Genomic DNA, 288358 nt, shown 5'->3' on the forward strand with positions numbered 1-288358 from the left:
CATATACCATAACAACAGAAACATCCAATACTTTGCAATAAATCAACAAAAACATGCAATACTTCTATAGTGAAAATTGCAAAATGGTGCTGAGACAAATTAAAGAAGACTTAAATGAAGGGAAAGATATACCATGTTTGTGGGTTGGAAGAAAGTATTATTGAGATATCAATTCTCCCCAAGTAGATATTCACTGCAATCTCAATCATAATCCCAGCAGGGCTTGTTGTAGAAATTGACAAAATGATTCTGAAATTTATATGGAAATGCAAAGGACCTAGAATATCCAAAGCCATCTTGAAAAAAAGAAAAGAACAAAATTGGAGGGCTTACATGGCCCAATTTCAAGACTCACTAATAAAGCCACAGTAATCAACACTGTGTGGTACAGGCGTGAGAACCCACAAACAGGCCAAAGGAGCACATGGGGAGTTCAGCACTGGGTCCATGCCTGTATGATCACGACCCGACTGGGGAACAGTGGTTCTTCTGATCCTAGGTTCAGTGTTCTCAGGACAAGGGAGTGTGTGCTGGCTGAAAAAAGACCCTGATTTGTAGAATAAGACGCAGCACATGGTGATAGTGGAAGTTTAGAGCCTTTCACTGTATTCACTGAATGAACCATCCTTCTCCATCCTCCTTCAGCCTGTGTACTAATAAGTAAGAATTATATGACAGATGGGAATCTGACATTCCAGGATGGGTCAATTGTTAGACAATTGATCCCATTTTCTCATGCATTTCTTATGTCATCTATGCATCCTATGTGTTCTCTGGCAGTCTGAGTTCAAGTAGTCTATCCTGTGGTTCTTACTATTATACTTGTCAGATCATTAGTCCTAATTTGAGGTTCAGAATATCAGTATGAGGGGGTGGCCTGGGTCCTTTCTTAGGTGGCACTGGTGCATGCAGTATCTTTCCTAGTGACCTGGAGCCAGAAGGAGTGCTTCCATCACAGATGGTGATTACAGCACACGTATTAAACCCTCTTGTGCCCACTTCCAGATAAGCACTTTGTATACATTTTGGGCAATTTAGTCCTAAATCAACCCTAGTTGGTAAGATTATTTTGACTACTAAGTTACTGACAGTGATATAAACTAAAACTAGATTGAAATAATTCCTTCTGAAGAGACCAGAGATGTAGGAGCCACTCAGACTGGAAATTTTTTTGTAGATTTTGATACAGGTTTACAAGTATCAAAATTCTGCAATTCTGAAATCCAAAACAGCTCTAAAAATTGAGCATTTTTAGTAAGAAATTTGGCAGCAAAATCTGACAGGCATTGTGAATCTCCCAGGAGGGAATAAAGCCCATGCAATCGTTTTTTTCCCTTGGAGCGTCTCAAGGGAGTTTTATTTTGGGAAATCATGCCCTGAGATAATCTTGCTATTAGTTCAAGACCTCCTAATTAATTTTTTTGCATCAATTTGGATTTTCCTTTTCAGTTTCCTTTGATTCATTCTTTACTACCTAACTATGCCAGGTTGTTTTTTTGTTTTTGTTTTTTTTTATATACATTTATTTTATTTTTGGCTGCGTTGGGTCTTCGTTGCTGCGTGTGGGCTTCTCACTGCGGTGGCTTCGCTTGTTGCAGAGCCCGGGCTCTACGCGCGTGGGCTTTAGTTGTGGCATTCCGGCTCGGTAGTTGTGGCTCATGGGCTCTAGAGCGCAGGCTCAGTAGTTGTGGCACACGGGCTTAGTTGCGTCGCGGCATGTGGAATCTTCCCAGACCAGGACTTGAACTTGTGTCCCCTGCATTGGCAGGCGGATTCTTAACCACTGTGCCACCAGGGAAGCCCTGCCAGGTTGTTATTTGATGGCTTCGCAGCCTAATGATCACATCTATGTGCACAATTCTTCAGGGTCGATGAGGCAGTTTTGTATTCATTTCTCTTTAGGTCCTCAGTAAACCTCTATTTTTCAGCAACGCAGGAGTGGAGATGCAGGACCCAGCTGGAATGTGGCAGAAGCAGAGGTGGAGCCTGACTCTGGCTCCACCATGCCCCTTGTAGAGACTAACCCCAGTGCTTTCTCCAGGACAGCTTGTCAGTGACCCTTACCGGCAGTGAGTCTCAGGCTTTAGATAATGAACAACCCGCACACTTGTAAGTGCAAGTAAAGAGCAGCAGTGGGCCAGCCGTGGCTGGGGGAGGGGAGTGGGATTCCGAATGCAGGAAGGACTGGGGGTGTGCTGGCCACACGTGAGCTGGACGTCTCAGCAGCTGTGTCTCCTCTGCCCCAGGTTCTCTCTGCTCTCGTAGGAAGTTGAAAAGTCAAGATGAAGTAGGTGATGTTTTACTGACTGGTGTTCATGGACTTGTATTGCTTCTACACCGGGTTATGAAAGGGTCTGGTTCCCAAACCTTGGATTGGCTCTCCAGCCATCCAGGAACATAGGAATGTGGAAGCACCGACTCCAGCTCTTCATTCCAGAACAGACCCCCGAGGCCCAGAACGGGGAATCACTTACACGATGCCAATTAGTCAATCGGCAGAAGAGTTGGGGCTGGAATTCAGCCTCTTCAGTGAAGAAGCGAGCGCACTGTGAATCTCAGCCTCCCTAGACCGCGGCCTGGATCCCTTGTGCTGTACTGCTGCGCTCCACCAGCAGAGGGCACCATTAGTCCGTGGGTGTTTTCAACAACTGTGGTTTCCAGTCCAGGCATTACGGAGAATGCGTTAAGATTTAATACCATATAATATGGGGATACTGCCTTCATGGATTGTAAGAGCTATTTGAAAACTCTGACTTTTACAAAAGGCTATGAAACATCACGATGTGGAGATAAATAGAGCTGGGACAAGGGGAAGCTCTTTGGAAAACCAGATTTAGAGAAACGTCAGTGTTGGCTGAGCTCCTCGGGGGTCCCTGAACGTTCTGTCTTTGTCATCCAGGCACAAAAACTCACTGCCCTTTGTGCTGAGATAAAACAGGTGGAACACGTCGGACTCACTCCCTCTCCAGAGCAATGCATCCCATTAAAACAGGGCACTGCTTCCACGCAGCACCCAGGGCAGGGCAGCAGACAGCTGGGGTGAAACTCTGCCTTGCACCTTCTAGCTTCTCGGTTTGGTGGCAAGAAGACCACCTTGCAGGGCTGTCATGGGAACAAGACGAGGCTGCATGAAGATGCCCAGCGCGATACCCACTGCAGGGAGGACCGAGTGGGAAGGAACTGTGCTCAGGTGAGGGCCTTTAGGGACTCGCTTGGGTTGGAGGCGGCCAGTCCCCTGGGCTGTTGGACAGATTATTGGAATGTGGCCTCGGAGTCAGGAGGCCTGGCGCCTGGACCGTGGGAGACCTGCTGGGCACAGTCTTGTGATTGATCAGGAGGGCCCCGATCAGCCGAGGGTGGGACAACAGGGCAGTGCAGGGGTCAGCGAACCGGCTCCAGAGCCCAGCCAGCCGCCCTCGGGCTCTGTGTGGGGTGAGCACACAGAGGGTACAAAGACCACTTCCTGTTCACACTGGGCCTCGGGACCAGAGGCGGACCTGCAGGTGGTGCTGTCAGTTGGGATCCTGTCACCGTGGAGATGGGCGATGAGGACCCGGATACTGAATGGGTCCCAAAGGGTACTGTTGGCAAAGGGGGAGTGGCTTCCACTAAAAACAAGGAATTCCATTCATCTTTTCATTTGAAAAGACATCTTAGTTTTAAGAAGTCTTCAGTGTCTTTTCTAGGGACTCTAGGGATTGAAGTCTGATGACAGGTAGGCAAACTTTTGAAGCCACTGTTGATCTTCAAAAAATATTTTGGATGGATAGAGGAATTGAAATGTGAAGTGTTCCAATTGTTACATTTCTAAGGTCACACTATTAGGTGAAGGTTCTTTTTTTTTTTTTTAACATCTTTTTTTTTTTTTTTTTGCGGTATGCGGGCCTCTCACTGTTGTGGCCTCCCCCGTTGCGGAGCACAGGCTCCGGACGCGCAGGCTCCGGACGCGCAGGCTCAGCGGCCATGGCTCACGGTCCCAGCCGCTCCGCGGCATATGGGATCCTCCCAGACCGGGGCACGAACCCGTATCCCCTGCATCGGCAGGCGGACTCTCAACCACTTGCGCCACCAGGGAGGCCCCTTTTTAACATCTTTATTGGAGTATAATTGCTTAACAATGGTGTGTTAGTTTCTGCTGTATAACAAAGTAAATCAGTTATACATATACATATGTTCCCATATCTCTTCCCTCTTGCATCTCCCTCCCTCCCACCCTCCCTATCCCACTCCTCTAGGTGGTCACAAACCACTGAGCTGATCTCCCTGTGCTATGTGGCTGCTTCCCACTAGCTATCGATTTTACATTTGGTAGTGTATATATGTCCATGCCACTCTATCACTTTGTCACAGCTTACCCTTCCCCCTCCCCGTGTCCTCAAGTCCATGCTGTAGTAGGTCTGTGTCTTTATTCCCGTCTTACCTCTAGGTTCTTCATGACCTTTTTTTTTTCTTATATTCCATATATATGTGTTAGCATATGATATTTGTTTTTCTCTTTCTGACTTACTTCACTCTGTATGACAGACTCTAGGTCCATCTACCTCATTACAAATAACTCAATTTCGTTTCTTTTTATGGCTGAGTAATATTCCATTGTATATAAGTGTCACATGCAAATGAAGCAACTGACAAGGGATTAATCTCCAAAATTTATAACCAGCTCATGCAGCTCGATAACAAAAAAACAAACAACCCAATCCAAAAATGGGCAGAAGACCTAAATAGACATTTCTCCAAAGAAGATATACAGACTGCCAACAAACACATGAAAGAATGCTCAACACCACTAATCATTAGAGAAATGCAAATCAAAACTACAATGAGATATCATCTCACACCCGTCAGAATGGCCATCCTCAAAAAATCTAGAAACAATAAATGCTGAAGAGGTTGTGGAGAAAAGGGAACACTCTTGCACTGTTGGTGGGAATGTAAATTGATACAGCCACTATGAAGAACAGTATGGAGGTTCCTTAAAAAAAACTAAAAATAGAACTACCATACGACCCAGCAATCCCACTACTGGGCATATACCCTGAGAAAACCATAATTCAAAAAGAGTCATGGGGCTTCCCTGGTGGCGCAGTGGTTGAGAGTTTGCCTGCTGATGCAGGGAACATGGGTTCGTGCCCCGGTCCGGGAAGATTCCACATGCCGCGGAGCGGCTGGGCCTGTGAGCCATGGCCGCTGAGCCTGTGCGTCCGGAGCCTGTGCTCCACAACGGAAGAGGCCACAACAGTGAGAGGCCTGCGTATAGAAAAAAAAAAGAAAAAAAAAGAGTCATGTACCACAATGTTCATTGCAGCTCTATTTACAATAGCCAGGACATGGAAGCAACCTAAGTGTCCATCATCGGATGAATGGATAAAGAAGATGTGGCACATATATACAAGGGTTCTTTTTTGAATATACATTTCAGGAAGCCTGAACTGTCAGGGCAGCTGCCAGGAGAAGGTTTTCTATGGCAGCTCCTGAGGTCTTTGAGAAACGGCCTGGGGGGTGTGAGGACCCACAGTCAGGGTTCACAGGCATTTGATGTAAGATCCATGGACATGGGTGGGGCAATAAAAGCTGCTTTACCCTTGGCTGTGAGGGAGAATCTCTAGGAATACATGGAATTTCATGGATCTCATCGAGGAATACCAGCTTTTGAAAAGAACACTTAGGAAACATGATGGTGACTCTTCCGTGCTATCAGCCCAACCCCAGTGGGCCTTAAGTTCTTTCACAGAAAGGATAGCAGACCGGAATACAAAGCTACTTTTCAAATGCCTGAGGTCACTTGAAGATTTGAAGCCTGGGTGGGAAAGCTCCCCTGTAACCACCGTGGGGAAGTGGAGGGGATGCTGAGGGGAGTGCTGAAATGCGATTTCTTATCTGTGCCTCTTCAGTTCCTTCCTGCCGGCTTCTCAGAGGAGCCTTGCTTCTTCATTATTATCATCACCGTTGTCACCCAGGTGAGCAGCTGAAAGACCTCCCTTCCACCTCCCGTGTCCGCTGTGGTCCCTCCTGGCCCTGCTTCTGCTCTTCCTTGCTTTCCGGAGGCAAAGACAGTCCCAGGGATTGCATTTCACCCCACCGCCTCCTCTGGCTGACTGTTAAGAGAGGGATGTTTGTGCTGAATTTTCAGGCCAGAGCAGCTCGGGACCTTGCAGTCCTTAGAGGGACTTGGCCCTTGCTCTAAGGCAAATCCCTCAGATAGACTGCAGACTTCCTCATGTGGCTCCAAGGCCCTGGACACGCTTGTCTCAGATTTGTGATGAGGTTTCCATGCTCCTTCCCTGCCTCTTCTCCTTCTGCACCCCTGGGGCCAACATCGTTAGCTAAGCAACGTGTTCTTTTTCATAAGCCTCAGACCCTTGAGGGCAGCTGCTTCCAGCTGATGAGCTGGCACCTGAACAGAGCCTTAGATCTTTCTAGACTTGCCTTTTACTGCACCCCATGTCCTCACTTTGCTCTTAATTCCTGATTTGGGGCTTTGCCTACCTAACTCCCATTTTCTCGTGTTGTTATTTCCGCCTAGAATGCTCTCCCCACAGCCCAGCAATTCCTGCCCTCAGGCTGTGGGATGCCCAATGAACAACACAAATGCGCTTTCCTTTCTTCTCATAGGAAACTCATGAGCATCCACGACAGACAGAAATGGACAACAGCTCTATAGGGTGATAGCAAAAGAAGACCCTACCCCAACTTCCCGGGAAACTTTGACTCACATCACTGTTAATACAGGCCAGTTAGGAAGTTAGTTCTGAACTGTGTGTCCTTCCCCTCGCCCTGCCCCGCGTCTCAGCACAGGAGGGAGGGGTGGAGAGTATGGGGATTCATACCGCCGGCTGCCTGTAGCGGGACGGCGGCTACAGCCACTATGATGCCAGGCAGTAGCCCCCTCGGATGTTCGGGAACCCTATGCCCAACCAGAAGGAATCTCCCAACACACATGTGGACAGTGTGGGCTGCAGACATGCTCCATGCCCTGTTTTCATCGCGGGGGGGGGACCAGCCCTCGAGAGAGCTCTCCACGCAAGGATCTCTCCCTGCACGTGTCCATCACCTTCTGCAAGAAAACATACAGACTCTGGTGTTTCCAGCAGCTGTGCTTTACTGCACCTCCCAAAAAGCAGGATGTGCTTCTTCTCCCAAACAGGTCCAGCTCCACTCCATGCCAACACTTACGGCGGCGTAGAGAGTTTACATGGCAACCCCCTCACTACAAAATCCTCTACCTTTTTTCTTTTTCTCTCTCTTGATGTCAGCAGCCTCATCCTTCCACCTAGAAGGCAGTGTGTCCGGGCCCCTCTCAGCCCTATCTTCCCAGACTTCTTCACACCATCTCTTTTCTTATGTAGCGTGATCTCTGTAATTTGTATCTGCATTTTCATCCCTTTGCTGATTTAAAAAGGATTCTCCTTGGAATTTACTCCCTGTACCAGATGCTGTTGGTACTATCCAATGTCTTTTCTCCCATTTTTCTGCAGTAAATGAACTCAGGGTGTTTAGCTGGACATGTGGCCACCACAACAGACCCCATCTCCCAGCGAGCGCGGCTTTATGAGTACAGGGCACCAAGGGGATGTAGGCGAGTGTGGACACATCTTCTGTGAGGTGTCCTCCAAGACAGGAGGCACACCCTTTCCTGCCTTTGTCTCCTTTTTGCCTGGAATGTGGATGTTATGGCTGGAATTAGAACAGCAATCTTGGAGGAAGAGTTAAAAGCTGTGTGCTTAGGACAGCAGGTGCCATGAAAGAGAAAAAAAGGGCCCCGATAGACGAATAAAACTTCTATTTAAATGAAAACAATTTTAAGTTTTCTTTTCAAAACAAAGTTTAATAACATGTATACATAGGAGAGACCCAGGAAAACTAGCTCCTAAAATTTTCTTTATCGTATTTTTTCCTACATACATTATGTTTATGACTGGAAAAAACCTTAAATTCCATGATTTGAGGCCTATTTAAAATTTTAGTTTCTCTCTCAAGACTTCTGTTATTTTCTCATATCAAAGAAAATAAATAAAATAATTGATCATTTGATTCTTAAACTAGTCCACTGTTTTGATAAAACAGGTTATTGGAGTATTGGCAGCAGAGGTCAGATTTGGACACCTGATTTGTCTCTAGGTGTTCAAGTCTTTAACTGAGCCTTCCATATAACTGCTCTCCTGTAAAATAGGTGAACCTTGAGACTTCCCTTGACAGCAACACGTGAGGAGCAAAGGAGACAGAAGTTAGGGTGGAGGGGCGCAGGGGGTATTCCCAGAGGGAGAAGAAAGTCAGTTCTTTTCCACGTTCCTGCTTTTCCGAAAGCGGGTCGAATGTTTTTGTCTGGGCAGAATGTAGTTGCTGGGCCTTCTTCTCATTCCTGATCAAACTTAGACAAAACAAGGAGACATGCCTGGGCCCAGCCCCTTGGACAGGGTTCAGAGCGCAGGCCAAGGGCTCCTGCCTGTGGGGGTGGGACTCGGGGTGGGAAGACAGACTCTCCTGGGCTGGCCTCCAAGTTCTGAGGCCTAATGCATTTGGAACCATGTCGGGGGAGCGAAGGCCATGGTCCTCGCCGGTGCTGGCCAACCCCTGCTTTTACAGTCTGCGCGCTCCTTTTACTTAGTGGGATGAGGAGTGAGCCTTCTGCCTGATCCTCCTCCCTTTACCTTAAACTTGGGTCATGGACTGAAAGGAGGCGGCTCTGCAATCATACTTGATCTGGTAAAACCAGAGTAAAAGGCTCTTACTAATCTAGCTTTTCTGGTGTTCTGAAATTCAGAGATGCAAAGTCTTAGCAAACCCAAAATACAATCAGGCCTCTATTACAAAAAACGTGCAAGGTTCTGGTTCTCTGGCTCTCCTAGACCTTTTTTACCCAAGGAGGTTCTGTTCTATTCCCAGAACCATCTCTCTTCCCAGTCTCTCAAACTGAATGGTAACTATTATGTAACGTACACCCCACTGTGCTCACAGCTGGGTGCAGGGGCTTGGAACCCAGGAGAGACAGCTAAGGTAAGAGCTACACGTGCACACTCAGGAGGGCCTGGCTAAGTGCGAGGTTTATTTGGCATGGGGGTGCTGTATGTGTTGCATCTGTGAGAACTTGATAGAGAAGGTGGAGTGTGAGTTAAATCCTACAGGATGGAGGGTGGGTAAAGGTCATCCCAGGCAGAGCACAGCTTCTGGAGGCCGTGAGTGAGCAGGGATTGGAATAGGAGATGGTGTGGGCAGCGCTGGTGTGGGGGATGGTGTCACACAGATCCAGACACCAGGCAGGGACTGCTTCCTACAGGCAATATTCTGCATGCAAAGGGCAGTTTTGTTTTATTTTGTTTTTTCTATATGCGGGCCTCTCACTGTTGTGGCCTCTCCCATTGCAGAGCGCAGGCTCCGGACGCGCAGGCTTAGTGGCCATGGCTCACGGGCCCAGCCGCTCCGCGGCATGTGGGATCTTCCCGGACCGGGGGCACGAACCCGTGTCCCCTGCATCGGCAGGCGGACTCTCAACCACTGCGCCACCAGGGAAGCCCCAAAGGGCAGTTTTGTTTAATTTTGGAAGAAAAAAGGGATGGATGAGCTTGTGTGTGTCAGAAGCAAGAGCAAAATACAAAGATGCTTTAGGGGTGACAGGACCCACGTCCTGTCGGTGACGTGAGGAGACCACAGTGCAAGAGATGCTGAGGGAGAAGAGGGTGGGTGTGAACTGGGGCAGCGCGTGCTGGCTGGTGAAGGTGAGGCAGGGCTGGGGGCCCCGTGGGAGGACGCAGCTTCCTGCCTAATTGTGCGCAGTGTTTTCTGGAAGTGAACTGGAAGGCCAGCCTCAGGGCAATTCCCTAAGGAAAGAATTTAAAGCCCCATCTCAGGCTGCCCCTGTATCACAATCAGAGCAAGCCTTCCTGCAGAAGAGGGGTGAGGGCGATTTCCAGACTGACTGGACATCTCCAGGGTGGAGAGCCCGGCACAATGAAAGGAAAGAGGCTCATACAGCCCACGTTACTGTGAAATTTCGGAGCTCATACGACAAAAGAAAATATTAATGGCTTCCAGAGAAAAATAAATACCAACAATAAGAATGAAATCCCACCAGCCGGTGGCAGGATTGAAAATATTTCACACTTGGTGTGGCCTGGGCACTGGCCCATCAGAATGGATGCCCCTGGAAGTAGCTCTCAAGTGGGGTCTTGCTATACTGGGTATTAGCCCTTTAGCTGTTTGGATGGTGGAAAGGTCTAAAGGTCCAGGAGAAGAGTCTGCAGGATGCTGGGACATTCCAGGGCTGGGGCTGGGGCTGGGGGTCATAGGATGCTGACCATGTACCAACTGGTGCAAAAGAATTTCTGTATTATAGCAACAGGTGTGGTTGTGTTTCGTGTGGCCCAGCTGACTACCCGTCCTGCCTGCTTCCCACCCCACTCCACCAAAGCAGGGAAGTGAATCCAAATGGTACTCTCAATACTGAGTCAGTGCCTTTGGGTATCTGAGAAACAAAAATTCAAACTAGAATTTTTTACTTGGCCGCATTATCTATCAAATACAAGTTATTTTCAGAATTGCAAGGCTTCAGGAAATGTACTTGCAGTACGGTGATAGGTTCAGGTTTGGTGGGGCGTGAAGCCTGTACAATCTGGGGGGCCTCTCTTTCAGAAAAACGTTAAAAATTACTACTATATAATTAGATACAAAGTGAATAGTTACTTAGAATCATATGAGAAATCACAACTGAATACAAATATTAGCCTTAAATATTATAAACATAAAATCCAGAAAAAATTTGATTCACTGACTGATTTCTATTATACTTCGATCCTATATTTTCCCCATACTTTTTGGTTGCTTCTTCATATGACAACAGTTTTATAGTATTTTTGTGGAGAGAAGAGACGCATTCAGTCCTTTCTCTACTATAGTTGGTCAAAATTTGTTATTTCTTACTGATAGTATAGGAAACTCCGTGTTCATATTGGGATGTGACCTCAGGGCCTGCAGGGGCATGGCCTGTTGGGGAGAGAGGTGACATGGTGAGTGGGGTGGCTTGTGGAAGCCGTTCCTTCTCTGGCTTGGCAAGAACCCAGCTCTGCGTGGGGATGGAGGTGCTGCAGCTCAGTGTGTTCCCCACTCAGCTTCCCCTCAGCCAGATTTCAAACACGTGCTAGGGCCGCTCCACCGCCACCCAGCAATGTGGGGAATGTGACTGAAGGCAGGCGGGAGAGAGACGTTGCCTTAAACGGTTGCTGTTGAAGGGTCTAATTTTTGAAGAATTTATAAAAACACACAATCATGTGACTCTAAGGCAAAGGCCCTTCCTTCCCAGGCCCTTGGAAGAGGCTCATTAACAGCACAGTAAATCCACTTTAACTCCTCTGTGTCTGTCCTGGGAAACTACTGCAAGGCGGTACTCTAGCAAAAACAAGGAGAAAATAAAAAAAGGGAACTGAGGGGTCTAGGAAACAGTGGGTCCAACTCAGGAGCACTCTGAAGAGAGTTCTGTGAGACAGCAATTCTCAGTCCTAGAAAGAGCACGTCTTCATAGATTTGGAAGAAGGGGGCTCCGGGAGTACACACATACGTTTCTCCAAAATGCAGGCCATGGATATCGTGAAGATGCCCATAGGATTCCATGAAAGAGCTGAGCCATAGATGGCCAGTCTATGCATATGGGTCATCAAAAGCTCACAACACTATGATAATGTACACTTTTTTTTTTTTTTTTTTTTTTTTTTTTTTTTGCTGTACGCGGGCCTCTCACTGCTGTGGCCTCTCCCATTGCGGAGCACAGGCTCCGGATGCACAGGCTCAGTGGCCATGGCTCACGGGCCCAGCCGCTCCGCGGCATGTGGGATCCTCCTGGACCGGGGCACGAACCCGTGTCCCCTGCATCGGCAGGCGGACTCTCAACCACTGCGCCACCAGGGAAGCCCGATAATGTACACTTTGCAGTAGACTTAAAAAAACACTAAGATGGAAAGAAAACCAGATGTCCAGCTGATGCTTACCATCTCTGACAACTAGGAATCCTAATTTATAAATTAGAGCAGATGTATTTCCCATTTGACTTTGATTAATAAATGAGCATTAGCGATGATGTTTTAAAAAAAGAAATACCACCTGTCTATAATTAATGAAGAAAGAAATAGAGGTGTAAAGATGCAATTTAAAAATTATAAAGGTCACAAATAGATAAATTGAAAAAGGTATTATACACCTATATTTCATATACATATGTATGTATGTAGTAGGTGAATGTGTTATGGGGAAAGATATTGAGGGTGTAAGCAAACTAAACCATCATTCAGCATAACAGCAGAAAATATGTAGAGCTGATAAATCCAGAAATAGCTCTGTGAACTTGTTATTGGGAACTTCAGAGGCAACCACAGAACCAAATCAGTAATGATTGAATCAGGTTGCTCTGGAGAGCAGGGCTGAGGGTAGGGGTGCAGGCAGGGACAGGTGGCTTTCTTTATCAGTGTCTCTCCTTAGTTGATTTTTAGAAAACGTGTACATGTTATTCTGATTGAATATACATTTAAAACATTTGGAAGAGAGCTCAGGTTAGAGGCCTTACTTGAGTGGGGACCACGGGGCTCATGTATGTAACTGCACGACACTGCCAGGCTTCCTTAGCTCTGCCGCCTTGTTGTAGGTGTGTGTGTCTTTGTCAGCTCAGGCTGCTATCGCAAAACACCACACTTGGGGGGCTGCAACAGTAGACGTTTGTTTCTCACATTTCTGGAGGCTGGAAATCCAAGATCAAGGTGTCAGCAGATTCGGTTCCCTGTGAGGCCTTCTACCTGGCTGGCAGATGGCTGCCTTCTGGCTGTGTGCTCACGTGTAGGGGAGAGGAACAAGCTCTCTGCTGTCTCTTCTTACAAGGGCACTAATCCCACCATGAGGGCCCCCTCATGACCTCATCTAAACCCAGTCATCTCCCAGAGGCCCTGTCCCCAAATGCTACCACATTCAGGGCTAGGGCTTCCACATATGAATTTGGAGTCCAAAGCCACATGCAAGTGGGAATGTTGATGTGCCACTGTTACAGGGTGTTAGGTTTGAATTTAGAAACTGTTTGGGTTTGACCGAGGCCACATGGCAAGTTCGTGGCAGAGCCTGGGTTCCCGTCTCCAGTGATCTTGTCTGTGGAGAGATGCCCACGCGGTGCAGTGGTGTCTGTGGGGTTAGATAAGTCTGAACAGTGCTAAATAGCCCATCTCTCTCTCCTGGTGCCTTGCAGAGTTCCAATTCATTAGCAGTTTAATGTTTTTGAGAAATCGACAAGAAAGAAAACACCTTTTCCCCAAGCATACTTTTTCGCAAGGTAGCAATTCTTAAGCTTTTTAATTTCAGGACTCCTTTTCATTCTTAAAAAAGTACTAAGGGCTCCAAAAAGCTTTTGTTAATATGGTTTAGATCTATCAATATTTATTGAAGAAGAAATTAGAGGTAGGAAACTTTAAAAGTATTTACTAATTCATTTAAAAATAACAATAATAAACCAAATACATGTTAACATAAATGAACAATTTTATGAAAAATAATATTTTCAGAAGGAAGTTTAGTGAGAAAAGTGGCTCTGTTTCGTATTTTTACACACCTCTGTGATCTGTTGGAGTATGGTCTTATGGCGGAAATGTTTGCAGAAAATCCACAAAAAGGAGGAGTATTTAAGTATCCACTTTGGATAATTATGGGTCTTCTTTTTTGATACTACACCAAAACTCAACAATAGTAGTTTCTTAAAGGTTAGTTGCAATGTGGAATTTGAAACATGTCAATTAAATTTTCATACTCTGTTACATTAAAATCCATTGTTCTATCTTGCAGTTTGGATAGATGTTTTATCTGTGTATTATTTTGTCACATTTTGTGACATTAGCCATTTGGAAAATGCTGGATCCTTGAGTTGTGAAATTTATCAAATGTTGACACATTTCATTATACAGTACTGAAAAATCACATCTGTTACTATCACCACTGATCTCGTTACAGAAGTTACTAGGTCAAGGGAAACGGTCAAGCTCATGGTGGCAGATTCAAGTTTTCCAAATTCTAGTTTTTGTTAAAAAGCTTGAATTTTCTCATTGGCAACACTTACTCTCAGTTATTTCCTTGAAGCATCAGGCTTGGTTTGTCCATTTTTGAGAAAATGTCTGCCTAATACCGATGTGTGAATAACATATTTGTCTATCAGTTGTTCTTTCAAGTAAAACTGGTGTCCATCAGAAAGCTGACAAGCTCCACCCACAAAACCCATCCAGCACCTGGCTCCTTGGTGCCCTGACCATCACCCTTCAGCACACGGCACACACGCCTTCTCATTTCATCTCACACAATAGTAAAAGGACATGTATTAATGGGCCAAGATTTAATGAAATTAATAGTTTTTTTTTAACCGATTTATCTAGAACATTCTTAAGAGAAACTTACCTCACTTGTCGCTGGTGTTAACATTTCTTTATTCATGACTGTGCGTGCCTGGCGGGGAGAGCACATGGCTGCTGGCAGTTTGCAGCCGGTGCACTGATGCGTATGAAGACTCCAGCAGGCTTTAGGCGCACTGCGTTTGCACTCTCAGTGTGAGTGTCAACACTGTGACGTTTCCATCTTTATTGTGTATTTTGAGTTGGCGCTCTACTTTAACGAAGAGCTTTCACTTCTCCTTATTTATGTGTCTTACATGGCTATGGACTCAGGAACTCCTATTGATTCAACGAGCTATAATGTGTTACGATCATCACTTATTTTGTTGTTCAAATTGTTATAGCTTTGGAAATCTCTTGAAACTGGTTCTCATCTGCTTCTTCCTGCCCCACACTCCCATCACACATGGTCTTAGTGTCCTGTGCCTGTCACCACTAGCCCTGAAACTGCGAGACCATATGGACTCTGGGCCATGATAAGTTCTCCTCGCATTTCAGCTTGAAAGTGGTCTTTTTCTCTGTCACTTAATGGCATTTTTTCAACCTTTGGCTTCATGTGGCCTTTGCCTGGAAGGGAATTAGTTTGTAATGGAGTCTTCTCATTTCAGAAGATACATCAATATTTATATTATTTTGGAATTTCAGCCCAGGTACTACTAAAAAGTTTGTTCCACAGATTATTGACTCAACACAAGATCTGGATGCTTACCTAGAAGAGTTTCTTTTGCAGAGGCGACGTTTCTAAATTCTCCTTCGTATTGACATTAGACTGGGTGTTTATAATACATTAATGGCTATGTTTGCCAAACCAAATGAACCAGTGACTGTCTTCACAGAGTGTAAGTTGCGAAAGAGACATGGCAGATACACCTAAAGAGGGGAGCTTTTGGTTAATGCATTTTGTTCTTTTTGTTTGTTTTTCTTTATTATTTAGTTTTCATTGACATCTGAACATGGACGAGGGTGAAGAAGTAATGACAAGCTAGGAAAGTAACAGTTCCCGGCACCTGCGAGTACAGACAAGGTCCCGCTCCGGGCCCTTCACGTGCACCACACCTGCCAGGTGTGTGCTGGTGGTGCCCGGCTTATGACCATTTTCCATCACAAAGAGGAGCCCCCGCAGCATGGATGGGCACTGGCACGGGGCCAAGGCCTGTGGAGCTGGCTGGCATCGGGCCGATAAGCCAGGCCACTGAGCACAGGTGGCAACGCCGGGCCGTTCTGACCCGGGCGGCCCTCGGCCGGCACTGTCTGTCCCTCGTGCTCCAGGACAGCCGTGAGGACACCACTGGGCCAGCCGGCGAGCGGAGAGCGGTGCAATCGCTTCCGAAGGAGGGGCGGCCGGGAGGCCAGGACAGCAGTGGCCGCGGGAGGCCGCCGCCGTCCGCACCGAATGGCCGCTCGTGCCGCGGCCGTCCTTGTTTGTTGGAAGCGAGGAGCGCGCCCCGAAATGCGTAACGAGCGGCTGCGAGCGCACGTCCCCTGTGGGGCTGCATCAGGGTTCCAGCCCCCACGTGTGCCTGGCGAGTTCTCCTCGCTGCCGCCCCCGGTGCACATGCTTCTGGAAGGAGAGGAGGGCTGAGCGTGGCAGGGGGAGGGGACGTGGGGAAAGCCGGAACTAGGGAGCCCGGGTGGGTGGGAGAAAAGTGCAAGAAGTTGTCTCTTCTGAGAAAGCTCCTCTTCACCCACAAACCCACCCTTCGGCACCAGTCCCCGCGGCCTTTCGTGGGCCGCGGGCCTCAGGCTGGCGGCTGGAGGCCTTGGCCGGAGTCCAGGGAGGCTGAGCGGCCGCCAGCGGGCCTCCACGGACAGAGCCACCTGGCTCTCCTGTCACCTCGTCGAGACGCTTTTGCCTTCAGGAAATCAGCTAATGACACTTAGCCTTGTTCCAGAATCCCAGCTGGAGCCCTGGGCTTTGGTCTGGCACCCGCTGGAAGCCCGGGCTGAGCCCTGGCCCGCCTCCCAGGCCCGCGTCTGCGGCTGTGCCCGCTCCTGTGTGTCTGTGATGGCCAGACGACAGGGGAACAAGGGAGGGGAAGGGAAAGCAGGGCAGGCAGCCATCGCCTCTTATTCTGCTCCATTTTGACTCACTGTTCTGCTGTCATAACTCGGTTATCACTTTTCACCAGAATGTGAGTCATCCTAGAAGACATTTGTTTCCCAAAATTGACATTCAGATAGCTATATGTTCTTTCAACTTGTACATCTTCCAAACTTATAGGAAGAGAATCTCATTTTACATAATCCTGTACGTAACATTGGGCTCCCCTTACAGCGTATGGCTTCCTCATGTTTGGGAACAGGCATTCTATAAAATATTTACTTTGAATCGATGAGAAAATAATTGTGCTTGTAGATTAAAAAGCCTGATTTTCTTGGAGATGAGTCCTTTAAAAATGATAGAGCGCATTTCCATAGAATCATTGCACTTTTGTAAAAGCACCCAGTCTGCCTGGCATTTATTTCACATAAGCTTGTAAGTCATGTTAATGGCTACTTTGAGGCTCTCACTGCCAAGAAAGTGGCTCCTCGGGTTATAACCCAAGCAGGCTTCCTTCCTTTTTTCAGAGAATATAAAACAAGGTAAGCAAAACAGTGCTTTCCCACCCTCTGTGTGAAGTCCTCAGCTCTTTCTTCCCTTGTACTTTTTTAAAAAAAATAAATTTATTTTATTTTTGGCTGCGTTGGGTCTTCGTTCCTGCATGCAGACTTTCTCTAGTTGTGGTGAGCGGGGGCTACTCTTCCTTGCGGTGTGCAGTCTTATTGCGGTGGCTTCTCTTTGTTGCAGAGCACGGGTTCTAGGCGTGCAGGCTTCAGTAGTTGTGGCTTGCAGGCTCTAGAGTGCAGGCTCAGTAGTTGTGGTGCTTGGACTTAGTTGCTCCACGGCATGTGGGATCTTCCCCGACCAGGGCTCGAACCTATGTCCCATGCATTGGCAGGCGGATTCTTTTTCTTTTCTTTTTTTTTTTAACATCTTTATTGGAGTATAATTGCTTTACAATGGTGTGTTAGTTTCTGCTGTATAACAAAGTGAATCAGCTATACATATACATATATCCCCATATCTCTTCCCTCTTGCATCTCCCTCCCTCCCACCTTCCCTATCCCACCCCTCTAGGTGGTCACAAAGCACCGAGCTGATCTCCCTGTGCTATGTGGCTGCTTCCCACTAGCTATTGGTTTTACATTTGGTAGTGTATATATGTCCATGCCACTCTCTCACTTTGTCCTAGCTTAGCCTTCCTCCTCCCAGTGTCCTCAAGTCCATTCTCTAGTAGGTCTGTGGTGTCTTTATTCCCATCCTGCCCCTAGGTTCTTCATGACCTTTTTTTTTTTTTATATTCCATATATATATGTGTTAGCATACGGTATTTGTTTTTCTCTTTCTGACTTACTTCACTCTGTATGACAGACTCTGGGTCCATTCACCTCACTACAAATAATTCAGTTTCGTTTCTTTTTTTTTTTTTTTTTTGCATTACGCGGGCTGCTCACTGCTGTGGCCTCTCCCATTGCGGAGCACAGGCTCCGGACGTGCAGGCTCAGCGGCCATGGCTCACGGGCCCAGACACTCCGCGGCATGTGGGATCTTCCCGGACCAGGGCTCGAACCCGTGTCCCCTGCATCAGCAGGCGGACTCTCAACCACTGCGCCACCAGGGAAGCCCTCGTTTCTTTTTATGGCTGAATAATATTCCATTATATATATGTGCCACATCTTCTTTATCCATTCATCTGTCGATGGACACTTCGGTTGCTTCCATGTCCTGGCTATTGTAAATAGAGCTGGCAGGTGGATTCTTAACCACTGTGCCACCAGGGAAGTCCTTCCCTTGTACTTTTAAAGTGGGAGGACAGGAGAGACGCTGGCGTCCAAAGCAGGGGCCGTGCTGAGACGGTTTGCGGGCCCCGTGAAGAGTGGAGCAGTTCTGTGCTTTGTCTCCCAGCAGGATTCTGCTGTGTTTGAACAGCACGCACTGTGGAGCAGGCCTCTGCTCGAATCCTAGCACTGATGTCCAGTAGCTGTGTGTCAAGTAATTGAATCATTAAGAAAGTGACCTATTGTATTTCAGATGCAGTTTCCTCATCTGTGAAATGGGAACAACGTCACTGAGGTGCTGACTTTGGCAGGATGTGTAAGACACGAGGCCGGCGTCCAGGACAGAAGCGCAGCGAAGCTCCAAGATGCAGAGGAAGGTAACATCTGGATCCAGATTTCTTCTTCTGTACTTTGAACCCTCTCCAAAAATAGGTATCCACACTTGTTTGTTTTATTGTAGACAGACTGTCTGATTTTGGAACTTTAGAGGTGGTAGACCTTAAGGACCCTCTAACCCAACCCCTCATTGTAGGGTGGATGTGGGTTCACCCAAGGTCACACCCAGCAGTGTGTAGCAGAGCCCAGGTGAGCCCCTTGGATAAGGAGGGGAGGGTGTGTTCCTTGTCCATCCTGGAGATAAAACCACGCTCACTGATGAAATAGGTGCAGAGATGTCTTTTGCATTCTAATTTTAGCATCTGTAGAGTCAGTGTGAGCTCATACTTTTGAAGCTGCCTTAAAGCTCCTTTGTTACTGGAAAATGCATATGGATGGGTTGGACTCAGACAGGGGATTTTGTTGTTTTGTTGGGAAAAAAGGCAGTCTGAAGCTCCTATCACCTGCAACTAGTCTTGGTCCACCTCCAACCCAGACTCGGGCTTGGTGAAGCACGTTAGTAAAAGGATGGGACATCTCTGACTGCTGAGAACATGTGGGGAAATGTGCAGGAGGAACAGGCAGTACAGCATAAGCCTTTCTCTCACCCTGGAGTTTGCCAGTAAAGTTTCTGCTTTCTTGGAGTTTTCCTAAGTTAAAGGATGCTAGAATTGTGGAGCCAGAAAGGACCATCGGTCCAGCTTCCTCTTTTCAGAGATGAGCAGGATGTGTTCAAAGAGGAAAACCAACTCAAAGGCACACAGTGAATGGCTCACAGGCTCCTGACCAGACCAGGTCTTGTAGCTCCTGTTGCAGATGACACTCCACAGCTGTAGTGCCACAAGCACTCACGTTTCTTGCTGAAGTTTGTTTATTAAGACCATATGGAAGGTGATTTGAAGCTGAAGTCGCATGCATTCAAGACCAAGGGAAATGTGGCTCATCATGAGACCCGTCTACAGGCTGTGATGACGTCATTTTAGAACCCACTAAATTCACTCTTCAGAAACATGACCGTTTCCGTTTTCTGCAGAGCTGTTTAAGACCAGAGGAGCAATGACATCATTTTTGACTTATAAAAATCGCTCCTGTCTCTCCTAGCAAACATTATACATGCAGCAGCCCTCACCTACCTGGCTGGGAAATAGCCTGACGCTATGCAGTGTGATGAGATGAGCCATCAACAAGCCCGTCGTGGAGGACAGAAAGCCACTCAGGCTGAATGCAGGAGGAACAGGGCTGTAATTCTCATCAACTCTTGCCTGAATGTAAAAGGAACTACAGCACTGAAAATGAATTAACAAACACGAGCAATCTTACCAACATACTGTAGAATGGAAAAAGCAGCCCCAGGAGACCACCTAAATTAGAGCAGTAAAAATCAAGCAAAATGAATAGAAATTCATTTATTTGTGATAAAACTTTTTTAAAAAACCAGAAGATGATTAAAAACACAATTCCGAATGGTGCTTACATCTGAGAAGGCTGCAGGGGGATGTGACAGGAAAGATGCAAGGAATTGATGATGTTCTTATTTGTAAGTTGGGGAAAAGCTGGGAAGGGGTAAGATATTAAGCCAACTTCTGGACAGAACCTCTGACTTGGTAGCAGTCTTTACTAAACAAGATGTCTTATTCCAACAATTTCAGACAATTTACTAGCAAGAGGATGCTCTTTATTCTATATTGTTTAGGAATGAAAACTCCAAAATACATGAGGCCATGGGCACAGTGCCTCCTCATTTCTTGTTCTGTAGTAAATGGTCATCATAACTACTCATGCTGTGTTCTGTTAGATGGAGTAAGTTGGGGAGACTAAGAGGTAGAGAGTGAAAGCTGAGCTGCAGTATGCAAGAGATGACAAAGTCACAAGAGGAAGTTTGTTTTTATGTTTGTTTTAGTGGATAAATGCATTAAGGTGCTTGACAAGATGGCTGTTGCACCTCCAGGCAGCAAATTAGAATGCCAGGTGGGAAGTGGGCCCAGCCAGCTGGGGCCTGAAGCACAGACAATTTGCGGACTCTAGTGGATGGAGCACTCCTGTATGGAAAGAGGCAGGAATAACCCAGAGCGTACCCAAGTCTGGCACAACTGAGTAGAATTCAAACCCAAGTCAAGTGAACGGGAAGGGAGCAAAAGAAGGGAGGGTCCTTCTTCTTGACCTTTCCTCTAGAACCACAGACATAGAGAAGCACCTGGGCAGGGAGGTGGAGAGGGTGGGGCTGTCTGCCCCGTCACAGGGATGGATACAGAGGAGGCTGATGAACAAGCAGAGGTGAGTAGGAGCCGTGAGGACTGTGTTAGCCTCTCTTTCCCAGGCTGCAGGCTCCCCTTCCAGCCATGTTGCCTCAGCTGGGGTCAGCTTTGACAGGACCTGGTCACGTCCACCAAGGGAGGGGTGGACTAGAGAGACTCACCCCCACCCCCAAGGTGGAGGCTAGACTTAGTTGTCCTGCTCTGAGCCTTGCTCTCAGAATTCCTGGACTATACCTGGAGGCAGTTCTGGGTCACTGCATGTCTCCCAAGTCCCAGCTTTCCTCTCTGATGCTGGCTGTGTCCCCCTGGGCCATGCAATCAGCTGTGCCTTGGTTTCTTGGCTGCCTTCTAGCTTCTTCCTGAGGCTGCTGCCTAGCCCTGCACTTTGACCCACTTAGCTGGGTCCTCACACCCTGTTCCAGTTTTCCAGTCCCTGCTCTATGGGTTGGACTCTGCTCTTCATATCATCATTAGCTTTCCAGGGTTCTGCTCCACACTGGGTAGAACATGCTGGGTAACTGTAGGATTCCAACATCCCTGGCATCCCCAACATTCTGGGAACACATCCCAGCCATTGGGCACTCCCTACATCAAGCCTCCATTGCCACCTGGCCTGATGGAGTTGTGATGAGACTACTGGTCACTGCCCTGTTGTATTTGTACCTTTCCCGTTGTCCTGTTTCCCCACAGATTTCTCCTTGTTGCATGCACTGGCTATTATCTATCTGACAGCATCTCCTCTCTCTTATTTTCTTCTATAGTAGCCCAGTTGTTTAAGTGGCAGAGATTCCTTGATTCTGGGAGGGTGAGTGACTACTCCACCCCAAATGGATGAAACACGATAGCCCTAGAAATGTTTTGGTACTCTCGCTGCCCTCGGTCAGTGTTCTGACAGATGATATACAACCAAGCATCTAGACTTTCTGATCCAAAGGCACTTATTTGACATTCCTCTTTACCTGTTTACCCTTTCCCCACCTTCTTTCCTGGAATTCTGACTTGCCATCTGGAGGTATAGCAGCCATCCTGCAAACTAGGATGATAATGAAAGCCAACACCGTGGGGGTGGTTGTTGTTGGAAGGGAGAGTCTGGTGCTCCTTCTTGTTTGAGGCCTGGAAGTCTTGGAATTTAGGCTGTTTTCTGACAAAGGGGAAGGTCTTCGACAGAGGGGTAGGTGCCTCCTGCTGAAAACGTGCGGTGGTCTGAAGCCTGTGTGGCTCCAGGGAAGGGGCACCCTGATGGGCTTGGCAGGCACTCGGGGTGTGGGGCACTTTTCCTCTGGCCCCCAGAGGAGAAGACACGGTCGTGTGGGTTGATTCTGTAGTCTGGAGGCGGCTCAGTACCACCCTGGAAGCCAACAGCATCCATGAGTTCTTCTCGGAAAGATGGCCCTGGCTATGGCAGAACCTGCCAAGATTTTTCAGAGCCCTCACTGCCACCGCCTGCTGCTGATTTATATGGGGATGTGTTACTCTGCCAGGAAAACCAGAGAAGCATTTTAAAGGCTTGTTAGGAATCCCATGAACTTCCTACCGCTTAAGTCTCAGGGCTGCTTCTTGGGTTTCCAGGCTCTGTGGGTGGCGTGGGAGGTGTTTCATCATGGGGCCATGAAGTCAGGACCAGGAAGCCAAAAGCAGCAGGGCCACTCAGAATGTTTCCCTCACTTTTCTCACCAAGTGCTGGGACTTTGGGTACACTGGGAGGTTGCAGGGCGGGTGTGAGCAGCTGGTGATGCGGGCAGCAGACCTGGTGGGTGTGCCTTAGCCCCAGAAGTGCCAGCTGAGGAGCGTGCAGCTAAGGAAGCTGCCTCATCGGGAGGATGTGGGGTCCAGCACCAGAGAGGGAGCTATGCTGTTGAAACTCATAAAGCTGAGAGTAAAAATACCCTGGAGACAGACAAAAATATGGGAAAACATTTTGATGTCCTTAGGGAAAAGGAAGACCTAAAATAAGATGCGCAAAGCAAAAACCATAAAGAAAAAATAAATTTGTATAAACAAAGTTAAAATTATGTTTACCAATGGTAATAGTTACCATGTAAAATGTATGTGATTAGAAAATTGAAAATGAGAATCCAGGGTATGTAATTAACTCCTAAATGTCAATAAAAAGAAGACAGACAACCCAGTAGAAAAAGGTCACAAACAAAATTTGAATGTGTAATAAAATAAGAAAAATAAATATATATATATATTTTAAATGTTTGTTTACCTTTATTATATGTTTTACTTACAATAAGCATTTTATATGCAGATACAAAAATTTTAAAATGCCCATCTTCACTAGGAAAATGCAAAACCACAAACAAAGAAAGCAAAAACAAAAACAGGACTTCCCTGGTGGCACAGTGGTTAAGAATCCGCCTACCAATGCAGGGGACATGGGTTGGATTCCTGGTCCAGGAAGATCCCACATGCAGTGGAGCAACTGGGCCTGTGTGCCACAACTACTGAGCCTGTGTTCTAGACCCCATGAGACACAACTACCGAGCCCGCACACCAGAACTACTGAAGCCCGTGCACCTAGAGCCTGTGCTCCACAAGAGAAGCCACTGCAATGGGAAGACCGTGCACCACAATGAAGAGTAGCCCCCACTCACCGCAACTAGAGAAAGCCCATGCACAGCAACGAAGACCCAATGCAGCCAAAAAAAAAAAAGTAAAAAACAAAAACAAACCAGCTATTTAATGTTCACTGAATTGACACAAATTATAAAGTTTGATAATATTAAGAATTGGCAAGGATGTTAAGAAATAGGCCCCTCATATTCTTCTGGCAATTTGACAGTATGTATTTAAATGAAAATATCCCATGATTTGACAAAGCAATTCCCTGTTGCCATACCCCTGAGAGAGCCTTGCAGAGGTGCACAGGAGGGCATATAAAATAATGTCCATTGCAAAATTGTTCGTAATAGTGAAAGACTGGAGGGGCTTCCCTGGTGGTGCAGTGGTTGGGAGTCCGCCTGCCAATGCAGAGTACACGGGTTCGAGCCCTGGTCCAGGAAGATCCAACATGCTGCGGAGCAACTAAGCCCGTGCACCACAACTACTGAGCCTGTGCTCTAGAGCCCACGTGCCACAACTACTGAAGCCCATGTGCCTAGAGCCCATGCTCCGCAACAAGAGAAGCCACTGCATTGAGAAGCCAGCACACCACAACGAAGAGTAGCCCCCACTCGCCACAACTAGAGAAAGCCCACACGCAGCAACAAAGACCCAACTCAGCCAAAAAAAAGAAAAAAAAAGTGAAAGACTGGAAACAAGCTACCAAAGGGCTATCAACAAAGGGACAGTGGCTTAAAAAAGAAAAACGGTATGGTTACACTATGGAGTACTATGCAATATTTAGATAGAATTGGCTGAATTTCTATGTCATAATGGAGAGAGGTTTCCAAAACGTATTGCTGAGGGAAAACAAGCTACTGAATTATAAATAGAGGAATTACCCCTCCTCACCAAAAAGAAAGAAAAAAATAAAAAATTCCATTGCCATCGGCAATATTTTACTCTTTTAAAAGGAATGAATTCATATAACCTGGGTATAGTATTAAAGGCTATCTACCAGAATTGCAGCGTTTATTCAGGGACAGGAGTGCAGTGACACAGCAGTCACAGCCTTGTAGGGGCTGGTAAAAGGGGAACTCAGTGAGGAGGTTTTAGGGGTCCTTAGAATAAGTAAATACCCCCCGAGAAAAGGGAGCCATCTGAAGAATCCACTGTGGCTGTCCTGGGAATTCCTGGGGGTCTTCAGATTTAGGTATTTTAAAATCATCTGTGGGCTTCCCTGGTGGCGCAGTGGTTGAGAGTCCGCCTGCCGATGCAGGGGACACGGGTTTGTGCCCCGGTCCGGGAAGATCCCACATGCCGCGGAGCAGCTGGGCCCGTGAGCCATGGCCGCTGAGCCTGCGCGTCCGGAGCCTGTGCTCCGCAACGGGAGAGGCCACAAGAGTGAGAGGCCCGCGTACCGCAAAAAAAAAAAAAAAAAAAAAATCATCTGTGTCATCACAGGAAAAGGGGGGACGTAAGAAACAAGCTGTAGGCTCTGGGGGAGAGCAGGGCTTTGTTAGCTTTGTTCCCATCACATTTCCAGGGTCCAGAACAGTTCCTGGCCCATGGTAGGTGCTCAGTGATGTTTGTTGAACAAATGAATGAATGAATAAAAACTTCCTAGTGGTAAGATCTGAACAAATAGTTTCGACCTGGCTAATATAGGATTTATTTAAAATGCACTTCCCTTTCCTTGGAACGATCCTTTTATTGTTTTCAAAGGATGCTCTGCTTCTGTATCTCCTGCGTTCCAGTCTGTACTTTTTAGACTAAAGAGTATCATCTTAGCTCCCACGTTGGTGGTTTTGTTTATTTGCTTGCCCTTTGTCAGGCTCTGTGGTTTCACCTTGGCCGTAACCGTTCCGGTTGTTAGAATGTCCTCTGGTAGCTGAGGGCAAGGCGTCCCCATATGTGGCTTCTGGCCAGCTTTCTGATGGTATGGTATTGCCGATGGCAATGGATTTTTTATTTATTTTTTTGGTGAGGAGGGGTAGTTCCTTTTTTTATAATTCAGTAGCTTGCTCTTTTCCCTCAACAATATGGTTTGGAAACCTCTCTCCATTATGACATAGGAATTCAGCTAATTCTATCTAAATATTGCATACTATTCCATAGTGTAACCATACCTTTTTCTGATGGTATGGTCCCACATGTGTGCGCGTGCGTGCGCACGTGTGTGTGTGTGTGCGTGCCTTCAACTTTACTTGCTGTGGGACACCAGCCTTAGTGTCTTCACAGCTCTCAACACCTTTCTTGGCACAGAGTAGGGCCATAAATATTTGCTGCAATGCACCAGTGTCCTTCATTGCTGGTGTATACTCTGTGGGCCTGTCACTCTCAGGGAGCCCAGAATGACCGTATCCCAGGGTTGCTTGCTTTGACTTTGTGTCTGGAGCCCAGGCAGTATGCAGGTGACCCCCAGGAAATACCCCAGCTCTGTGGGCTCTGGTCCCAAACAAGGCTGACGTGATTTTTCCTATGTCCAAAACAGTAGTATAATGCAGCATTTTAAATGTTTCTTCATCTGTAATATGGGAAAATCATTTTTCTCTCTTAGTGTAGATATGCACTTAGCACAGCATCTGATATATGTTAAAAATCAATATATATTACCAATGATTATTGTTTCTTTAGTTAATTCTTTCATTAGTCCAAGTATTCATTAGCACTTTACTAGTGTGTTCCTTTTGGTTAGTGTAATGGATGAAGCTTGGAATCTTCTTTTACTCTTGGATGTCAGCAGGCCTTTTTCAACTTGGATACCTAGAGAGAACTTAGCTCTATAGGAAGAAATCTAAGCGATTATTGTCTTGATTCTCCCAAGGATGGTGCATAACTGCACAATTCTAGAAGGGCAGGGAGAAGATTTTTGTTACATATAGTGGATTCCTGCATTAAGGCTAAATTCTTTTGTGGAACTGGATTGAGAGTGGCTTTGGGATATGCTGCTTGAAGTGAATATATTTAAGGAAACTCTTCCTAACATCCCCCTGCTCCAACTCACTTTTTAAAACACATTCCAAATCTTTCTGTTGCCAGTTCCTGTAGCTAGTAAACTTAAAAATATGGTTCTGTTTCTTAAGCATTAAGAAGTTATGTATTGAAACTTTGACCTATAATGGCAAAGGCTTGGATACTTAGATCAGTATCTCATTTAAAGAAACAAGATCCAAAGAGAAATTCCAGGGCACACTTGGATCTCACTTAAACTGTAGAGTACTTGTGCTCTCACTAAAGTCTTTTATCCTCCCCGAGCCTCTTGCATCCTAAAGTGAAGAAGGCTCTCTGTTATAGACTGAATGTTTGTGTCCCCCCCAATCCATACATTGAAAGCCTGACCTTCAATTAACAATGGTGTTTGGAGAAGGGGCCTCTGGGAGGTAGGGTTAGGTCAGCTAGTGAGGGTGGGACCCTTGTGATGGGATTAGTGTCCTTATAAGAAGAGACACCAGAGAACTCACTCTCTCCCTCTGTCTGCCTCATGAGGACACAGTGAGGAGGCTGCTCTCTGCAAGGCCAAGAAGAGGCCTCTCTACCTTTGCTTTGATCTTGGATTTGTCAGCCCCAAGATCTGTGAGAAATAAATGTCTGCTGTTTAAACCACTCAGTCTGTGGTGTGTTTTTATGGCAGCCCAAGCTGACTAAGATGCCCTCACTGTGGAGGGGCTCTGTCACCCCATCCTTAGTGATCGAGGAACCTGCGTGCTCAGCCCAACTCCCTGCTGGCCACATCCTCCTGCTGCCCGCAGTGCCCCAGCACTGCTTTCTCCTTCCACTGACCTGTTCCCAGGAGACAGTGCCACAAGGATTTTGTTCTGGGGAGAGAGAGCAGGGAGAAGAGAAAACAAAACAAGAAATTGTTAAATGTTTTGTTGTGAGTGGAAGGAAGGGAACTGACATACATTAAATTTTGTCCCAACACAACTGCCAAAGTAATATATATTCATTATAAGAGCCAAACAACACAGAAATATAGAAAATAAAAAATGAAATTCCCTCCTTGCCACTTTATTATTTCACATACCGCTCCCTACTCACCACCTGTCTCTCCCACTAATGGGCTGACACTAATATTTCCAGACGGTTTCCAGATTGTGTGCACACACACCCACATACACACACACTCAAAGGTAGGTATATACACTAACATAAGCTTTTAAAAATAACAAAAATGTTATTCAGCAATTTGCTTTATTTCATTTAGAACTATATCATGAGGATTTATCCTGTTCTTTGTTACAACTGCTCAGAATTCCATACTATGGATGCTCCATGATTTATTTAATAATTTCCTTTTTGATGGATATTAAGCATTAAAAATTTTTTTTCTCTATTACAAATAATGTTTTAGTGAACATTTTCATTCCTATATCTTTGTATAGTTGTTTGAATATTTGTCTTAGCTCAGACAGCCAAAACAAAACACTGCAGACTCAGGGCTTAAACAGACATGGATTTCACACAGTTCTGGAGGCTGGGAGTGTGAGATAAGGGGTCAGTGTGGTCAGGTTCTGGTGGGAACTCTTCCTGGTTTGCAGACGGCTGCCTTCTCGCCATGTCATCATGTGGCAGAGAGCGTGTGAGCTCTGGTCTCTCTCCTCTTGTAAGGACACTAATCCCGCTATGGGGTCTCAGCCTCCTGATCTCACTTAACCCTAACTACCTCCCAAAGGCCCCATCTCCAAATTCCAGAACGAGAGCTTCAACATGAATTTTGGGAGGGAGAGATGTTCAGTCAATAACAGTATTTTAATAGAGTTTATTTCTACAAGTGAAATAGCTGTATCAGAGGATATACACATTTAAACTTTTTATTGTCCTCCAAGAAGTTTATGACACTTTATATTCCTACCAAAATGTGTGGTGAAAAGGGTTTATTGTTTCATTTTAATTGGCATTTTCTTGACTGTTAGTGAGGTTGAGTATATATTTTCATAAGCGTTAAGAGTCATTTGTAATTTCTCCATGAATTGTCCATTTATACGCTGTCAAAGTTTTAGCAGGGTGTTTAACTATTTTTTATGAGTCCATTGGAATTCTTCATATTTTAAGATATTAATCCATGATATATCTCAAAGTTTTTTCTCCTTATATGAATTTTGATTTTATTTCTTTCTTTAAAAACTAAAAATAAGGGGATTCCTGCCCCCAGCATGCACCTCCCCAGAATGGTGCCCTGCCAACATCCCCAACAGACGTTTTCTGCATCCTCTGGGACCCGCAGGTTTGAGGATTCCTCAGAGTCGGTCCAGGTCCACGCAGTCCATCCTCTCTGGCTCAGCAGCATGAAGTCCATGGGGTTTTACAAGGCCAGGACCTGGCTGTGGATGTGGGAAGCCAGCCCGTCAGAACACAAGAAGTATTTAAAGCATGTGATGAAGATAACAAAGGCTATCTAAGCAGAGAGGACATTAAAGTTGCTGTTGTAATGCTGTTTGTGTACAAGCCCTCCAAGACGTGTGGCTGACAGGGTCTTGGTGCTCTGGCCGAGTATCAGGCCTGAGCCTCTGAGGTGGGAGAGCCGAGTTCAGGACATTGAACCACCAGAGACCTCCTGACCCCATGTAATATCAATCAGCGAGAGCTCTCCAGTAGATCTCTGTCTCAATGCTAAGACCCAGCTCCACTCAACGACTAGCAAGCTCCAGTGCTGGACACCCTATGCCACACAACTAGCAAGACAGGAACATAACACCACCCATTAGCAGAGAGGCTGCCTAAAATCATACTAAGTTCACAGACACCCCAAAACACACCACTGGTCACGGTCCGGCCCACCAGAAAGACAAGATCCAGCCTCATCCAACAGAACACAGGCACCAGTCCCCTCCACCAGGAAGCCTACACAACCCACTGAACCAACCTAACCCACCGGAGGCAGACACCAAAAACAATGGGAACTACGAAACTGCAGCCTGTGAAAAGAGACCCCAAACACAGCAAGTTAAGCAAAATGAGAAGACAGAGAAGTACACAGCAGATGAAGGAGCAACGTAAAAACCCACCAGACCAAACAAATGAAGACGAAATAAGCAGTCTACCTGAAAAAGAATTCAGAGTAATGATAGTAAAGATGATCCAAAATCTTGGAAATAGAATGGAGGAAATACAAGAAACATTTAATAAGGACCTAGAAGAACTAAAGAGCAAACAAACAATGATGAACAAGACAATAAATGAAATTAAAAATTCTCTAGAAGGAATCAATAGCAGAATAACTGAGGCAGAAGAATGGATAAGTGACCTGGAAGATAAAATAGTGGAAATAATTACCACAAAGCAGAATAAAGAAAAAAAGAATGAAAAGAGTTGAGGACAGTCTCAGAGACCTCTGGGAAAACATTAAATGCACCAACATTTGGATTATAGAGGTCCCAGAAGAAGAAGAGAAAGAAAAAAGGGACTGAGAAAATACTTGCAGGGATTATAGTTGAAAACTTCCCTAATATGGGAAAGGAAATAGTCAATGAAGTCCAGGAGGCACAGAGAGTCCCATACAGGATAAATCCAACAAGAAACACACCAAGACACATATTAATCAGACTATCAAAAAACAAATACAAAGAAAAAATATTAAAGGCAACAAGGGCAAAGCAACAAATAACATACAAGGGAATCCCCATAAGGTTCACAGCTGCTCTTTCAGCAGAAACTCTGCATGCCAGAAGGGAGTGGCAGGACATATTTAAAGTGATGAAAGGGAAAAACCTACAACCAAGATTACTCTACCCAGCAAGGATCTCATTCAGATTCGACGGAGAAATTAAAACCTTTACAGACAAGCAAAAGCTAAGAGAATTCAGTACCACCAAACCAGCTCTACAACAAATGCTAAAGGAACTTCTCTAGACAGGAAACACAAGAGAAGGAAAAAGCGTACAATAACAAACCCCCCAAAATTAAGAAAATATTAATAGGAACATACATATTGATAATTACCTTAAATGTGAATGGATTAAATGCTCCAACCAAAAGACATAGACTGGCTGAATGGATACCAAAACAAGACCTGTGTATATGCTGTCTACAAGAGACCCACTTCAGACCTAGGGACACATACAGACTGAAAGTGAGGGGATGGAAAAAGATATTCCATGCAAATGGAAATCAAAAGAAAGCTGTAGTAGCAATTCTCATATCAGACAAAATAGACTTTAAAAGAAAGACTATTACTAAAGACAAAGAAGGACACTACATAATGATCAAGGGATCAATTCAGGAAGAAGATATAACAATTATAAATATTTATGCCCCCAACATAGGAGCACCTCACTACATAAGGCAAATGCTAACAGCCATAAAAGGGGAACTCGACAGTACCACAATAACAGTAGGGGACTTTAACACCCCACTTTCACCAATGGACAGATCAACCAAAATGAAAATAAATAAGGAAACACGAGCTTTAAATGATACATTAAACAAGGTGGACTTAATTGCTATTTATAGGACATTCCATCCAAAAACAACAGAACACACTTTCTTCTCAAGTGCTCATGGAACATTCTCCAGGATAGATCATATCTTGGGTCACAAATCAAGCCTTCCTAATTTTACAAAAATTGAAATTGTATCAAGTATCTTTTCCAACCACAATGCTATGAGACTAGATATCAATTACAGGGAAAAAAATGTAAAAATACAAACACATGGAGGCTAAAGAATATGCTACTAAACAACCAAGAGATCACTGAAGAAATCAAAGAACAAATCAAAAAATACCTAGAAACAAATGACAATGAAAACACGATGGCCCAAAACCTACGGGATGCAGCAAAAGCAGTTCTAAGAGGGAAGTTTATAGCAATACAATCGTACCTCAAGAAACCAGAAGAATCTCAAAAAAACCCCCCAAAAACCCAACCTAACCTTACACCTAAAGCAATCAGAGAAAGAAGAACAAAAATCCCCCAAAGTTAGCAGAAGGAAAGAAATCATAAAGATCAGATCAGAAATAAATGAAAAAGAAATGAAGGAAACAATAGCAAAGATCAATAAAACTAAAAGCTGGTTCTTTGAGAAGATAAACAAAATTGATAAACCATTAGCCAGACTCATCAAGAAAAAAAGGGAGAAGACTCAGATCAATAGAATTAGAGACAAAAAAGGAGAAGTAACAACTGACACTGCAGAAATACAAATGATCATGAGAGATTACTACAAGCCACTATATGCCAATAAAGTGGACAACCTGGAAGAAATGGACAAATTCTTAGAAAAGCACAACCTTCTGAGACTGAACCAGGAAGGAATAGAAATTATAAAGAGACCAATCAAAAGCACTGAAATTGACACTGTGATTAAAAACCTTCCAACAAACAAAAGCCCAGAACCAGATGGATTCAAAGGCGAATTCTATCAAACATTAAGAGAAGAGCTAACACCTATCCTTCTCAAACTCTTCCAAAATATAGCAGAGGGAGGAACACTCCCAAACTCATTCTACAAGTCCACCATCACCCTGACACCAAAACCAGACAAAGATGTTACAAAAAAAGAAAACTACAGGCTGATATCACTGATGAGCATAGATGCAAAAATCCTCAACAAAATACTAACAAACAGAAGCCAGCAGCACATTAAAAGGATCATACACCACAATCAAGTGGGGTTTATCCCAGGAATACAAGGATTCTTCAATATCCACAAATCAATCAATGTAATGCATCATATTAACAAATTGAGGGATAAAAACCATATGATCATCTCAATAGATACAGAAAAAGCTTTTGACAAAATTCAACACCCATTTATGATAAAAACTCTACAGAAAGTAGGCATAGAGGGAACTTACCTTAACATAATAAAGGCCGTATATGACAGACCCACAGCCAACATCGTTCTCAATGGTGAAAAACTGAAACCATTTCCACTAAGATCAGGAACAAGACAAGGTTGCCCACTCTCACCACTGTTATTCAACATAGTTTTGGAAGTTTTAGCCACAGCAGTCAGAGACAAAATAGAAATAAAAGGAATTGAAATCAGAAAAGAAGAAGTAAAACTGTCATTGTTTGCAGATGACATGATACTATACATAGAGAATCCTAAAGATGCTACCAGAAAACTACAAGAGCTAATCAATGTATTTGATAAAGTTGCAGGATACAAAATTAAGGCACAGAAATCTCTTGCATTCCTATACACTAATGATGAAAAATCTGAAAGAGAAATTAAGGAAACACTCCCATCTACGATTGCAAAAAAAAGAATAGAATACCTAGGAATAAGCCTAACTAAGGAGACAAAAGACCTTTATGCAGAAAACTATAAGACACTGATGAATGAAAGAAATTAAAGATGATACAGACAGACGGAGACAGACACCATGTTCTTGGATTGGAAGAATCAACATTGTGAAAATTACTATACTACCCAAAGCAGTCTACAGATTCAATGCAATCCCTATCAAACCACCAATGGCATTTTTCACAGAACTAGAACAAAAAATTTCACAAGTTCTATGGAAACACAAAAGACCCCGGATAGCCAAAGCAATCTTGAGAAAGAAAAACGGAGTTGGAGGAATCAGGCTCCCTGACTTCAGACTATACTACAAAGCTACAGTAATCAAGAAAATATGGTACTGGCATAAAACCAGAAATGTAGATCAATGGAACAGGATAGAAAGCCCAGAGATAAACCCACACACATATGGTCACCTTATCTTTGATAAAGGAGGCAAGACATACAATGGAGAAAGGAAGCCCTCTTCAATAAGTGGTGCTGGGAAAACTGGACAGCTACATGTAAAAGAATGAAATTAGAACACTCCCTAACACCATATGCAAAAATAAACTCAAAATGGATTAAAGACCTAAATGTAAGGCCAGACAGTATAAAACTCTTAGAAGATAACATAGGCAGAACACTCTATGACATAAATCACAGCAAGATCCTTTTGACCCACTTCCTAGAGAAATGGAAGTAAAAACCAAAACAAGCAGTAGGGACCTAATGAAACTTAAAAGCGTTTGCACATCAAAGGAAACCATAAACAAGACGAAAAGACAACCCTCAGAATTGGAGAAAGTATTTTCAAATGAAGCAACTGACAAAGGATTAATCTCCAAAATATACAAGCAGCTCATGCAGTTAAATATCAAAAAACAAACAACCCAATCCAAGAATGGGTAGGAGACCTAAATAGACATTTCTCCAAAAAAGATACACAGATTGGCAACAAACACATGAAAGGCTGCTCAACACCCCTAATCATTAGAGAAATGCAAATCAAAACTACAATGAGGTATCACCTCACACTGGTCAGAATGACCATCATCAAAAAATCTACAAACAATAAATGCTGGAGAGGGTGTGGAGAAAAGGGAACCCTCTTGCACTGTTGGTGGGAATGTAAATGGATACAGCCACTATGGAGAACAGTATGGAGGTTCCTTAAAAAACTAAAAATACAACTACCATATGACCCATCAATCCCACTACTGAGCATATACCCTGAGAAAACCATAATTCAAAAAGAGTCCTGTACCACAATGTTCATTGCAGCACTATTTACAATAGTCATGACATGGAAGCAACCTAAATGTCCATCGACAGATGAATGGATAAGGAAGGTGTGGCACATATATACAATGGAATATTACTCAGCTGTAGAAAGAAACGAAATAGAGTTATTTGTAGTGAGGTGGATGGACCTAGAGTCTGTCATACAGAGTGAAGTAAGTCAGAAAGAGAAAAACAAATACCGTATGCTAACAAATATATATGGAATCTAAAAAAAAAATGGTTCTGAAGATCCTAGGGGCAGGACAGGAATAAAGACACAGATGTAGAGAATGGACTTGAGGACATTGGGAGGGGGAACTGTAAGCTGGGATGAAGTGAGAGAGTGGCATGGACATGTATACACTACCAAATGTAAAATAGATAGCTAGTGGGAAGCAGCCGCATAGCACAGGGAGATCAGCTCGGTGCTTTGTGACCACCTAGAATGGTGGGTCAGGGAGGGTGAGAGGGAGATGCAAGAGGGAGGGGCTATGGGAAATATATGTATACATATAGCTGATTCACTTTGTTATACAGCAGAAACTAGCACAACATTTTAAAGCAACTATACTCCAATAAAGATGTTAAAAAAAAAAAACCTAAAAAAAATTTAGGTGGCCGTGTTGCCAGTCGTTTTCTTCATGGCTTTGGAGTTATGTTGTTATGCGTCAGCATCACCTTCCCTGAGATTCAAGAATATCCACATACATTTTACCCGATACTTTGATTGTTTTGATTTTTAATCTTTAGATCTTTAGTCCATCTGGAATTTGAAATAGAGCTCTAATTACTTTTCTAATTAATTTATTTATAATTAAATGTATAAAACTTTTCTCCAAAATCATTCATTGGGGAGCCTTTTATTCCTCCACTATCTGGAAATGTCATCACTATCACATGCTATACTTCCATGTACACGTCTATTTCCAACAATTCTAATTTTTTTCCATTAATTATTTCCTGTAGCTACATTGGTCCTATGCAGCTTTAATTATTTTATTTTTATGTACTGTATTTTTATATCATTGATATCACTACTCAATTGTTTTCCAAATGTTCCTGGCTACTGTCGTGTGTTTTCTTTTTTGGATTCCAAATTCTAAAACTTCTACTTCCCAAAATAATGATTGAAATTTTCAGTTGACTTTATATAATAATTAGGAGAGAGCTGGTATTTTTACAAGATTAAGTCCTCATATCCATGAATACAATATATCTTTTAAGTCTTCTTTTATGCCTCAGCAAAGTTCTATAGTTTTTGTTTTCATACTGTTCTTGCACATTTAAGTTTATATTCAGCTCTTCTGTAGTTTTAGTGCTATTTTAAATGGGATTCTTTTCCATTACATTGTCTAATTAATGATTGATGGTATGCAGGATTAATGACACTTACAGATGGCCACCCTACTGAGTTTTCTTATTTTATTAATTTTGGTTAATAATGTTTTCAGCCAGTTGTTCGGGGTCAGCAAACTTCTTCTGTGAAGGGACAGATAGGAAATATTTTTGGCTTTGCAGGTCATAGGAGCCCTGTTGCAGCTACTCAAATCTGCCACTGCAGTGTGGAAGCAGCCGTAGGCAATAAAGGAATAGATGAGACCATGTTCCAATAAAACTTTATTTACAAAAACAGGTTGCTGGCTGGATTTGACTATTGGGCATGGGCCAGGGTTTGCTGACCATATTCTAAGGATGCAAATATATTGTATATGAATAATATGCTTTTCCTTGTCTCCAAAACAGTGGATTTCAGAAGAGTGTTGAATAATAGGCATGATAAAAGTCACTCTTGTCTTGTTCTTATTTAAGGTGTTGGTATCTCACCATTAAGTTCAATGTTTCTTATTAAATTTTTGGCAGATATTTTTACCCAGTTAAAAGTGTTTTCATGTATTCCTAGGTTACTAAGAGATTTTAACAGCAGTGTGATTGAATTTTAGCAAATGCCATGTATCTCTTAATATTCACATTTTCCCTATTATTTCTTCATGAATATAAACAAAATATCTTATAATGAACTGTTCTTGAATTAATGGAAGAAATGATTCCATTTCCTATATTTCATTAAGGATTTCTATATCTGCATTGATAAATGAAGCCATAATTTTCTGTCTGTAATATTTCTTTGATCTTTTAGTACTATTCTAACTTTTGTAGAATGAACTGGGAAACTTCCCATCTTTTTTTATGCTCTGAAATATTTTACATGATATCAAAATTAACTATTCTTTGCAGGTTTGCTAGAACACGCAGAAATTATTTGGGTTTAGTGAACTTTTTCAGTGATGGGCTGTGCCATTTCCCTTTCTTCTGTTACTCATTGATCTTTATGAAGCAGGGTCCTCCCAGCACCTCTTTGTCCCCGATGGCTAAAGCCTGTGTGCTGCGTGGGATCCATCCCACTTAGACTTGCTCTTGTGGAAACTGGTCAGCCGAGTGGATGTGAGAGCAGAAGAAACCTGTCGTAGGTTAAAATGTCTCCCCCATTTCTGCTTGAGTTCTGGAATGGTTAAATTATACAATAAGGAAAGACAGGAGAAGCAGAAAAGGCAGAAAAGGCAGGCTCTTTAGAGATAAAATAAGTGGTAAGGAGAGGCCCTGAGCCGCTCCGGAGTAGAAAAGAGGGAGGGTACCCCTCCAACTTCTACTTCCACCCAGAGGGAACAGGGCTGGATTTTTTAAGGGCATCATTGGTTCAAGGAAAGAAGGGATTTTGCACTTTGGAAAACTCGATGGGCGTTTAAGGGTCCTGTAAACCTTGGGCTTTTCACTCCCTGCTGAGTTGGCAGGTCGCCTTTGCTGGGGCCACACCAGCTTCAGCTCCAGGTGTTGGGGACCCTGGGTTGTAGTGCTCTCTAGCTCCCTCCCCCTTACCACCCTCAGATCCCTGGATACATCCTTCCCTGGGGGCGGGGTAGGAGGTAGGCAGAGCCCCCCTGCAGCCTGTCCTCTGTCTTCATGCTCAGGTGCTGGTCCCCTAGGGATTCCTTGCCCAAGCGGCCCAGCTGACAGCACCTTCACGGTGCAGACCACCTGGAGAGGTGGGGGGCCACCTGCTGTGCGTGGGGCTGAGCCACAGGTGAGACAGAGTGGTTGACGCACGGCTCCCATCTGTGCTGCTCTGCGACCTGCACGCATGATGTGCCTTGACCGGACAGCTCTGTGCTTGGGCTCATTGGGGTTGACTTTCAGGAATGGAGTAAAAGATGTATTTTTGTTTTCTTTAGAACCTAGTATCCAGCTTTTCTAGCTCAGTGTCCAGGGCAGGAGGAAGAGGCTGCAGGGAGAACCAGTAGCGGGACCTCAGCGTGGACCTGGCCGTCCTCGCACTGCTGAGTCTCCCAGGGCGCCATGCCTGCCTGGTGGGCTGGAGGGCGAGGCTCCTTCAAGGCACACATTTACAAACTACAAACGGACGCCCTCAGGCTCTTTATTATATTTTGTTTATTGTATTTTTGAGACCAGGGCAAAAATTAGATGTGATCTTACGGCTTTTCTACCCAAGTTTTTAAATGTCCTTTCCCGGGTGTGAAGGAAGGAACTGGATGGCCTGGAGGACGAGCCAGGATACGACACAGCCTGGAGAACTGGCCTCAGGAGGACTTGCCCACGCCCTGAACAAGCGGAAAACCCAGGGAAGAACCGTCTCCTCATTTTTTTCAAACCCTCCTATTCTTGGGAAAGCTTTTCTCTCCCCAGAGAGCTGTGATGACTTTGCCTTTGGGATTCCAAAGACAGAATCCCTTCAAGCTGAAAACCCCATGTGCACTGAGCTTCAGCTAGGGTTCTGGGGGCAGGGTCGGGGGAGAGTGGGGTGCTGCTGCGTTTGCCCTGAGGTGGGGATGGAAGCCACGACCTTCCCTTGGGGGTGACATTTCAGGCTCCAGGCAGCCGGGGCCCCAGCACTGTCCCTTGTCTGCCTCACCCTTCTCTCCGTGAGGGTTCAGCCCTGATAGAAGGCTGTGAGCTCTAAGAGGCCCAGGACAGTGAGCACACCAGGGGCTGGGGGCTCGGGAGGCCAGGAGGCCAGGGAGGCCTGGGGGTCCCACGGCGACCCCCCGGAGAGGTCCCTGGATCCGCTTGTGCCTCCGGAACCCAGTTATCCTGAAGTCCTGCTGCCACCTGAATGACAGATCCCCCTCAGCCTGTCCTGCACGTAGGGGATAAATGGTCTTCAGGATGCACCACACCAAACAAAGCTGCATCTACGTGGCCAGCATCAGGGAGGTTGTTACACCGGGAGCCTGGGCGGTGGCCTCGGGAGGGTGGCACGGCTCCGGGTGACTGCCGCCCCCTGCCTGGGTGCTGCCCCCCACCACCTGCTGCCCCTTACGGCCAGTTCAGATGACCAACCCCTTCCGATTCCCTGAGCCGCTCAAGGATTTAATCTCAACACAGCATCTTCCCTCAGCGCTGCTGGTTTCCTCCACGGGCAAGTGAGGAAATGGCTCAGGGCGGGCAGTCAGGTCTTCCCCGTGGTACGGGGGGGTGATGGGGAGAGAGTTGGAGCAGCTGGGCCCGACTCCCAAGCACAGGGTTGTGGTTCGTGAATGTCTCTGACTTTCAGTGTTTATTACAGAGCAGAATCACAGCAACAAACTTCTGGTGTCCCGAGGAAACACAGCCTTGCTACAGACTCATCTCTTCCGCAAGGAGGCCTCTCTCTTGGAGGAGATCTGGGAAGGGGAGATATTGGGAGGTGTGCCCTGCACAACACGGCACTGAGACGGCTGCACTCGCTGAAGCGTATCAGGCCCTACGGTATAGACGGTGGGAGCGGGAAGCCTGGGAAGCAGAGGGCATACGGTAACTCTCCGTAATTTCTCCTCAGTTTTGCAGTTGTTGCAACTAAAACTGCTCTAAAAATAAAGTTTATTAATGAACGTTAAAAAGTTGTCAGGAAAGAACATCTACAGTAGGTCAGATATGACTAATAACTAATATCAACACTCATTAACAGGAATGCAATATTATTTTTTATAAGTATGAGTAACAAACAATGAATAGTATACATCTAATTTTTTAATACTCCATATACAATCAACATGTTTTGATCAACAGTGTAAACCATATAAAAGAAAATCTTGCTTTCCATTTGTACAAATATTGCTTTCATCATAGCAAAACTTTACAATGTTAAAACGTACCATATATAGAGGCTATAAAAAGTATTGGCTTGTTTCAAAACGAAGTTATTGGTGTCTGAGGCTAATCAGTTACATCATCACCTCTAATATCAGTCATCAGATCCATAGCATGTCTTGGTTTCCAAGAGTTTATATTATACAGCAAGATTAGCCAAATTAAGTCAGAAGGGTTTCTTTTTTTAAAAAAATAAATAAGTAAAAGCACCTAAAAATGTGTAGTTTTATCTACCAGGTGATAGAGTGGGGATTTTTAGTACTTCTGCTGGCAACTCAGATAGGGATGTGTAATCTCGGAAGGCATACTGTGCTTGTGGAAGAGAAAATAGTACTAATTGCTTCAGTTTTTATCCCAGATGTAATATATTAAAAAAAATAAGACGTGTTTCTTAAAACAAGCATCCTCTCGTTGGCTCTGGTTTTTACAAATGCCATCCAACTACTCCTGCAATCTCCTTGCCGGCTCCCTCTGTGGCTAACTGCTTCCTTTCTCCCTGGGCGATAAAGAATGCAGAGCGGCTCTGGGCAGGGCAGCCAGCTGGTTGCACAAGCAGCAAGGATGCTCATGATCAGTCCACTTTTAATGGAAGACATGGAAAAAAGGGGTCTGTTCTGTATTTCCTTTTGGCCCTCTCCCCTCTAGTGCTTGGGCACGTGCCCTGGACCCTGCCCGTCCGTCCAGGTTCCTGATGCTCAGCAAGTGATGCTGGGTTTTAAAAAAAAATAATTAATTAAATTTACTTATTTTTGGCTGTGTTGGGTCTTCGTTGCTGCGCACAGGCTTTCTCTAGTTGTGGCGAGTGGGGGTTACTCTTCGTTGCAGTGCAGAGGTTTCTCATTGCGGTGGCTTCTCTTGTTGCCGAGCAGGGGCTCTAGGCTCGCGGGCTCAGTAGTCGTGGCTCGTGGGCTCTAGAGCGCAGGCTCAGTAGTTGTGGTACACGGGCTCAGTCGCTCCGCGGCATGTGGGATCTTCCCAGACCAGGGCTCGAACCCACGCCCCCTTCATTGGCAGGTGGATTCTTAACCACTGCACCACCAGGGAAGTCCAATGCTGGGGTCTTTGTGCTTGGGACTTCTCTCAATCTTCAGGTGTCTACAACTGCAGAATCTGCCTGCAAGTCCACACACCTGTGGCTAATCCCTAGGCTGGTGGTTCTCACCCTTGGCTGAACATCAGAATGACTTTAGGAGCTTTACAAAGTATAATTCCTGGGTTTCGCTGGTCTGAGGCATGGCTGGGCCTCAAGATTTTCAAAAACTCCCCCCTCGATTTCACTGTGCAGCCAGTGTTGAGAACCCCATCTCTAGGGTGCGGGAACGGCTTAGTTTGGAAGGCAGTTGGTGGCATTCATCAAACATGCTAAGCATTATTAGGGCTCTGCTGGTATTCCTAGTCTATATTGTAATTGCGTATCAATTGTAAATACAAAAATAAAATACTTTGCATCAAAGTCAGACTGGGATAGAGAAACCAACAAAGTGCTCCGCTAATGTTTTTCTCACATTTACAGGGTCCCGTTGGTAGATGGGTGGAGTACGGCATGCAGTTGAAGTTGTGTATTAGTTGTAACAGTGATTCTTTCCCACTGAATTGCCCCAGAGTCAAATGAACCTGCTTCAGACCAAGAAACTAAATGTGCTTTCCACCTTTTTCTCACTTTATAGATATAAAAACGAGTATCCTCTTCATCAGGACGACGACCTAGCCTAGCTCTGCAATGATGTTGTGCCTTTTTATGAGAGAGAAGAGAATTTTCTCTTGTTTCAGTCAAATCCCTTTTAACAAAAATTTCAGTTTCAAATTTTGATTCTCTTGCCGCCTCTCTAAAGTAAGCTATTTCTTTTAGTAGAAAAGTGAGTTTTCCTATAAACATACCTTACAAAGTTCAGTGCTCAAAAAAAGTTACAAAAATAGGCTTACATTTAAAAATCTTGTTGGAATGTGTCTTTAATAGTAAAAAAGTCTGTGCTCCTGATACAGCCGGTGTGATTGGTGATAGAGGTAGGGATTTCTATTCACTAGGTTTTACAGCCCCAGCAAAGAAAAAACAAAGATCATTATGTTTGTAATAATATGCTTGCCACCAGGAAAGAAATGCAGAGTAGATGTTAGGGGCAATTTCAATAGCTGTCACTTTGGGTGAGCAGCTCATTCCCTGCAGCAGGAGATGGATTTTTCTAGTACTTCTTAGAAAATGAAACTGTCCAGGGCTTTCTCAAGGCTCAGATTTGGGTATCTGACACTTTCAGGATGAGTTAGCTGCTGGTGACAAGGAATTAGAGGCTTCTGGAATGGCCACCAGTGGCTGAGTCTCCCCTGCAGAGCCTTTCCTTTACATGGCTGCTCCCCAAACTCTGGTGCTCGTCGGAGTCACCTGGGGGAGCTCTGAAAATCCCTGGGCCCAGGCTGCACCTGAGACAAATTCAGACCCTTTTTGGTTGGGACCCAGGAGACTCCCAAGGGCAGCCAGCCTGAGAACCACAACCTTTGTGCTTCTGCAATTCATGGTTCATGTCTGTCTGCAGTTGGGGCAGGGGAGGGCTAAAGCTCAAAATTAAGAACTTTCAACAAATACCTAAGCCTTTTCGTCAACTGGAATGTAACCTGCTGTCTCCACCACTGTGCTCCTAGCTGTAAAATCAGTGACAGCTTGGACCAGAGCAAACCTAGAGTTTGGAAGATTCATCTCTGTCTTCCTGAGGTGACAGAACAATTTTTCGTAGAGTGTGACAACAGGGACTCCTTAAAGATTATGGGAGAAGATGTGTGTAAGGCCCACTGGACAGCTGACCCTGGAATGACTCAGGTTGGGCGCTGACCCTCTGAGCAGTGGGCCCGCCAGTAACTTTAGTAAGTCGGCGCTCTGGAGCCTCCGGTTCTTTATCTGAGGATTCAGCCAACTGGGGCTCGTGTAGAACCGTCACGTTCACTAGTGAAAAAATCCACGTCTAAGGGGACCTGCACCCATGTTGTTCAAGGGTCAGCTGTAAATGTTAGCCTCTCTTACTTCCCCCTGACCTGTGTCCAAAGGCCTGGTCTGGAGCTGAGCCGTGGGGAGGGGTTCCAGGGATGGCTGGGGAGGAAACAGAAGACAGGCTCTCTGTGGGACCTCGGGGCCTCGTGCCAACTAGGAGGAACCAAAGGGGTGAGCGTTAAGCCTTGAGGTCCGGCCAGTCAGAGCCACGCCATGGGAATCATAGAGCCCTGGGAGCCCCCCTCCTGGCCTCCCAGGGACCCCCGGGCTGGACTCAGGCTCTCTTGGGCTCTGAAGCATCTACAGGCCCCCCTGCACCTCCCTGGACAGACACATTGAGACCATTTTGGGAAACACAATCTTTAAGAGAATTTAGCAACTACGTTTTACGCAGGAAAACTGAAATACAAAGAAGAAAAAAGTTGAATAGTTCTTGCTGTTTTATTGTTATAGTAAAGTATTTCAAATTACAAAAATACTAGGATTTTACTGCTACAATTGGACCAGCACGCTGTGGTCCTCCCTCACCATCTGTTTCCTGACAAATAAGTGACAGCAGAATGTGAATCGTTCTGTTTCTCAGTGCTGGATAAATAGGGGGCTAGAGTATTTCTGTTCTGAGGTGAATAAATAATGAAAGTGGTTTACTGACAAGGACATTTCAGATTCTTAAGAGGTGGTGTTTTACCTTTCCTCGGACCATTTTCAAATCCCCCATGGGGACGGACCCGAAGGGCCCTCGGGGAATGTAACTCCCAGGCCGGAAGGGGCAGTGGGCCTGTAGACCGGCTGCATGAGTGGTTCCTGCGGCAGATGCTTTCGTGGTTGAGGCTCCCTCTGCTGGGAATGCACTTTCCATTTTCCAGTGGCTGACGCACTGGGGGTCTTTTCACCCAAGTCCACCACGGCTCCTCCAGGACCCGGTCCCCCTCACTCCCTGCTTTGTGCTGTCACGGTGCTGGGCTGACATGTCATGTCTGGCATGTGTCATATCGTTTTAAGGCTGGCATTTGTGAGTTGATTTTCTTCGCTAAATTATGAGTTTTGTGGAATCACGGATTATGTTTTATTTGTTTATCTTCAGTACCTATGCCAGGCTGGTAAGATGTTCAAGGGTATTTAGAACACGATGTGATGGAATTGAATTGAATATAGTTTATATTTCCATTGAGACAAGATAAAATACTTTGGTAACAAAACTGGGGCCCTGATCCATCTCAGTCAATAAATAACTTAAAAGCTAAAGGAAAATCGTGTATGTGGGACGTGGAATGGGCGGCTGAAAATATTGTCTGAAACATTTCTTCCTGGCTGAGGTGGATGTTGACTAAGAGTGTCTATAACACTGTCTACAAAGAAGTGTGTTAACAGTCAGGGTGCAGGGACACAGGTGAGAAAACGCTGGTGTCCTAAGCAGCAGGTCCTCCAATTACAGGGAGTTATTATTTTTTTTTTTTTGCGGTACGCGGGCCTCTCACTGTTGTGGCCTCTCCCGTTGCGGAGCACAGGCTCCAGACGCGCAGGCTCAGCGGCCATGGCTCACGGGCCCAGCCGCTCCGTAGCACGTAGGATCTTCCCGGACCGGGGCACGAACCCGTGTCCCCTGCATCGGCAGGCGGACTCCCAACCACTGCGCCACCAGGGAAGCCCTACAGGGAGTTATTTTAAGGGGAACTTGTTTTCTTCTTCTCACATGCCTATAGATGTTATGAAGGCAGTACCATCAAAGTCAAATTTCACATTTACCACTTGAATTCCACACGCCACAAACTGCTATCTCTATTCTAAAGCGTGCCAGCAGTGGTGAGGGCGAGACATTTCTGCAGAGCTGCCCCAGGGCCTGGACCCTTCAGCTTACCAAGGGAAGGAGGAGCTTCGGGCTTGCTTGCCAGTGAGGGGCAAAGTACCCTAGGAGGAAAAAACCCTGGAAGTGAAGTAAAAAGAAAACTATCTTCCATGAGTAGCTTGAACAAATTTTTTTTTTTGTCGGGGGGGGCTAAAAGTTGTAAGAGCAGCTTCGTTTTTGCAGTCTCCCGATACATGCCTGTCCCCCGACCCCCAAAGGACTTGATGTATTTCCTCTGAGACTCAAATTTGGGGGATTTGTTCCTTTTTGCACTGTCATTCCATCTCAGTTAAAGGCAACTGGTCTGAATGCTGATGAATCAAATATGAGCTGATCTTGGTTATGTCCCCTCCTGCTGACAGGGAAAGTGTACTGAATTTCACAACAATGGAATGGAAAAGAAACAAATCCAATACTTGTAATTCGAAAACACTGGTCAACCAATGGAGAGTTAAGTACCATGGAGACATGTATATAAAAGTAAGTAAGTCTGAGGAAGAATTCTACCCCTGTTTCTTCCTTGCCCAGGAAGGGTTTCAAGTGGCTTATCCTCTTGCACCTGCCGTGATGTGATATAGTACCAATCGGGCCTGCTTAGGATCCAGAGGACTGGTTCGTTATTCACCTGTCTTGCAGTGGAAGAGTCTCCAAGCAGAGCCAATGGAATCAAGTGTTAGCTGGAAGACTGACCCTTGCTTCTTGGTCACAGGTGGGCCTGGGTCAACTCAGTGCCACAGGTGCTACGAGCAAGATTTTCCCTCATTGGAAAAGGCCATTAAGAGCAAAATCAATGACAATTAAAACCCCAGAGGTCCCCAAGCAATAAAACTCCTTAAACATATTTAGTGTTTTTCAAATATACCTCATTGAAAGGTGAACTTCCGCCCAAATGGACAACATTCTTTCTGGATGCCTTTTGTGGAAGCCTCACAGTCTGAAGACAAAGGAATGTCCCTGCAACTCCCCAAAGTGCATCCGAGTCGGGGGCACTTGTTGGCTGGAAGATGGGCTGATCACAGCAGATGTGGCCAAACCAGTCCATGGGTCCAAGAGTTAGTGTGAGTATGGCTGACGGGATTGAGTAGCTGCCGTGGCTTGGTCCTGGGGGCTGAAGGGGCTGGAATTTTTAGGGCTGAGGCCATCCTCCGTGGTCAGGCCCCAGTAAGGTCACTGCCTGCTGGCGCTGCCCTCAGGTATTCTGCATTTTCAGCAGCAGGACCCTTAAAGATGCCATTTGACTTGGCTTCCTTGGGAAAGAAGGCCTGCTGGTAGTCAGGGTTGTCCAGGCTAATTTGCTGACCGCCTTTCTGTGCCCAGGGGGCAGGGCCGTCGAGCACACCGTTGGTGCAGGCGGGGTGGATGGTGTTGAGATACTCAGGGTTGTCCACGGCATTGCTGTGGGAATTCTGGTAGTGAGGGTCTCTGCCTGGAGCCGGGTTTAGAGGCTGATTGTGATAGACGGGGTTCTGGACAGAGCCCGCAGGCCTTTTGGGAATAGACTGGTTTACATATTCTGAAATTGAAAAGAAATCAGACGTAATCAGCAAAGCAAAGCATCAGCAAAGCATCATCATAAGCAGGATTCCACGGCTCATTCTGAATCCGTGAATATTCTTCAATGAGGCAACGGATGACAAAAGCAGGGAAGCCTGGGGAGACGACTCTGGCTAAAATAAATTGTGTTCTTTTCTGTCCTTCTCAAAGCAATGGGCACGTTTATCTTTTGCCAATTTAAAGTCCTCAGAGGACAGCCTCCTTTGAGGGTGTGTGTGTGTGTGTGTGTGTCTGGGGATAAAGCTTAGATTAGGGAAATACATGTTTCACAGGCCAAGAATGGAGCCAGGAGAACAGAGATCAAATGTGTCACACACACACCCACACATGCTCACACACTCACACATGTATATCTCTGCTGTTTGCTTCAAACTCTAGAAAATGTGCAGATTCATTCTAAAGACAACCTGGACAGGCCTTGAGCCCCTCAGAGACCCGTGTGCACGCCTAGCGGTTTCTGTTGATCGGCCTCTTCCTCCATCCATCATGTCTGCACGCATGCCATGGGCCCCACCTCTGGACCAGCTTGAAAGCAGCAGCTGGCCGGGGCACCGGGGACGGGGGCTGAGGGGCATGGCTGCTTCCAGAGCGAGGCACTCACCGGGCGCTGGAAGGAAGGCGTCGTCTATGCTGTCCTCGGTCAAGGTGCCAGTGGGGTCTGAGCTGTACCGCTGCAAGAAGCTATCTTCCTGGAGGGGATAGCTCTGTTGGGGAGAACATGAGGCAACGTTACTCCAGCCAGTGCCGCTCACTTCGGCGGGGGGACCAGGATCACCTGACAGCTCGTTCACCTGCAGATTCTGATTCAGCAGGTCTGGGAGAGGACCCGCACCACCCACAAGTGGCCCACAGACCACAGGGCAAGTGGCACGACCCTGGCCAGGGCCGTCCAGCAGGGCCTTCTGCAATGACAGACGTGGTCCGTAATCTGTGCTCGTCCACGTGGTAGCTACTAGCCACATGTGTGAGGAACTGAATTTTAAATTGTAACTTAATGAAAATGTTAAGTTTAAGCAGCCACATGTGGCTGGTGGCTGCTACACTGGTGAGTGTGGGTCTAATCAAGGCTTCACGCATCAAGCAACAGTACCACCTGGAAGGTGGGCTCAAATACAGACGGCCAGGCCCCTCCCCACAGATCCTGAGTCAGTAGGTGTGGGGTGCTGGCCCGACAGTTCGCATTTGTAACAAACTGCCAGGTCCGTGAAATGCATGATGCTGCTGGACCATCAACTATATTTTTAATAGCATTTTGATAAGTGATAGCTAATTGCTGGCCTTAGGGTAGGGATCAAACAATACAGGAAGGAAAATCACAGCTTTCTGGGTTAGGGTGGGCATGTTTTATGTCTAATAGAGCCATGGTACAGAGCTGTTATTTAATTCTGGTTTATAGGAGTTGATACCTACCCCGTTTCTATCAACGCAAGCCACACTGGGAGTGTTGCTGCTGGCGCTCTGAAAAAGAATCACAGCTGTTTACGGTGCACGTGGACGCCCACCCATCCCCACTGAGAGCAGGACGGGGGGCCTCCGGGAGGGGGCACAGTTAAAGGGGCTTGATTTCGTCTTGACTCATTAGCGTTAGAAAAACTAGGTTTAGTTCTGATTTAACGCTGTTCCTTAGTGGACCAAAAAAGGTTATGATCCAGTTGCTGCAATGCAGTAAGATAATTAATACACTGAATTGATTCATTCTGATCTTGGTTTTACCATCTGGTTAGCGTTTACTTCTTTGTCTCTACATGAGTTCCACAAGATGGGTATCGTTTTTTGCTAAAACTCAATCTGTTCAAACCAGGAGGCAGAGCTTGAGCAAGAGTGACTTTGGTACCAGAGAACTGAGGAGGGGCGTCCGGGAGGTGGTGGGGCTGTGGAAGAAGGCCTGCTGGGGGATGAGGTACTCGTCCGCATCCACGACATCCTCCATGTCCTCTTCGTCCATCAGGGCGCGGTAGAAGTTGGAGTCCGTAGGGCTTGGCAAATGCATCCTCTCGTCCCCCTGGCACAGAGATTGTGAGACCATTAGAAAGGTCCAGAGAGCTGCTGTTCCACACCCCCTGGCTGTCGAGGCGGCTCTGCTATCAGCAGTTGCTTGTGTGTTTGCCAATTTAGTTCTAATACACTCGTCCCCCCTCCCCCTGCCCCGTTCTGTGAAGTACAGCTCCTCCTTCTATTTCCCCAGACCTGGAACTAAGACACTGAAAATTCCCTGATGTCTCAAGTCCTCAAAGGAAATGCAAACAGCTCAGGAGGAAAAAGGAAGGGCCAAAGCCACAGCATTCACTGAGTGCTGTGCTGTGTACAATGAGAAATACACATCTGGTCTTCTTCCCTGCTCCTGGCACAGAGCTCCTAGACCCCTGGAATTCCCTATGTGTCTCTTATGTTAACGAGGAGACTTCTGCAAGCACCTAAAGATGGGGGCTGGTGGCCAGTGGAGCCAACCATGTGATCACACGGTTGGAACTTTCCGTTTCACCCCTAACCTCCAGGGAGGGCAGGGGTTCTAGGGGTCGAATCTATTGCCAACGACCAATGATTTAATCAGGCCTATGTAATGAAGCCTCCATAAAACCCCGAAAGGACGGGGTTCAGAGCTTCCGGGTGGTGAACCCCTGGAGATCCGGGGAGAGTGGTGCACCCAGACAGCACGGAAAATGTGCCCTTCCCCCATGCCTTGCCCTGTGCATCTTTTCTGTCTGGCTGTTCCTGAGTTATACCCTTCTATAGTAAACCAGTGATCCAGTAAGTAAAAAGATTTTCTGAGTTCTGAGAGCCACTCTAGCAAATTAATGGAACCCAAGGAGGGGGTTGTGGGAACCTTCTGCCAGATGGTCAGATGCCCAGGTGACAACCTGGATTTGGGACGGGCATCTGAACTGGGGGGAGGGGAAGCGGCCCTGGAGGACTGTGGGATCTGACGCCGTCTCCAGGTGGACGGTGTCAGATCGAGCTGAACTGAAGGACACCAGCTGGTGCTGGAGAATTGCTTGCTTGGCGGCGTGGGGTCCCTCCCCTCCAACGCACACACCCTGCGATTGCTGAGCAGAACCTTTAAGCGTTTTGCAAGGTATTTTGTATATATATTATTTCACTGAATCTTTAAAGCAGCTCTGCAAGCTTAGTTTTGTTAACCTAATGTTGTAAGTACAGAGTCAGGGATCTGAAGCCAGGTTTGCCCGACACCAAAGCCCTGGTCCTCCATGAGAGCAACATAAGGCTTTGGCTAAGGGGACCATGAAATGACGGGGAGCCGAGGGTGAGGGGCTCACAGGGATGGCAGATGGAGCTGGGGGCCCCACGGCGCACACCACTTAGTCCACAGCTTGGGCTGTGCTTGTTCTAACGCACTGAGGATTAACGGTGTGACCTGCGAGACGGGGAGGCTGTGTCGGCACCGGACGGAGCACAGTGACATTTGGTGCTTATTAGAGGGATTTTCCCAGTGGGTGTGCAGCCTGGGATCTGGTACCTGGATGACAAGGTAGCGCTGGGGGTCTCGGGCCATTTTGGAGAATTCAATGATCAACTCACGGAACTTTGGGCGACTATCTGCATCAATCATCCAGCCTGGGGAAGGAAGGAGGAAAGTCAGTGCAGTTAGAGCCCTGAAAGAAGTGACAAAGATGGCATTGCGGAAAGAAAGCACGCACGGTGAGGTTCCTTTAGACAAACAAATGAGGACGGAACCTAATCTTGGGGACAGGTCTTTCAGTCTTGGCAAACCAGCACTGATTACTGTTTAAAGACCACGATGACATCACATATTTGAGTCAGAATGGCAATAACATGCTCTAATTTTCTGCACCTCCCCTTCCAAGGGCCAGCATTCCGGTGTCATCACCTGAAGTGACCCAGCAGCTGTATGATATGCTCTGCTTTCTGTGAACTGCTCTGACTGTTGGGCGCCCTGAGTCCAGTCTCTCAGTAAAGCCCTCCCTTGACATTCACCCTCGTCCATATTCACTCAGCAGTCTAGTAAGCTGGAAACCAGATTCGGTTCAGGGAAAATTAGGGACTTTCTTAAGAACCTTGGCGTTTGGGAATTCCACACCCTGGTGCTTTCACTGTATTACACACTGAAGCAATCACATGTGCACGTGACAGGGATGCCTTTCGTGGGGGGGGGGATACTTCTGTCAACCATGCCAGTGCATTTGAGTACCCAGTGATCCAAGTCTAGATTAAACGTGCTGAAGGAACAGCTATTGACTGGAAGTCCTCATGATTCCTGAGGGTTCTTATTTATTTTCTATCAATCAGCAGGATGTCAAGCTATTTTGGGCCAGACTGCTATGTGACCTTACACAAATCATGTAACCTCTCTGGATCCCAGCTTCCGCGACCTAAAGCAAGGACGTTAACAATGATTAACTCTGTGGTCTAAAGTTCAGAAAGGCTTAATATTTACATTAACTCTATCACATTCCCTGTGCTACCTTCTGTATAAATGCTCATCATACATGTACTGTTACCCGCAGAGCCTACTGAATTTGTGATTCTGATGGCACGGTAGTCACAGTCAAGCTACACACTCTTACTGGGATTAAAATGTTTACTTGCTACACTGCAGAAGGCCTCACAGAAGTCCACTATCTGAAAAGGTTTACGTCAAAGCAGAAATGCTGATTCTATTAACCTCTTGTGGTTACTCATTGTTAGGCACTTAAAAACCGTCTCTCTGGTAACAGGCTTCAAAAACTGGGGCAGCTTTTTCACTGAGCAACTCAGAAGAATATTTTGGTGGAATGGCTTGTGGAGGACTTTGATTTTACTTGTTTGCTTGTGAACATGGGCAAACGTCAGCTCACAGTGCTCAGTGCGTCAGGTAAGTGCTTCCAGAAGTGTCTGAGGGGGTGTTTACAGATGTGCCTGCCTATGGACTGGGACAGCGTGTCTTCGGGGCGTCGAAGGCCTGTGGCGCTTGGCTCAGGGCAGCCCAGGGCCAGGGGCAGCCAGCCACTCACACTTGACCATGATCATGTAGACGTCGATGGTGCAGATGGGCGGCTGAGGCAGGCGTTCTCCCTTCTCCAGGACGGTTGAGATCTCACTTGCGGGGATCCCGTCGTAAGGCTTGGACCCAAAGGTCATCAACTCCCAAACGGTGACTCCTAAGAGGAAGAAGCGTTGCTGTGTGAGTCAATAGTAATCACCGCACCTTGTCTTGAGTCATCATTGTTGACATACTGTTTCTAAGGTTTAAAAACCCATGTTTCTGTGGCCTTGGGCAGTTTGCTTGATGCTGGAAGTCTCAGTTAAGCTCCCTGTAAAAGGGGGGTGATGACAGCATCTGCCTCATAGGACAGTTGTGAGGATCAAACAAGATAACACAACTGCAATGTTCAGACACTGCCAGGCAAATAGTAAGTGGCCAATAAATAGTAAACTTTAGTAATAACAGCAAAGAGAATACGGCCACTCTGAAACATACGGATTATGGTCTGTGGAGCTGGAGTTCCACACCCAGACATCATCGGCACCAGGTGACTTACCAGCAAGGTTATAAACTGTGTTTCTAAAGAATAAAAAAATTGGAAGAAAAACCCCCTGTATTCCTTTTGATAAATATAAAAACGCCATACTTTTAATTTCAACATCAATCAGTCATCATGATTAAAAAAGTCAAAGCAGGAGTAATTTTAGAATTGGTGTTTTTTAAGACTGTTCCGAAGTTCTGATGGTCCTTCCACCTCCGTGCCTCCCTTGATGGAATTCTCTGCTCCAGAAACACACAAATGCTGTGGGGAGTACGTCCCCACCTGGATAGCAGGTGCCACTAGCGATGAGAGCAGTGGGCCTGAGCCTGGGTTCCCAGACCACACAGGGAGGGACCAGACACAGGAACCCAGGGCCTTCCTGGTCTCCAACTAGTCTAACCACCCCTTTTCTTGAGATTGGCTTCTAAATGCGTATCACCACGGATCTGCATAGATTTTCCAGAGGTCATTCCAAAACCGAATGACCTGAATTAACACGCAAAATGCAAGGCTGAAGAATGAAGAAAAGCAGTGGTTCTGGGACAAGAAAATAGATTCTTCTGTCCTGCCCACCATGGAATCAATACGGACTTGATGAAAGAAAGAAAATCTCATGTCCAGATCTTTAAAGTTGATTGGTCCTCCTCTAACTAGGTTTAGACATTGCGTTTAAACACACACAATGAATTCCTGCAGGAAGGCAGCTTTTCAGGTTTCGGAACAAACGGTGAAAGAGGGCGGTTGTGGGGTATGAGTGGGGCCGGAAGGTGTTATGAATTCTCTCTCTTTTCAACTCCTAAGTGGAACACATAGGTCCCTAACTGACTAAACTATTTTGCCTTGACTGGAGCCTAGAGAGTGGAGTAACAGGATATGTTTTTAGACTCAAAACTCAGGTTCATGTTGGTAACAGGTCCGGTGTACTACTGCCAGGACAGCAGATTAGAATCACTGACAACACGATTTCCACTGAGATCAAAGACACAGCCCCCGTGGAGATGCTGATTTTCTGATGTCGGTTGTAATCATTCACAGGGATTAAGTCACTGAGTCGGAGAGTTTTCGTTTACTGGACAAACATGGCCCAAGCGCGGGCTGCGAGTGGACACACAGGGCAAGGGGAGAGCGCAGCCGGTAGGCTGTTCTTTTGTTTTTTTTTTGTTTTTTGCGGGCCTCTCACCGTTGCGGCCTCTCCCGTTGCGGAGCACAGGCTCCGGACGCGCAGGCTCAGCGCCATGGCTCACGGGCCCAGCCGCTCCGCGGCATGTGGGATCTTCCCGGACCGGGGTTCGAACCCATGTCCCCTGCATCGGCAGGCGGACCCTCAACCACTGCGCCACCAGGGAAGCCCCCCAGACCACTTTTGATTCTATTGATCATGGTTAGGGGCTCAGGTTTTATCAGGAACATATTTGGAAAACCAAAGAAGGAGGTTAAGCAGAGAAGCGAACATCTAATGTAGTTTAAAACTATATTTTCCTGCTGTTTGGAGAATAGATGAGTGGGTGTAAAACAAGCCCAGAGAAGACCCAGGAGGAGCCCCTCCTTGGTGTCACTGGGGGTGGGGTGGCTTGGGCTGTGACAATGACAGTGACAGTGACAGCTATGGGCACGACCACAAATGGGAAAGTGGCATTTCTTCCCATCCCTCTGGGGGAGTAGACATTTCTTGAACATGACTGAAAATAAGGCATCAGAATAGCTGTATTTCCTTATCTAGTTCATTCATCGTGAGCAGCTCAGCTCACAGGTGTAAATGAAAATTCACTTATTCATTCACAAAGATCTCCGTCCTTGTAAAGCTTACATTACAGCAGAAAAGACAAAGACCCATGACATTTTAAAAAATGCATTTGGAATAGTAGGAAGTTAATAATGCTATGAAAGAAATGCTAAATGGACAATCTCCTGAATGATTTTGTTTTTGTGATAATGGCTAAATTCCTCTTGGAGATTCCTTTCACTATTGCTCTCCCCAAATACACGTTTCCATGGAGGTGGGTGACCCCTTCACCTCCACTGCGTTGATAGCTGGGATAGGCTGATAATGCATAGTTCAATGCAGATCAGGTGTTTTGCAACCTTTGGGCTGATTCTGGGTGACAGGGAGGACTGCGTGAAGTAAAAGAGGTGGAAGCACCCCAGCACGGCAGCCAGTGGAAACGCCTTCCTGAAAGGCAAGGCCCCCACGGACTCAGGAAACGCTCTGTACACAGGATGAGGCGAGAGCGTGAAAGGTGTGTCTGAGGACGGGGAAGCCCGTCGGAGGATGGAGCACAGGGCTGCGTGGGGTTTGAAAGAAGAAGAATCAGACCCTGCCGAGACGGCCTTCACGAGAGCCGGAAACAGTAACTATGTCCCTTCCCTCACATTTCCCCACGAACACACCCTCACAGTGCATTTCATGAAGCCGTTCTCTCTGATACACAAAGATGACCACTCACTATATGAAACCCAAACCACTGCGAGTTAGTCCATCACAAAACCACATTTCTCTACCGGGAAACTCTTCCCTGTGAAACCTGATTTGTCATCTCCCTTTGGTTCACTTCAAATTCAGGGCAAGAGGTCACGTTTGGTTTGATTTGGGGGTACAGGCGTCTCCTAGGTTCAAGTTCTTCCCCACCCCCGCCGTTACCCGCTCTCCTGACAAGCTCACTGTTCTCTCCAGTGACACCTGGTACGGTAGTTAGACTCAATTTCCGTTTGCACATTTTCTAGTACAACAGACAGACAGTGGTGACGATGTGACTGCTGGTCACTGGCCTGGATGGCAGAGCGTATAACGTGCATCAACAACACAAGCCAGTGCAGCCTCGGCCCTGGTTCATCAGCCTCAGGATTTGGACTCACCGTAACTCCAGACGTCACTCTGGTGGGTGTAAATTCGGTGTAAAATTGACTCCAAAGCCATCCACTTGATAGGCACCTAGGGATGATGACAGAGAAAAGTAATAAGACAACAGTTAGCTTCCCCCTGTTGAACAAAAGTAAATCACACTGGAATAAATTACAAGCAACAGAGGTGAGGAAGCTGGGCCACCCCCAGCCCAACCCAGGCCCAGTGCTCCTTCCCGGCCAGGGGAGAGGCTCTAGTCTGGTAGAGAACAGGGCCTCTGTTAGGCCCAGAGCTGAGGCCCTTTGGTCTGTGGGCTGTTCTGCTGAGCTGGGTGCACGTGCTGGCAGCTGGGGGCCCTGGCTGTGCCCTGCGTCTGTGGCTGTTTGCAGGGCTAGCCGCTTGGAGCCATGCGGGCCACAGTGAGAGCGGAGAGAGGAGCGGCTGAGCCAGAGCGTTCTGGAGGCCCATGAGGACACCCGCACCCCTCGCTGCTGGGAGAGCCCCCTGGAGAAGCCCCAGGCCCGTGCGAGAGGAAGAAGCCAATGCCGCCGCGGCCAGCGCCCCTCGGGAGCTGCTGGAACAACACGGGGCCCTTTCCGTGCCGCTCTCCCAGCTGTTCTTCTGAAGGGGCTTTACCCAGGAGTGGGAGGTTGAAACCTACCCGTGGCTAACAGTCACCTAAAGATGGAGCTGAACTCACGTGTACTGCCTTTGACCTCCGGGTGTGTCAGAAACATCTTTACGCACATTCCCAGCAAGTCCTGCTCCCCGGGCAGCTCGGGCTACACGGCCAGAAGAGCCTGGCTAGACCCAGGTGCTGGTGGCCGCCGTGAGCTCACCCAGAAGGTCCTGAGGATGGCCCTCACATTGGTCAGCCTGCTGGCAGGAGAGTGCTTGCCCTTCCACAAGCCAGCTCCTTACTTTGCCCCCTTCTGCGTGGTACTCCTTCTCCTCGGCGCCCAGCAGTTTGGCCAGCCCGAAATCTGTGATCTTGACGTGCTGCGGCGTCTTCACCAGCACATTCCTGGCCGCCAGGTCTCGGTGCACCAAGCGCCGGTCTTCCAGGTAGTTCATGCCCTGCAACACGGGGCCGCGCGGTGAGGGGTGGGTGCTCAGCGGGCTCCCCTGGAGGGCACAGCGGGGATCAGACAGAGGGCGGGCGGCCCAGCGCAGGGTGCAGTGTCACGTACGCAACAGCCTCCGAGCCGGAGCCTGTCTGCGGACGGACTGCCCTCCACGGACGCAGTGACTTGCACCTGGTAACATCAGTGACCAGAGTCTATCTGCTCCACGGATGAAAAGGGGAAGAGATGAAGACATAACTAGCTGCTGACTTACTAACGTATCTCCATCCAGTTACTCAAGTTTCAAACTCAGTTGAACAAATAGAAGAGGCCAGTGACAGAGCAGGAGCCCCGCCGTTGGGCCACGACCTGGTTACACGCTGCTCGCTGCTCGGGATGGCCGACCCCACCTGCCTGGCCTCGCCTTCCCCACGCCACCTCCCCAGGACCCAGGGCTCTCATCACGCTTTCCTGGACCATCTTACATGATTCACTACCAGTGAAGGTTTTGGTCCTGTTTTATTTTCTCTTTTTTAAATTGAAATCACATGGATATTGAATTTGCTTTTATTGATACAAGGTGCCACTCCCTACCCACTCCCTGGCTGCCTCCATAACTGCTGTAATCAGAATCAAGGCTGAAAGAGAAAGAAAGAATACTTGAGAAGAACCCAGCACAGTGCCCGACACATAGTGAATTCTCGGATGTACAGTCACCCCTTGGCACCCATGAGACTGGTTCCGGGACCCCCTCTCCCTGCCACCCACCCTAACCAAAATCCGTAGATATTCAAGTCCCTTATAAAAAATGGAGCAAGTATTTGTTTGTAACCTACACACATCCTCTTGCATACTTTAAATCACCACTAGATTACTTATAACACCTCATACAATGTACATACTTGTAAACATAATGTAAACGCTATGTAAGCAGTTGCTTGCACCCAGCCAATTCAACTTTTGTTTTTTGGAGCTTTCTGGAATTTTCTTCCCATGTATTTTTGATCCACTGTTGGCTGACTCTGCAGATGCAAGACCGCGGCTACGAAGGGCTAACTGTGTGACCCCTCACCTCTAGCCCTTGGCCACAGCCTCCTTGGTGGCTCTGTCACCTGCCCTTTCTCCCCTGACAGGCGGGCTCACTTCCTGCCCCTACTCATGGCTTGAAGCCTGCCCAGCTGAGCCAAGCTTCCCTTGGACCCTCGCAAGCTCTAACCCGTTGACATGAGCTTGGCAGCCCTCGCCCCTGTGCAGGGCCAGACGGGCAGGCAGGAGAAGCCGGAGGGTCAAGTTCTGCACACGGCCCGTGTGGCTGGAACCACGTCCTCTCCTACTTGCTCACAAAGGCGCCTCTCCTCTCCCCAGCCAGGGAGATGGACCACATTTCCAGCCTCCTTTACAGCCGACACTCATGAACTCTCCAGTGAAGGACAGGCACCACAGAAATGCTTACCGAAGGGCACAAAATGGAAATGAATGGGCAAAACCAACTCTGCATTACTCTCAAGCTTTTTGCATGTAGCTCTCTTCATTTTAGTGCAAATGCAGGGAATACCTGTAGATAAGGATAGATCCCAAATTTTCTGGCAAATTCATTGCTTCCTTTTGCATAGATATCCAGTAAAAATTACTAATAAACTTGTCACATCAAAGTGAAGTTTACAAATTTTCTTTCTAGAGTTAAACTAGCCATCACAGGAAAACAGGATCTTATAAAGACACTACCCAGGAATTAGTCTTTGAGGGCTGTTTCTGAGGCCTTTCATGTTTTTCTTTTCTTGGGGGAAAAAAAAAATGATTCCCATGTGTCCACTGTATTATCTAGAAAGCTCCTGAATCTTTAAGATGCTGTTTGATTTAAATGGTTCCTTTCTAAGATGTCTCAGGTGCCGGGAAATAAGGTTAATGGGCTCATGTCTATTCAAGAGGAAGTGGGCAGGTGCTTCCCTGGAATAGCACTTCCAGGTTAGGAATCATTCCTTAGGGATGGAGCGTGGAGAGGGAGAGAGAAGCAGGGCTTCCTAGCAGAGGAGGACTTCCTACTCCCTGGCACCTTCCCCGCTTCAGCTTCACGAGGCTCCTTTCAGGAGCAACCGTCTCCCCTGTGGTTCACTAAGCCCTCTTCAGAGGGCATTTCCAGCTACATTTAACTATCGTCATGAACTTTCTTTCTGCCTTTTTATGTGACTAACAGAGGATCTGGTGCACTGGATACATTTTTTACAAAAGCTTGCTGAAGATGAAGGAAGGAAGGGATGAATGAATGATAATAGCGGCCAACAGTTCCGAGCCAGGCATTTCAAACACACCTGCGCAGATGCCTCTCCTGGTGCTGGGAGGTCTGGTATCCACACAACAGCCTTGACAGCTGACCCAGGGGCCCAGAGCCTGGGCTGGTGCTGCTTCACAGACCAAGGGCTCTGAGGCCACCACTGGGACCGTGCCCTTCATTTCCGGCTGGGGCCTCCAAGTGAGACTTGTCTGCCGACCCAGAGACTGCTTCCGACGCCACACCCCACCAGCATCTTGGCCCCGTGCCGCTGAGGTGCCCAAGGGCAGGTGGATGGGAATCTAACGAAGGAACTAGCTCCACCCCCGCCCGTCCCCCACCTCAGATTTTTAAAGGAGCAGGGCAGCTGCAATAAACTGCAACGTTTTCTCCTAACACCAGCCTTCAGAGAAGGCTTGGGAAAGGGCAGGGAAGAGCGGTACGTGTCTGGAGCACACAGCTAGAGGGATTTAAATCAGACATAATTTCGGGACAAGATTAGACTCATCTGAACTTAGATAAAACTCTATTCCTTGGTCTCTGTCCCACATGATATGGCAGTTTGAAAGGCCATCTCAGTTATAATTCTAGGCCCAGCAGAGTTACAGTTTAACCAGCACCAAAGATAAGAGGCCTGGCATCGCTCGTGAACTCTCAGAATCCAAACAGAGAACCGCGGGAAACAATATCAGCGTCAGCCTCACGGGGCCTCTTGCAAACGCATTTCCCTGATTCTTCTCTCTGAGATCCTCACTTCAATTTAATGGAACGTATTTATTTTGCTAGTTAACACAGGACAGCTAGGATGGATGCTGCAATACTGAGGTTAAAAGGGGATCTGAAGAGCCACCCTGGGACCTGAATGCACAGGAGACACAGGATGCTTCACGAGGGTTTTAAAGACCTTCCTCGCACAACACCCGGGGAAGGAGAGAGGCCTGGGCCGGGTGTGACATGTATGGACCGTATTCCCAGGCACTGCAGCATCCTGCAACTCTTAGGAGGAGCCCAGAGCGTGAGGCAGGAATGAGCTGCATTTCTAGTGTATTTTTTCACCACCATGTGGGGAAGTGGTGGGTAGGGGGGAAGGACACTGACTTGGTGACTACGGAGGTGGCAGAATAGGAAACAGAGGGCCAGGCAGAGGGTTCTGGCAGAGTAAAGCGAAGCATGGCGTCCACACCACTGAACCCCTGCCCTCAGAAGAGGCAGGAAAGTGTCAGAATTTCCTCTTCCAGGCCCCAACCTCCTGCTGTGTAGGGACAGGAGACCTGCTAGGCTCACCAGCTTGTGGGCTGCACTCTGACCCGTGACATCAAGTGCTGGGGAAAAGCACAGACCTGGGAGCAAGGAGCCCTGGGGTGGAATCTTGGTTTTGTTACTTCCTAGCTTGAGACCTGGGCAAGTTACTTCAACACCCCTGCCTCCCTCTCCCCCATATGTAAAACGGGCTACTCAGAGGATTAAATGAGTTAATCCACAGGGCGCACTTGGGACGGTGCCCAGTGAGAGTCCTCCCCCGGTGCTGTGATTGTCATAATTTCCTCCTAAATGCCAAATCCATCCTCTCTTCTCCAACCCTTTTGCCATGACCTTGAATTAGGCTGCTGCCGTGTCCTGCTACACTTCCCAACAAAGTCTGATCATGAATAAATTCCTGCGTGGTGCCCTCTGCTTTCGTGATGAAGCTGCGCTTGCAGGTTCCTGCGGGGTCTCTCCTCCCCTCCGCCCGCCCCTCATCCCTTGGCAGCCCTCAGTGTCTCTTGGTCACCTCTCACTGCCCCCTCAGATGGTCCTCAGGACAGGGACGGACTCTCACTCATGTCCACAGCACCACAGCCATGTCCAGGCTCCCGAGGGTGCAGGGCGGCCGCCTCACCACTGCCGTCCCCACACCTGGTGCTTGGCTGGCTGACTGAGCCCACTTGGCTGTCCCCATGTGACTCGTACAGCAGCCTCTGGGAGTCCGGTCCCTCGGCTCTCCTGCTCTGACCCACTCATTTCCTGCTGCATTGTTACCTCTGTATGGATCTGTTTTCCTCACCTGTTTGCAAGTTTGGGGAGATAGGAAATTTTGTCTTCTTTATATACATATTTCACATGATACCTAACACAGATAAATGCTCAAGAAATCACCAAGTGAAATGACCAGAAGTTGACGAATATGCTTTAACAGTACAGCAACTTTTGGCTTTATAGTGACATACTGTAAAGTGATCACTTAGCTTGATTAAGTTCAACTGTAATCTTGTGGAACGATGTGAGAATAAATAAAAAAATAATTCAAATAACTGAAATATCTGGTCACCGGATCTGCTGTGTGGCTCTGTCCCTGTCTGCGGTCTTGTTGCCCAGGGTTTTACGCAGGTACCTGCTCTGCAGCTGAATCAGCTCTTAGGAAGCGTCTTCCTCTCTGGCCGCGTGGATGGAGGCTGGAGGCCGGAGGCTGAATCACCACCCTCAGGCTGCACAGTTAGTCAGTGGGGTGGGGGCTGCCTGGAACCTCACCTTTCACCTTTAGGAGTTCTGATCTGGAGCACAGGAAAGCCAGGCAGAGGGGGGAGCAGACCTGGGCACGAAGGCCAGAGCCACCTGGGCCCAGATAGGAGGCCGTGCACAGGACGGTCAGCATCTCCTCCCTGCCCCCGAAGCCTGCGCGAGGCTGACCGACAACGGCCCCTCTTCCAGCATGATTTTCATTCTCTCCCACCCCCGCTCATCTCTCACGACCAGGCTATAATCTGTCGATGTGGGTGTCATGACACGGCACCTAGACCCAGACACGAGTGGCCAGCACGCTCCGCTACGTCATCGGCAGGACCACCTGGATGGGTCTTCTCTTCGCTGCTCTCGTGCCCCAAAAGCACCTATAAATGTGTGAGCAGTGAAAACGCTGGGGCTTTTTCAGATGAATTTAGACCAAACTAAGTATCCCGTCTGCTTAAAAAATGGATCCTTCAAATGGAATGTTTTCTGAAGTTCATCCTTATTAAGTTTCATCTTATAGAATGAACTAGGCGTAGTTCGGTGCTTCTGAAGTTGTGGTCGGTTTCCTTCTGACAGCATCCACCCAACCCTCGACCCCAGCCCCCAGCTACCTTCAAACCTCACCAGGGCCTGGTCAAGTATCTGAAACGTATATCGTCTCTCTAAAAACTCACTTCTGTGAGATCTTAATCCAGGTTAGGTGAAAGAAAGCTCTGTGGTCCCAAAGGTTTGTGAAAATGTTAAATTAATCACAGCCTAGAGAGCTGATTTATGCAGGAGTTGGCAGTAACGTGCTCTGCGGTGCTCTAAGAGGAATGAGCCTGGCACGGCAGCGGTGTTCTCTAAACTGAATCGATGACAGACAGCATCTTTTGGATGCTGACATTTTACTACGTTATTATCCCTTCTAATTATTTTGGGATTCACTAGCTGGCTTATGCAGCCAGAAAGAATCCACACACTTTCCGAAGCACCTAAGTCACCCCCCGTGAGTGAGAGCCCCCTGTACCTTCCCGAGCCAGGAGCTTAGGAAGTGGTGATGAGGGGGCAGGTGACGTCTCCACGGCCTCCTGAGACTTGAGTCTAGAATCCACTCTCACCCTGTGTGGAAGGGCACCTCTGCTTTCCCAACCCCAGCAAGATTCCCCACTAGGCCACCTCTGTTTTTTTTCTTTTTCTCCTTTGCCCGTGATATAATTTTATTTGTCCTCTTAGCAGTTTAGCCAGGACAATAAACCTGTGTAATGGTACCCAGGTCTCCATCAATACTGGAAAACTTCCCAAGAGAGCCTGTGCCTTTGTGAATCAGGGAGGACATTTATAAGTCAATAAATCCCACCTTGAAAACGCCAGCAAGTTTAGTTTCTGGTCAGCCACTAAGTGTTTCTGGGTAGTTTCACTTCTAACTTTTACAGAGAAAGCTGTTCAATACTTAGGTAAACAGTCACTAACCCAAGAGCAAATTTCTCTCTTTACAGCTGAAGAAACCATTATATTCCTTTCCCTGCAAGGACAGACACTGCATCGCCACAGCTATTCAGGTCCAGTGGCTTAGGTTTCCCTTGTGAACTAGAGAGCAGCTCCATCGCAGACAGATCTACCAGCTGCGACGTGAACCGACTTTGGATGAAAGTGAACCTAAACAAAGTTCAACAGGCAGAGCAGTGGATTGAAATAACAAGGTGAAATTCTGAGTAATATTATATACAGCACTATCTTGGAAAACTTGCAGGCCCTGGAAAGTCAACTCAGGAACTTTGGAAACTCATGGCTGACCAGGGCCCGCACAGAGCTGAACTCGCCCCGTGGCGGGCACTGCCGTGGTCAGGTGTTTGTTTCTTCCTCGTGCTGGCAGAAGACTGATTTTTGGGGTCAAATAAACTTCCATCTATGCAGACACTTGTGAGCAGGCAGATCTGAATGTAGGGTTGCCAAGGAGAGAAGGGGAAAAGCTCATGAACGAGAGAGGACCGGAAATAGGAGACGCTGCTCTAGGGAGAGAAAGTCGATATAGAACTAGAATAAGACAATCTTTCAGCTTAGATTTTCGTCACTAATCTAACTTAAATTAGTCAAAATATGGGGAAAAAACCCAGAGAGGTGAGCATGGGGTGCCTACTGGGGCCCGAGTGGGCACCTCACAGAGGCTACCCAGCACTGTTCTCGCTGCCGGGAGGACAGACGGCAGAGGCCCTTCTGCGGCCACAGAGAGACAACCCGCCTAAGAAAAGCCAGAATTGAGATGTGAACCCCCCAGAGTCACAAGCCCGGTTCCATACCAGGCAGAACTTGCCAAGGCTATGTGTCGCATCACATAAGAAGTCACTTTTGTGGAGCTGCCAACTGACACAAGATAATCAGAATGCTAAATATCCGGGCACCCTCTGGTGAGCTGGGCCTCATCACCCAGGCAGGTGTGCAGAGTTCTGGACGCCCTGCCTGATGGAGGCAGGAGCCAGGGCCTGGTTCTGACGGAGCTCACCTCCCAGTTTCAAGTTAAACAAGTAAATAAACCAGGTCTTTGCAGGTAGCAAGATGTGCTTTTAAAAAATAAAGCAAGTTAAGCAAGGTAATAGAGGCTGCCTGGGGTGGAGGGGGATAGCTTTGGTGATTTTCCTGCCTTAGCTAATCAGGGAAGAGACTAAGGAAGAATTTCTGGGGACAGGAGTCAGGACACGAGTAAACCTCCAGGAAAAATGCCATATTCAGCGAAAACTACTTGGGGCTAACGACCTCCTCCCCGACACCAGCCTCTGTTCTGGGCTGAACAGGTCCTCCCAGATCTCATGCCTACCCAGTACCCCAGAATGTAACCTTCTTTAGACACAGGGTTTTGCAGATCTAATCGGTTAAAGACCTTGAGATGAAGTCACCCGGGATTTAGGAATGAGTGGTGTCTGCTAAGAGAGAGGGTGATGTGGACTCAGGCCTAGGGCAGGAGGCCACGTGAAGACCGGGGCAGAGATGGGAGGGACCTGGAGCCACCAGAGCTGGGGAGGGAGGAAGGATTCTCCCCTAGAGCCTTGGGTGGGGCACGGCCTTTCTGACACCTTGATTTTGAACTTCTGACCTCCAGAACTATGAGAGAGTAAGCTTCTGTTGTGCTAAGCCACTAAGTTTGTCGTGCTTTTTGGGTGGCAGCCCTAGGAAACTAACACGGTCAGACAGAAATAACCAGCCTTTTCATGAGACCACAGCACTCTACCAGGCTCTACCAGGCTCAGACCACAGGCTCTACCAGGACCACTGCCTAGCAGCGGCCACGTGACTCCTCTGCTGTGTGACCGGGGTCACGGCCGTGAGAGTGCCGAGAGCACCAGGCGATGGGCGGGGGTCCGAGAGGCGCGCCCACACCGCAGCGTGCCGGAGCCTCCGGGGCTGCGGCTGAGACAGCGACCCGGCGGGCGCTGGAAGAAGAGGGCTGAGGCAGCCTCCCACCGCCAGCCTCACCCTGCGCCGCTGACCCCAGAGGAGCCCGTCCTGTAGCGAGCGGCTCAGGCAGCTGCTGGCTGAGCGGAGCCCAGAACACGTTTTTGTCCGTCTTAAGTCACCTTCTACGCCTGCTGGGGGTTGAGCGAGCTCAGAGCATCCTCAGGAGTAAATCTGCAGGACGGACGGTGCTGCCACTCCGGGTGAAGCGAGCAACCAGGACCTGGATGGGGCCTGGGGGACGAGGGGCGCCCTGTCCTCCCTGGTTCCTGCAGGCTCCCAACACCCGCCCCGGGGGCTGAGGGCAGGGCCTGCCCACAGATTCCATTCATTCAACGGAGTGAAAGGTATACCCACTGTCAGGAGAAACAGAATTTAGCTAGTTGGGTTGCAGATAACGGATGCACTGCGGGCATCAAGAGAGGGAGATCTGAAATGGAAGAACAGTCCTTGTGAGGCCGTATGAGCAGCTAAATACCTGGCGCACTGCTCTGCCCCTGGTCTCAGCTCCACCTGGCCACTGTCTGCCCCCTCAGCCCCTCCCTCGCTCCGGATCTAGCCTGTCGACGGGGACGCGTACGGAGCCCCGTGAAGCAGCAGAAACGTCTGTTCACCTCCTGCCACCGCACGTCAGAGCCAGCACCTGTCTGTCCGCCCGGCCACTCTGTCACCTGACAGCCTTGGCCTGGTTTGCTGGCCTTGTGATCAAGTCCTGCCTGGGTGAAAGCCACACCTCCTCCTCGGCTCCCAATTACCACAGTGTTCAACAGAAAGAACGCCGGGGAAATAAGAACACTATCATCAACCATACTGAGAGCCCCCAGTACAGAGAAACCTGTGCAAATGTAGCTGAATAATTAGATTTTCAATGTGCAGTGGGACAGGCGCTGATCTGATGCAAAAGACAACTGATTCAGTTTAATCCAAACTAAAGAAGGGTGTATGCCATGTACATGCGTGTGCACACACATACACACACCCTCCTGGCAAACTCTATGCTCTCCTAGGATGGAGAACGTAATTATTAATTTCTTGGGTGTCTTTATTTCCCCTTGGCCGCTGTTCTTCGGGGCTCTCCCTCAGGATCCCTTCATCCCAGGAGGTGAGGGTGGGGCGGCAAAGCGACGGCATCTGCCCTCCCTGCAGAGCTGCGCGCCTGCTCTGAGCACGCTCCTGACTCACCTTTGCGATCTGCACGCACCAGTTGAGGAGGTGCTGGGAGCCGATGTTGTCCTTGTGCTCACGGACGTAGTCCAGCAGGCAGCCGAAGGGCATGAGCTGCGTGATGAGCTGCACCGTGGACGTCAGGCAGATGCCCAGGAGGCGGCACACGTGAGGATTGTCCACACTGGCCATCACGTAGGCTTCCTGGGGGGAGAGGAGGAGAGGGCGCATCAGAAAGGCTCCCCGCCGTGGCTAAAGGAAAAGGCAGACAGACCCTTTCCGGGTACAAAAGTCGAACATGATTTTGAGTTTGGAAATGTGCGCGTGTGGAGGACAAGGGGGCCCGTGAAACGTCTAGTGCAGTGGACGTTCCCGCAGGGTCTCTTGCACGCGAGGCTGTGGAGTGGCCAGGTGCTTGATGAGAGACGGCATCCTCTGAGTGCACGTGCGGATGCTGCGTCGCAGAGTGGCCCAGGCAGCACTCGCCATCGGCAAAGCGTTGGGTGAAAATGAGACCTGATGTCTCCAAGTTTGGGCGATGCCGAGTCCTTACGAAGACCCCCACCTCAAAGCCAAAGATGCCACCGCTTAAAATGGTGTCAGGGCCGGTGGGAACCCGTGCTTGGGGCCCACACCCCGGTGAAGACTTGCCCGCTGACTCCGGAACCCCAGCCGTGGGCCCCGTGGAAGGAGATGATGAGAGCTCTGGGGGGATCGGGACAGGGAGGGGGACCTCACCTCACCACAGAGCACCGGGGGCAGAGAGGGGGAGCCCCCCCGGCACTGCCGGGACCGCGGGCACCACTGCCACGCAGGGCAGAGAAGCCCTTTCAGTGCACCGTTTCCGGCTCAGAACTGGACGGAGGACGTTACACCTACAGCGATAGCAGACTCCGCCGGCGGCCCAGGATTCGTTTCTGAAGAGGTGGTCTGTGTCGCCCTGCCTCAGCCTTGGGAAGGGAAATCCATGCTGCTTTGCGAAGCCCACTCCCCAGAGCCCCGCTCCTGCTAATTTGGAGGCTGCCGTGGCGGAAGCCTGGCACAGACCCACACCCATGGACTTTATGTGAACCCATCTGCTATCCTTGGGCAGAGGAAGCTGATTTCATTTACAACCATGCACACCAACTGGGCCTCACTTTTGTCTGACTACGAATTAGGGAATCCTCAATTTCCACCAAGAAACTCCATCTCTTTCCCTTTAGAATCCAAAGTGGGGGGGTGTGACATTTTATTCAGACACAAAAGGGATCCCCTGGTCTCCAAGAGAAAGTTCAGAGGCGCCTTTCCCCATCTGACCGCTGCTGTGCGCGGGGTGTGGCCCCTCTGTGCAGAAGGGAACACAGCCTGGGTCAGGTGAAGGCATGCGAGGGGGATGCTGGGGGAAGCACCACAGGAGCCAGAGGTGACAGAGGTGACAGACAGGTGGAGGGGCACGTACACATGCCCCTAAACACAAACGTGATGGCCCCAGTTTCTGGCCTGAACCCCTCCCCTGGCCTCACTGTTCTTGGGAAGCCTGCCAGGTCTCGCAAAGCCTCTCCTCCCACAGACCCCCTGGTCCTCCTGCTCTCTGCTCCCCATCTCTGCTCGCCTGTACCCGGGAGGGCCTTTGTCTGGGATGCCCTTCCACCTCCTCTTTCCCTGGCTGACCCCTCCTCAGAGCGCCTCCCTGAACCCCAATCTAAGTGAAACTCTCCTGGCATCTTGCAGTTTCTCCCTCGGGGGAGCAGGCTCAGCACGGCCTGTGAACTGGCCAGAGATGCCAATCCTTGGGCCTCACCCGGGCAGGGGAGCCATGTGAGATGCACGAGCTGGGGCTTGTCACCTCACCTCCCCAACACCTGCTCCTGCTGCGTCATTCCCGTGGTGCCCAATACATCTCTAGGCACAGAGCTGCCTCAGAAACACCACGGCTGAACGACACTGAAATCACACGAGACAGAGACCATGCCACGTCCACTACGGAAAGAAACCCACAGCTCTGACATCCGCTGCAGAGCCACCGTCTGTCTGGACGCTGCCCTAAGTGGAGACGCCCTGCTCTCACGGGCAGGCAGCCCTTCTCCTTGTCTGTGTTGTAAATGCAGCATCACAACAGCAGAGCAGGTGTTTAATACTATGGACCTTCTGACCCTTTGCTACTGATAAAAAGTTAGAACTGGAAAAGGCCTGCAAGTGGTTTCTTCTCAAGCCATTATTTGTCTGAAGAGGAAATTGAGGCCCAGTGAAAGATGACCAGAGACCACATTTCTTTTTTTGTTTGTTTTTGTGGTATGCGGGCCTCTCACTGTTGTGGCCTCTCCCGTTGCAGAGCACAGGCTCCGGAAGCGCAGGCTCAGCAGCTATGGCTCACGGGCCCAACCGCTCCGCGGCATGTGGGATCTTCCCGGACCTGGGCACGAACCCGTGTCCCCTGCATCGGCAGGCGGACTCTCAACCACTGCGCCACCAGGGAAGCCCGAGACCGCATTTCTTATGTCAGGGTGGGGCCCACACCCAGGTCTCCCCCGACCTAGGCCCTCCTGGCACTCCCCTGCTTACCCCACGCACCGTGAGGCCTTGTTGAGTGCTCGGCAGATGGGCTACCAGAAAGCTCCACACCTTATGACACAGAAAGAGCATGTATATAAATCTGTTTTGCATTCTCATTCTGTTGCCTGCCCTAAATTTAAACTGGAAAGTCTATGGAAACATCAATAGGCCATGCAATCGCCAGAAAAGCACAAATCACGCCTCTCCCCCAGTCTGGGAAACTGTACAACCATAACACCAAAGAAATCCTCTGGCTGTTCTTATTTTCTTAAGATCTGGTTGAGACTTGGAAACATGCTGTATTCATTTTAGAGGGGAGAAAAATCTGCAGATCAGAGCAGTCTGAGCAGCCCATCTGCTGTGGGCCATGGGGAGCTGACCTGGGGCTCAGGGAGCAGGGCATGGGCGTGGGTGTCCGGCCACACAGAGCCTGGAGCCCTGCCAGGTCCCCGCTCCTATTAAAATCTGGTACAGCCACAGATTTCTGCACCCCGAAGCCCAGGCACAATGGGGATGCTGTCTGGTCGTGTGTCCTATTCAGTGTGTGCAGGAGTTAACGTGAGCTTGGTTCTTAGCTTTGTTTTTCTTGGAATCTCAAAGGTGCACTGTGACCTAAGGCAAGAACGCTTGGTATTCCCCAGCCATCTCTGATCGGCCACCCCCGCCAGGCGTGCAGACTAGCAGGCAGAGCCCACGCTCGGAGGCTCCCAAGGCTGAGGTCAGAGTCACGTGGCAGGAGGGCCTCTGAGGCTCGGTGACCTTGAAAGTCTATTATTTTGTCCAACCTTTGAAATTTGGGGGGTCTTCCTTCTTGCCGTCTCCCTCAGCTGTGAACTAGTTTACACTGAAGATTGGGGAAAAAGGATTCCACTAGACTTTAAACTCCTTCAGGAGAGGCAGACGCTTAACTTTAAGAATATTTCTGAAAGTGTCCCATTAACTAAGCCACCACTGACCGCAGCGTGCGCCAGGGCTAGAGGGTGTGCGTGCTGGGCCTCAGTGCTGGCCTGGGCAGGGGAATAAGAGTACGGGTTGCTGGAGCCATTTACAAGTGCGTGTGAGTGTTTCAAAGCCCACGCTCAGGGTTTCCCTGGTGGCGCAGTGGTTGAGAGTCCGCCTGTCCATGCAGGGGACACGGGTTCGTGCCTCGGTCCGGGAAGATCCGTGGCCGCTGAGCCTGTGCATCCGGAGCCTGTGCTCTGCAACGGGAGGGACCGCAGCGGTGAGAGGGCCGCGTACCGCAAAAAAAAGAAAAAAAAAAAAAAGCCCACGCTCAGCCCCCTGGGCTGCCTGTCACAGAATTAACTTGCCCTTTAACTCACTGTTGAAACTGGCCCTCAAATCACTGGCGGCTGCTTCAGCTTTCCCTTCCCTCAGGGGCTCCCCACCGCTGCGCCCACCCTGCGAGGAAAGACAGGCTCCCTGTGCATGCGGGGCAGAGGGAGCTTCGGGAAAAGCAGGCGGAAGGCCTCAGGCTGCCATCCCTCTGGTTACAGCCACAGGACGGGTGTTAGAGCAGGAAGAAACCGGGGTGGGGGTGGGGGACGCAGGGAGAGAAGGAGAGCAGGACAGAGACGGCGCAAGAGGCGAAATGGCACGTCACACTTTTTTTTTTTTTTTTTTTTTACCTTGTCAGTCTTTCCTTTCTCTATCTTCTACCCCAACTCTGGCCCACAAAAGCAGATTTCCTCCAGTTTTAGGGGTCCTGGAGGGCCCTTCTCAGTGAAGCTACTTCCTTCCCAAAGTATAGCTACTGTCTTCAAAATCGCCCTTACTCTGCGTAGTGAATATTGTTAAAATTCACATCTCAACACCGTTTTGTGAAAGTGATTAGAATGTCTTAAATGAGTAACAAATGAATTAAGGAAGCAAATTCTGCAAAAAGATTTTCTTTTTAACAGTGTAGGAGAAGGAGCTAGAGGTTGAAAGTGAAGAGACTTCACAAATCCCTTGTTTGCTGTACTTCTTGTGGTTATGGAAATAGGAGTCGACGTTACGTTAACAGACTGTACGTTCATTTGTAAACTGTTAAAATGAAAGATAACTTTGCTTGGTAAGCTATCATCAGTGTGTGAGACCTCCTGTTGCACTGTGTTAATACATCATCCTTCACGTCGAAGATACTGGGGTGGGACTTTCCTGCTGCGATGAAAGGAGAGGAGGCTGCCTGGAGAAAATGGGGTCGGAGAGAGTGCGCTCCTGGGAAGCTCACTGTCTGAATGCTTTTTTAAAAAGGCCCACGTTTGCTTTGCTTACTGTATATTCTGTGGGTTAGATACAAGAGTGGGGAAATGTTATATTTGAACTTTGTCCTTCGTGGCTGTAACACGAACTAAGTTCTCTAGATTTTTGACTCAGTAAAGGCAGTCATTTTCCTTTTTCATTGACTGTTTCCCTAATTCACCGCTGAGCCCCTCCAGCTCCTCTTTCACTGGCTCTGCTTTGGGACGAGAGCAAGAGAAACCCACATCCACCACGGCAATCGGAGGCCAGCGCTGTTAGCCCCGGACCCCAAGGGTGTGTCCACTGGAGCCTCCTGAGCTTCTACCTGCAGAGGGTTCTGCCCAGCTCCAGGCTGGCCCCTCCTGCATCCAGCCTCTTTCTAAGACTGTGCAGCCCCCTCACTGGCTAGTGAGGGTCCAGGGAAGGTGGAAAAAGTTTAAGAGAATCGCAAGTAAAAACATGTAGCAATAATCTTGTGGAGTATTTCAGAGAGTCCATAAAGTAGCAATCAGCAGACGATAGAAATAACATTTAAATTACTTTGAGAAAAAGTACAGAAGGGGAGCAACAGATTATAGAGTTCATAGAGCATCACAGTGTTAATCCTAGGCACCTTTACAAAGCCATTTCAAAGATGAGCTAGCTGGTGGAAGAAAACCAACATGCATTTCAGAGTCAGAAGTAACCACGTGCTGGAAACCTACCCCAGCCACGCGACCCTAAGCATCAGGCTGCTTCATGCCTCCGTTTCTTCACTTAAAGCTTGGTGAGCACAACACCTAGAGCAGCACAGGCCCACCAGGAGCAGTCACTGAGACGGCAGGGGTAAAGCCACGACTAGCACGGGGACGGCCCCTGGTGGATGCCCAGGGACTGCAGGCTTCCATACTTTTGGGGGCCGATAAGAGAATGGAAGAGTGAGTCTTCTCTACGAGAAAGAATTATACCAACTATAGCCAGAAGGAAAAAAGACAGGAAAAGTGACCGTTTAGAATGCGGTGATGACAGAGTCTAAAACAGAGCAATGTTTTGCCAACCACGAAAAAAAGGTGGCTTCTGGCTTCCAGGCCTGCAGATAGCTAGAGAATAAAGCAGAAACTCACATCAAGAATTTCCTTGTTGGCTTTTGGAGATGTGGCTTCTCTTAATTCCTTGATAGCCACAGGAATTTTAACCTTCTCGCCTTCTGGGATCCAGAGTCCCTGTGACAAAGAGAGGGGAAGACATTGGCTGGCAATCATCATACACGTAACATACGGCTCCTAGGCCAGCTGGGCGTCATTAGTGACCCCACCCCAAAGGTCGAGGGGCTCGAGCACAGCTCTGTACCCAAGGCCACTGGTGCTGGGAGTCACGACAGCTCAGCAGCTCTTTAGCTATCATGTTCCAGAAATCAGAGTAGTTAGACAAAACCCCTAAGCTCGTGCCAGTTACAGTCAGTGTGAGTCATTTTGTCCAGAATTCTGAGATTCTGGGTCTAGGCCTAACTGAAATCAGACTATGGGGATGTAGGAAAAAGAAATGAAGAGGAAGCTGTTGTGAGCTGGGCTTTATTCAGATGCTGCTGTGCCGTGATAGGCAACCCTCTTTCAGACTGACCTGTGCCACCCACCCCTCGGAAAGCTCACACTGTCCTCCTGAAAATGCCTGTGCCTGTGTACAGATCTCACCGGACCAGTTACTTGTCACTGTGATTATAAAAATTTCCTCTAGACAACTTGAAAAAAATACTGGAATTTCCTAAACCCTCAGTGACACAAAGAGCATGTGACCTTGATAAAGGCCACAGCAGAAGGTGCCCGGGACCCTCGGGGGGCTCACCTTGTACACCGTGCCGAATGCTCCGGAGCCCAGCACCTTGACCTTTTTTAATTCCGTCTCCTTTAAGATCCTCAAGAGAGCTTGATTGGGAGCTTCTCCGCTGGGCGTCAGAGGCTCGACAAGCTGTGACAGACAAGAGGAAGAGACGATGCCCACCGGGCCGGGGAGAGGGGTGGCAGGTCCAGACACCAGGGGACAGAACTCGCGGCTCTCACTCCGGAGACACGGACACCTGTTCTAAGGAACTTGGTGAGACACTCGGAAGGAACAGGGACTGACACCACCCCCCCCCCACCCCGCCCTCCAAAAAAAGGTATCATTGAACAGAACAGCTCCTTTGCAATAAGTGCAATTTCTATTTCTGTGTCCGGGCCGAGAACACTTGGGGAAGGACAGTGTTCTGTGGTGGTCACTTTGCTAACCGGTCGGGCCCCTCACAGCCGTGATGCTGTAGCTGCAGTGGGTCCCTCTTCCCAGGGCCTCTGGCTTCCGACATGTTGCCGGACACGGATGCCGGCTGAAGAATCACGGACAACAAGGTCACAAACGTGGCTCCAAAAGGAGCAGCCGCTGGTGTGGACAATGGCATTTTCCAAAGTAACACCTCCTGAGCTCACATTTCTGTGCACCAGCCTTCCCCTTAGCCGGCCCGAGCGCCCGCCCCACGATGGCAGCGGGCGCCCCGGCTTGGTAACCGGCCGTGGGACTTACCCTAGACACAGCTGCATTCCCCTGGATACAAGTACTAACATGTGCATGTAGTTGCTTATAACTGGACTTTCAGAGATTCTTCCGACTTTTTCTTCGCGATAAAAAGAGCACAGTAATACATCTTGAAAACTCAACCCTCGGGCTGCGGCACCTCCCCGCCCCCTCGCGCGCGGCGCTCACCTCGCGCTCCTGCAGCAGCCGGCGCAGCGTGCGCTTGCGTACGATGCGGCGCCTGCGCAGAAACAGGCCGACCCCCAGGGCCAGCACCAGCGCCAGCAGCAGGGCGCCCACGATCCCGGTGGCGATGGACGGAATCCTGGGCCTGCAACGAGGTGGACACGCAAAGGGGTGAGGTTTGTTACGTTGGCATTTCACATATTTTCCGTACGTTCTGATGATAGCATGACATCATTTAGGGCTAGCTCAGAAAGTGGAATACGGCGCAGCTCGTAAAGGAGAAAGGAGGGCGGACTTGGAGCCCCAGGGCAGGGTTTCCAACTTCCTTCAGTATAGGAGCCTGCTTTGTCGCACGTTTTACACTGAGGTATCATTTGGACTTCTCCCTATAGCAATCATACTTTTCATCTGTTGATTAAGAAAACACATCATTTAAAAAGTAACTCAGAGTTCAGTCCTGCTTTTCCTATGAATCTGTGCGGCTCCCCGGAGTGTCTCCATGCGTTTGAGGCACGCCCTCCGCATGTGACACCTGCGATGTCTGCTGGCCAGGCTGGAAGGAGGGACCCTTTCAAACCTGTGGAGGCTTCCCGAGGGGTCCGGGGCTTTCAAGATGGGACCAGAGCCGTAGGAAGTGCTGTATGCATGAGTGTGGAGGGGGTGAGGAAGTGACAGGATTTCCACACGGACAGCAGAGCTGTCATGGATGAGTGATGTCATCCTGCAGCCACCCCTCCCCCCATAGAGCTCGGGGACAGCAAACACCCAAAACTCAGGTTCTAAAGCTCACGGGGAAAGAACTGTCTGAATTAGATTCTGAATTCAGAATCTTCATAAAGCTTTTATTCTTCAGCACCTGTGCCATCTAAGCTTCTGGTAAGCTTTATATTTTCAGGTAGAAATGTTAACGAATATCAAAGATTAATCAGTAGCACCGTTTGCACCTAAAAAAATGTGCCAGCGTTCTTACGGATTTCTCATAAGTGGGTCAAATGTACTTCACGTAAATAGTATTTATGACACTTTCTTCTTAGCAAGTGCAAAAGTCATCTCCTGAGTTATACCATCTTCCCAATTAATGCAGTTTGAATTAATGGGTTTTTACCATTTTGAAGGGGACACTGAAAGATATAAGGAATAATTTGTACAGAGTATGTGTTCCATGGGAAGTAGGGGGAGTGAAAAGAGAAGAAAAAAATTAAAAGGGTAAATAAAAGAATGGTCGTTGACTGGTTTCAGGGTGGGGATGTGACGGAAAACCTCATTACTAAGACGCTGATTGAAGCACGAAGAGAGGACGAAGCTTGCTGGTGTCCTCGTGGCTCAAGTGAAGAGGGGCGTAAAAGGAAATCTTTATCTTTGAGAAACTGCCCTATTTGTCTTTAATGTCACACTTGGTAGCAGAAGGGATCAGTTATCTTGACTGATTCTTCGGCAAGAGACTGAGCTGACTGGCATTGAGGAAGCTTGTTGAGGGGAGGAATTTGGTAAACATTACTGGAGATGGCAGAGGTTCCTGGATGTTTGGCCGGTGTTTGGGGATATCTGGTCAGTGTCTTGTGTATAATTCTGATTCTTCGATAGACATTATTAATTGATAATATCACTCTTTCCTGATGAGTCTGAACAGGAAGTCCCAATTCTGCTTTTCTCTGTGCAGCATTTCAGGCAGTGACGGCAAAGTGATCACAACTGAAATGCTGAAGGAAGTCCTGTGTTTAGGAAAGGAAGTAAGGGGAGAAATTCTCCCAAGGTGGAGCTCTGTCATTGAACAGACAGGTCATTCAAACACAGGTTTGTGGTAGGGCCAACTGGGTCAGCGAGGAAAGAGAAGGGAAGCTGGGGGAGGAGAAGGACCCAGCAACCCTGGTGACCTAGGGAGCAGGTCTGCATGTAGAAGCGCTGGGCAGTGAGGCTGGCTCCACGTGGATGGAGGAGGCCCAGCACTCCTGTCCTGCCCTCCCCCTTGCCCCCCCCCCCCCCCGACCCCCGGCCCCAAAGCACAGCCAGCAGCGTGGGCAGGGTGAGCTCTGCTAGGAATGCCCAGGCTGGCCCAGGGTGAAGTGAGAACCGGCCAAAGCAGAGGGCAGTCGGAAAAGAGGGAAAGCAGTACCCTCGCCCATAGCGCTCTTGGTCATTTCTGATCAGGTCATCACATACAAAGTGTCACACTTACCCACTCACTGCACAGCCTTCAGGACCTGGCCCAGCACAGCTGTAGGAATTGAAAGAGAAATACACATTTTGATCATTTTACTTCTTTAGCACTTTTTCTTGGAGAGTTTTTATTAAATCATAAGGCAATGTGTGTTAAATGACTTTCAAATCATTACAATCACAGTGCGTCTCAGTATTGCTTAAGCATTTGTTTATTATGCATTTATTCATTTGTTCATTCACTCAGCAAGTATTTTTGAGTGTCTACTTCGTGATAGGGATTGCTCTAGCATTGAACAAAGTAGACATTTCTGGTCTTCATTATTGACATGTTTTCATGGCTTCCATTTGACAGAGGTTCAGAGAGCCCACAGCTGGCTCTAGAACATCAATGTGGGCAGGAGGTAGAGGGAGCTGAGACCAGAACCATTTCCTGGGGCACACTGATGAAGGAGCTGGGGGGGGAGGGGCAGGGAAACGGGGACGATGATTTCAGACCCAGAAAGCCAGGGGCTGGCTCCATGCACTTCCACACAACTGCGATGTTGTACGTCAAGCAGGGACATCATTTGTCCTAACATGACCCCTCAGCAGCTGGGTTCCCGTTCTGTGGGGCACCACCATCTGTTATTTTGATTACAGGATGATGGCTGAAAAGGCAGAATAAGTTGGCTTTGAAGGACAGCAATGTTTGTCAATAAAAACGTCAACAGGAAAATAAAATATTCCAGTTAAATGGAGAAGACTGATGTTCACGGCCTGGGGAAAGGTGAAGAAGCCTGGTTCAGGTATGTGAAGAGGACCGGTGCTTGTTACATGCGTACTGTCAACTGGTTCTAATCATTTTCTGTCTCATTCCAAGGGCTCTGATCTCTATACTGTACTCCTCTTGGTTTTGAAGGTCTGAGACCTCTTTTCCGTGGTGGCAGACAATGCAGTCTCGGCCCTGCAAGCTTTCGGGCCTTCATCCCTACACCCGACACAGGCTTCTTCAGGCAGTGGAACACACAAGGAGTTCTCCTTTTTTGACAGTCTTTTATCTCCTAGGATAATCGTCAGAGACAACATTCTCTAATGGATAACCATTGGTAAAATTAACCCCTCCTCAAAATACCCCTCCTCACTAGTGTTTTTATATTTTCCCATAATGCCTGTTTAGTTTCCAGACCGTAATAGAATGGGAACTCTATGCATAGTGGTGCAAACTGGAATTACAAGCTTTGGACAAGAAGCAGGGTTTCATGCAGCCTCTGAAAGTGCTGCTGGAAAACCTATGGGGTTTCTAGCAAGAAGCTATGGACAAGGGAGACGCTCATAGGGAGAGCTCGGCCAGTTTACATTTGAAGAGATGATGGACAAGGGTAGTGACTGGACAGGTGCCCTAAGAGGGAACCATCTGAATATCAAAGGATTAAGGGGTCCTTGGGAAAGCTGATGTTGCCCTGCATAATTCTGCAGAAATGATTATCAAATATCAAGCAAAAGAGGCCATATCATGCTATCATTTAATTTTGTCAGAAAAATTATTCCTTGTCTCCCACTTGATTTATTATTTTTTTGTTCCATGTAATTAAAATAGGCAAAATTTCGTGTTCTTTCGTTTAATTTATTGGCATAAAATTTCAAAGAAACCATCCCCTGACGACTTACTATAAAATGTGGTTCCATTTAAAAGTGGATTTGTGGACTTCCCTGGTGGCGCAGTGGTTTAGAATCCGCCTGCCAATGCAGGGGACACGGGTTCGAGCTCTGGTCCGGGAAGATCCCACATGCTGCAGAGCAACTAAGCCCATGCGCCACAACTACTAAGCCTGCACTCTAGAGCCTGCGAGCCACAACTACTGAAGCCTGCACGCCTAGAGCTCGTGCTCTGCAACAAGAGAAGCCACCGCAGTGAGAAGCCCGTGCATGGCAACGAAGAGTAGCCCCCGCTCGCCACAACTAGAGAAAGCCTGTGCACAGCAGCGAAGGCCCAACACAGCCAAAATAAATAAATAATAAGTAAGTAAGTAAGTAAGTAAATAAAAGTGGATTTGCTTCAAGTTTGCCGACCCATTCCCTGGGGTAAGCAGACCTGCCCTGTGGGAAGGGCACGGCTTCTGGGAGCAAGCATGCGCCTGTAACCTGGGCTCTGTCACTGCTGGCTGACGAGTCATGGTGACCCCAGAGCCTTCCTAAGTGTTTCTTTAACAATACAAATGGGGAAAGCAGCGCGTTCGCTCTTAGTCATGGTTGAGACTATGTGTTTGATGATGCTGTGCACATTGCAGATACACAATAAAAGAAATGTTTTCTTATTTACCCTCACCCCATCGATATTTCTCCATATTTAAAAACTTAAATCCATTTTTAGTATGTAATTCCTTTGGGAGAAAACAGAGATAGTAATAACAAGATTACGGAAAACTATATATGTTTCTACCAGTGCTATATGCTCAGACACACACACACACACACACAGAAACACATTTATTTCCCAAAGATAGAAAAAACAGGAAAAATATATTTATTTTATATAGGTAGTATAATTCTATTTTAGAGAATCTGCTCCAAAATTGCTTATTTTGGGGAATATGAAAAAAATAGACTAAGTGAAAAACTAGCAAATTACAGTTTATACTACGTTTTGTAGAGTTTGCAGAGTGGTCAGTATAACCAGTGTGCTGGTATACCCAAAGGGAAAAATATGAAAAATCTTGAAATTCCTACCAAGGAGGTATTTGGTAAAGTTCAGAATTCATTCTGGATTTTAAAAAAGAGTTTAAAAATGGAATAGATAACTGTTTCTTTAAGAAGATAATAAGAATCTCACATTAATAGCAAATATTGTTCTTAATGGTGATTTATTACAGCCATTCCCACCACCATCAGCTATAAAATTCTCATGTCCACTACCATTGTATCTGATATTATTCTAGAAATTCTGGCCCTTGTAATATGACTTGAAACTTTTGGAAAAGAGATACAGATACCATTACTGGAGATGATATAATTGTTTTCCTGGAAAATTCAAGACCATGAACTAAAACGCTAATTTCAAAGGAAGTTCAGTAGAGACCACCAATATGAGATGAATATACACCTCCACCAAAAAAAAATCAAAGGCTATCTTATATATTAGATATAATAAATGAGAAGATATACTAGAAAACAAGGTTCACTTCACAGTAGCAAAAATAAATACAAAATGTTTAGGCAGAACAGGAAAGAACACAACTAAAACTTTACTGAAATATAAAAAAGAATATCTGAATGGATGAAGAAATTATCATTTCCTGACTGGGAGTACAAAACATTGTAAAAATGTTAGCCCTACTCAAATTAATTAATTGGCTTTAGTGGGGTTTGTGTGTGTGTGTGTGTGTGTGTGTGTGTGTGTGTGTTAAACTTGGTAAAATATTCCAGGTCACTTGCAACACACCAGTTGGCTTAGACTAAGATTAGAGGGGGAAGACAGTCACATGCAAACCACACAGGAAATGCCCAGGCTTCCTACATGTTAGCTGGGGAGTCAGCTGCCTGGGACTGAAACTCTTGGACCACGGGGTCATGGAATGATGGAGCCCTTCCGTTTACCCTCATGATGGCTGAAACTCAAGAAGGAAGGTGAAACGATGGAAGTTGACCAGGGTACCAGTCATTCCCAAATCACTTGTCTCCAGGCTCAGGCTCTTCCATATAAATGCAGTTAAAATAGGTTTTTTGTAAAAACTTAGCACATACTCGGAAAACCTTCAAGACTCCTGATGTTTGTAAGTCTAACTGGAGGGTTTTGCACCCCTTCAGAACACTAACCATCACTGTCACGGTCATAATTACCACCGTCACTACCAGCAGCACTGGCACCATTACCTCCTTCACCAGCATGATAACCGCCACCATTGTTAACTGCCACCTCGTCACCAGCTCCGCACCGCCATCTGTGCAATCACTGATTGAGTGCTTGTGTGGTCCACGCACTATTTTTTTTTTTTTTTGCTGTACACGGGCCTCTCACTGCTGTGGCCTCTCCCGTTGCAGAGCACAGGCTCCGGACGCGCAGGCTCAGCGGCCATGGCTCACGAGCCCAGCCGCTCCACGGCATGTGGGATTCTCCCGGACCGGGGCACGAACCCGTATCCCCTGCATTGGCAGGCGGATTCTCAACCACTGCGCCACCAGGGAAGCCCCCACGCACTATTTTAAGTACAGTACATGTATTAACTCAAGATCTCAAAAATCCTGTGAGCCATGCAGTCTTATTATCCTAATTTACAGGTGAGGAAAGTGAAGCACAGAGAGGTTAAGACACGTCCCCAAGTCCACACAGCTAGTCAGAGATGGTTCCAGAGAAGAGTAACGGTGCCAAATAAAGTTGAGGATTATGAGAGATAGAAGGGAATGTGAAATATGTGGGACAACTTCTCCTTCTGATTTCTGGCAGTCCAATTTCATTGTCAAATTTATCATGTTAGTAAATAAGATATATACGTTCCGAGTGCGTCTGCTAATTACAGTCAAAATAGTTTTAATTTCCCTATTAACAGCTTAGCAATCAACTAGCTAAGAGAAAAAGCACCTTTAGGCAACATTCCAGGCAATGTGATCTTCTATTAATTGTAAACCAGTAAAAGATTCCCACAGGAATCCCAGTCCTCTGGAAAGATATATATATGTGTGTATATATATATATAGATATTATATATGTATAGAAACCTTTGGGGACGGGGCAGGACCTCTGCTCTTGTTCCCCCTGTCCCTTATTCTTCTTGTTGGGACATCCTGGCACCGTAGAACAGGGCCCTGGCACAAGACACACCTGGAGAGGCTGAGAGGCTCTCCCGCCAGCACCATGATCTGCCCACGAGCGTATCATTGCTGCTGCCGTGGCCGTGGGTCCAGGACACCTGGAGGAACTGACTCAGATACAAACCTCTGTACTTGACTGACTGGAAAGTCTGGAGACATTTTCAACCTACAGATTTGCAAGATGGGAAGCACCCTGTTCTCCTGCCTTTTCCTTTGCAGACCCAGAGCTTCCTGCACTCACCCGTAGGTGCAGCTGTGGTGGCACAGGTGACACACGTGATTGGCATCTGCAAACTTCCAGATCAGGGTGCTGTTTTCTCCTGTGACTCCAGCAGGGCAGGTCTTGACGCAGTGAGGGCCGTCAATGTTGTGGGCACACTTTACACAGCTGCCTGGTCCCTGCACCAAGGTGGAAAAACCGTTTCATAAATCAAACATTTACTTATGTCTCTCTCTTTTTCAGAATGAAGTAACTTTTTTTTTGTTTGTTTTTTTTTTTTTTGCGGTACGCGGGCCTCTCACTGTCGTGGCCTCTCCCGTTGCGGAGCACAGGCTCCGGACGCGCGGGCCCAGCGGCCATGGCTCACGGGCCCAGCCGCTCCGCGGCATGTGGGATCTTCCCGGACTGGGGCACGATCCCGTGTCCCCTGCATCGGCAGGCGGATCCTCAACCACTGCGCCACCAGGGAAGCCCCAGGATGAAGTAACTTTTTACTTAAAATGCTTATCCTGAAAAAAAATCAAACGATGTGGAAGTTTTTAAAGTGGACAAGCTCTTCTGTGACTGTGCTTGCCTGATGTGACCACTGTTAACAGCTGAGAATAAAGTCTTCTTGACTTTAAATGTATATTTTATATACATACATATATATATATATATAAAACATGAAAGAAACTGTACTATTTGCTTTATTACATTTTACTTAATACACTGTGGGCATCTTTCCTTGTCAAAGCATTCTTGATCAGCCTACATGTATATTTATATCCTTATTGGTCAGATGGACTTCCTTGTGAATCGTGTTTGGAGTGGAGGGGGCCTCTGTGGGAAGCTGTACTCACCAAGGCCAAGCTGAGAAAACCCACACCTATATTTCTCCAGTGTTGAGAAGGTAGCACGTGTAAGTGCAGTGGTGGCTGCATAATTAACTGTGCAACATGCTAAATTTGATTCTGTTGGTCAAATGTGAATGCGTCGGTAAAACCCACAGAAATGAATGCACTGGGGCTGCTTGGGCTGTGTCCACACGCTTCACAAAGGGCTGAAATAACGTGGGTAGGGGAGGGTCTGCCTGTTGGCTCAGTGCTCTCACGTCTCAAAGACTGAGGATTCCCAGAGCCAGAACAATCAGATGACTAAGTCAGTCAACATCCCAGTTATTTTATTTCACTGATGAAAATTTAACCGAACACCATCCTAAAAACCAGTGGTTTCCTTTGTAACCAGCCATTTTGGCAGCCTGTACCTCAAAACTGAGCCTTACCGTCTTCTGTCTGATATAAAGAACTTCTGAAAAATGTTTTCCGTTACTAGATTTAGATATGGCTGTTGAAATTCAAATCCAAACAGAGCTCCTCATATAAATAATACTGAGAATTAACCACATGGGCACACTGGTGTGAGAGGGACCTGCATTCTCACACCCTCTAAAAGATTATTACTGAACATGTAGATGTGAAACTGAATTTTGAAAACCTTTCCTTTGTGATTAAAAAATACTTGTCAGGGCTTCCCTGGTGGCGCAGTGGTTGAGAGCCCGCCTGCACGGGTTCGTGCCCCGGTCCGGGAAGATCCCACATGCCGTGGAGCGGCTGGGCCCGTGAGCCATGGCCGCTGAGCCTGTGCATCCGGAGCCTGTGCTCCGCAACGGGAGAGGCCACAACGGTGAGAGGCCCGCGTACCACACACACACAAAAAAATACTCTTCAAATAACGATAAACTCATGTTAAATAAGAATTTGGTGATGTTTGATTAAGATGATAAAGCAATGAAGACAGATGTCAGGAACACTGAAGGCTGCCTGTGGGTGTGCCCCGTCCACAGGGCGCCCTGATATGTGGTGTGAGGACGGGCATCACCACGTGCGTCTGGGGTTGGACAGAGAAGGGGAATGTCTGTGCCAGCAGGGTATGTGCTGACTTCCCCTCAGTCACAGCCCCCGACGGCTGTGAGATGGCAAGGCCTCAAGTGTGGGCGGGGAGTGCGCTGGATGCGCGTCCCAGCAGGCACAGGGTGGCGGGGGTGGGGGTCATCCTTGTGGGCTATGGCTGACGTGTGGGGTGACATCAAACATGCTCCTTACGTGTCCCGTGCAGGTCACGTTCATGGCCTGGGGCAGGCATTCCGGATGGCACTGCACACATTCGGAGTTTTCAATGAACTCCCTGGGCTCTCTGACGGGAGAAGACGGGAAACTGGTCAGTGCTGTCCCTGGAGACCCTGCTGCAGGATGCTGTCTGGGTTCACCTGTCTGAGAGCTCAGATGACACAAATCACCTCTCTTAGAAAGTCAAAACAGTTTTAGATAAAAGTCGAATGGCCGGGAATCTAGGACTATACTGTAATGTAATAAACTGATTCTTGTCAGCGGAATCTTTGGTCATCTTCTTCTGGAACAAAAACATCAGCTTCCGTTATAATCAAAACATCTTCCCTACATTTTTTCTCCAGGCGCAGTTTTTGAATATTAGATAAGCAAGGCAACACATGGGAAAAAAAAAAAAGAAGAAAACAGTCCTTAAGATTTAAGATACCCCCTCCAATATCAGATTCATGGATATTTAAATTAAGCTGCAAAGAAATGGTATCTAGACTAATGCCTGGGAAAAGGAAAGACAGCTATTAAAAGTTTCCTCAATGGTTATTCCTAAAAACAGCAAGTAGGGAACACAGGCGTGAAAACTTTTGCTTGTACTATTTTAACCATTCCTCAAACTTAGATTAACGTTAAGCGACAAGTTGATGCTTGATTGAAAAGAGACTGTAGTTGTGGCAGCTGTTAAGACGACTGGTAATTAACTAGGCAGTGAACAAGGAGTGTTTACACCCAAAGACGTCCGTGAGTCCTCTGAGGCAGATGGCATCAATTAAACCAAATATGCCGCTGTACTTTTTCCCCTGTGCTTCTTCTCTGGGTTACCACACCTACTGCAGGAGCCAGCCTCGCAAGTGGAACGGGTGCTGCTGGGCACTGGGGTTCTCTAATGGGCAGACCTGGGCGCCACCGCCGTGGCTATTTTAATCACCTTGTCGCTTCAGAGAGACGTCAGCACTGAAGACGTGAGAGCTTAGTGTCTGTTTGCAGCTGTAAGGACTGCACCAATATTTCTTACTTGTTGAAACAATACTATCAATTATGCAAATTACTCTGTTAGGCTAATGGGCCTATCAGCTAAAGATTCTTACAGAACTGAACTTGGTCTTCTCATCCTGCTTCTGAGTATTTCTAATCTGAGCTGTAGCCCAAGCCCTGATAGTGAAACAGAAAGGAAGATTTCCTAGAGCCATCTGTAACTCCTACGCTCTTCTCTATCATGAAATTTCTTTTTCTTTAAATTTTTTTTAAAAATTGCCTCTGCCAGTCTCTATCCTTCCATTTTACTTTCCTATTAATTTATTTTAGTCATTATTTGTGGTCATTCAAAGCCTTACTCAATATCAAAATTCCTATAGAATCAACAGACTGTACTTTTTATTGATTGCAATAAATTCAACAAATGTTATACAACTGTTTATTTCTTTGTCCATGGGTATATTTGAAGTTATTTGCACTGTTCAGTGTGTCTTGAACATAAACAGAAATTAACCAGGAGCTGTATTTTGACACAGCAGGAATGCTGTGCTACAATGGCCATGGTCTTGGCCATCTGAACCATGGAAGACTGTTCTGTTTGTCTTGGGAACATTGTGCAGCTAGGAAAAATAAAAGATAATTCCAGATAAAGAGAGACTCTATAAATTGGATTGGATTAAGTAATGAAAAAAGTTTGTTCACTTCCCTTTGTGATTAACAGTTGTCCACAAACAAAAAGAAAAAGGAAAATAATCCGACTGATTAACCATAAACCTATAAAACAATCTTAAGTCTTATTTTTTTAAATCAAAACATAGGGATTAAAAAACAAAGCCTCCTACCCCTTTAGAATGTTGCACTTCTCCACACACTCCTTGCCACGGCTGAAGTTTCGGCAGGACACGCAGTCCTTGGGTTTCGGGCCCCAGCAGCCCTCTGACGAGCACAGCGGGTGACAGACGTGGCCCATGGCCTCTGCGAAGACAGGGTGAGCCACACGGGTCAGCCAAGGAACAGTGGCCAAGGGCCCTGTGGGTGAGGTGCTCAAACACATGCTGGGTCCCCCAGAAGAAGCAGTGATGCAAGCAAAAAAGGGCTTCCGGAGGCCCACTGCAAGTCCCCTTTGCCCTGCTGGGTGCTGAGTGTACCTGGATGAAACACTCAGAACTGCCGGAACAGCACGGGAAGCGTGTGGTTCCTTGCTGTGTGCAAGGCACACAGAATTTCACCAACTCTCTCAATTGCACTATGGTGTGGGAATCATTATTACCTCCATTTCATGGATGAGGACGCCAAAGCCCAAAGATTTACGTAAACTGATGAAGGTCTCAAAGCTAGGAAGGGCTCGAGCCAGGATGTGAACTCAGGTCTGCTTCTGCCGGTGGCCAGGGTCTCAGCACAGGCTATGCTGGTGCAGGCCCTACTTCAAAAGCTATGGCTCTAAACTCAGAACTGGAAATGCCTGTGTGAAACAGTCATCCCATTCCGGGGTGTGTGTGTGTGTGTGTGTGTGTGTGTGCACGTGCACGTGTGTGTCTAGCTATAGTTATTGGGGATGAAATGAGCAGGGAGGAACACACAGCTAAAATGCAATATAACTGGGGGAAGAGGGGCGGGTCGGGATGGTGGGATGAATTGACATGTAGACACTAATATGTATGAAATAACTAATAAGAACCTGCTGTATAAGAAATAAATTTTAAAAATGCAATATAGTTAATACTAAATTTAGTTCTGTAAATTACCAATAACTGATAGCCTAGACTTCAAGGCAAGTTCATCCTATGAAATGAGAATGATCTAGAAACAATTCTGATGATTTTCACATTAAGAATATACAGATTTCTTTTAATTTGCTTCTTTACGAATGTAAAAAGTAATTTGAAGGTTTGGGAATGGTTCTTCAATATTCTAAATCAAAATAAATGACCCGTTGGAACCATCTCCACAATCGACCAAAGTGATGACTCACTGCACTCTTTTTCACTCCTGTTGTTTATAATTTTGGTTTTCTGACTTGAGGTCCCAAAGAGTTTTTTCCAGTTTATTGTATCTGCGTAGCACAACTTTCGGTTTCCTGAAATGATCACATCTCCATCACTTATCTCCTTGAGGGAGCGTAATCCCAAGGACATTATATCCAGGCCAACAACCGCAAGAGAAAACTGACCACTAAGTTGGAGAGAAGAAAAACAATGTCGTGAAAAATTATGAAAACACAGCATCACTAAAACCTTTGCTTTTCTGTACCACTTTAGATTTACCACAAACTGCTTCCACAGGTTGTTAAGTCATGTTGTGGAAGGTATGTACTGCAACTTTGGAAAACTGCAAGTGCTTTTTAAAGCTAGTTCAGGGAAAAGCTAGTTCCTTGTTCATTGAGTATCTCTAATCCCAGTGGCAGACTAGGGGCTGGATAAATGTCTTAATGTCATTATTTGATTTGCTGCATTTTAATTTTGCCTGGGAATTGAGAACATGTTCTAACTTCTCAAATATCCAAATACACTTAAAAAATCATAGGTTCATCTTTCCATCCATCCATCTACCCATCCGTCCATCTATCCATCCACCCATCCATTTATTGAACAAACATTTGAGGTAATATGTGACTAATTCTAATTCTAGGTCAAGTGTGTGTTTCCTATTCTCAAAAAACCTTTTGTCTAGTGATGACACAATCATATGAGTAGATAATTTTAACCCAGCAGGGGTACCACGGAGGCAAAGAGTAGGGGTCTAAACAAGTGTGGGGAGGGGGTCTCTCAGAAGTGGTGAGGCCTGATTGTTGGGACCTCGGGAGCAGGAACTATGATATTTTCTTCGCTACCCAACCCTGTGATAGGATCCTACGGGGTGATCAGTACGTGTTCATCAAGTGACCAGGTGGAAGTTATTCCGACTAAATGGAAGTCCTGAATCACCGCAGGAGCATGTGACAGGCACTGAGAACCATGAACTACTGGTGGAGGTGGGGGGGGGGCCTGGGGAGGGAGGAAGAGGCCAGAGCATGCACCACCTTAGACACCACGTGGAGGAGGTTTTTGTCTGCAAATGATGGGAAACCACAGGAAGGAGATTTGCATTTTTAGGAAGCTCACTGGACACCAGGACGTGGAATGGGCCAGTTGAGACAGTACAGTAGAGAGAGCGATAATGAAGGCGTGAGATGACAGAAGTCAAAGCATAATTCGGAGACTCCTCCTTCTCCTTGTTTTTCTCTCCCCACTCTTTCCTCCCTCTGTCCTCCCACAGCCTGGCTCCTGTGTATTAGACCTGCGCCCCTGCTGTTAGGAATCCCCCCCAAACTGTGCCCAGGGGAGACAAGCCAGCAGAGACAAAGCTGAGGTCTTCCCGACAGGGCAGGTTTGGCTTTGCTGAGAACCAGGGGTCACACTGCCCCAGGAGGGATGGTGCATCATTGGACTTCTCAGCAAACGTGAAAAGGAGAACAGTCATCTTTATCTTGTTTAAATCCCTAAAACTAAGCTGAGAGGTACATGCTAGTCACCCAAGAAAACTGACCTAAATCTCTCATCTCTGTATGAATTTTGGGCAAAAGCAGTATTCCTGAGAACTCAGAGCACAGGGGCCTTTCTGGGAAGTGATATGAGCTGCATGTTTAGCATCAGCGATGCAAAGCCAAGACGGTTTTTGGAAAGTGATGCTTATTTTACATGTACTGTCGTCTGACTTTCTTTAATATTGCACAATATTATGTAGCCCTCTTAGGAGTCAATTATGGGAAAGAGTTCTCAGAGCCAGATGGTTTCCAAGGCAGGTTTGAACAAGAGACTCCCAAACTTCCCCTCACCACAAAACTCATCATTACCCTTATTACGTTAAAGGTGCTTGTGTGTGTTGGGGGGGTGGTGGTGGTGGTGGGGGTGGGGTGTGTGGGTGTGGGTGTATTTCACTGTTGGAGCTGGAAAAGTGGAAATCCTGAAAGAAACACTCAATGTTAAAAAGCCTCTCAGGTCCCCTGAAACGACTTGCTGAAAAGGATGTGTGACCTCAGCGCTATTCTTGCCAAAAGCGTAAAACCTCAGCTGAATCAGGAGAAAACACTGGCTATCCTACAAGATTCCTGACCAATACTTTTCAAAAGGGTCAAGGCCATGAAAGACAAGGAAGACAGAGGAACTGTCACCGACTGCAGGGACCAAGGAGACGTGACAGCCGCATGCAGTGTGGGCTGACAGAACACACAAGGCGTTCATGGAAAAACTGGCGAGATCCCAGAAAGTCTGCAGTTCAGTTACTGCTAATTTCTTTACTTGATTCTTGTGCCTCGCTGATGTAGGGTGTCACCATCGGGGCAGCCGGGTGAAGGATGTGTGAGAACTCTCTGTAGTGTCTCTGCAGCACTTCTGTAAGTCTTATTTCAAAAACAAAAAATAAGGGTCTACCAGGCTTTGGATGGGGTCAACTTACTGTTGCTTCGTCCTGCCACGTATGATTTCCAGGTTCTCAAAAGCATGGAGGCCAGTCCTGTTTGCAGGCCAGGCCTGAATCAGCAAAAACCCTATAAGGCAGAAGGAAGGTTCAGACACACACCACTCAGAAATTTTTCTTTCTTTTTTTTTTTTTTTGCGGTACGCGGGCCTCTCACTGTTGTGGCCTCTCCTGTTGCGGAGCACAGGCTCCGGACGCGCAGGCTCAGAGGCCATGGCTCACGGGCCCAGCCGCTCCACGGCATGTGGGATCTTCCCGGACCGGGGCACAAACCCATGTCCCCTGCATCGGCAGGCGGACTCCCAACCACTGCGCCACCAGGGAAGCCCTAGAAATTTCTATTTTGTATGAGACATTATTCTAGGATTTTCAGGAGAGTGTCCATGTACAGGAGAGGTGAACGTTTTTCTAGTCGTCTTCCCGAGCACACGTACGCACACGTCGCTGTGCACCAGGCACGCTGCCCCTGGGCCACCGCCCGACTCTCACTCCACAGGCTGTGCTCCAAGGGCAAGACCCCAAGCAGGCTGCCGCGCTCAATGACAGCGGCCAGTGCCGAGCCGTAGCGCCACAAGGAGGCTGACATGGTATCCTTATTTAGTTCCAATTCTCCAAACAACCTTGCTATTTAGTCTGATTATTTCTTTTTCAGGGACGGAGGAAGTGGAGCTCTGATGGGTCCCGGGCCCAGGCCTGCCGGTGGCAAAGCAGGATGTGAAGTGCGTCTCCAGGCCCGGGAGCCTGCTGTCCGCTCGCCGCTGCCCACCTCCCTCTAACCCACCACGTCCTGGGCTGGTCCTCGGACGGCTGGCCTGGGCTGGGTGGTGAGAGATCAGACATGTTCACACCACGTCATGAATGACCTAACTCTTTGCTGAAAGAGCTCACCTCTCGAGTGCAGGGGAAACTGCATTTTTGAAACATATCGAAGAACTGATTACTCATTAATGGTAGAATTTCAGAATAACTGTTTTTATGCCAAAGGAGAAGAAAATACTGCTAAAAGTTCTCTTTATGAAACACTGATTTCCTGTTTATGTTCATATGATATGTTAGCGGCACACACCTGTTATTTCCTTTACAGTTTTTAGAATGTCCAGTTCCTTTGGGTCCAGAGGTGGAGTACGTGTGAAGGAATCACTGAAACAAGTAACAGGACGATCAGTTAACAACCTGCCGGTGAACAAAGCTGATTTCGTTTTTTTCTGTTATATCAGTAACTTAATCTCTACTTACCCCTTAAATGCTACTGGCAGGATATGAAGGTCTCCACTGATCGAGGTGCAATTTCTGAAGTGTTTAATATTTGTGGCATTTATGGAAAGTGTATCTTTAAACTCACCAATTCCTATTCCGTTACAAACTGTAAAGATAAGGGAGGTGTTTAGTCCACTCGCATTTGTTGAATTAAGAATAGCTAGTGTTCCACAGGCAGAGGGGAGCAGGCAGGAAACTGCAGCTGTGGGATCTATTGCCGCCATATGCTGTCATTCATTCACTCAACAAACACTGCTAGGCCTGCTAGGGCCCAGGGACCATGGCAGGGTTGGGCTGCAGTGGTTACAGGAGACGCCATGGCTGTCCTCAAGGAACCTGCTTTCTCCTCCTCATTTTCCCCACTTGGGCCAGAGTACAGTTGCTCCTGAGGACTCCAGCTTCCGCTCCGTGACGGTGTGCCCTGCGCCATCAGTGCTGCTCTGTGCTCACCCGCGTGCCCCTACTACCCCTCAACGCCTCCCCTCGCCTAACTGGGCCTGCGGCTTCGTCTTCTACCTGAAAGAAACAGTATGCATAGATTTTTGTTTTTAATGGAAAGAGCAAGATGCATTCATCTGAGAAAACCTTGAAAACACAGAATAAAGAGGAACAAAATGACAAGCAATGCTACTATGTACCTTTGATATTTTAGAAAATTTCCTGCTAGCTATCCTCCATGGTTAGGTCACACTAGATATGTAGCTGTTTTTTTTTTTTTTTTTCCCACTTATTATGCGGTGAACATTTGTCCTGTCATTAAAACCATTCACAAACATGGTTTTCAATAGCCGTCTGATGTTACATCATAAGAAATACTGGAATAACTCTTATCGGATAAGTTGCTTTTCTTCCACAGTGTTTACTTAAACCACGTGCTTTGATCTGTGTCCTATTGTGACGTCAGTCTCAGATGCCTTTCTCCACACTCTGAGCCCATTTATTAATTTACATTCACTCCCGAATTTCCATCTCAAATGCCAGCTCCCTCCAAAGCCCATTTATCTGTTGTGGCTCTACTTCTAGAATTCACAGGGCAATCTTTGGTGCCTCTCTTTCAGATTGTATCTTACTTTGAAGGATAATCATGGAAAATCTCATTGTTTTTCAGTGAGGTTTTGAAAGGGGAGGATGAAAGGATGAGGACGAGGTCCTCCCCTGGCCTCACCCAGGCCTCCCTGGGGACGAGGTCCCCCCGTCACTCCGTCTCCCTCTACTCTGTCCGGAGTCCCTGCTGCTTGGGTCGCCACCTGGCAGTGGGGCCTGTCCCATCAGCCCCCCTGGACCTCCAGGCTCGCCTTGTGCTGCATCTGCCTCGCTGTGGGTTTGGGAATGGGAGGGCGAGGCTCTTCTAGGATTCCAAGGCTCTGGCTGACAACAGAGTGAGCTGGCTTCGGCAAGACAAGCCCCGAGGCAGATGCCTGCCATGGGGACTTGCTGTTTAATTACAGGTTTGGAAGAGAATTCCATGTGTTTGAAAGAATATCCATTCTCTCTGTGTTTAGGTGTGATGTGATCGTGGGGTTACCTGAATTCCTAAATTTGGAGATAAATTACACATTCACCCCTAGACCGATCAGATTTGGAGAAGTTGTGGACCATCAACACACGCATTTTCCAAACTTTGTTTTCCTGGCATCGCCCTATACCCGAAGGGATCTGAGTTGGCCACCACTCCAGGATATGAACTGGGGCTGGGTAGAAAATAGAGCATAATGATTACGGGAGAATCGAAGTGCTCGTTGAACACAAAACTAACAGAACAAAGGCAAAAATAACCTCTTATTTTATTGATCCATTTGAGGATGCTGATAGTATAACCCTCTCTCTCTTCAGGGGCTTAACTCTTCTACTTCCTCTGTGCCAGGCACTGCCCCAGGTTCTTATTTTCTTCCTTCCGTGTCCCCTCTGCCGGGGGGTCTCCTGGAGCCAAAGGACACTCATCTCTCAGGGCCCCGACACCCCTGCCACACAGGAGCTACAAGGCCCGGTGGCCAGAGAGCCCCGCTGGGAGCTCGTGGGTCTGTAAAGTGGGGATCGTAATGGCACAGACCCCCTAGAGGGGCTGGGGGGGCTCGATGACGTGGAGCACGGGGGCTGAGTTTGCCCCGTGAAAGAACACACGTGCAATGTACGAGCACAGAGGTGGTCATCAGTTTCAGCTGAAATCACAGATGCTTCTTAGGGAAGGTGGCATCTGAAGCAGATGTTCAAGATAAGCAGTTATTCATTGAGGCATTTGTTTTATAACAACAAAACAGCGGAAACCATCTAAATGACCATATACAGGGAGACTGGCTGGATAAATTATGGTAGAGGGGACAGGATACAGGGGATTATGGATAGGGTTCAGGGAGTGCCCAGCAGCTGCAAAATAGGATGAGGAAGATTCATACGAAGTTATCTGGAGTGATCTCCAGGGAATGCTAGGTTTAAGTGGCAAGGTACAAAGAGTGTAGATGCGTCTCCTGTGGAACTGGAAGACGTGGTCTAGGCCTGCCACGTGCCCAAAGGACTCAGGTGCCAACTGGGGAGGCTCCCACGGGCCACATGGGAGACAGTCTGGACATCAAAGTGAATAATGACAGGAGAGATTACCATAAACTGAATAAAAAAGGATTCAAGGACCTCACATGGGTACTAAAAAAGCTATCTTAGAAAAGAATGTCAACTAATACATGTAGAAGACATGATAGAAATAGGAAAGCACTCCTTTATAACCAGCAAGAAATCTGACTGACGCTACTTCAAGCAAATCATTAAGTCTGTCATCGTGGTAACGGGATGAAATGGCTGTGCCACCTGGTGGGATGCAATGAGGGGAAAGGCTCCTGCCCACCTGAGTCCCACCCGGACGAAAACCATGCCCAGGCCAGACGAGGGACGTCCTGCAAAACACCCGGCCTCAACTCTGCACAACATCAGGGAAAAGGGGGCTGAGAAATGGTCCTGAATTAACGAAGAGCATGGAACCCACAGCCCTCAGCTGGACTCTGGATCGAAAAGCAGCTAAAAAGGACATATTGGGACAGTGGGGGAGTTGAAATTAAACTGAAAACTAGAATTGCATTGAATCGATGTTAAACTCAGGATGAGAGTGAAGCCGTCTTTTGTTACTTAGGGGAATGTCCCGTGTGTAGGAAAGTGTGCTGGCGAATGTAGGGTGAAGTGTTATAACACCTGTAATTGTCACTGGGCTCAGAAAACACACACACACACATACACACACACACAGAGACACAAACACAGACTGAGAGCAACGTGGCGATTATTGAAAATTGGTAAAGTTAAGTGCAGGGCATACGGGTGTTCATTACACTATTCTTGCAACGTTTCTGGGTGTTGTTTGAAAAATTTCACGATAAAAGATAAGTACAGGATAAGCAGGGATAAATTGGCATTGAGGACACCCAGGAACAGGGCAGAGCGTAAAGGAAGGGACCCATTTCCGAGCCTGGAGATGCCCTCACATCTCGTCTGAGCGCGATGCTGAAGGTCTGGGGGCGGAGAGCAGAGACAGCCCCTCACCCGCACCGGGCGGCTTCCCACCTTTGCCACAAGGTCCGTCGCACTTTTTACACTTGCGGACGCCGTCCTCCTCCACCTCCTGGCTGTCAGAGCTGCAGGCGCGGACGCACGAGCCGTGGTCCGTCACCACGTAGTTACCTGGGGGACAGTGAAAGGAAGGTGGCGAAGGTGGCACCAGGTGTTCCTGGGCCTCACAACCCTCCACGACGGGCTGATCCTCTGGTTTTGTTTACTTTAAGGACAAAGAATGAAAGGCTGCAAACAGAGAGGGATGCGAGGTTCACGGGTTCTCAGGTCCTCCCCGCCAGGCATGGTGTCGGGCTGCTCGGGGCGCCGCCTGCTCGCTGGTCACAGTGTTCCCCCACCTTCCCTGCAGCCTGTGTTCCCGTAGGGTCTACCTTTAGGACTTGTGGTTGTAGCTTGACTATTTATTAAAAAATGGGAAGCTACACAAAGACCACGCTTCCGCCGGGGCTGCCCTCGTCCCCTCCGGCCACCGCGGGTGGTGGTGCCCACGCTCGGCACCAGCCCCGATGCCGGTCACTGTCTCGTTGCTGCCGGTGCAGCAACGTGTTTGTGTTAATAACCTATTAACACAAATATTAGTCTATACTTTTCAGGAGCTCTATGTGTTCCTTGAGACTTTCCCAAGTGGATCCTCAAACCTGTTTGCTGGGCATTTGTCATTTTCCTTCTGAAAACTGTCTACTTTTGTTCTCTGAGGCTCTGAGTGGTTTCCTGTGCACTTTAAACTCTGCCTGTTAAGCTGTTTCTCAAAGAGTATGTCTGTGTCATGACTGTGGTGAATTTTTCTTAGCTTGTCATTTACCTTACAATGGTTTATTATTCTAGTTGTGTGTTCTTTTTTCTGTTCCAAATTTATAAAATTTCATGTTCACAGATCTGGTAGGGCAAACCTCCCCCTCATGATTGTTCTTAAACATTGTTTTCCCTTAATCTTCCCTCTTGGAAATCAAGATTGGTTTCTAAAACAATTTAATTAGACAATTCTACACTTCCTCTACCACGAAATAATTCATGTTGCCATTTCCCTAAATCCCAGAGCCATCTGTAAAGCACAAATAGAAATAAGCAAAACCCAAATGATTAAACAAAGCCAACTGACAAGCAAAAACCCCTCTGTATTCCTAAGGGCCCAACCTTCACCAGATTTTTAACCACAAAGAAGGCAGGTCTTTTAACTACTCTCTAACTTAGGCCTTTTAAATACCTGCAAAGAGCTAAACGGAAAAATGGCCCAGTGGTCATGGGTTTGTGCCAGTCAGACGATGGGATATTCTGGGCGACCACAGCTGGGGCTCAGGACACAAGAACTGACCCGAGGTCAGAGCAGCAGCCGTCCCCTCACCTGCCTGACGCCGAGGCGGACACAGTGACCCAAGGACGCGTGAGCGGGGGACACGGGGATGCCAGCAGGAGACAGAACAGGTAAAGGGGTGCCTGACCACGAAAGGGTCCCCACGAGGGGCACTCACGGGGGCACTTCCTGACACAGGTGGCGCCGAAGCTGTACTTCCCCAGCGGGTTGACTTTCATCTCGTAGGTGGTGGGGTCGTACAGCATGAGTGGCGGGCATGTGTCCTTGCACGTGGCTCCGTCCCGGAACCTGCGGCAGACCTGTCAGGGGAGGGGTGGTGGCTGTTAGAGTCCGTGCGGGGAGCTGCGGCCGTGGTTCTCTGTGTCCAGGTGTTTGGTCAGAGCACACACGTCTAGCAAAGTACTCTCGGTAGAGTCAGAAAGACCCTTCTCTTAAAAGCATGGTTTTTCTTAAAGCCACTGTCCCAGCTGTCAGAGTTGACGGATTGCGATGAGGGAAAAACACGTCTCCGTTAACTTTCAAAACAAGGCAGGAGTACACACACCAGAGTAGTTAACTCTACGGTGAAATTTCTTCAGCTTCACTTACGTCAGGTTTCCCTCCTAAACAACACTTGAGGATACATGTTAGAATTTATTGCCAAACGCAGAGAACCTGGACTAGGGGATGTCGTGCAGAGGGGACCAGACCACGCACAGAGGGGTCCTGACCAACAGCCTCGGGCCGTCTCCTTCCAGCCGCACATCAGGACCGGCCCAGACCAGCCGAGTCCAAAGCCTGGGGGCCTGTCCAGCCTCTGGATCTTTAGCCCCTCTGTTCCTGAAAACTAGACTCTCTTGGATCCCATTCAAGGTGAGTCTCCCAGTCTGGAGCTCGCTCAGCTCTGACTTCGGGACCCTGTCTGTCCGCCCTGGTGTCTCGGGACTCACAAGGTGCCCGTGATCAGATGTGTGACACCCACGGCCCACAGGGACACTAGGTCTCGCTTGAGCTTTCTGCAGTAACAGGGACAACAGCGAGGGCATCGGGACCCCCCGGGAGGCGAGGAGGTGGGGGGTGGGTGTGGCGGGATATGCGCAGGAGGCCTCTGAGCCGAGTGGAAAGAGCAGAGGCTTTAGGGGCGAAAGGCACAAGTGGGGTCGCAGCTGTCCTGCCACTTGGGATCTGTGTGGCCCCTTAACTTCGCCGTACACATTTTAGGGGTCCCTGCGGCATCAACGCCCTAGTTTTGTAATGAGGATCGAGTGGAGCGATAAACAGGGAGACGAGGCTGGTGCTGGCCACGAGAGACATTAGGGGCCCATAACACACAGTTCGTATTTTGGCTCATTCTATGCCCAGGTCCTGGGTATGGATGCCACACACACTGTGCCGTTTAGACCACTCAACAGGTAGGTACTTCATTCTCCACCACTATCAGACAAGGAAACCGAGGCACGGAGAGGTCACATAAGTTGCCCAAGGTCACCAAGTAAGTGGTGAAGGAAGGCAGGACACTAAAAGATGCTTTGTCACTCCTGTGGCTACAGACGTCAGTCAGTACATTTCAATCACAGGAAGGCTCTCTGAATCTCGGACCAGAGAAGCCGCTGGGGTGGGTATTACCAGGCAGTCACTCTCCCGCGGTCCCGTGCAGCCGGCGGCACACTGGCTGTGGCAGCAGTCGCTGGGGGACCTGCCGCGGCAGCGCCCGGAACACTGCTGGGCACAGATGACTTTGGTCACTGGAAAGAAGCAGAGGCCACCCGTGAGCTGAAGGGCCCGGGAGGGAGGAACGATGCCTTCCCCGGGACCTCGCAGAGCGCTTGCAAACGGCGGATGAAAGATGGATCCATTTGGTGATTCTGTGGCTTAAGTTCCCAAACATTCACATTCTGCTAAATTCAACTGAGTCTTGATCTTTCTTACTGTACTTTTTTTTCTACTACTTGTTTCTCATCACTTAGGAGAACTGACTCAGATCAACTCTGGACTTTCAGACTGCTAAATTAGATACCGATGAGAACTGAGTTTGGGGGTGGGTAACAGAAAGCATGTACAAAGAGCATGACGCCTGCCAGAAAGTAGTGTTTAAAAGGACCTAACAGTCACATCACAATTAGACTTAGTTTTCAAGCTGACAGGTCCCCAGATTCCTTGGCCATTCCTGCTCCCGAACTAGGATTCCCGCAGAAAAAAACCCCTTGAAGAAGAAGCTACTCTTGCTTCTCTGGAGGTGGGTACTCAAGAGAGGGGGCTGGGCAGGAGAGGCGAGGACATGAGAGGTGCCATGACTCAGGTAAATGGCTGGTACACGGGTGGCCCACTTGCACTGACTTACGACAGGATGGAGTGCCAACAACAGCCCGCGCTGGACTAACTGCACACGAGGAGATTTGCAAGACTGTCATTCACATAACTGCTAACATCTGGCCTTAAAATCAACAATGCTTTCGGAGTCTTCAAGGGGAAAACAAACGCAAGTGTAAGGGGAGAAGATGGCCAGTGAAACTCTGGTCCCCGACTCACATTTCTGGCAGTTCTCCTTCCCCGCACCCCAGCAGCTTCCATTAAGACAGACTGGATCACACTTTGGGCCTAAAATATAAAAGTAATTGTTAAATTCATATTTCAGGGAAAGGAAACAAGAAACTGATGGCCCCTTCTCAAGCCCCTAGGCAAAGCCACATCCTAGAAACAAGGAAGTGCTTTCAAATTTCTTATTCTGTTTGTTCAACTGGTTGGTTTGTAAGATGATTTAAAAAAAGACTCTCATGAGAAAAAAAAAAGAACCAGGTACTGCTTTTATTTACATTTCAGTTGTGGAAACTGAGGAGGAGAGCGATTATTGACTTGTCACAGGCCATGAAAACTGGGATTTAAATGGACTCATGGGTCCACATTTCAAATCTGCTTAGGCTTGGAGAATTTTCCAGCACCTCCCACAATGATGTTAAGGATGCCTCATCTGGGGGGATGGGGTATGTACCAACCACATTCGTGCCGTGTCCAATCCTCAGTGATCCCAGGAGTTGGGGCCCTGTAAATAAATACTCCTAGACTCCACGCCAAAGAGAGAGAGGCCTGGATGCCACACAAAGGGTAGGATGTGCACGGTCTGTGTCACCTGGTTGATTATCTAAAACTTCAGCTGTTAATTTGCAAGTTACTGTCTGAAAATATGTTAATTGATCAATCCATTCACGCAGTTTTTGTAAATGATTGACTATAAATGACAGCTACTAAGGGTTTTAATCTCATTAGCTGTGTTTTGTTTTCATTGGCATTAAGAAATCTGAAGACCAAGTCTTCTATATACAGACATAGAGAAGAGGTGACCACCAAATTTGTTAGAAAGAGATCAGCCATGCAGATCACTTCCATTTCAAAGACACAGTAACCAAGGGACTTAACATGTGTCCCAAAGTCTCCCACAGTCAGGAAGAATTCAGTCTCTGGGAGAATTTTGGTTTCAAACAGAAGAGCTGACGATTTGCCAAGTGATTTTTGGACCAGGGCACCCCTTCAATAAGACCGACAAGGTTTACAATCGCTCCCACGGGTGAAATGCATTAGTGCAATGCTGGCACTTCTCAGAATCCTGAAGGATGGGAGGATAAGCCCCAAATGGATGGTGTGGGCTGTACACTGTGAAGAGAGACAGATGGAGATGGAGACAGAGAGAGAGAAAGAAACTAAGAGGAAAGAGCAAGAGTAACACATAGATATGTTCCAAGTGGTTGTGTCTGTACAATGATATCACGTTATCTTTCGTTTTTACCCGATACTTCCCCATATTTTCCAAATGTCTATTATAAGCATATAATATGTTTATAAAAGAAAATATTTAAAATAAAAACGTTTAATGGCATCTTTCTGTAACACAGGAAAACATCTGCCAATCAAGGAATTCAAAGTCTGCTTATGATTCTATTCTTAACCTTCTGTGACAAAAAAAGAATTAGACATTATTTAAAATACAGATAATAGAAAAAAGCAAGAAGAAGAAATAAGAATCATCCTGAGGTAATCAATATAGGCATATAAGTATATCTACATATAAGAATTAATATCACACTACACACTGTATTATAACTTAAAAAATAACTGATAAAACGTTATGACAATTTTTCCATGCCTTTAAAATATCCTTCTGGGACTCCCCTGGTGGCGCAGTGGTTAACAATCCACCTGCCAATGCAGGGTACATGGGTTCGATCCCTGGTCTGGGAAGATCCCACATGCCACAGAGCAACTAAGCCTGTGTGCCACAACTACTGAGCCTGTGCAGGACAGACTGAGAGCCATAACTACTGAAGCCCGTGCACCACAACTACCGAAGCCCGCGCACCTAGAGCCCGTGCTCCGCAACAAGAGAAGCCACTGCGATGAGAAGCCCATGCACCGCAACGAAGAGTAGCCCCTGCTTGCTGCAACTAGAGAAGGCTGGTGCGCAGCAATGAAGGCCCAAAGCAGCCAAAAATAGATAAATAAATTAAAAAAAAAGAAAAACCTGAAAAAAAGAGTAAATATCTTTCTACCTAACATGAATTTTTAATGGCATGGCTGAACCACAATTTATTTAACCAATCTCTTCTTTTTAGATACATAAGTTTCTCTCAAAATTTATTATAAACAAGGCTGTAAGGAACATTCTTGAACAAAAATATTTTTCTACATCACTTAATTTCCAATGTGACTAACCTAATATCCCTAGATCCTTTAAAAAAACCCTTAATAGTTCTGTCACTTTGATATATTTCCCTTAGTAGTGAAATCATTCCAGAACAATTTATTGAATAATGAATTCTTTTCTTATTTGCTTGCAATGTCATTTCTTTATGGACATTTGATTCAGTTAGGCTTATTCTTATTATCTTATTCTTATTTGTATATGTCTACTCTTAAACCAATACCATATTGGTTTCAAGTTCATAGCTTTGTAATATTTGAATCTTGTTATTGCATAAACCTGTCCACCATTCTTCTTTCCCAACACTTTCTTGCCAGGTCTTTCCCACAGCTGTGGTGTGAGAGGGCAGATATGCCACTTTGGGTTGCCTGATCTGGTCCATGGCAAACCCGTATTAGGCTCACAGCCTTTCCATGTCAGTTTTTCTTGTTATAAATATACACAATTTAACCTCCCCCACTGTCCATCAGAGAGCTGAGGAAAGGCTAACCTCGATCTCTGGATAATATAAAATTTTGCATTGTAAAAGAAAGCTTTTGGTTTCTTGCAAACATAGTAGGTATCATGCTGAGTGTCTGTTGGAATAATACATTTTCAAAACCAAAGGGCTCAATACCCATGTTCACAGCAGCATTTTATTCACAACTGTCAAAAGGTGGAAGCAACTCAAGCAACTCAAGTGTTCATTGACAGATGAATGAATAAACAAATGGAATAGTATTCAGCCATATTAGGGAAGGAAGTTCTGACACATGCTATAACTTGGATGGCTCTTCAAGAAGAGCCACTGTGCTCAGTGAAAGAAGCCAGTCACAAAAGGACAAATACAATGTGATTCCACTCATACAGGGCACCTAAAGTCGTCCAATTCATAGAGACAGAAAGTAGGATGGTGGATGCAGGGGCTGGGAGTGGGGAGTTAGTGTTCAATGGGGACAGAGTTTCAGTTTGGCAAGATGCAGAGAGATAAATGGTGGTGATGGCTGCACAACGACGTGAATGTACTTAATGCTACTGAACTGCACACTTAAAAATGGTTAAGATGGGGACTCCCCTGGTGGCACAGAGGTAAAGAACCCGCCTTCCAATGCAGGGGACGTGGGTTCTACTCCTGGTCAGAGAACTAGATCCCACATGCATGTCGCAACTGAGAGTTCGCATGCCACAACTAAGGAGCCTGTGAGCCGCAACTAAGGAGCACAGGTGCCACAACTGAAGGAGCCAGTGAGCCGCAACTAAGGAGCCTGCCTGCCACGACTAAGACCAGCATAACCAAGATAAATAAAATAAAGAAAATTAAAGAAAAAAAGTTCACCACAAAAATACACAAAAGGAAAAAAGGTCCTTATTTTAAAAAAACAATGATTAATATGGTAAATTTTATGTTAAGGGTATTTTATCATAATCAATCAATCAAATCAAAGAAAAAACCAAAAAACAAAGCAGCTCCAGTTGATTTTTTTTTTTTTCTTTTTTTGCGGTACGCGGGCCTCTCACTTTTGTGGCCTCTCCTGTTGAGGAGCACAGGCTCTGGACGCGCAGGCTCAGCGGCCATGGCTCACGGGCCCAGCCGCTCTGCGGCATGTGGGATCCTCCCGGACCGGGGCATGAACCTGTGTCCCCTGCATCGGCAGGCGGACTCTCAACCACTGCGCCACCAGGGAAACCCTCCAGTTGATTTTTATGATCCATATTATCTCCAAATTCTGAGACCAAAAAACCCCCCAAAAACCCCCAAAAAGCAAAAACAAAAAAAACACCCATGCATCCACTGCATAGTTGTAGGGAAACGATGATGGCTTCTTATTTTCAAGACTGAAAGGTCAGCGAGATCAGGAAGGCAGCCGGCTAAGTGGAGCTTAGGGTCCTCAGAGTCTCCCACTGCCAACAGCGCTAATGGGGCAGCCCTGACTTGCAGCCTGGCCCTGGCCAGCCTCTCCCTTGCATGGGCTGCTTTACTGATGAATGGCAGGGACTAGGTAACGGGAACTAGTTAAATATGCACAAACTCGTCCCCATATGCTCCCCAATTTTGTTGGGGGCTCCATGTGGGAGTGCCCAGGCCCATCAGCAGGAGGGTAGAGTTCAGCCCCAAAGCTTCCAGAGGGCCTGGCGCTACTTTGAGCCTCAGCAGCAAGTCAGAAGCTCACAAAAGCCTAGTCAGTCTCCTCACACAAGATGTGAGAAGCCCCCGCGCCAGGACTGACAGGACGGGCTCTTAACGCCACATGAGGGCTTAGCTGTCCTGGGGTGCGGGTGGGGGGCGGGTGATCTGCCAGCAGGGGAGCTGTCACCGTGAAAAACAGATTTTTTTCCCCTCTGTCTTCTAGTGAGCATATAATCTGTTTACTATCAATATTTACTTTTGTATTAGATTAATGTAACGTAATGTTAACTCTGCTTTCTCTGATCCCCACCCCAGCTCCACAGCTCTGCCCCGCTTAGGAGCTGCAGGTTGGGGGCAGGGGTCATTGTGGAACACTTACATCTGCTCGGCTGGTTCTGAAATTCAATCGACATATTGCTTAGAAAGTCGATGTTGACGATGTCCCTCCACTGGACTGTCTCCATGTTGCAGAGGACAGGGTTGTTGCTGAATCGCACGGCGCCTTGCAGGATCTCTGCGTGAGAAAGGAACCCCTATGAGCAAATGTGCCATCTCTCCTAAATTCTCCTGAAGTATGCGTGCGTTTCTTCACATTTTGCCTTCTGCTAAAAGATGGCAACCTGCGAATGAGATTCCCCTTGGAACTTCACCGGGGGCAGTGGAAGATGACCTGATGGACTCCTCTGTGGAAGAAGAGTCAGGGTTCCCCTGCACTGGGTCTTTGAACCATGAATGATCAGAATTTCGAAATATGGGGAGGAAAGAAGATAATGCTTTAGTCACTTAGCATAAACGACAAGTGTACGGTGAGTCGGTGGTTCCCAGGGAGGTTGGTCTGGGCTGGACCGGAATGACCGTGTGATGATGACGTGAAAGGGCAGACGCAACAGGAAGGGTGGGTGGAAGGGAGGATGCTGGGAGGGGCTTTGGGGGGCATTTGGTTGGAGAAAAGGGGGTGGGAGTGAGGTGCAGCAGAAGGGTCTGTACGTGTGAGGAAGAGACGGGACGGGTGCCGGGAACGCCCAGATGTAAACCTGTTCAGCTGTTCAAAGGATGGGGAGGACATGAAACATCAGGGGTGACAAGAAAAGTCAAGCCTGAGCAGAGGACAAGCGTTTCATCCGTGACATTTGCGTAAACGTTTCCTGAATGACTTGTGTAACACAGAGCACATCAGCAAGAGCTGCGGGGTCAGCGGAGATGAGTGATTTCTGTCGGTCCCTTTCTAAGAAGAGACGTGCGTGGGAGACACAGTTAATGACCTCGCGTCCACAGAGGACCACGACTCACAACAGGGCTGGGGCCAGTTGGGCTGTACGCATGACCTGAGCTAATCCTCACACGGGTCTCTGACTGTGACTCAAATCTAGATACAAAGGTAATGCCCAGCATGCCACAGCGGGAAAAGGACGTGGCAGAGGAAGGGTTCTCCGTGGGAAGCTCTCTGAGGCTGATGGAAACAATGACATTTCCTGAAGGCTGACGGGAGCACGTGGAGGAACCCGAGGGAGGGAGAGCGGGCGCTGCGGGCTCCAGGGGACGCACAACCGCAGCAGAGGCCCCGAGGGCTGGGGGGGGGGGCGGTTCCTTCAGCAGACGTCGGTGGGGGTGGGGGTGGGTGGTGGGGCGGGAGCTACAGAGGGAGGCTGGGGGGTCGGAAAGGGAGGTTTGGATGCGAAGTCAGAGACGGCAGCAGGACAGCCAAGTGAAAACGTTCCCCAGGAGGAAGCCAGAGTCAAGGGATAAACTGGTGAGAGGTCAGCACTGGAGACGCAGAAGAGAGACGTCAGGGCAGCGGGACCCTCGGGACGACAGATCAGGGGCCGGGAGAGCGCCAGCGGGGAGGCCGAGGGCCCGACAGAAGCCGCGGGCAGTGTGGCGAGCAGCAGAGACCCGCGTTGGTTATCAAAAACAGTGTGTAATTCTCGTCCAGTAACCCACATTAGAGGATTTTTCAATAACATGAAATAATCGGGATTGATACTACCCCAATACCCACAACGGAAATAATACCAAACGAAGAAACGGCTGCCCAGCGCTTTATCTGGAATAATTCACTTAGTCTTCTCAGCCACCCTCGGAAGTCTGTCACCATTGTTCATCTCCACTTTTTTTTTTTTTTTTTTTTTTTTTTTTGCGGTACGCGGGCCTCTCACTGCTGTGGCCTCTCCCGTTGCGGAGCACAGGCTCCGGACGTGCAGGCTCAGCGGCCATGGCTCACGGGCCCAGCCGCTCCGCGGCATGTGGGATCTTCCCGGACCGGGGCATGAACCCGTGTCCCCTGCATCGGCAGGCGGACTCTCAACCACTGTGCCACCAGGGAAGCCCCATCCCCATTTTTGAAGACACAGAGAACACGCTCCCGGGTGCCTGGCTGGTGAGCGATGGAGCCGGGGCTGGCACCCGACAGTCCGCTCCCACCCACCTCTGCCTGTCGCCACGAGACAGTGGCAGCGTGAGGCAAGATGGGCATCCAGGCGGGCCGAGCACAACCGAGCACGGACAGCACAACCCAGCGCCAGAGCTGCGCCCAGCAGGTGAGGGGATGGGAAGCCCTAAGGCCGCCTCCTGAATGCAGAGCCCAGGAGGCAACCTGGAGAGCAGACGTCAGGCTCCATGGGGCTTGGACACTCAGCCATCCCAGCACCGCGGCCTGGGACCAGGCCCCTCCCTGCCCAGCGCCCTCACTTTGTCGTGCATCCTCTGCTCTCATCCCCCATTTGGGGTCGGCCCCCTGGCTCGTCAGAGCTGTGTGGAAGATGCAAAGGCGAGGGCTCTGGGGCCACAGGCTGGGTGGCCATCCCCGGCCATCTTTTCGCTCATGTGGGACTTCTCGCTCATGTGGGACTTCAGGAGGGTTACTTTGCCACCATTTCTTTATCTGTAAAGTGGCAGAGCTAACACTTGCTTTCAAGGAAGGTTGTGGGCATAAAATGAAGTTACCAATTTAACACGGCTGGCACTGCACCTGCCGCGTGGTGAGGGCATGATTACTGTTACCTTCAATTTTTAAAAATCAACTTGACGTCCTTTCTTCATCTTCTGTAGTTTCCTCTCACAGAACTCACAAAAGTGCCCTACTCACAAGAACTCAAACTTCTCCTGTAATACCTTTATTCCTTATCCTTAACTTAAAAATGGCTTTCTGGATAACAGCATTAATCTGGAAAATGTCTCAAATAATTGATTTTTTTAATGTATGTCCCTTATACCTGAGGTCCAGGTAGTAAGACTGGCAGACTACCTAAGCATTCCAGCTCCGGTCACCTGGTCATACTCTCTTTTTTTCCAGAAACTTTACCACTTTTTATGAACTCTCTGGATACTTTTCCACGAACCAGGGAGAACTGGTACTTGGCTTAAATCTTCCCTTCCCACCCCACCATCTACTATCTTCTTAGCACCTTCCACCTGCTGTATCTTGCACATGGCTGGCATGCAAATACATCTGTGTCTGATGAATAAATGTCTTCTCTGAATGGAATTCAGAAAAGCACCAAGTCTGCTGAGTACCATCCGAGGTCACTCTCTGCATTTACAGCCTCCCCATTCCCTGGCCTCTCACCCTGTAAGTTTCTCATGGGCAACTCCCTCAGTCCCGTTTTATTTGCACCGTAGTTGGATAAGACCGCTAAGGCATGGGTGTTTTCATAGAGCACATTTCCTCTGATGATCTGCAGCTTTTCCAAAGGAATCTTCTCCACTGTGTTGAGCGCAATGAGTACATAGCCAGCAACCTCCTGGATGGTCTGAGGAGATAAAACATAAACATATTATTTCTCTTCTGAGGAACTCACGAATGCAAGATCTGAAATGGGTCCAGAGAGCCCAGGACACCTAGCTGAACAGGAGTGGTTGACAGATGCGAAGCACGTAGGTGATGACCACTGGATACCATGGGAGGTGACAGAATTTACAATGATTCCTGCATTTTTACCTCTTGAGCTTGATAACAATAACAAAGGACCATGTGTATTACTTAGGAAAGCTGTGACTTTCATTTTGCTTGCTGTTCAACACACTGAGATGAAAATGGAAATGTTTTATTAATTTATTTTCTATCTGTCTTTCAGGTTTTCTTATATAAAAAAAAATAAACCCAGAAGAAAACCAATCAAATCCTAAATTTACACCAAACTCAGAAGCCTTCAGGGCTGATTCCCATTGGCTCGTTAGAGCCTACTGTGAAACATTTGGGAATTTTGTGAATGAGTTGTTAAACTCTTGGTAGCTGGAAATCAACCATGGTGGGGGTATTTATACCCAGGAAATAGGCAAATGCTACAAAGCAGGAGTTTTTTTCTTTTTCTTTTTTTTTTTTTTAAAAAAAGCCAGTATGTCAGGATACCATGGTTGAAGTGACGGTTAAAAGATTAGTGTCCACGATGATAGCAGAATGCCAGACTAGTCTGTTTCTCTTTGTTGTTCTTTTATAGGTATAACTTGACACTAGCTGGTAAAGTGGCCTTTTATAAAACTTGCATGTGTAGGTCCCTAGGACTTATAATTGCCACAGCAAAAGTAAATACACTGCCAGTTAAATTCTGCCAAGGCCTTTATCTACTTATATTGACTTCTACTATATTTGGGTAAGAATCAAATTCATTGAACTAACCTTTAGGAAAGAAAGGTTGTAACTACTTTGCATGTAGGTAATTTCCAAATTCCCAAGGACCACCTCACAGTTATTGAACATCCTCTGGAGGCTCAGAAAGTGGTCTTCAAAAGTGCCCAACTGGGTGAGCTTGTTACTTGTCCCCTGGCAAACTGGAAAAGAGACGAAAAAAGGTATCACATGTAATGCCAAGTAGAAGAGCAAAACTAAAATAAAACGTTATTCGCAATCTTCAGCTAACTGCACACTTCAGTGACTTACGACAGATATTCTGATTGAAGGCCACTCAGGACAAATGTGACGAAAATGTTTAAAAGTTTATATAAGGTGCAGTTCATAATAAGGACTAGTTCATCTCTATAATGCATGGAATTGTTTAAAACTATTAAAAGTTCAAGGGGAGACAGATGAGAATTCTATGAAAATCGTTAAGATAAAACAGTCTACAAGAGCTTTAGTAAACAAAAAATACATATCATAATATGCAACTCAGCATTATAATGATGAGTTAACAACTATATAATGAACTTTTTACTTTGCAAAAAATAGCATGTCACATTATTGCGTGCTCAAAGAATATTTACAGACATATTTTCTGACCATTGTACAACCTAAAATCAATGACAAGAGTATAAATTGAAACCCACTGGCTGGAGATGAAAAATATTCTAAACGAATGCACCAAAGAATAAAATCAAATATTATATAACATTTAGAAAATGATGACATGAAAACATATTTAAAAAACACACTCAGCTACTAAGAAACCAACATGCCTTTGTGTTTGCCTACACTCCAAGGAGCCCACCCACCCAGGCACAGGTCCAAGGGTTTTGTATCCCCTGCCGGGATGTGGCCTTGGCACGGTTAACTCCCTGATGTTTTCAGGTATCAAACTTAATATAGGAAAACACTTTAAATTAGGGGACAAAGTTAGACTATGAAAATACATTTGGTAGTCTACCTTTAAAAGCAAAGGAGAGGATTATAATAAAGCCATGTTTATAAACCTAGCTCTTTGAACAACATGTACAGGCAAGCATAAGAAAACAAAGAGGTTCGGGGCTTTTGAAGCAGGGAGCTGTTAAGAGACTGTACTTTGAACCCAAGTTATCGTAAGTGAAGAAATATGGCCCCTGGCTTTGGAGGTTAGATTCAGACCAGGCCAGGCTCTTCCACGGATGCAATCTGCAACCAGGTGGTTGAGGACAACACCAAGGCCAGAGTCAATAGGCAGGGACTTCCTTCAGGAACTCTTCTTGAGTCTTCATTTCTCTTTGATAGGTCCTGTGTCCCCTCCCCACAGAGGTGTTCTGAAGAGCGTCACCGTCCGCTCTTGCATTTTAGTGCCCCGGCAGCGAGCACATGTTCAGATACCACACAATCAATGCAAAGCATTAACACCAACAGTAAATATGAAACAACCCTTACTTCCTCTTTAACTATGTGGGGATTTCCCTCTTTTCCCCTTCTGTGGTCTCATTCAAATCTGGTGGTAGAGAGAACGTTCACACGGGAACTGTGACGGCCCACAAGACAGAGCTCCCCGGCACTGGCTCCAGGGCACAGTGATTCCATCACTCTTCCAACCATAACATGGGATGGACCCAACATCTCTGGCTGCTTTCACCCAGGAGTGTGGACCACTCTGATGGGAACCTCAAGTTGGAACCGCTGTACACAGTTGGCTGCAATGCATGTGGACGGGGCCAGACTGACTTCCCGATTCTAAGGTCCTTAAAGATGCCACCACCAATGGAGGTACAGGGTTTTGACGATAAAGGGTGACCTTTCCGTCGGCACACCTTGGAACAAAAGCTGCCTTCCAGCTGACAGACCATGGTCTCTAAATTTCAGCCTAACCGGTCAGCTCTGGTCTAGGGAGCCCCAAGTATTGATCATGGCCTTCACACCAGCCAGGTGACCAGTATTGACTAGAATTGGAGCGTCTCTTCTGTACACAGAAGGATGAAAACAACCCCAGCTACTTTCATTTTAAAGGCTCAGGGGTACTAGCTTGTAAATTTCTCTTCGCTGAACCAAAGAATTTTTATTATTAAATCACGCAAAAGTGACTTTCATCAGTAGAAAAGGAAAACATGCCACGTCAGTTTAGCCTGTTATAGAAGAAAATAATTGCAAAAAGACTGTACTTGTGTTGTCATTCACTCATTCAAAAAGTGCTGAATGAGTATTTATTTGATGAATACCTACCATGACCCTTCACTGTTTACAATTAGTATGAATTACTTTTACATTCATAAAGGATCCTGTGTCTGGAAGATAAGAGCAACATTACACATTGTTGATATGAAGGTTAATTTGTAAAACATTTTGAGAAGCAACTGGACAACCTGTGTAAACAAATAAATATGCTTAAATTCCGTGTCATGATGTTCCACTTTGGAAAACCTATTTTGAGGAAATAGACCTAAACTGTCAGGCAAGATGTTGATTTATTTTTTAATAATGGCAAAAAATTGTCCAACTGTCCAACATGTTTATCCCTGAGAAAAAGCAGTTGACACGCTATTTGATTCAGCTTAAGGCAAGTCCATCTTGAGTTCTGTTCTGGGGTTAATTACTAAAGTATCAAAAGAAAATTTTACAAGGCTGTTTCTTCTGAGGCTTCCCCTGTCATGTGCCCAAAAGGAGACAGCAAATCTAGGGTGAGGATGGGAATGGCCTGGCCTAGGTTTCTTGACTGAACAAAGTATAATCTTGGTTCCACGTTTATACCAGATATCTCATGTTACGTAATATAAAGCAGTGAGAACATTTAAATGTGAGGCTATTGAATCAGTCATATTAAAAAGTAAAAATCACTAACTAGTGAGGCAGATTTAAGACAAAACTGCCAGAGTGAGAGTCCTTAGCTCAGCCAGAAGAAAGTTTCTTGGTCAGCCCTTCATCCTTATGCAACACTGAACGACTTCCCCGAGCTCTACGCCACGCTTTCCTCAAGTACAGACTTGGTGAAAACAATCCTGGCCTCCCAGAATGGTTCTGAGGATTGACTGAACACAAAAGCTTCAACTTTCTTTTGTTACAGCTAACTACTGGGAACTGTGACGGCTGTTTGACATAAGGTGCCTCTGGACAGACATTGGGGGCCTCTGTGGACGTGTCCTTGTCCTAAGGTGCTGTCTGAACTGGGCATGTTTGGATCTGCCGATTGGCTTGCTCAAATACTGGGCATTAAACAGAGTTACTTTATTCTCTGTCTGAAGAATATTTATCCAATCATAAGAAGAAAGAAAAGGAAATACATTGTACTTTAAGAATTTCATGAAAATATGCATTTAGGCATATTTAAGCAATTTATTCAAATAGAAATTTAATATTACCTTAGGGTTATGAAGCTGAAAACCAGACAATTAAAAGTGTTTGTGAAGCTCCGTACAGTATACTAGGGATTTGCTCTCCCTCCTGCAAATGTGAAGACAAATCCTACTGAACCAAGAGCAGCAGGGCCCGCAAAGCACTTAGCTTTTCACCTTCACAGTTTATTACGACGATTCATAAATGGACAGAAGAGCTAAAAGAATTGTACTGTGAACATCCTTAAAGTAGCATTTTACTACGTTTACTTTATCACGTATCTATCCATCTTATTTTTTTTGATGCATTTTAAAGTAAGGTACAGATGTCGGTACCCTTCACCCTGACATGCCACTGGTTACAGTTCAAGATGAGTGGACAGCTGTTGTCGAGGTAATATCACAAACAGTGAGATAATCAGTCTTAAGTGTAGCATCGATGAGTTTCAACAAATGCATGCACCCGTGTAACCTGTTACCCCTGGAACATCATGGTCACCCTAGGAGCTCCCTCACGGCCCCGCCCCGACAATCCCTGCCCCAGACACCACACACCGCAATTTGTTTTCACTTAGAATAGTTCTGCCTGTTTGGGGACCTCGTTCTCCTGGAATCACGCAGCACCGTCCTTTGGTGTCAGGTCTCCTGCACAGCAGGCGTTTCTGAGATTCATCCTGGTGCTGGGCTTCACATGGCTTCCAGGGAGTCTTGTGGGAAGTTATCTGCGTATTACACTTGGACACTGAGGGCTGATCCAGAGTCAGGCTGTTCTTTTTCTCAAGAACCCCCCCAATTATCTTAACTGAAAATATAACGATCTGCCTCCTTTAAGTCTTGGGATACCCCTGATGTGAGGGGGAGAGGCTGTGGCTTTCCTGTGTCATTGTGGGAGTGGGCCCTTCTCTTTGCCCACAAGCCTGGGCAAATGTGTATGGCTGATTAAGACACAGCATGAAAACAGGTTTCTCCAGATTTCTCCAAATCCACTTAGACGCTTGTGGAATTGCCTAAGTAAACTCATAATTGTTTTAATTTGTTTTCTCTACACTTCAACGGCAACCAAAGTCACTGGGTTCTTGCCAATCTATCCCCTTCTCCGAAGTTGTCTGTTTTTATTGTTGCCCCATTTTCCACAGAGCACCTCATTTTGAAGCAGAAATCACATTGCACTGCTCTTGGTTTGAACGATCCAGGTTTCCCAGTATCATCAGAACAGGGGATGGACCCCTGCCCGCGGCCTCCCCACCTCCTCTCAGGCTCCCTCCCCCGTCCACTGGCCCAGCCACGTATGTTCTCCCCCGACACACACCCCCACCCCCGTTTCTCCTGGGCGCCAGGTTCCTGCTCCCTTCAGGGCTGTTCCATCTGCTTGGAATGCTCTTCCCTTTCTCCCCAGCTCTTTGCATCTTTGTCTCCCTTTTTATCACTGAGATTCCAACTCAGTGGACATGACATCCCTTCAGAAAAACCTGTCTGGAACCAGAGTAGCTTAAGGCCCCACCATTGCATTCTATCACATTTTCCTGATTTCTTTTCTTCTTAGCATTTATCGCTACTTAAAATTATTATTTGTTTATGCAAATATACACACAGAATGGGGAGAGGTGGAATATGTACAGATATATCTCACTGGACTGACTGCTGGGATGTGAATACACATGTTGCATTTACATTTTAGACGTGGAAGCAATGGGTCAATGGTGGCCATGTGACCAAAGCCTTGGATGACTTGACACGGGTCCCTCTGCCTGTCCTGTTTCCGTGTGTCTGCTGGTGGTGGAGGAGGGCGCAGGATGTCTCAGAAGAGTGCCAGTCCTCACAACTTTCTGGAGGGTTATCGTAAAATCTTTCTAGGCTAGATAACATATTTGATTAAGCTTTAAAAGCCAGAGGAAGATTTTGCCCACTTTCATCCTGAGAAGGTTTAAGGAAATCTCAAATAAGATATTTACATAATGAATTTAAAAATAAATAAGGAAAAGATACTCAGAATTTGCTAGAGGTTTCATCGTATCAGGATTTATCATTTCTTTTGCCTTACTGAAACTGTATTATGGTGGCAATTTCAAAATGTACATGTATATACATTTCAACTATTCAAAAATGCACAGAAATATGACAGGAGGAAAATACACCTAACGCTGTTAACAACAGTCTTTCATGAATAGTGGGATTCTGGGTTTTTCTTATTTCCTCCTTACAGTTTCTCCATTTTTCAAATTTTCTATAGTGACCATATATTTCTTTATAATAAAACATTATCGAGGAGATAATTTACAAAAATCTGTGTTGAACAAGGCCAAAAGAAGGACATTTTTAATAAAATACACTTCATAAAAATGGAGAAATGATTTTCAAAGTTTTGCATGTTAAACGGCTTTATGAAAGTGGTTTAAAAATTAGAAATAACTGAATGAAGTACTATATATAGAAAGTGTTATAAAGGCGAGTAAGCTGCAGCTTGTGCATGTCCGTGTTCTTCAGAACAGCTGCATATGGCAGCCCCTGGGAAACGCCATGCATTGCACACACATGGTTTCTCCTCAGATGATGACAGAATTGAAGAGTTCCCAAGTTCCATTTTCTTCCTGATCTATCAATACAATTTTCCATTTCGGGGAGCAGAGAGTAAGTTTATTCCATAGAAAAATGTTATAAATTGTGATTACGGCACCCGACTAGCCTGTGAAACTTATTTAATCCACACAACAGTTTGTAGGAAACTAGATCTACAGTTCAGTTATAATGAAATAATTGGGAAAATAATAAGAGTAAATACAAAATAGTATTTAAATTTTCACTGTGTGTTTAATCAAAGGTTTTGTGGAAGGGGGAAAGTCTCATTTTAATTTTGAAAAAGATTTTTCTTTATTTTCCAAAACTTTATATTTTATTAGTAGTTCCCTATTTTATCATATTTGATTTCATAACTAATACATAGTTCTCAGTTTGTAGGCATCCAAAGATTGTTGTCAAACTGAATTTCAATCTACATTGCAACTTGTAATATGCACAAGTAATACTCAAAAAGTCCTCTTAAATACTTGATAATTTGCCATGTGCGTTATAATATGCCTACTGGACTAAACATGCCAAGCCTCGGCATGTCCAACACATTTGCAAACTCAGGTAGCTCTAATTAAGTTAACAAGCAGAAGACTCTAAAATTACACTTATTTTATTTTTGAGTTGGGGCACAGAATACCAAAACTGGTTGATTTCCTTCCTCATGATTCTCCTCCTAGCCATTAAAATAAGCCCAAGCCCAGTTTATGACTTTTAAAAAATACTCTGAGTTAGGACACCTGTGCATATTGTATCCGCTTTCTTGGGAGTTAACTGATGTTTATGGATCCCGGGAAGGCCAGTTCTGGGAGGGGCTGTGGAAGGTTTCCAGTGACAGCATCAAACATCCGCCCCATCAGTGTGAAGACTGTGATGTATCATTATGGGATGATCGCCAGCCAGTTATCGCAACTCTCTGGGTCTCGGTGTTCCCACTGGTTAAAATCAGACCAGCGTGATGCATTTGACAGGGTAGTTGTGGGAAGTCATGAGACCGTGGACATGAATGTGCTTCATAAATCACAAATCTCTCTAAATACAAATCGTGTCTGACACTAAGGCTAGACCATAGCAGTATTCCCAGTAGCCAAATCACTGCAGTCTATTTCTGCCTATGTGTCTTCAAGGATACCAGCAAACTATCCCCCTGCTTACCCCCCACCAGGATTTCTTTTTTAAATACAGTCAACAGAATTTTTTTTTTTTTTTTTTTTTTTTTTTGCGGTACACGGGCCTCTCACTGTTGTGGCCTCTCCCGCTGTGGAGCACAGGCTCCGGACGCGCAGGCTCAGCGGCCATGGCTCACGGGCCCAGCCGCTCCGCGGCATGTGGGATCTTCCCGGACCAGGGCATGAACCCGTGTCCCCTGCATCGGCAGGCGGACTCTCAACCACTGCGCCACCAGGGAAGCCCCACTCAACAGAATTTGATGAGTTGTGTTGAAATTTGGGATGCTTTGAAATTCTGAAATTAAAGATATCACTTTTCAGGGCCTCCCTGGTGGCGCAAGTGGTTGAGAGTCCGCCTGCCGATGCAGGGGATACGGGTTCGTGCCCCGGTCTGGGAGGATCCCATATGCCGCGGAGCGGCTGGGCCCGTGAGCCATGGCCGCTGAGCCTGCGCGTCCGGAGCCTGTGCTCCGCAACGGGGGAGGCCACAACAGTGAGAGGCCTGCATACCGCAAAAAAAAAAAAAAGATATCACTTTTCATTTTTATAGGATGCTGTCCAGAGAATGGTCCTGACAATGGAAATGAAAAATCTTGAATCACAGGGCTGGCCATCAATTCAATTTTTATAGGTAGTTGAATGGCGGGTAGATCAGAAATGAATTTTACCTATTTTGGACTATCAGAATGGAGTTGGACCGGAGAAGATTTCAGAAAGCCATACTGATCTTTTATTCATTCAGTCCAATAAATCTCTTTTGAGTACTTGGCAACACGTTCTGTCTCTGGTCATCTGTATTTTAAATACATGGACATGTACTGAATGAAAATTCATGGATGGATGAATGATACATATCAGATTATACATCAGAATCTATATCAGGTAACATAGAACTAGACCTCTATGGGACTGGAGTGTTCCTTGACTGAATGTTGAATGCTGAGCAGGGTGCCCTGAGGAAAGGACAGAAGGCTGGATTTGGTTTAAAATCTCTCTATGTGAAAACATAACAAGACTGAATTTAGTGTGTCTGGCTGTTCCTTTCTAGATATATTGTAGTAAGCGCCTCCTCCCGACCCGGGTTCTGTTTTTCTAATCTCCTAGCTGGGGACTATTGCTTACTCATGCTCAGGGCTCTCTCTCTGCACACAGGCATACTTCTGAAGTGAGCAATGCCACTTCCCCTCCAAAGGTCCGCTGGCCAAACCGCTGCTTGGACGCTTTGCCCGCACAGCGATTTGGGTGCTTCTGACCTATTTCTTCAGAGCCCCGTTGCGTTCCCAGGTGATGACTTCAGCCCGACTGGTGTGGGGCGGCACAGAGTCCACCATAAGATTAGTACTTGCCACTGCACAGTTGCAATGACAGTTTGCAAAGCTCTTCCTCAAGAAGGCGACCGCGGGGCTTCCCTGGTGGCGCAGTGGTTGAGAGTCTGCCTGCCGATGCAGTGGACACGGGTTCATGCCCTGGTCCGGGAAGATCCCACATGCCGCGGAGCGGCTGGACCCGTGAGCCATGGCCGCTGAGCTTGCGCGTCCGGAGCCTGTGCTCCGCAACGGGGGAGGCCACAGCAGTGAGAGGCCCGCGTACCGCAAAAAAAAAAAAAAAAAAGAAGGCGACCGCGAGACCTGCCTGTCACCTGGATGAGGAAGGGCTAGTTACCCTCTCTCACCGCCGAAGCACCCACTGGAATGGGACGGTCTGCCCATCCGAAAGCTAGGAGACTTGAAAGAACAGGGCAGGACAGGGGGCGGGGCGGGGTGGAAAAGGGGACACGGATGGTTAGCACAGAGGAAAGCCCAGAGGAGGGCTGGTTAAGGAAGTGGGAAATGTAAAATCCCAGACGGGGCTGGTGTCAAAGACCACTGCTTGAAACCAGGGTCAAAACGTGACTTGACGGTTCAGAGTCTGACTTAAGACTGCCCGCTGTCCCTCACCACCTTTCACCTCTGACTTGGCCTGACCCTCTTCAGCAGAGACCCGGTGAGCAGAAGGCAGCAGAAAGGTTGTGGCGAGCTCACAATCGGTGTCATTCCCAGCAAGATGGCGCGGAGGTACAGTGGGGCAAGGCCGACACGTCCCCGCCCAACTCACATCCCTTCTGCTTTCCATTCTGCTCAGGCCTGCATGACTCCCTCTAATGACAAAGGCTGGGTAACACGCCCCACGGTGGGAGCTGTCCCTCTGGAACTCATCCCAGCCCGGCCTAGGAGCGCCCTGGCCTGGGGAGCCATCGCCTTGGGTGTCGCTGGCCACCGAGTGAGGGTTGGTTCCCTCCTGCTCTGTGGTCTGCACCAGGGCCACGAGGGCTGTTTGTTCTTCTTCAACTAAAACATATTTCATATTTAATAAAATGGTTCTACAACAGTTGCCAGGAAGGAATCCGAAGTGCTCACTGCCCTGAAGCAATGCGTTAGTCCTTTGGGGAGATGACTTTACATATGAAATAATCACAGGACATCCCACAGCCAAGCGGTGCAGAGCCGCTAAAGGAACCCAGGTCGACAAGGGGAGAAGTCGCCGACCGCGAGCTACCTGGGAACGGTCCTCGCGTTCCTCACCGTCAAGCAAATGAAGCCACGCTACCCCACGTTCCCAGTAAAGAGCAGGCTGCCTACACGTGCCAGGTGTTGGGCTTGGTACTTCACTGTACCCAGTCACACAATTTGCTACACGAAGAAAATAAGGTTTCTTCCATTTCTCCTTCCCCCACCTGCATTCCCCTCCTCTGGGCCACCTGGGGATACAAGTGATCCTTCCTGGGTTCTTTACAGTTACCTCTAAGAATCACTTCTCCGTGCATTCTTCTTATTGAAGGAAATTCTGGAAAAGATTTGTAATTTGCAAGGAAATAAAAGATTTCCAATCCAGAATGGGGGGTAAGGACCTTTCTGGCAAGTACTTCTCTGCAGAAGCACTGTGTTTGGGCTCTATGCGGCTGTGCATGCCTACCCTCCATCCCAAGATGGTTTGAATGTCCTTTTAAATTTTTTCATCTATTATTACTCATGTTTTAAAGAAATCAGTCTCTAGTGCACAATTGTGTTTCAAAGTCATCTCTCTAAACATACACACATTTAAGCTGGTTTACTCATGAGCATTAGAAAAAAACCCAAACACACAAATAGCCACTACCTCCCACCAAAACAAAAAACAAAAAAAACAAAAACCCAAAGCAAATGACAACAACGAAAATCCAAAGGAGGGCGTAATCACTAAGACACCGGGAGAGGCCATGACAACAGTGTTTTCTTCTGAAAACCAAGATGCTCCCAGCATCCCCCACCCCCCGGTGCTCCCTGGGCAGCACGGGCCACGGTAAGGCTACGTATAGTTCCTCAGCTGCCCCGTGGTGTTTGGGATCCGCCCGGCCTTTGCTGTGTGAAGACTTCCAAAGGCGGCCTTTGCAGAACCGCAGGGAAGCCCAGAGGAGATGATACGCAGGAGGTCACAGAGGACCTCTGACCCTCCTGCGGGGGGATCTACAGGAACGAGGATCAGGGAAAGGAAGCAAAGGTGCAGAAGGAGGCCGGTCTACGGGGGTGCTGCTTGGGAAAGGGTGGATTGGGGGGGGGTGAGTGTGGAGGGGACAAAGCTAACACGGCTGAGATTTCTAAGCCACTTCTCGAGTCTGAACTTGCACTGTGCTGCTTCAGGCTGGAATTGCTCTCTGCGGGGAAGTCGTCGTATCCTTTTTGCTGCTGGGAACAAATCAGAAGCAGTGAAAGGAGAAAAGTAATCTCCCTAAAAAGGTGATGGGCTTGATTTCACCCACGAGCAGAGTCTGCCGCTTGCTTTTTTTTGAAGTTACTGAAACATGTCAAGTCCTCAGCATAACTATTTGAACCAGTGCTTCATACTCAGGTCATAAAGGATTTGAAAAGTCAGAAAAGGGGCAAGTTAACCGCCCCCCCCCCCCCATTCTGACTACAGAACGATAGCATCCGACTTTTACAATGACTTGTCAATGACCAATGGCCTTGGAGCCACAAGGACTGGATGAGAACTCTGGTCCCACCACTACGGAGGTCACTTCTCCATCACACTGAGGCTCCTTTTCTTCACCTATAAAATAGGGACTCTTGGGAGAATTCAGTGACACATGGTAGACTCAGTAAATATTACTAAGACTTGAATCTGAGTTAAATCTGGACGGGGTCCAGTCCAATGAATTGTTTCCTTCCTTCCAAGCACTCCCAGAGGCTGACCCCTCCGCCTTCTGCTCACATGGCTGTCTGTGGCTTGGTGAGCAGCCGTGGCTCCTGTACTGAGGGAAGGAGCAGTGGACACTGACCACAGCTAATCGGCCACAGGGACGAGCCCAGGGCTTGAAAGCGGGGGCATCTGGGCCTGTATCTGACCAAGGGGTCTGTGCCGGGCACTTAAGGCTGAGGAGGCCACACCTACTGTGCGCCTTTTAGAAGAATTCCCTGAGGAGAGCTCCAGCTTTCTGCTCAGAACATTCTCTACTGTTGTTATTTTTCATTTAGAAGAAAGCCTCGCCTGACCCTTTGTGGTGGTTTTGTAAGTGCAGTTGGATTTGTGTGCTGTGTGTATGCACGTGTTTTTAATTAACGCTTGTTTTAAAATGAACAATTTTTTCACTTACTCCTACTTAATTTAAATATTCCTTTTAAGTTTCATTTTAAAATGGTCCCCGTGGGGGAGGTCTGCAGCCTCTCTTTCCTTGGTTGGCAGTGTGACCCAAAGCCCACCCCAATTCCTGGGCTCGGTGACTAGGAAATACTGACTCAGAAATCACTAAAAACTTCTACGCCAACTCAGAAGAAGCCTGAGCCAACTTTCTGCCACAGAAGAATCTTGATTTTGCTCAGATACTACTGTTTCTAGAACATATAATCTCTCCACGAGGAGCTAGCAATTCAAGGTAATAGTTTTCCTACAGAAGCATCTGCTATTAGATGGGTCACGTGCCTGGAAAAATGCATGAACGAGTGATGCCAACCAGAGTTGCCTCGCACCCTGCAGCTCTGGGTCCAGAAAATACAGTCTGAAGCATCCTGTATGCTGGTCCAGAGCAGGGGCTGGCAAACTTTTTCTGAAAACAGCCAGAGTAAATATTTCTGGGTTTGCAGATGACAGGGCCTCTGTCCCAACACTCAACCCTGCTGTGGCCCAAAGACAGCCACAGACAACAAGCAATGTCAGCCAGGCCCCACCGTGCACCAATAAAACTTTATTTGCAAAACAGGCAGCAGCTGGATTTGGCCCCTGGGCTGTACTTTGCCAATCTCTGTTTTAGAGGAAGGCCTGACAGAAGGTGGGGAAGCACGGGATTAGAATTCCCTTTATTCTGTACTTTCTAGAAGATAAACCTGGTTAAAGTGAGTCATTTTGCTCCAAGGCCAAACTCCAGAAGGGTTTTCTTAAGGTTAAGCTCTTCCTATTTTATCTGCAGCTAAATAGAGGAATTGAAGATATACGTAAGAACTTATAAGGAAGTGCGGGGCTGGAAGCTGTCATTTATGTGTTTGGGGCGGTGAGGTTACGGTTCTGTGCGAAGCTACGTCGTCTACTCTTAGAACTGGACATCAGCAAGAGGGAGGGGATATGGGGATATATGTATATGTAGAGCTGATTCACTTTGTTTTGTTTTGTTTTTTATTAATTTATTTATTTTTGGCTGAGTTGGGTCTTTGTTGCTGCGCACGGGCTCTCTCTAGTTGTGGTGAGCGGGGGCTACTCTTCGTTGCGGTGCGCGGGCTTCTCATCGCGGTGGCTTTTCTTGTTGCGGAGCACGGGCTCTAGGCGTGCAGGCTTCAGTAGTTGTGCCTCGCGGGCTCTAGAGCGCAGGCTCGGTAGTTCTGGTGCACGGGCTTCGTTGCTCCGCGGCATGTGGGATCTTCCCGGACTAGGGCTCGAACCCGTGTCCCCTGCATTGGCAGGTGGATTCTTAACCACTGCGCCACCAGGGAAGCCCTGATTCACTTTGTTGTACAGCAGAAACTAACGTACCGTTGTAAAGCAACTAGACTCCAATAAAGATGTTAAAAAAAAAAAAAAAAAAAGAACTGGCCATCCAACTCCCTATCCAGAAATCCTGGCTTTCCATATTCACGACAAATGGTTATCAAGTCCTGCTGGCCCTTCCGAGTGACTAAGAGTTTTAATCTTGCTAAGAGTTTGCGTAGCAGCCCACCCCTGACTTACAACTCTATCCCAGAATTATTCCTGACACTGATCTGAAGCTAGACCCATGATAATTTCCTCTGACTTAGCACAGATGCAACTGGCCCTGCAGATACTGAAGACAACAGTAGCCTCTCACTGCTGTTCTCACCGCAGCGCTTTCCCCACCCTGACTCCACCTCCCAAGTGCTCTTGGGAATTCCATGTGTGTGGTCTCCCTTCACAGCTACACCCTCCAGAGAGGCTTCCCCATCAGCTCCTCCTCCTGTCCTGGTTCCTCAGCCCCGGCTGCCTCTAGTGGATGTGCACTTGCTCATACTTGGGTGGTGAAAGCAGTTCTGTTGTTTCACAGCACATCCTGTCTCTTTAAAGAACAATATGTCACCCGAGAACGACAGCAAACAGGCTGTTTCCTTTGGCTTCTCTTTAGCTTATTACGCTGAGAAATGCAGCAAGCAATAAGGGATGAATAAATATTGCTAAATTACTAAAATATCTGTACTAGCATCATATATGAGTTTTCAGCACACTTGCTTCACTCCTTTAAGTTTAATAACTAAAATGGCAGTTGAGCAATGAACATGGAATCTCCACTGCATCTATTAATAGTAGGGCTGACCGTAAATTCCTCTCAGGCTTGGATGAGGAAGTATTTTTCCTTGCTCGGGTCTCTCTTAGGTTTTCGTTTCTATTACATCCTCCTGGCCTAATGGAATTGGATTTGCTACCGACTGCAGGTACAGAATTCTGTTGTTGAAAGCCCACTTTCTGACTGAATGTATCTGGGATTGAACCAGAGTGATGTCTTCCAAAAACATGGTCTGTTAGAATAACAGACAAGAAAACTTATCATTGCCATCCTTGCTGCATTATTAATTATTACCCAAGGGAATACATAAAAATAACTCACACAGGGGATGCACCAAACATACTTCATATCTTCTTTTGAAAAAATTCCTACCTTCAACTTCTCTCTTCTGCTTTTCTCTTGCTCACAGAAGACATTTTGTAATTCTCTTCCTTGCTCAGCTTTCTAAAATAGCCTTCATTTAAGCTCAGTGACCAAGGTGAAACTGCTCCACCATGAAAATAATTCTAGGCCAAAGAATCCTGGAGTGGGGTTTCCTTATCTCTTAGTGGGGGACTATTTGAATTTTTTCCCCTTGGGGAAAATCGGAGACTAATCTCCAGAAGCTACATATGCTGTTTTGACCATTGTTAGTGTCTTTCAAAATGCAGGTACTGTAAGTGAAGTTACAAGGCTTCACCAAGACGGCCTCCACCTATTTGCTTGTGACTCTAAGTCACTCCTGGTAGTTAAGGGAGAACAGTGGGGTGATGGGGCTGGAGCCAAGTACCTGGGTCTGGAAAACCACCGCAAGTGAAAGCTGCTGACCCGCACTATATGTCTAAGTACGAAATTCAGGCTCAACGATTCACTCCAGGAGATGGGAAAACTTTTTATTTGTTCTCGTGCCAGCCCCGGATTCTTGGGCTGTCCCATTCAATCCGACAGAACATGCTGACAGGGATCAAGTCATTCCTGGCAACCTGGGGCCCTGCAGGTCCCTGCAAGGCCAGTGCTGTGTGAGGATGGTGTCCAAGGTCTTTTAAATGGCTGGGGGGGCCTAGGTGCAATGGACATATTTCAGTAAGTTGGTAATCTGTAACCTAAAGTACTTTTTTGGTTTGTTTATTTTTTGCTTTTTAAGCTATCTGGTTATTGAGGCCAGTAACCAGAGAAGTGAAAAACTGTAAGTGTGTGCTTTATGTTTTGAGGACTCATCATTAAGCTGTTTATTCTGGCACATTGTCAAATCTGCAGAAAGGGGCTGGTGGCAGCAGAAGGGGTTACCCAGTGGGGCTGTAGGAATGCCTCCAGTGAACCAATTTCTACCCTGTGGGATGGCCATGCAAACCAGACTTTTCTCCTTGAAGCCGAGAAAGTTTCCTACACAAACATTTCTTTGTAAGCTCAACTAACTTTTACAATAATTTGTGCTTTTAGTTTAAGAACTACAGATGTTGTGTGGGTGTTGGTGAGGGGGTGGGAATGAGAGGGTAAAGGAGCAGGGATATAGATCCTCCCCCTTTGGAAAATGCCGTAACACTTCCTTGCATGGAAAAAGCACATCAGGTTTTAGAATTACTGAAAAATTTGAATCGTTTGTAGGACGATGAGAGAAAGCCATGGCTCTTTGGTTTGGGGGAGGCCAGACTGGGCCACCTCCCAGCATCCCTCCCTCCTAATGAGACCCAGATCTTTGTGGCATGATTATCTGGAATTGTAATTTTTATGTGGGAAACAGTCCAAAAGTTGGGGTAGCAGAACCTAGCCAAACGCTAGCTCAATTTGCAAAAGACATACAAAACCAAAAATATTAAATAGCAATTGGGAGCAAGTATTAATGTGCTAAGGGACAGGGAAACTCTTATTAACTAGATAATAATTTAATTTTCACTGGGGAATGGTTTTCACCACTAGAAATACACATGCACTCCCCCCCACCTTAAGTCTAGTCACTTCTTATTTAGTGTTGATTTGAAGTTAAAAGGGCGTGTTTGGGTATTACTGGATGTTTGTGGCTGTTTCATAGGACAATTCCTAAATCAATTTTATGCCCCAAATCCCACAATACTTTTCATATAATGAATGTTATATTCATTATACCCTCATCCACTTACAAATAGAATTACGTTTACAAAATGCTTTATACTTCATACTTGCAAATAATCTCAACTTTCTAATTCATATCTACCTAATACTTAAGCTCCTAAAGAAAATCAACCTAACAAGGAAACTACGGAGAATCTAGCCCACTAGGGTGAAAGCCCCTTGTGACTGCACCCCGCTTTAGCGAGGGCAGCGCGGGGACCGCTTCCCTTCAGCGTTTGTATGGCAGATGCCCACTGGACACCTGACCGCCGTGTGTAGGGACCAGCGCAGAGGCTGCCCGTGGTGGATGCTCCTGTCTGAGCGCAAGGATTCCAGCTCCGATGCCTGCCTCTGAGCCAGCTGTGAGGAGACTGGTGGGGTCACCCCAGGCAAATGACTTCTGGCTCAGCCTCTGTAAAATGGGGGTAAAAGTGCCACCCTCTTGGGGTCGGTGTGAGGACAAAATTGTTAACATCTGCAAGACCGTGTCTGCTCACGGAGGCCATCGCTGTTGTCACTGTCATCAGCACTGTCACTGTAGCGTCAGTGTGTGTCAGGCACACGTGAGGTCCGGGTACACGGCTGAGATAGGCCTGACACTGTTCCTGCCTCGTGAAGCCTGCACTCCAGTGGGGAGACAGCCAGCCACCAAATCATGGATCAGTTCGGTGCTGCAGCGTGGCTGGGGGAGGGTGTCGAGAGTCGACCCTGATGCAGTCAGAGCGGCCCTGGCAGGATTCCCTGAGCTACGGCCATTCAGCTGAGCTCTTAAGGACAAGAGGAGCTTGGCCAAGTGTGGGGAAGGGCTCGGGGGGCTTTCTTGCATGAGGAGCTGCGATTGGGGAAGGCTCCCTGGCAGGACATGAGTCTAGCAGACATGCAGCCCAGAGAGCAGCGAAAGGGGAGGCAGGGGGGCCGCCGAAGGGCTTGCTGCTGAGGACTTTCCATTCCATTTTAAAGGCATGAGAAGCCACCGACAGGTTTCAAACAAGGAGGAACATGCTCAGATTTGTGTTTAAAAAATACCTGCTGTGGGAGATCAGCTCAGTGCTTTGTGACCACCTAGAGGGGTGGGATGGGGAGGGTGGGAGGGAGACGCAAGAGGGAGGGGATACGGGGATGTACGTAAATGTAGAGCTAATTCACGTTGTTATATAGCAGCAACTAACACAACAATGTAAAGCAATTATACTCCAATAAAGATGTTTAAAAAAAAAGAAAAACCTGCTGCTTTTTGGAGCAGGACCTAGATGGTGCCCCAAAGAGGGCGTGTCCATACGAGGTCCTGTGGGAGGGGATGTTCTGTGCCAACATCCTGATGTTGCAAGATGCTCCACTGGGGAAACTACATAAAAGGTTGCACTGGGCTTCTCGGTGCCAGTTCTTACAACATGTGAGTTTCCACTTTTCCCAAAACAAGAAGTTTAATTACATTACATTTTCAGAAGCACAAGCTGTAAGGCAGAAGTCTGGCAGAAACTGTCAACCTTAGAATGTGTCAGCTGTCGGAAGAGCCAAAGCCTGAGGCTGGAGCCCAGTGCTGGTGGTAATGAGCCTGGCTTCTGGCAGTGCTCTGGTGACAGGGGACTCTTCACCTCTAGGTGGGATATCAATAGCTTGTAATTTTCAAACACTGCAATTTTTTCCTGTAAAGAGGGAAGCCATTATTTTTTTTTTAAAGACTACCATATCCTTTTTTTTTTTTAATTGGGGTATAGTTGCTTTACAATGTCGTGTTAGTTTCTGCTGTACAGCGAAGTGAGTCAGCAACATGTATACATAGATCCCCTCTTGTGGATTTCCTTCCCATTTAGGTCACCACAGAGCATTAAGTAGAGTTCCTGTGCTACACAAGCATGCGGTTTCTATGGTGCACAAGAATTATTTTTCTCTATGCCATGTCATACCTTCGTAAAATTAAATAATCTCCCTCTTCTAACTTAAACAAAAGGCCTTACTTCCCCATGGAGAAGGGCCCAGAAGGTCTCCAGAGCAGTGTGGGGAGACCAGTTAGGCAGCTGCAGAACAGTCTAGAGCCTCAAGACACAGAGTGGGGTCTGCAGACTGGCAACGTTGGCCTCGCCTGGGAGAGCCTGTTAGAAATGAAGAGTCCTGGGCCCATCGCAGACTCACAGAATCAGAATGTGCATCTTAGCAAGGTCTCTAGGAGATGCCCCTGCACTGAGCTTTCCAAGCCCGGCACTAGCATGGTGGCAGGGTCACGGGCAACCCCGACAGGTGTTAAAGAGTCTGAATCCACAGAACTGGGGAGAGCTCGTTATAGAAGCACAGAAGAGGCCTTTCCAAGTAAATATCTGGATTGTTTTGAGCTCGTCATGGCAGCAAGGAAAAACGAAAGGCCTAGTTAATAGGGAAAGACCTTGAGTTCAGTCCAGACCAGGCGAGAGGGGCTGCCCGCCTTGCATGGAGCCTAGTCTCCCTGCTCGGGCTGCAGATGACAGTGGTGCATCCTAGGGACAAGCAGGTGGTGATGGCTCCTGACCGCCAGCCAAGTGCACTGCCCACAAGGGTCCATCCTTTGAGTTAGTTACGCCGAGTCCAAACCTGCATATCATGACAATGCAGACTTCAAGAAAGTCCCCAGATCCATGGTCTTCACATAGGACCCCCTATAGCTTTCTAACTGGAGGCCACAACCAAAGGATATCCTGGACAACATCGTAACTGTAGAGTTTAAATTCGCAATTTTGAGATTCTGTAAACACCAACAATGTCAAACAAGTCTCCAGAGCCCAGGTCCACACTTTGTGTGGGGTTCAGCCTCCATCGTGAATAACTGAGCCAATTTAAGGCCTACATGTGCCTATACAAAAACCTGGTAGAGATCTGAAAGATACTGATTTCAATAAAACATGCTGAAACAAAGCTTTTAGATTTGATTGAAGTGGTATGGAATGTCACAGGGACATTTTGTGCCAATAGTACAGGGGGAAAATATTGACAAGTCTGAACATATTAAAACCATGACTGATCTAGAGCAAAGGGTTTTCCTGTAACTGAAGCTATAGCTTTCCTGTTCATGTCCCTATTCCTTTATGCACTCTCTCTAATTAGGCTTTAGAAACACACACACACACACACGCACACAAACACACACACCCAGAGCTTTAATTCTGTGTTTGAGCTGGGAAAGTTCAGTTGCTCTAGTCTTTCATTACATTTCCCCCATATTTTGATGCCTCTCTGTCTTATCCTATAGGCCTTCCTTCTCAGAAACTGCATCTTAGACTTAAACTGACACTGACATTTATACCAGTGAGACACTGCAGCTCTAAAGCTCCTCTTACAAAGCCTCATGAAATGAAACACATGATAAAGATGGGATGAAACTCTTCAGGATGCTGCCAGCAGTCATCTGTTACATAAGTAACCTCTGAAAACACTTTACATGGAGGTACACTTCAAGTATGAAGAAATGCATTTTCCCACAGACTCTATTCTAAACAGAAAGTAAAGACCAAAAACCTTAAGAAGAATATATCCTTTCTGGGCATATAATCTTGAGCAGAAATATGCAGTATTTTTAGTTAAGTTTTCTTCATGTTTGTTTATCAAAGGAATGATTATGCTGATTACTATAAGTGCATTTTGAATGTTAATTTCTTAATTGCTTGAATAGATATTTGTGTGCAAAAAATACCTTTTACCACAGCATCACCATCATTCCACAAATTCACCTGAAACTTACTAGGTCACACCAAGAAGGGTCTGTAGCCGCACATCACATTTTTTCCATACAAGAAATTTAAGACACAGCCTGGTAAAACTGGAGGAACCAGGTGGGTCATTTTCAATATCTTCTATAGAAGCCAGTAGAGGAATTAAAAAAGAATTCATGACCTAGTCTTGTGACTTTTTTCCTGATCACAGGCCATCACTCTAAAACAACCGAGCATGTGGATTATGTTAATGTGATCTTTGCATCGAAGTCGTGCTACTGTAAACTATTAACTAATTAACCAATCAATTCATCTATCTGTCACCATATACTGAACACAAGGCACTTGTGCACCGGCCCCTGCCCTGAAGGAACTCCGTCCTTGGCAGAGACAGGACGCGACACGCTGGAAAGAAGTTACGGCAACTGCTCAGGCTGCTAATTCTCGGCCAAGCGAGGATAGAGGGCACCTTTAAAACAAAAGCTTCCTAAAGGATCTGATGCTTGCGTGTATCGTGAAGAGTAGCTTTTCGTTGTGCAGAGGAACACGGGGGAGACAGAACAAAGGAACGGAACATGAGAAGACTCGGAGCGGGTGGGAAGAAGCAGGGAGACACAGGTCCATCCGCTGAGCGAATGACAGCCCGGAACAGCAGCTCCAGAAGTGAGCCGGGCACTGATTAGAAGCAAGGAGCACACAAAGCGCTGGCAGTGCGGGGATGGCATGTGGCTGGCTGGCAGGCAGGGGCCGCCATCACCGTGCGCGCTGCCAGAGGGCAGGGAGGACGAGGCCTGGGTGCCACAAGGGAGGCTGAGGGCTGGGAGCAAAGGAGGCCAGTGAGAGGCGTGGGTGTTGGGGTCTCAGAGGCGAAGCCTCCTGGGTCATGGTGAGGTCTCAGAGGGCTCTTAGGGAGGAGATTCCCATACTGCTTGTTTCACAGAGAACCTAAGTAAATTGATATCCTTTCTTTCAGAAACTGGGCTCATATCCACCCTCTAAATCTTTTCGGGATGGACTCTAAGGGTGTGAATTGACTTAAAAAAAATCTAACAGTGTATCTATTTAGTTTTTAAACATTGTATCGTGTCAAGACACTTAAGGTGAGACCTATCCTCCAAACTGGTTTTCAGCGCACAATACAGCACGACTTGATGGAAACAGATAGCAAGGAGCCCCCTGCACAGAACAGACCCCGACAAACACACTTGTCAGATGTCCGAATTAATTACAGCACACACTCGATTGCATCACTGAAATACCTTTTTAGTCTGGTAAAGGGGAGGGCCTTCTAATATTAAGTTCAATTAATTGACGTTATCCAGGAAAGCTTGGTAATCTAAAACAAAAGATAAAAACCACCCATTAGGCTGCAGAGTGGTGTATTTCTAGTCTGTTTTTAATGGTGATTCTCTGAATGGAATTCAGATAGAGAAAGAAAGTAATAGGGGTGGTGGCTGGGCTGGGGATGGAGCGGAAGACAGAGCAGCAGAAAGCATGGCCCAGCCGGCTGGCTACGAGGACGAGTGCAATCTCTAGAAGGGCAGGATCTCCTGCTCTTCTTGTCATGGAAAATGCAAAGATGTCCAAGACATTCCTCTAATGGCCAAGCCACTACCTGACAGGAAGAGATGGCACGATGCCATGGAGAGGACACGCCCTACCTGCCCTGCTCCGGTGTGGGAAGGAGCAGCCCCGTCTGCTTTTGCCCTCCTCTGTTGAAACGGCTTCTGAATGCCAGCCAGTGGCAGGACAGCCTCGTCCTTGGGTGCCTGATGGAAGCAGCTCACCTTTTCTCTGGTATCACAGTTTCATCCCCAAATCTACTCACGGCTGTGCACTCAGAGGTCTGGATTGCATGGGGTTTCCAAAGAGGACAGCGTGAAGAATTTTTGCTTTAACGTTCAACTGGGGGCTTCCTTACACTGAACGGGCTGAGACATTTCCCTATGTTGTAACACTTGGATCGGTTCATGGAATCGTCCCCACTTACAAAACAGATGACCTCTCACTAGAAGATTCACTTATCTCTTTCCCCTCAGCCCCGTAAACCAGTCCAGCAAAGTCCTAACTTGCAACAAACAGGCAGTTCACTCTACCAGACAACACAGTTATCTAATCTCCCAAAAATGACACCTGGCAAGTTTCTAACCATAATGCCATTTGACTCGTTTCCATCAGCATTTCTTCTTACAAGCAATATTCATAATGCCTTTTAAGTCTGAAGGCTCCATAACCAGTGGAAAATAAAATAATAATAAACTGGCAGCCCCCGACAAGCAGCCTCTGTTCCGAATGAGTGCTTGAAGATTACCAGCGAAGTTCCCAGGAGAACGAATGAGCTCTGCGTCATCCATCAAACGTTCACTGGCCCCAAATGCGTGCCAGGCCCTGTGCTTGTTACTGGAGGGGTGAACGGTCTTCGCCCTCACGGAGCTGACAGTCTGGGAAGAAAGACCGACACTGAATACAGCTGGGGATTCCTGACACCACCACTGATGAGCTGATCTGCAGGGCAATGAGTAGACGCCTTTCCCGATGGGTCGTAGCCACATGAATGTCCTCATGGAGGTCATACATTCTTTTCTCTATCAATGTGAACAACTTTCAAATGAAGAGTGGAAGCGATTATTTGTCCAAGAAAACAAGCACTTCCTTTTGCTGTTAATCAAGTTGCCCAACACCCCTGCGGGCCCCTAACCTGGGAGATGCAGCCGCTGCAGCGTGCTGTCACACACGGCGGGAGGACGGAGAGACACAACAACGCGAGGGAGAAACCCAGAATGCAAGCCTGCTCTGGCCAGGTGGATGGCCCTGGGCCCATCCAGGCTCACATGAAAGAAAAAGCGTCCCCAGTCATATCTAGCCACCCGATTAGAGCACTGACCTCAGCAATAATCGTACTCCAGGAGCTCAGGACACCGCTTCTCAAGCCCTGGAGAGCCTATGAATTACCTGAGATTTTGTTAAAATATACCACCACCAAGGAGAGATGAAGGAGATGGGAGAGCTGGGACAGGGCGGTCCCCCAGGCCACGAGGCAAAAGCGGACACCACGTTGTCCAAAGCTGCAAAAGCTCGGAGCAGGTGAGAGGAAAGGCACAGACCAGACCTCAACTACAGAGGCAGTCTCTGAACCTTTCCCAGATGAGTTTCAGTGGCGTGGTGAGAACACACGGATTATATTCTGAGGAAATGCACACACTGGCTAGGAGGAGAAAATGCACAGTGACAGTTTCTTCTCACATTTGCTGGGATAAGACCATCTCTGACTACATTGCAATTTGAAATTCCAGTTTCCAAGGATTAAACATTTGTTGGAGATATACAACTTTAGAGCCAACATTACTTCCATATATTTTCCCCAACTTTACTCAGGCATAATTAACAAATAAAAAGCTTATCTATTTAGGATGTACAATGTGATGATTTAATAACACACGTTATGAAATGATTGCCATAATTAAGTTAATACATCCATCACCTCACAGAGTTACCGTGTGTGTGTGTGTGTGTGTGTGTGTGTGTGTGGTGACAACACTTCAGATCTACTCTCTTAGCAAATTTCAAGCACACAAAACAGTATGATTATCTATAGTCACCATGCATTTTTAAACACTCCAAAGGCTGCGTTGGGATCAGACACTTAGGTCATATCCTATCCTATCAAAGAAAGGGAGAGTCTGATGTTGAATTCTGAGCCTGTAATCTCACTGTGCTACATCTCATGGGAAAGGACTTGCAGACCATCACACAGACTGTGCACACAGAGAACAGAGTACTCAGTGTAGTATTAGAGAAGACTTTCAAAAGGCCTGCATGTCACAGCATTCATATTCTTATCAGATTAGACAATATTATGAAATTAAGGTCTTAATAATGATACCTTTCTGTTTTTTTTTTTTTTTTTTTTTCCTTGCGGTACGCGGGCCTCTCACTGCTGTGGCCTCTCCCGTTGCGGAGCACAGGCTCTGGACGCGCAGGCTCAGCGGCCATGGCTCACGGGCCCAGCCGCCCCGCGGCATGTGGGATCTTCCCGGACCGGGGCACGAACCCGTGTCCCCTGCATCGGCAGGCGGACTCTCAACCACTGCGCCACCAGGGAAGCCCATGGAGTATATTTTTAAACTCTAGCTTTCCAGTAAGAATTCGCAAAGTGAAACCACCAATTTTCCTGCCAGTTTGGCACTGAGGGCACATTTATGGGGACGATTTGGGCCTCCTGATCTGCCACTGCAGTGTCCCGCCACCCCTGGCACCTTCCCGAGCTCACACCGCTGACCCCCGGGCTGTGAGTGACCGACTGACTTGCTGTGTGCCAGTGGATGTGAACTTCCCGCGGGGCAGGCACTGTGTCTGCTGGACTTGCTGCAGCCGTGTCACTGACACCTGGTCGGGGGAGGGTGGCGGCTGATACAGTGCTGACCCCATGGGAAGCAGCTTCCCCCGCAGTGGGCGGACCTGTTCCTCAGTGACAGGTCCCCGCCCTGCTCTAGCATTTCTGCTGAAAACCTGCAGGGGGAACTTCCTTCTAAGTATTTTATGAGGACAAATAAAGGATTCATTAATAAAAACTTAACGTGTGCTGGAGACTTGCGAAGCTCTCAACGAGGACGAGGTGAGAGCGCACGTGCAGTTCCAACGTGGATTTACAGACATGAAGGCTGCGGGTATCAGCCCATTTCCTTGGTGTCCGTCAAGGGCATCCTACAAAACGCCTGTGGACCAGTCTGAGAAGATGGCCCACAGGTGGTACCTGCTGCGGAGGGTCTGGATGACTCCACAGAGCTCCTACCGTTAGGACAGGGCCGTGACCTGGATGCACATCTCCCCTCACTCAGTGCCTGGCCTCCAGGGTCGCCCTGGCTTTCCTAGGACCAAATGTTCCTCCACGCAGCAGCCACGGCCAAAAGGCCTTCCGTTTTGACAAGCTGCCTTGTTTGATTCTTGCAGCTTAACTGTAACATGCTTCTTAATTGTGGAAGTCAGAGGGGACGGGTTTTCCCAGAGGAAATGCCCCTCCCTTCTAGAATGTTACATCTTTCTTTGGGTGCCATGATCTCTCTTCCACCCACACATTCATTCAATAAACATTTACTGATCTAAAATGGGGCAAGAAAACCTTTAACCACACCCCTCTCGCACTTTATAAACCACTGCTATCAAAAGAGCAAATACATTTCCTTTCGAATTTGCTGAATAGTTGTCATTGGTATGAGAGGTGTTAGATTTATTGTGAACAAGATAGAAGTTATATTAACTGCATATGTCGGAAGTTATTTTCATTTTCATTACTGCTTAAATACAGATTCATGCTGTATTGACTAGAGGCACCAAACAGTGTGGGACCAGCACTAGTTCTAGAATCAGAGGGTCTGAGTTCTAGGAGCATCCAGGCCACAACCACCTATAGGGTCTTGAGAGAGTCATTCTACCTCCTGAGGCTTAGTTACGGTTTAATGGAGTGAATTGTTGGGCTGGAGGATTTCCACACTTTTTTTTTTTTTTTTTTTTTTGGCTGTTCCCTGCGGCATGTGGGATCCTAGTTCCCTGCCCGGGGATCAAACCCCTGTCCCCTGCCTTGGAAGCATGGAGTCTTAACCACTGGACCACCAGGGAAGTCCCCAAGTTCTCTTTTAAGTGTCATCCTCTAGGATTTAGGGAATGGCCCTGGGAAAACTGTGAAAATTCATATCGTCTAGGGAGAGAACAAAGCAAAGAGACCACATGTCAGCTCATGGTCCTTGGTCAGAGTTGACTGTGACCCATGGCCTTACACAACCCTCACGCTTTGCTGAAGAAGACAAGCTTTTCTGTAGCAAATGTGAATTAAAAAAAAATCTGCAGGGAGTGGGGTATAAACAACAAACCATTATTGAATGTAGTGCCTCAGGCTTTTTCTGTTTTCTGACATTATGTCATTTAATCTTCACTTAATCCTGTCCTTTATTCCAGTTTTACGAAAGGAGAAACCGAGGTTTAAAGATAAGCTACTCAGTTGACAAACGCAGAAGCAATCTTCAAGCCCATCTCTGCCTTATAGCCTGTTCCAGGTCCCATGCTGCCTCCTTGGCATAAAGGCTATATTTATAAATTTAAGAAAATTAATTAATTTTAAGAAGGTTAATGAATATTGACTTTCACCATTAGATTTCCAGGAGCACAGTCATCAGAATAGTTAAAATAAGAAAATCAGACAACATAAGCATTGGGGCAGACCAAGAACAACTGAAACTTTCAAACACTGCAGGTGGATAGTTTGTTAAAACCACTTGGGAAAATTGTTTTGTAATATCTACTAAAGTAGAGCAAACCCACACCCGAAGACCCAGCAATTCCTCTCCTAGGTACCCAACAGAAATGCAGAGGAGTGCGCTGTATTCACTGTGCGATATATTATTCAGAAACATGTGCGATAGTACTCACTGTCTCATAACTGCAAAAAAGAGAACAACTCAAACGCCCGTCCATGGTAGATGGACAAATGCAGTGTAGAACTCTCTCATAATGGACTATACAGCTGCGAATGAGAGAAATACAACTCCATAGAACAACATGGACAATTCTGACACGTAATGTTGAGTGAAAGAAACCAGACCCACCAGAGTACTTGCTGGATGAATCCATTTATACAAAATTCAAGAAGAGGCAAAACCAATCCATGGTATTATCATTAAGATAATGGTTACCATGCCCCAGAAGGAGACACAAGAGGCTTGTTAACCTGATCTGGGTGCTGGTTACAAAGCGGGGTTTGGGTTGTGAAATTCATCAAATCGCACCCCTTTGATCTGTGCACTTTTCTGACTCTACGTGATACATGAATTGAAATTTTCCTTGAAAAAATTCTAGGAGATCCCTGCGGGGGCCAGGACAGTACAGTCCAGCTCAGGACCCTTCACGTCCTCTCACCAAGTCGCCTGCAAAAGAGGACAGCTGCCAGGGCTGGAGTTCTAAGCACAGTGTGGGCACAGAGATCTCGCTCACCTACCCTGGATCGGAAGCAGAGAGGGCCTGGACTTTCCCCGCACTTGAGATCCGGGATCCAGCTGCACGGAGAGGCGTTTAAACAAAGAACACGCATGGTCCTCTCAAATCCATGCCGTCAAGTCTCCCTTTTCCCAGGGCAATCTCTCCTTTCTAGCATGATTAAGCTGTATTTTCAAGTGTCAAACAAGTAAGGTTATAACAATAACCATGAACCCACACACTCTAACCCCTCTTCCAAATTGAGGAAGCTAATAAAACACCCTGAACCCCGACTTGCGGACACTTCTTTCCAACTTCAGATGCTTATCTGTGTTTTGGGACCCTGTGCATCTTCCTTCACACACCTGCTGTCATTTAAAACGTAATATTTTAACAATACACGATTGCCCTGAGGATTATAAAGTTTACATAACTCCATTCCAGTTATGCAGTCCAGGGGCCAACCAGTCCAAGTACCCAGCAACGACACTGGCATGTCGTTGTGTAAATGGAAGAGGAAGGGCACACAGGAAGTTCTCCATGGAACTGACAGAGTTGATGTAAATACATTACCAGGTCTGATTAGTAGCAGCCTGAGCGTCTGAAGGGAACTTGTGGGTGGGGAGTGAAACCTTGAGGAACCCGTGTCCTGCGGTCCCAGGGGCCCCTGTGCCAGGGCTGAGGGATTCCTAACAGCCTCCACCTCCGAGAAGGCTTCCAGGAAACCCTTCAGATTTACAGATCTGTGAGTCACTCTGCAATCCTGCGACTGATTACAGAATCTTTTTTTTTTTTTTCAGAATCTATTTTTAAAAGACGGAAGAGTTAAAGTCTTAGGTAATGATAAATATAACTTCTTCAATGTGATACTGGACAATACACATTTATTAAACAGAATTCATAAAAACAGCAATCACTGAATACGTGCTCCGTGTGGGCACTGTACGCGGCATTTCTGCAGTTATCCTGGCAGGTAAGATCCTGCTTCACGAGCCTATCGTGGCGTTAAGAGATCATGCCTGTCAAGAGCCTGATGCACTTTTTTTTTTTTTTTTGCGGTACACGGGCCTCTCACTGCCGTGGCCTCTCCCGTTGCAGAGCACAGGCTCCGGACGCGCAGGCTCAGCGGCCATGGCTCCCGGGCATCCTCCCGGACTGGGGCACGGACCCGTGTCCCCCGCATCGGCAGGCGGACTCTCAACCACTGCGCCACCAGGGAAGCCCCTGATGCACTTTTATTGTACTTTTGTCTAAGTAGAGTCTTGGTGATATTTTAACTTAGTGTATTTTTTGAAATCATCTTAGGTTTTCATGTAAACTTAAAGAATAATAAATAAAAGGCCACAATGTTTCATTATTTCTATGAAATTTCCTTCTCTCAAAAGCTGATATTTATATAGGTTGTAACAATGTATTTCATTCTTTTTGAAATGCCAGGAAAAAACCCCCAGAAACACACATATTAAGACTGAGTCTGGGCTTCCCTGGTGGCGCAGTGGTTGAGAGTCCGCCTGCCAATGCAGGGGACATGGGTTCGTGCCCCGGTCCGGGAAGATCCCACATGCAGTGGAGCGGCTGGGCCCGTGAGCCATGCCCTCTGAGCCTGCGGGTCCGGAGCCTGTGCTCCGCAACGGGAGAGGCCACAACAGTGAGAGGCCCGTGTACCGCAAACAAACAAACAAACAAACCAACCAAAAAAAAAAAAAAAAAAGACTGAGTCTATTGGACACGATGCCATAGAAGAGAATGAATTCTCCAATTACATCAAATCCAATGGTTCCTTATGATAAAAATTAGAAATGGACATTTTTAAAAATAGTATTTGTTTAAAAAGTTGCTGAATGTCCAATACTAAGAAACTATTATAAATAAATGATTGCGCATAGATATAAAATTGAGTGCTCTAACAATGAAACATCTTTTTAAAACATTAAATGCCACAGAAAAATCTCAGAATACACTGCTAATGAGTAAAAAACACTTATACATACTAATCTGTTAATAATGGTTGTCTCTGGACGACAAGGTTTTTATTTACTACATGGCCATCTTCCAGGACGGCCATGTCTTACTTTTTAGATGGAAGACAAGGTATTAAGTGCTGAGAGAAAGGGAAGCACCATACTCAGTGTCTCTGGGGTCAGGGGGGGCACTTCTCCCCACCCTGGGAACCTTCAAACCCCCACCCCCAAGTCAGGGCCCAGACCTGGGAAACAGCAAGTCGGGGTCGGGTGAGCCTGGGCCAACAGCGTTTCTTCAAAGCTCCCCAGGTGGCCCCAGGCTACCACAGTAAGGCATGTATCCTGCTTTCTAGAGGTCTGCGGGCCTTTGGGTGGGACTTGAACTCCTATCAAAACATTCCAGAGCCCATACACAGCCCTGCTTCTTACCAATTCACCTTGGGGTCTCTGTCGCAGATAAACTGCTTGTATCAGAACTGAAGTTCTGTGAATACACGGGGCTAGAATGTTGAACAAAAGCTGGATTTCTGAGGTATGTTTTTGGATCAACAGTGAACCTAATTAAAGCTTTCAATGAATTTCCCCTTATTGATTCCTTACTGGAGGACATCCATTGAAAAAATATCGGGAATGTGGGAAGAAGGTGATTTACTTGTCTACAGGGCAAAAACATAACGTTTATACACATCAAAGACTTTTCACGCTTTCAGAGGAAAAAGGAGACCAAAAGGACCCCCTTGCCAACATCCAGGAGAGCAAGAGCTGGGCACACAGCTCACTGTACACTTCCCCTGGAAGACGAGCGACTGCCTGGATGCCAGGGGACTTGACTAGGAAGCGTTTTCATGGGATGAACATGCTTACTGAGCAGTCCCTGTGCAGGAGGCACACACGCTATCTTATTTAGTCACCAGGACCATGAGACAGGGTGAACAGTACTATGGGACTGTGTCACTAGCAGTCAGAATGCTTAGGGAACGAGCTGTCCCAGTTCACTGAACTCTCCATGTAACTGAAGCTGAGTGAGAAACCTGACTCGTGCGAACCTTTCCGGGTGTGTGGGAATCCCTGTTCTGCCCGCCCAGGCGCTTCTCTTAGCGCTTTGGCTCCAGGGTCTGGTCCAGTTATCCCCTCATTTCACTCGCAAAAGTGTGCTAGTTTGGAGGGAAAAATTGTATGGACATCCTGAATCTACAGGGCATAATTTTATCTTCCTTTGATGACTGCCCCAGGATCACCAGGATAAAAAGATACCTATCTTTAGAAGATGGGACTGGAACCCAGGGACTTGGGCGGCCGTTCCTGTGTGACTGTCAGGCTGTGCGTCTGATGAAAATCACACAGGACTGAAGGTCATGAGACGGATTCCAGGGCTGGCTCTGCCACGAAGTGCCCGGGCGACCTGGGCCAGTTACAAAAGCCCTCTGGACAGCAATTTCATAGCCTAACAAGGATAGTCGTGATGTCACATTTCAGACAGTATTTTGCAGCCACTCTTTCTTGTTTTTCAACTCTAGTAGCAAGCCTCGTAGGAAGACCCACTCTCACTTTTCATGTGAGGTGACGGAGGCCCAGGTGGGCTTTCTGATTTGGATCCGTGCAGTCCTTCCTGCCTCAACGCTTCCCCATCTGTGCAGACCCTGCCAAGGAGCCCCACGGGGCTCATTCTGAGGCCACGTCCAGACGATGCTAAAGGCCTTGATTGAAAGTGACAACCCCCAGCTAATCGTCTGTTTGTTTTGACTGCGAGTTACGGGTTTGAGCAATGGCCCCCTCCCACCAGCTGCCTGGTCACCGGGCTGTCGTGTCCCCATAGTTGGCCCAAGATTCTGTTGCCCGCTGTGACCACGGGACCAGGGAGGACACTGAGCGGCGGCCGTCAGAATGTCCCCAGGATCGTGTTGATGTCACCGTGAATATCCATGAGACGCAGAAGGGTGGAACGCTCACTCCGTGCGGGTTTTTTCACGTATCTTTGGGAGGTCACTGGGGCACACAGGTTAAAGGCTTGCTGTTATTGCAGTGGGCTTTTTCCAGCCTGAAAAGGAGGTAAAGGGCAGCTGCCCTTTTGCCCACGAATCCTGTGCACGGCTCAGCGGAGGGCTTTCAGGTAGGGCCGGGGTCGGCAGCGGTCACGGAAGAGCCCAGCTCTAGCTCTGCCAGGCCTTTAGCGCGAGCCGTCAACCCACCCCTCCAACCCCATGCCCCCAAGCCCCTGCACCCCCTAACAGCAGCTCTGGGGTGCCCACAGGCTGAGGGAGATGATGTGGACGAAAGCACTTAGCACAATGCCTGGCACAGGGGAACTATGATCGGGGTACACATTTCACTTTTTCCCTGTTTTAAAAACCTTTCCTTTTAGTGGCACCATCCTAAGCCCTCCTAAATGTGGCATTTCCATGGTGTTTACCTGGTGGGCTGCTGACGTCAGAGGCCAGGCCACTTCCCAGGGTAACACTCCTCTATTTGATCTCACCTTATTTAACTGAACACATTTACTCTTGAGGTGAGGCCAGCTCACCTAATGGTTCAAGTCAAGGAATTCGTCTCTATAGGATTTTACTCAATCTGGATGGTAACAATATTTTTAGTGCTTTTTAGACCACATTTTCGGAAACTTTAAACCTAAGACGTTCACTGCTGCCTTTTATTCAAGAAGGCTGGTAGGTCCTCCTGGAAGCCTGTCTGAATCTGTGGAAACAACAGGCTCAGGAAACGGAAATCCAAGTCTAATAAAAAAAAAAGGTGTGAGGTAAGAAAAACCAGCCAAGGAAGCAGGATGAAACCTGCCTCACCGGGCAGCTGCCCCAAACCTGTTACTGGGGGTTGAAATCATACCCTGGTTGACTGAGCCCAAACCACCAAGTGTCTAATGAACGAAGCACAGCACTGCAGCTCTGGTCACTTTGCTGTGGCACGGCTGGAGCTGGAGGACCTGGCCGGCTAGCTCAGGGGTGCTCGCACTCGGTACCTAACCCAGCTGGCAGGAATCTTGGGAAGAGCGCGGGCAGCTGTCTGCTAGCATTCAGCAAGTCCAAATCCAATTGTTATGGTTTCTCAATCAGTTCCTGGGATATAAATGGAAGGGGGAAAAGGGACAATGATGCTTCCAAGAATAAAAGCAGTATAAGTCTGGAAACTCCCCAAAACTCTGCTCATTGGAAGGAAGCTTTTCTGAAGGCACTTGAATCCCCCTCAGTTCTGCATACTGCCAGTGGAAAATGAAATCACTCCCTTCTTGGCTCTGAAACGTTTCTCTAGCTACTTCACACCTGGGCCCAAGATCTGCCAGGGGCCAGCTGGTCATTGTGCAGAGTCTGGTGGCTGGTGGCCAGAAGAGGCAAGAGAAAGGAAAGCGGAGCTAAAATTGGTCCCAAATACAGTCTGAAAAGCAATATTTGAGATTCGACTTCTGGGTGTGAACAGGAAGCAACATGTAAATGCAGTAATTACAGGACTGAGAGTGGCCTGGGTCCTTGATTCTGTTCATGCAGATACAGCCTCTTATGAATATCTTAGGTTACGGATACATGTTAATTGAGCTCTCTCTCTCTATATATATAACTCAATAATCTTAAGACACTGAAGATTTAAGACAAAGGCCTATAAATGATTGAGGGCAGTGCTGATGCAAACCTTGGGTCGTGCCCAATCTCTGCTGCCTTCCCCCGGGTGGGGCTGGGAGGGCTGCCCCAGCAGCCGGGCTGTCCCTGCAAGGCTGCACGGGCTTGGCTGTAGGGACACAGACACACACTTCTGTGCTATCACCTAGTGGGGATTAGTGGGGATGGATTCACAGAGCCATGTCTCTCTATCGAGACCCCTTGTCTCTCTCTGGAAATTCTCATGAGATTCATAGAAAATCTTCTCTCCTACCCTCTTCCCTCACAGACCCTTACAGTGATAATATCACACCTCTTGATATCTGTTTACATCGTTATACCTCTCAATTTCTTCTATCTTTTTACACCCCCTAACGTACTTCCACATTTGGTTATCTAGGTGACCTTGCTGGAGTTCCTGCAAGGAAACTACACAACCAGCCTTGGAGTAGTACCCAGGTTTTCTCTTCCTTCAGAAGTTCACCGGAGAACAATTTCGGTACTCATTCAAAAAGAGAATGTTTTTATATGCCTGTTTTTGTTTGTCATGCAAATAAACACCTCTTTGTCATGCAAATAAACACACAGCCACAGTCCTAGGCTCAACAGATTAATAGAATCTATCCTTTGAGACAAAAGTTGACACCTAAGCCAAGAGGAAGAATCACTTTAAGGTCTGAAAAGGATTTAAGTCCTTCTGCAAAGGTAATTTTCTGACTAACAATGACTCATATGGGAAAGAGAGGAAGGCTTTGCGTTACTGCGTCACGACCTGTCTCATCTTGCTTTCTGCTTGGTCTCCGGCCATAGGATCCCTTGTAACAAGCACTGTGCTTCGTGCCTTGGACCGGCCCTTGGTTTTTTTGAAGACGGCCATGAGGCCACAACCTCAAGGCAGAAATCAGCCTGAAGTGACTGTTATCTGGGAACACAGTGCAATGCCCGCAGATCTTTCACTCCTCCAGATATTCCTTACGATTCTCCCGACACGGATGTCAGTCTCCCAGTGTAACTACAGTAAAATTTGATCCTTGGGAAGAATATGAGTCCTTGAGGATACCTTTTGTTTGGATTACATCCATCTATTTTATGTTGAAAGAGACTTTAAATAACATTGCAGATCCCATAATTTCATCCTCCGTGTATATTAATATATTCCCTTTCTAACTTCCAAGGCTGAGGAATGCACTGCCTAATAAGGCAGACTGTTCTCCATTTGGGCCTTTACTGTTTATCCTATTAAATGCTGCCCTGCACCCTTCTTCCCTTCTAGTCACTCTGTCACAGCACCCTATTTTTTTTCCAACCATCATGGACCAGTATCATTAATTTCCTTTTTCTTTTGTAAGTTTACGTCTGCATTTTCTGTTTTCCGAACTAAAATGTAAGCTCCACGAGAGCAGGCAACTGGCCAGGCCTGTGATCCTGCTGCCAAGGTGCTCTGTGCATCCTTTCTAAGCCTATGGAAGCCCCATAGCTTGGAGTCTGGCCCCGGCCCTGCCCACCCCCAGCCCCGCCTCCCTGCAGGTGGAGTCCATTCCTGCTCTGGAGAAACGCTCTTTGAAGATTTGAGGATGGCTGTCCTGTCTGCAGCCCACTCCCAATCTCTCCTGTCAGGACTAAATAGCAGCCTCGGCTCTTTCAACTATTATTCATGAATCCTGGGCAGGCTACGTTTCCTCAGTCTTAGCCTAGTTTTGCACCTTCTTAAAATGTAACACTTAAAATTCTCACAAACCGTTGACCAGATTTCACTTCTAGGAGTTATCTAACAGAGACTTACCTAAGTGCGTAAAAATGTATGAACAAGTATGCAACCTTTTCTAGAAATAAGCCAAATATCCAACAGTAGAAGGTTGGTCAGACAGATTAGGGCACATTCTAATCTTGGTATACAGGGCGGCTATTAAAAGAACACATCCACATGGAATCTGCTCAAGTTGTAGCATGAAGTTAAAAAGAAAAAAGGAACTTTTAGAACACGATTACAAACATGAGTTACGAGCTCTAAATTATAGGTTAGAGTGTGGATATGATTCTATTTTTGTTGAAAATTCATTACGTATACCCACCTCTCTCTATATATATATACACACACGTATATACATATATACATACACACACATATATATGTCTCCATACACATACATATATGCTATATGAAAGGCAAAATTTGGGGGAAAGCTATAAACTTGTTATTTCTCAGTTGTGTGGGGACAGGTTTATGGGGATTTTTACTTTATGTCATATATTTCTATAATTTTTGAAGTTTTCAAAATATATATGTATATATAATTATAAGGTTACTTGGAATACCAGAAAAGCAAAATGTTACTCCAGGAGAGGTCTGGCGAGGGAAGCAGGCCAGCACCAGTTCCTCGTTTGCTCTGAACACCAGCCATCCTTCCATCAATTCATAAGAGGTGCTCAAGGTGTGTTTTGGAACGCAGAGAGTAAGTCTGCACGCAGGCAACCACAACTCCTGGTCTGTCCAACTCCCGGCCCGCACTTCTCAGAAGATAGCCATTTCCTATCGCTCGTGGCTTTTCTAGGCTCCTACATGAAAAATAGACTAGCTCAGGGTCAGAGAATTTTGTACTTGGAGTGAGTCATAGTACAGCTAAGAATCACCTTTCAGAAGTTCTGCCAACTTAAAAAGAATAGAACTTTTGTTTCAACTTCATCTTTCAAGGATAACGCCTGAAGAGGAAATACAGAGCTTTGTAAGAAACCCAGTGGGATCCAGTAAAAAGATGTTTCATTTACACAGCAGTGGAGTTATTTTCCAGTTATTCTTTGCTTATTGACATTTTTAGGCATAGTGTAACACAGTATAACCATTTGCATGGATTTTAAATATTTTCCTTAGTTTGCAAATCATTTATCTTGCAAGTACGCCTGTCTTTTCAGTAGTTTGTTTCAGGTAACAGGGGGGGAAATCTAGTGAGTGGGCAAATTCTCTCCAGATAATGTATAGGCACTTGTGCAAAAATCACCCCACAATTTCATATGCAAACACTGTTCTATCTCCAAATCTGCGGCCTCTGGAATTTGGAAGTCAAATGTACTCTGGACAAGTGGAATTCACTCCTGTGCTTTATGATGCACTCTGTCTGGCAGGACATGGCTGGGACATTACAAGATGCTGAAAAATAGGAACTCTGATATTTCCCACTCACTGCAGCATTTACTCCCCACATATTCCCTTTCTTTTGGGTTATAATGCCAATATTTCACATGGAATTCATTAAACATGAACACCTGAAATAGTAATAGATTTTTTAAAGCACTTAACTCTATAGGTGCTACTGAAAACAAAACAAAACAAAAAAACTGGAAAATAGTCTATATCACGAATTAACAAGACCTAATGGGCATTTTCCTTCACTGAGGAATCATATTCTTCTAGTGATCATTTGCTTGTCATGTAGCTTGCCAACGGAAATAGGAAAAAAAATATACACCAAGTATCAGGAACAAAAAATGGGGAGAAAGAGGAAGTGACAGACGGGAGGAAAGACATTTGTTACAACATGAACTATTTTGTGTAAACAATGAGAATGCCTGGGCTTTAATAAACCAGATGCTGCCAGATTATGCTCCATATATTTTTTTCTGACAAAGCAGACTTACTTTTCCTGTATTGTAATTTTACTTAGAAAAACACAAGGTTGCAAATACATATGCATGTTTTATATGCAAATATATTATACATATATTTAACATGTTCATTATGAAAACGAATTCAGGAACATCTGAGTTAGAACTGAAGACAATTCCATGGTTAATAGGGTAATGTCTTGACGCTTAGACTTTTTTTTTTTTTTTTTTTTGCGGTACGCGGGCCTCTCACTGCTGTGGCCTCTCCCATTGCGGAGCACAGGCTCCGGACGCGCAGGCTCAGCGGCCATGGCTCACGGGCCCAGCTGCTCCGTGGCATGTGGGATCTTCCCAGACCAGGGCACGAACCCGTGACCACTGCATCGGCAGGCGGGCTCTCAACCACTGCGCCACCAGGGAAGCCTGACTCCTAGACTTTTAACAAGATCTCTAAACACCACTTTCTAAAAACTGACTGTAAAATATGCATTTTACAATGCAGGTGTTGAGGAATAATTGATAAACTGCTGTATTAAGGATACGTATTGATAGGATGCAACAAAATGCCAGAGTTTGGGGAAAACGTCTTAGAATTAAAGTCTGGAAAGTCACTTTGTATTAATCAAGTGTAGACTTTCACATGAGATGATTAATTTGAAAGGTCACCTTGTATTAATCAAGTCTAGACTTTCACATGAGATGATTAATTTGAAAGGTTTTACTTTACGTCTTTGATAAAGGTAAAAAATTTCCCTCAAGCCTGTGGACTGTGGAGCACACAGTGCATCCCTGGGCGTGCAGAGTGATGCTTAAAGGAAACAGGACTGAGCACTGATACACAACCACTGGACAATTTGGTGCCCAAAGAAATGAGATCAACTTCAAGTTAGGAGCAGGGTAAAATGCATCATGAAATACAGAGTTACAGCTGCAAATAAGAAGGGAAAAGATGGGCATGGCCCACTGGCAGGACATCTAGGTAGGACGATACTCCTGGTGACTCCTGACTCAGGGCCAGATGTGCTCTAGCTCATCCCTGAACTGAGACTGGGCGTGAACAAACAGTGAGCCCCCAGCCGGTGCTGGGAGGGGATGAGTAAGCATCCTTTTTTTTTTTTTTTTTTTCGGTACGCGGGCCTCTCACTGTTGTGGCCTCTCCCATTGCGGAGCACAGGCTCCGGACTCGCAGGCTCAGCGTCCACGGCCCACAGGCCTAGCCGCTCCGCGGCATGTGGGATCCTCCCGGACCGGGGCACGAACCCGCGTCCCCTGCATTGGCAGGCAGACTCTCAACCACTGCGCCACCAGGGAAGCCCAGGATTCCTTTTCTATGCATGGGCTCTGCGTTCTAACGTGGGTGAACCTATGCTCTGTGATTTACCTGGATGCTGTCAGCCCCTTTAGAGACACGTACAGGTGGTCCAGCTCTGTGCCCAGGGCTCCGAGGGCCCCTCATGCTGTGACTGTGCCTTATTCACTACATGTACCACATATGCAGGAGCTGTTTTCATGGTGAAAAGGAGAGAAACAATTCATGTCTACATGTAGGCACTGAAACTACTAGACCCAGATTCTCCCTCCCCCCCGCACCAACTTTATTTTATTTATTTATTTTTTTTTGCGGTATGCGGGCCTCTCACTGTTGTGGCCTCTCCTGTTGCGGAGCACAGGCTCCGGACGCGCAGGCCCAGCGGCCATGGCTCACGGGCCCAGCCGCTCCGCGGCATATGGGATCCTCCCAGACCGGGGCACGAACCCGTATCCCCTGCATCGGCAGGCGGACTCTCAACCACTGCGCCACCAGGGAGGCCCCGCACCAACTTTATTGAGGAATAACTGGCAAATCTAACTGCATACATTTCAAGCATATGATGTGATGCTTGATATACATATGCATTGAGAAATGATTACCAAAATCAAGATCACCTCACATAGTTAAACTCTTTTTTTGTCTTTGTTATGAAAGCACCTAAGATCTACTCTCAGCAAATCTGAAGTATACAATACCGTGTTATTACCTGCAGTTACCAAGCTGCAATTTATTTATTTATTTATTTATTTTTTACATCTTTATTGGGGTATAATTGCTTTACAATGGTGTGTCAGTTTCTGCTTTATAACGAAGTGAATCAGTTATACATATACATATGTTCCTATATCTCTTCCCTCTTGCGTCTCCCTCCCTCCCACCCTCCCTATCCCACCCCTCTAAGTGGTCACAAAGCACTGAGCTGATCTCCCTGTGCTATGCGGCTGCTTCCCACTAGCTATCTATTTTACGTTTGGTAGTGTATATATGTCCATGCCACTCTCTCACTTTGTCACAGCTTACCCTTCCCCCTCCCCATATCCTCAAGTCCATTCTCTAGTAGACCTGTGTCTTTATTCCTGTCTTACCCCTAGGTTCTTCATGACATTTTTTTTCTTAAATTCCATATATATGTGTTAGCATACGGTATTTGTCTTTCTGACTTACTTCACTCTGTATGACAGACTCTAGGTCCATCCACCTCATTACAAGCCGCACTTTAGATCCTCTGAACAAACTCCTCTTAAGACTGAAAGTTTGTACCTACATCTCCCCATTTCCCCCTCCCTCTGACCCAATTTATCTTTCATCATAGAAGGGATGTCTAACACTCTGTTTTACAAGAAAGTTATAGAGTAAATCCTTCTCTTCTAACAACAGGGAGCTGACTTACAAAACCACTTAGAATGAGATTTAAAAAAAAAGTAAAACAGCAAGTGAACTAGTTTCCCCTCTAGTACCTGGAGCAGTGAAGGCACACCCTTTCCTTGGTTTCCCGAAGTACATGGAGCCACACTGTAATCGAATGTGCTATTCCTGCCTAGGTGTTTGACATCAGGGGAGACAGCTAAAAATGAGCAATAAGGGCAAGGATGCAACAACTGCAAGATCATAACAATAATTTAAAATACCGATTATACTCCAAATCCTCAAATCAAGAGCAAACATCCATTGTACAATTAATTTTTAAAGGGGCATCACTGTAGTATAAATTGACCATATTAAGCAAAAAAAAGTTGTTATTAATCATTAATACTATTTCTATCATGGAAAAGTTTACTAACCCAAATTCCCTGCCCTCCCTCACTGCCCCCCCGCCACTTTTCTTCCATTTGAGTAGCTTTCTGAGAGCAGCTGATCTGTCTTAGATCAAATGAAGCCAAAGCATAAACAATAAAAATGATTCTAAATCACTTTCCCTGCCAGGCTGCCCACTTCCTACTTCACTGGAAAGCAACAGAAAAAAACAAGAATAAAAACAAAACAAAACAAAAACTCAAAAAACAAACTCCACAGGGTCACTAACATGGGTTTTGAATGGAAGGAGTCAGCGCTTCCCCAGAGTCGCTGGGCTGAGTCCTGCCTCACCATGGGGCAGGAGCTGGGAGAAGAAGGCAGACGGGCCAACTTGGCTGCGACTCAACACACCCAGCATCTTTGCCCTGAGAATACAAAGCGATGCTAACCATCACGGACCACGTAGTATATACTGGGTACTGAGTGCCATGCACACCCTTGGAATTCTTAAGATAACTACCTCCATAATTGGCCCTAGTTTTTCTTAATTTATAGATGAGAAAAATGAGACTCAAGAAAATGACCTTGCCAAGGTCACAGAGCATCTAGGCAGCTGGGGTGGGATTTAAACCCAGCCTGTCTCAGCATCCTACGTGACTTCAAAACTCCATCTACCCAGATGTCACTCATCCACGGCAGCCATGCAGAAAAGCTGGAACCCATGTGTGTGGGCTTCAGTCCAGCTTGGCAGGTTGTCACCTGCGTGGCCTTGGTATATTTACCTAGACTCTCTATGCCTCAGTTTTCTCCTGCTGAATTGCTTACAATGCTTTTTGCCACAAAGCGTTGTTAATGAGACCCTAAAGCTCACATGCCAGTGCCTATCACACAGTAAGCATTTGATAAACATTTCCTATTCCTATTAGCTACAGATGTTCTTTTATCCTCAGCACGTCCATGGGTGCTTCTGGGTGGGCATAAGCACTACAGATCCTATAAATTGGGTTTTGATTCAGGCAGAGATTAACACTGCTCTTTTTAATATGAGCACACGCACTTCTACCCTCTGGCACGAAAAAATGAAAATAAAACAATGTAATGCAAGTAATAAATTTTTAGAAACTATATCATTCAAGAAAAATTAATTTTCGTGAATTAAGAGATGTGAACTTCCCATACAGCATCCTTTATTCTTGTAATCAGAGATGACAAAACTTGTATGAATAGCTCCCAATCAAGAGATATTTATAGGTTTCCTGCAGGACATTATTCTACAGATTCTTGTGTTTGGAAGAATGTAGTCTGATGTCTAAATTTCCTTGACAATATTCCTTGCTCAGATTCAGACACCACCATCCACTGGTACCTTGTTCTTCCCAAATCACGCTACCTACACAGCTCTGTCTATAAAAACTTTCTTCCTCAGATTGAGCCTCAGGTGAAATATGCCAGCTTTCACTCCATCTCTTAATGTGACACTACAGGTTGGTGAATGTCCGGTTAATTTTGCAAGGGTATCTTTACAAAAACGCATTAGAGAGTTTTAGGAATGTAGAGACATTTTAAGGCATATTAAAATTATGAACTGCAATGAGGCCATCTAGTTAACTAAACCATACTATTTTTTTTTTTTTTTTTTTTTTTTTTTTTTTGCGGTATGCGGGCCTCTCACTGTTGTGGCCTCCCCCGCTGCGGAGCACAGGCTCCGGACGCGCAGGCTCCGGACGCGCAGGCTCAGCGGCCATGGCTCACGGGCCCAGCCGCTCCGCGGCACATGGGATCCTCCCAGACCGGGGCACGAACCCGCATCCCCTGCATCGGCAGGCGGACTCTCAACCACTTGCGCCACCAGGGAGGCCCTAAACCATACTATTAATTAGCAAAGATGTGGTGGCTGATAGGATTTCATGGATTCCCATAGGGTAAACAGAGCCTGTTGACTGAGTGTTGATTTCTAAGCAGATGAGCGTAGCGGAGTTAACCATCTGTGCCACGATCCAGTAAATAAAGCCACAGAAATCATTACGAAACACTGGGATTCGGAACTGTATGTGCCGGGTGGCAGGATCGGATCCCAGGTGTCCTCAAGAAGCTAGAATGAAGGAGTGTTGATAACAGCATTAATTTTAAAAGGGGCAAATGACAAGTGCTTTACTTAGGTTCCCAAACCCCGACATACCAGGATAGCTAGCAGCAGCTGGGAGAGGGCAGGAGTGGTCGGGGGGCTGCTTGGGAAGCATGGGGTCCCTTGGGCAAGTGACAAAGTGTGACAGGAGCCATCAGCTGGTTGCAGGGAGGGGGCTTCTCAGCCTCGGGAAGAGGACGCTCAGCTGTCTTTAAACTGGGGGGTTGGCATGAAGAAAGAAGGCGTCCCATGTGGCGTCGGAGGGCCAGAAGAAAGGTGAGGCGGGGACACAGATAATGTACTAATGACAAAAATTAAAAAAGAAATTATTAGAGCTGCTGAATAAGATGGAACACAGATTGTCTCGGGTAGCGGTGGGGTCCCTGCCATTGGCAGAGTTCACAGACTTCAGGCCCCAGGCAGCCCTCCCAGACCTGAGGCCCAAGCCGCTCAGGCTGCTGCTTCCTGTCGCGTGTCCCGCAAGTCCAGGACCCCAAGGGCTCTGCGCTCTAAGAGGGCGGAAGCCGCGAACCCCCTCCTGGGCCTTGCGCACCACAGCTGTGAGCAGGGTCACCGCAGTGCACAGCTGTGGTGGCTCTGAGACAATTTAGAAAGCAGACAGCTGGGGGGAGGGGAGGTCCTGTAGGCTTGGCTCTCTTGGGGGCCCGCCCACCGAACCCGGGGGAGCTGGCCAGATGGAATCAACACTACTGTTTACGCGGAACATCCTGGCTTGGAGGGATGGGGCGCACACGGCACAGCTGCGATTGGAGCCCTTCTCGACCGGCAGCCCACGGTGCAGGGAGCAGGGCCTTCTCAAAGCACTTGACATCGTTAACTTTAGCAAACAGGCCCGCGGCAGCTTGGTGAAGGCTTGTGATCTTCTAGTGCTTTCCTTTCTAGAGGAGCACGGGAGGGTGCTCAAGGCTCCGCTCAAGGAGCATGTCCCCCGGGGAAGGGTTGGAGGTGCTGCAAGGCTGGCTAGCCATGCACGCTGACCATCAAGGCCACAATGAAAGCCCACTTCTTTTTGACAAACCTGGCTTGCACAGAGAGCTCCTAGACCCAGCGGCTCTCAGAAACATTTTAAAAGAAAAGATTAAAATCACAAGCAGCCCACCTTGTAACACAGGCAGGCCCCAGAGATACTGCAGGTTCCGTTCCAGACCGTGCAATAAAGCGAATATAGCAGTAAAGTAAGTCACACAAGTTTTTTGGTTTCCCAGTGCACATAAAAGTTATGTTTACACTACACTGTAGTCTAGTGGGTGTGCAATAGCATTATGTCTAAAAAATGTACATTAAATGTACATTAAAAATGTACTTAATTAAAGAGTACTTTTTGGTAAAAATGCTACCCATCACTTTACAATGCAGGGTTGCCACAGATCTTCAATTTGTAAAAAACGCAGTATCTCTGAAGTGCAATGAAGCAAACTGCAATAAAACAAGGTCTGCCCGTATCTGTAAACACTGGTGCATTTAATGCATCAGTTCCATCTCTGAGATTTTAAACAAATCATTAGCCTATTTTCTTCTATCAGAAACATCCCAGTTGGGACTTCCCTGGTGGCACAGTGGTTAAGAATCTGCCTGCCAATGCAGGGGACACGGGTTCGATCCCTGGTCCGGGAAGATCCCACGTGCCACAGAGCAACTAAGCCCACGCGCCACAACTACTGAGCCCACGTGTCGCAACTACTGAAGCCCGTGCGCCTAGAGCCTGTGCTTTGCAACAAGAGAAGCCACCGCAACAAGAAGCCCTTGCACCGCAACGAAGAGTAACCCCTGCTCGCCGCAACTAGAGAAAGCCCACGTGGCAACGAAGACCCAGTGCAGCCAAAAATAAACAAATTAAAAAATGTATATATATATATATATATACATTTTATGTTTCTTTTATATATATGTATAATAAACATCCCAGTTATTGAGAATGGAGATCCTTTGCTTTTTTTTTTTTTTTTTTAATTCCACATCTGTTCACAGAAGTTGGCAGAAGACACTGGGAGAAATTGTGAAATCTGCGCTTTCTCATGAATCAGACCCTGGGAGGGGGCACACAGAGCTGTCAGCAGAGGACGCCTCCCACCCTAGCATGCCTTGGTGCAGGCACAGCCTGGTGAGACTGCCCTTGGGGGACAGCCACAGCTGGTGACAGCGGGGTACCCCTCCAGAAGGTGGCTTTGGCAGCAGCAGGTCCTGCAGTGGCTGATCACAGCCCTCAAGGCTGCTAAGTGCAAAGTGCTCTTTTCCTACCTCACGCCTGAATTCCTCCTGTGCCTCTGGGACCAAGTGTCCTGCTCAGCTATTCCAAGCAATTATTTCATCTTTTCATAGAAAGGAACGTTGTCCTCACTCTCAAGTCTTGTACCATCACACTGACTTCCAATTCTGAAAGTCAGATGGTGGTACCATCACACTGACTTCCAATTCTGAAAGTCAAACGGTGGTCTTTAATGCTTAAAAGAATGTAGCATTAAAAAAATATATCACTCATCCCATGGCCCAAAACAAAAAAGCGTCAAATGGGACCGCCCTGCCCTAGAACAGGCATCTGTTAGCTCATCTGAAATGTCTGTGTAATGAATGAGGTGTGGGGAAGTTTCACCACAATCTTCACAGTGTGCCGGGGATGGGATTGCGATCCACTGATTTCCAGAGAATAAATCAACAGAGGGATACAGAGGAAGCCACTTATGTGCACGTGAGCAGAACAGGTTGGAGAGAACACTGGGGTATTTCTCGAATGATTTCCATTTCCTCTTTGAGGCCACGGGAGAGAGGAGTGAGAAGGGGAGAAGACAGGCACTTGAGAAGAGGCTGGAGGGCCGCGTGCTTTGGGGGCCTTTCTCGGGTCCTCTCACCCGCTCCCCCTGGAGACGGCAGCTCCAGGGGCAGCCACTGCTGCCTGGCAATCAGAAGACTGCGATTTCAAAGGAATCAAATCACTTAATAATTCCGCTCACAGACAACACCTCCACACCTTTTATGGTTTATTTATTCACATATTATTTCAATACCTTGTTGAATCTTTTTATCAAGTGAGAAAACTGAAGTTTCAAATCACAGAAGGATGATAGCTTGGAGGGCCAGGTTTGCCTGCCCTTGTTTAAAATAGTTCAATTAGGGCCTCCCTGGTGGCGCAGTGGTTGAGAGTCCGCCTGCCGATGCAGGGGATGCGGGTTCGTGCCCCGGTCTGGGAGGATCCCATATGCCGCGGAGCGACTGGGCCCGTGAGCCATGGCCGCTGGGCCTGCGCATCCGGGGCCTGTGCTCCGCAACGGGAGAGGCCACAACAGTGAGAGGCCCGCATACCACAAAAAGAAAAAAAATAAAAATAAAATAAAATAGTTCAATTATTTCATTTTTATATTGTTGGAGGAACATGTTCTTTGAAGCCTAACTGGCTTATAGATAAGCAAACAGGAAAAAAAGACAGAACCAATGATCTTCATGTGGTATTTGTATTTTCAGAATTCTTTCTACACATACCGGATAGGTAAAGAATTTATTTATAAAAATGGGACTCTACTACACATAATTTTTCACTTGTCTTTTTTCATTTAATAGACTGCCAACTATTTTATTTTAATAAATATTTATCTACAAAGTACTTTTTACTGGCAGAGGAGTATTTCATCATATAGAGTCGAGTTACATATGTAACGGGTCCTCCACTGTTGGAGCCCATGCATGTTTTCAGGTCTGCCACCGTGCTCGCAGTAGGTGAACAGGAGCGCTCCCTCCCCTGGTCCCAGCCAGGTCACAAATTGGTTATTCAAAGAAACACAGACTGTTTAGGTGTGGAAAAAAAAATCAATGAGCTTTCCATTTCTAATAAGGCTATCTACACCCTCGTTTTTTAAAGTAAAGGGGATTCTTTGTTTCAGCAACTACACCATCAAAGCATAGGGCAGCTCTGGGGTCTATCCTGGAAGAAATGCCAATTTTAAATACATTACAGTAGTTATTACTGTGAGGCATGATTTGAGCATATTTTCTCATCACATTTTTAATTATTTTCAAGCTTTCTATAAAAATTTATACTTTTCTATTTAGGAGAAATAATAGAATCAATACCATTTTTGAAGTTTGGGGCAAGATCAAGAGTACAGAAAGGTATAGGGCTAAAAAAGTTTTTTGAGGTGCTTAGGTGCACACAAATATATCACTTCCTTTTTTTTCACAAATGGGATTGTCGTATGGATGTTGTGGGCAAAGTAAAGACCCCATCTTGGCCATCACTCACCAGACACACTGGGATCTACTGCAATCTGTTTGCTGCTGGGCAGTATCCCCCAGGTGGCCCCAAAGGTGGACACAGGGTTTGTGGGTCCTGAGACTTATGCATATAAAATTAGTTACAAAGTGCAAGTGAATACTTGGAATGAAAAATCACAAGATGTTTTCCTTATGCAAATTTCATAAAACATAAGACCCTGCCAGCATACTGCTAGGACCACCCAGGGCCTTGGAAGGAGCTTCAGTTTCACTAGCTTTACAGTAAATTCCCTCTAGGGGATTTACTTATCCATTTGTTCTTTGATGGATATTTGGGCTGGTCAGTTTTATTTTGTTTTGTTGTGTTATTAAAGCAATACTGGTGGATGGACCTAGAGTCTGTCATGCAGAGTGGAGTAAGTCAGAAAGAGACAGACAAATACCGTATGCTAACACATATATATGGAATTTAAGAAAAAAAAAAGTCATGAAGAACCTAGGCGTAAGACAGGAATATAGACAAAGACCTACTAGAGAATGGACTTGAGGATATGGGGAGGGGGAAGGGTAAGCTGTGACAAAGCGAGAGAGTGGCAAGGACATATATACACTACCAAACATAAAATAGATAGGTAGTGGGAAGCAGCCGCATAGCACAGGGAGATCAGCTCGGTGCTTTGTGACCACCTAGAGGGATGGGATAAGGAGGGTGGGAGGGAGGGAGACGCAAGAGGGAGGAGATATGGGGACATATGTATATGTATAGCTGATTCATTTTGTTATAAAGCAGAAACTAACACACCACTGCAAAGCAATTACACTCCAATAAAGATGTTTAAAAAAAAAACAAACAATACTGGGTGGGAGGTGTGAGAGGGAGCTTTGTCAGCTGAGGTCATTCTCACAGTGGCTGTGTTGCCTTCCTTCCCCAGCGGATCTGAGAGCCCTCAGGCCATCAGGAAAGCAGCAAGGAGGCTTCGGTTCTGCATTCCCGGAAAGTGGCTCAAGCCCCCTCGGGAGATTCTGGCTCTGTAGATCTGGGCGGCACACAGAAGTCTGCATTTTGACAAACGTCCTCAGGAGTTTCTTTGCATGCTAACACTCCAGAACCAGTTATTCAAGCTCCAGAAAGAGCACAGGCTTGGCCTTGGGAAAGTCACACTGTCTCTTGCTTCCCTTTCTTTATCGGGCAAAGGAGGAGGATGATAATATGCATCTGGAGGGTTGGTGAGGGGCTGGGGTAATGAATTCACATTACATTCATTCCATTCCATTAGCTCCATTGCACAAGCGTGGCACAGGGCAGCTTTATTAACATCTAATCTAGGCAGAACCTCCAGTAACTTCAGGAAGGGAGCAATCAAGAAACACTGCCACCCCAGTGCTCTGCCTGGCCCCAGCAAGGACACAGCCACCATTCACAGCCACCCCAGAGCGGGTGGGCAAGAACGCGGCACAGACTCTGTCACCAGTGCAAGGGAAAGGAGAGGTCTCCTCTTCCAAGGGAACCGATACATTCCTAGTCGACAAATGTGAAAGTGGAAGCTGGGTCTGGACCACCTGATCAATCAATTTTTTTTTTTTTTTTTTTTGCGGTACACGGGCCTCTCACTGCTGTGGCCTCTCCCGTTGCAGAGCACAGGCTCCGGACGTGCAGGCTCAGCGGCCACGGCTCACAGACCCAGCCGCTCCGCGGCATGTGGTATCCTCCCGGACCGGGGCACGAACCCGCGTCCCCTGCATCGGCAGGCGGACTCCCAACCACTGCGCCACCAGGGAAGCCCTGATCAATCAATTTATGTCCTAGTGGGAAAAATATTTTGGTTTCCTGGTCCCTAGATCATGATGCTTCACATGTTCCTGCAAGTAAAATATCCATAAATAGAATTTTTTTAAAATAACAGGTGATCTCTGTTATCTAATTCCCATTGCTTGATAGAATTTTTTATAAATGAGCAGAAAAACTGAGCATGAATGGCAAAGACAGCTTACCCCCATGACATGGTTTAGGCTTTCGTACACTGGCGTGCCAGAGTTAACTCAAAAACAGATCTCCGTACACATGGGTATATTTTACAAGATTCTGAATTGTTACCAAGAACTTTGGTCAATGCAACTACATAACTGGAAAATCAACTACAAGTTTAAAGTCTTCATTTTATCAAGGATTTGCAAAGGAAATTTTCTCTAAATTAGCAGGAAAAAAACAGGGCTTCAAATCGCAGGAGGAATGACAATGATTGTGAGAATGCTTGCGCAGCTGAGCACAGCAAACGTGTCTGGTCAGCTCGTCCAAACCTGTCTCTTCCCTCGGCAGTTAGCAGGCCGGGGCACTTTCAACACAGCCCACAGACGTATATCAGAGACACAGAGGCAGTGCCCCGAGAACACCGGGAGGAACTGCGCTCCAGACAGGCCTGTTTCCAAATCAGTGATGGTAAGTTACCTGCACACAGGTTTTAGTCTTCACCAAAACTGCAAAGGAAGGTTGCCCTATAACATCTGGAAACATGATGACGAGAGACTGGGGACCGGAAGGAACGCTAGAATTTAACCAGTAGAGAAGAGGGGCGACATTCTTATAAGAGGGGACAAGGCTTCATTATGAAAAAATAAAATAGTATGAGGTGTTTGTGCAACCCTAGCTGCTCATTTTTTGTTTTTTTAAACCAGAGAACAGGCAGACCTTGGAGGTATTTTGGGTTTGGATCCAGACCACTGCAATACAGTGAAAATCGCAATAAAGTGAGTCACACAGATTTTTTTGGTTTCCCAGTGCATATAAAGGTTATGTTTACACTATACCATAATCTTTTAAGTGTTCAATAACGTTATGTCTAAAAGAGCAATGTACATACCTTAATTTAAAAATACTTTATTGCTAAAAAATGCTAACCATCATCTGAGCCTGAGATCTTTTTGCAATCATAGCATCCAAGGTCACTGATCACAGATCACCGTAACAAATACAACAATGAAAAACTTTGAAATATTGCAAGAATTACCAGAAGTGACAGAGAGACACAGAGTTAGCAAATGCTGTTGGAAAAATGGCACTGAAAGACCTGTTTGATATGGGGTTGCCACAAACCTTAAATTTGTAAAAGAAAAAAAAATGCAGTGTCTCGGAAGCGTGATAGAGCAAAGCGGTAAAACGAGCATTAGATTTCGGTTTCTGAAATTAGGCTTCAAGATTTCTGAGGTGAAACAGCTCCAGTGCCATGGGAGTAGGTAGGAAAGGTGATTTGGAGGTGCAGATCTCTGGGGTTCTGAATGTCACCCTCAAGGGCACTGAGTGATAAACCTCAAGGATGAGGAAGTGGGTACCTAAGACTGTCCCACTGAGAGCAGCTGAGAGCTCTGAGATGCCTCTTCACACCCCTCTTTGCACCTCGGTACCCGAAATACGAGTTACGGTGCAGCGACTGGGGAGCCCTTCAGAGGAGAGCCAGAGCAAGTGGTCGGTGAACAGGTTCAAGATTTAATGTGGGCCTGGGTGGCACAGACAGGGAACTGGACTGGGGAGGGGCTGCGTTAGCAGTCAGAGCAGGAGAGGGAGAGACGACAGGCAGCTGGGGGGCATGGACTAGGGGATGCATATGGCGCAGGTTAAGGCCCCCGCCAGCAGCATCTGTTAGCATGTACATGCCACATATGAAGAAAGTGAGCCCCAAAGGTAAGGTTCAGGTCGACAACAAGCAAGGGAGCGAAGAAGGCTGATCATGGTACCAAGGGGTGTAGTCAATCCACTGAGCAACTGAACCAACCAGGGAGATGAACGGGCTGTGCCGGCTTCCTGCCTGAGCGCCCAACAATCGGCAAACGCTCAGCAGACCCCTGAGAGAAACCTGCTGAATACATGAGCGAGTGAACGGATCCTTCAGTAGCCATCACTGATGGTGCCTCAGGGTGTGCTGACGCGTTTGCTTAACCCAGCGTTACTGTAAACAGTTCAGAAACGGAACTGCTGCACAGTAATCAGACAGCTGCAGTCAATAAGGAGAAACTTACTGATGCACAGATTCACCCTTCCATACTTGCTGGGGAGACAAACTCCGTCCCCCATGATTTTCTAGAAAGGAGTCATTGGTGAATTCTGATCGACAGAGCCAGCACTGCTATGAAATAGAACCCAAAGTTGCCAAACCTAGAAGACACAGGTGGGAAGCTTGCATTCACAAACAAGGAAATGAAAGGGAAAGAACTTATTGACCAAATCATTGGGTCAGATATTCCGTAAGTCATGGTAAGGTTTTTAAAAAATAGTATTTGCAAATCAATCATTCTGGGGTAGCACGGGTGTCTGAAAGCTCTTCAGATGATTTCAGTGAACAGCCAGCGTTGAGAACCACCCGGCTGAGTGCTGTTGAGGGTCAGCTGCCTGACCCCGGACCGCCTTCCACTTGGCTGCACGGAAGTAGCTGATGTGTGTGCTCCCAGCTGCCGGATATTACGTGGGCCCAGGATTTAAACAAGGTTGCCTGGGTGTGCATATGTATTTTAATTATGAGGATAGAGGCAGTAAGTAATTATTTTGTTTTCACAATGCCCTGCTGTCTATCTAGCCTTTGGTGCTCTTGTCACCGTTCTTTTGACTTTTTCTTCCCACAGACATTGCTGGGTTTCTTATCACATTTATCCTCAGTTCCTCTGAGGTAAGCTGCATACTTATAATCATTTCTTGCTATCAGACCATACAGGACCAAGAGTTTAAAAAAAGACATTAAACAATATTTGAGTATGTGTAGAGTGTGAGTGAGGGAAACTTTCATGGAGAAAAGGCTTAGGTGGAGCCCAGGATTCACTTCCGTGCTTTCTCACCTCAAACGGAGTCTCCATTTCCCCCTCTATAAAAAGGAGAGGGCTTCCCTGGTGGCGCAGTGGTTGAGAGTCCGCCTGCCGATGCAGGGGACGCGGGTTCGTGCCCCGGTCCGGGAGGATCCCACGTGCCACGGAGCAGCTGGGCCCGTGAGCCATGGCCGCTGAGCCTGCACGTCCAGAGCCTGTGCTCCACAACGGGAGAGGCCACAGCAGTTAGAGGCCCGTGTACCGCCAAAAAAAAAAAAAAAAAAAAAAAAAAGGGAGAGAATGAGCGTCACGTTCTCCTCCTCAACTAGGAGCTATCACCTTACCTCTGTGTGTGTGTGTGTGTGTGTGTGTGCCCGCACATGCCTTTGGGAGCCTGTGGTCACTGCACAAATCGGGAAGCTGCCCTGCACTTGGACCAGTGCGTTGAGCGGGGTGATCACCGCCAGGTGGCCGCTGCACCAGCCGGGAGACCGGAGAGGACAAGGCAGTGATGCCGCCCTCGTTCTCCTCCTCTAGGGCACAGGAAATTGAGTCTAGGAAGGTGATCTGACCTTTTGAATTTTGCATGATGGAGGGAAAAGTGGATACGAGACAAGACCAGAGACAGCGCGTGCCCATGGCTGGTGGGGTCAGCGCAGGTGGGCACCGAGCACCACAAAGGGTGCAAAGTCAGGAACAGACAGTCAAGAGCGGGCCCCTGGCTGCGCCCCGGGAACCCACGCTGTGTCTGTACCACCGTCTCTTTAGGAGACCAGGCTCTCTCTCCCAGCTCCCTGCTCCCTCCTGCCCTGGGGCTGCTCCCTGCTGGTGAGGGCTTGCCTGCCAGGATATCTGCTCTGTGGGTGACACAGTGGAACGTCAGTGATTTCAAGCAGAGGAACAGAAGGCAGAGAGAGTGAGAAGGGCCTAAACAAGATGTTTTCTCAAAAGTGGTGATGGCTCCGTATGTGCCACCAGGAACTGAAAAACAATACATTCAATTCCACAAGGTGACTTCTAAGGCTCCTCTATAGATTTTACTGAATCATAAGCAAAAGAAAATACAAACTTGAGTTTTAAAATACTATTTTCTCCTTTCCCTGTGAAATCTATCCCTTACCAACATAAAGAGTGGATGTAGCCCCAGGATCACCCTGTGTTCACCACTGACTTTCCTGTTTTAGCTGGAGGCGGCTCTAGGTTTCCAAGGTGATGAATTCCTTCCTCCAGCATTCCCAAGGGAATGCACCCTCGAGGGCACAGCGATGGGCTGGAGAGACCATGCCCTTAGCGCCATAAGCCTGGGCACCAGGAGTTACAAAAGAATAAGAGGATCAAGCAGTATCCTCAGGGAAATGACCACCTTTTGGTACACATTTGCAAGGCATTTCGACTGGAAAAGGATAAAGGACAATTCAGAATTATTGGGACACTAAGCCTTAATTTAAGGAAAGGGGAGGGAAAGAACCATTGAAGGAGGAGGCCCAGAGCCCCCCCTCCAAGTCCCTAAAAGCCTTCAGAGCACCTTCCCAAGTCTGGATGTCCCCATAGAACTCTGTTTCTTTTGCGCAACTGAAGTCAGAGTCATGAATTTGCATTACTATGAGTCATGGTTTTGAATGATCCAAAATGCCTTTGCTAAATTGCTGGGACCTTTCTAATATTTCAAGGATAACTACATATCTGCTAAAAAGCAGAGTCTGTCTAAAGCCTGCAAAATAAACGCCCGTGAACATGTAGTGCTGAGCAATTATGATGGCCAGAAATAATCTAAAGCACTATGTGTTCCTTCTTTTACCCTCTTCCAAAACCAATCTGAGATAGCTGCATGGACGCAAAGTCTTAGAGTATCTAGCATTTGTGAGAGATGAAGTTAGAAAGAAAATTGTTAGAATGCTCTGGAGTAGCTTCCTCTTCCTATTTTCATTATGGACTCTTAGCAGAAAACTTTGACCTAGATGTTGGTCACCGACTTAAGGAAGTCTCCAAGCACTGCTCTATTGACTGCCCCCAAACTCGATGCTTGAAAACCTCTCTCTGACTGGACCTCCTGATGTAACAGGCTAGCCCGTCCTGTACGATCATCTGGACAGTAGGAGGGCCACGTCCCCGAGGCCCTTTTGCCATGCTCAGGAAGAGCCCTAGGCAAACCTCCCAGAATTGGTGCTGGCACAAGGCAGCTGCCTCTCGTGACCGACCAAGAGCTCTCTCTCCCGAGGATGCAGTGCTGGATGCTGAGTTAGGACAATTCATTCTCCTCCTCACCAGTCAATGCAAACTCGCTTTTAAGGTTAACTTCCAAATGAAAAATGTTATTGCCAGATGTCATCCTGTCAAGCAGCCCCTCTTGAAGACAAACTTTCCTTTGTAATGGGGAAAACATACAAGCCTATGCAATGCATTGCACCTGTACAATAGTTTCATTTTTTATATGTTATGCGCATCTCACACTGGCTGTACTGTAAGTTCTTGGTGGATGCACTTCCTGTCCTGGTTCTGCCATCATCTGCGTTTTACGAAGACAACTGCTTCGTGTCTGTCGGCACCTCCCATGCTTCCTTGGCCACTCCCTGGGCCACAAGGAACAGTCACAGCGTGACCGGGAAGACCAACACCGCCGCCAGGAGTGGACTGGACTCAAGTGTTGAGCCTTAAACCACACCGCCTAAGAGACACTTAGGTTAATCCTTGGATAACAGATGCAAAAACTCTCCTATGTTGAAAAGAAAAAACTTTAAAAACAAAACCCCAGTCTCTAGAGAAAGTTTCCATCAAAATTAGAGTAGATATAAATACAGTTTCCTCCTTGAAAAAAAATCATGTTTTCATTATTGATTGTCCACAGATATAAGCAGAAATTACTGTTTCCAGAAGAGAAAACTGTGTAATCCCATGAAAGAACGAGGAAGAGTAGTGCAGGGGTGCTGCGCAATCAGGGTGAGACATGTTCTTGTTTCTGTTAATCATTAACTAAGACTAAACCCTGAAAATGAGCCATGGAAAGATAATATGGATTTGGCTACTACAGTCATCTGTGGAATTTATTACTAACTGTAAACTACAGTTTTTGGTTATAAATTGGCCAAGCTATGGGTTTCCCTGGTGGCGCAGTGGTTGAGAGTCTGCCTGCCGATGCAGGGGACACGGGTTCGTGCCCCGGGCCGGGAGGATCCCACATGCCGCGGAGTGGCTGGGCCCGTGAGCCATGGCCGCTGAGCCTGCACGTCCGGAGCCTGTGCTCCGCAACGGGAGAGGCCACAACAGTGAGAGGCCTGCGTACCGGAAAAAAAAAAAAAAAAAAAAAAAAAAATTGGCCAAGCTAGTGATTCCAAAACTAAGTGGAGTAAAAAATGACCAATACAACCACCAACACAAAGGCGATTTCATTTAAAAAGCCTGGACACATGACCTCTATAATTTCAAACATGGAAAGTAGAACTAAAAGGGTAGAAGGTAAATCTGTTCTCACAGGACATGACCAACAGAAGTGCCCTGAAGCCTTGCCCATTGTGAGGAGCTGACAGGCACACACACTGGAGGGGACCCCTGGGACTATCTTAGCTCATCTTCTTTTTCCGAGATGTCAGTTGAGGAAATTAAGACACACATAAGGTAAATAATTTTTCAAAGTCCCATTTTAGTTTGGATTCTTTTGACTAAAATTAAAACATGTGAAAATGTTGGGCAAGTTAGAAAGATGGGACACATAAAAGTAACCAATTCAGGGACTTCCCTGGCAGCACAGTGGTTAAGAACCTGCCTGCCAACGCAGGGGACACGGGTTCGAGACCTGGTCCGGGAAGATCCCACATGCCACGGAGCAACTAAGCCTGTGAGCCACAACTACTGAGCCTGTGCTCTAGAGCCCGTGAGCCACAACTACTGAGCCTGTGTACCACAACTACTGAAGCCCATGAGCCTAGCGCCTGTGCTCCGCAACAAGAAAAGCCACCATCCCGCAACTCGCCGCAACTAGAGAAAGCCCGTGTGCAGCAATGAAAGCCCAACGCAGCCAAAAATAAAAAGATTTTAAAAAAAAAGTAACCAATTAAGTGAACTTTGTCCATTACAGGTTTTCACATAGGTGTGCAGGCTGGACTCAGTCCTCTAACTGGTCATTTGTAGAAATGCTAGCAATAGAAGCCCTCCAAATTCCTAATCTCTGATCCCCCTCTACACTGACAAATCTTTAGCAACATCATCAAAACCACATTTATTATCTGCAAATTGCTGGAGAGGCACCACCAGCTGGCCCTGCCCGGTGGCTGACGCCAGGGCAGGCAGCTGTAATAAGCCTGGCACAGGGATGACGTGACCTGCTTGTCACTGTGCCTGGTGACATCTGCTAGGACAGCTTCTTACGAACCGGTGAAAAAGGTATATAAACTTGATTCCATAAACGTATTCCGCGTGATATACAATTTGAACACTTTCTTCAGAATCAATTATACAGTAATAAACATAGAAAAAACAGCAGTCCTCGGGGATGAAAAGCGGGATCGTTTATGTGCTGCAGTCGTGGGGGTAGGTGGAATGTGAGTGTGCCGGGCTCTCGGGCTGGCCTGGATTTGCAAGTGCCCCCGACTATGCGGTTCCAAGGACGCTGGAGCCTCCGCGGGGCACGCTGCACCGCAGGGCTGCAGTGAGGTTGGGCTGATGTTCTTGATGCAGACCTTGCTGCAGCCATTAAGGGGACTGCTCCATGACAGGGAGCACCTAATCTCGGCTTCCAGGGCATTTCCTGGCCTCCTCAAATACATCTGCAGAACTCAGCATCTACTGGAATTGTCAGGCCAGATGCAAAGTGAAGCAAGGGACAGTTTACGATATTTCACCCACAGTACTGTGTTTCAGGCCATTCTGTTCCCAGCACAGCAGGAATCATGGGCACAGTGGGAGAACAGAGGCTGCTTAGTCATTAAGGGTGTGTGTTGTATGTGTTGTTTTGCCAAACTTCAGTCATGGGTGTGCACACCAAGTTAGGACTGGGTCTTGTCACCTGTGTACAGCTCTGCAGAAGGCCGAGGGACCTTGTCTAAGGCAAGCTCTGATACTCACGGACTCCTGCTTGACACTACCCAGGGCCACATTTAGAACACAGTCCGGGCTCTTTTGACCAACAGCTTGAGCATTCCTTGAACTGTTCCACTCTCCTTGGGATGACATAAAATTCGTGGTTTTAGGGATGCATAATGAAGGATGGTGTGGTGAAATGACATTATTTCTTGGTGTGATGGGATTGGCTTTAAACTTTTTCAGAAATGAAAGGATAGATGGTGAAATAATCTTGATGATTTGGGACTCTGGATGTGTATTACAGCTTCTGGGTATAATGGAAATTTTTAAAACAATTTATTGAAAAATCCACTGAATGGTCCTCACCTTCTAGCTCTCTTCTGGAAAACCCCTTCCTGTGTGCAGAGAAAAACTGTGTAAACGTGTTCACACCAGCCCTCACTGTTCTGGCTAACAAATCCAAAGCAATCTAAATGCCCACCAGCAGTGGCAGGCCACCCTGAGGACGAGGAACAATTACACAGATGAGGCTGTTTCATACAGATTGCAATTTGGAAAGCTCTCAGTTAAAGTGAAGTTTAAAAAAAAAAAAAAGAGCAAGTAGCAAAACAATTTGCATCATATAAACTCATTGTATAAAACTATAAACCAAACCTGAAGTATTTTTATTTGTGCATATGTTTGTATGTAGAATACAGAGAAAAATTCTGGAAGGCACCTCCCAAACTCTGGCCAGTGGAAGTGGGATCTGGGAGGTGGAGAGCAAGACTCCCTCTATTCTCTGACTTTCTGCGACCACTGAACTTTTTACAAGGAGGAGGCGTTTTTGTATCAAGGAATTAAAATACAGCCAAACAAATAAACAAATGGAGACAGATAAGAATGGTGGAGGGAGGGAAGAGGAAGGATGGTGGAGTGCAGGAAGGGCACGCTGGCAAACCTCTGGAGCTTGCTGTTTTCATATTCAAAGGGACGGGAGTGAGGTGGGCAGAGGCCTTTCATTCCAGAAAGAAAACAGTGTCAGCATTAAAAAAAAAAAAAAAAATGGGGCTGATAACAGGGCTGCGCCCCATTAACAGAATGATGGAGGCTTTCATCAGGGCTGAGAGGGAGGGTGACTGTTCTTGGTAATCACAGGAGCTGGATGACTGTGGAGGTCGCCCAGGTGCGCCCCTGTAATTTGTATTGTAATGACCTTAACCAAGTCATGTATGTGTCAGGCATTTAGTTTCCAAGTGCAGATGCCCAGCAGTTGACTTTTTTTTTTTCCCGCGGTATGCGGGCCTCTCACTGTTGTGGCCTCTCCCGCTGCGGAGCACAGGCTCCGGACGCGCAGGCTCAGCGGCCATGGCTCACGGGCCCAGCCGCTCCGCGGCATGTGGGATCTTCCCGGACCGGGACACGAACCCATGTCTCCTGCATTGGCAGGCGGACTCTCAACCACTGCGCCACCAGGGAAACCCCAGTTGACTTTTAAATTACTCTAAAATTACTCCTGTAATCTGAACAACCACAAGTGTGGCCAGGGCTCCATCCAGGGAGTGTGCACATACTCAGGGCACACTGGTCGAGAAGTTAAATGTTCTTGAAGGCACCTGTGTTCTGACTCACGAAGACGTCCTAGGAACATCGCTGGCATCTGTTTTGCAGTTTTACAGATTGGATTTCAGGTTCTTTCATGGGGTCCTTTGTGCCAAGGGGGCCTGCCCTGATGGATCCCAGCTTCAGAGCAGGGCAGGGGAAGGTGAGTGCAGAGTCTGAAACCAAGTTTTCTTCTCTGCGGAGGCGGTCATCGCATTCCCTTCTCGGTACCTCGGGCTTTGTGGGGCTGTTCATCCAGACGGGAGGGGAATGGGCACCGAGCAGGTGTGGCAGATATCAAGGATGTGGGAGCGGGTGCACTTTTACTCCCTGCGTTACACCAGGATCTGAGGAAGGAGATCCCTGTTTCCATGTTATCACCTCCCCGGTGGGCCCATCTCAAGCGGCTATGGACATACGCACCCAGAGTTACTACTGTGGGTTCCTTTCCGCAGCCTGTGCTCACCGACCGAGGAGTGCCGTTGGGAGGGGCGGCTGCACACCGGGTGCTGGAATGTTCCCCGCTCACCTGCATGGGTTCCTGTAAGCCTTGACTCATGGCCAGGCCTTCCCACATCCTGGGTGAGAGCACGGCCCACGGGGCTGGGTCTCAGCTGGGGGCGTCGGTGCTCACGCACTGATGAACCCCAAAGGGGAGCTTCCGACTTGTCCCGACAGCACAAAGCGCAGGTAAGAAAAGGCTGCTCTCTTAATGCTCCTTCAAAGTCAGTTCTTGTCATTCACGCTCCTAATAAAAATAAAAAATCTTTGGTGCCAATAAGACGCATTTTGCCACACATTTGAAATGTTTGACGTGCTTCAGGCGCAAACCACCTTTCGTTAAAGCATGCGCTCCGCCTCGTTTGGGTGCAGAGAATAAGGCTTAGGAAGAGCGTTCCGGAGATCCACCGTCCCCTCCCTCCTCAGGCCTAGGAATACGCATTTTTAAGAGTGCCACGGCTCGGGTTGATCGACTCTCTAAGGAATGACGGGTTACATAAGGGGATTTTGAGCACAAAGTTCAGAGCACAGACTAAAAGAGACAACTGAGAAACTTCTGCAAATGAACACGAAGTAGGGTTAGCCTGGAGCGTGCTGCAGGGCAGCAGGGCGTCCGGGTGCCTGTGGTCCGTCTCAACAGCACACTTGCGGCAGCGGGGGAAATAGTTTTCCTTGTTGCAAGTGGGCAGTGGAAGTAGTGAAAGCCTAAGTAAACTCTGGCCATTAGATAATGGGCCATTATAACTCTGGACAACTTCCTGAATGGCTCTAAAAAATGAGTTTCTCATTTCCTGCCCGGAGAAAAGAGAAATATTAGGACAGCATTGTGTACACAGAACGTGAGCCTGCAGCGGGGCACAGACGGAGAGGGGCAGAGGGGACAGAGTGGGGGGAGACTGGGGTCGATTCACGGCTTAGAAGGGGAGACAAAAAGAAAGGCAAGACTTCAGTTCCCCCCAGCTCACAGTCCCCCACACCCCCTGCTTGGCCCGCCAGCGGCTGCCGCCTCTCCCCCCCGCCCCCCCCGCCCTGGGCTGCGCGGGCCTCCGGGCCTCCTGGCAAGAGCAGAGGCCAGTGGCCCCTGTGCCCCGGAGGCTGGCCCCGGGCACTGCGAGCTGCACGGCTGTCCGGTGGGCCAGGCAGGGGCTCCTCGGAATGAACTAGGCAGAGACGGGGTGAGAGGTGGAAGCATAAAGAAAAAAAGTCACCCTGCAGCTCATATTAAAACAGAAAATTCTGCTATAGTTGGTTTTGTTCCAAGACGCTGCCAGGAAAGAACTGGCTCACAGAGAAGCGGTAGTTCCACTTTTCCCATGCTCTGGTGATACGTCTTTCCAGCGCTCTGTCTTCCTCCACAGGAGCCAAATAACCTCACTTTTCTGGATTACCACAGACCGCCATTTTTTTGGGGGGTAAATCTTACAACCTGTAATGACTGGTTTTAAGACACTCAGAACGTTCTGAATTGGAAGCCCTGGCTGTGTGAACGAGAGCAAGTTATTCAGTCCCTGAGCTTCAATTTCCTCACCTGTGAAGTGGAGATACTGAAGCAGGAAAATTGTGAGGCAATATAGACATTAGATAACTCATAATAATTACCCAGCACAGGGCCTGGTACCTGGTAAACAGCAGCTACTATAATACTATCAATACTGGTTTTAAACTATGTGTGAGACGCACAAGGAGTTAGCCGTGGAAGAGGGTCACCTTCCCCAGGGGCAGGGGGCACGTCCCTACGCAGCCCTGCACGTTGTCAGACTCAGGGCAACACGTTCAGTGGACAAAACATGGAGCCCAAAACACGTGAGCTCGGCCATCGCATCTGCCACTGTGTCACCAGGGGCACCTGTGAGAATCAAGGACACGCTGGGTAAAGAACCCAGCACCGTGCCAGGAGACACAGGGACCCTGGGTGTCAATTCTTCTCCCTGCCTGATACTTAGCAGATCACATTTAGCAGAATTTCACCACACCGTTGACGTTATGGTATGGTTAAAATGAAAATTCTACATGTTCAAGGATTCTTGTCTAGCTATTTCAGAAGTAATTTTCAGAAGGTAGAAGTATTTATAAAGCACCAACTATACACTTTGTTCTTTCTGTGTTGCTCTATTAGGTTTTCACGGACTCCTTTAGAGACAGAATCATCCCCATTTTATAGGAAAGAAAATGGCTCAGTGTGACAGAGCAGATGCCTACGGGTCCAGGAGCACACGGTGACCTGGGACCTGAAACCAGAGCCCACCTGACCCCAGGGCCCACCAGCTTTCCATTCCGCCATGCCATCCCATGGAAAAGCAGACACACGCAGAAGACTTAAAGAAGATGGAAATGACACTGAGTTTTCATAATATTAGAAGAATTTGCATGAATGCAGTGGAAAGGGGCAACTGAATGCCAACTCTGATGCCTCAGGTAAGACATACCTGCAGCAATTTTTCAAAGTGGTATGTATTCTTTATATGATTGAATACGGAATACTTGTGTGGATGTTTTTTATTCTAGGCAGCTGACTACTGTCCACTTAGGCACCGGAAACTTCTCAAGGCTTCTGGTGTCCTGATTTTCTGGTGCTAGTTGACCCTTTGGGGGTCTAGAGAAATGAAGGGGAGGACACACCCTCCTTGGACTGGAGCATGCCCTTCAGTAGATCATTCCGATGGAAATGGGCCTTTGCCACGGTTACTTCCCTATTTCCTGAGTGTCCACAATATGTGTGATTGCTGGAGACTATGGCCAGGGCTGTGCTCCTCTGGAATTCAGACAAGCAACTGAACTGGGGAGCCGGGAAGGAATGTGGCAGGCGAGTGCTGGGCTGGGATGGATGCTTCCAGATGTCTCATCGTGCCTTTCCAAAGGCCAAAAGCCAGTATGTCAAATTCCTCTTCCCAATAATAGCCCTTCAAATACTTGAAGATAACTATTATATCCTCCCTTAGTTTTCTCCCAAACAAGCAGCCCCAGGCCATCTTCATCTGTCCTTGCGACTTTTCTGAGTGCCTTCCCCACCCTTTGGCCCATTTCAATTTGCAAACATCCCTCCCAAGTGCAGTCCTGGAGCTGAGCACTTCCAATCAATATAAGCTTATCCAGTTTTAGGTCCCTTGCTTATTCCTTAATACAACTTGATCCAAATGCATGCTGGATCTCACTCCTGTGATTAGGTTTTAAGTCAGAGGCAAAGGGATCTTGCAGATGTCATTAAGGTCCCAGATCCAAAGGGAGAGTATCTATGTGGGCCTGACTTGATCAGGTGACAGCTCTTAACAAATGTCTCTCCTGGCAGAGACACTGTGGTCATGAAGAAGCAAACAGTCCTGCTGTGGGTGGGCAGGCAGCTGCTAGGGCTCAAGGGCCTCAGTCCTACAACCTCCAGGAAGTGGATTCTGCCAGCAACAGGGATGAGCATGGAGGAGGGCTGGGAGCGCCAGATGAGAACCCAGGTGGAAAACAGCATTGTGAGCCCCTGAGAACCCAGGCACCAAACAGGGTGACGATGCATGTGTATTGTTTTGAGCCACAGCACTTGCAGGAATTTGTTACAACATCCCAGGTGGGGCTGTTATTTCCTTATGGTAAACTAAGCCTCACCTTCAATGGGTGCATCTGTTAAGCCGGCTTTCCACCATCCTGTGTCTTTGCAGCTGGCTCTGCCTTGACCTTGCTGTTAATGAATTCCCTAGTTCTGTTCCATTCATTGTGGTTCGTATTTTAGGGTCCTGATCTTGCCAACCTGTATATTCAAACCCCTCATTATTTCTTGTATTAGAAAAACCTGGGTACTTACTGAACCTGGACGATCCTTCCCAGCATGTCGCCTACTGACTCGTGTGAGTAATATACAGAGACAGTGGATTTCATTTCACCAAAGACTTCTCAGTATACTTAACTAATGGCTGTCTGCATTATAGTTCATATTTATTTATTTTTTAATTTGTTATTGAAGTATACTTGATTTACAGTATTGTGTTACTTTCAGGTGCAGAACAAAGTGATTCAGTAATATATATATATGTATGTACCTATATTTGTTTTTTTATTCTTTTCCATTACAGTTTATTACAAGTTATTGAATATAGTTCTCTGTGCTATACAGTAAATCCTTGTTGTTTATCTATTTTACATATGGTAGTGTGCATCTGTTAATCCCACACGCCCAATTTATCCCTCCCCTCTCTTCCCCTTTGGTAACCATAAGTTTGTTTTCTGTGTCTATGTTTCTGTTTTATAAATAAGTTCATTTGTATTATTTTTAAGATTCCACATACACGTGATTATCATATATTTGTCTGTCTCTGTCTGACTTACTTCACTTAGTATGATAATCTCATTTGTTGCTGCAAATGGCATTATTTCACTCTTTTTATGGCTGAGTAATATTCCACTGTGTGTGTGTATATATACACATCTATGTATATATATACACCACATCATCTTCTTTATCCATTCATCTGTTGACGGACACTTAGATTGCTTCCATGTGTTGGCTATTGTAAATAGTGCTGCTATGGACATTGGGGTGCATGTATCTTTTCAAATTAGTTTTCATCTTTTCTGGATATATACTCAGGAGTGGGATTGCTGGATCATACAGTAACTCTACTTTTAGTTTTTTGAGGAACCTCCATACTGTTCTCCATAGTGGCTGCACCAATTTACATTCCCACCAGCAGCATAGGAGGGTTCCCTTCTTTTCATGCCCTCTTCAGCATTTATTATTTGTAGACTTTTTGATGATGGCCATTCTGACCAGTATGAGGTGATACCTCATTGTAGTTTTGATTTGCATTTCTCTAATAATTAGCAATGCTGGGTATCTTTTTATGAGCCTATTGCCTATCGGTATATTTTCTTTGGAGAAGTGTCTATTTAGGTCTTTTGCCCATTTTATGATTGGGTTGTTTGGTTTTTTGTTATTGAGTTGTATGAGCTGTTTGTATATTTTGGAAATTAAGCCCCTGTCAGTCACATTGTTTGCAAATATTTTCTCCCATTCTGAAGGCTGTCTTTTTGTTTTGTTTATGGTTTCCTTTGCTGTGAAAAAGCTGGTAAGTCTGATGAGGTCCCATTTGTTTATTTTTGCTTTTATTTCTATTGCCTTGGGACACTGACTTAAGAAAACATTGCTAAGATTATTTAAGAGAATGTCTTACCTATGTTCTCTTCTAGGGGTTTTACAGTGGCATGTCTTATATTTAAGTCTTTAAGCCATTTTGAATTTATTTTTGTGTATGGTGTGAGGGTGTGTTCTAACTTCATTGATTTACATGCAGCTGTCCAGCTTTCCCAACACCACTTGCTGAAGAGACTGTCTTTTCTCCATTGTATATTCTTGCCTCCTTTGTTGAAAATTAATTGACCGTAGGTGTATGGGTTTATTTCTGGCTCTCTATTGTGTTCCATTGATCCATATTCTGTTTTTGTGCCAATACCATGCCGTTTTGATTACTGTAGCTCTGTAGTATTGTCTGAAGTCCGGGAGGGTTATGCCTCCTGCTTTGTTCATTTTCCTCAGGATTGCTTTCACAATTCTGGGTCTTTTGTTGTTCCATATACGTTTTAGAATTATTTATTCTAGTTCTGTGAAAAATATCATGGGTAATTTGATGGGGATCACATTAAATCTGTAGACTGCTTTGGGTAGTATGGCCATTTAACAATACTAATTCTTTCAATCCAAGAGCATGGGATATTTTTCCATTTCCTTGAATCACCTTTGATTTCCTTTATCAATGTTTTCTAGTTCTCAATGTATAAGTCTTTCAGAAACCTCCTTGGTTTATTCCTAGGTATTTTATTTTTTTGACACAATTTTAAACAGGTTTGTTTTTTTTTAACTTTCTCTTTCTGATATTTCATTGTCAGTGTAAAGAACTGCAACAGATTTATGTGTATTAATCTTGTATCCTGCTACCTTCCTGAAATCATTTATCAGTTCCAATAGTTTTTGTGTGATTTTCTATATAGAGTATATAGAAATCTACATACAATGACAATCGTACCTCTTCCCTTCCGTGGTCACACTCCAGACCCTTTGGGCTGTCTCCGAGTGGCCAAACCAAGTGCTCTCCCTGGGTCTGTCCACTGAAGCCAGTTGCAGCACACACCAGCATGTGCCCGTCTTGGGCTGGGAAGTGCAGTGATGTGGCCAGGACCGTCTGTCCTGGTCTCTCTCTACCCTGTGGGGCCACAGGCCAGCTCCCACACTCTCCTCTCCATCCTCTGAAGCTCCCCACCTGTGCAGGCTGACCTCCTGGCTGGTGAGGGAGGTTCCCAGGGTGAGGGAATCCTTCCTCTTTCACGGCTTCCTCCCAGGGGTGCAGGTCCCCTCCCGATCCCTCCTCTTCTCCTTTTCCCCTTCATCCTACCTGGTTACACGGGGATCTTTTTTGCAGCTTTGGTTGTATGAGATCTTCTGCAAGCTTTCAGCAGGTATTCTGTGAGAACTGTTCCATATGTAGATGTATTTTTGATGTATTTGTGGGAGGAGGTGAGCTCAACATCCCTCTACTCCACCATCTTGATCTCCTCTTCACATATTTTTAAAACACAAGTTTGATTAATGAGTTGCAATTTTCGAAGGGCAAAAAAGGATTCCCTTTCCTCAGTCTTTGTTATCATCTGTAGACCCACCAGAGATCTCCACTCAGCCTAGCTGTCATTTAAAACTTGGGATTTATATAGTGTCTCACCATATCACTCTTTTTGTTTTACTGCAGGTAAGCTGTCATTCCCCTGCAAGAGTGACCTGACCTACTGTGTGTCATTCTCGTATTGTATTCACCAAAGAAAGCTTTCAGCGAGGGCTCTAGACCATTGGCAAAGGTATCTGCTACAGTCCTTCCGTACTATGGGGAGGGCTCAGTGGAGTGAGTCATGAAGAAAATCCAAAGGAAGCCCTTCACTGGAGTTCAAGGCTGACTGACTGCAGACTAAGGAAGGGAGCACAATGTTTTCGATGCATTTCAGAGATCATATGCTTCAAGCTGTCTACGACACTGACATTGCAGTGGTGGAATTCCAAGTGGAATATGTAGGTGACTGTGTGCTGTGACTTGAACTGTTCAGTAAGAGGTGTCCACGTCCTGACCTCTGGTATCTGTGATGTGACCTTATTTGGAAATAAGGACTTTAAAGATGTAATCAAGTTAAAATGAGGTCATACCTGACTGGGGTGGGTCCTAATCCAATGACTGGTGGCAGAAAGGAGAAAAGGAAAATGGGGAATAATGTAAGGTAACGTATCTTCTATCCATGTGTGAGGTTCAAAGACTATCTTTCTACTCATTGAAGTACAAAGAACGACCCAAGTTCCTGATGCCAAAACAGTTCTAATCCAGATTCTGCCACTTTGTAACTAGCTTTAAACAACTTTGGGTTAATCACTTATCTACTAATGGCCTCAATTTCCTGTTCTGTACATGAGAGTCATGCCCTAGATGTTATTTCAAACTGTGGGTCTCAACCCAGCAGTGCTGTGAAATCATCTTAGTGGGTTAAGACCAGCATAACAGATAAGAAAAAGAAATAGAATGGAAAGAAAAGAAAATGGACAGTAACAGAGTGATATTATAAAGACAGTATTATTTCATAAAACTTCATATATAGTCATGTGTAAATGTCATAATTTTTAAAATGAATTTCTCAGTTTGGTAATGTTTGAAAGCCATTGAACCAAATGTTATCTTGACACCTTTCCTGTGCCAACTTTTTATGAGTCTACGACTGGCTTCAAAATCTCCTATAGAATAAACAAGAAAACACTGACAGCATGTTCTGAAGAGAGGAAAAGAGCTGGAAGGTTAAAAAGAAAGAAAATTCACTACTCCAAAATGATCTCTTTGCCCATTCTCTTCCCGGCAACACCAAGGAGTTGTGCAGAAACAGCCACTGTTACCCTAGGTTGGTAGGTAACTTGGTGACGGCCTGCTCGCCAAGGGGAGGCTTTGCCCACGGGGAATTTAGAGGCTGCCCTCCCCGCTCTGCACCGTGGCCAAGGGCAGGTGCGCTCCGGCACTGCAGCTCCAGTTCATCCACACCCCAGCTTCCTGAGGACCTGGCCTCTGTTGGGGTTCTGCAACACACAGCAAAGAAGAAAGCAGAGCCAGGCTAAATACGTCTGCTTCCTACCAGCAGCAGGAGTGACCAAGAAAAAGATGCACGTCCTCTGCCAGCACTGCATTTTCCTCCTGTTCCTTGCCGTGGACGAGGAAAGAGACTGTCCACAAAATCGAATGTCTGGGGTACGTGCCTCAGGCCCACACTATGTCAAAAAATAACATTGCCTCTGCTGCCGGAAGTCCACAGTTGATAATGGCCCTGTTAATCATTTCCACTCCCTATCTGCACCGAGCCCCACCAAAAGCATGTTTCAAAACGCTTTCTGTTCAAATTGCTTTTGTTTTACGTTAGGAAAAATTCCACCTGAAAAACTGTTTGACATAAACGTGGTAACCATATACTTTTTTTAAATTTATTTTTTTAACATCTTTATTAGCGTATAATTGCTTTACAATGGTGTTAGTTGCTTCTGTATAACAAAGTGAATCAGCTGTATGCATACATATATCCCCATATCCCTTCCCTCTGGCGTTTCCCTCCCACACTCCCTATACCACCCCTCTAGGTGGTCACAAAGCACCGAGCTGATCTCCCCGCGCTATGGGGCTGCTTCCCACTAGCTATCGATTTTACATTTGGGTAGCCAAGTACTTTTTTTAAGTATTTAAATTCCAGGTCCAGGATTGAGCTTTCATGCTTTGCAGCGCACCTTTTGTGGGCATTTTTCTAAGTGTCTGGTGGCTGGGTTGCGGGGAGGTCTTGTCATCAATCACCAGCACCCCAACCACCGGGTCACCCTGAGGTCACAGTGCCACAGGGAGGAACGTCCCCTGTTTGTCCCCACTATGTCCACGTTGCAGTGACCGGCATTTATTATCAAAACAAAAAGAAACAAGAACTCCTGATTATTACAGCTGTGTAATATGTCTTGAAATAGGGTAGCGTCTTTTCTACAGATGGTGAAGGAGCAACTAGCCTTCAGGGGCAAAAGAATGAATGGCGACCTAAAGCTCACACTTTATATTCAAAATGGATCAAAGATTTAAGTCTAAAATGCAAAACTATGAAACTTTTATAACATAAGAGAAAACCCTCAGGATTTGGACTTTGGTGCGGAATTCTCAGATATGACACCAAAAGCATGATCCCTAAAAAGAAACGCATCACCTGCAATTCTTTGCTCAGCAAAGACCCTTGTAAGGGGTTGGAAAGACAAGCTACGGACTGGGCAAACAGTCCATCTGGTTGCATGTGGTCTGTAAACATTGCAAACCACATATCTGACAGAGGACTCATAAATAGAACATAGGAAGAGCTCGCAAAATACACAAATGTTCACTTCTGGCAACAGCCTGTCACTCAGGGCAGGAAAGAGTGAAGAACCCCTACGTGCCGATCTTATTTTCTCTTCTCCCTTTTGAAACCAAAACTGAACATAAGTACTTGGTACCTGGAGGTGGAGGAGAGTCTGGTGCCCTGTGCTTGTTACCACGCTCTAGGCCATACAAGGATGTAGGGCTGCACGAAACAGCAGAGTTCCTGAACCTTCTTCTTACTCCATGTCTCTGTGGAGGATGCCCAGGTGATGGAGGGGATACTCTGAGACCCAGAGACCTAGTGTTGCCAGCGGCTGCCCACGCCTCCGTCCTTCTGAGCAGAGCCCCACACCGTGGACCCATCACGGCTTCCAGGCTCTCACCACGTCAGCCACATTGGCAGTTCCTTAATCCGACAGATTCAGCAACTGCAGCATCAGTGTGGTCCCCAAGCTGACAGGTAGAGATAAACATTTTCTACAGGTGGAAAGACATGTAACAGCGTGTAAGAACGGTTCTCCTCAGGGGGTTGGGACCAGATGAAGGAAGGAGGAAGCTTACAGACTCTTTGCACACTTAGGTATTGTTTGACTTAGTACGATCAGCATAGAGTCTAAGTGTTAAGGAAAATAAAGCAAAAGAAAAGTATTTCTCTAAAAGTGCAGCACCTCTGGAGAAGTGAGGTACCTAAAGTATGGCTGTGAGAAGGGACCTTTCTGGCACTGTTGTGGGCTTTAGGGAGATAGGCCGGTGTGGAGGGCAGGCCCTCATCCGCCCTCCCACCCCTGGCCCCACAGCTGTCACGCTGCCCCCCCCTTCCCCTCCCCCCGTGCCCACAGGCAAGGGGACACCCCGGGACTGGAACGTACCGCAGGGGAAGGGTAAACACTCCAGAGTTTCTAGAAAGCCAGGAGGAACATATGAAGCCTATTCTAGGCTGTTCTCCCGCCCAGGGAGGAAAGGCAGGCCCGCTGTGTACTCTACCCCAGGAGAGGCAGCTAAGGTGCCCGCCCCGCTCCCTCCGTCACCCACAGCATCCTGGCTCACCACCCATCGCCTTTAACAGGTGAAACACTGCGATCCTGTGAAGCTCTGTGAGCTTCAAACCAAGCAGAGCCCGAGGGCGTCAGAGCCTGTTCTGCAGCCCCCAGCCCAGGAGAGAACGTCCAGCTCTCTGTCACTGCCTTAGTTTAAAAGAAAAGCTGACAGTGCACCCAGAAGAGCACCTCTCCAAGCCTTTTGCAAGAGCATTTCACTAAATCTAGCACCCGAGAGCCCCTGCGGCCTTACAGGACGTTTCCACTCCTGCTCAGGGACCTGGGTTCCTGCTCTGGCCTGTTTCTGGCACTCTGGCAGACCTGGATCTTTCAGTCTACACGCTGCCCAGCCTGGCTTCCCCTGGGTTGGTTCCACTCGGGAGTCAACATTTCTGTCATTTAATTACATCACAATCACGCATCATCGATCTAGATATTAGACTAGGAAGTGTGCAGTAGGGCACATGACACATAAATGCTTTTCACTGTTAGAGAAAGAGAAGGAAGCCAAAGTTTTACTTTCCAAGTAAATACCAAGACTGAGAGTAGAAAATTAAGCAATCAAATTGTCCTACAGCTTATGTTGTGCAAAATGTTTAGTTATTTACTATTTTAACCACCCAGGAAAATAATTTCACAGTCTTAATGTGATCTTTTTACATTGAACTTTTATTCAACGATTATCAGGGAATTTCTGTGTGGCCAAGGTCCTATGCCAGGCACACTGATAAGTTTTTAAAAATACCACATCTAGCACAGAATATTAAACTGCCAGCTTCCACCTAGCTTTACAAAGAATGAAGATTTGATCCAAATATCTTCTTTGGAATCTTTGAGTCTAAATAATAATCTGTAATTGATCTCACCAAGACACTGAATGACTCAGCAACTCCTATATTCCTACATGGGTATTTGTTCAACAACCGTGCAGACACTGGTACCAACACAGATTTTTGTACAATTTTCATTCTGCCTTTTTATGTCCTGTGATGGTAGTGAATTCGGTTTTCAAACACCAAAGCAGAGAAGGTTCAGGACTTTGGTTGCTAGTCAATTTCCCTCATTCTCTGTTTTATTCATCATATATCTATTGACATCCTACATGTCAACGCCAGTGATGGGGTGGCATTACAAAGGTCCAAAATAAATGAAGGGGTGCTCAGAGCTCCATGGGTGTTATGTTCTAGTAGGGGAGGGACAATACATGCCCAAGTAACTCTTCCTCAAGGGTGAATGAGCTGTATCCTCTACAAGTGAAATACAAAGCAGAAGAAACTATTTCCTTGCAGGGGAGACTGCTGGAAGAAGCAGGGATCAAGTAGTAAACAGGTCTTATTGAGATGAGCTCTGAAAAATCGATAGAGATGAAAAAGGTGAACGTGCGTGTGTGCGTGTGTGTGTTTGCTTGGCTGTTTTTGGCTGGTGTGTGTGAAAATAGGTGAACTAGATGAGAGAAATAAAAAGGAGAATTATTTTCTCGACATTAATTGTGTTCCTAAGTCCAGGCCACATAACATACTGGAAATTTCAATCATCAAAGTGAATAAGCACAGGGGTTATTGGGATTCTCTCTAACCAATGCATCCAGCTTTTACTGGGATCCCTGAGTCTGATAACAAAACTGTCTTGTAGTGCCCCTCAGATTGAAGGAACTTACAGGTCTTTCTTACATTTTACGGATATTTAACATGTGTTACCATTTCGGTTATTTATTCAACTATGATGAAAATCATATTTCAATTAGAATTTTAGCTAGGTATGCCACCTGAAAAACTAATAAAGCTCACACAGAGTCTGGATTGTAATACCTTTCAAGCTGATGAAACATCGCTAATAGAATGTCGCAGTACCTTACTTAAATGAGATGTTCTAACAGCAAACACCCCATTCATTTCTAGTTAGTAATGGATAACTGCTAGGCTGGACAAATGAACAAGGACAATTAATCGAGCTAAACAATGTTGACATTTCCAGGTTATTGGAAATTACCGTGCAGTGAGCTTGTCTGTCTTTCTAAAGCCCTGCCCTGCAGAGCTACTCTGTCACAGTCCCACCCCTGAAAGCAGCCCCTCTGATTCATCGGTCTTCTTAGCTCAGCAAATTCTGATCCGGAGAGTTGATTTGCATGGATTTTTGTGCAATCCTATTTACAAACCAACTGAAAAAAAAAAAAAAAAAAGAAGAAAAAAGCGTTCCAATCCCGGAGTACATCGTGTAGCTCAGCGCTTGCCAGCCAAGGCAGCTGCGGTGCACTTGTGATGGGCCCGAGCTCCCGCCTTGTCTCCCCGCTGCCTCTGGCCCTGCCCTGGGGTGTCCCTGTCAGAGGAGCCCGCGCTTCAGGGAGCCCCGTTTGTAAGCGAGTTCAAGAAGATGTGTTCCCAAGATCTGGGAGGGGCACGGCTATGTATCAGCTGCAACGTGAGCGTGACCGAATCTGGGGAAAAATTCAGATTGCCAAATGTGTTCCAAGATACACGGGTTTCTTTTTTGCTTGTGTTATTGTCGTTGCTAAGTCCACTCCCCCGTGAGCACGGTCTGAAAACTGTTTCTATTCCAAAAGCCCTGAGACGAGAACTTCTGCCACCGTGCTTACAACTCAGTTGACAGAATGACCTCCAGGAGAAGGGCTGAGCGAAAGGAATGTGGCTGTAGGTGCCGAGGAAGGCCAGGTTGTCAGAGGTGGTGTCCTGGCTGGTGAAGTTGACACTGGCTCCTTTGAGCTTTGTCTTCACCATGCCAGTCACGAGCCCGCAGCCTGGAGCTATCTGACCTTACTCTAGCAGCGGGCTGACCGTGCAGCCACCTGGACACCCCTCAGCCTCACTCAGTGACTTCCAAATGTTCCGTAAGAGTTTTAAGAGAGTGACAAAGGAACTTCACTAAGTATTGTGAAATGTCTTCTTGAGGTTGTTCTTATATCGGTTTTCCATTAACGTAACTGTTAGAATCTTCACCAAAGTTGTCTAAAATAGACTTCTGAAATACAATCTCATGGTTCAGATTCTGGATGGAAAGGTGGTGTTGAAATACTCTTCGGAAGAGAGCTCTTTATTTGGTCATTGGAATGACAGGTTAGCTACCTTAAGAAAATACAACCTCGATTTTGACAGCCAACAAGCTTACTCACTGATTACAAATTTCTTTTGACTTCAATGAATGGGTCAATTCGTAGTCGTAGTAGTTTATAACATGAAAATATGCATTCCTAAATATTAGATATTCTTTAGTAATACTATACATCTGTTGGGCCCCTGGGCAGGCCACCCCAAAACATGCCTCAAAGGCATATTGATTAGTTTGAATTAAAGTTACTTAACAAACAGCTGGTAGAAAGAAAGGTATAAAACCCCACACTCTGACCCTCCTCTTTCCCCCAGAAAGTGGGAACTAAATAATCTCCCATGTGACGGTGTCCTTCCTGTACCAAGAGGATAGAGGGCATACTTAGCACCGGATTTAGGGAAATCAAGGCTAAGAAGGCCGTAGAAACAAACTCTGGCCACTTCTTCATTAGGCTGCTGCCCAAGCACAAGCCCCTTTGTTTGTTAAATCTTCACAAGTGTTTCTTAGTCTAAAAATGATATAAAAACAGTCTGCTCTGGTCACTTCGGTGGTCCCATTTCTATGAGACCTTCATGCATATGAATTAAATTGGTTTTTTCCTCCTGTTAATCTGTCTTGTGTCAATTTAATTATTAGACCAGCCTAAAGAACTCAAGAGAGGTAGGGAGAAATTATCCTCTCCCTGATACATCCTAGGTAAGAACATCATGTATTTGGGGAACAGGCAAGAAGATGTGTAAAATAATTAGATATTTTTTAAAAATCCATATTAGTCTCAAAAATAATTTTGAAGACTTTGAGTGGCCTTTCACACTGAGTGAAAGAATATGTCAATGCTTAACATCACTCATCATTAGAGAAATGCAAATCAAAACTACAACGAGGGATCACCTCACACTGGTCAGAAGAGCCATCATCAAAGATCTATAAACAATAAATGCTGGAGAGGGTGTGGAGAAAAGGGAACCCTCTTGCACTGTTGGTGGGAATGTAAATGGATACAGCCAGTATGAAGAACAGTATGGAGGTTCCTCAAAAAACTAAAAATAGAACTACCATATGACCCAGCAATCCCACTACTGGGCATACACCCTGAGAAAAACATAATTCAAGAAGAGTCATGTACCACAATGTTCACTGCAGCTCTATTTACAATAGCCGGGACACGGAAGCAACCTAAGTGTCCATCGACAGATGAATGGATAAAGAAGATGTGGCACATATATACAATGGAATATTACTCAGCCATAAAAAGAAAAGAAATTGAACTATTTGTAGTTAGGTGGATGGACCTAGAGTCTGTCATACAGAGTGAAGTAAGTCAGAAAGAGAAAAATAAATACCGTATGCTAACACATCTATATGGAATCTAAAAATAAAATGGTTCTGGGCTTCCCTGGTGGCGCAGTGGTTGAGAGTCCGCCTGCTGATGCAGGGGACACGGGTTCGTGCCCCAGTCCGGGAGGATCCCACATGCCGCGGAGCGGCTGGGCTCATGAGCCATGGCCGCTGAGCCTGCACGTCCGGAGCCTGTGCTCCGCAATGGGAGAGGCCACAACAGTGAGAGGCCCGCCTACCCCCCCCCCCAAAAAAAAAGGTTCTGAAGAACCTAGGGGCAGGACAGGAATAAAGACACAGACGTAGAGAATGGACTTGAGGACACGGGGAGGGGCAAGGGTAAGCTGGGACGAAGTGAGAGAGTGGCATGGACATATATACACTACCAAATGTAAAACAGATAGCTAGTGGGAAGCAGCCGCATGGCACAGGGAGATCAGCTCAGTGCTTTGTGACCACCTAGAGGGGTGGGATAGGGAGGGTGGGAGGGAGACGCAAGAGGGAGGAGATATGGGGATATATGTATATGTGTAGCTGATTCACTTTGTTATAAAGCAGAAACTAACACACCAGTGTAAAGCAATTATACGCCAATAAAGATGTTAAAAAAAAAAAAGAATATGTCACTACTTACACTTTCTGTTTCTGTTTTATAAACACAAACCAGACAAGGGGAATCAGCTGTGAACCAGGGCTCTAGTTTGATGACATCCTCATAACTTTCAGCTCTAACTGAGACCGCCAGGATGTAAACGCAGCAAGGTATTAAAGTCATGAAGTAATTGGTTAGCCAGGAGGAGACTCAAAATGGCATCTCTCAGTGAACACGTGAACACACTACATAAGTTTTTTTGTGGATGTGGATGGGGACTCATGGTCGAAACAGATATTCTGAAACCTTTTCAGCATGCCCCAGCGCAAGTGGGCAGGGCGGGGAGCCAGCCTCTTGGTTTTCTCTTGGGGTTAATAGTGAGCACCTTAGACTGAGCCAGGGCCCCTCAGGAGGAGCAGAGCCGGTGCCCCTGGCGGACCGGCAGGAAACCAGACAGAGCACGCGCCGGGGACTGCCGGCCACGCCCAGCGCCGCAGGAGCCCCGCCCACACCCAGTGGCTCCGCCCACTTGCCTCTCCAGGCCAGGCGAAGGGTGTGGCTTACACTCACTCGCTCAGAAAGAGCTAGTTTAACTCAATCTAAGACATGATTATTTCAATTCTAAAGGGGAAAAGATGCAAACAGTATTTTAACCATAATTTGCCTAAAAGTTATTCCTCGTGGAAGATACACATCCCAGTAAGTTCACAGTCGTCAAAGAAAAATATGTTATAATTGCTTGACTAAGTGAGAGTAGACAATATATTTGCCTTTTAAAAAACATTTTGGCCACCCCACGCCAGGGTGGTGGGATGTTAGTTCAGTCCCCAGGGACTGAACCTGGGCCCTCGGCAGTGACATCGCAGAGCCCTAACCACTGGACCGCCAGGGCCACCTCCCGTTTTTTTTTTAAATGAAACTGATAACATCTTAAGAGGTGGGCAAAACCAAATCTGATGTAGGGTGTTCCTGTCTCTCTACTTAACAGGGATGTGGTTCAGATGATTCTAGAAAGTAGTCTAGTTTCTGCTCCTTGGTTTCCTCGTGGGAAAAATGGGACAAAGTGGATATAAATGCTCTTAACAGCAGCTAAGAGCCCATAATGCTATGTAAATTCAAAACTGAGTTCACACTTGAACATTATGGAATAATACACATTTCACATCCCCATAGGCCACATACAAAGTGTGAGCTGCACTCAAAGTCGCAGTGGGGAGTTTGGGGTGATACACATGTATGCATCGCTGCGGCATCTACACTGCGCACCCCTTCCGTTGGTGGTACGTGCCTCAGCCACTCACTGTGCTAAAGTTTTCCAGTGAGTATTTGATTTTATTCTCACAAAACATCCTAGTAGGAAGGCAGTACACTCACAGCTTTCCACAGACAAGGGAGCAGGCTGAGTGGGAGACCTGGGAGGCTGATGTGGACGACAGCAGTCAGCACACTCAGGCTGCCCAGAACAGAATCAACCCTTCATTTATCCGGGACTCACTAAACTGAGGAAACTCCTTCAGTTTTTGGAAAAATCATAGATAATTAAGTGGTTAAATGACAGAAGAAAGGCTGACAGGTTGGGAGGAAAATGATGACAGGTGATCAGGGAGTGAGCAAAAGTGACTGTACAGAGCAAAGCCTGCGTGCTTATGTACAAGTAGTGAGATGTTAGCATGAGAAATTTTAGTCTGACTGTTGGGGAACCTTCCAGATGGTGAATTAAACTGAACTGTAGCCATGTACCTAAAAAAATTAATGAAAGTCCTAGGTATACGACATTTTAGAAGCTGGCAAATTCACAAGTAAAGAAAACAGGTTCACTTGGACATGTCCGGTGACTCCTGACATCTTTTCACCTGTGCTGTCATCTTTCAAGGACCTCTTTAAGGAGACAAAACAGCACATTGTTAAAAGCATTTATCAGTATTTATCTAAACCCATCCAAGCAATTTGACTACGGTGCATCCATGAGTCATAAAAAGGCTGAACAACCGTTCCTGGTCCTATTAGTGGAAATAATTAATGGGCAAATGTGCTGACAGGAAGCTGTCCTTATGTAGCTGGTGCCTTTGCATAGAAAAGTCACTTCCTTAAAAAGATAAACCAGCACCACTAATGACAGTGGTCAACACACCATGTGCCGGGCTGTTACGTGCTGAAGTCTGTGCAAAGTCCCCTGAGGAGGTCACTCCCAAATTACTTTGCTAGTAATAGCTATGACGCCTGGACTGGTGTTCTGTAAAGTAACAGGTAAGTAGGCACTGGAACTTTATAAAGCACACCCATTTCCCTTTCCTGGAGGTCACATACAAAGGGAGAGCTGCACTCAATGTCGTGGTCAAGGAGGTGCTGGCAGTGGTGCATACCTGGCAGAATACCTACTGCGGGGATAGCGCTAATCCCAGCACTGGTTGCAGGAGTCCTTCAGCTTTCTCGGCACTGTTTTCTCTGTGTTACTTTCTGGCCCAGTCCAAGAGAAAAGTGTGCTGCAATACGGGCTCTATTCTGTTTATGTTGCTAAGTTACAGAATATTTTGCCTTGCCTTGCCCAGAAAACCATGTCAATTGTCTCTCAAGGGATAAGCTACATTCTGGAACATCTCTGTGTGTGTGACCTGAGTATATCTGTAAGATAAATTTTGTTTTTTTCTTCTCTTTCAACTACAGTTTGGAGAGAATCCTGTGATTCTATACTGATTTGAAATGTAGACTGCAAACATACCAGTATTGAAGCAGAAATATATCTCTTTAGAGTTCTTGTGAGCTACACGTGAGCACACACAGACACGCACACACAGGCACATGGGTAAGAGTGGTTAGAAGGGAAGGAGGGTCACAGTCTGAAAGAGACGAAGAGACCCAAGAAGCCACTGAGTTGCCAGGACTCTGCCAACACACATGGGTGGCTTGCAAGGAGAGAGTCATCGGGCCCTGGTTTAACGGACAGCCTCAGGCTCCCTGGTTTCAATTCTCCTTTCAATCAAAACATTCTGAGAGAACTTTTCATCTATCTCCTGAAGATTCTGAATTTTAAAAAATAGGCAAAACACAATTATAAGTAACAGAAGCAAAAGGAAGTATATATTCAAAACAACTGTTTCTTTCCTCTTGCCCCCAAAAGCCTTAACCCCAAAACATACAAAGTCAGTTTTGGAAACTGCATCCTTTCTAAGTTCTCCACTGTAGCCCACAACTAGTGGGGTGGGACAGCCCCTTCACCTCCTGCCCAATTCCCTTCTTCTCCTTCCTGGCCACGTGGGAAGCTGCCTACACAGCGTTTGCTCTGCTTCAATGGTCAGCGTCAGGGGATCCTTCTAGATCTCACAGCAAAGGCCGAGGCACAGACGGGATGACAGGCCCGGCATCTACCTCTGGGGCCCGTCTCCACTTTGCCTCCTGCTTGAACTCGGCACAGACCTCACCTGCTCCAAGCGACTGAAAAATCCAGCGGGATGTGTACACCCACGTTGCCATGGAATAAAGCAAAACTTTATAAAGCTGGGATTAAATAGGATTCTTCTGGGACGAAAGCCCATCAGCTCTGTTCATTCCTTTTTCTTTTCTCCACTTCCTTGCCCTTCTGCGGGACTGGCATGGGGGAATGAGAAGAATGCAACACTGATCAACGATCCTACCAAGATAGGAGGTTACCCAAGCCACAGTCTGTGTGATTTCTTCCTGCACGTTTGTTTATTTGCTTCTAAAATCAGCACTCGCTGTGAAGTACAACATAAACTGGAAGACTGGAGGATCATTTGCCAATGACCATCTGCACAGGCCTCAACTCTCTCATCTGTAAAAGCAGAGCATTGAAGTGGAGACTGAAAAGTCCTGTTCTAACTCCAGCACCTCATCATTTTTTTTAAATGCTGTTGCCAGGACTTCCCTGGTGGTCCAGTGGTTAAGACGCCATGCTCCCAATGCAGGGGGTCTGCGGCTAGATCCCTGGTCGGGGAGCTAAGATCCCATGGGCTACTAAGCCCATGCGCCACAACTACGGAGCCCATGTGCTCTAGACCCCGCGTGCCGCAACTACAGAAACCCGCGCACCACGACTAGAGAAGCCTGCGTGCTGCAACAAAGAGCCCATGCGGCCAAGATAAATAAATAAATAAATAAAGTTTAAAAAAAAATAAAATGGTTTTGCCACTTTCTTGCATGTGGGTATGTGTGCACAGATGTATTTAAATCCCAGAACTCTAAGTGGAAATTAGGTAAGAAGTTCAACACTTTGGTTCTTTTCCCACTCCAGTTATGGCAGTCCTTTCCAAAATGGATAAGCTTGCTATATTTCAAGCAGTGGAGGTTTTGCTGAGGCAGGAAAGTTGGTGATGCTTACGATCACCTAGATGAGAATAAGTCAGTCAGTGATATTAGGGGACTCAGAAGAGTGAACTTCAGGGATCCAAACCTACGCCTGTCTGACCAGAAATAAAAGAAGGTGCTATGCACTGAAAAGGTGGGGAAAAACTGGAGCTTCATTACTCAGAAAAGAAGACATAGTGTATTCCCTTTCGTTTTTCTTAGATGCAGCCTGGGACAGGGGAGAAATGTCACATTCAGAGAAAGGTGGGATAAGGCATGTAGCGTTATTCTTCTTTTAAAAGAATTTTAATAACCTATTTTTCTAAATATATTTGTGTCCTGTCTGTGCTTTTCAAGCGTGATATTTGAAAAATAATGCAGCCTGTGTTGCTCTCTATTAGAACTAAAAAAAAGCTCAGGTAATATCTCCATTTGGTACATGATGTATTTCTGGAAACTCTTCTGAAAGTAGACTATCTGAAACTTATGCAACAAGATTCTTTGTGTGTGTGTGTGTGTGTGTGTTGGCGGGGGAGGTTGGTGGGGAGAGAGAGAGAGAGAGAATGTGTATTTGTGTGTGTAATTGAACCGCTGTGATTAGTGCAGGTAGCAGGTAGATCAGTTTGGGGCACATGGCCTGTAAGGATTTCTCCTTAAACACTAGGGAAGTCTTTTCAGGCATCTTCCTGGGTTCAGTGCATCTACCCGACCCCACTGTCAGTGGTCTGATATGTAAACTCTAGTCAGCAATGTCACAGGGAGGTGGGTGCTCATCACAGTATTGTGACCTAGAAGGTCTCCAATCCTTGAGAGGAGGACAAAGGGAGTAGGGAATAGAGTCTGGCCTTGGTGGGTAGAGTACCTGCTGGACTCTGTGGCACCCAGGACTGAGCAAGACCTAGGTCTGACGAGTCTGCTCAGTCTGGCCTGTGGGAACCCCGGGGGGAGTCAGGATGGGTGGAGCGAGGGGTTCTTTTAGACCTGGCACCATCCACTGTCTCTTCTTCTGAGGCTGTTTATTATTCATTCAACAAATACTTATTGGACATATATGTGTAGCAGAGCAGAGCCATGACAAGGGCTAAAACAGGTGATTGTAAGTGACTTCATTTTGTAGCTGAACACATGGAACTCCAGGGCCACCAGTGTAAATTTTTCTCTTCACGTGCTCATGCGTCTTAATTATCTGATTTTAGAAGAAATATTAACTGCGGAGCTCTCACTGGTTTCTGTGCCTTTCCTGAAATGAGAACTCCATTTAAAAAAATACAGGAAAAATAAGCTTCATACTCATCTCTGTAATCAGTCTGGAACGGAATGTCTCAAAACTGCTTCATAAGAAACTTTAGTCTCACGACCTTTCTCTAAAGACACAGTAGCAAAAAGAAGGGGCTACTGTTCCCAAAGGGCCCTGGAAGTTCCGTAACAAAGCCAGACCTCTCCTCTCGGAACACATGTCCTGACGCTCTTGCCCTGCTGCCCCGCCCCAGCCCTGCTCACCTGCTCACCTCCATACGTTCCTAACACGAGCGTGGAGGTGAGCTTCTCTCTCCTCTCAGCTCTTCCAAGTTTGCTCCTAGATGCTGACAGAATACTGCCTCCTGGCTGAAGGCACTGACACGTTGACTCCCAACGTGCACTGTGGTCACGGCTTCGGTGAGGACTGGCAGGAGGACAGGACGGTAACCACCCAGGGCAAGTCCCCAGGGAGTGTCCAGGTACTTGACCATCACTGTACCAGGCAATCTTTGCTTTGACCTCGTTCGGTGTCTCACTGCAGACTATCTGTGAAGAAAACCATTGTCTAATCTGGATGTGCTGCTACCAGAAATAACCAGAAACACCATCCCCAAGGAAAGCTGAGAGAGCAGGAAACAAGATAAAAAAGAGAAGGGGCCTGACATCGATTCTTTTGAATCTTGTCTTTGTATCCTTCTCTATTTTCAGAAAAAGAATTTCAATATTGAGCCTGAAGTCTATGAGGACTATATGAGACAGTTCCACCCAAAACTATTAGAACTAAGAGATGAATCCAGCAAGAATGCAGGATACAAGGTTAATATACAGGAATCTGATGCATTTTTATGCCCTAACAATGAAAGAAAGTGTAAAAACAAACCTGTTTAAAATAACATCAAAAAATAAAATAAAATGCCTAGGAATAAACTTAACCAAGGAGGTGAAAAACCTATACACTAAAAACTACAAAACACTGATGAAGGAAACTGAACATGATTCAAAGAAACGGAAATATATCCCATGTTCTTAGATTGAAAGAATCAATATTATTAAAATGCCCATACTACACAAGGCAATCTACAATTTAATGTTCTCCCTATTAAAATATGCAGGACATTTTTTCACAGAAATAGAAATAAATAACCATAAAATTTATATAGAACCATAAAAGACCCCAAGTTGCCAAAGCAATCCTGAGAAAAAAGAATAAAGCTGGAGGTATAAACCTCCCAGACCTCAGACTATACTACAAAGCTACAGTAATCAAAGCAGCATGGTAGTAGCATAAAAACAGACACATAGATCAATGGAACAGAATAGACAGCCCAGAAATAAACGCACACACCTATGGTCAATTAATCTATGACAAAGGAGGCAAGAATACACAATGGAGAAAAGACAGTCTCTCCAACAAGTAGTGCTTGGAAAACTAGACAGCTACATGTAAAACAGTGGAATTAGAACATTCCTTCATACAAAAATAAACTTAAAATAGTTTAAGGACCTAAATGTAAGAGGTGATACCATAAAACTCCTAGAAGAGAACACAGGCAAAACACTCTTTAACATAAACTGTAGCAATATTTTCTGAGATCAGTCTCCCAAGGCACAAAAAATTAAAAGCAAAAATAAACAAATGGGACCTAATTAAACTTAAAAACCTTTGCCAGAAAAGGAAACCATCAACAAAACAAAAAGACAACCTATAGAATGGGAGAAAATATTTGCACATGATGTGACTGACAAAGGGCTAGTATCCAAAATTGTACAAAGAGCTCATACAATTCAATATCAAAAGAACAATCTAATAAAAATGGGCAGAAGGCCTGAATAGATATTTTTCGAAAGAAGACATACTGATGGCCAACAGGCACATGAAAAGCTGCTCAGCATCGCTAATTATTAGAGAAATGCAAATCAAAACCACAATGAGGTATCACCACACACCAGTCAGAATGACTATCATCAAAAAGTCTACAAATAATAAATGCTGGAGAGATGTGGAGAAAAGGGAACTCTCTTATATTGCTGGTGGGAATGTAAATTGGTACATCCACTATGGAGAACAGTATGGAGGTTCCTTAAAAAACTAAAAATAGAACTACCACATGATCTAGCAATCCCACTCCTGGGCATATATCTAGAAAAGGCAAAAACTCTAATTTGAAAAGACACATGCACCCCAATGTTCATGGCAGCACTATATACAATAGCCAAGACATGGAAACTACCCAAGTGCCCATCAACAGATGATTGATTTAATATGCACACACACAATGAAATATTACTTGGCCATAAAAATTCATGAAGTACTGCCACTTGCAGTAATATGGATGGACCTAGAGGATATTATCCTTAGTGAAATAAGTCAGACAGAGAAAGACAAATACTATATGATATGACTTACATGTGGAATCTAAAAAATAATACAAATGAATGTATATACAAAACAGAAACAGACTAACAGATATAGAGAACAAACTTATGGTTACAAAAGGGGAGAGGGAGGGATGGACAAATTAGGAGTGTGGTATTAACCGATACAAACTTCTATACATAAAATAGATAAGCAACAAGGATACACTGTATAGTGCAGGGAATTATACCCATTATCTTGTAAAAACCTATAATGGAATATAATCTGAAAAAAAGTAACTGAATCACTAGGCTATATATCTGAAACTAACAGAATAGTGTAAATCAACTTTACTTCAATATAAAATTTTAAAGAAAAGAATATATGAGACAGAAAAATGGTGTTGATTGAGGATTTTTGTCTGTGGAAAATTATTATTGTTCTGATATTTCAAAACAGAAGCCAAGACAAAACAATGACTGTTCTTTTGACACAGAGCAATGAGGGGTCCTCATTTTAAGTTTTGAACGTCATGGACCAGTAACTAACCTTTCAGGGCCTCATCATTATTTTGCTTGCTTGTTAAGGCATTTATTTGCTTTAGTGTACATTTTCCATTTGGATGACTTCGTCTAATAAATGTAATACTTTGAAATAACTTTCTTGTGGGTTCCATTTCTCTCCTCATTCGTGTCCCTAATTAATCTTGAAAGCATTTTGGATACAACAGAATTTTCCAGCTCCAGCTTTTTAAATTCTGACCCTCCTCATCTACTCTGATGCCACAGAACTGTACTTACCTGATGCACCCCCTGCGCCAGGCACTGAGTAGGTGCTGAGCATCCTCACCTCACAGCATCCCACAGCAGGGCTGCAGGAGAGAGACCCTGAGGGGTACAGAGCCGGCCTAAGATCACGTGGTCAACAGGTGGCGGAGCTGAGCCCAAGCAGGCGCTATCACCCTGCAGCCACGTGGGGCTCACCATCCTGCTCCAGGAACTGCCAACTCAATCTCGAGTTTTGTCATTTCAACTCTACGTGAACGTGTTAATTAGCTTTAAGTTTCAGAAGGTCTGCGTGAGCGTGAAATCATGTATTTTTTCTTGCTGTATCATTTTCCAAGCTTAGGAACGGCGCGCACATCATTAGTCTTTGCTGGGGTCCATTTCAAAGAAGAGGAACGTGCTACCGACCTCAGGAGCAGCCGGAACAACCTGCCGGGCACAGTTTATCTTACCTTCCTAATATCAACCTAAAAATCAAAGTTTTTTTGACCTGCCCTTCTTGTGTGTGTGTGATTCAGCAAACCAAACTTGACGGTGAAAAGAGATGCCTCCATGCGGTCGTGAAGACGGTCCGCTATCATGCGTTCTGATCTAATCTCCTGCAGAACCTGGGTTCTCTGCTGGCAGACGCGCGCCAGCCCTCGCCGCGTCCGGGCACTGCCGGGCACCCCTGCCTCGGCCACCTGCCACCCACCCACCGCGCCCAGGCTCCTCCACCAGAACTGTCTCTGTGTTGAAAAGGGGCTGCGAAAGTCTGAAAATAATGGAGGCATGGCGATAACTCGTTTCCTATCAAATGCCACAATATTTTAACCACAGTGTTACAATATTGTGATTCTTCAGTTATCAATTCTGTGATTTTCTAAAACTTGGGCTGTAATTCTCCAAAGTCAAACTAGATTACAGTGATTCGCAAATTTTATTTTATATTTCTGAAGGTAAGAACACCACTGAACGAAAAGGAGTCTCTCTAAATCAAAGGAATGTGTTAACTTGCAAAAAAAGAGAAGCAAGAAAGGAGCCAGCCTCCACAGGGTGGTTCTCCACACGCTCATGGGGACATTTTGGCACCTTATTCAGATGTCCCGTCTGCACTGAACTTCAGTCATGTAGCCACAGCTAGGAAAACATAGGCTAGAAACGATCTCCAGCTTTTTGGAACAGTTCATCTTTTTCATAATCCATGATAGGAACAGACTTCCGGAACCCCTCTCCAGAGTTACAGAGGAATGCGGCAGCAGAGAATAGTTTTGGAATGACAGAGGCTATATGACTCAACTTCATTCTGTAGAAAACTTAGTTCACTTACTCTGTGTCCCCAGTGCCTTCACCCCTGCCATGAATATCAAAATATGTTAGTAGTGGAGAGAGGTGGGCAAATAACGGTCCATGTGCCCTACACCAAATATAACGGTCCATGTGCCCTACACCACAGCACCTTCTGGTGATGCTTCATCTGACCTCTGGTTTGATTTGCAGACCTCTCTCCAGCCGGAGTTAACATGTTGACAACACGATTCACGCTGCCACGATCCCAAGCTATTTCTTGTTCCTTTTGCAACAGAAACCTTTTAATGAATACTTTCAAAAATGGGAAACTGGCTGTCCATTTTTAATGACTTTCCAGCCCTTGCTCTGTACTTTTGCTCTTAAAATAAAACTGATCTTTTAAAGGCTACAAGTGTGTTAGCATCACCTAGATACTTCTGGTGAGTAAATTACTCTCGCGGATAATAAATTAGAGTCTTCTGAAAGTGCATTAACTCTTTAGACTCGTCCAGGACAGCTCACTTGCACGGGGAATTTCCACACAGCACATGAGTCATCAGCAAAGGTTACTCCCTCATGCACCCCTCTCCTCCCTAGGGAGGCACTTACTTAGAACATCTAAGTATTCATACAGGAAAAGTCCAGAATGCAGCAAGAATCTCCAGGAAGCTAAGGAATTCCAGAATTACATTTCTGAGACAGTAGACAGGAAAATCCTCATCTGGTCCCCCATTTATTAAGGATCAAGCAATCTCCAAAAAAATGTCATCACCTTCCAGATACCTCAGGTTGACCTCTGGAAGCCTTGAGAATGCTTACTTCAATGCTTTTGGATAAACATTTACTCTAAGCCTTCCGGTGTCACCATATTTGGTTTGTGGTGCAGCGTGTAGGTGACCGCCTCTGTAGACAATGCTGGGACACACCAACCTCCTTGGCCTCTGGCCTGTGTGGGCTGCTTGCTGTCACACACATGACCTGCCCACTAGGCTTAGGTCTCCTTTTCATGTCCTTTATTCATTGACTTTTTCTTTGTTCTAGAGGCTGTTATGAGAAGTTCTCAATTCAGACGTCTAAGATCAATGAGAAATTCTATCTTTGTGTTGTTAGCAGCCTTTTACCTTGCTAAATAATTGCTACACTATTTTTTCTTGCTGCTGTCAAACTTTTTAAATCCCTTGTGGACATGTAAGAGCTTCTGGTTTCTAATTAGGTTTAAATTGTCCCTAATATAAGAGCAAATAGCCACTGAGTGAGAATTTGAAGGACCGAATGAGGGAACAAAAGTACATAAACATCAGTGTGATCACTCTAAGATCTCTGTTTGGTTTGCATCTATTTATGGGTTTCTTTTTTTTTTTTTTTTTTTTTTTTTTTTGCGGTACGCGGGCCTCTCACTGTTGTGGCCTCTCCCGTTGCGGAGCACAGGCTCCGGACGTGCAGGCTCAGCGGCCATGGCTCACGGGCCCAGCCGCTCCGCGGCATGTGGGATCTTCCCGGACTGGGGCACGAACCCATGTCCCCTGCATCGGCAGGCGGACTCTCAACCACTGCGCCACCAGGGAAGCCCCTATTTATGGGTTTCTTGTCTGTAAAGTGGACCCTTGAGCAACCCAGGTTTGAACTGTGCAGGTCCACTTACACACAGGTTTCGGTCAATGGTAAATACTACAGCACCAGACGATCTGCTGTTGGTTGAAGCCACGGATACCGAGGGCCGACTGTAAAGTTATACTCACATTTTCCACCGCGCGGGGGTCAGTGACCCTAATCCCCGTGTTGTTCAAAAAAGGGAAAATGGACTCTGAGAACATGAGGGGCCCTTTCTGGATGTCTGGATTCTAATATATTCTCCTAACAAAGCAATACAGGCTGCTCTGTGAAAAATACCCAGTTCTGGATTTTTGAAATTACAACCGACAGACACTACATTAAATTATTTTCCATTAAATTGGCTTACTGGTGGAGAAGAATAATTGACACAATTCTTATGAATTGGAATTACTTCTACTTGACAGTCAAACAGGCCTGTGAATAATACACACAGGGCTTCCCTGGTGGCGCAGTGGTTGAGAGTCCGCCTGCCGATGCAGGGGACACGGGTTCGTGCCCCGATCCCGGAAGATCCCACATGCCGCGGAGCGGCTGGGCCCGCGAGCCATGGCCGCGGAGCCTGTGTGTCCGGAGCCTGTGCTCCGCAGCGGGAGAGGCCACAGCAGTGAGAGGCCCGCGTACAGCAAAAAATAAAAAAAAAAATAAATAAAAATAAAAATAATAATAATACACACGACCTACTATTAAACATTCATTCTATATCGATAGGTTCGTACATAAGCCTGCATGCATTTTTAAATTAAACTCTGAATATTAAAGACGTAGTTTGAAGAAATATATTGTTACACATCAAAAACTGATGTTTACTTGTGCTTTGCAGTTTTCCTTTAGTCTAGGAAAGATCATTCTTTTAAAAGAAAAAAAAATCTCCTATAATGTTCAGGCAAATAAACCCAAAACACCTGGTACAATTTTTTCTGGTTTCTTGTGCATCACACATCATGAAGCACTGCTGAAACAAGAAGGTTGATGGGAACTGCTTTTCCATTAGCAGTGAAGGACAGTGGTGCTCAGATGACAAAAATGTACTAAAGCCTCTATTTTCCATGTGAGGTTTTCACTCCCTGAGGGCTGCGTGTGGAGGTAAAAGGCAAGGAAAACAAGGAAAATGTGCAGCAGCAAGCAAAGAGAAACAAAAACTCCTGTGCTGGCTGATTCAGCCTTATTTCTTAGTTGAAGAAGAGAGCAGTTGGAATTTACATCCCAGGACAAGCTGAGAAGTCCCTCCAGTCCTGGGGGCACCGCTCTGCTTCCTCCACGTCACCCTCATGGAGAGCGTGTCTCACGAACCCTCCTACCCACTGCTGTGCTCCCCTCGCTGCGCAGACCCAGCCCTTCAAAGAGCACCTACTGCCGGGCTCACGAGGCACTTCTGTTGGCCTGGCTGATGCCACGTGCGGCCCAGATGGTCCCAAGATGGCCCCACCTCTGAGTAAGCTCTGTGTGCGCTGATGGTAAAATACTTTGGGGGGATCTCATGGGAAGAGAACTTTTCCCGTTAAATGTAGGTTTAGTCTTCATGAAAAAACATCTATTTTTTGTTCGTTCTATTTCCTCTCCCACGCCTGGTCTTTTCATCTTAAACACACACTGGACCCGTCCACAACTCTACTGCTGTCCAGAGAATTCCACACCTTTCCAACTGCATTGGCCCGTGTGGGTCCATCTAAATTATGAACCAAAGTGAAACAAAGCCTGGACCTTAATGACTTCACCAGGGAAGATCAAGGAGGAAAAGCGGGGGAGAGAAGATCTGCCAAAGGCAGAAAAGGCTGGAGATGAGAGGAGGCAACTGGACCAGTTTGATGAGGCCAGTCGTTCTGGCTTCCGGGCACAGATTTCCTAATTTCTCTTATGTTTGAAACCTGACCCCATCTGTTCTTTCCATTTGACCCTGAGTGATGAGAATGGAGATGCAGTGTGGTGTGGAGAAGCAGAGTGACCTTGGCAGCAGACAGCTCAGGGCTCGGGCTTAGGCTCTGTGGCTTTGGAGTGGTCGCTCCACCTCTCTGTTCCTCACCGGTAAAAAGGAGCCATGATGTTTCTCTTGCAGGCTGAGTTTAAGCACACAGGCTTAAAGCACAGTGCCTCGCATGGGGCAAGCAACCACAGCATGGTAAGAGTCATCTCATACGAGCAGTAAGGGCTCCGTTAACTTGGTATTAAAAGTACATTTGTCAAGTTCAGAGCACAGCTTTACATTAAGTAGCTCTTCAATGATGCCACAAGTCAGTTCCTGATTATTTCCAAAGAACTGGGAAGGAAAGAAAGCTACTGGGAAATAATACTGAAAAATAATACTACTGGATAATACTGTGACGAATACTGAATAATACTGTTTGCCTGCCTATCAAATATGATCTAAATTGCACAAATACAGTGGAGAGGAACACCACAAAATTATACTCAGAAACCCATGTACACTTTTCCATGCAAATAAGCAGTGATGAAAGAGAAAATAGGACCGTTGAAGCAACAGGTATAAATGATCAACAGTCAATTATTGTAACTTATTTCTAGGGTCATTTCTATGATCTTAAATAAACGGTTAAGAAAGGGTACCTGGGGTGTGGAGTCCTTTTCTCTACTGTTCCTTTCATGGCCACCTATTACTCCCACTTTAATTCAGATGCTTTGGAAGCCAGAACTCCTGCCTCTTTCTCACACAGTGACCCACAAATCCCCCGTCTGTCTTTGAAGACCAATCTTAATTCAAAAATGAAGTTTTTTTTTCTACCATGTCTTGGGAGCTGTTAGAGCTGGGACCTAGTTCTAGAACAGTCCTTCGCTCCCCCATTATTCCACTTCTGGCTTTTAGCCTCGGGGCCTCTCATTCTTAAAGGCTAGATTTCTTACTTTTCACATCTCCCCAGCATCAGTTCCTCTCTCCTGGTTCACGGGTTTTTTTAGTTCCTCCTCCGGGGCCCTAAATTCCCCTGAAGTTGAGATTAGAGTCCCATAACCCTGAGCAATTAGATCCCCAGCCCCTGGTCCACCCAGAGTGACAGTCCGCACCATGTGCTCGAGCTTGTGAGGACCAGTCAGTCCAAGCCCCGCATCTCCAGCAGTCGTACCCACATAGAGACAGTGGTGTCTGTGAGGCTTAAACAGATGCACTTTTTAGGTGCTGCACAAACTGTGTCAATCAAGGTATAAAATGCTTTGTAGGTCAAGGAGATGAGATCATAGTTGGTCTACCTTTTACAGTCTCTTGGCTAAGCTCATTCGTCTTGGTTTCAACAATCCACATATGGACAATGACCTTTCACACAGAGAGATGTGTATATTTACAGGGAATTTTTATATATGACGTCCTTTGAGACCCATGTAGGGAGAAGCGTGCCTCTCATAGCAAATCTGGGATATGAAACGTTGTCTAATCAGAGCAAAGAAATCCGTGCAGTGTGAGTACCACAGTGAGGGGAGGGGAGAGCTCTGTTATAAAAAAGCATCCATGGTTGTTCCCCCCGCTCTGTGGTTCAGACTCTGCACGGGCATGGGAGAATTGTACTGATAAAGACACAACCCGGGTTATGTATATCGGGGCTAATTGGAAGCAGCTGAGAACAGTGGGAAGCAAACTCTCCACATTTGGACACTGCTCTCCTTAGTGTGGGTGGGCGACTTGGTAAAGGCCCTGCAGCCTTCCCAGGGGTGGGACCTGAAAGCTAAACAGCAACGCATACCTACATGGAAGACAGAATCCCATCCATACAAGAGACCTATGTGTCCAGTCCCGGGCGGCCTACTAAATATCACGAACGAAATCCACTGGATTCATGTTAAGTGATTCAGAGTGGGCTGTGTTGTTTTTAGACCCAAATGTTGCTGGTGGGAACACAGTCAGGAGCGGCATGCATGGGTGCCTAGGCTGTAGTTTACGTCTTGTTTAAAGAGCAAGGAGTGTCTCCCACTGTTTCCTTCACCTTCTTTAGGGTTACTTTAAAAGACTGACATGTGGGGCTTCCCTGGTGGCGCAGTGGTTGAGAGTCCGCCTGCCGATGCAAGGGACACGGGTTCGTGCCCCGGTCCGGGAGGATCCCACATGCCGCGGAGCGGCTGGGCCCGTGAGCCATGGCCGCTGAGCCTGAGCGTCCGGAGCCTGTGCTCCGCAACGGGAGAGGCCACAACAGTGAGAGGCCCGCGTAACGCAAAAGAAAAAAAAAAAAAAAAAAAAAGACTGACATGTGGCAGAAGTTAAAGTAGAGTAGATCTGGCCATGTCTGTTTAACATCATCGAAAAAAAAGTAATTTGCTGGGCTCCCACTCTATGCTCATCATTCCGAAGGCTCACATGGTCACACGGTTGGTAACAGGCAGAGCTGGACTGAGACCAGGTCTCTCCAGCTCCAAAGCCAGGTTCCTTCTCCAGGCCACACAGCATCCTGAGTCCTCAAACCTGCTCATCTACTATTCAGAGGAAACTGCACTGTTACATTGGGAACAAGCCCAAATAACCTTCTAAACTATGGTGTCTATCATAACCTTCTATGGCTCCCAAAACATAAGATGAAAAGTTCTACAATGTTTTCCTGAAATAGAGACAATGAGCAGCTCACTGTGGCCCTGCTCATGGGGGGATGGTATTAGGTCTTGGGTTCTTGAAACAGTCTGGCACTCCCCTACAAAAATGGACAGAAAAGATACTAAGGCAAGGTCTATTTAAAAAAATTTGTGTGCCTCATCATCAGAAAATCTACAAGCAACAAATGGTGGAGAGGGTGTGGAGAAAAGGGAATCCTCTTGCACTGTTGGTGGGAACGTAAACTGATACAGGCACTGTGGAGAACAGTATGTGGTTCCTTAAAAAACTAAAAATAGAACTACCATACGACCCAGCAATCCCACTACTGGGCATATACCCTGAGAAAACCATAATTCAAAAAGACACATGAACCCCAATGTTCATTGCAGCACTGTTTACAATAGCCAGGACATGGAAGCAACCTACGTGTCCATCAACAGACGAACGGATAAAGAAGATGTGGTACATATATACAATGGAATATTACTCAGCCATCAAAAGGAACAAAATCGGTCATTTGTAGAGACGTGGATGGACCTAGAGACTGTCGTACAGAGTGAAGTAAGTCAGAAAGAGAAAAACAAATATCGTATATTCATGCATATATGTAGAATCTAGAAAAATGGTGCAGATGAACTAGTTTGCAAGGCAGAAATAGAGACACAGATGTAGAGAACAAACGTATGGACACCAAGGGGGGAAAGTGGCAGGGGGGTGGTGGTGGTGGTATGAATTGGGAGATTGGGATTGACATGTATACACGAATATGTATAAAATAGATAACTAATAAGAACCTGCTCTATAAAAAACATTAAATTAAATTTAAAAATGTGTGCCTCATTACATTTTTTTGTAGAATGTGGGACTTTGAAAGTCAGCATCACACTGTGAAATTCAAAAATTTACCATGAGACTGCAGTAATTTCACTTTCTGAACTACACCCCAAGGAAATAATCCAAAAGAGAAAAATAATTTTGTGTAAAACTACTGAGACACTAATAAAAAAAGAAATATCAAGAAACCACACAAACTGGCCCAGTAAAAGAATGGTTGAACAAACCAGAATACATAAATTTAATAAAATAAAATCCTATGACTTTAAATGGCAATTCTATGATTAAGAGTAATAAAATTGCTCACTGGGAAAGGTAAGAAAACTTAGAATGACAGAAATAAATTAGAATTAGGCTGTTCTTCTGTGGGGTGGAAGCAACCCCTGCACGTCCCCCTCAGAACCCCCTGTGTGCTCGGGGCAGGTGGGGAACCCACCTCAGCCTGCACCCCTGAGCCACCAGTGGGCACCCAGCACAGGCTCCCGGAGGCCCAGCAACACCTGGACACGAGCGCAGACCTCCGTGCTTCCAGCTCAACTTCCACCCAGACGTTCTCCAGGTCAAGAACGTGCCCGGTGTCCCCTCAGCACAACTCTGTGAAAACACTGTTTTCTCATAATGATGAAGTAATGGGTAAGAAATCTTGCAAAACTCTGATTATTCACACAAATATTTATTCAAGAAATATTTATGGAGCACTACTATAGGTCATGTAATTTCACATTATCAGAATGTGGTAAGCATAGAATAACACAAAGCATAGGAATAAATACATTTAGAAAAAGATCAAGTGATTGCCAGAAGTTCTGGGAAGGGAAGGGTGAACAGGTGGAACACAGAGGATTTTTAGGGCAGTGGAACTATTCTGTGTGATACTGTAATGGTTGAGCCACGTCCTTATACATTTGTACAAACCCATAGAATGTTCAACACCGAGAGTGAATGCTAGTAAACTGTGAACTTCAGTTAATAATAATGTATTGTCTCTTGTGTTTCCTGCCTAGAGAAGTTCCTTTAGCATTTGTTGTAAAGCTGGTCTGGTGTACTGAGTTCTTTTAGCTTTTGCTTGTCTGTGAAGCTTTGGATTTCTCTGTCGAATCTGAATGAGATCCTTGCTGGGTAGAATAATCTTGGTTGTAGGTTTTTCCCTTTCAACACTTTAAATATATCCTGCTACTCCCTTCTGGCCTGCAGAATTTCTGCTGAAAAATCTACTGATAACATGATGGAGAGTCCCCTGTATGTTATTTGTTGCTTTCCCTTGCTGCTTTTAATATTTTTCTTTGAATTTAATTTTTGTTAGTTTGATTAATGTGTCTCTTGGTGGGTTTCTCCTAGGGTTTCTCCTGTATGGGACTCTCTGCACTTCCTGGACTTGAGTGACTATTTCCTTTCCCATGTTAGAGAAGTTTTCCACTATGATCTCTTCAAATATTTTCTCAGACCCTTTCACTTTCTCTTCTTCTAGGACCCCTATAATTTGAATGTTGGTGCGTTTAATGTTGTCGCAGAGGTCTCTGAGACTGTCCTCAATTCTTTTCATTCTTTTTTCTTTATTCTGCTCCTTGGCAGTGATTTCCATCATTCTGTCTTCCAGCTCACTTATTCGTGCTTCTGCCTCAGTTATTCTGCTATTGATTCCTTCTAGTGTATATTTCTCATTTCAGTTACTGTGTTGTTCATCACTGTTTGTTTGTTCTTTAGTTCTTCTAGGTCTTTATTAAACATTTCTTGTGTTTTCTCAATCCACTCTATTTCTGAGATTTGGGATCATCTTTACTATCATTACTCTAAATTCTTTTTCAGGTAAGTTGTCTATTTCCTCTTCATTTATTTGGTCTTGTAGGTTTTTACCTTGATCCTTCATTTGTAACCCAAAACAATTAACAAAATGGTAATAGGAATATCCATATTGATAATTACCTTGAATGTAAATGGATTAAATGCTCCAACCAAAAGACACAGACTGGCTGAATGGATACAAAAACAAGACCCATATATATATGCTGTCTACAAGAGACAGCATATATATATATATACTGCATATATAAGACTCGCCTCAGACCTAGGGATACATGCAGACTGAAAGTAAGGGGATGGAAAAAGATATGCTATGCAAATGGAAATCAAAAGAAAGCTGGAGTAGCAATACTCATATCAGATAAAATACACTTTAGAATAAAGACTGTTACAAGAGATAAGGACACTACATAATGATCAAGGGATCAATCCAAGAAGAACACATAACAATTATAAATATTTATGCACCCAACGTAGAAGCATCTCAATACATAAGGCAAATGCTAACAGCCATAAAAGGAGAAATCAACAGTAACACAATAATAGTGGGGGACTTTAACACCCCACTTACACCAATGGACAGATCATCCAGAGAGAAAATAAATAAGGAAACACAAGCTTTAAATGACATAATAGGCCAGATAGATTTAATTGATATTTATAGGACATTCCACTTGAAAGCAGGAAAATACACTTTCTTTGCAAGTGCACCTGGAACATTCTCCAGGACAGACCACATCTTGGGTCATAAATCAAGACTCGGAAAATTTAGGAAAACTGAAATCGTATCAAGCATCATTTCTGACCATAGTGTTATGGGATTAGAAATCAATTACAGGAAACAAAAAACACAAACACATGGAGGCTAAACAGTGCACAGCTAAATAACCAAGAGATCACTGAAGAAATGAAAGAGGAAATTAAAAAACACATAGAAACAAATGACAATGAAAACACAATGATCCAAAACCTATGGGACACAGAAAAAGAATTTTTAAAAGGGAAGTTTACAGCAATTCAATCTTACTGCAAGAAATAAGAAAAATCTCAAATAAACAATCTAACCTTACACCTGAAGCAACTAGAGAAAGAAGAACAAAGAAAACCCAAAGTTAGTAGAAGGAAAGAAATCATAAAGATCAAAGCAGAAATAAATGAAATAGAAACAAAGAAAACAAGAGCAAAGATCAACAAAACTAAAAGTTGGTTCTTTGAGAAGATAGACAAAATTGACAAAACTCTAGCCAGACTCATCAAGAAAAAAAGGAAGATGACACAAATCAATAAAATTAGAAATGAAAAAGGAGAAATTACAACTGACACTGCAGAAATACAAAGAGACTAAGAGACTCTCTCATAAGAGACTACTACAAACAACTATATGCCAATAAAATGGACAACCTGGAAGAAATGAACAAATTCTTGGAAAGGTACAGCTTTCCAAGACTGAACCAGGAAGAATTAGAAAATATAAACAGACCAATCACAAGTAATGAAATTGAAACTATAATTAAAAATCTTCCAACAAACAAAAGTCTAGGACCAGATGGCTTCACAGAATTCTATCAAGCATTTAGATAAGAGCTAACACCCATCCCTCTCAAACTCTTCCAAAAAATAGCAGAGGGAGGAACACTCCCAAACTCGTCCTACGAGGCCACCATCACCCTGATACCAAAACCAGACAAAGATATCACAAAAAAAAGAAAATTACAGACCAAAATCACTGATGAACATAGATGCAAAAATCCTCAACAAAATACTAGCAAACAGAATCCAACAACACATTAAAAGCATCATACCCCATGATCAAGTGGTTTTTATCCCAGGAATGCAAGGATTCTTCAGTATACACAAATCAATCAATGTGGTACAACAAACTGAGGGAGAAAAACGATATGATCATCTCAATAGATGTAGAAAAAGCTTCTGACAAAATTCAACACCCATTTATGTTAAAACTCTCCAGAAAGTGAGCATAGAGGGAACCTACCTCAACATAATAAAGGCCATAAATGACAAACTCACAGCAAACATCTTTCTCAATGGTGAAAAACTGAAAGCATTTCCTCTAAGATCAGGAACAAGACAAGGATGTCCACTCAGGCCACTCTTATTCAACATAGTTTTGGAAGTCCTAGCCACAGCAATCAGAGAAGAAAAAGAAACAAAGGAATCCAAATTGGAAAAGAAGAAGTATCACTGTTTGCAGATGACATGATATATACATAGAAAATCCTAAAGATGCCACCAGAAAACTACTAGAGCTAATCAATGAATTTGGTAAAGTTGCAGGATGCAAAATTAATGCACAGAAATCCCTCACATTCCTATACACTAACAACAAAAGATCAGAAAGGGAAATTAAGGAAACAATCCCATTTACCATTGCAACAAAAAGAATAAAATACCTAGGAATAAACCTACCTAAGGAGGCAAAAGACCTGTACTCAGAAACCTATAAAACACTGATGAAAGAAATCAAAGATGACAGAAACAGATGGAGAAATATACCATGTTCTTGGATTGGAAGAATTAATATTGTGAAAATGACTATACTACCCAAAGCGGTCTACAGATTCAATGCAATCCCTATCAAATTACCAATGGCATTCTTCACAGAATTAGAACAAAAAATCTTACAATTTGTATGGAAACACATAAGATCTCAAATAGTCAGAGCAATATTGAGAAGAAAAACAGAGCTGGAGGAATCAGGCTCCCCAACTTCAGACTATACTACAAAGCTACAGTAATTGAGACAGTATGGTACTGGCACAAAACCAGAAATACAGATCAGTGGTACAGGATAGAAAGCCCAGAGATAAACCCAGACACCTACGGTCACCTAATCTATAACAAAGGAGGCAAGAATACACAATGTAGAAAAGACAGCCTCTTCAATAAGCGGTGCTGGGAAAACTGGACAGCTACATGTAAAAGAATGAAATCAGAACCCTACCTAACACCATACATATCGGCACCACGAACACCTGAGGATGGCTGTTATCACCACGAGTCCTTCCATCAAGCTGAATTACTCATGCATGGTTTCTAACTCTCCTCTTGGCTACACTCCACTCCACAAACTCCCACTTGCCATGGTCCCTTTAAGATGTGCCCTGAATCAGCCAGCAGAGTCTACTCCCCCCTGCCCAGCACCTGGCACTGGACCATCACCTCGTGGGGTCAGGACCCTGTGCTTCCACCAACATGCTGCTGCATCCACACCACACTGTTGGTGGCTCCCACTTAACCTGAGCCAACGAAAACACCCCATCTTCTTCACACTTACATAACTGGTGCTTTTTCATTCTGCCAGTCATTCAACAAATGGTGCCTTCAAGAAAAAAATGTCCCAAAGCGGACAATTTTCCATAAGATGATTGGGCAACAAACAGACTAAGGAAACACATGGACTTCTGACCTACAAGTGAACGCGAAATTAAATTTTTCCATGTTAAAAGTTAACTATATTATTATCAGTTAGTTGTTAAAGGCAAAGCAGCCACGCAGAGTCCCAGTGTCATGTGGGAGGGGGCACTGCAGACGATGAGGTGAAGTCCCATCACGTCCCACCCTCGTGCTCAGACGCATGTGTTTGGAGGGGCACAGAGTATATTGCTGAGAAAGAGTCAGATCCTGACTGTCACCAGTTTGAAAATCCGTGGAAAGCACATCTTTTAGTTCAAAATGTTATTCTTAGAAGTTATGTAAGCAGCACTCGTAGCTGCTTTACTGACTCTGACACATCAGACAAGCTCCTTAGTTTTCCAGGTATTACCCTACACATAAATGCAGGATGACCATCTGTTTCACTTAAATAGTGAAAACATTCATGAGTTTTCCTTAAACTCTTAAGCTACCAATGTCGCTTACAAGACGCCTTTATTCCCTCTGCCCTCACCCATCTGCTTTTCCATGTTTTGTGAATATTTTTCAGGAGTCAAGGGTCTAACTCACCTTTTGTATTCCCTTCTTAACCAACACACTGTCACAGAATCATGTAATTATTAAGAGCAAACTCAAGCTCAGAGTTGGAGAAACCCAATGTTTTCTTACACTGAGGCTCCCAGAAGCACCCTGGTTCATTCAGGCATGTTCAGCTCTGTGCTAAGAAGCCCTGTGAACACACAAAGCTCAAGAACTGACCTCGAGTAGGTGGAAGTCTACTTGACAAGAAAACAGTGAACAAAAGGGTAAGTCACTCAAACTCAGAAGAGTTCCCGATGCAGAAGATGCGGTTCAGCATAGATGACACTGATCCTGGTGTGTGTCTGTGTGCGCATGTGTCTGTGTGTCTGTGAGTGCGAGGGAGGAATTGCTAGGGGAAGAGGAGGGAAAGAGGGGAGAGAAGAAGTTGTACAGCTAAATGTGGTTACTTCAAGGACAGACCCGCAGGTCACGCGCTTATGAGGAAAACAGTCATGTGTCATGTGCAACTATAGTAACCAGCTCCTAAATAATGTCCCTGGGCTGGATGTGTTAAGGCACAAGTGTAAATGTGTACACTGAGTCCAGATATGTTCAGTTTTGAACATCAGACAGAAGGATCACCTACCAGAGTTAAGGAGCTCGTGACCCGATGCGATTAACATTTTAGAACATTTCAGAACAATTCTAGCTAAACCATATGGAGAACTTTCACAAAACACCTATGAGGTCCACTCCAGACCAATTACAGCAGAATACCAGGGACTGGGGCCAGTGCTGGGAATTTTTAAGGCTCCCCAGGCGATTCCAATGTGCAGCCAAGGTTTCAAACCACTGTTTTAGAGATGGCTCTGGCAGCCGTGCCGAGAAAGCTCTAAGAAAGACCAAGGGAGGGAAGCAAGGAGGAAGCAATGACGCTGTCCTCACGGGAGATGGTGAGGGCCGACCCAAGAAGCCATCGTGGGGACCAAGGACAGGATGGACGCAGTGGGGAAAATGGGGATGTCTAGGACGGCTCTGGTGTGTGACTCTGGTGCGTGTGTAAGCAGAACCTGAAGTGGTTATGGAACTGCCAGTGCAACCTCCAAGGGGCTCTGTACACAAGTGTGCAGACGTGAGGCCCGGCCACAGTAAAGGCTCTGCATCCGGGGTCGGCAGGGGCCTTTAACGGTGAGCACGTAGAAGAGCACTGAGAACAAGGAGGACGCGAGGGACAAGGATGGAGACGGCATGAAAATAAAAGCAACGATGCCCTGAGGACCTGCCACCATGGCAGGGGGGTGAGAGCAGAGGTGCTTGGTTTCCTACTGTGCCCAGGGTTCTGGCCACCAGGTGCTCCAGACTTTCCCAAGCAGATTTCACACATCCGGCCTCGCTGTCAAGCTGTGATCGAGACTAAGGGCTCCCATTTTGGGAACAAAGGACATCAGTGTGTGAAACAGCCTCGCTGACCCGTCCAGAGCGGTTGTGTTGGGGAGCTGGGTTCCCGCAGGAGGCTGGGGCACAGGCAGGCACGAGGCTCTGGGCCCGGTCAAGGCAGCCCAGCCCGCCAGCCCCACACCCCTCCTGTCCGGGCAAATACCCTTCCTGCCAGATGGTTCCAGTCCTCAGCTGTCTTCCATGCAACCACACCTGGTCCCGCACACGCCAACGGAAGGATGACCTGGGGGTGAAAGTTGCTCAAGTTTCATCAAAGGTGAAACCTGAGAAACTTGCTCAAGGTCAGCGAAGGTCGAGGTGGGGGGAACTGGATGGCCAGGTTCCTGCTCCAGGCTGGGCGCTCGGCCCAGGAGCCGCCTGATCTGGGCCAGGCGATCTGAGGGAGGGAAGCGTGGAGCGCCAGGCCTTCAGACCTTCCAGAAAGGGCGGATGGGAGTCCAGGCAGAGAACAGACGGGGAACAGGCAGCCTGGTGGGCAGGCTCTCCTCTTCCAGGGTGGACAAGGCCCCATGCCGTGGCACTAGGCACCCGCTGATGGGTGTGGAGACTGTCCACCGAGGGGGAGGGAGGGCACCTGCCTTTTTCACAAATTGAGGGAAATGAAAACTTTTCCTCAGAGACTGAAGAAATCATCAATGTCCCTTAGGAACTGGGTTTGTCGGCTTCCAACAAAAGCAGCTTATGGTAAAGCAGATCGGTTAAGAGCTCAATCGATCAATCAATAAAAACCAAAGAGTGCGAGCTCATGGGAATCACCTGAAGGGCCAGGCATCAGGTGTCCACAGACATGCGGCCCCCACCCACCCCAGGTCACCTGGGACACAGGGGCGGCTGGGCTGCGACAGAAGCCTCTCGGATTTGCCAACCTTTGCTTTTTTTTTTTTTAACATCTTTACTGGAGTATGTTAGTTTCTGCTTTATAACAAAGTGAATCAGTTATATATATCCATGTGTTCCCATATTTCTTCCCTCCATATCCCACCCCTCTAGGTGGTCACAAAGCACCGAGCTGATCTCCCTGTACTATGGGGCTGCTTCCTACTAGCTAGCTATTTTACGTTTGGTAATGTATATATGGCCATGCCACTCTCTCACTTTGTCCCAGCTTACCCTTCCCCCTCCCCGTATCCTCAAGTCCATTCTCTAGTAGGTCTGCATCTTTATTCCCACCTTGCCCCTAGGTTCTTCATGACCTTTTTTCTTTTTCTTTTTTTAGATTCCATATATATGTGTTAGCATACGGTATTTGTTTTTCTCTGACTTACTTCACTCTGTATGACAGACTCTAGGTCCATCTACCTCACTACAAATAACTCAATTTTGTTTCTTTTTATGGCTGAGTAATATTCCATTGTATGTATGTGCCACATCTTCTTTATCCATTCATCTGTCGATGGACACTTAGGTTGCTTCCATGTCCTGGCTATTGTAAATAGAGATGCAATGAATGTTGTGGAACATGACTCTTTTTCAATTATGGTTCTCTCAGGGTATATGCCCAGGAGTGGGATTGCTGGGTCGTATGGTAGTTCTATTTTTAGTTTTCTAAGGAATCTCCATACTGTTCTCCATAGTGGCTGTATCAATTTACATCCCACCAACAGTGCAAGAGGGTTCCCTTTTCTCCACATCCTCTCCAGCCTTTATTGTTTCTAGATTTTTTTGATGATGGCCATTCCGACCGGCGTGAGATCCTTTGCATTTTAATTGTAACTTGCTTTTTGGCCCCGGGGCAGCTAGCAAACGACTGTATAACCCACAGTTCTCCCAGGGCTTCTGCGGGCCTCCCCCGCAGGGACTGCAGCTCCGCTCTCGCCCAGCCGCCGCCTGGGAAGGCAGCGCTGTCTCTAAGGGGAAGCAGTCTGAGCCGAGCTTTGAATGAAACAGCCAGCGCTCTGGGATCACGTGGGAAAGCCCGGGAGGAGAAAGCGTGGCCAGGCGGGAGGCGGCTCTGGCGACCGCAGGCTGGGACGTTTAGGGGACTCCGGGGCCGCAGAGCATCTTGGCAAGCTGCGCACGCACCGGCCCACCAGGCACCGCCTCGCAGCCGGACCGCGCGGTGCTGGGCTCGTTTCTAGGGACGCCTCCGTACTTCCCAGGGTCGGAGGTCTCCCAGCCCCCCGCGCCGAGGGCTGAGTTCCTCCAGGCGCCGGGCCGTGAAGTTTTATTTACTCCAACACCAAGTTATGACAGTGAAATATGTCAGGGAACCACAGGGATTTTCCCTAGATCAGCAGAACCCATATTAAACTGGTAATAATTAGAATAGTCTGCTCTGAGGAATGTGCGCCAGGCTGCATTCTCTCCCTGACCTAAGAAAGCTAAAATAACATACTTCTCCTCAAAACCGTATCCCTGAAACGCTTGCAGGGCACTGTTTGCACAGTTGGAGGAGGGCCTCTCCCGGTGCCGGGAACCCACGTTTTCTTTTATTGGCTCCTCTCCCAGTCCCCACGTGGCGCTGTCCTCAGGGTCGCCGGGAGCTGAGCGGCTTGGGTGAGGCGGGCTCCAGGGGTCAGAGCCCACGCTCGCCCCGGCCGGCCCTTCCTCCAGGACGGCCCCCTGACGCCGGCCTCCGTAGCATTGCAGCCACTGCATCCCCACCGGGAGCCGTGGACTCGCCCCTTTCCACACGGCCTGCCCGGCATCTGCACTTTGGCCACTGACGTCGTCAGCCCTCGTGTGCACGAGCCCGGCCAGCATCCCCCGCTACCAGCCTGGGCGGCCAGGGGCACCTCTCTACCTGGTGGCATCTTCCCTTGTTCTATCACAGGGCCACATTCCTAGGCAGGGCAGACCCCCGAGGTTTCTGGGGAGAGCAGCATTTAGCCTGCTTTCAGTGGAGCACAGCCAGCATGGGGTAGGATTACTCATTATCGTTATTATTATTAATTATTACTACTACTACTACTGATTGATTGATTACTGAAACTATTGAAAGAAGTCTAATTTTTGAAGAATAGAAAGGGTTTAAATGGGAGGGTACAGGCCAGGCCATCAGAGACCAAGGTGCACAATCAGGGCTGTGGACACCACATCGCTCCTCAAGAACCCATTTCTCAACACATAACTAATTAATGAATAAACTGTGCCTGAGGAAGGACGGTGTGTAAGTCTCTTCTGCAAGGCTCGGAGCTGTTTCTCATCGCCAGTGAGCAAGCGCTGGCTCAGTGCCTGTCCGTGTAGTCCCCCGAGACACGCCAGCAAGGGGAATCTTCATCGTGTTACAGGAGAGAAAACTAAGGCCCAGGGAGGACACGGGACTTGAGCAAACCTACTCAGCTAAAGCAAGCGCTGCGGAGCTGGGATTCAGGTTTTTTTCACTCTTGGTGCATTTTGTGTCAATCAACGTACAGTGTTGCTGGGATCTGTGAGTACACAGGTGAAGGAAGCAGGTGAGAGCTCTGCCCTCGTGGTCCAGCTGGAGAGACATTTAAAGAGCAAACAAATACTCCACAAGGTGAGAAGGAGGTTACAATGGAAGATCCGGGACGAGCTGTCCAGGCAGCAGGAACAGCTTGTGCAGAGGCCCCGGGGGAGTAAGAACTTCAGCTTGAGAAACTAAGCAGTGGCCAGTGAGGCTGGAGCCGAGTGAGCCGGGGGACAGTGGGTTATCATGACACTGGGGAACAGGTGGGGACATGTGCATGAGCGCAGCTCTCCAAAAGCTCCCTTTAACCTTGGACACGCAGACTTCAGAGGGTCGTGACCCTAACTGGACCAAAGAAGGCTGACCCTCATCTTTTTTTTTTTTTTTTTTTTTTCCTGCAGTACGCGGGCCTCTCACTGCTGTGGCCTCTCCCGTTGTGGAGCACAGGCTCTGGATGTGCAGGCTCAGCGGCCATGGCTCACAGGCCCAGCCGCTCCGCGGCATATGGGATCCTCCTGGACTGGGGCACGAACCCGTGTCCCCTGCATCGGCAGGCAGACTCTCAACCACTGCGCCACCAGGACAGCCCTGAGCCTCATCTTTGTGTAAAGGCTTCCTAGGGCTGTGCCTGCCCCACAGGTCACTCTCTGGGGACCAGATACACTCATGCAAAGAGCTGTGACCTGGGCAGCATCAGCAATCTGCAAAGGAATGACTTAGCAGGGCTCTCCTGAGGGTCAGGAGCTGTCACACTGCTCAAGGGACATTTCCAGTAAGTTAGGCACTTAGGGAAGACCACGATTTCCAAACTGAACCAGATGGTGTGCCCACCCTCTAGGGGCTCAGATCCTACAGGTGACACAGACACACAGACACACACAGGAGGAGGGCAGGGGAGCAGGCATGTGCCGAACCCCAGGCAGAGGCCAGCACACTTGAAGTCTTTGGATTTTGGGGTTTGGATTTTTTTTTGAAAGAGGAAACAAGATTTCAGCAGGTAGAGAGGTCGAAACCACATTCTAGATGGAGGGCAGACTATGGACACAGGCAGAGGGCTATGGAGATGCAAGGCCCAGCCAGAGTGATGGGCCAGACAACTCAGGGCAGGGCTGGCAGGAGAAAACTACAGGAGACCCTGGCCTTTATCCCATGGGCACAGGGAGCTGGGGAAGACTTTAAGCTGGGGAGTGACTTTATCAGATTTGGGCTTTAGAAGAGAACAGTTGACACCCATGTTCATAGCAGCATTATTCACAACAGCCAAAAGGTGGAAGCAATCCAAGTGTCAACTGATGAATGGATGAACAAAATGTAAATATGTACAATAAAATATTATTAGCCTTAAAAAGGAGGAGAATTCTGCAATATGCTATGACATGGATGAACCTTAAAGATAAACTAAGTGAAATAAGCCAGTCACAAAAAGCCAAATATTGTATGATTACACTTATATGAGACTTCTAGGGTAGCCAAATTCATAGACACAGAAAGCAGAATGGTGGTCGCCAGGGGCTGGGGAAAGGGAAGAATGAAGAGTTGTTTGCTGGGGACAGAGGTTCTGTTCTGCAAGATGAAAAGAGTTCTGGGGATGGATGGTGGTGATGACTGCACAGCGATGTGAATGTACTTAATGCCACTGAACTGCACACTTAAAAATGGTTATGGTGGTAAATGTTGTGTTATGTATGTTTTGTCACAATTAGAACTAGTTGGAGAGAGGGAGAGGGAGCAGGGTGGACCCGATCACACCTGGACCTCTTAGGCATGGCCCACGACTGGGGAGGCTGTCCATCACTCGCCCGCAGTGACAGCTGGGTCGGGGTGGGAGCAGGTGAAGGGGCGATTCAAGCAGCATTTTCAGAGGCCACGTGGGAGTCTATGGACATGAGGGCGTGTGGGAATTCTGCAGGTAAGACGGGCAGATTCTCACTCGGACTGATTTAGAATCTGCCACCACGATGCATGCAAGCAAGGGGTTTGCGCTCCTCTGGGCTTGTGGACACACAGTCCTGGTTTTGTTTGAGTTTATCATTCCATATGTTAAAGAGCCCCCGGCTCCCTGTGGCCCCGTTCCTGAGATGGCCCTGCCGGACCCCATCCCGTTGGTTTCACGCTGTGCAGAGCCTCGCACCTGCGGCCCCAGGAAAGGCCACGAGGGACGGCCAGGGGGCCGTGGCCAGGCTGCCAGGGGAAGGTCTGCAGGAGGACGAGTGAAGCTAGGAGCCCACGCTCAGGAACAGCTAGCTAATCCCCAACTGTCAATAGCTAGCTAGTGGGAAGCAGCTGCATAGCACAGGGAGATCAGCTCAGTGCTTTGTGACCACCTAGAGGGGTGGGATAGGGAGGGTGGGAGGGAGGGAGACGCAAGAGGGAGGAGATATGGGGATATATGTATATGTATAGCTGATTCACTTTGTTATAAAGCAGAAACTGACACACCATTGTTAAGCAATTATACTCTAATAAAAATGTTAAAAAAAAAAGACGACACCCCCTACTGTGACACCATTCAGAGGATAAGGGGCCTCCAAAGACAAGGATAACAAAAACTTGTTGGGGGTTGATTTCAATACAGGGTCACCCTTTGTATGTTCCACAGACACTGCATCAACTGCCAGGCTATAACCAGCATCAGCAAAATACTCGTGGAAAAGATTTACATATAGTGGCTCCAACTTCAGGCAACAAAGGTCTGATGATTTTATTTCTACTTTATAGTATAATCCAAACACCCAGCCCATAAAACCAATGATTCCTCTCTTGGTGTGGATGCTTACAAAGTATTCTGAAAGCAGGGCAGACAACCAGGGTTACTTGGTGTCTGCACCAAAAATCGGAGTGGAAAGTCTGGGAAATACTAACAGAAAAAGGAGAGCCTTGCTGGGCCGTGGTTTACTGTGTATTAACGGCTTGTTCACACCATTTGTGCTAATAGTCTGCATTTCCTTTAATTAAGAGACAGCTTGTATTTGATGTATATAGCTCCTTCCTGAGAATCACCGGCATTTTATGCTATAGAGACATTCAAAAGAAGAAAATCTGTTCCAGGTCATTTAGTTTACTTTTCTCCTTGTATGAATTCTGGATCAGCTGCTACCATATTTCACCTGTGCCCCAGATGGCACCGAGTTATTGCTGTGAGTGCCTACCTACTCGGCATGCAGTGTCCCATTGGGTGCACTGACAGAGGTGGAGACTCTACCCTCAATCCCACGCGAGGTCTCTGACGCGGGATCGTGCCCATGGTCCCACGGCCAGTTTGAGCCCAGTCTGCCTATAAAGAGATGTCTTTAACCACTGTCTTCTATTGGCTCCATGAAAGTCTGGTAACCAAGAAAACACAGACAAAACCACTTTAAAAGCATCATGGAAGGTCCTATCGTGCCAGGGAAGATGCACATGCACATCTCCAAAGGTAAATTACAGTGATGTCCAAGGTCACACAAAGGCCATCGGGCAGTCCCAGCTGTGTTTACCTAAACTTCACCACCAACTTCATCAGCACTTGTAACTCAAATTCCACGCAGGGCCCTGGAGCCAGCTTACACAGCTTAACAAGGCACACAGCTGTCACCTACTACTCACACGCTGGCCCAGAGAAGCCATGTGTCATTACAAAAAATTATTTTAAATACCCCTCATTACTGCTGGAAAACCAATGGAAGAGGCTAGAGCAGGAAGGCCTAAAATAGTTTGGATCAGCACCCCTGTTAGCAAAATACGTATTGAGAACATCCCCGTAATAAATGATTATTTAATTACAATGCACATAGGTAGTTGTACTAATACATGTTACGTATTAAGAAACAGAAAATGATGAGATAAAAATTAAATAGAAGTTTCTGCTCCTCATTGGAGTATTTTCCTAGTTAATGAATATGTTAATGAATTTTTATTTGACTGATTATTTTCTAGCCCTGTGATAATATGCATAATATGTATTCAGATGATTTTTTTAACCCTTCTTTCACCTCACAGTTACCTTTTTTGTGTGTGTAGTGAGAAAGTTTAAGATTCACTCTCTTAGTACATTTCTAGTAGACAATAGAATATTATTAACTATAGTCACCATGCTGTACACTAGATCCTCAGAACTTACTCATCTTATAACTGAAAGTCTGTATCCTTTCACCAGCATCTCACCACTTTCCCCTCCCCACAGCCCCTGGCAACCACCGTTCTCCTCTCTGGTCCTATGAGCTCACTGTTTTGTTTTTGTTTTTGTTTTTTTTTTATCCCACACATAAGTGAGATTATGCAGCATTTGTCCTTCTGGGTCTGGCCTATTTCACTTAGGATAATGTCCTCCCAGTTCACCCATGTTGTTGCAAATGGTAGGCTTTCCTTCTTTTCTTATTGCTGAATAATATTCCATTGTATCACATTTTCTTCATCCATTCATTTATCGATGGACATTTAGATTGTTTCCACATCCTAGCTCTCGTGAATAATGCTGCTATGAACACGAGGGTGCAGGTATCTCTTTGAGATACTGATTTAGTTTTCTTTGGGTATATATCCAGGAGTGGAATTGCTGGATCATGTGATAGTTCTATTTTTAGTTTTTAGTTTTTTGTTTTTTTTGCTGTACGCGGGCCTCTCACTGTTGTGGCCTCTCCCGTTGTGGAGCAACAGGCTCCGGACGCGCAGGCTCAGCGGCCATGGCTCACAGGCCCAGCCGCTCCGCGGCATGTGGGATCTTCCTGGACCGGGGCATGAACCCGTGTCTCCTGCATCGGCAGGCAGACTCTCAACCACGGCGCCACCAGGGAAGCCCTATTTTTAGTTTTCTGAGGAACCTCCATACTGTTTTCCATAATGGCTGCACCAATTCACATTCCCACCAGCAGTGCGCGAGGGTTCCCTTTTTTCCCACATTCTTGCCAACACTTGTTACTTCCTATCTTTTTGATAATAGCCATTCTGACAGGTATGAGGTGATACTCATTGTGGTTTCAATTTGCATTTCTATGTACCTGTAAGCCATTTGTATATCTTCTTTGGAAAAATATCTATTTGGGTCCATTTTTAAAGTGGATTACTTTTTTTTTTGCTATTGAGTTAGTTGTATGAAACCCTTATATATTTTGGAAATTAACCCTTTATCAGACATATGGCTGCACACAGACTTCTTTCACCCCAATTTTAATCTTTTAAAAGCAGCAAGCCAGATCAAGTACACAAATACATTTTTTCATTTAAAAAACACTTGGATGACTATATTAGGTTTTTTTTTTTCAGGCCTTTTTATACAGAAGTTTTTCTGTATACCAACACTCCAACAGTGCATAATCCTCTAAACTGACATCTGCAGTAACCAGGTGTTGGAGAAGATCCCCCCCCAGAGCTGGCCTTGCTGCTATGACTTAGGCAGCAATCTAACAGGCCTGGGGTTGGGACCATGAAGCTGCAAAGGCCTTCCCTGCAGCCAGGAGGCTCCGAGCTGGTGCTCATGCCCGGCTGTATGACTCCCACTAGCCTGCAGTCTCCAGCAGGGTCGCCTCCTGCCTGTATGGCTGCGTTCTTTTTACTTTACAATTTCACTGGAATGGCCCTATTTTTGCAACTCTCATGTCTCAGATACTTTCAGGAAATAGACTAATTATAAATAAATATAAATTTAAGGCAAACCTTTTGTAACTTTTTCCTTATTTTACTGATCTAAACAAGGCATTCTTTCAATATTGTCTGAGAAACCAAAAATAAGAAAGGTATTAATCAGAGGTTGACACACTAGTAAGAGAGCAATTACTTTTTCCTCCTTCATTCTTTCTAGAGAAGCACAGTTATCGGCGATTTCTTCCAGCAAAAGGCAATCAGTAAGAAGCAGTCTCACATTTCCAGGGGGACCGTTTCAGCCTGCCTTCCCTGAAATCATTGTTCATGTGAAAGGACCCTTTTCATTAAGAGGGTGTTTTTGAAACTGTCTCAGTTTGGGGTGTGTCTTTACAGGTGGGGTGTGTCTTACAGGTGTTCTTTGAAAAGGATTCTGCGGTCAAATAAACTTGAGTGACCACAGGTCATGACAACACGAGACAGGCCTCCTTACTGCAGGACTACCCAGAGTCCTTAACATAAAATGTGCACAGGAAGTGGCCTGGTACATGCAGGGCCTTCCACTGAAGGCTTGTTTCCAAGAACTATTAACACTAACATGTGTCTAAGGAACAAGGCCAGGAACCATAGACTAAAGAAGCACCAGGCCACGTGCTGCCCTTGAAAGGAGAGCCGTAAGCAAGGTCAGTGACGCTTTCTCAGTGCACCCTCTGAGGAGCAAGGAACTAGATCACCCTTCATTTACTGGGGGCAGATTGACGCTTAAAGAGGGCCTCCCCTTGGCCAGAGCAGAACAGTCAGAGAACAAATTAAATTCAGTGGCTTAGATGCTTATTCTTTTCAATCTACTCGGGCCAACCCTTCCGAGAGATAAAACCTACCAATCTAAAGATTCAGGCCCACACTGCGAGGGCTTGGGTGGAGGAGACCAGAAGCTATGGTCAAGTTGTGACAAAACCTGCTGCACCGTCCTGGGACCCTGGCTGCCCACTGAACCCACGGCACGGCCCAGTACTGTCATTCGAACCACATACGTCACTTAAAACTTTCTCGTAGCCACAGTAATAAAAAAGTAAAAAGAAACAGCTGAAATACATTTTAATAATGTATTTTATTTCATGCAATATACCCCAAATGTTTTTGTTTCAAGGTGTACTTAGTTTTAAAAAGTGTTAAGATTTTTCACATACTTTTTCTTGTCCTGACTTAGTACAAGAAAAAGTATGTGAAAAATCTTATTTTTAAAATTTTGAAAAATCCAGTACATACTTTAGACACGTAGCACATCTTAGTTCAGACAAGCCACATTTCAAGTACCCAAAAGCCACTGAATGCAGCCCACGGTTACCTTATTGGATGGCAAAGGTCTAGAAACCACATTAATAACCACAGCAGCAGCAGCAGCAATAAAATAGTTAATTTTTGTTGAGCACTTTCACATGGCAGGCACTTTTCACGCATTATTTCCCTGAATTCTCATCGTGGCCCTAAGCCCTAGCTGCTACTGTGTTGGTGTTTGACAGGTGAGGAAACTGAGGCACAAAAGGTGCCTCTCAAGGTCACACAGTCACTAAGTGATGGTGCTGACCCTGAGGCCGCAGGACCCTCTGTGGACATGGTCCAGGGTCCTCCCTTTAGGCCATTGCCCTTACACTCGGCAGGTACCTTAGCTACCGTGAGGTCTGACCCCTTTTTACAGATGGGAAAACTGGGGTCAATTACTGGGAAAAAAACATATAATACAGAAATTCAAATTAAGTTCAATCAGTTATGTAGCTGGGTGTAATCACACTAAATTTGACTAAATGTGTCTAATTTATAAAAAAACATTATCAGTTTGGTTCTCTAAAACTTATTAATTTATTCAGACAGCGACACTTGTATTACATTCATATAGAGAGAGCAAGAACTAATATGTATAATAAACATTTTTTAAAAGTCTTGCTCTCTCTCTCTCTCTCTCTGTTTTTATCTCTTACTCCTCTTCCTCTTCCTCTTTCTCTTTCTCTTTCTCTGCTATGTGAGGACACAACAAGAAAGCAACCATCTGCAAGCCAAGAAGAGAGCTCTCACCAGAGCCCAACCACGCTGGCACCCTGACCCCAGACTTCCAGCCTCTAGAACTTACGCGGGCCTCTCACTGCTGTGGCCTCTCCTGTTGCACAGCACAGGCTCCGGACGCGCAGGCTCAGCGGCCATGGCTCACGGGCCCAGCCGCTCCGCGGAATGTGGGATCCTCCCGGACCGGGGCACGAGCCCGCGTCCCCCGCATTGCCAGGCGGACTCTCAACCACTGCGCCACCAGGGAAGCCCTGAATGTGGATCTTGATGTTTGAATATGTTTTAACCTTGCACGATGTCTATACTAACAATGCATGGGTTGTTTGATAAATAAATATTAAAAAAAAAAGTCTTACATTTGAAAATATCTATTTCATTGTTTTAGAACTAATAGTTACGTCGAGGTCTTCAGCCCCATTCTATTTATTCTTTGATTTTTCTCCACTAGGCTGATGCAGATTTGGGGGAGCTTGAAGCCTAAGCAATCCTGGAGGCTCTTTTTAAGAAAGCTGGGAGCAGAAGCGGGAGGGTGCCCAAGCCAGCACTGTCTGCTGAGTGGGTGTTTTCCTGGGGGTCTGTATTAGCACATAACAACCCACAGGGCCCTGCAAACCACGCCCATGAAAGCAACCTTTTCACTTGTCAATCGCAGAATCTCTGTGGACCTCAAGTTTCTTTCTCTGTTAAGTGAGAGTTGGACCAAGAGCCCGTCAGTTCTGAACTCATTCATTCACTCAACAGATACTTATGGAGCCCCTGCTGCATGCCAGGCACTATTACGGGCATGACTTTAAAGTTCAAGAAATTATTGTGTTTTATGACACACAGAAATTATGGGGGGGGGGTGTTACTGAACTTGAGCTCACAGCCAGATGTGCTTTCAAGTTGGCCTCCAACTCCAACAGGACCCTTGGTCACCTGCCCTGCCCAAATGCCCAGGGAACACCCCACAGGTGTGTGGCTTTGTTCCAAGACTCTAGTAACTCCCTTTAGGCACGGCCAGGAGCATGGTGACTTAGCCCTTTCGGGAGTCTCGGGCAGCTGGTGGGCCGGCACCCCAAGACTGACGCAGTGACCCCTGCCTGGCAGAAGGTTTCCTCCCCCTCTGCTAGGTCACTAGGTGTAGTGACCTAAAACCTCAGCGCACACAGCCTCACTTTCAAGTACCATAAAGCAGAAACAGGCATGCATTCACTGTGCACTGTGTAATTCAAACTCTTAAACGCATTTCATCCTTGGGCAGGCTGCTCTCAGAGAAAGGCTATTTCAGAATGGAGCAGCTGCCTTCTCTCCATGACAAAGCTGGGCTAGAACAAGCTGGGTTTTCTTCTGGTTCTGGGGAGCGGGGCGTGGGGAGAGATTTCTTCACCTAATGGCGCTCTTGCACTGCCAGGAGGGGGACAAAAGAAGGGAAAAGAAAAGCACGTGTTTTCTGTTAAATTTATGTTGTTTCTACAACAGTGATAGAGCCAATTTCTGACTCCAGGACCTCACGGATTCCTTTCTAAGCAAGTTTATGGGTGGGTATAATTAAGGCGTCTTCACATGACTCTTGCTTTCACTCGGTAAGCTTTCAGGTTGGACAGGCTGGTGCAGGTGGAGGTGGAATGCTGGCTCGAGTGCAACCATCAGGAATGCCAAATTCCAAGCTGGCTGCTGCACTGCGGGCACACAGAAAACCCAGGCAAAGGAATAATTAACTCCAAAGCTGGGAGGAATAAAGCCCATGAGTGTATTCTGGTGTGATATGAAAAAGACGGATGCGTGAGAGCTGAATACGGTTGGCTTGGCCCAGCCCAGGGTCTCCCCACCTCGGCACCACTAACGTTTTGGGCTGGGGATTGTTCTTTATGGCAGGGACTGGCCCTGGCCTCTGCCCACTAGAGGCCTATAACACACCCCAGTGTGAAAACCAACAACTGCTTCAGACATTGCCAAATGTTCCCTGAAGGGGACTGGGGGTTGCAGGGAGCAAAACTGTCCCCAGGAGAGAACCACTGGTCTGGATCTGCATGTTCCTAATATCTGTTAACTTGATTTGCAGCTTAAGTCCTAAGTTTGAAGGTAACACCTTGCGTATAGTAGTCAGTCATTAAATGGCAGTTTGAAGGATAGATACCATTTGATTTGAAGCAGGTATTTCTAAAGGATGCCAGCTTACCATATTTGACATTTAAATGTGATAGTCTGATTTAAAAACAACAAAAGGAAGTTCACAGACAGCTTCTACTTCCCAGTAAAGTCACTGACGACGCTAATTTCCATTTCCAGAGGTACATGGGAAAGAAGAAGGAACTATTTGTTAAACGCGTGCATGCAAAGTCAAGACCAAGGCTCCTCCCCAGACTCATGTGTGGCAGCAAAGTTTGACCTGCTATCATTACTTTGTTTAGATAGTTCTTCTGAGTCCCTCAATTTTATGTGGTCTGGTTTGAAGATGCAAAAATTTATCTGGTTGATGGTTCAAAATTTTATAATTTCCTCATACACTTACATAGAGTAAATTACATGAACCGCCTTTGTAAAGGAGACTCTCACCCACATCCATGCTACATGGAAATATGAAATGAAACAGAGGAATCCTGCACTGAGTGTAAGAAAGCATATGATACTTGGGATATGAGTCACAGAATTCAATGACCTTTGCTTTCCCTGTCCTTGCAATTCAATTTTATTTCATTGACGCCCCTCATTTAGTACCTGTGGTCTTCTCATCAGCGTACCAACTCTGGACAGATCCAGACATATAGACAGACAGGCCATGACTTCTGCCTCTTGTCAGTAATAAATAACCACTAGCCACTTGACTTTCACAACACTCTGGCGTGAAGCTAACTCACTGTTCATAATGTTTCTTGGGTTACAGTTAATAGCTATTTCCAAAATAAATGAAAGTCAAACTTATTTTTCTTGGATGTAATATTTAAGAGTTGTCATGGTTATGACCTTTTAATATGCACTTAAAGTCACCTTATCGTATTCCATGCAAAAATAATTAGTTTTCTTTTAATTGCTAAGGGTGCTCTGAAGATCAGATATTACTCTAAACTGCCTGCCAATTTCTACTAATTTTAATTAAAAAAAAAAATCTATGCCCCTGAGTTCTTTGGATGATGGTGAATACGGCAGATAAATCTCAGACCCTTCTATATGAAGAGGTCTAATCATGAATGCATGAAGTTAAGATATGTTTTTCCTTGATAACTCAATTTTAATCCAACTACTAATTCCTTAAAAATACTTTTAAACCAATGTATGTTCTTTACTTTAGAGATGAATGCTCTGAAAAGTAAAATAAGAAAACACTTGGCACTCTCCTTCAGACATGCTTGTTTTTCTACATACTCCAAATTAAGTATAAAGAAGGCCAGTGAGAAAATTTACGAATTGAGATCATTATAATCTAATCATTTGCTGGTTTAAAAAGTCCTCCCCCCTTTTTCAAAAATACATTCATGCTTCTTAGTGAATAAAGATGTGTTCAGATTTCAGAAGTTTATTTGAAATGCAATCGTACCCTAGATATGTTCGATGGAGTTGCAGCCAGTATTTATTTACTGCTTACTACGTACCTGGCATGGTGCTGGGAATTATGGGCTGAATGAACCAGAAGCTGCTTGTCACACGGGGCTGACAATCTAGTGAGAAATTTGTACCAGAACATAAATAATCTAGAATGTCCTAAAAGAAGCGCAGAGTACCTCAGGCTCACTCTGTGGTTTTATATGTAACTTCTTCCATCATCAGTGACTGACTCCATGGGTGTAGCTATGACACTTCCCACCACACAGGCCCAGGCTCATTTGCTAAGGCGTCCACCATGGTGGATGGTGCAGAATGGCCTTGTGAGCTCCTGAAGGACATGCAGTTGCTGGTCACTGAATGTACATTTCCATACAGAACCACACATATTCTTTCTCACATAGCTAATTTCATTCCTGGATGAATAACAAACATCTTCTGATATAGATGCAATGCAAATAAAATTATCACCTGATAATTTTAGAAGTTTATAGTGGAATTCTAAATGTTCCAATGACCTCCTACCTAGTTAACAGCGTAAAGTATATACAAAGGCTACCGAATTTCTCAAGCTCCCATAAACAAGATCAGATAAACATCCAGTGCCTATTTAATGTTAACCTGATATTTTCCGGGAAAAGGCATGCTGTCCCTAAAACACAGTTGTTCAGAAAACATGTTTTATAAGTAGACACTGAAAAACAAAAACAAAGGAGCATCTCTCTCCAGTTATGTAGTGATCTGATGGGCAAATGCAGAGCAAAGAAGAGTGAGGAAAGGGCTTCCCTGGTGGCGCAGTGGTTGAGAGTCCGCCTGCCGATGCAGGGGACACGGGTTTGTGTCCCGGTCCGGGAAGATCCTACATGCCGCGGAGCGGCTAGGCTCGTGAGCCATGGCCGCTGAGCCTGTGCATCTGGAGCCTGTGCTCCGCAACGGGACCGGCCACAACAATGAGAGGCCCGCGTACCACAAAAAAAAAAAAAAAAAAAAAAAAAAGAAGAGTGAGGAAAGCACTTTTAAACATTACTTTGTAATAGTTCAAACCAGCCTTGAAATAAAAATAGCAATGCGTAAGTAAAAGGAATCGCAAAGGTCTGATTCACCCATTTTGTATTTACCAAAGCTTTTCCCCGATGGAGCACACTGTCACAGCACACAGAGGATGTAACTACGCAGATCTTCCAAGCTCACCGTCTTCTTAAGCATCTCTGGATCCTACTAGACTGTGGGTCTCAGGATTAATATTTCTTGGAAGAAATGCAGTATGTACATATACAGTAGTTCTGTGCAGAAATCTTAACAGGCAATATAGCTATAGAGGCATGATCCATCTTTTATACTTCCCTAGGGGACTCATTCCTCTGACCTCCACATGGCCAGATTCCAAGCTTGATGCAGAAGGGCACCCTTACAACAGAATTTTTTTTTTTTTTTGCGGTACGCGGGCCTCTCACTGCTGTGGCCTCTCCTGTTGCGGAGCACAGGCTCTGGATGCGCAGGCTCAGCGGCCATGGCTCACGGGCCCAGCAGCTCCGTGGCATGTGGGATCCCCCTGGACCGGGGCACGAACCCGTGTCCCCTGCATCGGCAGGCGGACTCTCAACCACTGCGCCACCAGGGAAGCCCAAACAGAACTTTTTGTTAAGCAGCTTTCTTTGTTGTAACAAGAGCCAGGGGAGACAAGGCTGGATCTACCCCATACAAAACTTGTTTAAAAACAGCCTGTGACCCTCAGGGAGCTCTGAATTTCTGCTTCACTCTCAGTGTATTACTTAAGAGGACAGTCATGTGTCAGAGATTAATCAGTTGGTCTAAGAAAGAGAAAGATCAGCTGGGAGCAAATCCACAGAGGACCCATCTCTTTCCTTCATTCTCAGTAGTTTAGGGACAGTTCCTTGCTCCCAGACCTGGGGGGGCTCATGTCAGGCAGCGCCTCCTTTGCAACCATTGTTGACAGCACGACAGCGTACGGAAAAAACATGGGATGTGCAGAATTTATTTCTTAAATATCTACACACTCAAGCATTCCTAGACTCTCTCTATAAACGACCACCTCAGTACTAACCCCACAAATGACTGCTTGGTCTCCGACCACCCCCGGGACAGAGGGGCTCTGCCTCAACCAAGCACATTCCTCTCCGGCCAGAGTTGAAATGACTTGTGCCTCTGTGGGCCTCTGCTGTCCCTTCTCATCCCTGCACACTCTTCTCCCTGTCAACCTGTAGAGGCAGGTGTGGCCCCTAAAAGTTCCTCTCCTTCCCATTACATAGCCTTGGTTGTTATAACTGTTCTTCAGGCTTCCACACTCTCCTGCCATCTCTACTGCCCCTCTAGGTTTTCTAGGTTCCCCTTAAAGCGTGGCGTGTACAGACAGAACTTCTGACACTTGGTTTAGTTCTGCTGCCCAGCATCAGCCAAGTGTGTGATGATCAGGTCCTTAGTACAGTCCGTTGAACAAGACACCTACCTGTTCGCTCCTCTGAGCTTCATTCATTTATAGTGAGGTTTCTCACATTTAATACTGTATGGGCCTTTTTTTACAGAAAAACGATTTCCACTGGACCCCAACTGGAGAAACACTGAAGTTATAAACATGCCATCCACACCCCTCTGCTTCTGGCCACTTCTGGGTAACTGGTACTAGACTGTCCTCCTGCTATAAACAACCAGAAAACTGAGTGAAATATTTTTTTTTTTTTTTCTTTTTGCGGTACGCGGGCCTCTCACTGTTGTGGCCTCTCCCGTTGCGGAGCACAGGCTCCGGATGCGCAGGCCCAGCGGCCATGGCTCACGGGCCCAGCCGCTCCGCGGCATATGGGATCCTCCCAGACCGGGGCACGAACCCGTATCCCCTGCATCGGCAGGCGGACTCTCAACCACTGCGCCACCAGGGAGGCCCCTGAGTGAAATATTTGAGGCCACTGTTGTCAGGCAATAGCCACTGGTCAGTGCAAGCCTGAACGACAGAAGGGAAGGGAAACGCGTGGTAAGTGGGTGGGTCAGTATAAAATCACAGCTTGCCTTTTCTCCTCTTAATTTCCTTAATATACAAGTGACTGTTAAGATATCACTGGAGGGTGAGGTTTACCTACACACACGCGTACCATCGGGTTGTGATTTATTGCTACAAAATGGTTCAGTCTGCACATGAGTTCAAAAGAATTTAGATTAGCCTCAAAATGAATAAACAAGATTTAAAAATCTCATAAAGTCCACAGGCTCTTCCCCCAAAGGGTACATCTGTGGCCCCCAAGTTTGAGAAAGCAACTTCAGAGCAGCTTCATTACTGCCGCCACTACTTACTAAGCTCAAGACAGGGAGTGGGTTTGCTCCCCAGCAGCCCCAGGCGGGGATGCACAGTGGGCTCAGCGTCATCATAGAGACCAGCGCACCTGCGCTGTGATGGGTTTGCTCAGCCGTTTTCCTGAGAATGGTCATGCTATTCAAAGCCCCCTCCCTCCCTCTGGAGGAAGATACACTGTTGAGGAAAAGGCTGCAGGCAGGGTGTGTTTCCTCCAGTTTCCGGACTGTCACTTTCACACTCCTGCCTGCTCTGTCCTTAGTCTGACACCGGGGCTGTGACCCCCACGGTACCGGACTTTCCAGGGTCTCCCCGCCTGTGTGTGCCCTTTCCTAAAGTCAACGCACCTGAACCCAGGTTCTCCGTTCACAACCACCCTTCTGGCCCATCTCAGGCCCCGTTTGTAAAAACCCTTCCAGGTGCCACGTGAAAGGACGGCCGCGTGCACGGTGCTGGACCCAGCACTGAAATACTGCAGACAGCCTGGCCGACTCCCTCACTGCAGCCAGTCTCTGACGGCTCCTTGCCCCAACTTCCCATCAACTGTCAAAATATCCATCTTAGAATCGGCATTCAGAACTGAGATAGGTCTTTTAAGGAAAGTATTAACAAGTGTTTTGACCAGCAAAAAGAAGTCAGCATCTTTCTGGCAGCTTCACCAAAGGATTGAAATTTTACCTCTTACAACTACTAAGCTTATGGTAAACAATTTTAGATGTCAACTTAGAAACATGAAAAGAGTTCAGATATTTTCTGAACCAATTCGGTCCTGTGAACACAGAAGCTGGGGCTTGTAATCTACCAGATCACCCTGACAAAGAGTTCAAAAAGGGAAATTAGGCTATTTTTTTTAATTAATTAATTTTTGGCTGCATTGGGTCTTCGCTGCTGCGTGTGGGCTTTCTCTAGTTGTGGCGAGCAGGGGCTACTCTTCGTTGCGGTGCATGGGCTTCCCATCGCAGTGGCTTCTCTTGTTGTGGAGCACGGGCTCTAGGCGCTCGGGCTTCAGTTGTTGTGGCACATGGGCTCAGTAGTTGTGGCTCGCGGGCTCTAGAACGCAGGCTCAGTAATTTTGGCGCACGGGCTTAGCTGCTCCGCGGCATGTGGGATCTTCCTGGACTAGGGATCGAACCCGTGTCCCCTGCATTGGCAGGCAGATTCTTAACCACTGCGCCACCAGGGAAGTCCCCGAAATGAGGCTATTCTTGCATGATTATTCAAACAAGATAAAGTGTGTCAAAGGCTCTGAGAAAGCTGTGAGGGGCTCTGAAAGCTGCATCCTGATTCACAGCCACACACCAGCATCCCAGCGAACCCATTCAGGTTTCCTGCGACTGTCACTCCAGTTCTGAAGGACTCACAAACGACATGAGACCAAAGTCTCACTTTCGGAAACTTGACGGAAGGAATGGGCTTCTGGACTGCAGGCTCATTCGGGCAGAGACTACATTTTCTGACTATGGAACCCGGCCCCCAGCAGCTTCTTGGTACACAGTATATGCAGTAAACATTTAACGCATGCCTATTGAGTTGAACTGAACTGAAAAGTTGGAAATGAAACATGAATATGATTCTGCTAAATTATACCGATCTATTAAGATAAAGCGCCCCTGCTGTATTGTGAGCACAGTTTACGGCTGTGCAATGGAACAGGTGTAAGAACCAGGGCTCAGCATGCTTGGCGATCTGGGAATCCCTAGAGACTCCCACAAGAAGATCTGTGGTATGGGAATGTATCTGTCATGTGCACTTGGACCTGTCTTTACCATGGGATTGGTTTTCTCTTCTCTTTCCCTGTGTGGGTCTAAATATAGCTCCATGAGACCCTGACACTGGGAGGTAACAGACAGGGAAGGCAGATGTGGTTACCCTCCAATGACACTGTCTTTCTGCAAGGATTCTGCAGTTGGTGAGTACCTGCTGAAAGAGGCTTTCTCCTGGGGAGAGTTTTATGTATGTGTAATGAGAAGGAGTATGCCACTCTGATGCTATCCTTTTCCAGCCCTATATTTAAAATAATTTGTAGTTAACTTAAAGTGAAGTAACAGGAAGAGCAGTCTCACTTTGAGTTGAAGAGATCTTTTTGCTATTTATACCAAAAGAAAGAAAAGATGCAACGCTTTGACTTGGAAGTCCAATACTGTCTTTGAGATCCTGAATTTTCTAATAAAATCTTGGCTTTCCCTACAGGTTTTTTATCTTCTCTACCTAGTGACTGTGAGTCCAGTATTTTAAACTTACTATAGTATAACGTACATGTAGAAAAGTGTACAAATAAAAAATACGCAGGTCCATGAATCCCTCACTGAGTGATTCCATCTGTGGAATCAGCATCTGAATCAAGAAACATGACATCATCACCAGCGATCCAGAAGACCCTCATCTAGGGCACCGATAATTAAAGAAGGCAAAATAGACCAAATAGATGAGAATAAACATGGGATGGACATAACGGTACACACACAAAAACCCAACCACTTATGATCTGAACACAATATAAACTTGGCAAATTAACCCAAAACTAGAAGAGAATGTTTGGCTTGTCCAATCAATCAAGCAAGAAAGCAATCTATCTCTCTATCTCTCTCTGTTTCTCTGTTTGTCTATGTTCTCCCTCCATCCCTCATTCCACTTCCTTCCTCATGCCTCCATGGCCTCCAAATTTAAAGACCAAAAACTTTCTTAAAAAAAAAAACTAACTTCTAAATAGTACTGTGAAGGCTATGATTTCTATATCATCACCTTACTAGCTAATTAAAATAGTGAGCATTTAGCCTAGGTTATATTAGATAAAGACGTCAAACTAAATATTTAAAACTTTGCTAAGATGTTCCACTGGGGGCAGTTGGGGGTGGGTGGGTGCACAGGACCTCCCTGTGCCTATTTTGCAACTTCCTGTGAATCTGTAATTCTTTAGAAATAAAAAGTTAACAACAGAAAGCTTTGCTGTTGCAGCAAACCACCATTCATATTTACATAAGGTGGTCAGTGTTTTATTTTTAGTCTAAGGACTACAACAATTTCAAAAGTCTTCTGAACATCTCTATTAAGTTAAAAAAAAAATATTGAGAAAAAAATAAGATTCAAATACTAAGTTCAGACAAATACCTACTGTAAAGTGTGTTTTTTTTAAAATTTATTTACTTAATTTATTTATTTTTGGCTGCATTGGGTATTCATCGCCGCGCGTGGGCTTTCTCTAGCTGCGGAGAGCGGGGGCTGCTCTTTGTTGCGGTGCGCGGGCTTCTCATTGCAGTGGCTTCTCTTGTTGCAGAGCTCGGGCTCTAGGTGCATGGGCTTCAGTAGTTGTGGCTCGCGGGCTCAACAGTTGTGGCACACGGCTCAGTAGTTGTGGCTCACGGGCTCTACAGCGCAGGCTCAGTAGTTGTGGCACACAGGCTTAGCTGCCCCGCGGCATGTGGGACCTTCCCAGACCAGGGCTCGAACCCATGTCCCCTGCATTGGCAGGCGGAGTCCTAACCACTGCGCCACCAGGGAAGCCCTGAAGTGTGTTTTGAAAGTGAAGAACTTATTCTCTCAAACGTTATCTAGGGAAGGTACAGCAGTTTACTTCCTTAATCCTAACCTTCCTAACTGCACATTTTCTTTTCTCCCATGCTTAAAAAAAAAAAAAAAAAAAAAGAGCTAACCATAAAGTTAATTTTCTAAGAAAATAAATGTTTGTTTCCCAAAGGCTTACGTGTCCGGAGCTCTCACTGCTTCCCTGTGTGTCCTGCCTGTTTTCAAATGGCCCGCTCACAGGCAAGCCACATCTCCACGACTGTGCCGTGTGACTCCAAAAAGCTCAAGGATGGCGAGACCTGGCATGAAGGTTAGAACGTCCTTCAACCCAGTTGTAAATCAAGCGTCTCACAAATCTTCTCACTGTTTAAAGCAGCTACGCTGCTAACAATGCCTATGAGATAAATTATCGTCTTTGGACTGTTAGCTTTTCCATTTTTGGTGTTTCTTGCAGCAAAGGCAATTTATTTTTACTCACAGATTTAAAACAACTTTAAAAATAACTTTTATATGCTGCTGCTAGGAAATAGCAAGTCTCTAGCATGTTCATTCATGACCAATCTGTTATCTTGAAAATTCAAAAACAATGATAAATAAAATGATGATTGATAGATAGATAGATAGATAGATAACTGGTACATTTTCCTGGTTCCACAAGAGCACCTGCAGGCCTTAGTACAAACTTGGTGAAGACCCGGAAAGTGAAGGAAGTTCTGAGGCTGGTGCCACAGATGAAGGCAGCGGCCCCTGGGCAGGACATGCAGCAGCTCTGGACCCACCACAAGTACACTAAGCACTACCTGAAACAGCTTAATTTCAGATCAAATGATAACTGAAAGGGGGAATACAGACCCATTTTTTTCTTTCTTTAGAAACTGAACTGTGGCTGAAAGGGCCAAGGGCTCCCAGCAGGGCATCTATCCAGGGGACCATGAAGACATAAAGGCTGAGGAAGGAAACGTGTGTGGCCATCACTGCCATGTGTGCTGCAGTGATGAAAGGGGGGTGAGCAGGCAAAACAGACGAGAAATGGGCCTTCCCAGTGGCTGGAATAAAAGTGCTAACGTGAAAACAGCACAGGAATAGATCATCAGGTGGTACAATGAAATCAGGAGCACTTTGAAAACTGGCCCAGGGCTGTACAGGAATAAAACAGCAACAGTGCTCTTCCGAGGGAAACTGAGGCCCTGAGTGGGTCCACTGAGCCTTCCCTGCCTGGACCCCATGGCCTCCTGAGGATCCCGAGCCAGGGTGGGCATCTGGGGCAGAGACCTGCAGCTGCTGAGGACACCGGCTCCCAGGCAGGGGCCAGGGCCACGCTGCCTGGGCGGATGAGCTCCGTAAGTGGTGTGACACTGCCCCACCCCAGGTTCCCCATCTACAACAGGGATTATAAAGGTCGTGGTGAGGGTTAGAGGTCAGAGTGCAAGTCAGCAGCACTTCACACAGTGATAACAGTGAGCTCTTCTGGAATGGACTCCATCCTCTAAACAAACCGTCTCCTGTCATCCTCTGGGCAGCCCCAGGAGATAAGCGCTATTACTGTCTCCATGCTACAGATGAGGAAAACAGCACTCATGGGGCTTCTCAACTTGGCCAACATGCCCAGCAACCAAGGGGAGACTGATCCAGACCCCACACCGTCCTGTGAGTGTGCAGGATGCAGAGCCTCAGTAAGTAACTTCTGCCCAGAAAAAGAACCACACAGCAGATCAGGAGATTTTCTGATACATTCCTTGTTTTGTATATTTATATTTTAGTCCCATGTACACATTTTATTTTTCCTGTTTACAAAAAATTTAACATCAAACAGATGATAGCGATACGAACGTTATTATTGCCTTTTCTAGCATGAAAAAGTCATCCGTCAAATGTTGGTGATGGGGCTTCCCTGGTGGTGCAGTGGTTGAGAGTCCGCCTGCCGATGCAGGGGACACGGGTTCGTGCCCCGGTCCGGGAGGATCCCACATGCCGCGGAGCGGCTGAGCCCGTGAGCCATGGCCGCTGAGCCTGCGCATCCGGAGCCTGTGCTCCGCAATGGGAGAGGCCACGGCAGTGAGAGGCCTGCGTACCGCCAAAAAAAAAAAAAAAAAAAATGTTGGTGATGATTAGTCCTAGAATCACTGGTCGAATGCATTCTTTAGCTTATTATAATAACGTTTAGATTGGAAAAATTACTCACAGACATGATCATTTTGGACACAGAACCAGTGAAATTCACAAACATCCACCTAATGGAAGCCTTTGTTTTCAGGGCAGTTACTCCAAGAGCCCTGAACAATTGGCACATGTGGCTTTTTTGACCTCTGGTTTGGTGAGTCCTCTTCACCCCACAAATGTAGTCAATTCTTGGCTGAGGAAGTGTCCTCTTTCCCTGTTTGAGTCAAGAAACCCCAGAACATTTTCCCCATTTAATAATGACATTTTAATAAATGACATACACATTCCACTTTACAGCGCCCCAAATATAAACGGATACAGATTCTTCAGGAGAATCAATTCTATACCAACTAGTGGGCACAGAAAATTGATAAGTGGCCAGAAGCATCTGCGGCAAAATGACACCAGCAACAGAGTGATGACAGTCACAGGCGGCCAGAGGGCAGTGGTCGCACGTCTCTGGAGGTGGCACACACGTGCCGCCGACCTGCAAACGTCCCAGCCGCGTGTGTCAGGATGCACACGACTCCCACCTGTCAGGGCCAGCCAAGCCACACCAGGAGGCAGAGGTGTGTGCACGTGGAGGTCTACGCAGAATGAAACTTCACTGATCAAACGCTGAGGAAACTCATCTGCAGACACGCTCTTCCCACCTCACCGCGCGAAGCCATTTCCTCAGACAGAGACGGGCTTCAGCATCCCACCCTCTCCCCATCTCTGAGAGACACTGCTGAGTTGGCATGTTGATGGCTCATTTCAAAACCACTGGGTGTTAATTAATTATCATCTGTTACTTTTTTTTTTTTTTGCGGTAGGCGGGCCTCTCACTGTTGTGGCCTCTCCCGTTGAGGAGCACAGGCTCCGGATGCGCAGGCTCAGTGGCCATGGCAAACGGGCCCAGCCGCTCCACGGCATGTGGGATCTTCCCGGACCGGGGCACGGACCCGTGTCCCCTGCATCGGCAGGTGGACCCTCAACCACTGAGCCACCAGGGAAGCCCTCATCTGTTACTTTTAAAGCTCCTTTTAAACTCAGCCTGTGCCTTTTCTGGCTCGACAGAACACCTCGTGAACAGGACACGTGACGGTCACGAGATCAGGCCTGCATACTGTTATTACATTACATGGTACCCAGTGGTTCTCTCTTAATTAAAAAGCAACATTGTACATAGTGTCCAGAAGTCACTCGGCCTGTGAAACTTCAACAAACATGCACTCAGCATCCCTGCGCTCACCACCGTTGCATTGCACTGTGGGTGCCACCTCGGTCTACCTCTCCCTCGTCACCTAGATGAGAGGATGCAAGCCTAGAAGGGGAATAAAGTCCAACCTCTCCCCAAAATGAAGTCCAAGGAAGAATGAAAAACTGCAACAGAAGAACGCACTCCTGAGAACTGTCCCCACCGTGGCATCAAACACCCCATTCTCATTGGCTCCTAGGATGGTTCAGACCTTGAATTTTTGACTACTTCTTTCCCTGGCTATAGTTTGAATGTTTTGTTTTTGCAACTGGGCAACGTTATGACTATTTAGTAGCCATTGCTCAACCTAAAAAGCTAGCTTTTCTAGCCAAGACTTTAAGGACAATCCCTATGTCACGAGGGAACATGGACTCAGATACCCACCCAAGTCTTCCATCAACCTGGGGCTTTCTCACTGAATGCCCTCCCCCACCCAGGGACATCATTAAATTTGCATTTAAACAAGAGAAAGTCTCTGGAGGCAGAAAGTGAAGTGAAAATCTGAGCAACTCATCTGACTGACTCTTTATGTTGTCCCGTTTCACCAAATTGCTTAACTGTCTGTTCTGCCTTGGCTGGGCAGACTTTGCTGATTGAAAGTGAAATGGCATAGCTTTTGCCCAAGTAACTTTTGCAAGACTTAGAGGCTCAGTTACTAAAGTGGCCCTGAGATCAATATACTAGCTGCCTGTTCACTGTAAGGGTTTGTGCCATCTCAGGCTGCAAAAATCATGTTCTCAGTGACAGCCCCTACACCTGAGTACACGGGCTGCAATTGTAGATCAGTTAGTCAGCCTACAGGGACCTCCCTGGTGGCCCAGTGAGTAAGACTCCGCGCTCCCAATGCAGGGGGCCTGGGTTCAATCCCTGGTCAGGGAACTAGATCCCACATGCATGCCGCAACTAAAAAGTCTGCATGCCGCAACTAAACACGCTGCAACGAAGATCCCGTGTGCTGCAACTAAGACCCGGCACAGCCTAAGTAAATAAATATTAAAAAGTAAAAAAAAATTATTCAGCTTACATACAGAATTCTCCCTATTTCACTTGATAAATTTCTGCTGGAGTACTAAAAGTTTCCACAATGTTAGGAATAAACAATAACTGAAAAAGGCTCTTTCCTTTGTAATGGAGGAGAATGAACAGTGTATCTGGAAATTCTTTGAGGAAAGGTGTCTCTCCATCAATGAGGGGCCCACCCACCGTCATGTTCCTTGTTCCATCCATTTAACCGACAAAGCTCCTCAAAGCAGGGCAGCTTCATTTTTGTAATAAATTCTCCTTAAGTCCACACTTCCAAGGATGACACTTGCCAGAATGGCTTTGTCTAAAGGGTATGACGTAGACGTGAGCATCCCTGGAGAGCACACTGTTTGTTAAGTGTGTCTCTTTTCATCATAGCTGTTTACACACCCTAATGAACTGAAGTATGTGCTTCATTTAAATCACAGAATACGATTCTTTGCACAACTGTGTAAGTAAATTAGCACACTTTGCCACACACATTGTGAACTGACCCAACTGCTACATCAAGGTGCTTTCTCCCCTGATTTTTTCTTCAAGTATTTACAGGTCTTGCAAATTTACATAAGCTTATGACTCTTTAAAATAAAGTTATACTTTTAATTTCTAAAGTAAATGTCTTCAAGGCTCATAAATTCAATGCCTGTGTCTTATGCAACAGGCTATTACAACACATATGTAAGAGACAACTCTCAAAAAATACTTCATATCAAGAGGAAAAGTGGGAAAGGAACAATACAGAGCAGGAATTGTGAGGGGCATTAAAAACAAGTAATAGATGTATAACAGAAATGTTGAGGAATGCTCTGTGTTAGTTTTTTGATTCACAAACAGGACTAAAAATGAGAGGAAGCATCAACAGCGAAGAATCAGGGACGTCTCAGAGGAGCGGTAAGGAGAGTGTGCGGGACATCTGACACGGGTGACAGCGCGTCACCCGTGTCAGATGTGTCACCTGTGTCAGATGCGTCACCTGTGTGACGTGTCACAGGTGTCAGGTGTGTCACCCGTGTCAGATGCATCACCCGTGTGACATGTGTCACAGGTGTCATAAGTGTCGCCCCTGTCATATGTGTCACCCGTGTCAGATGAGTCACAGGTATCATAGGTGTCACCCATGTCAGATGCGTCACCCATGTTAGATGTGTCAGATGCGTCACCCGTGTCAGATGTGTCACAGGTGTCAGATGTGTCACCCATGTCAGATGTGTGAACCATGCCAGATGAGTCACCCGTGTCATGTCACCCACGTCACCCATTCCAGATGTGTCACACGTGCCACCCGTGCCAGGTGTCGCCCATGTCAGATGCGTCACCCATGTCAGATGTGTCACCCGTGTCACCCGTGTCAGATGTGTGACCCGTGTCAGATGCGTCACCTGTGTCAGATGTGTCACCCGTGTAAGATGCATCACCCGTGTCAGATATGTCACAGGTGTCAGATGTGTCAGATGCATCACCTGTGTCAGATGTGTCACAGGTGCCGGATGTGCGTCAGATGCGTCACCTGTGTCAGATGTGTCACAGGTGTCAGATGCATCATCCATGTCGCATGCATCACCCGTGTCAGATGCGCCACCCGTGTCACACGCATCACCCGTATCAGATGTGTCACCTGTGTCAGATGTGTCACATGTGTCAGGAGACAGCGTGTGTTGTGAAGCAGGAAAAGCTCTCGGCACCTAAGTGTTGACTAGCCCAGTAACCACGGGCAAACTGCAGAACCCCTGTGAGCCTGGGTCCCACACCTTCAAATGTGGATAATTATCTCCATCCCGTTGGGTTGTTGGGAGCCTGGGAAAGATGGACATTAAGGCATTTTGTAAACTGTGAAGTGCTGTATAAATGCAAGGCGTTATTATTATTATTATGACATCAATGTTTTAGCATCTAAGTTATAGGGACAATACGTTTATTATCGACATGTTTAAATATATATCTTGCATGCATTTAGATTTGCTTTTAATTTCACAGACAGTTCCAGGTGACAGGAGGCTCAGAACCATCTGGTTTAGTTGTTTTTTGGAAGTTGAAACTAGGAAGGTAGATTCTAATCTGTTTTCTCTTCCTAATGTAACTAACAACAGATTACTGGGAAAAAAATACATTAAGCGGCATACTAAGGAAAACTTTAGCAACACCACTTTTAAGGAATAATACAAGAATATGCTTATTTGTACAAAAATCATAAATACTGAATGTCTTTGATACTTCCTAACTTAAAAAAATTATAGTATATTATTGCAGTCACTCGTCAAAGTTTTTCACTGCAATCTTTTGCTGAAGTTTTCTTTCTCTGCAAACGCTTATTCATAACAGCTTCCAAAAAGAGAGAAAGAGAGAAAGGAAGGAGGAAAGGAAGGACGCAAAGAAGGCAAGGGAGGGAGGACAGATTAAGGTAATACATTATTCTCACTCATAAATACGTTCCATGCATAAAGTCTATTAAAGTATCAGGAAATGGCAAGAGAAAGAAATCAGGAAGTAACGATAAGGAAAGGTTTCTGATTCTCTATTAACTCTGTAGCAAATCAAAGCCAAGAAAAAGTTCTGAAATGCATTGTATTTAAAAATCAATGCCTTAAATACCAACAGGTGATACAATAATGCTTCGACTAGACTACCACCTTTTGCTTTTCTCTCATTCATCTGGACTTAATCAAAAGTAGTGGGGTGTTTTTTTCTTTTCTTGTGAAAGAGGTGATAATTTTTTAACTTTCTAATATTATGTTAAAGTATACTTTAGTTAAAAAAAAGAAAGGATCTTACAAGTTAGTACTAGAAGAAACTTAAAATAGTTTAATTTATCTTGTTCAGCACAATTTTAGCCATCTACTCTAGCTTATGATGCATACGAATGAACTAAGAGATACTGTGTAAATGCAGAAAGGGTATGGCAATAAAATCTCCCTACAGACTTCAGGTATTCCACATTTGCTGGGAAATAAGTAAAACCAGGTTTCTGATATAAAAATTTTTTTTTTGCAAAACTTTCTGAAATCCCATTTACAATTATAAGAGATTTCTGGGAACACTTGCCTGTCCTTAAGGACTTGCACAGATTCAATAAATGATTTGTTTTTATTCCAGACACTAAAGTAGAGATGAATTTATGAGTGAGGGCAAAGAAACTAAAACATGCAGTTTTTCACATACATTCAGTTTGTCAAACTGAGAGATTATATGTAATGCATCAGTTTTCTCCAAAACCTAGAGTAAAAGAAAGGAACTTCAGCAAGTGGTCATAATGATAGCATGTGCAAAGGACTACAACTGCTAAGGCCATCATGACATCATCTACCATGTGCAGGCCTGCATGTCCATAGTAGTAAAACCTTCAGGTATCACATTTCTGCGATTAAAATAAAATCCTCCATAAATGCTCTTAAAACAACTGCTAAGTAAACAGTGGTCTAGAACCACTTCCATATTTCCTTCCACTTAAAGGCAGGAATGAGTGCACAAGGGAGCATTTCGCAGTCATTAATCCCCTGTTACAAATCTGCCTGGTTGTTTCCAAATGAGCTCTGCAAATAAACAGGTAGACCTGTGCAATTTTCAACAGTGAATCAGGAAATAGATGTCTTCTAATTCATAAGTGATAGTGGCTCGATTAATCTGATTTTCTGAGTTCAATGTGATTCAACACATTGAATCACATTGTGATTCTAGACACATTGTGTCTAGACACATTCTAGACACATTGTGTCTAGAAGTATGCAGACTTTTGTTGCCATTTTCTCCTTGCTTTCTGTAGTAGGAGTTACATAAAGGATTGGAGGAAGTCATTTTTCTTATTCACCACAAGTTTTAGGGACAAATCTTGCTATTGGGGAGAATGTTAAAACTATGAACTATAATCCAGATTCTAGTTCAATCCTTCATATCTGGTTAATTTTTAAGAAGATGACCAAATGACCATTTTATTTTTTAAATATAAAATGTGTCAGCTCTCGGGCACTTTACTTTTGACATTGTAAATTTCCTTATGCTCATTCAGAAAAGGAAGCAGGAAATGCTAAAGCCTTCACCTGTGCATTTATGAAGTGGCCAGCCATGGCAGGCCTGCTGCAGGACTACCAGCCACAGTATCATCTCTCTCTTTTCCCTTCGCATGGAGACCAGGCAAAACCCTCATTCTCTGAGGTCCAGCTAAATGTCCTCTTTCTGAGACACTGCCGCTATCCCAGAGATAGACGCAGCCCCTTTTCTGGGCTTCCACCGAAACCCCCATCACGTCTATCATGAGACATTGTGCTACACGTGGCCCTCCCCCTGCTCAGTCCTGCAAACTGTGCATCCGGTAAGGCTGAGCACAGTTCCCGTGTTCCTCGAGTGTGTACCCAGAACCCAGCTCGAGGCCTGCGGGCAGCACGTTAGCAGTTCTCGAACCCTGGCCCCAACCCCCGGTACTTATTCAGAGGTCCGGGCTGGGGATTCAGGAGTGTGCATTTCTCTTAAGTTCAAGGCGCTACTACTGCTGTCTTGGGACATACTCTGAGAGCCACTGTAGTAGACTTCTCGTGTATCAATTCATGAAAAAAATGCAACTCTGAGACTCATTTATTAATGAAATATAAACCAGCCCCTCACTCCTGAGGAAGCTCATGTAATGAGTAAAACATGGGAATCAGAGAACAAAGACAAAATTTCTTCTCTGCCACAAGCTATACACACCACTTACTCCACTCATCACAACCCCCTAGGGAGTTTTAAAAAGTATGTGCCCGTGTCCCATCCTCCAGAAATTTTGACTGGACTGGCCTAGGGTGCAGCAAGGCATCCTCTTTTTCAGAAGCTCCTTGGTGATTCTAAGGAATGTTCAAAGTGGAAAGGCTGCTGTTTTTTAAAAAAGGAGTCACCTCCTGGTCTTTTTGGTTCAGTCACTAACGTACAAAACCAAGTAATCTGATGCTGTCCTAAATAAGACACGGCGGATTCCCATCTGAGGACGTGCAGCCGTACACAAATGCAACTCCCACCGTACTTCGATGCACGATATATTATTCATCAGTTGCTGATAACTGCCCCTGATCAGGCTGCTCACCATAGCAGCCTAGTCCGAAAAGCAGCTGGTGATCTACAACCTGGCCAGGCTCAGTATGGATGGTGACAGTGAGCATAAAACAGGCTGGGGCGAGTCGTCCTACAGCCGAAGACCATGCCTGCAATTGAAGTGTCTAATAAAACAACAGTTCAAGGCCACACTGCTCCCCTGGGCTCCAGACCTGTATGCTCTACTGCCTCCTGGACTTCTCCATCTGAGCGCTGCAAATCCCACCAACCAACTCCATCCCTCCTGGAGCGTTTGCAGCCTCCGTGAATGGATTTATGTTTGTCCAGGCTTCCGAGTCAGAAGCCTGTGTGGCATCCTGCGATTCTCCATTTCTTATACTCGTTACACACAATTATCAATCAGTTCTACCTCCACATCTGCCCGAGTCTCTTGTTCTGCAACCTCACTGGTCCTGCGACATCATTTCACCTGCAGGAGTCACCCATCTCCCTAGTGCCGCTGTTGCCCCTGTAATGCATCCCCCACAACCCTGCTAGAGTCATCTTTCCGAAACAGCAAACACATCACGCCAGTTCCTAGCTTCGAACTCCACGGTGCCCCTCCCTTCACACACAGCTCCCCGTGAACCGGAGGCTCGGCAACTCTCCCTTCCCCTCCCGTCACACTGAATCACCAGCGCTCTTCAGGACTCTGCTCCTCTTGGCACTTCTCTCGGAATGCCCTTCACGTCATACATCACAGTCTCTGGGGAAATACCCATAGCTCTTTGCAGGCTCAAATGAGTAATCTCTTCCATCTGGGGCTATACCTGGCCCTCTCTCCAGGTGGAATTCAAAGCAAGGACTAAATACCAGAAGACTTCTTTATCCTGCATGGAATTCTATCATCGCTTCTGTGACATTTCCACACTTGTTATCTATACATCTCTCTTCCCATACTTGACTTTTAGACACTTAAGGGCAAGTATCAGGTCACATTCATTCCTAGAGTTCAAAATGTGGATGGAACAGCACAAACTGTCACCATGGTTTGAACGTAAAGGAAAAAATGCAAAGAAAAGCCAAGGCTGTAATACATAGTAATACTCATCCTTTTATTCGAAGGAAGAACAATAGTGGTTAACTTATGTAATAATAATTAAATAAACTAAATTAAATGAACTAAATCAAGGCCATGTTTGCTGGCCCCCTAGTAACAGGTGCAATTGTGGCTATAACAAGAACTGTGTACAAGGCATTCTCACCCAACCATTAGTCCACTAAATTGCAATTTGAGACTCTTGATAATGACAAGTTCCAGATATAGCCAGAAAAAGTACTTGGACTCTGGGTTTTTCCATGAGAACCCACCAAAATGGGATATAATGTGGGGCAAAGAAGGAAACCCTACCCCACACTCAAGCTTTCACAGATGACTTTCTTAAGCAAGCTGCTGAAATTTGGTAGGAGTAAAGTTTATTTTAAGCATATGCAACTCACAGATGCTCATTCACCAGGGTCAGACATTTGATCTTATACTTCAGCGTCTTCAGAGATTAAAACGTCAAATCCAGTTCTTAGCTTCTAATGAGGCTAAGTAAACAAGCCACCACTGCTCACCAGCCCCAGCTACCCCTCCTGCCCCAGCTGGCTCAGAGAACTTTCTAGACAACTGAATCGAGTGTTTCTATCTAAACCTGTTGCAAGGAAGCTGGACCTGATGACTCTGAAAATTTCAGTCAAACCGGTTATTTGGCCTAAGTCTCAAAGCCTGGATCCTTGCCCGAATTCAAGCTCACCTGCTTACGCCCATGGGCTGGATGGCAGACTATCCTTAGATGCTGTGCAAAGAGACAACTGTTGGAATTTTCTCAGAAAAGACAAGCTTTTAGAAGGAAGATGAAAAAGAAGGTATGGGCAGACTCCGATGCAAACGGGAATGACCTACGAGAACAAGCTAAGATGTAAGTTCTGTTCCATGTGTGTTGATGGTTCAGAAATAAACCAGTAATAATTAACTGAGACCAAAAATGTTTCTTATCATAATTTCGAATGTCCACAAGTGACAGAAGAAAACGAAAATGGGATTTGTTCAGTAGAAATCTGAGGGGCATAATATAATTTTTAAATTGTGTCTACAAGGAAACAACACACGGGTGAGCCATGTTCTAGAACTTGGACCTTTTCTCAAAACATACCTCTATTCGTAAAACCATAAGCCCGTTTCTACTATACTAAGTCCAAATGAAAACACAAACACCCACACAAGCACAACTTTCACAGCAAGCCACAGGGCGAGTGCCAGCCGATTTCTTAGGTGTCCTTCAACAAGCCGTGTGTCCGCAGCACTCTGATCCTGCCCCCGTATCAGGGCTTGGGGCACCAGCATGGGGCTATCTTCTCTTACACACCATGATCATCAATTTAATGTCAAGAAAGTTTCAGACACTAGCTGCTGGTCCTGGAGCTTTGATCAAAGGAAAAACAAAGAGTATTTTCTTTTCAAACAGGGCAGAATTCTTCCTCTTTACTGACACTACCTCTAAAAACATTTTAAAACATGTTAGTGCCATCACGTGGACCGAGTCTAATTACATAGCACAATGGATTCTGGCAATCGGCTTCTTCAAACTTCAGAATAAGTTTTTGAAAATCTATGGACTATAAAACTAAACATATGAAGCCTGAAATGGCAGTCCAAAGCCGATGGGAGCTATCAGCCTGTTACGGCTAGACAGAGCTACCCGGGTGTGGACAGATGACAGACACACGGACGCTGGTCTCCTTTTCAGATCTGAAAAGCAATCTACTAATACTTAATTAGTGGCCCAAAGAACCACTCTGGAAGCAACAAGAGAAACCATTAAGATTACCCCTGCCCCTTTTAATTCATAAAGTCTGGCACATTCTGTGCACTCCATAAATATTCGTTGAATTGAGAAATGAGGACTCAAGAACCTGAAGCTGGCAAGGGACATGTCCACCTTCACACAGAGCGGGAATAAGGACACAGGCTCCTGGCCTCCAGGCCAGTACTGAGTGGTAGTCCTCTGGTCTCCTTAGAGGAAGGAGGGTTCACTCTGGATACAATTTGGAATCCCTGAGTTTGTCCTCTTCAATACAGCCCAGACCTACTGAACCAAGGATGCCCTCAGAGGAGGGGCCAGGCAGGCTGGCTTGGCTGGGCATACCACCCAGGATCACTTCCGGAGTAGTGCCTTCACCTTTCCCTTTTGCAAGAGCAAGGGGCTTGCTCAACATCCGTCCAGCAGTCTCCACGGTCATTGCTCACTTGGTGATTGAGCTTCTCCACAAAAGGTGCCTCCTGAGGACCAGGAGCAGGAATCCAGACCAGGGGCCGGGTGGGTTCCCCATCCCCGGTCCTCTTCCTCCCCTGCCAGCTTCCTACATCACACACACCGACAGGGCTCCCCCGAAACCAGAACTCACACAAGACAGCACAGGCAGGGCCCGGGGGAAGCTCTGGGGCTAGAAGGCCTGAGTTTGAATCCTGCCTCTTGCTGGCTGTGGGAAAGTCACTTCTCTGTACCTCAGTTTCCCCATATATAATGAGAGGACCCACCTCGTATGGTTGATGTAAGGAGTAAGAGGACACTTAAAACGGTGTCTGACAGGACCAAGTGCAGGAAGAACAAAAGACACCATATCTTAGAACCAAACAAATCTCTCTACAATGAGTAAATTTTCTAGAACAGAACGGACCAAATTTGATTGATATGGGTCTTTGACACTTTTTGTTAATAATCTGCCCCTTACACTTCGGTCTTCTTATGTTACTTTAACCCAATGACATTTACTCACCTACTCTCACTATTCTATCCAGGAGGATTCTGTTTTAAACAACCACGGGCTGACAGGCAAATTAAGTGGTATTTGTATATTTCTTAGAGACAGATCTCCAAGCACTAATAGTAGTGTCCAAAGGGCTAACACCAAGGAGCTGGGAACGTTTCTGGAGTGAGAATAGCGATGCTTTGGAGGCACTCCCAGAGTTTCATTTAAAATAAGGATGGGGTCCCCTTGCCCCCTGCCTAGAAGAACCCTATTGCCAACTGATGCAGGGGCAGGACCCCAGCCTCCCCGGTTCACAGCATGGAGTACGGGAGCCCGTCAGTGAAAGGACTAATCCCTTATTACTGAAATCACCCCCACGTCCTCTTTCCCATATTTTTGCAAGACAGTTAAAACTCCAGATGTTCCAAAAGGGCTTTTTCAATGGGCAGGTAATCTCTCCAGAGATTCCACCTCTATTGCCAGTGATTCCCAAACCCGGTTGCCCAACAAAAGCACCGGAGGAGCTTTTTAAAATACAGATGGCAGATCTCACCCCAGACCAGAGAAATGAGAAAGTCTGCGGGTGGGAGCCACACATCATTTTTTTTGTTTTGTTTTCTGTTTTGTTTTAAAGTCCAAGTGATTCTAATTTGCAACAAAGTTTGGGAACCACTGCTTTATGCCTTAGCGCTCCCACAGCAAAGGCGCTCAGCCCCAAAACCAACTCCCTGAGCCAATGACATCAACAGCAAGTACAGACCTGACTCTCGGAACCCGGGCTGCTCGATCTTGAAATTGTGCAATTAAACCTTCTGAGGCATGTTTCTCGTGTCAAGTGGGTTTATGGTCGGTAGTCACGAAGCCAGACTCGCTCATTTTGGGTCTGGACAGGGCACACATGAACCATGGACATCAATCCTTTTTTTTTTTTTTTTTTTAGTTAAGTTTAATATTTTGGTTGGCCTAATGTCAAATTCTTCAAAAAGCTAGAAGACACATCCCAAAGAGAAAAATCTCTGGCTTTTGAGGAGGAAAGCTTGCTGTGAGTCCTGTTTTGAAATCGCGGGGCCCCGGCCAGGAAGGGTTCCGCCCCTGGGGCGTTCGCACCAGGACCCGGCTGTAGCGCCGGGGCCGGTCCCACCGCTCTGTTCACTCCACCGCGCAGCGCGGACACGGGGCCCAAAGGCTGCAGGTGGGGGCGAGTCTCGGGAGTCCCGGGAAGCCACCACTCACGAGAGCCCACCGTCTGGGACGGCGCGGACGGCCGGAGGCAGCTCGCGGCGGCAGGGGGGCCGCGGACGGGCCGTGCCGAAGGGAGGGGCGGCCCTCCCAGCCGCGCAGCACAGGTGGCTGGTGTCCGGGACGAGCTCTCGGGCCTCCGGGTCAAGGGTACGCCGGGAGGAGGGCTCGCGGGGTCGGAGAGCCGGCCCGGGGGCGGGGCGCGGGTGCGGAGGGCCGCTCCCGTTCCGGAGGTCCGAGGGCGCGGGGTGGACCCCGCGCCTCTCCTCGGCCCCCGGGCCCGGGCTGACTGCTGACGCACGTGCCGGGACGCACCCGCCCCGCACCAAGAGCTCGCCGGGGCGTCCACCCGGCGGAGGGCAGGAGAGCGGACGGGAAAGCCACGCTCCGGGCTCCTCGGCCCGCCGCGCCTCGCGCCCGAGGTGCCCCGCCGCCCGGAACCGAGGCGCGCGTTCCTCGGCGGCCCGGCAGAAGCGCGGCCGCCCAGGACGGGAAGGACGGCGGCGCGGGCAGCCTTACCTTTCTTCTCCTCCAGCGCCGGACTCGCCTGGAAGTGTGCGGCCAGCAGCGCCAGGAGCACGGCGCGGCCCGCCTCGGAGCGTCGCATCGCGCCGGGCTGTGCACTCGGTCGGGACGCAGCGGCGGCCGTGCAGGGGGCGCGGGACTCGGCGGCGCGGGGCGGACGGGGCTCGCGCGGGGCCGCGGGCGTGCGCACCGAGCCGGGGCGGAGGCTGCGCGCTGCGCCGGCCGCCAGGATGTCTAGCTCTCTGGGGCGGGGGCGGGGGCGCTGGGAGGCCGAGCCGAAGGAGGAGGGACCGGGAGGAGGGGCGGACGGCGCGCCTAGCGGAGGAGGAACCGGCGGGAGGAGCGTCGGCCGGCAGGACAGGGGGAGGCAGACAGCGGCGGCCCCGGGAGCCCGGTGCCCGGGGAGGGGGCTTGCGGAGCCGAGCGAGGCCTCGGGAGTTCATTGCCGAGCCGGGCGTTCCCCACGCTGTCCCTCGGGACGCGTCCCCGCGGACTTGCCTGCTGTCTCGTTGACCCAGCCTACTGCGAGCCACTTTTGTGCCAGGGTTCCCGTTTCCCTTCTTCCTCCCTCCAACTTGCCGAGCAAACTTGTTCTAGCTCCGGGCAAACTGGCCGAGCCTTAGGCCAAGGCCGGATGATGGTACTTAGGGGGAAACCACCGATTTATTCTGGCCCCCAACTCCTCTGAGCACCCCGGCATCCCAGTGGGGGGTCAGCGGCGGCCTGGCCTCCAAGAAGGTAGTTGCCGCGCCCGCGTGGATGCGGTGGGTGCCTGTCCTCTTGAGATGCGCTCTCAAGTCCGAGGGTCCTTCGGATCCCGTCAGGCACCCTCGAAGTCGTCTGAAATAAGGGCACCCAACTCCTGACACAGAGACTAGCCTTGGAAAAATGTGTGTTGAACGAGTGTATGGGCACCGAAGGAGCCCGCAGCATTTCATGTGCCAGGAGTACTTGAAAAGCAAATACATGCGGTAAAGCGCTTCAAAAAGTCAAGCGCTGAGAATCAAGGCTCAGCACAAACACTAGCTAGGTGCCCCTCTGCCCAGAGACAACCACGCTGTAACTCAAGCAGGAGTAAAGCCAGGGAAACCCACTAAGGACTCGGCTAGAAGAAATTAGGCTTTCTCAGGCTGCAGGAACTTTTTTTTTTTTTTTTTTTTTTTTTTTGCGGTACGCGGGCCTCTCACAGCTGTGGCCTCTCTCGCTGCGGAGCACAGGCTCCGGACGCGCAGGCTCCGGACGCGCAGGCTCAGCGGCCATGGCTCACGGGCCCAGCCGCTCCACGGCATGTGGGATCCTCCCGGACCAGGGCACGAACCCGCGTCCCCTGCATCGGCAGGCGGACCCCCAACCACTGCGCCACCAGGGAAGCCCCTGCAGGAACTTTTTAGCTAAATTCCTTCAGCAAAGCCCGCCTACAGGACAGATGTCTTCCGCCTGTCTACAGCCAGATTCCCTCTCCTCACCAGGTCCACTGTGACATTCAGGCGGTTCAGCTCTGGTCTCCCTGCTGTTTAAGCAGGAATCACAAACCTACAGTAAGTGGAGTTAAAGCAGGACCTTTCCTATGGTGGGAGAAGCAGAACTTTGCATCTTTCCTTCCCAGGCAGCAAGCCCATGGAACCTGGGACTTCTGTAAGTTTAGAGTCATCTGTGTTTGTTTCTTTGTTTTAATGAATCAGGACGACCACTGAGCCTGCTGAACTCATCCAACCCCTGGATGAAGAGGGCTGTGTACGTTCTGCAGTCTGTGGCTTCGGTCCCCTCCACACGGTCCAAACAAGGACTTAAAGTGGTTTGTAAAGAAACAACCTCAGGAAAGGACAACCTGCTAGAGAAGGACACCAAGGCACACAGCAGTGGGGGCACAGAATGCAGCCAAGGGTGCGTCTTGTAGCAGATCTGCTCACAGAAATTCTGTGCATTTACTCAACAAGGGCCACAGACTGGGCCCTAAGCCATTGTCAAGGAAACGTTTGTGTGGTAGCACGAATATACTGTCCATTAAAACACCAAGCTATTCAAGCTACATCAAATATTTAAGACTGCACAGGGATTTCTCCCCTGACTCTCCCAAAAGGAGAGAGCAACAACCTTCACAGTGCATCCTTCCATACGACCTGATGGCATTTCAAGAAGCAGAGCTTTGTGAGAACAATTACTTGAAGAGGCAGGGTGACACTTCAAGTACACGAACCAATATGGGGTTGGTCCCAGTGACTGGAGAGGAACGGGGAAGCTCAGCGTCCTCCTGGGACATGTATGTGAAGGTTCAGTTTCTCCTCTGAGCTTGTGATGTGAGTGAGGGGTGACATGCAGGATGATTTTATGCTCTTTGACAGGTACGTGGAGTGGAGTGTACTCATGAATGTGTTACTTGTTAAGAAAGAAACTGTGTGGCTGAGCTAACAGAAATGACATCCTCTTGAGAGAACGGAGCTTTGCCCAGACTGGGCCCTGTAGACAGGATGCTTGGGCACCCAGCCTCTGCAAAAAGTCATCCCACGTCACACCCTGGGCCATATCCCAGCAAAAGCTGCCCCTACCACCACCACAGGCATAGCAGGAGCAGCCTTGACACCACTGTATTAAGTACTGATCAGAAATTAGCTTATCTGACCACCCGTGAGCTAGGTTACGTTTTTGTCTGCCTTTTATTGCAAGATGATGCTGCGGCTGGGAAAGGTTAAGTAAATAACTTGCCCAAAGTCCCAAAGCATCCTTGCTAGTCATGAGGCCAGCCTTGAACTCAAACCCTGGCCATGTCCTTCATCACTCTCATACTGCCACTTTTCCAGACCTGAGACACATGGAGACTTCAGGCCCCCAAATTCTATTTCAGAATATCTTGGAAACTTTTTAGAGAAGGTACAACCACAATTTCTACTTGGCCCCAAAATTCCTACATAAAGCATCCGTGCACACCAAGTATGCACTGAGACTGTAGTACATCCCATATTAAGTCCTCTGTGGTCCATCCATTTTCATAACACAGGCTGTTCATTACTTTGCCAGCCACAAATCGGAAATTGTTTCCCTTCCTCTAATGAGCAGTTCTCCTCTTTGAAGAAGTTTCTGAGTATTTTAAATAAGACTTTAATCCTTTCTGGAAGGAACATGGCAGTGAATCCCCTGAAACCACACACCCTGTGGAAGGGGAGGAGAAGCCGGGGTTATTTGGCAGGGTGACAGGGGGAGGGCTTCAAATATTTTAAGTTCCATTTTAGGCAAAAGGCATTTGACCACCTGTTTTCTCTGGCCTTTGAGGTCAAAGCAGGAACTGAAGAGGAAGAAACACCAGAGTGGCAGATTTCAGAATTTTAAAAAATGTCTTTTGTAAACTACTGGAGTTATCTAAAAGTGGGATGAGCTGCCTCCAAGTGGAAAGTGTTTCTCCATCCATAGAGAGGTTTGTATGCAGAAAGAGTGCGAAGGGAAGCCGTGAATTAAGGGCTGACCCAGATCCCTTCCAATCCTAGAATCCTCTAAGAACATGCATGTCTAAAACAGGTTCCCATTTCAGTGTACACGCACTCAACAGCTCTTCTAAAGATATATTTTAAGAAGACACAAGAATTGTCACTGGGGAGAACTAGGTAGCTGGGGGTCAGGAGTTAGAGGGAGACTTGTTTCTCAAATGTCTGTCCTTTTACACACTTACAATTTTACGCTGTGAGCAGGCATTACCTGCTTCTGAGACGTAAGAGTCGGTGGCCTCAGAAACCCTGCCGAGGTTCCTGGGCGGTGCTGGTGGCAGGCTTTCCGGGTTTCCCCTCCCTTTGAGTCGAGTTATTTGCATTTGACTCTTGAGTTGAGACCTATCTCTGGCAGAGTAGAAAAAAGCAGCTTCTTTTTCAGGGATCCTACGCTGACACCAAAGTGCTGAGGCCTTCATTTGTCATTAGTATTCTTAGTAGTATTATATGTTATTAGTATTCTTCCTTATCTCTAGGGTTGAGGGTTATGTAATGCTCAAAAAGCAGGATCACGTTTTGAATGCAAGTTTCTGGCGTTGTTGAGATGTTTGTTATTTACTTTGCACAGGGATCTTGTAAGAGGTTTCTGGACTCTGCACAATGCCTTGCCCATGTTAAGGGTTTAAAACTGACACTAAATATTTTGTCCAAGGTGCCACCACTTGTCTCGGAATAGTTATAACTAGAAACACCAGCCTGGAGGTTTCAACTGGTGGCCGGCAGACCAAGTTCAGGATACAGATGTGGTTTTGTGGGGCTTATTTAATATTTCTTCTAATTGAATTAACAGCAGCATTTAAAAATCAGGAGATTTCATATATAAAATGTGAATTTTGTGTATCTTTTGAAAAATGGAAAGTGCTCGCCAGCTGGGTGTGCTTTCATGCAAGCTGGCATTTGGCGGGGTGATAACTGTCCCCTTCGGAAAGGACACTGGGTCTCCAGCTCACACCGACACCACCAAGCCTGACCCACCAGTTCATGGGGCCTGCGTGGCTACTATAGGCATTAGCGTTTGCAGCCTCAGCCTTCCTGATTAAATAGTGCTAATGCCACTTTTTCGGTGTGGTTTCCTCTCACCTCTCCCTTCCTTTCTCTATCCAACTCATTCTGCCTCATCTCCTGTGTGTGCATATCTATTTGTTGAGAGATTTTGGTCCAGAGGTCATAATGCATTGAATACCATGATAGACCTTATTTTAAATTAGTATATTTCAAATATGGAATCATGTAAAAGGACAGATGTTTATCACAGCTCATGATTATACCCTATCATTATTATGGTTGACATTCTTGAGGCATAGAATTTAATTTAACCAATTAAAAACTGCTGGGGAGAAATGCAGCCCTGTTGTAGAGCTGAGAAAGAAGGCAATACCCTGAGCTGGTGATGGAGGAAGCCCAGGGAAGGAGGTGGAGCATTAGAAGGTCAGCAAGTTTTGTCTGACTGATTTGTCTATAGTAAACTGTGACAAATGATAGAATGTGTGCTTTCTTAGGAAACAGCTAAAGAGACTAAAGAGAGAGAATGGTATCAGTTTATTTTTCTTCACAAAGAATATAGATGCAGAGAAATGTTTTGAAAGTCTTAACGTGTTCTCTCATGTTTTAGTTGAGATTTCACACACACCCCCTTCAAACAAATTGACACTGTGTACGAAGAGTTCAGAATGGCCAGGAAAACGACTTCCTTTAGATTGTTGTCTTTAAGTAAGAGAAGTACTCTGGAAGGGAGCCGATCATTTTTGAGAAAGTCCCCAGAAATTAGATTCAAAGTGGCATTTTAGGTGGTGGTAGATCTAGAGGGTCTGCAAGGGGGAGAATATTGTAGGTTAAAAATGATTAACAGGGCTAGAGAAATCCAAGGTAAATTGCTTTTCTGTTTCTGCAATTGAATGGAAAATCAGAAATTCTTGCACGTGTTAATTTCATAGAACTGAGCCACAAGAAAGCCTGAGGTTAAAGCTTAAAGGTGAGAGGGACCTTGGAGCTATGGCCCTGCCATTTTATAGGTGACAGGTAAGCACCTTGTCCAAAAGAATTGTTTCAGGGAGAGAGAAAGGAATAATAAAAAAATACGTTGTTAATAAAATAAAACACATAGAAGTTTTCAGGGCTGTTAGCAATTTTATTAAACTGCAGAGTTGGAATAAGTGGCATTTACTAAATACTCACTTATTGAGTACAAAGTGGCTGGGAGACAGAGGTCAGCTACAAGTTCCTGCCCTCACAGAACTTACAGTCAGCCTGTAAAAGATTAGCTAGACTAACTAGGGGTGTGTGTGTGTGTGTGTGTGTTTGTGTGTGTTTGCGTGCGTCTAAGAATAGGAAACTTTCTATTCTTTATTTTTCACCAATTGCACTGATTTTTCAATGCCACCAAAAAAAAACACGATGTTTTACTATTCCACTATAAAAATAAATGTCAAACATAACTAGAATTCTCAATGCCTGCATTTAGGGAAGTTACTGTTGTGTCACTGGAGACTAGTGAGTTGTTCTGATGGTGGCATTTAGTTTTGTCACAGGCTAAGATCATTTGGCAAGTGCATTGCTGCCTTTCCTCTTTAGTAGTCTCACTTGAGACCAGTTCATTGTAGCCCAGTGGAGAAAAGTAGTGTGTCCCGCAGGGTCTGCCTGCCCTCACCCCCATGGGAGGATGGTACTTTCTGGTCCCCTGGAAATCAGACTTCGACTTGTATAACATGTTAGTGGAGGGGTTCATGTCACTTCTGGGCAGACTCTCAAAAGTGGGGTACACTTCCCCATGACACCCTTTCCTCTACCTTGGTTGGTAATGGTCCAGAGAGTGGCTTGCTTCTCAGGCTGGGCCTGGAGTAAGGTTGCCGGCAGGGAGCAGACCCTTCAGCTGGTCACATCTACATGATGGACAGGAAGAATGGAAGAGACACTCAGCTACTTGAGTGGCTACCTGGATGTTCAGGTTGTTTCTTACTCCGTTATACTCTGGCATTACTTAATTTATACAAGAAGGACTTAAACCCCTAGTTAAATATTTAAATGATATATTTTATGAATAATTTATATTAAATTATTTATTTTACATTTGATACATAAATATTCATACATATATATTATACATGTGTATTTTGTATAATATATATTATACACGCAAGTATATAATACTGGATGGGGGGGCGTGAAGTAACCAAATGAACAGTGATCTAAAAATTGCCATTAACTAAATGTGACTTTGAACATGTTTTATTTATTCAGTCTTTCCAACCAAAATCCTTAGTTTTTGTTTCTGTAAATTGTCATTAATGCTTGCCATATAGGATTATTATGACCTGAATTAATGTAGGTCAGGCACCTAGCAGATAGCAAATGACAAAAAATATACTGTGTGCATGTGGTTTTTGGAGCTATGGGTTGTATATATAACATTCTTTCATTTCCCTGGAGATTTTCTAAGCCTTCCTCATATGCAGACAGAGCAGTAAACAAACACAGTTAATTGGCTCAGCTCTGAGCCCAGTCGGTGGAGCGCAGCCCATTAGATTTATCCTTCAGCTAGTCTTCATGGTCATATAAACAAGCTAAACATAGAATTCACCATTAAAAGTTAAAAAAAAAAAAAAGACCCTTTCAGCCTCTCCACGGCACAAGTTAGCAACAATGATTTTTTTCCCCCTGAGATTTCTAATTATGAACTTGGAGGACCAGTGGTGTTCCTTGCCTTCAGAAGAACTGCTATTTGTTGCGGCAGGTGCAGGGGGACACGGGCAATGACCCTCCGAGCTAGCGCCCGCCGTGCGCTCAGCCGGCCGGGCGCGCCGCGCAGCGGCTCCCCACGCCTCCCTTCCCGGGTGCCCTGCGACCCGCTTCCCCCTTCGCGGCGGCGGCGCCGAGGGCCGTCCGACTACAGACCCGCGCGGCCACCCAGTGGCGGTCTGGCTGGGGGAGGGGAGGCCGCGCGGAGCTCGGGAGCGCGCGGCGGGGCGGGTCGCCCTTGGGTTTGTTCCGGCTTCTCCCGGCCCTGCGTCTGGGCCGCTTTGGGATGTGCTGGCCGTGCGGCGCTCTTTGATTTGACCAGAGATGATGGTCTGACCCTGTATTGTGATTGTGCGTGTAAGGATTTCTTTGTAACTGCGTGTTTTTACTATTTTGCCCTCTCGCCCCCCTTATCCAAACTTTTGTGTGCTTTTAAAAAAAATATTTAACTTTTAAATGAGGGATTGGAAGCAGGCCTAGCGGGAGAATTGGGTTTCCCAGGATTTCAGCAGGACGGGGGAGGGCAATATTGGCTGCTTTTCTTAGCCCTTCTTTTCTGAGATTTGCGGATATTTCTCAAGTTTGTTTTTCAAGCACTACCAAACGTAAAATAGATAGCTAGTGGGAAGCAGCCGCATAGCACAGGGAGATCAGCTCGGTGCTTTGTGACCACCTAGAGGCGTGGGGTAGGGAGGGTGGGAGGGAGGGAGACGCAAGAGGGAAGAGATATGGGAACATATGTATATGTATAACTGATTCACTTTGTTATAAAGCAGAAACTAACACACCATTGTAAAGCAATTATACTCCAATAAAGATGTTTAAAAGAAAGAAAGAAAGAAACAAACAAACAGTGAGCTAGGTCTCCCGCGATGTCTGTGCCCGGCACCTGCCACAGAGACCCCAGACCCACGCCCGGACCTGCCGATGTCTAGGGAAGCTGGCTGGGCTCTCTCTGCCGGCGGCTGGGAGGGAAGGAGCAGCGCCGAGCGTCCAGCCCCGCCGGGTGGAGCGAATTCAACTCCTCCTCCTAGAGGTGTGATGGGACAGACCTGGTCCTTTGGACATAGTCTTATCAAGGGAAGTGCCACGTGGTAGTGTTGCCGGAAAAAATGGGCTCAAGAGAATGTTCCTGTACCAGGTCTCTGGGACGGGCGCCAAGTGAGGGTCCTTGGCTTTGCGCAGGAAAGAATTCAAAAGGGAGACATAGTAAAGTGAAAACAGATCTATTTAGAGCGATACTCGCTCCACAGACGGGGTGTGGGCCTGCCCAGAGGACGAGAGGCGGCCCTGGGGGATGCACGGTCCATAGACAGAACACGGTCTGTCTCAAAAGGGGAAAAGCAGGAGGTGTGGATGTGGTTACTTTTTATGGGCTGGGTAATTCATAGGCTAACAACAGGGAGGGTTATTACAGCTATCTTGGAGAAAGGGTGGGGATTTTCAGGAATTGGGCCATTGCCCACTTTCTGGCCTTTCACGGTCCTCCCTGGAACTGTCATGGCACCTGTGGGTGTGTCTTTTAGATGCTAATGTATTACAATGAGTGTATAATGAGGCTCAAGGGCTACTGGAAGTCGAATCTTCCAGCATCTTGGACCTAGTTGGTTCTAACCAGTTTGTGTCATATCTTTAATGGCTTTGTCATTCTTTTAAAGGTTGTGCCCTGCTTTCTTCCCTCCTGTCTTAGCATCCTGGTCACCCCCATGCACAGTCCCTCTAAACCGACTGTGATTTGACCAAGGCTGGAACTACCTTGAAGAGATCCACATCTTCTGAAGGAAACAAACACCCCTGTGCTGAACCTGCGGAGAGCGGAAGCTCTCACCTGCTCCTGTCATCTAATCGGGGCAGTTCCCACACTGCAAGCCCTCCCACAGGTCAGCTGACACTGTCTTTACTGGATGGGACACTTTTACCTAGCCTTAGGACACCTAATGACCTCAAGTTCTAGATAAAGAGTAAGATAAATTCTGTGGCATCAGCTTTCATGTACCAGTCTGGTCAGTGATGACCTTCTCCTGAACCTAAGGGGGCCTCCAGGGGTATAAAATATTCTGGAAGAAGCAGATCCTCTGCTTTGTGTCAAGTTCCAGCTGCTCGTAGCCCCTGCAGGCATTCCTGGGCATAGAATTCCAGCTAGGAAATGTTACTTGACCCTGAGGCAGGGAATTATGCCTCTGCTAACCAAACAGACTGTTGGGTTAACCCAGGACCAGCTCCAGCAGGCTGTGCCTTCTCCAAGGCAGTTTATAGAATCACCGAGTTCTTCTTCACCAGATGTGGCACGTGGAGGTAGGAAGACTTGACCTTTGCCCTTGTTTCCACATTTTGTTTGGGGTTAAGGAAAAAAGTGAGTGGAAGATGGCCTTCAGCTAGCCCCAATTAAGTGTGAAGTAGTCTAGTTTGTGCAGTAAACTCCTCAGTCACCATACTTGCGGGCATGCATTATTTGAGAGCCTGCTGTGTGCTGGGCACCGCTTACTGCTCAATTCCCCAGTTGTTAGGACCGGGCTCAGCACATATTGCAGTGGGTGGGAGACTGCCAGTAAACATAGGCATTCTAGGATAAGTGCTGTGCAGAACAGTGAAGGAACGAAGTAGCAGGAAGATCAATGGATTTGAAATGAGATGGTGGTGGTGACTGGGGTGGGGGTGGAGGGCGGGGTGTGCTTCCTGAGAAGGGAACCCCTGGGTGCACGGAGGAAGGGCAAGCAGTAAGGGCTGGCACAAAATAATGATGAATCTGGGTGTGAGAGAAAGGCAAGAGCTAACCAAGGATGACCGCAAGGTCTTGGTCAGCAAGGGGTCGATGGTAGTCTTTACTGAGTTGGGAGGAGAGTTTTGGAAGGGAAGATCTGAGAGTCTGATTTGGCACTTGCTATGTCTGAGATACTTTTAGATACTGGAGAAGTAGTTGGATTTATGAGTTTGAGCTTCAGGAGAGAGGTCCAGGGGAGAGATAAAAATTGTGATCATCCATATACCGATGCTACTTAAAGTCTTGAGATTGAATAAAGTCATAAAGAGATTAGAAGAAAATATAAACCGAAAGGAAAAGTGATTAGAGTCCTGAGCCCTGGGGCCTCCATTGTGAAGAGACACAGGAGATAAGGAGGAAGAAGTCAAGGAGACTGAGAAGGAGTGGCCTGATCTACTGTCCTGGAGGCAAGTGGGGCTTCAAAGAGGAGACTTTAATCAGCTGCATCAAAAGCTGCAGATCCCTCAGTGGAATCTGGCACCGGAATGTCACTGGTGTCCTTGTCAAGAAGAAGTTTCACTAGAGTGGTGGGGCGAGAGTCTGATTGGAGTGGGGTTTTGATTGAAATTTTATTAAATTTATAGGAATATTTAAGAAGTACTGACCTCTTTAAAATACTTTATCCACCTGCTGATAATATTAAATCTTCACATTCAGAAAAATAATGTTTTCCCACTCGTATGCCTTTTTTTCCCCCCTTTATTTCATAGGCAGACATCAAGTGACGATTTTGCTGTGCTGGAATATGAAAGGTATCTGTGGAAGGAGGGCAGAGAGAGGGGCTGGGCTACTCCTTCAGGGCAACTACTGGAGGAAATGGAAGCCAGGAGGTCTGGGAGAGAACAAGTGTCAGATCCAAGCATCAGAAGGAGCCGGGAGGGGGACGGAGAAAGGAGGGGGTCGGGTGAGCTCTGCTCACTGGCTTGGCTTGGAAGGAGGTGAGAGTTCCAAGGACCCTTGACAAAAGGCAATGGCTTTTGATACACTTAGGTATCTAAGTGTATACCTAGGTGGGCTGCTTGTGTCCACTTATTAAGTGAACTTAATTTAAACTTTGAGTAAATAAATTCACGTGGTTCAAAATTAAATAGGATTAGGGACTTCCCTGGTGGTCCAGTGGTAAAGAATCCATCCTGCAATGCAGGGGTTGTGGGGGGTCAGGGAACTAAGATCCCACATGCCACGGGGCAACTAAGCCCCCGAGCCACAACTACTAAGCCCGTGAGCCACAACTACTGAGCCCGCGTGTCTCAGCTAGAGAGCCCCACATGCCACAAACTACAGAGCCCATGCGCTCTGAAGCCTGTGCACCGCAACTACAGAGAGAAAACCCACACGTCACAACTAGAGAGAAGCTCACGCTGCAACGAAAGATCCTGCATGCTGCAACAAAGATCCCACCTGACGCAACTAAAGACCTGACGCAGCCTAAGATAAAAAAAATAAATAAACTAAATAGGATTAAAAATGTGTAGATTGAAAATCTTCTGTCCTACCCCTGTCCTCCCAGTCAGGTGGTTTTCCTTCCAGGAATGGTTCTTCCAATACTCTCAATATACACAGTGTTCTTTCTTCACTTAAGAAGTATATGTAATAATACATTGTGGAACTATTTCACATCAGTATTTAACATCTCCTCATTCTTTCTTTCCATAGTAGAGTATTTCCTTTTATGTTTGTACTATAATTCATTTACCTAGTTCCCTATTGAAGGACATTTTGAATATTTCCAAACAATGAATAACCTATAGCACTGGTTTTATGCTTTTGCAAGTGGAATTTCTGAGTGCTTTGTTTCTGATTTAAAAATAAATTTTAGTTTTATTCTCTTTTTAAGATCTGCATTTTAAAAATTAACGTATAATTTACATGAAATGAAATGCATGTTTTTATGGTTTTATATGGTTTAAATTTGCCTTTCTCTATTGTCTAATGGTATTGAGCTTTTTTTCATGTATTTATTGGCCATTTGTGAAGTATCTGTTTTAAGTCTCTTGCCAATGGAAAAAAATGTATTATCTATATGTATAACTGATTCGCTTTGCTGTACACCTGAAACTAACACAACATTGTAAGTCAACTATACTCCAATAAAATTTTTTAAAAAGGAAAAAAGTGTTATCAACTTGATTGAGGTATTGTTTACATATAATAAACTGCATCTGTTCAAAGTGTACAATACAAGCCCTGTGAATCACCACCACAGTCAAGATGCAAACGTTTTTATCACCCTGAAAGGTTTCTCATGCTCCTTGGCAAACCCCAGTTCTCTGCCCCTTGCCCCACTCAACTACTGATCTACACCTACAGCACTATAGACTAGTTTGCATTTTCTAGAATTTCAAAAGGAATTATACCATATGAAGTACACTTGATCCTTGAACAACACTGGTTTGAAATTTGTGGGTCCACTTATATTACACAGATTTTTTTCAATACACACATCAGAAAATTTTTTTGAGATTTGCAACAAGTTGTAAAAACTTGCAGACAAACCAAGTAGCCTAGACAAATTAAAGAAATTAAGAAAAAGATATGCCATGAATGCATAACATATATGTAGATGCTTGTCTATTTTATCATTTACTAACATGAAATATAAGCAAATCTATTGTAAAAAATTTTGTTAAAATCTAACAAAATGTATGCACACACAGGCACCATTCGCAGTTAAGAGAAATGTAAACAAATGTAAAGATGCAGCATTAAATCAAAGCTGCATAAAATTAACTGTAGTACACACTGTACTACTGTAATACTTTAGAGCCCCTTCTGTTGCTTTCACGTGAGCTCAAGTGTTGTATCTGCTTAAAACTCCCTGTGATGCCCATTAGCTCCCCCTGAACAGTTTGTCTCTCCAGTAAATTGGATATCTCAGTAAAAAGTGATCTCTCAGGGTTCTCCTGTGTTTTTCATCATGTTTAGTGCAATGCCGTAAACCTTAAACAACACAATGGGACCCATGAAGTGCTACTAGCGATGCTGGACATACAGAAAGAGTTGAATTGCTTGATATGTACTGTAGGTTGATGTCTGCAGCTGCAGTTGCTACCATTTCAAGACGAATCTAGTGTAAGGACCATTGTTGGGGGGGAAAAAAAAGGAAGAAGGAGAAAAAAAATTGTGAAACTCTTACTGCTGCTATTCCAGCAGGCTCAAAAACCTTACACTTTTTGTGGAATACCTTTTTATCTTGTACTGAAAAATGCAGCATTTCTGTGGGTGCAGGATTGCTATTAAAAAAGCATACCTATAGACTCTAATTTGTTCTAGAGAAAGCAGAGTCATATGAAAACTTAAAGCAAAAGGAGGGTGAAGGATCTAAAGCTGGAGAATTTAATGTCAGCAAAGGATGGCTTGATAATTTTAGAAAGAAGTTTGGCTTTAAAAATGTCAAGATAATAGGAAAAGCCTATCATCTGCCACCAAGAGGCAGCAGATGAGTTACCAGATGCTTTTAAGAAAATCACTGAGGAGAAAGGATATCTACCTGAACAGATTTTTAATGCAGATGAAAGTGCCCTATTCTGGAAAAAAAAAAAAAGATGCCACAAAGAACATTTATTAGTAAGGAAGGGAAGCCAGCACCAGGGTTTAAGGCAGGAAGGGATAGGCTAACTCAACTGTTTTGTGCAAATGCGGTTGGGTGTATGATCAGGAAGGCCCTTATCTGTAAATCTGCTAACCCCCGAGCCTTGAAGGAAAAGGTAAACACCAGCTGCCAGGCTTTTGGTTGTACAACAAGAAGGCCTGGGCGGTGGGAACACTTTTTCTGGATTGGTTCCATCGATGTTTTGACCCTGAAGTCACAAAGTACCTTGCCAGTAAGGGACTGTGTTTTAAAGTTCTTTTGATATAGGACAATGTCCCTGACAACCAAGAACCCCATGAGTTCATCACCAAAGACATTAAAGTGGTCTACTTGCCCCCAAACACAATGTCTCTAATTCAGCCTATAGGTCAGGAGGTCATAAGGACCCTTAAGGCTTATTATACATGGTACTCTGTGGAAAGGATCTTCAAGCTATGGAAGAGAAACCCAACAGAAAGAACGTCATGAGAGTCTGGAAGGATTACACTACTGAAGATGCCATCATTGTTATAGAAAAAGCCATGAAAGCCATCAAGCCTAAAACAATAAATTCCTGCTGGAGAAAACCAAAATCAGATGCTGTGCATGACTTCACAGGATTTACGACAGAGCCAATCAATGAAATCATGAAAGAGATTGTGGATGTGGCAAAAAGGGTGGGAGGTGGAGGGTTTCAAGATACGGATCCTAGAGATATTCAAGAGCTAATAGACACCACATGAGAGGAATTGACAGAAGACAACTAGATGGAGAAGAGCACTTCCCAACCTGGGCCAGACGATGAGGAAGAAGACAAGGAAGAAGCAGCGCCTGGAAACAAGTTGATGTTGGACAACAGGGCAGAAGGGCTCTGATTACTCAGGACTGATTTCAACTCCTTTACAGCCTGGACCCTCTATGATACAGACACAGAAACTAAAGCAAATGGTGGAAGAAGGATTGGTATTATACAGAAACTTTTTTTGAGAAGTGGAAAAGCAAAAACGCCAGACAGAAATTACGATGAATTTCCATGAAGCTACACCGAGTGCACCTGCCTCTCAGCCGCCCCTCCCAATTCCTCCACCTTTTCAGCCTCTGCCACCCCCAAGAGACAGCAGGACCAACCCTCTTCTTCCTCCTCCCCCTCAGCCCACTCGATGTGAAGACAGCAAGGATGAAGACATTTATGAAGACCCACTTCCACTTAATGAATAGTAAATCATCATCGTATCATACAGTTAATAAACATATCTGTTTATTAACTATGTGTGTGTGTGTCTTTGTGTGAAAATCTAAGAACTGTACGGCAAGAACTATATGATACTTTTATTGCATCATCATCATCATCACCTGAGTATTCATCGTGTAGAACATCATGTGCAAGACTTGTAATGAAGTGGATAGGCTATCCTTACCTAAGCAGAAGGTGAGAGATAATGAATACAAAATTAATGATGTGTTGGTTTTCTGACAGTTTTATAACATTGCTTTCAAAGAATTACATTACCATACAGCATGCCTCTCTCTTATAATTGGAGAAACTATGTATCAGCCTATCATCACAGGTAAGGGTCTTTTTAAAAAAATGTAACAACATTTCCAATATTGCATTATGAATATGACTGTACTACTGTATGCCATAAAAGTTTTGTAACAACTCATTCATTAATGTATAGACTAGGCTAGAATGAAGCAATTGCCATTGATTACACTAGGCGACTGTGAAGCAATCATATTTCTGCTATTTCATTATCAATGCATGAATCTTTATACCTGTAAATACATATGAATTTCTTTTCTACATTATCTTTTTATTTTTGATGTCTAGTGTTAGTGATATGTAAAACATCTACAGTGTTTTTTATTGCATCACCCAATATCATGTACGTACTGACAGACAGATGATTCATCTTGTAAACAGGCAACGTAAACTTATGGTATCAATAAATGCAGTACACTGCTGTAAATGTATTATCTCTTCCTTATGGTTTTCTTAATAAGATTTTTTTTCTTAATTATATTTTATTTTAAGATTTTATATTAAGCTAGAGGCTTAATTTATTTTAAGACTACAGTATACAATACATATAACATACATAATATGTGTTAATTAACTGTTTATGTTATCAGTAAGGCCTCTGGTCAACCGTAGTCTATTAGTCATTACATTTCCAGGGAGTCAAAAGTTATATGTGAATTTTCATCCCCTGTGTTGTTCTTTTTTTCTTTTTATACATCTTTATTGGAGTATAATTGCTTCAAAATGTTGAGTTAGTTTCTGCTGTATGACAAAGTGAATCAGCTATATGCACACATATATCTCCATATCCCCTCCTTCTTGAGCTTCCCTCCCACCCTCCCTATCCCACCCCTCTAGGTGGTCACAAAGCATCAAGCCGATCTCCCTGTGCTATGCAGCTGCTTCCCACTAGCCATCCATTTTACATTTGGTAGTGTATGTATGTTAATGCTACTCTCTCACTACCCCACTATCCCAGACTCCCCTTCCCCACCTGTGTCCTCAAGTCCATTCTCAACGTTCAAGGGTCAACTGTATTCTGTGTCTGGCTTTTTTCACTCAGCTTATTGATTTTGAGATTCATCCATGCTGTTGGTTTTATCAGTAGGTCCTTTTATTGCTGACTTAGTAGTTACTGCTCCATTATATGGACATACCACGTTTTGTTTATCCATTCACCAGTTGTTGGACATTGAATTGTTTCCAATTTGGGGCTATTATCAATATCAATAAAATTGCTATGAATATGCATGTACAAGTCCTTGGATGGACATACGTGTTTATCTCACTTGGGTAAATACCCAGGAGGAGAATGCTGAGTTGAAGGGCAAATGCAGGTTGTCCTGCTCTTTATTCCTCTTCTGCAGCTGAGTCATGTCCACTGTAAAGCTGATATATTTTGGTAGGGCTGCCATGTTTACTCTTAAAGGAGTTCATTCTGTAGCAGTCATCCAAATGCTACCTCCAAGGTATGGGACAAATAGACACTTCAACGCCCTCCCTCTGCCTTCTGACCTCGCAGGGAGAAGCGTCAGTCCGCAGTGTAGTAAGCTGGCCTTTATGCAGAGATGTGGGGAGGACATTGATTGTCCTTCCTGGTGTGGGATGAAGCCTCAGTCTCATTTCCCTGATGCTTAGAGCTTGTTCACAACTCCTTTCTGACTGTTTAGAGCCTAGAGGAGCTTGAACAGTGTTCTAGTTCCACAGAAACTTTTACAAATGACCCAGTGAAAGAAACCATGGTATTTATGAGATACAGGGACTCTGGTTCCAGACATCAGATCACCAAGGCTGCTGATGCTTCAGTGGCTGCCCTCCTGGCTGGACGTCTGAACAGCCTGGACTGCAGGGCAGGAGAGAGAAAGGGAGAAGAGGATACACTTGCAAAGTCACAGAGCTCTCAGTCTCCCACAAACTGGAGGCCATCTTCCCTGTGTACCCACTGCCCTGGCTGTAACAAATGCACTCAGTTGAGAGCAATAAATCTATGTTTACCTAAGGGACATGGAATTACTACTTTTGTTTTTGGTATACACATAAAGTGGATGAAAAAAACCTATATGATCTAGAAGGGAGAGAATAAGACAGTTACTAAATCAAGAAGGAAATGTTTAATATCCAGAAAGGAACTCTTTAGTGGTCTTCAGAGACTGAATGGATTCAGCCACCCCAAGAAATACACACATGTGAATATTCAGTGAGGCACTTTCTGTAACATCAAGGAAATACAATCTTTCTGCCTGCTATATAAAGGCACTGCAATATTTTGTGCTAAAATATAATGTTGCCAATAAAATGGTCACTATGGAGACTGTGTAGGAACATGAGGCAATGCAAACTTTCAGTGCCAGTTAAAATAGAAACATACACAGCAATTTGGATGCAATGATTATAACAATGTAAGAGTAAAAGTTATCTTCTTAGGAGATAACATGCAAACATATAAGTAGTGATTTTGTTAGGGTAGAGGAACAGAGAGTACCATATCATTATTAGATATTTTTTAAAAAGTTAAGACTTCCTCAGTGTTTCAGTGCATGATTCAAATCTCCTTTGATCAGTAGTCTGCAAGTCTGAGTAAGGTGTCAACTTTAAGGTGTGCATTGTGGCAACAAAGTCAACCTCCTCTTCTCACAGGTAATTATAAGCAAGTATTTCAAGCTTGTAGAGTATATTGGATTAATTATTGGCATAGAGATTGGTTTATTAGAATTATTTGTTCATCTCTCTTTGCTGATACTTTCCTTTAAATTAAAAGATCAGTTTTTAAAACACTAAGAATGAACTTAATGACTAATAAAGAGGTAACGAGCAGAAAGAGAGACAAATGGAGGGTTGACTTAGATAACTTAAATGAGGAATAAACGCATGAGGTATTGTTAAAAACACTATATTCTGGGTTGGTAATAAATTCCACCTGAGGCAATGACAAAAATTATTAAAGTCTAATATGATATTTTCTAGTCATGGGAGATCAATCTGGAAGGGTTAAACACTCATTTGCCATTCTCAACTAATTTCTTTTCATTAAATGTCAGACTTTGAAATTAGTAAATTTATAACTGTTTGGTTATTTTTATTAATGAATTTTTTGTATTGATGTCGAAGCAATGCATTCAGTCCCAGCTTTACTATGGCTAAGATGTTATCAAACATTTTTTTCTGCCTTAGCAAATGTGAAAAGACTTTCTCAGACAGCACTTCTATTCGCTTTTTCAGACCTCTCACTTGTTCAGGCTCAGAAGGAGAGAAACTAAAGCCCAGGTACCAGACAAGGGATAAGACGTTCAAGACTCTTTCACTTGCAAATACCAGGAAAAAAAAAAAAAAAACCCCAAAAACAAAAACCCCTCAAACCTAGAATGACTTAAGGCAAAAAAGAGAATTTACAGTCTGGGTTACTGAAAAACTGAGTGTGTGTTGGCAAGTGTAGTCTAGACCAACTCTGGCTGATAGCCTGTTGTAAAGCCAGCAAGCTAAGAACAGTTTTTGCTCTTTATAAATGGTTGGAAAAAATCAAAAGAGAATAATATTTCGGGGCACATAAAAATTATATTAGGGACTTCTCTGGTGGTGCAGTGGTTAAGAATTTGCCTCCTAATGCAGGGGACATGGGTTCAATCCCTGGCCCGGGAAGATTCCACATGCTGTGGAGCAACTAAGCCCGTGTGCCACAACTACTGAGCGTGTGCTATAGAGCCTGTGAGCCGCAACTACTGAGCCCGCGCACCACAACTACTGAAGCCCATGCACTCTAGGGCCCATGTGCTGCAACTACTGAGCCCGCGTGCTGCAACTCCTGAAGCCCGCATGCCTGGAGCCTGTGCTCCACAACAAGAGAAGCCACCTCAATGAGAAGCCCACACACTGCAGCGAAGAGTAGCCCCTGCTCACTGCAACTAGAGAAAGCCCGTACCAGCAATGAAGACCCAATGCAGCCAAAAAAAAAAAATTATATGAAATTCGCATTTCAGTGTCTGTAAATAAAAGTGTCTTGAAACATAGCTCTGCTCATTAATTTACATATTGTCCTTGGCTGCTTTTGTGCTGTGAGTGCAACTGAGTAGTCACAGTACAGTCCACAGGCCCACAAAGCCTAACTTATTTACTAGTTAACCCTTTTCCAGAAGTTTTCACCCCTGCCCTGGAAGCACTATGGCACCAGCACTCAAATTATTCTACTGACATCATCTCACCATCTCCCACTATTTCTTTTCTGTGTGTGGCTACATTTTCATCTTGTGAGTACAAAGGGCAGAAAGCCAAGCACACTTACTTCCTATTCTCTCAGCCAGGGAAAGAGGAAGAAGAGTTTCTCTTTCTCATGCAGTGCAATGAACCAGACTGGGTCCCACTGGCCTGACTGTGTCCATCTGTGTGCCAGTCACCTTGGCCAGGGGATGTGCTCTGACTGCCCAGACTTGGGTCACTTGCCCACCTGAGGAGCTGGGGTGGATCTGCCCCACCCCAGGCACGTAGATCGAGTAGAGCTGGTATGCTGAGACAGTGTGTTTAGGTGCTATTATCAGAAAGAGCATTGGATACTGGACCAATCCAAGCAATTTGAATCCACTGCAGGTGGTCTTCAGGTCTGGAAGAAACTTCTCTTATGGGGAAAGGAAAAGTTAGGGGCAAGAATAGGAAAGACAGTCTGGAGCTGATCAAATTATCCATCTTAGATCTACACAAAATTGCTTCCAGCCCTACATCTAGCGCACAATTGTCAGACATTGTAACTCCACTCTTGCCCAAATTAAAAAAATTTAAAAGTTGAAGGAGAGCAAGAGTGTGAAGTAGGAGGATGCTGAGCTCCCCTCCTCCAGTGCACACATCAAAAATACATCTACATGTGGAATAGTTCTCACTGAAGCAACCTGAAGGCTGGCAGGAAGTCTCTGCTACAACCAAGGCTGTAAGAAAGATCCACATGGACTCGGTAGGAAGGGAAGAGAAGCGATGAGGTTGGAACCCGCACCCCAGGAGGGGACACAGAAGAAGAAGGGATTATACAGGCTCCGGGATCCTCCCTGGGCAAAGGGTTCGAGCCATATATTGGGCACCCCATCCCCGGCATCCAACACCAGGAAGGTGAGCCCCCTTAGCTGGTTTGAAAACCAGTGGGGCTTACAGGAGGGCTGTAGGAAACCAAAACTCCACTTGTGAAGAGTGTGCACACCTGCTCACTCCTGAAACAAGGTGGAGGAAGCAGACTGAAACTGCCTGGGGCTCTGGCCTGATTCCCACGACTGTCCCAGTGTGCTTCCTGGCTGTGCTGAGCAGGCAGATTCAATGAATCTATAGATTCAATGCAATCCCTATCAAACTACCACTGGCATTTTTCACAGAACTAGAACAAAATATTTCACAATTTGTATGGAAACACAAAAGACCCCGAATAGCCAAAGCAACCTTGAGAAAGAAAAACAGAGCTGGAGGAATCAGGCTCCCTGACTTCAGACTATACTACAAAGCTACAGTAATCAAGACAGTATGGTACTGGAACAAAAACAGAAAGATAGATCAGTGGAACAGGATAGAAAGCCCAGAGATAAACCCACGCACATATGGTCACCTTATCTTTGATAAAGGAGGCAAGAATATACAGTGGAGAAAAGACAGCCTCTTCAATAAGTGGTGCTCGGAAAACTGGACAGCTACCTGTAAAAGAATGAAATTAGAACACTCCCTAACACCATACACAAAAATAAGCTCAAAATGGATTAAAGACCGAAATGTAAGGCCAAACACCATCAGACTCGTAGAGGAAAACATAGGCAGAACACTCTATGACATAAATCACAGCAAGATCCTTCTTGACCCACCTCCTAGAGAAATGGAAATAAAAACAAAGATAAACAAATGGGGCCTAATGAAACTTAAAAGCTTTTGTACAACAAAGGAAACCATAAACAAGATGAAAAGACAACCCTCAGAAGGGGAGAAAATATTTGCAAATGAAGCAACTGACAAAGGATTAATCTCCAAAACATACAAGCAACTCATGCAGCTCTATATCAAAAAAACAAACAGGGCTTCCCTGGTGGCGCAGTGGTTGAGAGTCCGCCTGCAGATGCAGGGGACACGGGTTCGTGCCCTGGTTCGGGAAGATCCCACATGCTGTGGAGCGGCTGGGCCCGTGAGCCATAGCCACTGAGCCTGCGCGTCCGGAGCCTGTGCTCCGCAATGGGAGAGGCCACAACAGTGAGAGGCCCGCCTACCGCAAAAAAAAAACAAAACAAAAAAACAAACAACCAAATCAAAAAATGGGTAGAAGACCTAAATAGACATTTCTCTGAAGAAGATATACAGATTGCCAACAAACACATGAAAGAATGCTCAACATCATTAATCATTAGAGAAATGCAAATCAAAACTACAATGACATATCATCTCACACCGGTCAGAATGGCCATCATCAAAAAATCTACAAACAATAAATGCTGCAGAGGGTGTGGAGAAAAGGGCAACCTCTTGCACTGTTGGTGGGAATGTAAATTGAAACAGCCACTAGGGAGAACAGTATGGAGGTTCCTTAGAAAACTAAAAATAGAACTACCATATGACCCAGCAGTCCCACTACTGGGCATATACCCTGAGGAAACCATAATTCAAAGAGTCATGTACCAAAATGTTCATTGTTCTTTGTAAATGTTCTATTTACAATAGCCAGGACGTGGAAGCAACCTAAGTGTCCATCAACAGATGAATGGATAAAGAAGATGTGGCACATATATACAATGGAATATTACTCAGCCATAAAAATAAACAAAACTGAGTTATTTGTAGTGAGGTGGATGAACCTAGAGACTGTCATACAGAGTGAAGTAAGTCAGAAAGAGAAAAACAAATATTGTATGCTAACACATATTTATGGAATCTAAAAAAAAAAAAAAAAAGGATCTGAAGAACCCAGGGGCAGGATAGGAATAAAGACGCACACTTAGAGAATGGACTTGAGGACATGGGGAGGGGGAATGGTAAGCTGGGATGAAGTGAGAGAGGGGCATGGACATATATACACTACCAAATGTAAAATAGATAGCCAGTGGGAAGCAGTCGCATGGCACAGGGAGATCAACTTGGTGCTTTGTGACCACCTAGAGGGGTGGGATAGGGAGGGTGGGAGGGAGACACAAGAGGGAGGAGATATGGGGACATATGTGTATGTATAGTTGATTCACTTTGTATAAAGCAGAAACTAACACACCACTGTAAAGCAGTTATACTCCAATAAAGATGTTAAAAAAAAAAAGAACAGAGAAGAACTACAAAAACAAACAGGAAAGAAGTAACAAAATGGTAATAAGTACATTCCTATCAATAATCACCTTAAATGTCATTGGACTAAATGCTCCAAACAAAAGACATAGGGTGGCTGAATGGATAAAAAAACCAAGACCCATCTATATGCTTCTTACAAGAGACTCACCTTAGAGCTAAAGACACATGCAGCCTGAAAGTGAGAGAATGGGAAAAGGTGTTTCATGCATATGGAAACAACAGGAAAGCTGAAGTAGCCGTACTCACATTAGACAAATTAGACTTTAAAACAAAGTCTATAACAAAAGACAAAGAAGGGCAACATATAATGATAAAGAGATCAATAAAAGAAGAGGATATAACATTTGCTAACATATATGTCCTTAATACAGGGGCACCTAAGTATATAAAGGAAACACTACCAGACATAAAGGGAGAAATTGACAATAACACAATAATAGTAGGGGTCTTTAACACCCATTTATATCAATGGACAGATCATCCAGACCAAAAATCAATAAGGAAATGGTAGTCTTAAATAACATACTAGACCAGTTGGGCTTATTAGATATCTACAGGACATTCTATCCAAAACCAGCAAAATACACATTCTTTTCAATTGCACATAGGAGGTTATCCAGGATGGATCACATGTTAGACCACGATACAAGTGTCAACAAATTTAAGAGGGTAGAACTTATATCAAGCATTTTTTCTGACCACAACAGTAGGAAACTAGAAATCAATTACAGGAAGAAAAATGGGAAAAACACAAATATGTGAAGACTAAACAACATACTTCTAAAAAAGACCCAATGGGTTAATGAAGAAAGCAAGGAGGAAATGAGAAAATACCTTGAGATAAATAAAAATTAAAATACAACTTTCCAAAATCTATGGGACACAGCAAAAGCAGTTCTAGGAAGGAAGTTTACAGTGATACAAGCTTACCTCAAGAAACAAGAAAAATCTCAAATAAGCAACCTAATGGAAATAGAAAAAGAAGAAAAAAACAAGCCTAAAGTCAACAGAAGGAAATAATAAAGATCAAAGAGGAAATAAATAAAATAGAGACCAACCCCCCCAAAACCACAAAATAGAAAAGATCAATGAAACCAAGAATTGGTTTTTAGAAAAGAAATCATTGTGGTTTTTCAAAACCACAGTGAGATATCACCTCACATCTTTCAGAATGGTTATTATCAGCAAGATCACAAAATAACAAATGTTGTTGAGAATGTGGAGAAAAGGGAACCCTTGTACACAGTTGATGTGAATGTAAATTGGTGCAGCCCCTATGGAGAACAGTATGGAGGTTCCTCAAAAAACTAAAAATAGAGCTATCATATGATCTAGCAATTCCACTCCTGGGTGTACATCTGAAGAAAATGAAAACACTAATTAGAAATGATACATGAACCCCAATGTTCATAGCAGCCCTATTTACAATAGCCAAGATATGGAAACAACCTAATTGCCCATGAATAGATGAATGGATAAAGGAGATGTGGTATAGGACTTCCCTGGTGGTCCAGTGGTTAAGACTCTGCCCTTCCACTGCAGGGGGCATGGGTTTGATTCCTGAGTGGGGAACTAAGATCCCACAAGCTGTGTGGTGTGGCCAAAAAAAAGATGTGGTAGATGTAAACAATGGACTCTTACTCAGCCATGAAAAAGAATGAAATTTTGCCATTTGCAACAACATGGATGAACCTAGAGGTTTTTTTTTTTTTTTTTTTTTTTTTGCGGTATGCGGGCCTCTCACTGTTGTGGCCTCCCCCGTTGCGGAGCACAGGCTCCGGACGCGCAGGCTCCGGACGCGCAGGCTCAGCGGCCATGGCCCACGGGCCCAGCCGCTTCCGCGGCATATGGGATCCTCCCAGACCGGGGCACGAACCCGCATCCCCTGCATCGGCAGGCGGACTCCCAACCACTTGCGCCACCAGGGAGGCCCGAACCTGGAGGTTTTTATGCTTAGTGAGATAATTAGACAGAGAACGACAAATATTGTATGTTTTCACTTATCTGTGGAATCTAAAAAAATAAAACAAATGAATAAATATAACAAAAAAGAAACAGACTCACATACAGAGAGAACAAAATAGTGGTTACCAGTGGGGAGAGGGAATGGGGGAGGGGCAAGATTGGGGTAGGGGATTAAGAGGTACAAACTACTATGTATAAAATAAATAAGCTACAAGGATACAGCACAGGGAATATAGCCAATATTTTATAATAACTTTAAATGGAGTAAAATCTATAAAAATATTGAATCACTATATTGTATACCTGAAACTAATATAATACTGTAAAGCAACTGTATTTCAATTAAAAGTAAATGAATAAGTAAAGAAATAAATAAAATGCATCCTGAAAAAAATTAAAAAATGAAAAATTTATTGCAAACTGCTATAATGGAAATATATCTTAAATTTGGAATTAAAAGTTAATGGAGAAATATAATTTAACAAAACAGCAACAGTCCCAACAATAAAAATGTGTTAGCCATAATTCAACTTTGTAAAGTCAAAACAATCTAAAGATAAAGTAAAATGTTTATTGCCTTATGAATAAATTACACGAATTCTCCACTGATAACACCAAATCACCTTTACTTTAAGTCGGACATACCTGGACTATGTCCAGGGACTGCCTGATATATATGAACTATGGATGATCCCAGGGGACTACTTCCCTGCTTTCTCCCTTCCTGCATTTTACAAATACTTGTAAATCATCTTTGTGCAAAACACTGTGTTGGCCCCTGGCATTCAGTGATGAGCAATCTCCACAGCCCCTGCCCCCTCAGAACCTACATTTCATTGAGCAAGAGAGACATTAATCAAATTATACAATGTGTAGGTACCGATGAACAAGAATATTAGGTATTAGGGGAACTTGATCCAGTGTGTCGGGGTGTGTGTGTGTGTGGCGGGGTGGGATCCAAAAGGTACAGGGATTCCTGAGGAAGTCACATGTGAGTTGTGACCTAAAGATGACCAGATGAGGGGTGATCTCAGGGCTGAGAATGTTCCAGAAAGAAGGATAGAATACATCAAAGCTCTGAGGCCAAAGGGAGCATCGTGGATTCTACAAACTGAAAGAAGGTCCTTGGTGGCTGAAACCCAGAAATAGAGAATTGGTATAGGTTCACGTGGGCCAGGAAAGACGGGCAGAAGTCTGATTATTCAAGGATATACAGACCCCATATAAGGATGGAGTTTTACCCTGGTTAGTGGTATGATGTAGTGAGATTTGTATTTTAAAAAGATGTCTCTGGTGGCAACATGGAGAATGAATTGGAGGAGAACAAGAGTGGAGGTGAAGAGACCAATTAACTGTGGTTCCGGGGGTGGGTGGGGAAGATAACTAGTAGGTTTATATGTGAGGATTGAGGGGGAGGGAGATAAGAAGGATCATGCCAAGTTTCTGCATTGCTTGAGTGGATACATGGGTTCAATCATCAAGATTGAACTGATGAATTTGTATTTTAATATATTACATTTGATCTACTTTTAAAATATCCAAACGGCAATGCCAAGTAGGCAAATTTGGAAATCAAGCCTGAAGTTCAGAAATGTAGTGTAGAATGGGAAATAAATGCCTGAAGAGTTGTCAACCTATCAATAATATTTAAAGCCATGGAAATTAATGAGTTTACCCAGAGGGAAGACAGTAAAGACCGAGAAACAAAAGAGAAGGAGGTCTCGTCTCGATCTTGAAAAAACCCCACATTTATTGCCAAGGTGGAGGAGGATGTAGTGGCAAATGACACAGACTTGGAGCAGACAGATATGTAAGAGAAGGACCAGGAGAGAGTGTGGTGGGGAAGCCAAAGGTAAACAATGATTCACAAAGGAGGAAACGGTCAGAATGCCAAATGCTATGGAGAAGCCAGGCATGATAAAGAATAAATATTACCCATTGGATTTGGTGATGTCAAAGTCATTGGTAACATTAGTGAGAGCTGTTTTGGGAAAGTCTGGGGGTGGGGGTGGATGCCAGATTTACGTGGGCTGAAGCATGACTCAGATCCTGTTTTCATAGGACTCCTGACTTTTGATTCTGTCCATTTATAATTCCTTGTCTGCCCTCTGAACCTGGTCTCCCTGTCTTGACTATCAGACTTGACTCAGCCCCAATCTACAAGGCCTTCCTTCTTTCCTAATAGTCCCTTTGGAACCCAATTCTTGGTTCTACTCCAGCCAGCATTCCAGACAACACATAATCTATTCCTTAAGTGAAGATAATTGGAGCTTTACCCATCAAAGTAATGAGATGTGGACCTCAGGCTTGAATCCAGGTTTTACCACTAATTGCACAGAATTGGAAAGTTGCTTAACTTCAGTTTCCTCATCAGTGAAGTGAGGACTAATCATACCTATTCTACTGTGACATTGTGAGGATTAGCATTCCTGGTATATGATGGTTGCTCAATAAATGGTAGTTATATTCCCCCAACTTTTCTGTCCTTTCAGGAAATAACATCTCTTTAAGCATCTTTCTAAGGAGCATTCCTAAATTTAAAGAAATGTTTCTAAAGTGATATATTGTAATCAGGGAATGTAGATGCTTCCCTGGTGATATTGTTTTCACCCAACATTTACTTGTCAAGACCCTTTTATGTGACAAGCACAGAGCCAGGATTTGGGCAGTCAATGATGATCAAGAAGGACATGGCTCTTTGCCACATGAAACTCATAATCTAGTGCATCAGGTAGACAATGTAACAAGAAAGTAAAGTCATAAATAACATGATTGTAAATTTTGATAGGTGCTGTGAAGGAAATATAAAAGGCGCTGAGAAACAGAATGATGGGTTAGGGTTGCTTCAAGTGGAATCATTGGAAGAAGGTTTTTCTTAGCATTTGATGTGTAAGCTGCCATCTGAAGGACATGAAGGAACGAAGGACATTTGTCATTTTGACCTTCATTGAGAGCCTGGGCTATAACACAGAGATCCCTGAGGAACTAATGAAGTGTGTTGGTACATTAGCCTCTACATGGAATCCACATCTAGGTGGCTATGCCTTATTAACTTGTAGTATTTTTCTTTCTCCTTCACCATCTGTCAGTTGATCAAGTCAATCACCTTTTAAATATTTGCTGTTTCTAATCTATTTGTGGGCTGAGAAATTTTAGAATCATGCTGGTTAGAAACACACAAAGATGAAAATGAAATTGACTTTGGATGAGTCCTCTCTTATGAGTAAAGTATCTAACCTTCAGAGCCTTAACTTTGCACCAGTTCATCAATTGTCTTGGGGGCCAGTTTTGCTTCTGGGGTCTTGGCTAAGTTCTGACAAGCAGGGTTCAGATTAGGTGACTTCTGGGCAAGAAAAGTGATGCTGTGTAACCATTAGCAATTATGACATGTTATCTTTGTAAATTAGGTGACCAGTTGAATCTGCATAGAGCCCTAGCATGCAAAGGATTAACTGTAAACTTGGGAGGGCCCTGGGCAAATAGAATGACTCGTTGCCTTTCTGATTTTGTGGTTTTCTGTCCCTCCATTAATGGCTGTCACTTCTGCCACATGATAAGGTGTCCTCTCATTAAGAACTCTATCTTTGCATTCCTCTGGACAGACAGCTTAGTTTAGAACTGTGTTTGGCGTGAGAGGAAAAAGAATGAGAGGAATGCCCAAGTGCCTCACCTCCTAAGTCACTTTCAAGGCTGATCATTAGGGGTTGTTTTATTTTTATTATTACGTTAATAAATTTATTTATTTATTTATTTTAATTTTTGGCTGCATTGGGTCTTTGTTGCTGCACATGGGCTTTCTTCATTGTGGTGCATGGGCTTCTCATTGTGATGGCTTCTTCTGTTGCGGAGCACAGGCTCTAGGCACGTGGGCCTCAGTAGTTGTGGCACGTGGGCTCAGTAGCTGGGGATTGCGGGCTCTAGTGCACAGGCTCAGTAGTTGTGACGCATGGGCTTAGTTGCTCTGTGGCATGTGGGATCTTCCCAGACCAGGGCTTGAACCCATGGCTCCTGCATCGGCAGGTGGATTCTTAACCACTGCGCCACCAGGGAAGACCCTAAGGGTTGTTTTAGAAGCTCAGAGCTGCCTGTTATATATTTGAACTTGAGTCTAAAAAGGCACATGGAAGAGAGAATAGAAGGAGTGTTGTTTTTAAAAAAAATTTATTGAAATATAGTTGATTTATTAATTTCTGCTGTACAGCAAAGTGATTCAGTTATACACACATATATATATTCTTTTTCATATTCTTTTCCACTGTGGTTTATCACAGGATATTGGATATAGTTCCCTGTGCTATACAGTAGTACCTTGTTGTTTATCCATCCTATATATAATAGTTTGCATCTGCTAATCCCAAACTCCCAATCCTTCCCTCTCCCACCCCCTCTCCCTTGGCAGCCACAAGTCTGTTCTCTATGTCTGTTTCTGTTTCATAGATATGTTCATTTGTATTGCATTTTAGATTCTACATGTAATTCATATCATATGGTATTTGTCTTTCTCTGTCTGACTTACTTCGCTCAGTATGATAATCTCTAGGTTCATCCATGTTGCTATAAAAGGCATTATTTCATTCTTTTTTTAAGGCTGAGTAATATTCCATCATATATATATATATATATATATATATATATATATATATATATATACACTACATCTTTATCTATTTATCTGTCAATGGACATTTAGGTTGCTTCCATGTCTTGGCTATTATAAATAGTGCTGCTATGAACACAGGGGTGCATCTATCTTTTCAAATTATAGTTTTGTCTGCATATATGCTCAGGGGTGGGATTTCTGGATCACATGGCAACTCTATTTTTTGTTTTTTGAGGAACATCCATACCTTTTCCCAAGGTGGCTGCACCAATTTACATTCCTACCAATAGTGTAGGAATTTCCTTTTCTCCAGCACTTGTTATTTGTAGACTTTTTAATGATGGCCATTCTGACTAGTGTAAGGCGGTACCTCATTGTAGTTTTGATTTGCATTTCTCTAATAATTAGCAATGATGAGCATATTTTTGTATGCTTATTGGCCATCTGTATGCCTTCTTTGGAGAAAAGTCTTGGAAGGAGTGTTTTTTTTTTAGCACCCTCTCTTCCAGGGTGTACAGTTTCAAATGGCATTAACTTTCCCCTCCTACAGGAGAGCTTGGTGATGAGGAGGTGAGCAAAAGGGAAGCAAGTCCTAAAATGATTTTCTATCCTTAAAGAGAAATGGGAATGACTGTGTTTCTTGCTGCTTTGTTACAATATATCCCATGAAGGATAGTGTTTTCTTATTTTTAGAATCTCTTCTACTCCAAGAATACCAGTCCTGCTTCAGATAACTTCAAGTCAGGGTCAATGAGAGAGACAGAACAAAGGATAGCTCCAATTCTGGGATTTTATTCTAACTATTGAAATGAATTTTTTGATTTTGTAGTTGAATTACAGAGTATGTCTCTCTCTCAGAAAAATGAAGAGTTCATCCCCAGAGAGGGCTCAAGAGTTACAGGACAAGTCTGCAGAAACTATCTGTGAATTCAAGACAGAAAGGTAGTACTTATGTACTCTTTCTGTTACAACTCTCTGAGAAGCCAACCTAGCCCAAGAACTGAGAAAGAGGTGTGGGAGACTGGGAGAGCTTCAGGGAGCCTCACCCTCTGGACACTCATTTTGGTGACAAATGATTGAGAGGCAGTGAGTGCTGTGGAAGGGCAATGCAGAGAGCAATTAAGAGGCCCAGTGGCAATGGTTGACCCTGGGACTAATTCGTGCAACTTTGAACAAAATTATATAATTTCTTTTGGTCTTGATTTCCTCCTTTAAAAAATGAGATTGCACTTTAATAATTGTTATAGACTTTTCCAGCTTGGAAAACCTGCTTATGTGGAAAAATAAGGCATTACTAGGATCAGTCTAAATCTACAGTGACCCTAAAGAAGTTCTAAAAATTCATTTAGATATTTTACATAAGGATGTCAAAGCCAATACAGCATTAAGTAGATTAGAGGACTGGGTAGTTGAGAGGTGGCATGTGCAGTGTGGCCACCATATGAATATTCTCCCAGCTGATAGCCTTAGTTATTGCTATCATTATGTTTAAAATTGAAATGAAAGTATTTAATATAAAATCATAACATAAATTATACAGTACATAGAAGTGATGATAGCTATGAAAAGAGGACTCCTTTACACATAGGGAAAAAGACTGGAAAGAAATGAAAGGTACCCTTTTGAAAACAGTCATATTTGGATGATGGAACTAAGAAGTACTTTTTCTTTTTTCTATAGCTCTGAATTTTTACATTTTTCTTTGGGTATTGACTATTTTGTGATTAATATATATATATATATTTTAACATCTTTACTGGAGTATAATTGCTTTACAATGGTGTGTTAGTTTCTGCTGTATAACAAAGTGAATCAGTTATACATATACACATGTTCCCATATCTCTTCCCTCTTGCGTCTCCCTCCCTCCCACCCTCCCTATCCCACCCCTCTAGGTGGTCACAAAGCACTGAGCTGATCTCCCTGTGCTATGCAACTGCTTCCCACTGGCTATCTATTTTACATTTGGTAGTGTATATATGTCCATGCCACTCTCTCACTTTGTCCCAGCTTACCCTTCCCCCTCCCCATATCCTCAAGTCCATTCTCTAGTAGGTCTGTGTGTTTATTCCCATCTTGCCCCTAGGTTCTTCATGACCATTTCTTTTTTTTTTTTTTTAGATTCCATATATATGTGTTAGCATACGGTATTTGTTTTTCTCTTCCTGACTTACTTCACTCTGTATGACAGGCCCTAGGTCCATCCACCTCACTACAAATAACTCAATTTCGTTTCTTATTATGGCTGAGTAATATTCCATTGTATATATGTACCACATATTCTTTATCCATTCATCTGTCGCTGGACACTTAGGTTGCTTCCAAGTCCTGGTTATTGTAAATAGAGCTGCAATGAACATTGTGGTACATGACTCTTTTTGAATTACGGTTTTCTCAGGGTATATTCCCAGTAGTGGGATTGCTGGGTCATATGGTAGTTTTATTTTTACTTTTTTAAGGAACCTCTATACTGTTCTCCATAGTGGCTGTATCAATTCACATTCCCACCAACAGTGTATGAGCGTTCCCTTTTCTCCACACCCTCTCCAGCATTTATTGTTTGTAGATTTTTTCATGATGGCCATTCTGACCAGTGTGAGATGATATAGTATTGTAGTTTTGATTTGCATTTCTCTAATGATTAATGATGTTGATCATTCTTTCATGTGCATTATTTATTTTCATTTTGGATGATCTGTCCATTGGTGAAAGTGGGGTGTTAAAGTCCCCTATTATGATCATGTCACCGTCGATTTCCCCCTTTATGACTGTTAGCATTTGCCTTAAGTATTGAGGTGCTCCTATGTTGGGCCTGAATATTTACAATGGTTATATCTTCTTCTTGGCTTGATCCCTTGATCATTATGTAGTGTCCTTCTTTGTCTCTTGTAATAGTCTTTATTTTAAAGTCTGTTTTGTCTGATATGAGAATTGCTACTCCAGCTTTCTTTTGATTTCCATTTGCATGGAATATCTTTTTTCATACCCTCACTTTCAGTCTGTATGTGTCCCTAGGTCTGAAGTGGGTCTCTTGTAGACAGCATATATGCAGGTCTTGTTTTTGTATCCATTCAGCCAGTGTATGTCTTTCGGCTTGAACATTTAATCCGTTTACATTTATGGCAGTTATCAATATGTGTTTTCCTATTACCATTTTCTTAATTCTTTTGGGTTTGTTATTGTAGGTCTTTTCCTTCTCTTGTGTTTTCTGCCTAGGGAAGTTCCATTAGGATTTGTTGTAAAGCTGGTTTGGTGGTGCTCAATTCTCTTAGCTTTTGCTTGTCTGTAAAGGTTTTACTTTCTCTGTCAAATCTGAATGAGATCCTTGTTGTGTAGAGTAATCTTGGTTGTTGGTTTTTCTCTTTCATCACTTTAAATATGCCACTCCCTTCTGGCTTTCAGTGTTTCTGCTGAAAGATCAGCTGTTAACCTTATGGGGATTCCCTTGTGTGTTATTTGTTGTTTTTCCCTTGCTGCTTTTAATACTGTTTCTTTGTATTTAATTTTTGATAGTATGATTAATATGTGTCTTGGCAGGTTTCTCCTTGGATTTATCCTTTATGGGACTCTCTGTGCTTCCTGGCCTTGATTGACTATTTCCTTTCCCATATTAGGGAAGTTTTCAACTATAATCTCTTCAAATATTTTCTCAGTCCCTTTCTTTTTCTCTTCTTCTTCTGGGACTCCTATAATTTGAATGTTGGCGTGTTCAATTTTGTCCCAGAGGTCTCTGAGACTGTCCTCATTTCTTTTCATTCTTTTATCTTTATTCTGCTCTGCAGTAGTTATTTCCACTATTTTGTCTTCCAGCTCACTTATCCATTCTTCTGCCTCAATAATTCTGCTATTAATTCCTTCTAGAGAACTTTAAATTTCATTTATTGTGTTGTTCACCATTGTTTGTTTGCTTTGTATTTTTTCTAGGTTCTTGTTAAACGTTTCTTGCATTTTCTCCATTCTATTTCCAAGATTTTGGATCATCTTTACTATCATTACTCTGAATCCTTTTTCATGTAGAGTGCCTATTTCCTCTTCATTTGTTTGGTCTGGTGGGTTTTCACCTTGCTCCTTCATCTGCTGTGTATTTCTCTGTCTTCTCATTTTGCTTAACTTACTGTGTTTGGGGTCTGCTTTCTTCTGGCTGCAGGTTTGTAGTTCCCGTTGTTTTTGGTGTCTGCCCCCAGTGGGTAAGTTTGGTTCAGTGGGTTGTGTAGGCTTCCTGGTAGAGGGGACTGGTGCCTGTGTTCTGGTGGATGAGGCTGGACCTTGTCTTTCTGGTGGGCAGGACCGCATCTGGTGGTGTGTTTTGGGGTGTCTGTGAATTTAGTATGATTTTAGGCAGCCTCTCTGCTAATGGGTGGGGTTGTGTTCCTGTCTTGCTAGTTGTGTGGCATAGGGTGTCCATCACTGCAGTTTGCTGGTAGTTGAGTCGATCTGGGTCTTAGCATTGAGATGGAGGTCTCTGCAAGAGCTTTTGCTGTTTGATATTATGTTGGGTCGGGAGGTCTCAGGTGGACCAATGTCCTGAACTTGCCTCTCCCACCTCAGAGGCTCAGGCTTGACACCCGGCTGGAGCACCAAGACTTTGTCAGTGACCTGGCTCAGAAGAAAAGGGAGAAAATAAAAGAAAGAAAGAAAAATTAAAATAAAATAAAAAGTTATTAAAATAAAAAAATTATTAAAATAAAGTAATAAAAAAAGAGAGAGCAACCAACCAAAAGAGAAACCCACCAATGATAACAAGCACTAAAAATTATACTAAAACAAACAAACAAACAGATAAAATGGACAGACAGAACCCTAGGACAAATGGTAAAAACAAAGCTATACAGACAAAGTCACACAGGAAGCATACACATACACACTCACAAAGGAGAAAAAGGAAAAACACATATATATATAAAAAAAGGAAGTGAGCAACAAAATCAATAAACAAATCTACCAGTGATAATAAGCTCTAAATACTAAACTAAGATAAACATAAAACCAGAAACAAATTAGATGCAGAAAGCAAACCCCAAGTCTACAGTTGATCCCACCACCTCAAATTTGGGATGATTTGTTGTCTATTCGTGTATTCCACAGATGCAGGTACATCAATTTGCTTGTGGAGCTTTAATCCGCTGCTCCTGAGGCTGTTGGGAGAGATTTCCCTTTCTCTTCTTTGTTCGCATAGCTCCTGGGGTTCAGCTTTGGATTTGGACTGGCCTCTGCTTGTAGGTCACCTGAGGGCATCTGTTCCCCTCCCAGACAGGACGGGGTTAAACTAGCAGCTGATTAGGGGGCTCTGGCTCACTCAGGCCGGGGGAGGGCAGGGTATGGAATGCACGGCGAGCCTGTGGCTGCAGAGGCCAGCGTGATGTTGCAACCGCCTGAGGTGCGCCGTGCATACTCCTGGAGAAGATGTCCCTGGATCACGGGACCCTGGCAGTGGTGGGCTGCAGAGGCTCCCGGGAAGGGAGGTGTGAATAGTGTCCTGTGCTCACACACAGGCTTCTTGGTGGCAGCAGCAACAGCCTTAGCATCTCATGCCCGTCTCTGGTGTCCTTGCTGATAGCTGCAGCTCGCGCCCGTCTCTGGAGCTCGTTTAGGTGGCGCGCTGAATCCCCTCTCCTCGCGCACCCCAAAACAATGGTCTCTTGCCTCTTTGGCAGGTCCAGAGTTTTCCCCGGACTCCCTCCTGGCCAGCTGTGGCACACTAGCCCCCTTCAGGCTGTGTTCACGCCGCCAACCCCAGTCCTCTCCCTGCGCTCCGACCGAAGCCCGAGCCTCAGCTCCCAGCCCTGCCCACCCCGGCGGCTGAGCAAAGCCTCTCGGGCTGGTGAGTGCTGGTTGGCACCGATCCTCTGTGTGGGAATCTCTCCACTTTGCCCTCTGCACCCCTGTGGCTGCGCTCTCTTCCGTGGCTCCGAAGCTTCCCCACTCCGCCACCCGCAGTCTCCGCCCGCGAAGGGGCTCCTAGTGTGTGGAAACCTTTCCTCCTTCACGGCTCCCTCCCACTGGTGCTGGGCCCGTCCCTATTCTTTTGTCTCTGTTTTTTCTTTTTTCTTTTGTCCTACCTAGGTACGTGGGGAGTTTCTTGCCTTTTAGGAGGTCTGAGGTCTTCTGCCAGAGTTCAGTAGGTGTTCTGTAGGAGTTGTTCCACGTGTAGATGTATTTCTCATGTATTTGTGGGGAGGAAGGTGGTCTTCACGTCTTAGTCCTCCACCATCTTGAAGCTATCCCTGTGATTAGTATTTTGAAACATATTGTACTGAAGCACAAGGTGAATATCTTTTATGCCTAACATTAATATCAGCAAAATTACTGTAACGTCTGGGCCAGATTAAGGAATCTTGAAAACTGCTTCACATCTATCCCTAAAAATTTGCATTAGATATTTAATTTCTATGCAAAAACTTGCTTTTAACAGAAAAATCTGAGGCAAAGGCAGCATTCAGTTTTGTAGTCTTTTCAGAAATATTTTAATCTAGTGAGTTATTTGAATTTCATAGGCCACAGTGGTAACAGAAAGAGAAAATAAGGAAACTCTTCTATTTAGCAGAATTTAGGAAATAGCCTTTTGGAAAAGACATCCTCTACACTTAGAAAACTCAGCAGTTAAAATGATTTGCTGGAATTTTGGCATTGGATATTCCACATACTAGTTTCTTTTGTAGTTTAAGAAATTGGAAAAAAAGGCTCAGTTCTTTTTACCAGTAAAAGGGTCATTAAACTCTCATTTTGGTTTGAAATTCCTCATTTTTTGTTATTTACAGTGGTTCTTATTCAATACTTCTTTCACTCTATATTTCAAATAAAGTTAGTTTTTGTTATTCTAATTTTAGCTCTAACCCTTTTCCTCCTACTGCCCACCACCAAAATATGAAGGCTGGATTTCATTTCAAGTTTTCAACTGCCCACTGAACGCCCCAGTGAGATCTTCTTGCTCCCTGGTTTGCTGGTGGGAAAATGTTTCTTCTCTCTCTCTGATGGGGAGTATATTGAAAACCTTCTCTCTTTTACCTGAGGGATGGCTGAGGTGATGCCTTTGTGGAGGGGGTGGGCACTTGCTCTCTGTCCAGTGCTTCTGTTAATTTCCAAATGATGAGATCTGCTGGGCCTTCTCATTAGAGCATTTGGAGAAAGAGATGCTCTGGGGTATGACCACTGCTAGGAACTAATGAGACCACTGAGGATGGAAGCACAAATGAAACTAGGTCGTGAGCAGCTGCACCTACAATGAGTAAGCACTGAGAGGATGGAGGCTGATGACAGGCTCCCGTGACACTGCTCTTTAAGCCTCTCCAGGCACTCTTACCTCTTAAGTCATTTGTTACATCCATGATGCCCAGAGATCTCAGTGCTGGTCTAAAGGGCAACCTCAGCTCAATCCACACAGAGCCCCATGGTGATGGGCACCTCCAGACCAAGCTCTTTTGATGAATGTCATTTGTTCATTCATTCATTCAACAATTGTTCATGGAATGCCAGTTATGTGTCAGACACTCTGCTAGGTGGTAGGGATTTCCAAAGGAATTTTAAAATTGGCTGAGCATATGAAGAGAAGGCTAGTATGAAAGATCTAAATGAAAAACAAAGCAAAATAAACAATGCAATTGATTAGGTACCATAGACAAACCATAGGATCCAGAGGAAGGAAAGATTAAATCCTCCTCCAAGATCCTCTCAGTCTTCATGGAGGAGGTGAACGTTCAGCCCTTCCTTTGGAACAGAGTTGGACATAGGTCAAGAGTAACATGCACAAAGGAAAGAGGGTTGGAAGCACCTGAGACGTTTTTGGTATTGTTAGACCATAAGTTTCTAGGAATGGGGAAGTTGCAGGAGATACAGCTAGAGAGGAAGACAAGGGTTGTGTCCTGATGGTCGTGCATATCCTTTCTAAGGAACTGGTATATATTCTATGAGTTCTGTCACTGCAAGAAATAAGAGAGAGATTGACTCTAACTCTGAAAGATAACTCTATAAAATAATTCCCTGGCAGTGTGGAGCATGGGCAAGCAGAAAGAAATGCCTGAAGTGAGTAAAAATGGTTGAGTGTATTGAAATGGTTTGTGGCTTTGGAAGTCCTGGGGAAATGCCCTGGTCAGGGCTACATTCTTTCAGAGGAGAAGGGACCTAGGACTGGCAAGAGCTGTGAGACCCAGGGAGGTGGGGGAGTGAGTGAGTGAGTACCCAGGAAAAACAGCAGAGGCTGCCAGGGACATGGAAAAGTTGACATTGAGGTGACCTGTGCTTGTTCTTGAGCACGTCTGGATGCCCCTTGTGATGATGAAATTCAAATATTGTTCCTTAATGAACACATTAAGTTTCTATAATAATATGTGTATTAAAATGTGATTTTCATCAACCAGTCACTATAAGGTGAAATAGGTCCTTGTTTCTGTCCTTACCCCACTCTATTATTATTATTATTTTTGTGTGGTACGCGGGCCTCTCACTGCTGTGGCCTCTCCTCCCGTTGCGGAGCACAGGCTCCGGACGTGCAGGCCCAGCAGCCATGGCTCACAGGCCCAGCCACTCTGCGGCATGTGGGATCCTCCCTGACTGGGGCACGAACCCCTGTCCCCTGCATCGGCAGGTGGACTCTCAACCACTGCACCACCAGGGAAGCCCCCCCCACTCTATTTTTTATTAAAGAAATGAAAACATATACGTTCCAAAATACAGACACATTTAATACACACATTGGGAAATACAACATGAGGCTTTCATAAACACTACTCGGCCGTGTGATATGTATTCTGAGTTAAGTACTCCACAAACATCATCACATCTGGTCTTCAAAATGACAGTTCTTTTATGTGGTATGTAGACAATTTTGCAATTATATGTTGCTCGTGTGTTATTAACTTGTGAAAGTGATTCAAACCACATTTTCATTGTTATACAAAATGGCAAGAAGTGACTACATGTGCACTGTGTTGACCGAGAACTGTGAGTATAATACAGGCATTGCCAGTGAGCAGCTTACAAGCAATTGTTGTGTCTGGCCAATAGTTCACTAGGCAACAGTGGAAAAGGGAAACTCAATTGAATTAGCAAGATTAAAGTACATACAATAGCATAAAATATACAAGGTCTGCCTACAGAGTAATGAGTAATACCACAAATATCTTTTATTTAGATTGTGAAGAACTTTGCAATCATGAAAATTGAGCACCTGGTGGATGGTGTGTTTCCTGAAGCTGGAGGTGTTTAGGCAGGAGCTGAGTGACCATATGTCTGGGTAACTAGGCTTGTGGGCAAGATTGGCCTGATGAGTGCCCTACTCCATGCCTTTATGATGGCCAATTATGTTATTACACAATTAAGACATGTAAATAGATGGTGATATGCACAGTCAACTGTACAAATATTAGACATAGATTCAGTGAAAGATGGAGAGCCTGTCTCCCTGCTAGTACAAGAGTTCTTGGTGCGGCACCAAGGCCAGAGTAAAAATACGAGTTGTATGTTCAGAGATTAAAATCAAGTGACAAATTAATACCAGCTCCTTAATTATTGGGAAATTCCCAACTAATTATGAAAATTAAACATCTGAATGCTCTTTTTTACTTCATATATAAATGAAAAAAGTAGGTTACTAGCACATTGCAGTGTTTGGCTTTAATAGCATCTTTTACAAAGATAAAAAGAAAATGATGGTTTAAATAGTGAAAATGAATTTTTGAAAGAGTAAAAATTCAAGTGAGTTTCTAATTATTAGACTGTTCTTCATTAAAATAAATAAACAACACCTTGGCCTCCAAGTCTATGCTGTTCCACTTGCAGTTTCTCACCTTTTACACAGTCATGTAAATAAACTATCAAAACTAACCAAAGTGGATTTTACAGTGGAAAGTCTGACTTGAAACAGTTTTTACCATGGTGTGCCTTTTCCAGACAGAACTTATAAAATTACCAAGAAATGAAGGTTTTAAAAAACAATATTATAAAATGTTTCATCACTCCTGGGCAGTCTTCTTTCATTCTGGAGTTAAGGCAGCTTTTGTTTCGTCCTTTTGTGTCTCTCATGGAAACTTTGACCCTCCTTCTAAATCTTTCATTTACTTGCTTGTCATCCTACAAGATGATAACCTCTTCAAGCTCAGGGACTGTGCTTTTATTGTTCTTCTTGAAAAAAGTTTTTTGGTTGCTATTTGTTTAGGATTAAAAATGGCACATATCCACAATTTAAAAAATCATACAAAAATACAAAAAAGGAATTAAAAAACACTTACTTCAAATCTCATTAATGAGAAGTAGCTATTTCTGGCACTAGAGGCACACTTTTCTAAACATCTCAATGTGTAGTCGCAGATATAAAGATAGAAAAAATGAACAGAAATAATTTTAGAAAAATAGAATCAAATTACCTATTCTATTTCAAAATAAATTACATTACATTTAATTTTATTTGAACTTAAAAGAAACTAAGTGAAATTGAAAGAATTGAAATTTATTTTTGTCTAAATTCTAATAATTCTAAATAATCTCTTTACATTTAAAAAAAGGTTGTAAAAAGCCTTAAAAGGGCCTCCCTGGTGGCGCAGTGGTTAAGAGTCCGCCTGCCGATGCAGGGGATACGGGTTCGTGCCCCGGTCTGGGAGGATCCCATATGCCGTGGAGTGGATGGGCCCGTGAGCCATGGCCGCTGGGCCTGCGCATCCGGAGCCTGTGCTCCGCAACGGGAGAGGCCACAACAGTGAGAGGCCCGCATACCGCAAAAAGAAAAAAAAAAAAAAAAAAAAAAAAAAAAAAAAAAAAAAAGCCTTAAAAGACCAAAGCGATTATTTGAGTTAAATAAATGTTTCAACATTAGGTTTTAGTTATTTATTCTCCCATACTCCAAATTTTTCTTATTATTTAAATTTCTAAAACTTTTATTTTGACATAATAGTAGATTCACATCTACAAAGAAATGTAAGAAACTATACAGAGAGATCCTGTCTACCCTTTATCCAGTTTCCCTCAAAGATAACATCTTGCATATATATACAATATCCCAACCAGGAAATCAACATTGATTCAATCCATCAATCTTATTCAGAGTTCACCAGCTTTACATGCCCTTGTGTGTGTGTGTTTAGTTTTATGTAGTTTTATCACATGTGTAAATTTGTGTGACCACCAAAACAGTCAAGACACAGAATAGTTCCACCACAAGTATCCCTCAAACCCCTGCACCAAGAATCTGTTCTCCATATCTGTAATTTTGTCATTTCAAGATTACATAGATGGACCCATACATTGTGTACATTTTTGATGTTGCCTTTTTTATTTTCACTCAGTATAATCCCCTTGACATCCTTTCAACTTGTTGTGTGTGTCATAGTTTATTCTCTTTATCACTACTACCCATAGTATGAATGGACCCCGGTTTATTTAACCAGTCACCCACTGAAGAATATTTGGGTTATTTCCAGTTTTAGACTATCACAAATTAAAATTCTATGCATATTCATGTACAGGTTTTTCAGTGAACATGTTTTCCTTTCTCTGGGAAATCACCTGAGAATGAATTTCTTGTTTGTATGGTAAGCAACATGTCTTAGTTTTGTAAGAAACTGCCATATTCCAGAGTGGCTGTACCATTTTATATTCCCATTCACAATATGTGAGTGATTCAGTTTCTTTGCATCCTTGCAAGCATTTGTTATTATCATATAGTATTTTTGGATGTCCATGGCAATAACATTTATATCTTTTCTTATAATCACTATTGGCCACAATTATTTCTTCCTATCGTTGTATTCTTCAATAGATTGAAAACTCAACACCAATGAATACTGCATCTAGATAGGTGGATGGATTTTGTTAAGCACTTTTTTTGTTGTGCCTTGTGTTTAAAACTCATTTAAGAAAAATCATATCAGTGTAGTAGTTCCTATAGTCTTACATGGTTGAGAATATTTTTGGCATCAATTCTGATGGGCATTGCTTCATTGTCTTCTGGCATTTCTAGTTATTATAGAAACTGGCCCAATGTAACTTGTTTTTCCTACCTGAATACTTTCATAATTCTTTATTATTGAAATACACTAATTTCACTGGCTGTATCTTGCTGTGGATTTTCCTGAATGTGTTTATTTTGGGTTAATCTACATAGTCAAATACAGTTGACCCTTGAACAACATAGGTTTGAAGTTCAGGTCCACTTATGAGCAGATAGCATTTCCTCAATGACTGAACAAATGAGTAAATTAACAAATAAATTATTTTCTTTACTAAGCAGAAGTCTCAGAAAATGATAGTGGCTGCAATCAGCTAAAAGAATAACCAAGACTGGCTCTGACAACCATGGCTGAGTGACCCATTAAAGAATTTATTTGATGTTTTCATCATTTCCTGAATTGCTCATATATAAATCAAGTAAGTGAACCACTAATCATCTCTTTACACTGTGAAAATTGCTGAAATAAATGAATCATTATAGTCCAGTAATTCTGGTTGAAGGAATATAGCTATCTTCATTAAGCTTCTAGGGCTGCCAGATTTTAACTATTGTAATTACTATTGAAATTTCATGGGGAAGAAGAAATAAATGAACTTCCAGGTGGCAAAAATAATCTGACCACCATAGCATCAGGTTCTTTGGGTTTTCTGATTGACCCTATTATTTGTGTTTAACACAGGGCTGGGCACACAAGGTACAATAGCAGCGGTCTGGTTTTTTGAGGATACTGGTAAAATCATGGTAAATAATTGCAAAGTGTAGAATTATGTTCTGAAATCCTTTTATCTTTGGTGCAAATATTCAATAAGTGTTTATTAAACTTAACACATGTTAACTAAAACAAAACAAAACAAATTAACCAAGGAACTTTTGCACAATGTTGATGGGAATTGAAGTGGTACAACCATTGGAAATGGGAACTATCTACTAAAGGTGAAAAATGCATTCCCTGTGAACCAGAAATTTAATTTCTAGATATAGCCCTGACAGAAATTCATGCCCATGTGCACCAAAAGACAGGCACAAAGTATAGCAGCATTGTTTGTAGTAGCTCCAAATTAGAAACAACCACATTGTTCATCAAGAGTAGGATGGATAAATACATTGTGGTAATTCATATGAGGAAATGCTATCTACTACTTTAAATGAATGAAGAACTAGAGCCACATGGATCAATCTCACAAACATAATGTTGAGTGAAAGAGACCAGGCTCAGAGGAATAAATATTGCATGTTCCTTTGATATACATTCAAAACCAGGTAAAACAAATCTCTGGTGTTAGAAGTCAGCATGGTGGTTCCTTTTGAGTGGATGGAGAGGGTAGTGACTGGCAGGGGCCTGGGTGGAGCTTCTGGAATGCTGGCAAAATCTTATTTCCTGACCTGGGTGAAGGTGATGTGAGTATGTTAACTTTGTGATCAGTCATCAAATTGTTCACTTTTGGGGCTTCCCTGGTGGCGCAGTTGTTGAGAGTCCGCCTGCCGATGCAGGGGACGCAGGTTTGTGCCCTGGTCCGGGAAGATCCCACATGCCGTGGAGTGGTTGGGCCCATGAGCCATGGCCGCTGGGCCTGAGCGTCTGGAGCCTGTGCTCCGCAACGGGAGAGGCCACAACAGTGAGAGGCCCGTGTACCGCAAAAAAAAAAAAAAAAAAAAAGAAAGAAAAAAAATTGTTCACTTTTGATTTGTGTGCTCTGCTGTATGTGTCATATACCTCAATGAAAAGTTGATAACATATAAAAGCAAACCATCAGAACAGAGACTTTCAGATGGGAGACTGAGCAGTCTCCCATCTGAAAGAGGAAAGGGGAAAGAGCAGTGGAAAATAAACCTGGCAATTATGTGTATATGTGTGTGTGTATTTGTGTATGTGTAAGTGGATAAGATTATGCATCTCAGGAAGAGGAAATAGAGGCATAAATGACAACTCTTGAAACAAAGAGACAACCCCTGAGGGAAACCCTAATAAGTACTAAATTATACTAGCAACACACTAGAGTTGCCTGGGGGTGGGGCAGATAGAGGGGCATATGACCATGTTTTACTTTTATTATCATTATTTTAATTTTTATTGGAGTATAGCTGCTTTACAATGTTGTGTTAGTTTATGCTGTACAACAAAGTGAATCAGCCATATGTATACATATATCCCCTCTTTTTTGGATTTCCTTCCCATTTAGGTCACCACAGAGCCCTGAGTAGAGTTCCCGGTGCTGTACAGTAGGTTCTCATTAGTTATCTATTTTATACATAGTATCAATAGTGTTTATATGTCAATCTCAATCTCCCATTTCATCCCCCTACCATGTTGTAAAGGTCACAATAGGATGAGACTTAAGGGGTGGGGAAGTGGGTCTATTTTAAAGGAACCCTCATTCTTCTGTGATGAGATAGTGATGAAATAGAATTTCATGGAGGGAAATAGCTGGTCCCTTGTTTTTAAAAACTAGCATCATATGTATCTCTGAGAGCATAGAAAAGGAAAATTACAATTAATGAAATGGAAATGTACAATGAAAATTCAAAACAATCATGTGGAAATGGTATTAAAAACAAAAAAAAGAACAAAAAGAAGAATAACATAAAATGATTTATGAGATGGTATTAAGTACTTCAGTCACTGCACTAAGTGTGGGCATCCTCTAAATGGACCCCAATGACCCTTGCATCTTGGTGTCCACATATTTGTGTAATCTCCTCCTCTGAATGTGGGCTGGACCAAGTGACTTATGTCTAAGAATAGAAGTGGTTGGATGTCACTTTGGAGATTAGGTTACAAAAAGACTGTGGTTTTTGTCTTGGCCTGCCCTCTCTTGTTCTTCTGGTCACTTGCTCTGAGGAAAGCCAGCTGCCATATTGTGAGCTGCCTGTGGAGAGGGTCATGTGTCAAGGAACTGATGTCTCCCACCGTGAAAATATATGAAGACCACCCACGTGAGAACAGGCAAAGGCTATTTATGCAGAGCTGGCTGCATCAAAAGAGTCAACCATCTTCCCTTACATTTTGTCAGAGACTCAAAGGCAGGCAGAGGAAGGGGAAAGCTCTACAGTGGAAGAAGTAGAAGGTTTCAGGCATGCCCTGGCTGGAGGCGGCTACTAGATATGGGCATCCTATGCGATTTGTCAGAGGGACATATTTGGCTTCCTCTAGTTGGTCCTAAGTTGGAAGTAGGGACAAAAGTATGCTGTCGCTCGTTCATCAGGTCCTGGGCATTTTGGGCTGAATGTTGCAGGGGTTACTGTTTTTCTTTCTGGATTGTCATTGGAGACAGCAGGCTGATTCCTGGGCTGGTTACTATAGATGAGAGGTTGGCTCCCTGTGTGGGTTGCAGCAGGTGGGTCAGAGCTCTATTTTTATAAATAGGTCATTGTCATTTCTATATTCAGTTTCTCAGTTCCCCTTTGGTCATTCTCTTGCTTGCAAGAGGTTGACCACCAATTCAGGAAGAACTAGAGATCCAGATCTTTGCCACTTGGAGATTGTCCAGTTGTCTTCATAATCACTTGTGTTGCAAGGTCTTCCTGATCTTTTTGTTGTATCATCATGGCAATAATCTGTTGAGAGAGCTGCTACCTAGAAGCATTTAAGACTCTAGAGAAAATAAGGCAGAGTATTTTCATAACTGCTGTGGTAAAAATGAGAATGATTAATAGTTCTTGCAAGATTCTTCAAAACCAGGAACTCCAATTGCCCAACCCAGGCCAGGAGAACAAATCCCATGGGCTGCAAGGATCAACCTTAGTTAGCCAAATAGCTTTTTCCTTAAAACAGTATTCAGATTTGCTTGTTTCATTGTCCCAAGAACAATAAGAAGTATTGGCAATGGTACAGACGTACCAAGACTAAGGAACAAGAAATCTAGAGCAATGCAATTGTTCATCATTACTTGTGCCAATGAGTTGAGATGGATCCATTTAGGGCAGAGATAGTGTCATTATATTTAGTGGTAGGTTTCCTCTAGCCTTTTCTATTTGTATGATCCCAATGATGGGAGCACTGCTCTAACTGCTTGCATAAATAATGAGTCAGTAATTTTCTCAAGTAGTGTACCTGAAATAATCAACAGTAGCCTCATTTTGGAACACACATCTGAATCTGAATTTCTAAGATTTTTGAGTTACAGAATTAAAGTGTCTATATAAAGACAAGTCTCAGAATATTATTCCCAAATTGAAAGAAGTATTCATTTGAGGCAAACAGGACCAGGCATCCTGGACACAAAGGAAATAGTATCCAGTTGAGGCACATGGACATCCAAGAAAAAAGGAGCTGTTCACAGCATGAGGTTGGAACCAAGATCTTATGTGAGCTGGGTTATGTATTTGAATCTCTATTAGTCTCTGCCAGGTAGTATTTGGCCCATTGTTCTACAAAGATTTTTGAATTCATATTTAGAATTATCTAAGGTCTGATCAATAGATTTGAATAATTGGTTCTTCTTCTGGGAGAGAGGGTCACTAGCAAAGTAATAGACTGATTTATGTAGTGTCAATTGTACATGAAGGTGCAAGTGGAAATACCATCAGCTATGATGGCCTATGGTCTCATTTCACAAATGTGGAATTGCCCAGAGGTTTCGATCATGGAGGACTGGTGAGGGATGGCATACATAGCATTCAGTAAGAGTGAAGGCAGTGATTACTATTTGGGATCATGTAAGGATGGCTTCAGAATGAGTATGTTCTGACTTCACACTTATTACAAGGAGGGAAGAAAAGAGTAAAAAGGTCATTATGGGTGAATGATGACAGGAATCTGTAGCAAATGAGAAGAAGAATGATGATCAGTGAGTAGATAAGCAACAAAACAGGAATTATATGGGGTCTTAGGCAGAAACTGTCCACTATCCATTGTCATCTATTTGTTCTGAAGGTCTTGGGTCAGCTGTTTGCTTCTGAAGATTGGCTGCTTTTGAAGGATCTCTGACAATCCTTAGTTTGAAATCCCCTATTGGAATAGTCTTCCAGTTGTGTGGGGTTCTGAATTTCTTCTTTAGTTGTGAAATGTGAATCCAAAGATTCACATTTCACGTTTGCCTCAGACTTTCAATGCTATATTTATTGATAACAGTACCTGACAGTGTCCCTCCCAGCAAGGTTCAAGTGCAATTTTTCTCTGATGTCTGTTCCAATAACAAATCTCCTTTTGAAGATCATAAAGAGACATAGAAAGGTGGCCTTAACTGTTGATGAGAGAACTGGATATAGGACATGAGTCCCTTGCAATATTTTGCCATGTCTGCATGCAGGAGGGCAGAGTCTGGTGTAGGAGGTGAAATTCCTAGACTCATGGGCCTTCTAGTCACTAATTCATAGATGGATAACCAATGTGTCCTCCAGAGTGTGGGCTGTATGGCCATAAGTGCTAGAGGGAATATCTTTGGGCAAGGGTACTCAAAGGTTTCTGAAATTATTGGTAATTTTGATTTAAGGATGTCTTTTGTCCTTTCAACTTTTCCAGGTTGCATGTCTTAAGTACAGCATAGTGTCTGAGTAAGGGATAATGTTTTACAGAATTCTTTTATATGGTTCCCATAAAATGTGTGCCTCAATCACTTGATGTAAAAGAAACACAATAATCAAGCAGCCTTTTAGCAACTGTAAGGACTGTAACTTTTTGGCAACTAAATGCTTCAGACCATCCTGAAAACAGACATACAATAACTGAAATAAATTCAAATTCCAGAGAGGCTGGAAGCTGGGTAAAACCCATCTGAAGGTGTTCAAAAGGCCTCGAGGCTTTGGTTTTGGGCTGTGTCCCACCTTTACAGTTTTCCCAGGATTATGTTGTTGACAGGTGGGTGACATATGACCTGAAAACTAACCTCAACTATCTTTTTAAAGGTTGCCCAACAATGTTGACTTAAGATTAGTATTTATTTAATTAGTTATTATTTATTTATTTTTGGCTGCATTGGGTCTTCACTGCTGCACGCAGGCTTTCTCTAGTTGTGGCGAGCGGGGGCTACTCTTCGTGGTGGTGCACGGGCTTCTCATTGCAGTGGCTTTTCTTGTTGCGGAGCATGGGCCCTAGGCATGCAGGCTTCAGTAGTTGTGGCTTGCGGTCTCTAGAGCGCAGACTCAGTAGTTGTGGCACACAGGCTTAGTTGCTCCGTGGCATGTGGCATCTTCCAGGTCCGGGAATCAAACCCATGTCTCCCTGCATTGGCAGGCGGATTCTTAACCACTGTGCCACCGGGGAAGTCCCTTGCTGTCCATTTTTGATGGGGGTTGCAGCAGAGGTGAGAAATCTTCTTTGTTTCCAAAGCATCCCAAAGTCAGGTACTTCTCCCAAAGCATACCTGACATCTGCATACGTGATTACTCTCTGGTCTTTGGCTGGTTGACATGCTCTAGGAAGCACAATAAGTTCCGCCATCTGGACTGACTTTACCTCAGGTGGAGGACTGTATTCTAAAGGAGAGTCTCTATATGAGTGAGCAAGTAAGACAATCATGAGGCCCCCTCGTTCTGTCAGGGGCAGGGAGAGAGTCAAGTTTCATGCAGCAATGGATAGTAATGAAGGAGAGAGAAGCAGCATCCGTGAGAGGTTAATGGCTGTTGGAAAAGTGCTGTGTTTCAGTCAGTAGTAAAGTCTGTGCTGCATGAGGCTCCATGAGGTGAAGCGGGGAGCCCAGAACTATTTCAGCTGAAGCATCAGCGAGTTTTGAAGGGGTAGCTCTTGCCCTAAGACGAGGGGATAAGCCTTTGCCAGTGGGTCAAGGGTTAGGGGCAAGCAATGGGTTGTTGATGTTCCCATGAAGCTGAGTTAAAACCCCAAGGAACTGTGTGATCTCTCACGTAGAAATAGACAAAAGGGCTTTTTGCAGGGATGCCTGGGGAAGGAGACTGTTGAAGAGCTTCTTTCAGGTTCCAGTGGCCTGTCCATGTTTGGTTCCCAGAGCAGAGGGTCTCTTAGGACTGAGGACTTAGTGAATTCACTGCAACCTCAGAAAAGTTTGGCCCCCAGTGTCTGCAATATCCAGATAAGCCTAGAAATCCTCTCAAATGTCATCTTGCCATGGGTCTAGGATAATCTTGGAAAGCTTTTAGTCTATCCGGAGAGAGTGTTTTTCCCTCTGTAGATAGGTCAACCCTAAATAATGGACTGTATATTGGCAAAATGGTGATTATCTTTTAAAACTGCATGTCCTTTTCCTGCTAAGGCTGAGAGCAAGTAAATGGAATCTTTTTTATAGTCTTCCTTGTTATCGGAGCAAAGTAGGAGATCATCCACCTTCAGTGTCCGAACTGAATCACAAAGGAAATTTAGATCTTTAAAGGCTTGATTGAGGACTTAGGAAAAGTAGGAGGGTCTTCAGTGAATCCTGGGGCATAATTGTCCAGGTACACTATTGTTCTCCTCAGGTAAAGGCAGAAAGGTATTCATTCTCTTGGTCTAGAGGCACAGAAAAGGCAGTGGGGTCTCTGTCAGGTTCCTACATGTACCAGAGAAGTGCCAGAACAGAACGCAAAAGCTGTGAGTTGTACCTGAGGCAAGATGCTGTCAGTTATGCCTGAAGAAAGATGGTTGCTACAGTAATGGCTGGGTAAAAAGTGGCCAAGAAAATGTGAGATGAGGCACAAGAAGTGTCCTACACATTTTATTTCTGTTTCTTCAGTTTTATGTATGTTATATATCCTGAATCTATGGATTTTGTTTTTCAGAATTTCTGGAAATTTTTCAGCTATTATTTTCGTGGTCCGAACGCAGGTTGGAAAAGAATTTCCAGATACAAGGCAGAATATAAAGAAGGTAGAATTTGTTAAAGGGAAGTGTCACTGCCAGAACAGTGGGCCGACTTCCTGGTAGTCAGGGAGAGTCAACCCGGAGCTTGGGTTACTGGTCTGTTTTTATAGCCAGAGAACAAAGGAACCTGCAAATCATCTGCTGATTGGGTAGGGTATGCATACTTCCAGTGTGTTGAGCAGAGAACAGGGCAAATACCTTTCCTTATATAGAACGGGAAAGGGACAGGGCATGCTGCTTGGGAGGGCTCAGGGATAATGTAATGGTTGCTACGGACAGAGTGATAAGAGTACAGTAATTCTCTGTCCCAGCAATGTTGGCTCTTCGAGTTTATCTTGTTCTTTGTCCTTGGAGTACCACAATTATCTTTTCAAATACTGTCCTTTCTCTATTCTCTCCCTCTTTATCTTCTTTCTCTTTGTGACTGATAAGACAGGATTTAGACCTTCTAATTTTTTCTTTATGTAGCTTCAATTAAAAATATATTTTCCATATCTTTGCCCCTCTGTGCTGCATCCTGGGAAATATCTTCTACTCTATCTTCCAGTTTGACATATGTGTGTGTGTGTGGGGGGGTGCGGGGTGTTTCATTTCAACAATTGTTTTTTCCTTTCTTTGAGTCTTCTTACTATTTATGATGATTCCTGATAATCTCTTTATGCTAATTCATTGGGGATTAAGTCTTCTATTTGTTGTTTCTGCTGTCTCTCACTCATGGTGACTTGTTTCCTCATGTATTTGCTGATCACTGATTGTGGGCTCAAAGCTTGGTCTTCCTCTGTGTAAATCCTGTGGACTTAGATTGAGGATGTGTTCATCTAGAGAGGATGTTCATCCTTTTTGGTTAGGCCCTAGAGAGTACCTCAGATTTAGGGACTCTGGTAGGCAGAATAATGCCCCCCCCCCAATATTTTCCACATTCTAATCCTTGGAACCTATGAGTGTGTTAACCTCACATGGTAAAAGGAACTTTGCAGATTTGATTAATTTATAGATGCTGAGATGGTGAGATCATTGTGAATTACCCAGATGGGCCCAGTGTAATCACAAAATCCTTAAAAGTGGACAAGGGGGTCAGAAGGGTGGAATGATGACAGCTTGAGAAGGACTTGGCCTGTTGTTGCTGACTTTGAAGATGGAGGAAGGCAGCCACCAGTCAAGGAATGAAGGCAACATCTACAGGCTGGAAAACACAAGGAAATGGATTCTCCCATGGAGCCTCCAGAAGGAGCACAGCCCTGCCAACAGATACAGACCCATCTTGCATTTCTGACCTCCAGAACTTCTAAGACATTTGTGCTGTTTTCAATTTTCATGGGAAAGTGTTATTCAAACTAGTAAGAATTAAATGAAATCTCTGAGTTTAAGTACAGAAAATTTACCTAGTAGGAAATATTTTTAATATGCAAATGTCAAACAGTGGTCAGCATGGTTATTTATGAATGAAATTATATTTTAAAGACTTCAGAGTTGTCTTTCAAGCTTAGTGTGATGGTAAAATAGCTGGTGTGTTAGAGATGGAGGTGGTACATTCACCTGTAATATGTGTGATGTAAATTAACACAATGCTTCTTGCCATTAACTTAGCAGCATCTATCATGAGAAACATAACAAACAAATGAACATACATAATGACAAGTAAAAAATACCTTTTGATCAGAATCCTATTTCTGGGAATTTAAACTAAAGACTTTATCTAAAAGTAAAAAGATAATTATTGTAGTATTTATGCACAATAGATGTCAATACAAAATATTGGCCTTAATCTTAATATTCCACAAAAAATTAAAATGGAGGTGAATTATAGGATGCAGAACTTAAAATAGCCTTTCTCACCTTCTGAGATGGCCCACACTCTGTCTGTGGAGTGTGTTTTTCTCTAAATAAGTCCACTTCTTACCTATCAAAAAAAAAGGAACTTAAAATAATAATTATAGAGTTTATGCCACATGAAAATGCTTGACATAAAAGCAAAATATAAACTCATTTCTACTTACTTCTGCAACAGAAAAATGGAAATAATATGGTATAATGGGATAGCAGCATCAACTTAATTTAATAACAATGAAGCAAACATCCATTTTTTAAATGAACTGCTATTAAATGTGGCATATGTAATATTAAATATATTTTAATTCCTTATCACTGGTACTGATGGTATTAAAAGACTCTGTCGGTCCCTGTCTCTCCCAACCCCAAGCTGCCACCTGTGCTTTCAGCCCTTCTGAGCCTACAATACACACACCTGGGTGTCTGGCAGCTGCCCCTTGAGTGCAAAATGAAGGCTGCAAATGGTTTTCTGCCAAATCTTGGGAATAGGGTTGGCAGTGCCTGTAGGAGACTAGGTCAGTCTTGTCTCTACCCATCACCAGGTGCGGTCAGGTTATATGACCAACCTGCCATGTTCTAGGTCTTGATTTACACTCCAGGTCACGTTGGTGAACTATGTTTTGTTTTTTTGTTTGTTTTTTCAGCTCTGTAAGTTCTTCTTGATTCTTCTTGTGTCTGGAATCAAGTATAACTCCTCAGAGGGTCCAGGTGACCCTCCCTTTGAGCTCTCCTCTTCCACTTGTCATCACATTTCTTGACTGCCCAGTCTATAGAGGTCTACAGTTTGTCACGTCCGCTAGATATACAATATTTAGGTTTTTGGAAATCATTGATCTAGTTAGGAATAGACCCAATTACTGCTCTGTCCACCATCTCTAAAAAACTCTACACTGGATACTGTGACTTCTCCTGGGTAACTTATTCATTTATTTTTTAGCTTTCAGTCTGAGTCATCCTCATTTATGGATGTTTACTGCATGACCTGAGATGGGAGATGATGACCTGAGAGCATGAGGTTCCCGAACACGTTCAAGCAATGGGACCAGGGGCTATTTCAGTTCTTGTTTGTGAAAAGATACGTGTGCTGAGCTACAGAGACATAGCTGGAATAGTTGGCATCTGTTTGTGGCTCGGCACATTCCAAGGGTACGTTCAGGTGTGCAATCACCCTGGCTGTTGCAATACATAGAAATGGGATGTTCTGCTGGACTCAGAATAATCTCAAGCAGTACAAAGTACAAACTTCTCACAGACTTGACGTTTTCTCTGGACTCCCCACATAACTATTGAATGCTAACCCCTCTCCCCACAAAAAACAAATGGACTAAA

The 288358-nt window shown here is 45.6% G+C and overlaps 1 protein-coding gene across 1 annotated transcript; it reads right to left on the reverse strand.

The window, feature by feature from the left end:
* Nucleotides 1-38960: 38960 nt before the first annotated feature.
* EGFR (epidermal growth factor receptor) lies at nt 38961-236745 on the reverse strand. Its single transcript, XM_060108784.1, has 28 exons — nt 236595-236745; nt 103838-103989; nt 102788-102971; nt 99602-99736; nt 94952-95020; nt 94049-94167; nt 92601-92742; nt 91126-91242; nt 87559-87685; nt 87389-87462; nt 86302-86392; nt 83840-84039; nt 82710-82842; nt 80878-80968; nt 78815-78972; nt 73805-73843; nt 71632-71773; nt 70741-70863; nt 70023-70121; nt 64180-64365; nt 54670-54825; nt 53763-53838; nt 50397-50543; nt 48902-48999; nt 47261-47428; nt 46837-46884; nt 46028-46130; nt 38961-45385 (listed from the first exon to the last, which is right to left on the reverse strand). Exons 1-28 carry the CDS (start codon nt 236680-236682, stop codon nt 45024-45026), a joined length of 3627 nt encoding a protein of 1208 aa, XP_059964767.1. The 5' UTR covers nt 236683-236745; the 3' UTR covers nt 38961-45023.
* Between the last annotated feature and the right edge of the window lie 51613 nt (nt 236746-288358).

Source organism: Mesoplodon densirostris, chromosome 9, assembly GCF_025265405.1.
Source record: "Mesoplodon densirostris isolate mMesDen1 chromosome 9, mMesDen1 primary haplotype, whole genome shotgun sequence".
In the NCBI taxonomy this organism is placed as follows: domain Eukaryota; kingdom Metazoa; phylum Chordata; class Mammalia; order Artiodactyla; family Ziphiidae; genus Mesoplodon; species Mesoplodon densirostris.

Excerpts from the sequence above, each read along its gene's own strand:
- EGFR (XM_060108784.1), bottom strand. The coding sequence starts at position 236,682 with ATGCGACGCTCCGAGGCGGGCCGCGCCGTGCTCCTGGCGCTGCTGGCC. Across the intron at positions 70,122-70,740 it reads CATTCGGCACGGTGTACAAG|GGACTCTGGATCCCAGAAGG; the intron begins GTGAGCCCCCCG and ends TCTTTGTCACAG. Across the intron at positions 47,429-48,901 it reads AGCGCTACCTTGTCATCCAG|GGGGACGAGAGGATGCATTT; the intron begins GTACCAGATCCC and ends TCTCTGTGCCAG.